General features: G+C 42.2%; 4 protein-coding genes and 1 non-coding gene across 8 annotated transcripts; 1 reads left to right on the top strand and 4 right to left on the bottom strand.

Moving 5' to 3' along the window:
- Window positions 1-7,917: 7,917 nt before the first annotated feature.
- Window positions 7,918-145,330, bottom strand: CNNM2 (cyclin and CBS domain divalent metal cation transport mediator 2). 2 transcript variants are annotated; one of them, XM_069461194.1, is made up of 8 exons: window positions 143,654-145,330; window positions 35,997-36,140; window positions 33,993-34,130; window positions 31,837-32,006; window positions 20,796-20,889; window positions 17,778-17,843; window positions 11,753-11,937; window positions 7,918-10,627 (listed from the first exon to the last, which is right to left on the bottom strand). In XM_069461194.1, the coding sequence occupies exons 1-8, from the start codon at window positions 145,272-145,274 to the stop codon at window positions 10,418-10,420; spliced, it is 2,628 nt and encodes an 875-aa protein (XP_069317295.1). In that variant the 5' UTR covers window positions 145,275-145,330; the 3' UTR covers window positions 7,918-10,417. The 2 variants fall into 2 exon arrangements, with proteins under 2 accessions (XP_069317295.1, XP_069317296.1); XM_069461195.1 differs by lacking the exon at window positions 17,778-17,843.
- Window positions 145,331-152,168: 6,838 nt separating this feature from the next.
- Window positions 152,169-171,406, bottom strand: AS3MT (arsenite methyltransferase). Of its 3 annotated transcripts, XM_069459828.1 has the most exons (12): window positions 171,335-171,406; window positions 171,112-171,152; window positions 170,735-170,862; window positions 170,013-170,163; window positions 169,369-169,505; window positions 168,574-168,643; window positions 166,329-166,410; window positions 164,464-164,595; window positions 163,990-164,132; window positions 161,145-161,279; window positions 157,451-157,530; window positions 155,720-155,781 (listed from the first exon to the last, which is right to left on the bottom strand). In XM_069459828.1, coding segments are annotated over exons 1-12 (1,107 nt in total). In that variant the 5' UTR covers window positions 171,336-171,406; the 3' UTR covers window positions 155,720-155,774. The 3 variants fall into 3 exon arrangements, with proteins under 3 accessions (XP_069315928.1, XP_069315931.1, XP_069315929.1); XM_069459827.1 differs by lacking the exon at window positions 157,451-157,530 and having other exon boundaries at window positions 152,169-155,781; XM_069459830.1 differs by lacking the exons at window positions 157,451-157,530; window positions 170,735-170,862; window positions 171,335-171,406 and having other exon boundaries at window positions 152,169-155,781; window positions 171,112-171,144.
- Window positions 171,407-176,349: 4,943 nt separating this feature from the next.
- Window positions 176,350-185,059, bottom strand: BORCS7 (BLOC-1 related complex subunit 7). Its single transcript, XM_069460708.1, has 5 exons — window positions 184,732-185,059; window positions 178,908-178,970; window positions 178,461-178,504; window positions 177,190-177,210; window positions 176,350-176,652 (listed from the first exon to the last, which is right to left on the bottom strand). The coding sequence occupies exons 1-5, from the start codon at window positions 184,867-184,869 to the stop codon at window positions 176,601-176,603; spliced, it is 318 nt and encodes a 105-aa protein (XP_069316809.1). The 5' UTR covers window positions 184,870-185,059; the 3' UTR covers window positions 176,350-176,600.
- On the bottom strand, window positions 181,124-181,227 carry LOC138376754 (small nucleolar RNA U13). Its single transcript, XR_011231728.1, has one exon. It is a non-coding gene; the product is annotated as a small nucleolar RNA U13 (small nucleolar RNA).
- A 6,079-nt stretch (window positions 185,060-191,138) lies between the features above and the next one.
- CYP17A1 (cytochrome P450 family 17 subfamily A member 1) lies at window positions 191,139-196,605 on the top strand. Its single transcript, XM_069460643.1, has 8 exons — window positions 191,139-191,435; window positions 192,721-192,859; window positions 193,095-193,324; window positions 193,985-194,071; window positions 194,453-194,668; window positions 194,990-195,159; window positions 195,731-195,834; window positions 196,322-196,605. Exons 1-8 carry the CDS (start codon window positions 191,139-191,141, stop codon window positions 196,603-196,605), a joined length of 1,527 nt encoding a protein of 508 aa, XP_069316744.1.
- The last annotated feature ends 8,906 nt before the right edge of the window (window positions 196,606-205,511 follow it).

Below are 205,511 nucleotides of genomic sequence, written 5' to 3'. Positions count from 1 at the left end.
AGTTTGACACATAAATTATTGGGGTTTGAGAAAACGTAAGACTATGTGCTTATTACAACTACAGAGCCACTTTATTATAACAGTACATTTATGCGTATTCCCTTTTAGAGCAAGGACCACATGTTCACTTTGCTTTAATTCACCACACTTTTTGTATTACGTCCATTTAAGAGTGTCTTCCTAGCCAGATGACTCTCTGGAGAAGGGAAAACCACACAGTTGGAATAAGAATTCCACTGCTAGTCACAGCTTTCTCTAGGACCACCAAAACATATCAAAGAGCTAGGATGCCACAAAAAGTCTAAGACCCAGAGCAAAGTGTTGCTTCTGTGTATGTCCTTCTTGTTAAGTCAGTGGTTCATGTGCAGGGACCTAGGACAGCTATGACTGGGCTTTTAAAAACATGAATTATGAGTTTCTCCCTGTTGCCAGTAGTTAAGCTGAACTTAAATGTGTACTGGTTTTTTTTTTTTTTTTTCCTGAGGAGTTTTATACCATGAGAAGACAGATGTGGCATCTCTTTTGAGAATTTTTTTCCTAGGTATTTTGAAAACTACTTATTTACAGGCTTTGTAGAACACACCTCCTTCTTGAGTGCTAGAGTGAACTCCCAACCTTAGAGCATGTACTAACAGGGACCCTGGCCTACCTGGCAGTTGGTCAAAGGTACAGCAGACCCGGGTCCTGCTGGGTTTCCTCTGCAAGAGGAATCGCCCAATACATTCACCTCTGCAAAGAAAGTCAGTTAAAGCTCTGATCGTGTACTTCAGAAAACTTGTTCACAGCCAAAGAAGTTCAGTGTTCTGTTTTAGACCTAAGATTTTTCTCTTACCACAGCTCTGCTGAGATCTGAAATAAGGCAAATCCTTCAAGCCACCTTTTCTAAGATGCTTTTAGAAGTGGTTTTTAATAGAACTATAAGTGAGTGCTACAAATCCTTAAGTCATGTTAGTATTGTTTTTAAGAAACCACTTATAAAAGCCACAAGCAGTTACATGTCAGATTTAAAAGTATTTTGCCCATGTTTAGATATTTCTAAATCAGATTTATTTACTTAAGAAATATTTTGTCAACAACTTTAAAGCCCAGCAATTTTTCCAAGGCTGCCTGGGCATTTTAAAATACTTTGCTTATTCACCACAAATAGCCTGAGACAAACAACTGCATATTTAAGTCTGTATTAGGGTAGGAACCTTGTCCACATTCCATGTTATGGAAACTATTTAATCTCTCTTATGATGGTGGGAAAAATGGTAACTATGATCCAACTATTGCCATACAGTTAATGCTCCCAATTCCTCCCTTGGTTTAGTAGTTTAGGGCTCAATACTTACATTTCTCATGACAATCTTTCTTGCTGACTAGGGCATCCAGCTGCTCTTAAAGTTTTTCTTCAATTAGAACAATTTCAGATGATATACAACTTTGGGAGGCCCTCAGAATGAAATCTCTAACGTGGGAGCTACCTGAGCAACCGTGCAGATAGAAGACAGACATGTGCTAAAGGAACAGGGATGATGTGCACGTGCACACGTACAACAGAAAGCAGAACCAGGTGACCTCCAGAGACCCCTACTGTCCCATTATACACCTCCACTAATAGGAAAGTAGCATGTCACATTGTTCTTTCACTGCTTAGTATCTAGAAATAGCAGAACGCAAGTCATCTAAAAAGAGAGCACACTTTTTTAGAAAATGAACAAAACAGTTTCTATTCTTTAACCTGGATTTCTCAACCATTTTTCCCTACCCCCTGACACATCTTCATCCCAAGGCTATAACGGTCTGACTTGTTCCAACAAAAGTTTGTAATTTCAAAACTAAAACATACACAGTAAAGTCCCTCTGTAGACCTTTAACACAAAAAGTACTCCAATTGAAGACAGAATATTCCATCTCACACTTGCTACCTCTGTTACTTTAATGATTCTATGTTTTCCAATTTAAAACAAAATGACCAGTTTTGAGTCTGGTCCCTTTATGTTTCTTCACACAAAATAAGGTGCCTTTGCTCCATTTTATTACTAGAGTAAGAGTGGGTTAGATTGCTTCATGAATTAAATTAGGTACAAGTCTGTTCCCAAATGCTCTGATCTCCCATTGAGCTATTCCCAAAGCCACGTCTGGCCAGGGATGTAGACAAGGCCTGAAGAGTCTGGGCTGAGATAAACCTTCCCACACAGAGTGGAGCCTGAGCAGCTGAGCACATTCTTCCCATGAAAGACAGCAACAGTCCCTCCAAGTCTCACAAGTTCCTGAGATACTTGGGAAGAGGATTTGCCAAGCAAACCTTCCCAACACTGAAAAATGTTTATTAAACGTCCGGTCTTTTTTGAGAGAGTGTTCTCACCAGAGGTAATCTTTGACTTATAAGTGCGGGTATTTTGTAGCAAATAACTGCATTTTTGGACCCACTGTCCTCAAGGATGTAGCAGAACTAGGGTAGGAAAGCTGGCTTGATCTAAAACTTCCTGTCCTGTTTTAACCTGTTTGAATATTTCACAATCACTAATATCTTAACAGGAAAGCACTTCAAAGATGTCTGGCAACTGAGTCCCCCTTAGAAACTTACATTCTCAGGCCTCACAATCATCCATCAGGGAGGTGGCATGGCACCAGAAAGTCACAGAGAAAAGGGCCCTATAACCATCCCTCTGGACTTCCTGAAAATAAGAGCACAGATGTAAGGTCTTTGGAGGGAAAATGATGAAACCACCATACAAAGAAAGCAAGAGAGTTTATTAGCCGTCTAATATAATTCAACTTTTTGGCTTTCATAAGGAATTATCTCTTTATAAAATTTAATTACCTTCAAAAAGTATAAAACAAGTTTCCAGAAATCAACTCCAGGCTGTAAAAAGGTCATTCAGTCACTTTCTCTACGAGACCCTCTGATGTACTTGTTTCCTCAGAAGTGCCGAGTTGAGGAGAGGCTCTGGGGAACACAGTTACGGGAAACCAACCCCAGAGCACGTCACAGAGCTGAGAAACGAACTGGCACACGTGGACTCAGGATGCAGAAGGAAAGCTTAGGCAAATCTCAACAGGACAAAAAAAATGCCTCCGTTTTCCTTGGGTCATTTCCTAATTTGAGCTCAGGGCTCATCTAGACAAAGTGAGTAAAGCAGCAGGTTGGGGGTGAATGTGCTGCAGTGATTTCCTTCCCGAGCTCTGCTGCTTCCTGCCCTGCTTAAGGGAAGCAAGCAGGCTCCCCAGACAGCTCCACTGGGATGTGACAGACGGCATTCTGCTTTCAGGAGATGGGGTAGTGATCGGGAGGTGGGGTGGTGGTCAGGGCAGGCAGTGTCTCAAAGCTAGTCTCGTCAGCATCTCTTCACTGAAATGTCTCCATCCACAGCACAAGTGTAAGTACAGTTGGCCGCAGATGCATGGTTAAATAAATCTGGTGGGGACTATAAGGGGCCAGTCAAGAGGCCCAATTCTCAGAGCATAATCCTCTTTGGAATGTAAAATAGAGATTAAGTCGGGGGGAGGGGGAGAAGGATTCTAAAAAGGTACAGACTAGCAATGTGTCACAGAGGGGCACTGACGCTGCCCCAGAAGATATTCAGGGTCTGGTCACATAAGCAAGAAGGTTAATAGGAATAGAAAACTTGAAGCAGTGATGGAAGAGGATGTGGACCGTACAACTGGATTACTGGGGAATGTGCACACTGAATCCTAAAGAGCATCTGAACACGCCTCTCACACTCAGGCCAAGTGTGTCCAACCTGAGGGTGACCCATCTATGCCTACTCCGGCCTTCCTCCCAGGCTTAACATAGCAGAGGACCTACAAAGCCATTCTCGTCTTCACAAGCCAATTGAGAGGCCTGAAGGAGGCCTTTGGTCTTGCCTAGGAAAAGCCAGCTCAGCTGAACTGGGTGTTATTAGTGACTGAGCAGCCAACATCTGGGGTAATTTAACTGGATGCTCTGATGAGTGTCTTTATCTACAGAGTAACTGATGGGGGACACCCCTCCTCCTAGAATTGGCTGTACCAGGTTGTAACTTGGAGGCACAGAACTAGCACCCACTTCTAACGCAAAACTTTGCAGCATCTATCCAAAGGAGATGCCCTGCTGAGATCCAGTCGCAGCTTTCCCGCCAGTAAAGCCAGGCAACTGGAACTGGACAGGGCAGTGGGTTCAGCCAGGCTGCACACGGTGGCGTGGTCAGTGTTGCATAGTTGTGAGGGGACAGAGGGAACACACATCTGCTGGAAGGGTGAACAGAAAATCATCATTTATCTAAATAGAATAATAGAAATAAACAAACTTTTTAAAACAATCACAAAATTTACAAATAAATTGGTACAAAATAAATAGGAGATTGTAAATCTACAACATTTGAATTATAAAATGCATTCATTATGACAATCAGCTCATGAAACCTATACATGTCATTTGTGCTTATTTAGGTTTATGTACACAGCTCTGAATACTGTGTTCAGAAAACTTCACTGCTTAAATGCATGAAATGTACACTATGATACAGTGAGCAAAGGCTAAGGAGGATGAAGTTCAGACACAAAGCAGGGTCTTATTTGAGGGCCAAGGCAATGTTGGCACTGGGCCTCAAAACCAAGAAAAGGCATATTGAGAGCCCAGATGGGCAGGCAGCTTCCATGGTCCAGAAAGATGGATTCCGCAATCCAAGGTAAGAAGTAGAGGCCATCATTGTTTTGGGGCCAGGCAACTGACCTGGCTTGGGAGGGTGGAGGTGAGGAAGGAGGCTCTGGTTCATAGCCATACTGTACTACTACAAAGGGGAAGAGAGCCAGTCACCAAGAAACCACCTCTGAATTATTTCACGGAGGTACTTGAGAGGCCTTGACACAAAGTAGGAGACCTGCCTCCATCCTCATCCCAAACACTGGTCATCAGGAGGGGAGGTGCGCCCAACTAAAGGGGCTGGGGGTGCTAGAGCCAACATGAGAGCCGTAACCTGCTTAGCAAAAAAAAGAAAAGCCAAAAACACCACTCCCCTCTCACCCAACTTAAAGGACAACAGAACCCTAAGATCCATGGAGGAAGGGCTTCAAAACATCTTATTTTAGTCACAGATGATGCACTAACAGTAGAGGCATATGTACATAATAAATATTATAAAATAAAGCATATACATTTGTGGATTTAAAGGACTCCAGAAACAAGAAAAGTCAATGGATTGATACACTCCAGCTTCATAGTAGACTTCAGACACGGGGAGTACTGAATCAGAAGCTAGGCTGGGGCTCTCAGGGGAATGAGACTCCCAAGACCTCATTCTTCCCCACTGCCCTCTGCTCTGGGAGCCCGAGACACCAGCTGTTTATACTCAAGGAGCCTGAGCCTCCAGCAAAAAGGGCAGGCACCCAAACCCCACCAGGCCCAATTGATAGTTCTCTGCGGGGTCAATCTGAAGAGGAATCTGGCTCCAAAAGAATCACTTCCTAAGTGAATTCTCGTAGATCAGATGTGGGCACATGCCAGAGGGGACCCTTCCAAGAGAGGCAAGACAATACTCCCAGTCATTTTTCTAATTTGTTCATGGTCCCAATGGGTATTAAAACTTGAAAACACTGTGTATTCACTCAAGTCTTTCTTACAGTACGTGTTGGATCTGTGTACATAAAAACCTTGGCATATAAACACCTAGAACTTTAGTATCTTGCTACTAGAACCTTTGTTTCCATGTTGCTTTAGTACAACCTGGTATTTCCCATCAAAAGATGTTGAAAACGACTGTAGTTAAGATGATGTCAGTGGCTCTAGCACACACAGAGAAGGCTTACTTGAGCTGAGTCAACCAGAGGTCTAAGAAGCGAAGGGCTCCAGCCCAAGATGGCGGGAGGAAAGCTGCTCCCTACTCTGCAGTTGCTGTGAACTGCCATCTCCTCTTCCTGTCCTTAGGGCTGGCCAGGGAATCTGGAATATGAATCTTCAGATGGGAAAGAAGGTGGCAGAAGGAAAACCAGCAAGTAAGCATTGACTGCAGGCAGAAAGCTTGCAAATGCTAGAGGAAGAAGGCCCACTTGTCACGGCCTTGAGGGACAGTATTGTCAGCAAGCTCTGCCTTGGTGCACCATCGACCCCTCAAATGGAGGCAAGTGAACCCAGACTTAGAAGTCTCTGAAATCTCCTCTCAGCCCTCTTGAACACAAATATGAAAAAGATTTGCAAATTGCCCTGAGGTGTAAAAATCCACTGAGTAGGTTGCTCATTGATAAGTTTATAATCAGAAAAGTTTCTGAATCCCCAAATCATTTTCATAGTCAACTCTCTAAATCCCTGCCAATTCTGGGCTAACCTACAACTCACCCAGATGCTTTGCTGGACAAAAGCACTCCTAGCCCGGAGCCCAGAATGAAACCAAACATGGCCCAGGACAAAAGCCTGTTTCCTCAGTAATAAAGTGAGCACTAGGCACCTTCGAAGCCTCCCAGACCCTAACCTGCCAGCTCAGCTTTGTGTTTCTCCTCAACCCTTGGCAAGAAAAGCCCATCTCTGGGATCAAAAGCTGAGAGGGGAGTTGTTCCCGCTACCCACACCGCTGGGGATCTTGGGTCATGCAATGCAACGTGCAAAGCCAGCCCTCCCTGGCCTGCTCTTGCTTGGGCCCCAGGGAACAAGATGAGCACCTTCCTATGCCAGCCCAGGTGAGTCACCCGCCTGGGGTCACCCCTGGAGAACACTAGGGTAACCTTGGTCACCCAGGAAGATCTAACCTTCCTGGGCCCAGGCAAGGCGAGGATGGCCACAGATCCCTGGCTGGCCTTCAGATGATGACAGAGGTGGTTGTGTTTTTACCACCCAGGACACAGGCTTAATCAGCCAGGGACTACTTACATCTGCTCCTCAACCTAAAGAGAGAATTTGAGGGCAGAAGTTCACGGTCCCAGCTCAGCTCAAATTCCTACTGTTTCATTTCCTAGGGAAAATGCATTTCTATTTGTGTCTACCACTATTTTCCTAGACTTGGAAAAGCTGGTCCTTTAGTTGTACAGTACTGAGGACAGCACAGGTAAATGTATTCACAGTTAATGTTCCATATTAGTGTGAAGGTCTGCATTCAAAGTCTGCACAAAGTCCCTTGAAATAATATAAGATGGTAAGATGCCCTACTCCCTTGCGCTTGGGGAAGCCAACCACGTTCCTTGGGCCCTGAACTCTGCAGGGCGTGAGGTGAGGAGAAAGGAAGAACAGAGTTAAACGTGGTGTCCTTTCAAATTCACAGTATTTGAGAACCAAAGTTTAAGCTAGTTGATTAGCACCCCAATATCTGTGTACAAAACTTAAGATTGAGTTTTCCCCAGAGTTTAAGCATGTGATTTTGGACTTGCCTGATGCATACGGAACAAGCAACGAAGGGAGGGAACCTCTAAGACGGTAGGAAAAAAGCCCCCTCATTTACAAAGACAATGTCCTGGGAACACCTGGATGCTAGAAACCCAGTTAAGTGTGGCCTGGGGGTACCAGTGGCTGCTCAGGAGCAGATGGGGCCCTGTCCCACCCACAGAGGCCCCTGCAGAGGACGAGGGCCTCAGGTGGGACGGGGCCCCACCAGGATCCAGAACTCAGGGGCCATGGAGAGGACAAGCCAGCTGCCGGTGCTAAGGAGCAGCCACTGACAGCGAGATCTCGACCATTCGATGGCCTTTCTCTGCCTGACCCACACTGGCTTTGCAGAGATGAACGGCACAGGCCTCCCAAGCCACGGTAACTGCCCTGCTGCCCCAGAGGGGCAAGGAGCCAGCATTGCTCCTTCAGCAGCCGAAGGTCAGTTTCCAGAGGGAATGTGGGGCCTGAAGAGGAATCTGGTCGCTCAGGCTTGAGTGTCATTTGAAGGGTCTTAAGCTCTCCCCAAAGCAGCATTAGCGTTCATCCCTTTGGGGGCCTGGCAGGAATTATTTTGGATTCCCTGTTGTTATAAAATCGTGTGAGTTATCAGAGATAAAGAGTAGTTAACAGAAAACGAATACCAACTTGGCAGGCTAAAATGTCATCCTCTGGGAGCCCCACCGAGGAGCCACCCCACCGAGGAGCCACCCCACCTCGCTCTGTTATGAGATACTTTGCAAGAAGCCTCCACAGTGAGTGGGTCAGACAGCGTAAGACGTCTGCTTCTCCCTGGAGGCAGGAAGGCGGCAGCTGGTGTCCACCCCCAGACTCACAGTTCCTTAGGATTTAGAAAGGGACAGCAAGGCCCTAAAAAAGAGCCCCAGCACTTCACTCCGACTCCAGAGGCTCCTTCCAGTAGCAACGCATCCCCGAGACAGACCGCGTGGAGAGCGGACCCGGGACAGGGTGACAGGGCGGAGCTCCTGAAGGCCAGGCACTGGGCTCGGCAGGCCCAAGGGCGGCAGTCTGGTTGGGGGAGAAACCCTCCGCCAGCAAGGCCCAGGTTTCGCTTTGTTACAGGAATTCTCATGTTTACACACTCCACACTGGCGCTGTGCTCAGCTAGATGCAACTTAGGAAATGGATTTTTTTAATTCAGGTGGCTCTGTTTGCAAAAGGAGATATTCAGTGTGGGGTCCCGCTACTGTCAAGCTACACAGTCCCCATCATCCCAAAGGGGCAGGTTGGGTGCCAACAGTAAGCCACTCGGCCCCCTTAGGGGGCACCGCCCATGACCTTCCACCAAGTGAGACCAGTGCTTCCTGCACTAAGGGACATGGCACCTTCTGAGGAAGACACTCCAGGACTGACATCCCAGAAGAAATACTGAGCCAAGGGTGCATGCGACACCGGAGCCGCCACGCTGCTCGCCAGGAGGCCGGCCCAGCATGTCGCCACCTATTCCCAACCAAGCTCCCTGCCCCACAGAGCCACCCTGGGGCAAAGGGACTTCCTACCTGGAGGAGGGAGAAGAGAACTGCTGCTTAGCCCTGGGGTCCCCTTCCCGCAGGGAGTCCAAGCGCAGCACAGGCTCCTTGCTGCTGGCTGGACGCAGCAGGTAGCGAGAATCCTACACGGACACGTGGTCAGTGAGAGTTCATCTCAGTGTATGAACACCGCCAACAAAATGCACACATCCCTTGGGCTAACAAAACACAGATACGCTAGTTAAGAATTCAGTCACTCAAATACCTCCTGACATTAATTTCACTACACATGATGAATTTGGTATTAAAATAAGACGAAGACACACACAAAATGGCCACAACACACATTTGGTTTCTGAATCCCTGTTTGGGGCCAAACTGACCCTGGCTGCCCAGGCAGCCTCTCTGGCACGGCCGCATCTGAGGCGGGAGGCACAGAGGCCCTCGGGCAGGGGACACAGCCGCCGCTGGGCCCCACGGGCCCAGGGACAGAGGGAAAGAGGGACAGCTGGCTCCCTGGAAGGAGCGGCAGGGGCTGCCAATCCCCAAAGTTCCCTCCTTTAAAAACACGGGTCTAGAAATGCCTTCTCAGCACAGAGGACAGAGGGCAGCCGGCAGCCCGACCCCTTCTCTGATAATTCCATCCGTCCAGTGGGAAGCAGGAGCCTGAACTCCACATCACATGTTTACTGAAAAGCCCTGTGGAAGATTCCATTTGGCATCTGTATAGCAGCATCTTGGGTCAACAAGAGCAAGGAGCGGAGGTGGGCGACACGCTCTGCGCGCCTGGGCGCTGGGTGGGGGGTGCCGGGATGAAGTCGACTTGCCTCTTGCCAATGATAAACCATGAGTTTAAAATTCATTAACATTCATTCTGGTGATAGAAATTCCTTAGGGTGGGGGCAAACTCACATTCCCAAGCAAATGTTAAACCTTCCTGAGGGCAAGGGGCACAGTTAAACATTAAATTCTCAAAACAACAGTGAGTGCTCAGAGAGGCGGACGCCCCGCAGGTCCCTCTGCAGGCCACACCCCACAGTGACGACAGACTTGGCAGGTTCTGCGGTAACATGGTTTTCTTCATTCATCCATCAGGTTCCACAGTGACACCACTGGGGCACAGAGGGAGGGCGCCCCTCCCTGGAGGGCCAAGGAAGGCCACCCAAGGAGCAAGTCCATCCTATAGGGTCACATCATGGGATCACAGCAGAGTTCAGACAGAACAACCTAAAACTCTGCAAAAGACACTTTTAAAAAACATGATCTCTTGAAAAAATAAATCGCAACAATTTTCAACTTCATGCAAATCAAGGGAGGAGGAGAGTGAATAGTGATAAAAGGTACGACTGAAAAAATAAACATGATTCTATTCGGGCGGAAGAAATTCGTCTCCAAAACCTTGGACGCCATGCCCCAGCTGTCAGCTTCACATCTCTGCTTTCCATTCCTCCCCTCACCGTCCTCCTCTGAGGTGCCCGGGAAGGGGACAAAGTCTTTGGTCTCAGGACGTTGCGGGGTGCAGCATGGCGTACAGGCTCACACCGATGGAAGTCATGGTCGGACGGGGCCCAGGGGCCTCGGGGCTGAAGGGGCGGGCGGCGCGGCGCCCCTAGATGGCGCCTTCGCTGTGCAGGCTGTGGTTGGCCTTACTGTGCGTCACACAGTTCTGTTCAGTGAGCAGGTTGGCCGTCTCGTCTGGCAACCCGTCATGCAGCTCCGTAAGAGTCAATTCGATTTTAGTGTTTTCACTGTCTGAAGACTGAGGGGTTTTGTCCATCCGGGATGCCATCAAGGCATTTTGGTATTGCTGTCTTGAGATCTGGGGCCAGAAGGTGGCACAGAAAACAAACCAAGATAACGCTTATTTTTAGGGTCTCTTGCCTCAACATCATATTACACATCAAATCCCCCGAAAGGCCCATAGCTGTTTCTCTAGGAGAAAATCATCCTTGAGTGCAAAGTGAGCCACTTTTTATCATTTATTTATATATGAATATGAATAATATATAGATTTAAGGAGGTGTCACACTTTTTAAAGTTCACGTTGACTCTGGTGAACAAGTCAGTTCTTACTGATGTAACTGGCTTCCAAATTCTGTCTGCCAGGCTGGAGTACAGTGTCATCATCATAGCTCACTGTAACCTCAAACTCCTGGGCTCAAGTGATCCTCCTGCCTCAGCCTCCTGAGTAGCTGGGACTACAGGCCACAACACCACGCCTGGCTAATGTTTTCTTTTTTCTTTTCTTTCTTTTTTTTTTTTTTTTTTTTTTTTTTTAGAGACAGGGTCTTGCTGTGTTGCCCTTGAACTCCTGGGCTCAAGCAATCCTCCCTCCTCGGCCTCCCAAAGTGCTGGGATTACAGGTGTGAGCCACCACACTGGCCTGACACACTTTTTAAAGTTCAGGTTGACTCTGGTGAACAAGTCAGTTCTCACTGATGTAACTCGCTTCCAAATTTTTTCCCCAAATTTCACAGAGACTAGGAAATAGAGATTGGCTTCCATCAGGGAAAGCTGGCTTGTTCTCCTGAAGTCATCTGTATTTCACACTAAGAGAGGAGCCCCAACTCCAGGACAGATGATAAGAGGAGGTGGAGCCATCCTCAGCGACTCTTCTGAGTGTACTGACCTCAGCCCTCCCAGGGCCGACCACGAGTCACTGGGGTCGTGAGCTCATGAAAGCTCTTGTGAAAACAGTCTGTTTCTCCCCATCTCCAGCTCCCATCCCTGGAAAGAACTCATTTGACACAACCTGGGAGATAAACGTTCTCCCCAGCCTGAGTCTCGGGTACTACAGATGGAGGTGGGACTTGTGGCTGGGAGTTGAAGCAGGGCACCCCGAGGTGACAGAGGGAGTGCTCATGGAGGGACCAGGGAGCCAAACAATCTGTGGCAGGTGACAGCAGGCTGCTGGGTCCGGACAAGCCACCCTCTCCTCTCTCACCTTGACAAACTGCAGATCCGAAAGGGCTCGCACCGAGTAGTCGGGGATGTAGACTTGAAGGAACGAAGAATTGAGCTGGTTGTTGCTGCTCCCCAGCGTCGGTGTCACTGCGTCAATCCGGTCACTTCGACTGAGAGAGTCTGAGTGATTCAAGCCACATGGGCGAGGCGGTGACTTATTTTCACCTGGAAAAGGAGAAAAAACCCAACTGTTTAAGTGAAGCAGATATAACCAATAAGGTCAGTTCTTTACTTTCCAGATAAAAGTCACAACCACCAACAAGCCCCATCAGCTCACACCAGCTGCCTCGGGATGGTCTCCCGCGCACGGCCCAGGCACGCGGGCGGCTCTGCGGGGCAGGCTGGCCCCGCTGGAGTGACAGGTACGATCCTCCCACTCGTCTCATAGCAAAGACCCTGTGGCTGTGGCCCTGTGAGGAAACCGAGTGCTGTGACATGCACACGAGGCTGGGCCAAGGCCCACGCACAGAAGCCACTGGACCCCAAACGCGGGCTACGAGGCGGCGGCACTCATCACTGTGCGGGAAGCTAGCACAAAGGACTCTCGGCCCCGTTCCTGCGCCAGACTGCGTTTGAAGGGGATCAGCGCGTTTCTGTCTGCTCGTACTGTACCCCCCAGCCAAGCGATCACATTTATATCTGGCCCCAACAAGACCCCGTCAGCCTGAGGGTATCTCAGGAAGTCAAGAACACTGGGAGACACCACACCCTTCAGAAGTCTGGCGAGGGTCTCTTCAGTGAGCTCTTGACAGCACTCTCTCATTAAAACAAAGAGAAAGGAAATTCAGGCGAGTCTAAGTGTAGTTGATGGCAGCTTCTAATGTACGTTTCATTAGAAATAAACCCACCTTCTTGCCAACGCCCCTTCCAGCTTTTGCTTTTATAACCAGCTCTGTCACACAGAGATTAGCTGGGCACTCACACTGGACAGGTTCTGAATTGCATAATGTCACAGAATGGGAGGGGACCATCTGTCATTGTGTCCCTGACAGAGGCTCCCATAGAGGAGCCAGCCCTCAGCTGGTCCTGACCGTCAGCTACGGGAACGTCTGTCACCAAGCCCAAAGTCTGCCTCCCCGACTTCAAATGAGTGTCTCGCTTCTGCTCTACTGAGTAACTTCCACGCCTCTGCTGTCTGAAATTTGAGAGAGTCCTTAAGAATCTGAAGAGAGTTATGTTCTAAGTCTCTTCTACTCCAGGCCAAATACCTCAGCTGCTGCTCACCTCAGGTTTGACTAACCCTCACTCCATCACTGTCTTACACTCCATTAGGTAAATGTTGTTTTAAAAAATAGGAACTTTATGTCTCAATATAAGCTCTATGAAGACACCTCTCTAAGTGAAGATACCAGCCATTTAGTCCAGCCCTAAACAACTGAGGGTCCTGGGAATTTAACCATGTCAGTGTAGTCTTTCCTAGGTTATTACATGAAGGAAAATGGGTGCCCTTCAAAGTTTTTTGTTTGTTTAAGAGACAGGGTCTTATTCTGTTGCCTGGACTGAAGTACAGTGGCCTGATCATAGCTCATACCTAGGTTGCCCAGGTTGGGCTCAAGTGGTTCCCCACTTCCTGCCTCAGCCTCCTGAAAAGCTAAGACTACACGTGTGCACCACCATACTCAGCTAATTTTTAATTTTTTTTTTTTTTTTTTTGAGACAGGGTCTTGCTATGTTGCCCAGGCTGGTCTAAAGATTTTTTTTTTTTTTTTTTTAAGATTAGGAAACAGAAAGAGGTCAAATGGAGCCAAATCAGGACTGTAAGGTGGACCTAATGATTTCCCATGGACATGCACAAAATTGCCCTTGTTTGATGAGAGGAATGAGCAGGACAATTGGTGGAAAAGCTCTTTGGTGACGCTCTCCTGGGTGTTTTTCTGCGAAAGCTTTAGCTCACATTCTCAAAATGCTCTCATAGTAAGCAGATGTTACCATTCTTTGGCCTTCCAGAAAGTCAACAGCAAACTTGAACATCCCAAAAAACTGCTGCCATGACCTTGGCTCTTGACTGGCCCACTTTTGCTGACTGGACCACTTCCACCTCTTGGTAGCCATTGCTTCGATTATGCTTTGTCTTCAGAATTGTACTGGCAAAGCCTCGTTTCATCTCTTGTTTTGGTTCTTTAAAGAAATGCTTCAGGATCTTGAGCCCAGGGGTGTAACATTCCCATTGAAAGCTCGCTCTTGTCTGCAGCCGATCTGCGTGCAGTGGTTTGCCACCCACTGAGTGGAAAGTATGCTCAACTTCAGTTTTTCAGTCCGAATTGTGTAAGCTGAACCAACTGAGATGTCTTTGATGTTGGCTATTGTTTGTGCTGTTTAATCGTTGGTCCTCTTCAATTAAGGCATGAACAAGATTAACTTTTTCCTTGAAAATTGATGTGGTTGATCTGCTGTGGCCTTCGTCTTCAACACTGCCTCAGCCCTTCTTAAAACGAGTCATCCATTTGTAAATGGTTTCTCTGGGGGCACTGTCCTCATAAACTTCAATGACTTCATCATTCTTCCACCCAAGCTTCACCATAAATTTGATGTTTCTTCTTACTTCCAATTTTAGCAGAATCTAGGGGCTCTTTTCAAACTGACGTTTTATCCTTCTTAGTGCCTCAAACTATTAATAGATCTGTCAGGGATCCTTTTCTCTAGAGCTGCTTTCTCCATGAGCCTTCATGCTTAGCCCCAGCTCATTCTAAACTGGATCCAGCCACAGAGGATTTCCTTAGTCTCATGGCTTCATTGTCATTTGATTCACCTGATCAGAACCAAGGTAGTTAGAACCATGAACAAAGGTAGCAGAGCCCATGGCTCCTGGAAACATATGTGGTGACACAGGTGCCCCCAGGCTCCGTGCGAGGTCCAGGTGCCAGGCTGGGGATTCCTTCCTGCCCCCCACTCTGGTCACAGCACCCAGGTCAGGGAGGGTAGCGGCTCTGCCCCCACGTCCAGGCCTCCTGCCATTGCCCGGTAACTGTCCTTCTTAGAGTAGGACACAGAACAAAACATAAGTACTCCAGGAACCTTAGATGATGAGTTTACTTTCTCCTAAAATTTTTGTGTCACAACCTTCCCTACAGTTGTCACATCATGAACTAATCTTCCATTGTTAGTCAAAATTAAATTCAGAGTGGTTCCTCTCACTGCCACCCATCTTCTAAGAGAATAAGGCAAGTTAATAATTTATCAGCTGTTTTACATTTAACAGAACGGAACTTTGAACACATGACCCAGCTGTGCTAAGCTTCAGAGTCCTCGTCTGTAAAATGTGGCTCACGGTACCCGCCTCGTGAGGTCGGAAGGGGGTGAGATATATCACGTATACAGTGCTCGGCACAGCCCCCGACACCCAGTACGTGCCACTGAGTGAGCCGGGGTGACACCTTGTTCTCCGTGTGAGCTTCCTCCCAGACCTGCCGCCACGCCACGTGCCTGCCCTCGCGCGCGAGCCTCTCCACGCTGCGGTAACTTCCCCCAGGACGACAGGTCGGTCAGTTCTCTCAAACAAGGGAGCCCACCGTATCCCTGGGCTTCAGCCACAATCTTGTCGCCATTTTCACAGGTATCTTTGAAACGGTGTTTATGCCCACGTGTTAAAGCTGGCAGGTGCACACCTGAGGCTCGTGCGGTACCTCTGAGGCTCCCGTTTGCCCGAGGACGACTTCGGGGCAATTTCTCTGGTCTTCCAAAGTATCCGGACTCACAGGCGGCTTCCTCTCGCCCACGGCCCTGGTTTTGTCATGAGCCCTCTTTCTCGCCAGCAGCCACAGCCTGTTTCCCAGGACCCTTTCGAATAGCTCAACAGGCACCCAGTGTGATCAGGGGACTACACAACCCGGAGCTCAGCTCACTACCAGAACCTCAAACTCCATCTTTTTTTTTTTTTTTTTTTTTGGAGATAGGGTCTTGCTCTGTTCCCAGGCTGCAATGCAGTGGTGTCAGCATAGCTCACTGCAGCCTTGAACTCCTGGGCTCAAGTAATCAATCCTCCTGCCTCAGCCTCCCGAAGTGGTAGGATTACAGGCGTGAGCCACCACACCCAGCCTCGAACTCAATCTTAATAATAATTAAGATAATAATAATAGAGGTTGACGTCCCTTATCTAAAGCCCTTGGGGGCCAGGGATGTTTCAGTTTTAGAAAGGTAGCAAGGTCCACATACCCCATATCACATACATGCCCAGCAATTCAGGGACAGCTCTTATAATCAGACACATCAACCTACAGTCGGAGGGATGAGGAGCCGTCCCAAGCGGAACAGATACTGTGACAGCCAAGACCCAGGCCAGGTCATATGCTTTATTGCCAAATTTATGCACCAAAGCTTGATGACAATGATTATGGGGAAAATTCCCATTTTAATCCTTCTTCTGCATCTCAGAGTTGTTCTTTCTGCCTTCTGTCCCAGCTTATTTTATCCATCCTAGCTAGGAAGTCTTTCCTTTTGGCAGGAGGCTAGAAGAGCCAATAAAGAAATAGTCCCAGCCTCCTCCCTGGGAGCCACCAGGCACCTTCTGGAAAAAGCTGGAAATCACTGGTGTAGTTCCAGCCCCGTTTATTCGCTATCATATTACTGCAATGCCAGCATCCCTGAAGGCCTGGACTTACGAAATGCAATTTTCTATTATTGGATCAGACAAAGCAGGCAGAGCTAGGAAATCTCTAAGTTTTATTGAAAAAGTAAAATGCAAATGACATTTCTATGGGCTTCATCCAAATCATTCTACTTTAGCATCTGTGACTTTTTTTTTTCTTTTTAAAATTTTGATCAAATTAGGAGGTACAAGTTGGATTACGTGACATGTATATATCACGTAGTGGCGAAATCTGGGTTTTTGTACCCAGTGTACATCATACCCCACAGGTAATTTTCCATCCCTGTGACACTTTTAATAGGTAGCAGATGCAGCAAATAAAATGGGATGAAAAAATACAACATATATACATATGCACATATGCATATATGTATGTATACATGTGTATATACACATACATATATACGTGTATGTGAATTCTGCTGCTAGGTTGATTGAAATAGGTCCATGGATCAAATCGTACCCCAAACATCCCAAGCTTTTTAAAAAAGAACAAAGATTTGTGGAAACATTAGCTTCTTTCTAAGTATTGCTTCCTTCACCAGATATCAGCATTTTAGAGTTCTGCTGAAACTGGATTATGAAATTCAAATTTCAGTTAGATTTAAAAATATAAGCTCTATGGAACAAAATAAATACAGAAAAGTTGTGTTACCAAATAGGAAAACCCAGCAACTTTAATTAAAGAAAGATTAAGGCTTTTCCTTTCCTTTTAATGGCTGGACATATTAGCCAGGCACGGCCAAACACCCTGCAGGGACGTGACCAGTGGCTGCTAGGAATGTGCACGGTGCTGACTTCAAAACAAAGACAGGGACACAGGGAGAGTAGGGGCCACCTGCCTGACAGACGGCAGAAATCCACACACCTATTCACGTGCGTGTGGAAAGAGGACCCCCAAACAGGAATGTTGTGGGCCTGCGTGGATGGGGTATTTTTCTTGCTTACCAAGAAAAGTGCATCGTCTTTCTGGCGTTGGGCCGAATGTGTTCCACAGAAGCATCCTCAGGTTTGAAGGCCTCGAGGGCCTCTGCAAACTCCACGCACCATGACTTACTGAGGTCAGAGCAAGAACTAAAAGCAGCCCCCTTTTGCTGACCTGAAAATTCAAGGTCAGTGGTGCATGCAGGAAAGGCAGGGAGCGCTAACGATCCATATCACAACCACCCTCCCTCGCCATGTTTCACCACTGCCGTGTGCCAGAACTCCCTGCCAGTCCCCACACTCTCTCTGCACCTGCTGTGGCTTATGCTTTCCTGGAGAGCTCGCTGTGAAGCCAGAGAACCTTAGGGCTTTAGCACTCAAAGGAAAACTGGACACAGCCATGTCCATATAAAAGGAGCAGACCCGGCCAGCCAGGCGGCTGTGGGTCCAGGGGAGGCAGCGAGGAGAATTATGAAAAGGAAACATGCAGAATTACCTGGAGAACCTGCTGCTAACAACTCTGTTCTGCTGACAACAAAGGTACGAGACAGGGACAAAGGAACTGAAAAATGGAGAAAAACAGGGTGAGACCACATCAAAAGGCAAGAAAGGAGATCTCTGCAATCAAGGGACAGGAGTAGATACTTGCTCTGATAATGGGCATTCGATTCCAGAAATGCAAAAGCCTATGTGATGTTATATAAACAGAACAGAACACACACTGCTTTTCAGGAAGAACACAGGGAGGCCGAGATTAGGAGAAATGCTACCCACGAGCTTTTTACTAACCTAGAAATCTCTTAAGCCATTAATAACCAATTGGGGTTTATAGCTCAAAACGTGCTATTCTTAAGGATTTAAGTCACAAATAGCCACACAAAAGGGGAGCTCGATTAATCAACTGCCCTAAGAGCATGACCCAAGCCACTAGTGCCTGTACCCCAATACTCTCACAGCCTACAGCGCCCCATCTGTGTCTCATTATAATTTTAACCTGACACTTTGAATTGCTTTGGAATGGGTTCAGATGTCAAAAGAGAGGGAAGTAAAGAATGCATACAGGGGTTTCCTGAGCATGGCAGACCAAAGTCATCTTCATGGCTGCGTACGCAGGCGGGGGCTGTGGCTCCAGCTGTCTGAAAAGGGCCACGAACACGCAACGTCGGGCAGGACTCATGCTTTCTGGGCAGGTCTTGAGAACCGATCATTGTAGGGTTTTTCCCCCCCAGACAACTAACATTAATAAATAGAAACTTTACTTTAAGATGCCTATACTAACTGTGCCTCTCAATGAAAATACAAAATCCCAAATCCCTGTGGTAAAGTTAAGTAAAATACACTAGGTTCTGGGATAAATAAGATGCCATTAACAAAATTCTCCTTTTTCAGCGGTTCCAAACCAGGTGAGCAAGCTGCGCCCAGGCTTCCTGTTAGAGGGCTGCCCTTCACTTCTCTTTCTTTTCTTTAATTTTTTATTTTTTATAGAGACAGGGTCTTGCTCTTGCTCAGGCTGGTCTCTAACTCTTGGCCTCCGGTGACTCTCCTGCCTCGGCCTCCCACAGTGCTGGGACTACAGGCGGGAGCCACGGCGCCCGGCCTTCCCTTTCTGAATTGGACTTGTCCTTACAGTTCAGTATGAACTGGGCTAATATTTAGGTTTCAAGAACCAGTTATCAATAAATATGTACAACTTACGCTCTTAGCCTTCTTTTCAAAGCCACCTTATAAATCCGGTTCTGCTAACCGGGGGCTAACTGGAGGTGGGTTACCAAAAACAGTCACGGTCATGCCACCTTTCTGTTAGACCAACATTTCCTCTTATGCTTTAAAAGTTACAAAGCGCTTGTGTGAGTGTCATTGCATTCTATTCTTCTAACAATCACATGAGGTGATATTACCATATCCTTTTCATAATGAGGAAACCAAAGGCCTCGCTCAACGTCACACAACCTGTATGTGACGGAACTGAGGCTGTCACTCGGGTCTTCTCATGCCCAGTTAAGAACTGCCCTGTGTCTCTCACGAAGCAGTGGAAACAGAAAATCACCTTCAAGTTTACAACAAAAACCTACTAATTAAGTCGGGTCACTCTGGCCTGTTGGTCAGCAGTTGACAATGGGGACACTGCGTCCACAGGACTCAAAAACCTGCACCAGGATAGCGAGAAGATACATTTGGGGCACAGGAGGTTTGGAAATAGAGAATTCTCCTCTCCCGGCTTTCTAAATGTAACATCCTTGGGTTCCTTAGGCTGCTGGGTGGCGCAGGAGGCATCACAGAAACAGACTGGTCTCCTCCCCGTAAGACTGGTTTTCAGAAGTGACAGCCTTCTTTTAGGATGGGCTATTTTTAGGTTTGAGGTTTCTAAAAGAGGTTTCCTAGCACAGCACATCATTTGGTGTTTTAGCCACAAGGTGGCGCTCCAGCACCTCAGACCCTCCTGACCTGCTCTGGCCGAGGTTAGAGGGACCGTTCGAGCCCCGTCCCCTCCCCGTCCCCAGGAGTGAGCAAACGCACCAGCATCTATGCATGCTCTTGTCCTTCTAGGACACGCCTGGCTTGCTGGCACCTTGGAATATCGTGCTCAGAGAACTCAGTCAACCCCCAGGGCATACGCACCCTTAGCCGACTGACTCAACTGGCCGGCTCTCTAAACAAGGAGAGCTGGCTGCAGGCAGTAAATACAGAGTGAGCACCTCGTTCGTCCTCGGGAAACCACAGATTAAAACCTTCCAAACAGCTAATATTTAAAAGAGTCAACACTACCAAGTGTTGGCTATAGAGCACCTGGCACCCACACAGTACAGGTGAGAGTACATACGGGGACATCCACTTTGGGAAACTGCTGGGCAGGACCTACTACAGCTGAAGGTGCATAAGCTGGGACCCAGTAATTCCACTCCTGGGTATTCTGCACCCAGTGGAAACACACACATGTTCACCAAGAGACAAGTGCGAGGACGTTCACAGCCACACAATTCATAGGAGCCCCAAACAGGAAACCGCCCCCATTTCCATCAGCAACAAAAAGATAAATGCACTACTGTGTATCACACAATGGAACACTACACGGCAACGAGAAGAAACAGTAGAATGGCACACAACACAGGTGAATGCGACAAGCATAACACTGAGTGAAAGAAGCCAGATTCCATATGCTCCACACTGTGTACTTTCATTTATAACAAGTTTAAAACTAGTCTATGCTGAGGAGTCCAGTGAGCGGTTACTTTGGGGGACAATGACTCAAAGGGAGTGTGACGGGGCTTCAGGGGTTCAGGATGCTCCGTCTCCACCTGGGTGCCGGTGCACACAGGGGTGCTCGGTTTGTGAACGTTCATGGAAGTACAGACGTGATGTGTGCAGTCTTTTTGTATATATGATACACGTCAGTGAAAAGTCCAAGAACTAGATAAGTAAGGTCAGCTGGCAGTACGGAGAGAAAGATGACAGGCGGAGGCGTCACTTTCTAAACCGTGGCCCTTCCCTAAGAGGCCGAGAACCAGCAACGCACCTGGAGAGGCCGTCAGGGCCATGACGCCGTAGTACGAGAAGGCACTCGCTTCGAACTTCATACCTTCCTTCCCAGCTTCTACTTCCACCTTCCCCTGTAGAAAGAAAAGGCGGGTATTTTCAGTCCAGCTGCGTGAATCTGCCTGCACACTCTGCACAAAATCTGGTCCCTCCTCTGATGCTGGTCTCGATTCCTTTCCCAGCAGGCCCAAGGAAGCAGAGCCTCAGGTGATCCTCGCACGCAGAGGGGTGGGCTACCTCATCTGAAACACGAAGACTGGATTTGCCTGGACAGGCAGAGGTGACAGCATAAATGGGATGTTTCATTTCTGAGTCCACTTAATGAGCTCCCAGCATCCTTAGTTCTAGGACTCTGAGGGGCCCTCCAGTAATAACAGGTGGCGCCCTTGCTCCATCTCACTAGCCCAACGCTAAGAACGCGTTCCGCGACGGGCGCCCGAGCTGTCCTGCAGGAGCCGGACGTGGGGCAGAACCCACTCCCGTCTCTCCAGCACGCGTCCGGACCCACCGAGCAGACACCTCGCAGGCCGATGCCTTGTTGTCCAGTCTCCCCAGAGGCGCCTTGGCACCCTGGGACTTTCTCCTCACAGCCTTGGGAAAGCACCTTGAGCAAGTCTCCTTCCATCAGAACAAAATTCTCCTCTCTCCCCGCTAAGGTTTTCCCTTTTCTTTCCTTTTTCTAACTTGTCCATAACTTCTTCACCTATATCCATTCTTACGGGACAGACTGTGCCTTATTCCTCCCTTTAACCCTGGGGTCCACTAGAATCCCTTCATGACAGGTGCTCAATATGCAATTTCCGGGCTATTAAATACTCTCATAAGTGAGTTTTGCTTCTAGATTTCCCAGCCAAGGGGCAGAAGGCTCTTGTTCATGCTCCCTGTAACTGTGCCCCCAGTGAGGGGCTGTCTCCGTGACGCAGCCTTTACAACGGGGAAGCGAAAACTAAGCTACCGTTTGTTGAAAAGGAGCTGTGCTAACACTTCAGTGTTTTATTAACTCGTTTAATACTTACAACTCTACCAAGTAGGCACAATTATCCTCCTCTTATAAATCCGGAGAGTGGGAACCTGAAAAACTTAGTAGTCAAAGAACAAGCTCTTAGCGTGCTACAGTAAGCCGCCTACGGATGCACTCTACTATTTTGATCATTCCTTATTAGGTTGTTCTATATTCTCAATTAGGGAAGCCCTGTCTCAAATCATTTCTGCAGAAGTCTGTCTGCTGCTTCTCTTTAAGGTTTCCTTTCGCTCAGTGGAAACATTGGTCTTCCCAGTCCCCAGCCCATTCTCTTGCTATCAGAATTGAAAACTCCACCCAGAAGGTAAAATCAACCTGCAAACAAGCAGGCGCTGGGACCCGTGCAGGTGCAGGTGCAGGCGGGGCCCTGCGGGACAGGCCGTGAGCCTGTGAGGGGACAGCCCCTGCCCTCCGGGACCCTGCAGTCCAGCGGGGAGCGGAGAGCACACGAAAACCAACGACACAGCGGTAAACAGGAGATCTGCACGAGGAAAGGGACATGAAGATGATAAGTTCAAAGAAAACAATTTACTTCCTATTCTTATATAAAGACAAATTTTATACAGGAAGGAAAAATCTAAGGATGAGCAGGATTTGGTTGATCCAAGAGAAGGGAACAGCATGAGGGAAGGTTGGAGGCGGGGACAGCGTTCAGCCAGGTGCACTGGTTTCCTTGGGGACAGGCAGAGACGAGGCAGGACAGGCAGCCCAGTGCGCAGATCAGACTGTGGAGCCCCTGAGTGGTGGCAGGCAGGGAGGGTCGCCGAGCTGCGGAAGAGCAGTCCAGACCCACGCGGGGTTGGGAGCCTCAGGACTGGAAAGAGGCTCCACGAGAGAACCTACAGACAAGGGATCAACATAATTTGGTGAAGCCATTAGGGAAAAAGAAATTTAAAAGAGCGACAGGAGTCTGTCACCACAACGGAGGTTTGCTCCGAAGGGTTTGGACTGGATACCAGGAGGAGATGAGGAGACGGAGAGGCGGGGAAGGGGCTGCAGCAGTGGCCGGGGCCTTTGAAGCAGCTCAAAAAGCCTGAGATGGAAGAAAGAGGGTTGGGAGAAAGGTCAGAGCTACAGACGGAGATCTGAGAGTGGAAGAGAGACAGCAAACAGAAAGAAAAAACGACCAACTGCAGTGGTGACTGAGAGCAGGAGGCCACACAGAAACCAGGACGGGACCAAAGGCAGAAACAGACGGCAGCATCACCACAGAAAGCCAGGACAGAGGGGAGTTCCACAACAAAGGACGGTCGGTGCAGAGAGTGACATTACTGATGAGGGAGGATTTTCCACCCCACAGGGAAGGTAGAGCAGGCACGATGTCCTCCTCCTGCCCAAGGAGGGGACACGGCTCCAGGGCAAGTGAAGGCCATTCCGGACCTGGAACTCAGCATGACAAAAGTCATCGTGAAGGGAGAAGAGGTGGCAACCAAGGGGCAAGAGCCAAAAGCTGGCAGGAGAGAAGGCGGCATGGGGCAAAGAGACTGGCTCAAAGAAGGCAGAGGAGGGGGAAAGGGACCGAGAGCAAGGCGACGTTCAGAGACACAGGGCAAGAAAAACGGAAGTGGCTGATGGTGTATATCTTCCTAGTTATGCATCTGTTTTCGTCCCAGGCTAATCCTTGATTTTGCTTCAGATGGTATGTATGCATATGCTACCTGAAATGCCTTTGTAGTTGGTAATATCAAGAGTGGCTGCAGGACCATCCCCGAACCTGACCTTGCGTGTGGAAAATCCGGAGGAAGGCGACACCGCAACAGAGCCTCATAATGGCTCCATCTCCATGCATCTCCAGTTGATCTGATCTGCATGGTTTCTTGTGTAAGTTACAGGGCTTTTTCTGTTCTATGTTCTTGCAAATGGGTGTCAATTCACAATTCTTTTCTGACAAACTCTCAGAACCTGCAGGGCAATAGTTACTACTAAAATAAGACTAGAAAATAACACCTTGTCTATCTCTCGGGAAGGAGCTGCTCAGGGGGCGGTACTGCTGACACTCAGAACCTCTGCCTAGCAAACTCGAGGGCAGAGATGCCCAAATATTGATGTCTTGCTGCTACTTTCAGGTATTCTGATTTAACTAGTTGGGGGGGGGGGCAACTTGCCGTTAGGATTGATTTATTTATTTTTGAGACAGGGTCTCACTCTGTTGCCTGGGCTAGAGTGCCATGGCTTCAGCCTAGCTCACAGCAACCTCAAACTCCTGGGCTCAAGCAATCCTCCTGCCTCAGCCTCCCAAGTAGCTGGGACTACAGGCATGTGCCACCATGCCCGGCTAATTTTTCTATATATATATTTTTTTTTTTTTTTTTAGCTGTCCATATAATTTCTTTCTATTTTTAGTAGAGACGGGGTCTTGCTCTTTTGCTCAGGCTGGTCTCGAACTCCTGAGCTCAAACAATCCACCCTCCTCGGCCTCCCAGAATGCTAGGATTACAGGCGTGAGCCACCGCGCCTGGCCTCGTTAGGATTTTCGAAAGCTCTCCAGATGATTCTAGCAAGGAGCAAAGTCTGGGAATCACTGCTTCAAGCCTGTCTGGAAACGTTGTGTGCTCTGGCCTCACAGGCACAGTGGCCATGAGTCTGCCAATTAGACAAGGACAGCTGCAAAGAAAGTCAAAGCTCTAGACCACAGCCACCTCAGCTAAGGTTTCCTCTGTCCTTCAGGACAGGACTCCAGGCAGGGGAGGGTCAGCTGTCTTCCCTCGGGATTCCACCCAGTCAACTTCTATTGGGCTACAGAATAGACACTAGGTCAGTTGGTTCCTAGACATTTGGAATCTAAGAGCCAGTGAAATGCACCTCTATGCCAAAACTGGGGACACAGTGTTGCCAAATGTTTACTTCATAAAATAAAGATATTTTTAAAAACACAGCTATCTACTATTACCATCATTTCATAAGAGACGAGACATTTTAATGCCCCAAATTTAGAAAATATATAATTTCAGAATAACAGGTCTTCAAAATGAATACATGTAGCTTTATGAAAAACTCATTGCAATTGCATTTTTCTCATTTTGCCTCAAACTGGTAAGGACTTTGCCAAAGTATCTCAGCACTTGGGAACCACTGCACCATATTAATTTTACTTCACTTATAAAATTGCAATAGATTAAAGGACCCCTGCAGTTCTTTCGGTTCTAACATTCCATGATTCTACAACTCCAAGAGCTTTTAAGAACAGCCCATCCCTACAGCCCTCTTTATAGGAGTTAAGCCCTTCTGGCAGGCAAGTTTTAGAAACATCTAGTAAACATTTCTCTTACTCATTTATGTGTGTTTGTGGTTCCAAAACGTTCATTTTCAAATAGCCCTACCGGGATACAAACTAGGGCCCTCCCCACGATGAAATGGCTCACCCGGCTCAAAAACCAACTAGGTGTCTTCCCAGTTAACAACTTTTTCCATATAAGGAAGCCGCATACTGATTTTACTTAAGAAATATTCATAAATTGATTCTAGCATATCACCAACAAACAAACAAACAAACCAGGACAGCATGTGATGGACTCCAAACATTCCCAAAGGGAACCAGGGCCTCGTGTTTGTAAACTGACAGATCAGGAAGAAGGCCTCCCTGCACCAAGCACAGCTGGCTTCCTGGGGAAGCTTCTACCACAGGATCCTACCTTTCTTTGGACAAAGGTATTAGATAACCTCTTCCCAAAGTTTCTGATTGTCCACAAAGTACTAAATGCCTCATGCCTTTCCTTGCCTTGGAGCGGAATCCCACTCAACCTGGTCAGCACAGCACGACACAGCGGTGCGAATACCACCGAATGGCCAGTGTGTGCCAGGGAGACGCTCTCTCATGCCTCGTGCTGAACAGTTACCAATACTTGCTCTCTTGCTCACTCTCAAGTGGAGTTTTACTTTGTTTTGTTTTTAAAAATCACCATTACAAAGTATTTAGGGGAGGCCTGTCACCTGAAAGAAGGTAATTGAGACGCCAGGGGCGCGAACATCAGTTCACCAGCAGTCCCTGCGCAAGGGGTGGCGGCACCCAAAGACCCCTGCTCAGAGGACGGCGTGACGCTGGCATCCAGCGCTCTCCAGCAACGCCTTCAACTGGAGTCTGCAACGGAGCCCTCAGACTCTGCAAGTTTGCTAAAGGTTTCATTTTTTTCAAAATTTTGATAGTCAAAAATTAACTTACACACATTTGGAATCGACTGGCTGACCATCTTCTAACCAAGTTCTGCCACCAGATGTCAGTGCCAGCACCTGCCTGAGCGTTTAGTCACCCTGGTGCCAACTTGTGCTACTTGGATCATCGCAGCCAAGCCCTGCTACTCAGTCAACCGGGAGCTTGTCAGAAACGCAGCATCTCAGACTCCGCCCCAGACAGAACAAAGCAGACGCGGCATCTCAACAAGACCCCAGGTGAGTCCTATGCACCTTACAGCAAGAGAAACACTGAGCTAGACAGTAGGCAACAGCGAGGGACTTAACGTGGAAATAACTGAGTCATACCCAGTGGAGGTCGAATGTAACAGCCCAGCACACTGCACCAACATCAAGGTAGCTCGCGCTCAGCAAGGGCCGGGGGCTCGGCCGTCCTGGGCACCCAGGCGCAGGCGTGCTGAATGCAGAGGAGCCCGCAACCCAGCACCCCCGAGACGAGTGCTGCTCTCGGATCAGCCAAACAGTATCGTCTGCACATTTAGAAATTGGTATTAATTTGAAAATTTGTTTTGGTTTATAGTTGTATATGAGAGTTCTAAGCAAAAGGAGCTTATACCTAGTCGTATATGGATACATTTTGAGTAGCATATTTTTTAAAATATAGGTTCAGTGCTGATTGTACAAATAGATTTTTTTCTTCAAAATGAGTGTATTGCCTATACTCAAGATTAAGGATCCATTATTACACTGGGACGAATAGACCATGCAACTCAAGAATCCGTGATAAGGTTTTGTATTGAAGGCTTAAATTCTCCTTCTAATAGCAGGTGAAACAATACTAAGAAGTATCGTCAAGAACTGTATGAATTCTAAGATGCGAGCGCCACCTCCACAGAGAACAATTCCTCTCTGAAGGGCAAAATCCCTTTGAATGCGTATCACAAGCTCTCAAAACAGTGTGGATGAGGAAGGGAAGGAAGGAGGGAATCTTGAGGCATGATATCAACAAGAAAAATTAGCTCCAGGAAAAAAAAAAAATGTATCCCTTTCTGTCGATTATATAATTGGCAAAGAAAATAGCTATTCCTTTTGTTTTCCTTTATAGTTTCATATGTTTTCTTATATACATCTTAATTATTCCTTATATTTACTAAATCATAATCTGCTTTGCTGTGGAACAACAATCACTACTTTTTATTTGCTTAGACATCTCACTCCCCAAAGGACCAACAAATCCTTCCCTGTAAAATACCAACTGTATCAATCACATATACAGTCCTCTATTACTCTATAGTTATTGGGAAAATGGCTTCTAATGGTTGGGATTACCATGCATATGCTGTTTTTTTACTTGACATTTTCTATATGCATTCCATTTCCTCCATTACTTCATAATGATCCCTCACATTATCATATCTTACTCTGATTAGCTAGACATATGAACTATTTCTACTATTTTACAATAAATTTGCTATAACATATTTGCATAGATAGCTTTGTAAACAAGGATTTCTTTAGATGTGAGGCTGACAGTTTAAGGATATGATTCGTTCACAGCACTCTTTCTTTTTTGTCCACTCTATAGCTTTTTATAAAGATGCTTATCTGGGCCAGGCAGGGTGGCTCACACGTGTAATCCTAGCTCTCTGGGAGGCTAGGCAGGATGATCGCTGGAGCTCAGGAGTTCAAGACCAGCCTGAGCAAGAGCGAGGCCTGTCTCTACTAAAAATAGAAAAATTAGCCAGGCATCGTGGTGTGCACCTGTAGTCCCAGCGCTACTCAGGAGGCTGAGGCAGGAGGATCACTTGAGCCCAGGAGTTTGAGGTTGCTGTGAACTATGATGACGCCACTATGCTCTACCCCGGGTGACAGAGAAAGACTCTGTCTCAAACAAACAAACAAAAAAAAAATGTTTATCTGTTTCAGTTATTTCTTTTTAGAGATGGAGTCTCACTATGTTGCCCAGGCTGGTCTCAAACTCCTGGCCTCAAGCAATCCTCCCACCTCAGCCTCCCAGGGTAGCCAGGACTACAGGCATATGCCACTGTGCCGGGCTGGTTTGTTTTCAAAAACCAAGAAGTTTAACTTTGTCAATTGCCTTTCTGACATCTCTTGATATGAGAGCATAACAGGTTTGTTTTTTTACGTGTCGGATTAATGGTTTTGTTGCTCCTGTATTAAACTAGCCCTGCATTCCTAAAATAAACCCAATTTAGTCACAAACACAATGAATAACTCTTCAGTATGTTGTTGCTTTTCTGCTACCTTTTTATTTAGAAATTCCACATCAATGTTGACAGGTGAGACTGGCCCATAATATTATCAGATTTTAAGATTAAGCCCGTATTAGCCTAAAAGAATGCAACTATCATACCAACTTGTTCTATTTGTATAATATAGAAATTATGATTTATTTAAAGTTTGAATTTTTTCCTAGCAAATCCTTTAATTCTGGCTGCTTTTCGGGGGGGGCAAGGAGAAAACTTTTTGTCTCTTCTCTTTTATTACATTAATTATGCCAATAGAACATTAATCTTGTTAATCTTTTAAAAGAATCAAATCTTGATTTTATTTATGGGTTGTGAGGCTTTTTTTTTTTTTTTTTCCATTTTATTTTTTAGAGAGGGTCTTGCTGTGTTGGGGGTAGGCTGGTCTTAAACTCCCGGGCTTGAGTGATCCTCCTGCCTCAGCCTCCTGGGTAGCTGGGACTATAAGCACATGCCACCACTCCTAACTAATTTTTTAATTTTTTTTTTTACAGAGATGGGGTCTTATTATGTTGCCAAAGCTGGTCTTGAAATCAGCTTCAAGCAATTCTCCTGCCTGGGCCTCCCCAAGTGCTGGTATTACAGGAGTGAGCCACTGCACAGGGCCTATACATGTGGTTTTATGAAATTTCCATCTTCTTATATTTACTAGAATGTACATTGTGACATAGTAAATGATCAATTTTTATGCAAGTGATGTAAACTTTATAAAAAGTGTATTTTCCTGGCTTTTGTTTAATTTTCTCTATCTGTTAATTTTATTAGTTATGCAATTTAAAACTAGCAATTTTTCTGGGTATGCTTACTATTTTATGATGGTGGAAAAACACTTCCATCAAAATTCCTCTCCATTTCTACTTTTATATATGTATTTTGTTAAGTTATTTAAGGTATATGGAGCCAATAAAGTGTTTCCCCGTGATTTTTGTGCTTTTTTCATTGCCCTTATTGATCCTGCAACGTATTTGAAACACCTACTTCTTCAGATGACACTTGAAGTTTCAGCTTTCTTATACATATGTAGTAGAAGGCACGTATATGGTAACGTACAAAATATTCTCTTAATTGTTTACTTAAATCATTTGCTTTGAATGGGCTTTATTTCATCTAGGGCTTAAGCTAAAAAATGATCTTTCTACTTATAATTATATTCCCAACATCACTTAGTTAGAGAGTTTCTTTCTAGAGCGTGTAGAAGGCATCTCACTGGCACTGCAGCCAGGAAGGGAAGGCACACGTTGCCACTTTCTTCTGATTTAATGCTCATGACATGCAGTGAAACGTGCTCAATAACCTGGAATGAATTTCTAGCGTTGGATTGGTGACATCTTAGGGTGGAATATGCTTCGTAAGGATAGTAGCTCTGCCAGACTGACTGACGGTGTGATGGTATTTTATTTTGTTATTCTCTGGATACCTCAGAAAAATCAGCTAGTCTGCAAGACCGTCATTTTCAGCAAACTCTACAGTTTAAACACTTCCCTAGGTCCTGTTCATCAAGCATACACACTAGTTATAAAACCCTCATGATATCATTGGTTCAACAATTCAAAAAACTTGTCACATTTATGTAAATATTTAACGTGAATATTCAAATATGGGCACATATAGAAAAATGCCTTATCAATAATATCCTTTTTTTTTTTTTTTTTTTTTTTTTTTTTTTGAGACAGGGTCTCACTTTGTTGCCTGGGCTAGAGTGCCGTGCCGTCAGCCTAGCTCACAGCAACCTCAAACTCCTGGGCTCAAGCAATCCTCCTGCTTCAGCCTCCCGAGTAGCTAGGACTACAGGCATGTGCCATCATGCCTGGCTAATTTTTCTATATATATTTTAGCTGTCCATATAATTTCTATTTTTAGTAGAGATGAGGTCTCGCTCTTTTGCTCGGGCTGGTCTCGAACTCCTGACCTCAAACAATCCACCTGCCTCGGCCACCCAGAGTGCTAGGATTACAGGCATGAGCCACCACGCCCAGCCTAATAATATCCTTATTTAAAAGAATGGACAGGGATTTTGCAGTCCCTTTTCCGTAAAATTTATTTTTAGATCCATGGTTTTCTTATACAGCAATAGAGTGTTACTGAATCACAACGTCATTAAAGCTAATTATGTAGAAACAGACGATTGAAAACCAAAGTTTCTAATATTAACGCTGAAATTCACAATGTCAATCCTCAAAATTCTCCTGTATCGGTCTTTAATGTAATTCAGTTTCTCTAGGCTTAAGGAATATTCACATCCAGTTTTTATCAGAAACATGAATGTTACATTCCCTCATTGCAGTAAATAAAATAAATTCCCAACAGTGTCCTCAGAATTTTGAGCTTAGGTATTTCCAGAGAAAAAGAAAAACAATCAAGTAAGACGACTAAGGTTAGCAGAAGAATCAAGGTACTAAATTAGCAAACCTGTGAACAGAAATTTCTAAGACAGACTGTAAGAAAATGGCAGGTAACCAGTTAATCCATGGCATCTTTCCACCCCTCGCTCTGGCTTTCAGACACCACAATACTGCCCAAACATGGGGCCACACACGGATCACACACTTTCCGGAGTATGACATCTACACATCTGATAGGAGTTATTTTCAAAAAAGAACCTTCTTAATTCATTTAGACAACTGGGGTGTTGCTAGACTCATGTAAATTTTAGGGCCTGCTAAGTACTAATTGTACTCTTCTAATAATAACTCCCATTCATATATAAGAAGTCACCAAGAAATGAGAAAACTTAAGGGTATTTTCAGACTTTCTCACACTTCCCCTGGCCAACAGAGCTCACCCTTAAAATTCTTATATTGAAATAAACTCAGATTTCCTATAAAAGCAATTCTTCAATAAAGAGGTATAAGAAGTTAATAAAACTAGCATTTTACTCATTGTAAAACCCACCTTGGCCCCCATGCCAAGGAGAACGCTCTACTAAGTGAAATAGTGATGTAACAAGGCCTCCTGTTGACTCCAGTACCAAAGCCCCTCAAAGAGGGTTCAGAATGAACTGACCTTCCCATTTTATGCAGCAGATTATGTTATAGTGAGAAGGAACTAGTTACCATTGCTCTGAGAGGCTGCAATTATTGTATCAGTTCCTCTGTAAAACAGAGTCTAGTTAGTAACCAGGAATAAAAATAAATGGATTATTTTGACAATGTTAATGGAAGAGTGACTAAGATATCTCTATGAAGGTGTATAAGACTAAATCCTAATGAGGGACGGAAAAAAACAAATGATAAAAAAGACACCCCAAGGAATCCACAACATTTAAATTTCAAACACCCACCATGACGTGGACACGTACAGGTACCTTCCCAAACTCTTCAGAAAATTCTAACCATTGAAGTCACCATTCTTCATTTGACTCAGCACCTCAGCAATCACTAAGTGCCTTTCAGTATTGCAAATTAAAGTAACTGATGACATTTATATCAGAATTACTTTTCAGATATGAAAACAGGGAGACAGAACTCTCCCATGCATAAGGCTACCCCTTATGCAAAAAGTTAAGTAAGTAAACCCTGACACCCATTCGCCTGTACCAAACCTCCTCAGAACCAAAAAGGTGAGTACTTGACGAAAGCAAACAAGGAATGAATAATTCTCCTGACCTGCAAAATGAGAACGAAGTAGTCTACAGGTTTGTTGCGCTGGTAGAGGTAGTACTCTGGTGCTTTCTTGTTCTTCTCATCATACTTCAGTTCTTGGATGACATTGGGGTGCTTTAGCAGCCTGAGAAGGATCTTCTCTGACATCTGGGATGGGCTAAATGCTTCTACTTCTATAGATATAAACACAACTTGATATTACACTTCAAATGGATAGACAAACGCACACTAGTAATTAAGGTGTTTAAATAAGAATGCTTGGAATCAAAGTGATACGACATGGATGAACGAGACTTCCGTTTGGTGATCCACTGAGGACACATTACCTGGGAGAAATTAGAAAATGCCAAATTCTCATGAATCGTTCCTTTTCAACCTGTCATTGACTTCAGTCCTCACAAAAATATCCTAATTTTCTGACTGATAGAAACGAAAATCAATGAGAAGCAGGCTCCTCGAGTGCCAAATGCCCCCTCAACAAGCCACAACAGTCTGACTGTCCAACAACAGCCAAAGGAAGAAGCCAAGGTCTGGAAGCGCCGGGTGTGTTAGTGGCAGGTGCAGACACAGGTGTGCTCTATCCCCCTCTCCCACACAACTGCCCTCGGAAATTCGGGGAACAGAGAAGGCTGAGACTCAGAATAAAAGCAAGGCATGTGCACACATCAACATGCACTCCAACTTGCTAATTTTTTAAAAAGTAATGCTGAGCGGTATTTACAAAGATAGCAATTTTATTTAAAATAACACACACCAAAATTACTGACTTAAGGTGCTATCCTGAAACTGGACCTTACGATACCTCAGAGGCAGAGTAGGATAACATTTAGTTTTAATTTGTGGTTCTTAAATGACGAGGAACAATAGTATCAGAATTAGAAAAAGAATAAGTTAAAATTGTATTTTTAATTATATGTTTTATACAAAAGATTTAAGTTCTGTATTAGATTGTGACTTTTGTGTAATAAGATAGTATACTGTAGAAATTTTGGAAAATACAGAAAAAGATAAAGAAGAAAATAAAAATTACCTATAAACCAACCACTCAGATAACCATTCTGAGCAACTAGTGAGCGTTTCTTTCCAGTGCTGTGCCCGGGCATGTGTACCTGTGTATACTGTGCGCGTGTGTACACACAAAAACACAACTTTAATCTTAATGTACACACAGTTTTAGATCCTGTTTTTTCCCACTTTACATTAAATTAGAAATATTTTCCTAAGTCATGAATATTATATTGTGGGTATTTCCGTATATCTGAAAACGTGATCTTAAAGAGTACGTAGTGTTCCGTCACGTGGCTGCGTCAGCCTTCTTTTCAAAGTATTTCGGGTACACTGCATGCAGCTGGAAGTACTGGCTGCCCATCTTGGACACAGATGTCTTCTACAAGCCACTGGGTACTTTCAGACTCCCCTCACTTCCCCTGGCCAACAGAGCTCACCCTTCACCTAGAGAGCCACTGGGGGATGTGAGAAGGGTTGGTCTGTCTCTTAAGTCCATTCAACCTTGACCTCTGTGGAGCAGTCAGTGCCGGCTGGGTTGGTGGTTTTAATAATGTGAACCTTTGCCTCCTGGAATGGGCCCAAGTTAACGACCTGATTTGAAGAGGCCACCAAGAAATCCACGTCAAAGTTCTTAGAATCTCTGATTTCATTAAAACCAGAAAAGATATTAATTTTGAAAACCTATTTTTCTTCTTTGCGAATCACAGCCCCTGCGTCACCACTGACGTCCGACTGTTCTTCCAAGGCAAGCTGGAGAGAGATCGGACACGGCTGTCCAGCCCTGCCGGCCAGCCTGCCCCGCGGGCGGGCTCTCCCGCACACCTAGCCGGGGGAGATGCTCCGCCTACGGTACACATGCAGTGTGGCACTAACATTCATCCTTACCTTTCAGACCAATTTTAAGTTACTGGTCCACCCCTGGTAAATGTCTCAGAGGGTTCATGCCGACACTGAACATAGGAGAGGAGAGAATTTAAAAAGAAAAAAACAAAACAAAACAAAAAAACAAAAAAACAAAAAACAAAACACAAAAGTGGCATTACTTATCACCCCATTTCCCGGTGTCCACCCCCAGCCCACCCCGTCAGTGGTGGGTGAGAAGCACGCTCCAGGGTTGGCAGAGATCTCCAACTGTGATAAGCGGCACTTGCCTGTTGCTAGGAAACGGTGCATGGCCAAGAGGAGCTGTGGTGATATTTTAACCTTCATCTCGCTGTCTGTCTGCTTAAAGGCAGAAAAATCCTGCTTTCTTTCACGGTGGGCCACTTTCTTTTTCGTTCTGTTATCAGCTGAGGGAGAAATGAAAAAAGAAAAAATAAGGAAATGTATACCATGAGACCAGGGCTCATTTCTGAATGAAAAAGACAAAATATATTGGAAAGGCTAGACTGTCCCTCCAGATGTGGGCGCTCTACATACAAACAGCACGTGGAAAGAAAGTGGAAGGGGGAGAGAGAATCCTCATCAAATCGGCACGTACTATAGTCGTGGCACGATCCAAAGAAAGTACCAGCAGGTAACCTGGTTAGTAAATGTACTTCATGAAGGTCTTCAGAGAGCCTCTCCGAGCACATGGTTAGGCAGATCTGGACAAAGCACTCACAGACCCGACAGAACGGCACAAACAGTTTGCAGCCTGGAGCTCACAGTCTCCTGCTACTCAACATCAGCACACCCTGGTGCGAAACCCACCACTGTGCTACACACCAGCGAAATGTGTCCCTGTCTGCAAGAGTCCCCTGGCCTCAGCTGCAAGAAAACACACAAACAAAACCCCTTAAGAAACAAACAAGAACGTTCTCGCAGAATAGCATTTCAGTAAGATCTGTTTGCTTCATTGCTACTCCAGACCATGAGATCCTCAAGGTCAAGGAAATACCAAGGTGATCCAGAATGGGGGTTGGCACACTTCCTCTATAAAGGGCCAGAGAGTAAATATTTTAGGCTCTGCAGGGCTATCGTGTCTCCATGCTGGTGGGCAGCGAAAGTGTAAATGAATGAGCGTGGCTGTGAGCCAACAGAACCTTATTTATGAAAAACCAAAAGAATATTACTTGTGATGTGCAGAAATTGTTCTACTCTTTATTACTCTCACTACCCCTCAAGTTGTCAGAAAGGTAAAACAGACCTGGGAAAGGGTGTTTTTTGAGAATGATACACCAATGTGAGGAAAAAACAGGATACATTTGCAGAAGACAGTCATTCGCTAAATATAAAATGTATTCTTTTAGGGGTGCGTGAAGACTTTCTCAGGTTTAAAATGAGGGATGCTCCCTTCAAGCAGGACTGAATAAAATCCTTCTGCTCTGAGCAAGGCAGGCTTTGTCCCAAGTGCCCCAGCCCACTGGAACCGTCATGTCCCCCTCCAAGCCATGTTTCAGAGCCAAGTAGGATAAACAGAGCCCAGATGCTTTCTCCATCCAACCTGAGAGCCCCAAACCTCGCCGGCCTTGGGCCAACGTTGGCATCATGAAACCCTCGCACAGTGCTGAGAGTGAGGCTATGGAAGAAGGTTTAAGCTCCACAGTCCAGGGATCCAGTTGTGCGCTTTAATCAGACAGCATTCAGGTTCACACTCAGCGCAGGATCAAGTCTACACCTGGGCAAATGAGGTATGAATGCTCACCTCCCCCTTTCCCTGATCCACTCCCCCCCCTCCTCCCCCCAGAAAAGGTGGCAGAGAAGCTGAGAAGAGGAAAACCACATTCTTACTATGTACAACAAATCCCATTCAGTTTTTAAGTACCTGTATTACAAATTTCAGTAGAAACAGAAATTTATCTGAAAATAATTTACCTAGCTGTAATAAATTAAAAATTTAGTAGAAAACAATTATGTTTATACATGTAAAATAAATTTCAAAACCAGGAGCGAGTTTTCTGTCCAGGACGAGCCATGCCCAGATCGACGGTCGGAAGCAGCTGGCTTTTCCTAAGCACACTGGTACTTGCCATTACGGGGTCTGCCCCTTCCCTTCCCTCTGCTAAAGGGCCTGGAACGCGCTGGCGGGTTGTGCGCAGCCCACACAGTGCGCAGTGATAAACAGGGGCAGACAACAGCTGGAGAAACGCCAGATGACTCACAAGCAACATGACAAAAAAAAAAAAAAAAAAAAGCAAAGGTTTTGGGAAATACACTCAGACAATGCTACTCACTGTATAAATCTGTTTCATCTAGAATCTCAGATTTGATGATTTCTTCAATCACATCTTCTAAGGTGACAATTCCCAGAACTTCATAAAACGGATCCCCTTCTCCCTCATTGTTTACCCGCTGCACAATAGCCAGGTGAGATTTACCTTTAAAGAAAAGAAAAAGTTTAAGAGGTGACTTTCTGAATTTCCTGAACGACATCCTATATACGATTATGGTAAAATAAATAAATAAATAAATAACAGCAAACACAGATATCAAATTATCAAAGTCTCCATTCCAGCATTTAAAGATGGTATGGAAATATCACAAACAAATGCAAAAGGCTTATGAGCCATTAGCAAAAAGAGTGTCACCCTCTACACATACTGCACTGCACCCTGGCTCTTTGCATGGATTGGATTTGGTCCTCAGTAATGTCAGCTGTTCCTATGTCCCCTTTTAGCAACTGCCACTTTAAGAAAGCAGTTCTCAAAGAGTGGTCCACAGTCCCACAGGGATTTCCAAGACCCTTTTAGGATGTCGGTGAGGTCAAACTATTAATATTATTATAATACAAAGATGCTATGGGCCATTTTCACCGTGTTGATATTTGAACTGACGGTGCAGAGGCACCTTAGCACAGAGCAAGTCCCGGGAGCCGACCGTGCTAGTGGTCACTATTCTCCACCATCACACGTGCACAGTCGAAAGGAAAAAGTCACTTACCAATGTCCTTGATCAATCAGTAAAAATTAGTGTCATTAAATCTTGACCCTGGCCGGGCGCGGTGGCTCATGCCTGTAATCCTAGCACTCTGGGAGGCCGAGGCGGGTGGATCGCTCGAGGTCAGGAGTTCGAGACCAACCTGAGCAAGAGCGAGACCCCGTCTCTACTAAAAATAGAAAGAAATTATCTGGCCAACTAAAATATATATAGAAAAAATTAGCCGGGCATGGTGGCACATGCCTGTAGTCCCAGCTACTCAGGAGGCTGAGGCAGGAGGATCGCTTAAGCCCAGGAGTTTGAGGTTGCTGTGAGCTAGGCTGACGCCACGGCACTCACTCTAGCCCGGGCAACAAAGCGAGACTCTGTCTCAAAAAAAAAAAAAAAAAATCTTGACCCTGAGTACATGTCTTTTAATACTCTACATGACAACATGGGAAGTACCATGAAACATTCTGTTGCACTCGGAACCACACCAGCTGTCTTGAGGAAAGGCACTCGTGTGATCAGCCACTTTCTTCACCAGACGACATCTTTACTTGGGAGAACGACTATTAGACAAACTATGGTTATTTAGACTCAGGTATTTGTCAGACATTTTCTCAAAAATGAACAAAATGAACCTGTCACATCAAGGAAAACAATGGGCAGGTTTGCTGCCAATGAAAATATTTGAGCTTTCAATGGAAAGTTAGAATTTTGGGAAACTTGTATCCATCGTGAGTGTGAAAGCTTCTCAATAGTTAGACTTATCTGATGAGAGAGGTGTTGATATTAATGAATGTGATTTTTTAAAATTATTGAATAATGCAATGTGTAAACATTTTTAAGATTTGTGTAACTCAGTGAACCAGTATTTTTCAAGGGACTGTGGCAACGATGATACAAAATCATACATGGGTAAACAGCCCATTCAGAGTACAAGAGACAACAGATTTCTTAAAAACAAAATTTTAGAATAATTTTGCATTTACAGAAAAGTTGCAAAGGTAGTACAGAGAGTTCCTATATACCCTTCACCCAGTTTTGCCCACTGTTAACATCTTATATTACAGATGTCAAAACTAAGAAATAGACATTGATATATTACTAGTAAATCAACTCCAGACTTTATTTGAATTTCAGTGGTTTGTCCACTAACGTCCTCTTTCTGCTTCATTATCCAATCTAAGGTACCACACTGCATTTATAGTTCCCGTGTCTCCTCTGGTCTGTGACAGTTTTTCAGTCTTTCCTTGTTTTTCATGATGTTAACAATTTTAAGGAGTACTGGTCAGGTCTCCTGTAGGATGTCCTCTGGTTTAGGTTTTTCTGGTGTTTTTCTCATGATTAGACTGGAGCTATGGGTTTTCTAGTTACATCACGTCAATGGTTACAGGTCATCACTGATGATGTCCACCTTCATCACTTGGTAAAGGTGTTCCCAGGTTTCTCCAGTGTAAACTTATTCATTTCTCCCTTTCCTTAATTCTGTTCTTTGGAAGCAAGTCACTAAGTTTGGCCTGTCCCCCTAAGGAGCAGTGGAAGGCAGGAATTAAGCTCTGCTTCCTGGAATAGAAGTTACCTACATTTACCAATTAAGGCCAGTGGTGGTGGTAGCTTGTATGTGTAATGCCAACATTTTGGGAGGCCAAAGTGAGAGGGTCTCTTGAGGCCAGGAGTTTGAGACAAGCCTGGCCAACATAGTAAGATCCTGTCTCTACAAAAAAATTTTAAGAATTAGGCAGGTGTAGTGGCACACACCTGTTAAGTCCCAGCTACTTGGGTCTGAGGCAGGAGAATCCCTTCAGCCCAGAAGTTCGAGGTTACAGTATTAGAGTGAGCTACGATTGTGCCACCACACTCCAGCCTGGGTGACAGAGCATGACCCTGTCTCTTAGGAAAAAGAAAAATTTAAAAAAATGGCATTGCTAAAATCAATAAATAAATGTTTTAAGTGTCTCGGTTTTAATTCAAATACAGTAAATATAAACAGATATAACCCATACAAATAAAAGTTCAAGGGTCCTCAATTTCTAAGAGTTTAAAGGGATCCTAAGATAAAAAAGAAATGTTTAAGAACTGCTGATTTAGAGGATGGGCAGATGATAAGAGAACATGAGCTCTTAAGTGGAACAGTCCTGGATTTGAACTCCAGCACGCCCACTCATTGGCCATTACTAGCTGTACAACCAAGAGCAAACCATGTAACTTTTCTGAGCTTCAGTCTCCTCATCTCTAAAACCAGGCTCAAAGTAACTGCTACTGCGGAGAGCTGTTGTGAAGATCAGAAATGATGTTGGCACCCAGCAAAGACAGTGACTGGGGTCCACTGGGCGATTGGTGAGTGGCAACTCTTACTAATATTTTTGCTCAATTCTAAGGCACCATCAACTTGTTACCAGCTTAGAGGGAAAAAACATGAAATTAAATGTACACAGTGATTAAAAGATGCATTTCAATTTCAGAAAGATCTTTTAAAATAGTAAACGCGTCTCTCAAACACCAGCATTGGTTTTCCCAATCAAGGCATGCAAAGCAAAACATATGCACAAGTTAAGCCAAAGTAGACATGATCTGGAAACTTCATAATCAGTTAACATTTATATAGAGAGATTTAAATGACAGGGTGTGGTTTTTTGGGTGGTGGGAGGTGGGAGTGTAGTGGCTTTAAATATGGTTTAGTTGACACTTTAAGTTGGGTGTTTTCACTCAGACACGACCAGACAGACAAATTAAAAATATGCTCTGAAGGCCAGGTCTGATCAAGTTCCCAGCACTCTTAGAAACCGGCTTTGGTCCTGTGGTTTCCCAACCCTTTCTTAACCCGGCTTCTGCTCTGCCTCAGACTCCTTCATGGGCAACAGCGTCTGTAAGCCCAGAAGTTTAGATTGTTAGACAATTAGGCATCCTAACAATTTTCATCCCTAGCACACTCATGCTCAAAGAATGAAAATATTTTGAGCAATGGCGACGAGGAGGAAACTTATCAGCAATAGAGAGAAACATGCATCAGGTCAAGTCAATTCTCCTCTCGCCCGTTCAGTTCGGTAGGTTTCTCACATCTGCTTTCCCAAGGACCCAACATAAGCAGTTAAAAATTCTTGGTGAATGCTGTCTGTCGAAAGTTAAATTCTTTTGCTATTCCCAGCTTGTGATCATTTAAAAGGAATTTTCCAAAGCAGGGTCTAATATTAGACTCAAAATGAAGTTTCCATTCCACTGAGGCGCTATTCTCACCAAAGTAACTACTGTATAATCAGATTGTCTTGGAGCAACTCGTTTAAATGCAGATGGACATACTTGAAATACCAGCTCAATAGCACCAACAGATCTGACTGGAAAGGGCCCTACTCTAGGAGAAATTATTCATGTGAATTAGCCTTCTTAGACAGAAAATTAAGTTTTCCTCAGAGTTCACTTGCAGCTACCACTCACACCTTCCACCTCAGTCACTGGAACTTCTGTATCTGCCCCAGAGCCACATGCTTTTAGTTTTGGAAGTCCTGGTGAGAAACTCCTGAATCTCCTTCTCTGTGTGCAGTACCAAAAGGAAAAAAAAAAAAAACACCTTCCCCCCGCCCTGCCTCACCTAGGCTTTCGGACGATAGCAAATTCAGTACACCTCCCCACTTGAGCATTCACTGCAGGGAATTTAGACTTTAGTTCTTATCAAGAGATCCATCAAAAGGAAAATGTAAACAACTTTTCAATACAGAGATTTTAAAAAACTGAACTTAAACAAGCCCTTTCTTAACCTGAGCACTGGAGGAATTAAGTCAGGATTGAAAGCAGAAAAGCAACCCTGAGAAAAATTAAAAACTAAAAGATTATAAACTAAAGGATTCTTAACTTCCAAAGAGAAGAATGAAAATATAACAATCAACAAATCATGTAATTGTAAATATTAAAGAACACTTAGAACTTTTTTTTTTTTTTTTTTTTTGAGACTCTAGCCCAGGCTAGAGTGCAGTGGCATCATCATAGCTCACTACAACCTCAAACTCCTGGGCTCAAGCGATCCACCTGCCTCAGCCTCCCAAGTAGCTGGGACTACAGGTGCATGTCACCACACCCGGCTAATTTCTCTATTTTTTCGTAGAGAAGGGGTCTCCTTGTTGCTCAGGCTAGTCTTGAACTCCTGACCTCAGCCTTCCTCCCACCTCAGCCTCCCAAAGTGCTAGGATTACAGGCATGGGCCACCACACCTGGCCAATTTCATGAACTGTATACAGATCAAAGCATAAATTGCCGTCACAATTAGGGCTTGGAGAGAGCCCTTTCTGGCTAGCTATGAGGGGTCTTGCAGTGTGCCAGTTACTTTGAACTCTCCTGATATTTAAACCCTTCACTCTTCTCCTCCTTTTCTGGTCCTAGAAATGTAGGAAAAAGGAATCACTAAGCCAGGCCTAAGAGAATCTTGGCAGGTCTGTTTTCAGAGTAGAGGGCTTTATGAATGTATCTCTACTCAAATTCAGAATGACAAACAAGTTATAATATGAAACAGCCTAGACTGTCCATCTTTCTATAACCGCCATGCGCTCAAGGCAGGGCCCTTGCACGGATGGAATTACAAGAACCATGTCTTCACTGGGAGACCAAGTAACTACAATCATCGACATCTGGGTATTACAGAATTGGGATCAAATTTCAACCTCTGCCTGCTTCTACTGTCCCACAATCAAAGTTTATCGCTTGCATATTCCCTCTGGATTGGTAACCCAGCCCAGAATGGTAGCAGGTTACCACACTTGCATCTTTAACTCTATCACATTTCTGGGCTCAAATTTTGAGTGACAGATAGGACCCATGTGCATGTTGATGGGCATAAGCAACAGCACAGTGGTTAGGCTGACAAGGGATTTGTGACTATCTCATGAAGATATGGACTCATTTGTTCTCAGACAACGCTGATGTCACTGAAGCAGAACAGGACAGCCCGCAGCCTAACCGAAACGGCTAAGGAAGAAAGTCAACAGGGCGGACGTGCAAAGGAATCAGGAACAACTTGATACAGCTGCGCTAATAAAAATGACAGACCATAGTCAAAAAGACCCAACAACACAAGCACAAGGCTAACGGAGTCTGTGAGGTCCTCAAATGCCACTCAAACAGCAGGAAAAAAACAAGCAGAAAATCCAGTAATGAGAAACTCAGGCCACACGTTTTCTATTCACCGTCGCTGCTGTGTTGCACAACTCCAGGGGGCAGCACCAGCACAGGATGCAAAGCTTCATAGTTCCCTAAGTTTGTGTGACGCTGTGGCGCCCTCACTAACCAAGGATAGGGCAAATGAAGCATTTGATATGCCTTTGCTTTTAAAGGATTTCCAGCTTACTAACATACAAATTACGATAATAATTCAATAAATAGGAATTAACAAAGTTCCCAAGAGGGAGTTCTATGGAACTAGTGATAAAAGAAATAAATGCTAAGTCAGAATTTAGGTCCCATGTAACTAACAAAATGAGGCTCATGATACATTTTAATGGCCATACTTAAGATCTCCCAAGCAAGCCAGGTTCATGTTAGCAGTCAGGGAAGTCAATACACTTTAAATACAATTAGAACTGGATTTAGTCTGAGTGACAAAAAGTCACAAACTTATCAAGTGAGATAAGGCCTATGAACATAATTTATAAGCCATACAATACTATGCTTTATGAAAGTTGTCGATGAACTGTAGTCACAGGAATTGATTTATTCCTTCAGTAAGCAGTTACTGACTGCCCACCAGGTGCCAGGCACATGCTGCAGGGAACAAAACGAGGGACTGGCTCAAGAGGAACATTCTAGCAGGGGAGACAGACACTAAGGGGAGGAGACAAAACACATATCACATTGTGTTAAATGTGCTGTGGAGAACAGAACAGTACGGGTGGGAGCACAGTTAATATGGGATGGCCAGGGAAAGGCTGCCTGACAAGGTGACGCGTGAGCAAAGCTGAAAGACTCGAAGGAGCCACAGGTCTGGGTGTCAGGCAGAGGGACAGGAGAGAGTGAAGCCGGAACACAGTGAGCAGGAGGGAAAGGGGTGAAGGCGGACCGTGTAACCATCGTAAGGACTTTAGCTTTTACTTCGAGATGGCAATCACTGGGAGATTCTGAGCAGGAAAGCGACACGATCCGCATTATGTTTCTAAAGGGTCCCTCTGGCTGCTGGTGGTAGGTGAATGGCAGCGGGGAAAGGGCTGAGGCTGGAAAACCCAAGTCTGGAAGTCACTCAGGAAAGCAAGGGACGGAGCACAGCGCTGGGGACCGGGGGGTGAGAAGTACCTGAATTCTGGACAGACTGAGTATTTTGGACAGGGCCAACAGGGTTTGTTGGCGGACTGGATGTGGGGCAGACGAGAAGGAAGAGTCGGGATTACTAAGGTCTTTTGGATGGCAAAGAGCACAGAGTTGCCGTTTACCGAGGAGGGCTGGGGAAGGTGTAAGTTTGGAAGGCAGAAATCAGTTCAGTTTCAGACAACAGGTTAAGTTTGACATCATAGTGGAAATGTCAAATAGGCAGTTAGATACATGAGTCCAGAATTCAGGAGAGGGAAGGAGAGAGACGTAGGCTACAGATGAAGACTGGGAGTCAGAGCACAGATGGGAGAAAAGCCAGAGCCCGACGGGACCACTTAGGGCGAGGATGGAAAGAAGAGCTGATAGCGAGCCTGTGACATGCCGGAGTGTCACAGCTCAGCAAACTGAGACGTAGCCAAAAAGGAGACTGAGAAGGAGTGGTCAGTGGGCTGAGAATACAGAGAATGGTGTTTTGGAAGCCACATTAAAAACAAAAACAAAAAACAAAACTGTTTCAAGGGGCAGAGAGCAGTTGAAAGAATCAAATTGACAAAAGATGCTTGAGATAAAGGTCAGAGATGAAGGATCTGAGGATTACAGTTTAAGCGACACGCCCAGGTCACGGGGTCTCTGTGCAGTGTGACTTCCCTACAGCCCTTCCAGCTTCTAACAGGGAGGCACAAACTGGCCTGCTTTTGCCAGGCAGCCTTAACCAGAGAGAAAAGGTCTGTGTCATCGGGACAGTTTGGCTTGTCCTTTCCAAAATAACACCTCCCACTTTGAGTTCCTGTATCTGGGCATGACACCATTGGATTTCCAATCACTCAGCCTTAAACCCTGAAATCTTTGTCCTCTCTCTCCCTTTTTCCCTTCCTTTTTAATGAAGAATGAATACACACCTATAGTAAAGTGCACAGCTCAATGAAACTCTACATATGTGCACACCTGTAAAACTACCATCCAGGAAGGGCTAGCAGGAGTCAGGGCACCCGCCAAGGCCATGGCCACAGGGGTGACTGAGGCAGGAGGTGGGGACGGGAGAGAGGAGCAGGGAACAGGTAACAGAGTGGTAAGAGGCACTCGGCAGCTTAAGCAGACTTCCGGCTGTGGAGAAACGCAGCCCTGCATGCCGCCCTACAGGACCGCCTTTCCCCAAGCCCTTCTCTTTGGTGGCAGCAGGTCCCTTAAGGATAGAGAGATCACAGGTGGTCCAGCCACATGTCATGATAACCGAGTGGCAACACAACTTCAGAAAAAGGGAAGCGATTCTCCCATGATACTTAGCTCTATTTGGAATCCTGTGTTTGAGTCTTGTATTTCACAAGAGGCAAACAGAGGAGAAATGCTGTGTGATACATGAACTACGCCACACGAGCAACAGTGAAAGAAGCCAGGGACATTCAGCTGGGAGAGCAACCTGCGCAAGGATGTGTCTTGACAGCAGCCTTCAAATACTGAATGAGAAGCAGCCATCTGGCTCTTGTGCCTCCTTCCCCGACAGTGTGTCCCCTGCACACTAGGAAGCTGTCTCCTCAATTCAACAGGTGACAAGAAGTGAGCACTTGTGAGTACTGGAGCGAATGCCACGATTACATCGTGGCTTAGTGAGTTTCCTTTGTGAACGCAGGGGGAGAGAAGTTTTTTTGTTTTGTTTTTTTGGTTTTTTTTTTGAGACAGAGTCTCACTCTGTTGCCCAGGCTAGAGTGAGTGCCGTGGCGTCAGCCTAGCTCACAGCAACCTCAAACTCCTGGGCTCAAGCAATCCTACCGCCTCAGCCTCCCGAGTAGTTGGGACTACAGGCATGCACCACCATGCCCGGCTAATTTTTTCTGTATATATTTTTAGCTGTCCATATAATTTCTTTCTATTTTTAGTAGAGATGGGGTCTCGCTCTTGCTCAGGCTGGTCTCGAACTCCTGAGCTCAAATGATCCGCCCACCTCGGCCTCCCAGAGTGCTAGGATTACAGGCGTGAGCCACCGCGCCCGGCCAGAGAGAAGTTGTTGGTAAGAGACTTGCACCGCATCTACCACGAGGTCGTCTCCCCAGTTAGCTCGTAAACTCTGGATCCCGCGTTGTATTAATGCTCAGCCCCACCCCCCAGGCCCCCGCCAAGCCAACCCCCAACGCTCGTCTCTACTGTTCCTACTCCACTACATCCACTACTGAATTAAGGAGAAAAATCCCTTAGAGGAGGGTTCAAAGGCGATTATAACCCAACTCTCCGCCCGCCAGCCCTTCCATGCTGCTTCCTCCACACTCTTCCTCTTACGCTGTCACTGTCCACCCAATCCGACAACGTACCTGACGTTTCCCAACCAGCACCTCCCTGGTTTCACTCACCCTTCCTCTGCTGGCAATGCCCTCCTCCCTATCCTGCGCCTTTTTCGTCCTTTATAATGTTGTCCTTAACGTGTAACTCTGCTCAAAACATCACCTACTCACCAGGAAGCCATTCCTGTTCCCCAAAGGTAGAAATTGTCTTTCACATTTCCGAACTTCCAGTGTTATCTAAATTTCTCTTGAGGCATTTGTCTCTCTCTGCCCGATACTAAGGTTTGTGATCTTTCCCAGCTAGACGGGAAGCTCCTGTTTCTTACACCCATCTTCCATAGCACCCGGCTCAACACCCACCCTCTGCACAGAGCAGGCAGAAAGGCGCCCACCCTGGCAGTCACCGGGCCACAGCCCCTCACCACCCTGCCACAGCCACGCCACACTCGGGGGCCGCCTGGGTCTCTGTACCCACATTACTCTTAACCACAGACAGGTCCTTTTCCTCTCCATGTCCCCTCACTTCCACAGCTGCAAAATCAAAAGAAAACTAAACCCTGAATTACAAGTCACATAACACAAAGCCATATTCCCGGATTTCTGTACTGAAGATGTGGACGACTGCGCATGCCTCGCGGGTCCCCTACCGGCTGTGGTGGTGGCCGAGCTACTGTTACACTATGAGCTCCGATGCTGAAACTTCAGGAGAAGCAATACAATTTCATTTGGGGAACTATCACTTAGCTATTTCTGTACAGTTTGAAGCTAAAATGAAAACAAAAACAAACTTCATGTGTTTTTTTAAGTACTTATTTTACCTTACCATCCCCGCCAGAGCTAAGTGCATTTTTTCCAATTGAATTTTCCCACCGTAAAATACGCCAGAAAAATGTGAGACAGATCTTAAAATAGTCCTATATAAACAATACATGAGTATATATATAGTAGCGCTTGCTGTATATAGAAGTCATGGTTTGAAATGATGATAACTGTTGCTATTCTGGGAGACAAAAGCCCCCTTTTTTTACCAAAAGCTTTACTACTTCCAAAAATTCCAAAGGCTGACCAGCAAGTGGTTGGCCCAGCTCTCCCCGCAGGACAGCGCCTCGGCTCCAGCCACCAGCCACCTCACTCCCACTCAGGCCTGAACTGACGTGTCTGCCAGTGAGCTCCACTGGGGTGGAACATGGAACTGTGGTTTCCTTTAAAAAACAAACAAAAAAAAACCCTCATCTTTTTTGGTGAGAGTTTTATTTGATATAGATAATATTTCCTAATAGGATCACTTCCTGGATGGAACCCTGAATGTATTTACTAATGCAGTAGATTATAATCGCTTTTAGGGAACAGGCTTGCTGCTGTTCTTTGACCATTTGTACAGCTTTGGAAGTAGAGAGGTAGATAGTCACAGAGGTTATCAGCCCCTAAGGGAGCTGATAAAAAGGAGAAGCAAAGAGACAAGCCCTGTCCACGGTGGTGGTGTGGCCTTGTGCCCTGTGCATAGAGCCAGGTCAGCCTCCACGTCCGCCCCGAGGCAACTTCCTGTTGTCATAGGCTTCCTTCTGTCTGCTGTAAATGTCTGTTTCTTAACATCTAAACTAAGTTTAGTCCCACCTTCCCATTCTTAACTCTAGTCTCTTATACTATATCCCTAAAAAGAGAAAATAATTCAGTCTGAAAATATCTAAGACAATTAATGTTTAAAAGAATTGTTTGTAGATTTTTTTTGTACGGTCTTCAGTGCAGGGATGTTGGTGTCCATTTTGTTTTCTTTGGATTTTGTTTACATCTATAAATTAGACAGTGTAATCATTAGAAATAAACTGCAGGTAGTAAATGCAACAGTAAAAAGTATATCGACATTAGGAAAGAAATACACCGGCAGCAGAAATTCTGAGATCCAAAGTGACAGTGTGTTTCTTGAAAAGAACTGTAGATATTGGTTATTTTTTTAGCTAAGAATGCCAAAAGAGGTAGGGCAAATATTTATTTATTCGTTCATTCTGTATTTCCCAAGCACCTATTATGCTCCCGGTACTCTTTTAGGCACTTGAAATTGTGGCAGTCAATAAGACAAACAAGGCCACATGCATTGAAACAGGGCTGAAGAGTAGAGAGGAGCCTTAAGGAAAAATATCAGAAAATTACATGGGCAGGGAGGCGGAGCTCAGGCAGTGATGCGAGTGATGGAGAGCAGCTATAAATACAGATGAAGCTTCATTCTCACCTCCCGCTGAGCAGCCTGGTTCCTAACAGGCCACTGACAGGTACTGGTCCACAGTCCTGGGGTTGGGGACCTCGGCCCTAAGACTTAGACCTTAGCACTCTTTTCTTTCTTCAGTCTTTTGTAAATTTCATCTCTTCTTACTGCTTATAGATATTTTTAAACGTTATTTTTATATTAACTGGTTGAATTTCACTTCTCATTTTATACATCCATGCAGTAAGATCAGAACTATTATACACCGAGAAAAACAAATCCATGTGGTTCTCAGATTTTACAGATGTAGCAATGGAGACTTGGGACAGGTATGGCTGCCTTCAAGGACATCAATGTTTACCTATTAGGACAGTACCTGAAATATATTGGAACTGCAGATACCTGCCTGACACTATAGGCATGCAAATATTTACTGAATGAGTGGATCTACAAATCACAAGTTTATTTACATCTTTTGAACTTATTTTTATTTTCAATCTATATAACTTTCTAGGATAAAATGATATTCCACTTGTCTTAAAACTACTTACTGCACATTTCTAGAGGTTTCCTTTGGACTTATACTTTAGGTATATTTCTGGAATTACTTTTGAGATTACTGCATCTTCTCTTAGTCATCATTACAGAGTAAAGACTCTATATCTCTTTACAGTATGCCAAATATTTCATCTAAGAATTGGACCCTGATTTTTACAAAAAAATTTTATATTAAACACCACATTCAACGGTCACCTAAAATTTTCCCATCAGGCATGCTTTCTTCTACCCATCAAATATATATCGAGTAGCCTGGCGCGGTGGTGCATGCCTGTTGTCCCAGCTATGTCAGGCTGAGGTGGAGGTTTGCTTGAGCCCAAGAGTTCAAGTCCAGCCTGAGCAACATAGTGAGGTTCATCTCTATATTTATATATACTGAACATATACTTTATTCCCAGCACAGGGCTAAGTATATACAGATACCTACTTCCTTAAGAAAACGTGATTAGTTTTAAAAGATGGATTAGAAAATGTTCATATTACAAAAGGATCCTCTGCTTCACAAAATGGAGCATTTTTAATTGATTTATTTTGAGATAACTATATTCACGTGCACTGTAAACAATAATAGAAAGATCCTGTGTATTTTTTACCCAGTTTCCCCCAGTGGTAACATCTTGCAAAACTAGAGCACAATATCACAATCAGGATTCTGGCATTGATACAGTCCCGGTACAGAACGTTTCCATCACCCCAAAGACCCTTCCTGCTGCCCCTTTATAGCCACATCCAATCCCTCTCCCTCCTCCACCCCTACCCCCAAACAGATCATTTAAATAGCTTCTCTGGTGAAATAAGAGCTTAGTTTTCTATTGGCAGTGGCTCTTATGCTTTAGCTTTTAAGTTTAAACAAACATTTAAAAAGCTCACAGAATGTCAATCAATGGGAAAACAATTTCAGTCAACAAAAGCTTGTTTTACAAGCAAAAACCCAAGAGTGTGGCCCAATCCTGACTAGATTAGCCAACCATGCTTCCCTGGTTGAAGCACGCAGCTGAAAGTTATATAACTGAATGCCCAGACAGAACTGTTTTTGGAGAGAGTAGCAAAGACCCTATTAAACCGAGCCTTGGTCTAATAAATGTCTGCACAGGCACCTCGGTGGCACTAGGATTTTCTAGGCAGTTCCTCTTTAGCTCCTCCCAATGTGATGGATGGAACAGTCCCCAGTAATTCCATTAAACACTGATCTAGGTGCTGCTGTTGTGAAGGGATTTTGCAGATGCAATTAAAGTCCCTAATGGATTGGCTTTAAGTAAGAGATTATTCTGGGTGGGCCTGACAATCAGTTGTTGGAAGGCCTCAAAGGCAGGGTGAAAGCTTTCTGAAGGAGAGAAGAAATTCCACCTGTGAAAACAGCTTCAGACTATGCCCGTAGGTTTCCAACCCACTTGTGAGCTTCTCTTCCTGCCGGCCTGCTCTACCAACTTTGGACCTTCTTAGCCTCCACAATGCATAAGCCAGTTCCTTAAGATAAATCCCTTGATAAATGTGTGTGTGTATGTACATGTCCTATTGGTTCTGTTTCTCTGGTTGGACCCTGACTGGGAGACTGAGCACCCATACCACAAAGAGATTTAGAAAGCAGATACCTAAAGAAAAACAGGATTAAACTAAGTTCTCATTTCTCAAAGCCAAAACAATGGAAGGTTGATGGTCCATGAAGGCAAACCAATGTGTGTGTGCTGTGTCAGACCTGCTCAATGAAATTCCTGAGGGAAATAGCAAGTGAAGTAACCTCTTGGAACAAAGAGTTAAGCTAGACTAAACTGTGTTTGTGTTTAAAAGACAAGCAGCCAAGTCATTTACTTCCATCCATCCGAGTGGACCACCCTATCGGAGACAGCCCTCTGGCCCTCTCACCTAAGTCAGGATTCCAGGCCACCAGTAATGACGCTCACATTCCCACACCACCACCAGCCTGTTCTCTCTTTTGCTTGTTCTTCAGTCTTGCTGCCAGATACTTTAGCCAGAAACCCAAAGTGAGGCAATTAATAGAAAATTCCAGTCATTATGTGACTTGCTTAATGGCCTATCCAAATGATTTGTGAGAAAATCTCACGAACCAATGGAACAGAGATGGAAGAGTTTTTTCCATTCTTCCTCTCTCCCAGAGTATTTAAAGACTTAGATTTTCCCATCTTTTGGAGAAATATTTTCTTATAAATAGTGAGGCATGCTGGGCATCTCCACTTCATCTTTTTTGGTGGTCTGTAACACCCACTGTACACTCATTGGAATGTTTTCCTAGCAAGTGATCAGCAATGGAAAACATGGCTAAGACAAAAAGATGGCTTTGAGGCTGAGATGATGGGAACCTTCTCATCTTTCCCAAGAGACAGGTGGTTCTCCTATAGAACTCCAGGGTTTATTTTAGAACCAATGAGACTATTTTTGTCCCTCCTTTAGGCTTGCAGCCTTTGTAAGGATGATGAATGAGGGTTGACTATACTAGTTAGGTAATAAATAGTCCAACAGATTCATAACAGTCCAACATAGCCAATAATAGGAGATTTTTAAAAGAAATACTTCTGCTAAAGCCAAATGTTAATACTTTAATTTTATGATTTGTCCTTCTGTTCCTTTCTTATGTTTTAATTTTTAGACCAGTAATCATTTAGAACTTTATTCTGTAATCCAAACTTGTTGATTTTAACTGAACTAACTTCTTGGATAATTTCTACACCACAAGGAGACAAGATCAATAATTATACAAAAAACCATACATAAAAATGTGAGCCTCCTGCGATACCCATAGTAGACAAAAAATTACCTAAGCCCACACAATGTGCTAAAAAACACTCTAGACCAAACCACACCACCCATTTGCTACGGTAACAGGCATTTTAAAGAGGAAGCGAGGCTATCAGTTCTTTTTAAACCTGCTTAAAGGGGAAACTAAGGGTTGGTTTTGTTACAAGAAGAAAAACCTTATCTCCCCTCTTCTCACTTAAGTCTCTTTTCAGAAAGTCCTTCCCGATAACTTTAATTTGGAATGAGGAGGTGGAGTTGTTATTATGTATTATTACATGGTTAATACAAGTATATTATATAGTCAATAATCATGTGCTATAAGGAAAAAAGCTATTAAAATTATCAAAAAGGGCACTGATGTTGGAGTTGGGAGGGAAATGAAATCTAGTTCAAATTCTTATCCAATGTATTAATCTCTTCTGCAAATTTTGTATAGATAATAAATTTGAAAAGAAATGAAAGGGCAAAAAATATTTCAAGGTTTTTCCTCATTGTCCTAAAATAAAAGAAGTCCTAGCACTTTACTCCTCTGTTTCCTGTCCTCAGAAACCTCAAGCTCTTCATCATCATTACAGGGGAGAAAAAAGATGCCATCAGATGACGTTTAAAACCAAACAGCGTCTATTATAAATTCCTTCCACAATTTCTACCCACTGTTCCCATTATCTACCCTTCCTCCAATTATCTCTTTAAAATGTGTAGAAGATAAAAGAAGTTCTTCTATTTGTATGAGAAAAAAGTCACCACCAAAACATCCATCAATAGAAGCCTGGTTGAGTAAATTCCGGTACGTCCATACGATGTAATCCTATGCAGCTATTACAAAGAATCAAAGTAGACAGAGCTATAGAAATTGCTCTGAAAAGTTACCCAAAGTAATTATTAAGAAACCATGTAGAACATTCTATATAGTATGATCCCATTTATATTAGTTGTATATATGTAGAAAAATTGTAGAAATAAATAGTTAACAGTGGCATTTTGACTGAAATTTGTAGTACTAAGTTTTTGTCCTACACAGTAATTCTGATAAAGTCTATTTTGCATGATTCCGATCAAAAAGGGAAAAATCGTAGACACATTAAGTATACACACTACATTGTATTGTATATAATCCTAAAGAGAAAATATTTCTCGACTGGGACTCAGTGAGGATAGATCCCTCTGTCAGTACTGGACACCTCTGAAGGGCCACTTCGAGATTCTCCAGGCCCTGTTGCTCACTCCCCCCTCCAGTGCCACAGGGACCAGCCCCACGCGGCCAGGACGGGCTGCACGCTCGCTCGCTCGCTCGTGCAAGCAGACCCCAGCTCACTGGCACTGCTCAATGTTCCTCTCGCTTCCTGCCTGGGGATTTCTTTTGAAACCTACTCTGCAGTTATGCATATGCAACCCAGAAATAGGGAGAGATTAACACCCATCGGATGAATACTTCCCTTTTTGTACTCAGGCAGCCGGTTCTGAGGCACCGTCAGATGCTTGAATTTTCTTTCCCTCCTTCTCATTTCACTTTCCTTATCCTGAACTGCTGCTCCCTGGCGTTGCAGCCATACAAACCTCCCTGCACGCCAGCCTTTCTATCAGGGTGATGCTCAGGCTAAGACGCCAGATGAGTGGAAAATTTTTCTGCCATCCAGTTTTGGCTTCACACATTTCATGCTCTTTTTCTGGCCCGATTCCAGTGCCAGATGTGTTAGGACACATTCATAACTTGACACACTGCTGGTCCTGTACTTTCGAACGACATGCATACATCTGGACGTCCTTCCTCTACTGGGATGGCCAGCAATAAACATCAAAGTGACTGCAAACCACACAGATAAATCCTACCAAACCCAAACTGAATGTATCCCAGCTTAACTTCTCCATAGCTGGATTCCAAAAATGCCTGGGACCACTCCAGCATTGTCACACACAAGAAGAGTGAGAGACAGTAAACTCGAAGTGAAAAGAAAGTAATTTTTGACCAACTGTAGTTAAAACATCTAATTTGTCAAATTTTACAAAAACAGATGACCATGTATGATACATTTGCCAGTGGGCCTTGGAAGCAGCAGCCCATGCATGTGAAAAGCACTTAAGCTTAAGCTTCGTTAAGCTTTATGGTAAATACGCTTTTTACTAAGTACTAATCAAATAACTGCAACAAAGGTGAGCATAACACATAGACTGAAAACTAAAATCTACATACTGCCACCACCCCCCGTCCAATCTTCTAGACTTTACATACCAAAATATTCTGCCTGCCCACTTGGTCCCCTCTTCACTTGTCCAATGATCATCTTAAGTTCACCACGGCCAAAAGGAGTCTATCCCATCTTCACCAAACCTCCACTTCTAATCCTCTTGGTAACGGCACCGGTATACACCAAATGTAAAATTGTGGGAGTCAACTTAGATTCCTCCTTTCCTTCTAGTTTCACCCTGCCATGACGTACTGATACCAACACTGTGTTAAGTTCTGAATTTAAGACTGTGTCCTAAATATCTATCATTTCATATTCTCCATCCTTAATTCCAGGTCCTCATTATTTCCCTTCTGAACTGCAGCCACTTTCTAACTTCTCCAACTTTAACATGATCTCAAAGCCACTTCACTGATGACAAAGTAACCTTTCTAAGAACCAAATCTGAACATGTTATTTCCTGCTTAAAATTCTTCAGTGGCTTTCCATTACACTTAGAATTGCCTAAGCACATCGGTATGGCTTACCAAGCCCGTCATGATGCGAGCCTCCTCTGGCTGCATCTCCTCCACCTTTGCTCGTTCCACACCAGGGCACACATTTTGCACTTTCCAGACTAGATGTGCTATTTTACTGTCCTCCCCTGGACTCCACTACCTTTCTCTTCAAAGATGCAGTTCAAGTATCATCTCATCTTAGAGGTCTCCCTAGCCTCACCTATGCCAGCTGGGTTTGGTGCCTGTCTCTGTGTTCCCATAAAGCCTGTACTAGCTCCATCAGGGCATTTATTATCCTGTATTATAATTTTCTCTCTTCTGTAAGATTTCGCTCAATCCTCTGTGAGATTCTCAAGGGCAAGCGTTCTCTTTCACATCTAAAAGCCTCAAAAACTAGCACAGTGCCTGGTATATAATACTCTCAATAAATGTTAACTAAATAGTTCAAATTAATCCTAAGAAAATGCAAGCGGGGGAAATGGTATCATCTTTGCAAGATCTTGTCGTAAGAGGAGGCTGTTTTTCTTCCTGGGACACAGCGCAGTAAATGAGGCCAGTCAGCACTGCCAGTGATTGTAATTTTAGCAACCATTTCCCAGAAGAGAGACCAATTGTTGTTACCTAATCTAAGGCCTTGTACATAAAAGACACTCATTTCCTATTTAATTTAATTGTACTGATTTTATTATTTTAACTCCTATTGGCACCAAATTCTAGAAAAGTTACAATAGAGTTTGTCCCCAGATGAAGCCAGATTGAAAAACAAGTAGAAATCAAACCCTTTGCTCCTTCCTGTTCAGCTTGAGAATATCTTCAAAGAATTTTCATTGTCTTCTTAAACACACAACATGAATTTAGCCTGGAAACCAAGACTCTGATATTCAAATATGATGGGTTGTCAAGTAAAAAAAAGATATGCATTTAGTTTACTGAATGAATAGATGAATACAATGAATGAGTGAACAAATGGCCAAAAAAACTCCCCACATTTATTTGCTCATGTAAAGATCCTTAGAAACAGACCATCCTTTTGAGGGATCTGCTGCTCGGGAAAAGTGACCACCTGTCTTAAGCTTTCCTGGAGCAGGCACTACCACTGCCTGGAAGAACATCACCTTGGTCCCTGACATATGTTCAGAAGATCTAGGCTGTCCTTGGCCACTGACCCCTCATCAAAAAGGGCAGTTTTTAGAGCTCAAATATGTGTGCAAGGACCCTAGTGAATACTGTCAGAGATTAAAGGCTTCAACTCTCATATCAGATAGATCTGGGCTTGGATCCTTCAGCTCTCTGCTACCTTCTACCTATGTGACCAGGAGCAAGTCATTTACCTTCTTGTGCCCTCTCATTTTACTCATCTGTAAAATAGAATTTAAATAATGTCTGGCATATAGTAAGTGCTTAATAAATTATAATTATTATATTATTGATGAACTTCCTCTTGGGGTCTGAAGCTAAAAATCACCTCAAATGTGCATGCAAAATACCTTTCAATATCTACAGAAACAGGATCTTGGCATCATTGGAATCATTCAGCTATAAGTAGCTTCGTTAAAAATATAGATTATAGGGCCGGGCGCGGTGGCTCATGCCTGTAATCCAAGCGCTCTGGGAGGCCGAGGCGGGCGGATCGTTTGAGCTCAGGAGTTCGAGACCAACCTGAGCAAGAGCGAGACCCCGTCTCTACTAAAAATAGAAAGAAATGATCTGGACAGCTAAAAATATATATAGAAAAAATTAGCCAGGCATGGTGGTACATGCCTCTAATCCCAGCTGCTCGGGAGGCTGAGGCAGGAGGATCGCTTGAGCCCAGGAGTCTGAGGTTGCTGTGAGCTAGGCTGACGCCACGGCACTCTAGCTCGGGCAACGGAGTGAGACGCTGCCTCAAAAAAAAAAAAAAAAAAAAAATTTTTATATATATATATATATAGAGAGAGAGAGAGAGAGAGAGAGAGATAGATATTATAGGTTTCTATCAAAGACCATGATTTATATCACCTAAGAATTCAATCCTACGTAGGCTTGTTTCATTGTAAAGTTCTTCAATATAGCAACTCCACAAATTGTTCACTGTTTCTCAAACACAGTTGTGCAGCTAGGGGGTCACACGGGTCATGGAGATTGTCCTCCCTCCCTTCTCACCTCCAGAAGTAGCTGCTCCCGCTTAGTGGATGAGGCAGTGGGGAGGGCGGCCCATGAAGGAAGCTTGTACAGCCACTGCCTTTGTCATATTTCCTCTGTGAAGAAACAGAAGACTTCAGTTCCCGGGACTGGTTAAGCTCTAGAATAGAGAACTAAGGAACTACTTTGTGTTTTCCTAGGAATCTCATCTCTTTGTGCAGAGCGCCATCGCAGCCAAACTGTTACATGTTTTTTTGCATCTCTGTCAGGAAACTGGAATGATAATAAACACAGGTAGCTTGCAATACACAATAAATTGAAGGAAGTTGGCATAGAGCAGAGAAAGACTCAGAGACTGAGGGCATGAGAAGAAAAACCAATGAAAGAATACATTATACGCAGTGACCATGCCAACCCTGACATTTGCAAAAGATATTACAAAGATTCTATGTTTAGGATTGGAATTCATTGAGGTCAATATGGCCTCCTCTGCTGCTGGTCATGGATTCATTCAACAAATATTTTTACCGAGCACTCACTATAATGCTAGGCACTGTACTAAGCACTAGGGATTAAAACACAGACACAGGAAAATAAGACTCATCCCTACTGTCAAGGAACTGGAAGGCGAGTGGGAAACACAAGCAGGGAAAACCTCAACATGGTAGACTCTATAATTGCCCTCCATGTAACAACTTGCCAGTTGACTGACACTCCATTCTCCCTGTAAGACCCTGACTGACGCCCACGGCACAATGATACTTTCATTTTGGCTAGTAGACTACTAGGTAGCACCCTGCATACTCTACTGCCCTAGATTAAGTAGAATGTTTACTAAGAATTGGTCATTTCTGTTCCCAAATCTATTTATGACATTTGTACCTAATGCTGCAATTATGTAATTTAGGTATTGTTGAAACTAATGAGAATAAAAAGAGTTGTTTCTACTGACACTTAGTCTATTTTGTGCTGCTGTAACAGAATACCTAAAACTGAGTCATTTATAAAGAACAGAGATTTATTTCTTACAGTTGTGGAGGCTGGGAAGTCCAAGAGAGAGGGACCCACGTCTATCCGTCAGGAGCCTTCACACTCAGATCCCATGGCAGAAGGCGGAAGGATAAAATAGCAAGAGGGAGCCAAACTCCCTTTAGAGCAAGCCCACTCCTGTGACAATGAACCTACTCCTGAGAGAGTGACATAAATCCATCTGTGAGGGCGGAGGCCTCACAACCTAATCACCTCCTATTAGGCCTACCCCCCAACACTGCTGCGTTGGGGATTAAGTGTCCAACACATCAACTTTTCAGAACACACTCAAACCATAGCAGACACTATGATGAATTCTGGAAAGAATCAACAGAAGCAAACTGCTAAAAAAACAACAGGGAAAAAAAAGCAAACCCAAACCTGGCTATTGAATTAGGAGTAAGAGAACTGTGCTAGGGAAGGAAAATATCTAAAAAAGATTCTATACTTATATTGCTTCAAACTGCTTATTCCACTTGATATGGAAACTTGGATTTAGAGAAGATTTAGAGATGATATATCATGGATGTGATTCAGACACAATTGCACAAACACTAAGCAGTGAGCCCACGGTCAAAGAAAATGACTTAGGCCTCCATCAGAAGAATGGCAATATCATTTTCCAATGCCTGTTGAAATAAATTGGTTCAGGCAAAGAGCATTAATAGCTGCTAAAACCACCAGCGGACAGATTGATGGAGAAAAGAATATTTATCTGGTGCCAAAGTATCACTCCACGGATTACAGCTAATGCCGAAGGAGAAAGCAAATCTTTACACTGGAAACAACTGGCAGTCGCCACCTTAATCAAGTGATCAAGTTTAACATCATTAACACTGGATAGTGAGACTTTTTTTGCTACCTGAAGTTTTACACTCCAAAGTACATTTCATCCTCTATAAAGTATTCTTGACAAAAGTGTTTAATCTAGTCAAGAACTTGTGTCTAATGTCCACTGTATAGGAAGCACAAGATCGAGAATCAGTTAAATGATACCATGACAAAACAATCATACGAACCCTAAATGTAGACCACTCTACAAATCAGCTAGCTTGGTTTCTTTAAAAAGGTAATGCCGTTATTAATTTTGTTTGGTGTTATCATAATACCAATTTGGTTACATAAGAAAATGTCTTCAATTTTTAGAGTCATCAGGCATGAAAGGACATGATGTCTTGAATTCGTTTTAAAATATTTTAGCAAAGAAAGATAAATGAGAACAATATAGCAAAATCTTGATAACTACTGAATTGGTGATGGGCGTACTGTAGTTCATTTTTTCTACTTTTGATATGCTTGAAACATTAAAATATAGAAAACAGTCAATGTCATGAAAAAACTGAGGGGGGATTACTCTAGTTTAAAAAGACAAAAGAGGCAGAAAAACAAAACGCAATGCACAAATCTTGACTGAATCCTTGTTAAAAGAAAACCAACTCTAAATGACATTTTGGGGACAACTGGGAAAATCTGAATGTTGACAGGGTAGTAAATGATTTTAGGGTACTATAATTTTCTTAAGAGTGATAATGGAATTAGGATTATATGGGAGAAGTATGTTAAAACATTTCAGGGTTAAGTATTATGATGTTTGCAACTTTCTTCAAAGTGGGTTAGAAAAAATATATTAACAATTATCGAATCTAGAAGATATGTATATACATATTTATCATACTAGTCTTTCAATTTTAGGCATTTTGAACATTTTCATCATCAAAAGTTTTAAGACGCTTATCAAATGATTGCAAATTTGCTTTGTTTCAAAATAATACTTAAAGAATATATGTATAATTTTTAATGATTCCATACTTTAGCTAGCTTTGCTATTTAATGAACCAACCAAGAGTAAGGAGGGAGAGGACCCAGACAGTGGTGTGCTGGTAAATGTTTAACAACCAGCTCTCTGTGAAAAGCCCTGATTTATAGCATTTGTTAATTTCCATAGTGTAAATATTCCTACCACAGCTGATCCCAAGTTAGTAACATAATGTCTGAACACAGACAGAGTTGGGAAGAGATAAGCACAGTTGGTCTTTTGAGCTAGTAGGAGCCAGTTCTAACACACCACTAAATCCAGATTATAAGAGAGGAACACTTCAGCTGCAACAGAAGAGGAGGAGAGCATGGTTTTCAGAAAAACGGGAAAAAGTCATTCGTTGTGAAGAGACACTGGCATTGGTTTTCAGAAAAAGAAACAAGGTCATCAGCTGACCACGGGGGATAAAGGATACTATCTTCCTCAAAGGGTTCTTATAAAGGTTAATTATAATACATAAAATATTCAGCACGGTGCTTGGTATACAAAATGACTAACTTATTACTAAGCACCTCCTACTAATATGTCCAAACCTGACCCAAAATCTAAAACGTCATCTCATCTTTTTAAGAAGTCATGTGGTGGTTGCCTCTGAGGAGGGGAACCAAATGACCAGGCAACTTAGGGTCAGAGGCGGAGGGAGAACTACACTTTGAGGCTCTCAAATTCTGAAAAATGAGAAAGTATTACTTTTTCAAAAAATAAATGAAATCTGTATAAATCTTAGGACAGGAGTCTCTTGAAAAAAACTGCTCTTCCCTTAAGCCACTAACCTGACACATATGCAGTAATGCATTCTGCCCTATCATTCCTAATATAGGAATTTAAAAATCAACAACTGCAAACCATAAGGTAAATTCCAAATCAGTAAGCCCAGCTGACGTGGTAGAAGTTGCAGTTTCACAGGTCAATGCACACATGGAGAAGGCAGTCTTGGCTGCCTCAGTCTCCGTGATGAAATTCCCTTAAAGTCTTCACTCACTCAGATCGCCGCCTATCACTTGAAAATACATTCATTTGACAAATCTTTACTAAACACCTTCTATGTGTTGGGCCTAGGGATACAGAGATGAATAGAACACCCGAGTCTCTGACCTTCAGGAGCTCTAATTTGGCCTTCAAAGTCTCCTTTACCAGGAATTTATCGAATTATGGGCAACTATCTTTAGGCTGAAATTACTACATATGTATTCACACATACATGGTAGAAGCAATTCTTACTTAAATGAACCAATATTTTCTCACAAAGTTGCTAGAAAACATATTTTGTTAAATGAATCCTAGTTTGAAACCATGAATTAGAGTTGTAGTCTTCTGGGGAAAAGAGTCCACAGAAAACGGCTAACACGGATAATGACGCTTAGGTGATCAGCAATGACCCCGTGCCGCCCACAGAGGAGTCAAGAGGGACTGCTGGAGCAGGACTGTGCCCCTCCGCAGGTCCCACCCAGCGTCACAGTCAAGCGGGAGCCGCAGAACGCTGTGCGTCTGGCAACATCACTCCTGCCCCCCTCAGTACCCACGCTCTCCACCACGCCTGCCTTAGAACCATCGGGACCGATTCATCTACTCCCCACAGGAAGCCTGGGACGCCAAGCCCACCCCTTACTGCGCACCAGCCTTGGGGGTTTCCTCACACAAATGCATCCGATAGTCCTCTGCTGCGACTCAGAACCCTCTGCAGGTCTCTGGAACACTCTTCCCTGTTATTCTGTGAATTCAACTCTTCTCAGCCTCTCTAAGTTCAACCCTGTCTCCTCCACCCAGGGGAGACGGTGCGGCTGTCTAGGTTGTCCCTCCATCAGCTGGGGCAATCACAGGGCTCGCTTTCTCCCAAGGATCACCTTCTCTCCTGCATCACCTGTGCTCCACTGTCTGAAAACCATACATATTTTATATGGTTTTTTAAGTCGTTTAAGGAAAGAGGGTAAAATCTAGGCCCTATTACTCCATCATGGGCAAAGGCAGAAGTGTTTTTCTTTTGGTGTTGTTTTTTTTTTTTTTGAAAGAGTCTTGCTCTGTTGCCCAGGCTAGAGTGCAGTGGCATCATCCCAGCTCACTGCAACCTCAAACTCCTGGGCTCAAGTGATCCTCCTCTCTCAGCCTCCTAAAGTACTGGAATTACACCCATGAGCTACTGCACCTGGTCAGTTCTATAATTTCCATCCTAACTTAGTCACTTTCTTCCATGGTCACTCCCTTGATCTTGCCATTCACAATTACTGCAACCTCTCCATTATCCCAATTCAAAACATCCACTCTCCAGCCTCCACCCCCTATCTTTTCAGATCATGTCTGCTATACCCAGTTCCAACAATCCTTTGCCTCACTTTCCACCCTTCGTTCCTACCACCCTCATGCCCTGTGCCCCTCCCAACCTAGCTTTAATTCATTCCACTGCCAATCATTCTAATCAGACCCTCAACTCCCCTGCCCCTCTCACCTCATCTCAGTCACTTGGTTAACCCCTAACCCAAGTTAAATCCAACTCACTACCTAAGAAAGAGTACAAATTTTATGTTATCTTGTTCACTGTTTTATATTCCACCAGAAAGAAATCTCCATCAGGGCAGGGATTCCCAGGGTTTTGTTTACTGTTATATTCCCAAAGCTTAAAACAGTCCCCAACACGTGGATTATACTCATTAAATATTTATTGAGATTAATTAATATAACCCAATGCTCAAAATAAGAATTCAAATGAAAATGCTAATAGTGAAAGGATATCATATCTAGAACAAACTGTTTCTTGCTGTAGAAGAGGTTATCATTAAAAAAGAGACAGTGAAAGTATATATATTTTCATTCTTGTCTATTTTTTTTTTTTTAATCTTTTTTAACCCTCTCTTTGGTAACTTAAAAGAAAGTTATGCATGGTTGTGACAGGATGGCAAACTAGAGTGGGCTTCCAACACAGTCTTGGAGATTTCAGAGACAGGTTAATGAAACTGCCAAACTAACATAAAAGCTGTGAGAAAAATCTTAGGCAACAAAAGGCAGCCAGGCTTCACCTGGTGAGGAGAGGCCTTGGAGATGACAGGGCCAGGGAGAGGCGTCCGTAGGTGTGCCTTTCTCTCTCCATGTTGCTCATCCTTTCTTTGTCCCCACTGCTCGCAGCACTCACTGGCCCTGTTGGCTGGAACAGCAGCATTAGGGTGGTATGCTGATGTTAAATACGGGCATGAGCAACTGCAAAGCCCTTAGGTGTACCTTCCTCTCCCTACACACCTTCACGGCCAAAGTGTAAGGTGATGAACAGTGGGCAAAGGAAGCTCTTGGAGGCACTAGTGAGGGCCTACACTTGAGCTCAGGAGTCCAGGGATACGTCCACAGAGGACACAGCTGATGCACCAGAGGAAAATGAACTCAGAGAAATATATGAAAACTTATCTTAGGGGCACAACTGCTACAGAGAAAAACAATCAATCAGACCATTTATATCAGCCAAAACCAATTTTATGAAAACTTATCTTAGGGGCACAACTGCTACAGAGAAAAACAATCAATCAGACCATTTATATCAGCCAAAACCAAGTTAATGGATCAGTATGAGAAAGAATAAAGCAAGTATAGTAAATATCTTTCAAGAAATAAGGGACCATAAATGGAAAAATGAAGCAGGAACGAGAAGTTTTAAATAAGAACCAACTACCAGCCTGGGCAACATAGTGAGACCCCAACTCTTACACACACAAAACTAGCCAGCCATGGTGCAGCACACCTGTAGTCCCAGCTAGTTGGGAGGCTGAGGCAGGAGGATCGCCTGAGCCTGAGCCTGAGAGTTCAGGGCTGCAGTGAGCTATGATTACACCACTGCACTTCAGCCTGGTCAGCACAGGGAGACCCTATCTCTAAACTAAATAAGAATCAACTAGAGTTAATGGTATGAGAATTCTAAAAATGGAAATAACCCAATAACTGGGCTAAAAAGCTAAAGATCAGATTGAGGAATTCTCCTAGAAGACATGAGGAAGGGATTTTAAAAAAAAAAAATGGAAATTATGAAGAAACATTAAAAGACAGAGGACTGTAGAAGTATCAATATATTTACATAATAAGAGGCTCAGAGAAAAAGAGGGAACAAAAACAGGAGAAAATATTTGAAGAAATAGTAACTGAAATTTCCCAAGTTTAAAGATTTAAGACCTCAGATTATAGGAAGTCATAGAAAGCAAACAAGGACAGAAAAGGGGGGATGCCCCTAGCCTACACAGGTGTCATCTCCATACCCTTTGTGGGTGTGCTTGCATAGGGGAATCTGGGCGTGCGCAGATATATCATAGCTGAAACGGCTGGGAAGGTCTTTTTCCTTGAGGACACAGAACAAACTGTTGAGGAGTGCCTGTGTTTTCACTGTGACCCATCACATGAGGTCAGGTGGGGAAGTTTCTACTTGCATGACCATATCAGTACTCAAAAAGTTTCAGATTTTGGAGCACTTCGGATTTCAGATTTTTGGATTAGGGGTGATCAACCTATACTATCTAAATAAGGTACATAACAAGACAAAAAAGTAAATCCATAGTAATTCCAGAACTAAAAATCTTTACAAATAAAAGTGCTCTGGGACCGGGGATGGGAGGAAGGGGAAATATCAGCATCTAAGATACTTGTCTTTTGTGTGGGGTGGGAGGAATATATACATTTAAAGGTTTAAAAAAATCAGTAAGAACAAAAACTTGTGGATATTATCAAATTAATGGTTAAAGACAACTGCCTGAAGAATAAAAATAGAAATGTATTATCTTCCAAACCAGGAGATTATCTGTACTATCCAATAGTAAGAGGAAAAGAGGGTGAGCAAAAATGAATGAAAAACTAGAAAGCCTGAAATAAGATGGCTAAATACTGAAAATATAGAACTATTCTATGATTGCTATAAATGGGTTGGGCTCACTGACATACTAAGAATGACTTTAAAAAAAAAAAGACCTATTATATGTTCATTGTAGAGAAAGCATGGGGGAATATTTGGAAAACAATTAGACTCTAATGAAGATACTAAAAATTATCCATGATCCCACCTCTCAGACATTTTTTTCTGTCAAAATTCACATACATTAACTATTTTTTCACACACACACAAAAAACCCTTTCTTTTTTACTTACATCTTGAAAATCTTTCCATATCAATATAGAACCTTGTAATGATTTTTAGTTCCATCTGCGTGTTCCTAACAATCGTGGCTGTACAACAATGTACTTAATTCCTCTGGTTAGACGTTTCAGTGTTCGCACAGTGACACCAAGGGGAGGAGCTGCAGGCAAGAGTGAGGCAATGTTAGGAACTGGTGTTCCTCGCCTGTCTTCCCTGTCAGACACGTGATCACAGAGGGATGTCAAGGAGGCACAGAATAATTACTAATGAAGCCTGGCTGTGAACCAGGACCTAATTCTGGTGCACATCCACTTACATCACAGAAAGTTTAGGCGCCACTATAATTTAATCATGGTTTGGCATGGCAGCATATACCAAAGTTGGTAAGTAAATGTTGCAAATGACAGAGGGAAAACAAGCTTGTGGCTCAAAAATAAGTGAGAGACACATGGAAAATCTTTTCAATTAGAATAATATTTTTAAATGACTTTAAATTAAACTGGAAACACCCATTAAAAAGAGAATTTAGAACTTTGTCACTAAAAAAGAGTGTATCAGGATTCCAACAATTTGATAGGTAATCAAATCTCTAATATGTCTAATAATCTAATACTATTCTGCCACAAAAGCAACTGGTTCCATGGAGAATAACTGATTCTAGTCTTGAGGGAAGCAGGGGGGGAAAAAATCAAGATAGGATTAGAATATCTTGTTTCTGCCAGAAAGTCTTCAAAGGAGCCCCTTTAAATTAGGTCAAATAGCAATTCAACTGTTAATTCAGTAAAAATTCAGGAGTCTTAATGGTACTTACAAGGAGACAAATCTTAAGAGCTACCTGGGCAATTGGTGAAGAGGGCAAGCAGAGGTTAAAATCCAGCCAGGCTGGGCTAGCTCGACTTTGAGCCTTGACCTGGGGCTTTTTCATAATTCATCTACCTAGAGGGGTACCTTTCTCTGAATTCACACAAGATACTGTTTGTGCTAGAGATGGTCCTGGGTATAGGAATATGGTACACATAAGTTTCCAACAATATTTGTAGAAACTATTATATATCAATCAACCCAAATTACTACATAGGAATCTTGGACAAAGTTCTACCAATGCAAATCAGACAGTAAAGATGCAGCCTGGCTAGGATCTACAGAATCCTGTTGCCTCCAAAGTGGCTAAGAGACTGTGGTCACAAGTTGGATAAGCACAAGATACAAAAAGAGGTGCAGGCTCGGACAATCCCATTACTATAAAGGGGCTTAACCCAACAAAACAAGCCCAGCACAGTGGCTCACACCTGTAATCCCAGCACTTTGGGAGGCCAAGGCAGGAGGATCACTTGAGGTCAGGAGTTTGAGACCAGCCTGGGCAATACAGTGAGACTCCATCTCTACAGAAAAAATAAAAAAATCTAGCCAAGGGTAGTGGCGTATGCTGCAGTCCCCACTACTCAGGAGGTTGAGGCAGGAAGATCTCTTGAGCCCAGGAGTTTGAGGTTACAGTGAGCTCTGATAGTGGCATTGCACTCCAGCCTGGGCTACAGTGCATACTGTAGGTGTTCCATCAATGTTAGCTGTCATTAGCACGGTCACTAGTATCACTGATTGACATCCCCTGTCAATATTACACACACCTTGAGGGCAAGGACAATGTCCTCTTTGTCTCTATATGCCTAATGTTTAGTGGACAGCCTGGTACTCAACAGATACTCAATAAATATTGCCTAAATTTAACTGAACTAGTCTAAAATTCTAGCTATTAAGTTATAGGTTTCAAGCTGTAATGCCTGAAGAAAATTAACATGACAAACACCAGGGACAAAGATAAAACAGGCTAATAAAAAAGACCCCGAGATTCTATACAGTCAAAAATACCGTTTCTTGGAATGGTCTTTCCTTACTCTGAGTTTCTTAAGGTCCAAATTGTATAAAGGGAATTTCTATTGGGATTAGATGGTAATAGTTGATCTAAATCTTGACCCTAGATCTAGAATTATGCAGATTGAACAAAGAATTTGAGATCCCCCCAATAAATGGAATCTAACAGTTTACTCTAGAATTAATTACTTCAACTTTTTCCAGTCACTGAAACTTGTTTCAGAATTAAAGTACAACAGAGCCTTAACTCGTTCAGTACAAGCGCCCTTTTTATTTTCCATTGCTCCTGCAAGTTTCCAGCAGTTTAGCCCCATTTGGGGTAATTACCAGTACTCCAGATGGAAACTTCTCCTGGCAGGTTGTTCCATTCACAGCCGTTTAGAAAGCACTGCTTGCGTCAGACTCTGTTTTCTGCTTGCACAAAGGGGGCTGTTACTTCAAACCCCAATTTTTCTTGGCATCCTGCAGTCACACCTCACCGAGTGCACCCAGTGCCTGCCTTCGACTAATGACCTTTCAAAGCGAAATGCTTTATCTGACCCACCAGGTTAGCAGATTTACCTTACCTTCGAGTACGGATAAAGTCTGTGCAGGTAATTCCTTCAAGAGACATCAAATGACTTCAGTAATAGCAACAATTCAGAATTATTGAGGGCGCTCTGTATACCAGACACTGTGTTTGTATATTTCATTTAGTTACTCCCAAGAACTCCATGAAGAAGAGACTATTATTAATGCCAGTTTACAAACCACAAAACTGAGACTTGAAAGGTAACTAACATTCGCCAGGTTCCTATTCTTCCTTTAAAGGACTGGTGTAGATTAGTCAAAACAGCTTCCTCTTATAGAACAGCACCCTATGAACAATTACCCTCATTTTTTTAAATCAAAAAATTAAAGACCAAAGATTATACAGCTAAGAGGTACATAGAACTAGAATTCAAGTCTGATAATCTATACTGTTGTTTATATTCTTATGCTATCTATACAACCCTTCTACTCTCAGCTAAGAAATGAAAATACTGCCTGAAAAGGCTCATTTATTTCATATTGTATGTTTTCTTATGTTTGGAAAAAAAAAGATAGGAAAAGAAAAGAGAAGGAAGGAAAGGCTATGGCAAACCTTCTCTACAAACATCTGAAATCACTGGAGAACATGCTAGAGAGGGTTCAGTATTTAATCATTTCACTGTGACTCTAGCCAGTTTGGCACAGTCTGTTGTGGTAGAGAAGAGTTTATCCAAACTATACCAGACCATTATTTTTATTAATAGATTATGGTTTACAATAAATCTTACTTCTTGCCCCTCTGACAAAAAGTATATATACTTTATCCTTATCCACAATGAATCTCATTTGTCAGGGGTTTGATCACTCACATAGGCATGTAATAAATTCTTAAACATTATCAATGATCCTTAGGAAATTATAACAAAATTGCTCATACATTGCTGGTGGGATGTTAACTACTACAACTTCACTGGAGGGCAATTTGGCCAAATCTACCAGAACTGCAAACCCAGTGTCCCTTGATTCAGCAATTATAGTTATAGGAATTTATCCTACCGGGAAACTTATACAAGTGTAAGATGATGCATAAACAAGGACATTCTTTGTTGTACTGTTAATATTGTATATTTCTGGAAGGAACCAGGAGTTTGAGGTTGCAGTGAGCTATGATAATGCCACTGCATTCTAGCCCAGGCAACCAACCGAGACTCTCGAGACTCTGTCTCCAAAAAAAAAAAAAAAAAAGTGGTTGCCTCCAGGGACCGAGTGCTGATAACATGGGGAAGAATTTTCATTATTTGCATTTTTGTACTTCAAAAATGTTATAGACTGTGGAAGTGTTACCTACGCAAAAGAAAACAACAACAACAAAACTTTTACCAGTTGCTTTTTCCATTTTCTTTTTTAAAACTTATTTGTACCTGACAATCACACTTCGTAAGCTTTTCATTTAATTCTTGCACTATTTTATAACATATCTTTTCTTAAATAGCTTGTTTTACTGTGCCAATGGCCATGGAATTCTTTTATTAAGCAAAGATGAGGTACTCATTGACATCCACCTTTCCTGCATACGTGCAAATATTTACTAGATATCTTCCATGCACCAAGCATTGTGGCGGATGTTCGAAATAAAAAGATATGCATTCTCTATTTAAAGCTATATCACAATTATTACTTTTTGCAAAATGCAAACAGACTTTCCCAATTATAAAAAATACAGGCTCATTGTTTTTTTTAAAAAAAAGGACAGAATATAAAACACAAGAAAATAAAAATCATGTTTAATGCCACTACCACGAGTGGTAACATTAAACATTTCAGTGTTTATCTTTACAAATTTTTTCATTTCACATATCTTTTAAAAAACAAAAATAGGGGTAATATTATGTGTGTATATGTATATTATATATATGATTTTGCAACACATTTTCCTCCTGAAGAATACATATGAACATTTTCCTATATTATAGTGTTGAAATGTTTTAAAGTATTATATATGATTAAATGTCCCCCTACTTATCTCCAACATGTTCCAACTTCTTGTAGTTTCTTTTGTAATTCTTTCCATTTCTCTAAATAATGTTTTCCCACTGTTATTTTTCTTTATATTTACAAGATTTTAACACAATAACCTTTATTAGTGAAGTTTAATGAGATCCTTGCATTTCTTGTTTCTGCTAATTGTAAAAAAACAAAACAAGAAAACCCCAAAAAAACCTTAAGTCTTAAATTTCCTCTATTTGCATGTGACAGCCATGAATGCAGACTGATATAGGTGCTATACTGATGCCATGAATACCTTAAGATGAATAGCTGTAAACAGTATGGACTTCCAAATGGTGGACAGCTCTTAACCTACCACTATTTCTTGATTTATACTATTTAGACACTGCCCATGGACTTCAACTCACTATGAAACATTTTCATCACCTCTCAACTCTTGTCCTCCATTGTCCCAATATACTTTTTAGCACTAGTTATACATTGGTTGGCTTTGTAACTTTAATAATTGTACTTTTATTTTCTTTTCCATCAATTATAGACAGCATCCTGCAACTTACCACTTTGTAAGATAACCATGTTAACACCTCCACTTTTCTACTTAGTTCTCTTCATCTTCTTTCTCCTCTCAGCTTCTATAATCTAAATCTACTCTTTTGTACAACAGAGTTAACAAGTCTATGGGTGCATCATTTTCCACTGTTTGGATACACCGTAACTTGTTGATTAAACCCCAAATGAATCAATATATTGTTCTCAATTTTTCACTCTTACAAAGCATTGCTGCAATGAACATTCTTATATAGACTTTGTAAAACTGTCAAGTTTTTTTTCTTTAAAATAAATTCTTAGAAGTGAAACTTTCTGGGCAAAAGGTACCTTGTTCAGACCAAACTACCGCAGAAAGATTTTAGCATTATAAGAATATGTAGATTACTTTTAAAGACGAGTTGTAAAATTGATTAGAAAAAAATTCATCCTAAACTTTCATGCCATCTTTCATAATTTTTCCAAAATTGAATTTTACTGAAAGGTTTAGTTCTCATTAAGGATAACACATTAATCACAATTATATTTCTGATCTAAGGTACAAAATAATAGGATTATGAATGCTAAAGTTGATCCCTCTAGAAAACCTCTAAATGTATGAAATACTTCTCTAAATTTCATAATTGATCAACCAGGTAATTAAAAAAAAAAAAAACCACACATTCAATGAGACAGTGTATTTCTTTTTTTGAGCTTAAAAAATATACATAAGTAGATTTTCCCCTAAGAATATTTTTCCTTTAAACATTGTCTCTAAAATCTAATTATTGAGCAATACTTCTCTGGTTCAATCCCAATCTTTTAGTCTACTCAAATGTCATAAAACAACATGAAATTTCTCTTACATAAGTTTGTCATATTTTTAAGAACTCCCAAAATGTTCCCATAGTTCAGTATATCAGGTTATCTAAACTAACAGGCATTTAGCTAATATTATAATTATAAACTATATATATAAACTATAATATAATTATAAATGGGAACTTGAAAATCTGTTTTTTCAAATGCTTGGGAATGTGCATTTCAGAGTCCATATTTATGAAAGTACAATATGAGCATTTAGAACTCTTAAGAATTTCTTATTTCTGTTTTAATTTCTAACAACATTTCTAACGTTAAGTTAGTCTATAACACAGTGATGACAGCTAGGCTGGCTTGAGTGTATGACATGTGCTGTGACATGGGCCCCATGCTCAGAAGGGCCCCAGACTTGGTGTAATACTCTGTTGCTATTTAGAAAGTCTCAAATTTGAGCAAGGTATTCCACATTTTCATTTTGCCCTGGGTCCTACAAGTTATATAGCCGATCCTGGGTGACAGTGAGGTGCCCTCCCAATAATATGAAGCTAAGATAAATGAGATTTCTCTCTAGACTTAAACATGTAAACTGGTTTAAAAAAAAAAAAAAAAACTAACTCCCCCCGAAGTTCTCTAGCATAAGAAATTGTAAATATGTGACTGAAAAGATCCAGAACACATAAAACTCTACTCAGTGGGATTTAGGAGCAATCTCAGAGACATAGAGCAATAATGTGATTATTTTAGTGATGAGAAATTTAATTACATTACATTCAGCTTTTTGAACATAATTGGAAGGTCAATCCCTTAAAAAGGAATGAGAAGGGAAAACCCAAAAGGGTAAATTGGGGCTCTCTCTCCATGAATTATTCATGATCAAGAATGCCCCAAGCCCTCTTATATACAGCTATCACTGAGAGGGATTTATTGGGTTATGAGAGTCTAAGATTTCAAGAATTAAAATCATATAATACCTATTTACATTTTTAAAAATCTACATAGGCCGTAAGACAAGTTTCAATAAATTTCAAAGGATTAAAATCTTAGAGTATTTTCTCTGACCACAGTGGACATTGTAGGCAGGGCGCGGTGGCTCACGCCTACAATCCTAGCACTCTGGGAGGCCGAGGTGGACAGATTGTTTGAGCTCAGGAGTTCGAGACCAGCCTGAGCAAGAGCGAGACCCCGTCTCTACTAAAAATAGAAAGAAATTATATGGACAGCTAAAATATATATAGAAAAATTAGCCGGGCATGGTGGCACATGCCTGTAGTCCCAGCTACTTGGGAGGCTGAGGCAGGAGGATCACTTGAGCCCAGGAGTTTGAGGTTGCTGTGAGCTAGGCCGATGCCATGGCACTCTAGCCCGGGCACCAGAGTGAGACTCTGTCTCAAAAAAAAAAAAAAAAAAAAAACAAACTTGTAGAATGCAGCTAAAGCTGTGCTTTAAAGGGGAATACATAGTCCTAAAAAAGGAGGCTGAAAATCAATAATTCAAGTATCCATCTCAAGAAATTAGAAAAAGAACAGCAAATTAAACCCAAAGAAACCAGAAAAAAAGGAAATAACAGATAAGAGCAAAAAATAATAAAACAGAAAACATGCAATAGAAAGAATCAATAAAATCAAAGTTGATTCTTTGAAAAGACGTAATTCATAAGCACCTGGCATGACAAATGAAGGAAAAAAAAAGAAAACAAATCACCAATGGCAAGAATGAAAAGGGGTCATCGTTGCAGGTCTTGCACACATTAAAAATATACTTAAGAGCATGTTTTGAATAATTTTTTCAATGTATTTCCAAAATACATTTGGAAACTTAGATGAAACAGGTAAACGGAATTACCTGTTTTGGTAAAACACCAAAACTGATTAAAAAATGAATAGTCCTATATCTATAAAATACATTAAATCTATAAATAAGAAAACTTCCCTGAAAGACAGCTCTAGGCCCAGATTACTTCATTAGTGAACCTTTCAAATATTTGGAGAAGAAACAGTAACTATCTTATATAAACTCTGCCACAGACAGAAAAAGTGGAAATACTTCCCAATTCCTTTTATGTGAGGCCAGCATAAAATCTGACAAAGATATAACAAGGAATATTATATACCAATATCCCTCATTAACACAGATAATAATTCTTTTTTTTTTTTTTTTTTTTTTGAGACAGAGTCTCGCTCTGTTGCCCGGGCTAGAGTGAGTGCCGTGGCGTCAGCCTAGCTCACAGCAACCTCAAACTCCTGGGCTTAAGCGATCCTACTACCTCAGCCTCCCGAGTAGCTGGGACTACAGGCATGCGCCACCATGCCCGGCTAATTTTTTCTATATATATATTTTAGTTGTCCATATAATTTCTTTCTATTTTTAGTAGAGACGGGGGTCTCGCTCTTGCTCAGGCTGGTCTCGAACTCCTGACCTCGAGCGATCCACCCGCCTCGGCCTCCCAGAGTGCTAGGATTACAGGCGTGAGCCACCGCGCCCAGCCAATAATAATTCTTAACAAAATATTAGCTAACCAATCCAGAGATATGCATTATTAATAATATAAAAGGAATAATACATCCCAACCAAATTGAATTTATTCCAGGAATTAAGGTTGGTTTAACATTTGAAAAGTCAATATAAGTCGTCATATTAACAGAATGAAGGTGAAAAGTCGCATATGATCACCTCAATAAAAGGAGAGCTATTATAGCAATTGACAGACTTCAATACCTGGCCATGATTTTTTATACTGGTTTATTAGTAAAGGGTATCACAAAGGTTAGATCTGAACAGCCAGATGAAGAGATGGGTAGGGCAAGGCATGTGGGAAGGGGCAGGGAGCTTCAGTGCCCTCTCCTGCACACCATCCCCCAGCCATCTTCACATGAACCCTGTCCTGGGGTCTTATGGAGGCTCCATTACATACACACGATTAATTAAATCATTGCTGGCCATGATTTAAAAAACAAAAAACAAGTGACTGATGCCTGTAATTCTAGCACTTTGGGAGGATTGCTTGAGGCCAGGAGTTTGATACCAGCCTGAGAAACATAGTGAGACCCCATCTCTACAAAAAGTAGAAAAAAATAGCCCCGTGCGGTGGTGCATGCCTGCAGTCCCAGCTACTTGGGAGGCTGAGGCAGGAGGACCACTTGAGCCCAGGAGCTCAAGGTTGCAGTGAGCTACAATTGTGCCACTACACCATTGCCTGGGCAAAAGGGCAAGACTCTGTCTCAAAACAGAACAAAAACACCATAAACACCACTTTGCATATTTAGGAAAAGGCCTCTCTTCCAATCCGATGAAGGGTATCTCTTCAAAATCTTAAACAAATATATTTAATGGTGAAATACTGAACCCCCTTCAACTGGGAAATAAGAGAAGGACAGTATCACTTTTAATCAGCACTACAGGGCAGGTCCTAAGCAGCACATTTAGGCAAGAAAAAAAAGCAGTATAAGATTTGGAAAGGAAAGAAATAAAACTGTCATTATTTGTATATTGATACGTCTGTGCTCACAAAACAATCCAAAATAATCTATACATAAACAATGAAAATTGCTAGGTGAATTTGCCAACATTGAGTGTTAATATACAAAAATCATCTGTACTTCTATATATCAGTCACCAACAACTATTATTAAATAGAAATTTTAGAATACAGTCATTGATAATAGTATTAACAAACCAAATACTTAAGAATGAATTAGCAAAATAAAACTTCTACATAGGAAACTAAAATTATTATTGAAAGAAATTAAAGACCACCTCAATAATGGAGGGCTATATGCCATGGTCAGAGATTTGGATTTTGTAAAAATATCAGTTCTTCCTCAAATTGATTTATAGATTCAATATAACACAAATCAAAATTCCAAGGCCGGGTGCGGTGGCTCACGCCTGTAATCCTAGCACTCTGGGAGGCCGACGTGGGCGGATCGTTTGAGCTCAGGAGTTCGAGACCAGCCTGAGCAAGAGCGAGGCCCCGTCTCTACTAAAAATAGAAAGAAATTATATGGACAGCTGAAAAAATTAGCCGGGCATGGTGGTGCATGCCTGTAGTCCCAGCTACTCGGGAGGCTGAGGCAGAAGGATCGCTTGAGCCCAGGAGTTTGAGGTTGCTGTGAGCTAGGCTGACGCCACGGCACTCACTCTCGCCTGGGCACCAGAGTGAGACTCTGTCTCAAAAAAAAAAAAAAAAATTCCAGCAGGATTTTGTGTGTGGAAACTGACACTAATTACGAAATTTAGATAAGAATGCAAAGATCCAAGAAAAGCTGAGACAGTCATGAAGAAATAAAGTTTGAGAGAAACAGATTCACATGTACATAAAGAAAATCTTACACACTGCTAGTAGAAATGTAAACTGACACAAGTACTTTGGAAAACTGGCATTGAGTACTAAAACTGAACACAAGCATATCCTATGGCCCTGCTACTCAAAGTGTGGTCCACGGCCAGCACAACCGGCATCCCTGCGAGCTCGTCACAAATGCAGATGCTCAGGCTCCAGCCCAGAACTACTGAAACAGAATCTGCATTTTAACAAGATCCCCAGGGACTGATGTGCACATTACAGTTTGAGAAGCACTGCCCTAGGTCCTGGCAGTGCCGCTTCCTGGTATGCACCCATCAGAAATGCACACAGATGTCCACCAAAAGACATGTCATACTAGAATATACACAGTTTCATAGTAACACTATATATAATAGCTAAAACCAGAAAACTACCCAAATGCTGAACAATAGAGTAAAATGTAGGAATAATCACACAATGGAGTACTACTCAGAAATGAGAATGGACACACTACAACGCACAAATGTAATGCTGTGAAAAGAAACCACACCAAAAGAATATGCCTTGTATGTTTTCATTTATATAGAGCACAAAAATAGGAAAAACTAATCAATCTTGTTAAAGTCAGGACAGTGTTGACCTAGGAGATACAGAACTAGGAGAGAACAGTGGTTCTATTTGTTGACATGCATAGTTTTACATGGATGGGAAAACCCGTCAAGCTGTATACTCATGTACTTTCTGTGTACTTTTCTGTATATGTTACACTTCAATTAAAAAGTTCATTAAAAAAGTACTGGTAGGCCAGGCATGGTGGTTCACACCTGTAATCCTAGCACTTTGGGAGGATCACTTGAGACCAGGAGTTTGAGACCAGCCTGAGCAATTTATAGAGACCCCAGTCTCAAAACAAAAGTATCAGAAGAATATATACCAAAATCCTAAAAATTATCTCCAGAAGATGAGGTTAATAATGACTTCTTTTTAGATGCCCTGGGATGATGACCTAAAAAAATTAAAATGACTTATTTTGTTTACTCTTCTGTCTCATTTTATACTTTCTACCACTATGAACACTAATTTAATAATTTTACATATTTTCATGGAAGAAGAATGGGAGATATCCCTAGTGGTAACCTCCCAAAGGTTTCAGAGAAACTTCTGAATAAAACTGGGGAACCATCCAAAAAATAAGTAAATTTTCTTTATAACTGAATAAAAACAGTTTAATTCTAAAAGCTGATTTATGGTACCCACATACAAGACAAACTAAAACAATTTATTCTGTGAATTACCATAATGTTTCTGAGTTCTTAAAAAGTTTCTAAAGGGAATACGACCTCTGCTAGCTTAGAGACAATGAGACAACATTTCAATGCCTGAAGTTGAGCTCTATAGAGTTTTTAAAATTTTTTAACGAGGAATATGTATTACTTTTATATTGTTCAACTATAGGTATCTTTTTATGTCAATAATTTTAGATCTACCCTATTCCTTTTTTCATCAGCTTTGAGATATAATTCACATTTCACTCATTTCAAGTATACAATTCAATGGTCTTTAGAATGTTCACAGAGTTGTAAAACTATCACCACTAATTCTAGAACTTTTTCATCATAAAAAGAAATCCAGTGCCAATTAGCAGTCATTCCCATTTCCCTAACCCCCCAACTCTTGGCCCTATGCAAGCACTAATCCACTTTCTGTCTCTATAGATTTGCCTATTCTGGACATTTCACAGAGATGGAATCATACAATCTACTGAGTCTTATAAATGGCTTCTCTCACTCAGCATAATGTTTGAGAGTCACACATGTTGTAGCATGGTTTGGTATTTCATTCCTTTTTATTGTTGAATAATAGTCCATTATATGGATATACTACATTTATTTATCCATTCATCAGTTGATGGAATGTGTGTTGTTTCCATTTTGGGCTGTTACAAACAATGCTCCTATGGTCATCAATATACAAGTTTTTATGTGGACATGTGTTTTCTTTTCTCTCGAGCACATACCCTGGAAGTATTAATGGAACTGCTGGGTCACATAGTAAATCTGTAAGTAACTGCCAAACTGTTTTTCAGAGCAGCCAGACCATTTTACAACATTACGCCCAGCAATGTGTAGGGATTCTAATCCTTCCACATCCTGCCAAGGCTCGTTATCTGTCTTTTTATTATAGCTGCCTTCCTGAATGTGAGTGGTATCTCACTACAGTTTTGACTTGTATTTCCCTAACGATGTTTAGCATCTTTTCATGTGCTTATTGGCCACTTGTATATGTTCTCTGGAAAAATGTCTATTAAGATCTTTTGCCCATTTTTAAATTCAGTGATTTGACTTTTTACTGTTGAGTTGTAAGAATTCTTTCTCTCTTCTGGATACAAGTCCCTTATCAGATAGGATTTACAAAAATATTCTTACATTCTGTGGGTTCTCTTTTTACTTTCTTGAAGGTATTGAGACATAAATTTATTTATTTAGATATCCTACTTATCTATTTTTTCTTTCGTTGCTTGTGCTTTTGGCGTCACATCTAGGAAGGTTTTACCTAACCCGAGGTCATGAAGATTTATTCCTGATCTCTTCTGAGTTTTATAGTTTTAGTTCTTACATTTAGGTCTTTGATACATTTTTAGTTAAATTTTTGTATATGATGTAAGAAGAGGTCTACTTCCATTCTTTTGCACGTGGATAGCCAATTGTCTCAGCACCATTTGTTGAAAAGACTTTTCCCCCTTGTCTTGGCATCCTTTTTGGAAAAAAAAAATAATAATCAATTGACCATAAATGTAAGAGTCTATTTCTAGTCTCTCAATTCTATTCTATTGATTTATGTCTATCCTCCTCCCACTACCACGTAGTCTTCATTATTGTAGATTTATGGTAAGTTTTTTCCCAATTTTTTATCATAGTAAAATACACATAAAACTTATCATTTTAAGCATTAAGTGGTATTAGTTCAATGCCATTAAGTATAATACGTTCATATTGTTGTACAACCATCACCACCATTCATCTCCATTATTCTTTTCATTTTGCAAAACTAAAACTCTATGTTCATTAAATAACTCCCCATTCTCCCCTCCCTACACCCCTTACAACCAGCCTTCTACTTTCTATCTCTATTACTTTGACTAAGTTCCTCATATAAGTGGAATCATACAGTATTTGTCTTTTTGTGACTGGCTTATTTCAGTTAATGTAACATCCTCAAGGTTCATACATATTGTAGCATATGTCAGAATTTCCTTCCTTTTCAAGGCTGAATTGTAGGTATATACCACATTTTATTTATCCATTCATCTGTCAATGAACACTTGGGTTGCTCCTACATTTTTAGCTATTGTGAATAATGCTACTACAAACATGGGTGCAAAATATCTCTAAGACTCTGCTCAATTCTTTTCGGTATACACTCAGAAGTGGAATTGCTAAATCATATAGTAAGTCTAATTTTTATTTTGTGAGGCGACGCCATAGTATTTTCTACAGCAGCTCTTCTATTTTACATTCCCACCAACAGTGCACAAGGATTCTAATTTTTCCACATCCTTGCCAACAACTTGTTATTTTCTGGGTTTTTGTTATTGTTTTTTTGGGGGGGGGTATTTTTTTTGCCATCAGAATGAGTCTGAGGTAATATCTCACTGTAGTTTTGATTTGCATTTCCCTAAGGATGAGTGATGTTGAGAATCTTTACATGTGCTTATTGGCCAATAGTAAATTTTGAACGTTTTTTTCAAGACCGTTTTGGCTATTCTGTGTTCCTTGTATTTCCACATGAATTTTAGGATCAGTTTGCCAAGTTCTGGCAGAGATTTTGATAGGGATTGTACTGAATATGTAAATCAACCTGCCATTTTAAAAATATTATCTTCTAATTCATAACTCTATGAACATAGAATAGACAGTTCTTCTTTGATTTCCTTTAGTACTTTTTACAGTTTGCAGAATACAAGTTCTTCAATTCTTTTGTTAAATTTATTCCTAAGTATTTCCTTTTAGTAAATGAATTTTTTTCTTTCTTTTTTTTTTTTTTTACTGCCAGGATTAACCAGGTAAGAAATCGTTTTCTTAATTTCACTGTCAGAGCGTTCATTACAAATGTATAGAAATATAAGTAACACAAGTGACTTTTGTATATTGCTCTTATCCCTGCAACCCTGCTGAACTTGTTTATTAATTCTAATAGTTTTATAGTGGATTCCTTAGCACTTTCTAGATATAAGATCATGTCATCTGCACATAGAGATAGTTTTACTTCTTCCTTTCCAATCTGGGTGCTTACCTTATCCCTTTTGAAGAGCTATACATTATTAATTCTATAATTACATTGATCATTTTAAAGACCATCCTGCCCAGAGGCAAGCCAGTGTTTTTCAAGTTCCTTAGATTTGTTTGAGTTAGATATACACAGGAGGGATCTATAACAAAATAGCGGTCAGGAAATAATATTATAGTATAACACATGGAGTTGCATTTCATAGTTAAAGAGTGGAAAGTACTTAGTTATCTTTAAAAGTATTGGGTAGCCTGTCAATTATGCATATTGATGTGGTTAGCCAGGCCATTCTAATTTCCTTTGTCACCTACTAAATACAGCCAAGAGGGGATTCCTTGCTCTAGCTGCGTGTAAAACTGCTGGGCAAATACAAGAAACATACAATCACTGAACACCCGCCCCACTGCTTGAGGTCTATTTGCATCATCAGTAAGAAAAACACAAATGTGGCTTCAGTCTAACCAAGGGACTAGTTCTGCTTTTACAAACCAGTAAACAAGTGCCCACAGAAGTTTTATAAGAGCTACCTCACTGGTAAAATTTAATGTGGCATGAGAAGATATTTTCTAAACTCTAATTTAATCAGAGCTATCTACAAACAGGAAAAAAAAAAAAACCACTTGAATGCTGACATAAAGCTACAAATACGGCATGTATCCAGTGTAGCGCAAGTCACCTTAAACGTATGACTTTTTATGCTCCAAGGAGATATTTGTTCTAAACCTTCATGAGGTTTCAAGATAATTTCTCTGTATGCTTCCACCCTTTCAATGTTTTATTCTTTTAGTTACTACACATTATAACACAAAGTCATTTTTTTTTTTTTTTTTTTTTTTTTGAGACAGAGTCTTGCTTTGTTGCCCTGGCTAGAGTGAGTGCCGTGGCGTCAGCCTAGCTCACAGCAACCTCAAACTCCTGGGCTCAAGCGATCCTACTGCCTCAGCCTCCCGAGTAGCTGGGACTACAGGCATGTGCCACCATGCCCGGCTAATTTTTTCTATATATATTTTAGTTGTCCATATAATTTCTTTTTATTTTTAGTAGAGACGGGGTCTCGCTCTTGCTCAGGCTGGTCTCGAACTCCTGACCTTGAGCGATCCACCCGCCTCGGCCTCCCAGAGTGCTAGGATTACAGGCGTGAGCCACCGCGCCCAGCCACAAAGTCATTTTTAAAGGGGGAGGAACTGAACTATAAAATCATGTTAGAAATCTAATGGGACTGCCAAGAAAATAAAAATAAATGTATCCTTCTTTATTTTGATGAAATACATTACTGTACATTCTTAACTGAAGAAAAACTTCATAGAGGACCACACAATGGTAACTTTATACTATTTGGGTCTTTTCTGAACTGCTTTTTCATACATTTTATAAATATTTTACAAACTCAATTTAAATATAATTGGTCTATAGCATGTGACCTTTACATTTTAAACAAATGCCACATACATAAATATTAAAACCAAGAAACTAGACTTCATATCTGTTTTTCCATTATATTTAAGTTATCTATGAGAATTTGAAACAAACTTTTATATATACTCAATATCTAGGTTATAAGTTTTAGTCCTAAAAACTGTTTTAAAATCAATCAGAAAAAGAATTCCCACAGCAATAAAGTTGTGATAGGATTTTCATAAAAAGTTATTAGAGCTGCTAAAATATGGTATTTTAAATACAGCATAAAGTAATACTATGGATTTAATAAACTTTTGTGGGGTATTCTACTAACCTAAGCATTAACTGTAATAACATAAAACTTTTAAAAATATTTACTATGGGAAACAGCAAAGGAAGTTGACACTTTTTGAATACAACTTTTCTTCTTTACCCCTTTAGCTATGGCTATCTATGACCATGCGGGTAAGAAATTGACAAAACTGAAGACTGTCCCTAAGCACACTGTGGTAATATTCATTACAACATATTCATGAGCCATGTGCTTTATAAATTTCATAGTGCCCATATTATGATTTTCAAATGGCATTTCAAATTCAAACATGAAAGAATCTTTAGCTTCTGTTTGGGGATACAGAAAACACCAATGGGCTGGGCGAGGTGGCTCGCACCTGTAATCCTAGCATTCTGTGAGGCCGAGGTAGGAAGATCGCTTGAGCTTAGAAGCTTGAGATTAGCTTGAGCAAGAGTGAGACCTGTCTTTACGAAAAATAGAAAAATTAGCCAGGCGTAGTGGCGCGTGCCTGTAGTCCCAGCTACTCAGGAGGCTGAGGCAGGAGGATCTCTTGAGCTCAGGAGTTGGAGGTTGCAGTGAGCTACGATGACACCACTGCACTCTATCTGGGGTGGCAGAGTGAGACTCTGTCTCTTAAAACACACACACACACACACACACACACACACAGAAAATACCAATGAATTAAATGTACATGGTCACAATAAGCTATATTCACTATTGTGAATACATTCATTCTCCTTAGTTTGAAGAAGACCATTATTTACCTAATAATCTACATTTCTAGATGCTTAGTGCTAGTGACCTGAGTGAGGTTTTTTTCACTCAAGTGACAAGACTTCTCATCTTTGTTCTTGAAGAAATATTAGGCTTCAGAGAATGACAAATATATTACCTTACATAACCTGAAATTTAGCCATTCCTTTCCCCCAATCTCCTTTGGCATTAAGGAACTTGGATTTGCCTTGGTAATACAGGCTTCTGAGGGAATATGGAGGAGTGAGTGTTCCTTAACACACTGCCACACTAGAAAAAAAAATTTAGGGGGGGGGCACGGTGTTTTATTATGAAAACAGAATAAAAAATTCGAAAACAAAACGATCCTTTCTAATTTAATGAAAAATGTTATTTTTTCTTGTTTTCTGTGAGTTATATGCAGCTTGAAAAATAGTTCTTGTGGCTCCCAAGGTGAAAAGACAGTGAGTTTCATATGCTTCATGAGGCCCAGGCTCAAAACTAGCATGAGTTAAATACAACCCACACGGTAGTTAAGGTGTTAAATGAAGAATCAGAGCCCCAGGCCATGAGCAGATGGTTCCCAATAGGGGTTGTTTAGCACACCTGTTAAACCTCCTAACCTGCTGCCGGCCACTGCAGTCCTCCTAGTCACTTCTCCCACAGCCCTTCTTAGTAAATACTCAACCTCACTTTTACTTTCTCTCTCTACCCTATACCTAGCCCTCAAATCTATTTACTGCTTGTCCTAAATAGATCACTTGATCATACTATGTTTGCTTATACTTTATCACCTGTTTTCACGAGCACACTTTAGACCCAGAAAAGACTCCTCAGGAACAAGAACTTATCTGGAGGTATCATCAAAATTTAAATGTCTCAATACTGAGACAAAAGTGTTATTTTTCACCTAAGTGGACTAGAAATCCAGTGCTGTGCTGTTTTCTCTCCTGCAGCAGAGTGATAAAGAGTTTAATTCCCTTCCTCTCGGGTCTGGGCTGGTCCTACGGCTCACTGGTAACCAACAGAATGGGGCAGAAATGATGCCATTCTGAGAACGGATCAGAAGAGTTCCAGCAGCTTCACCTGGCTCTCTTAAGATGCGTGGTCCCCAGGTACTCCATCTGCAGAGGCTCCCTATCCAAACTCTCCCCCCTCAGAATCCAGCCTCTATGCTGGAGTTACAGGGGAGGCCACGTGTAGGTGGCTCTGGTCAACAGTCTCAGCTGAGCCCGGCCTTCAACTCATCCCAGCCCAATCACCAGACACGTGAGTGAAGAAGTCTCCAGGTGATTCCAGCCCCCCAGCTGTTTGAGTCATCCCCAGCCTTTCAAGTCTTCTCAGCTGAGGCCCTGGTGGTGGGGTGGGGGGTACATACCGAGAAAGCCATCCCTGCTGTGCCTTGTTTAAAATCCACAGAATCTGTGAGCATGATAAAATGGATGTTTTTAAACCACTAACTTTTGGGGCAGTTTGTTACACAGCAACCAATAACCAAAACAAAGTTCCAATAGCTAATTATGGGTTCCAGAAAGAGAAAACAGAAAGGAGAAAACTGTCAAAGTAATATTTGGAAAGAACACGCATCTTCAAACTAAAATGGCCATACAACCAATTTTAAAAGATCTACTTCGAGACATATTTTGATTTTTCAAAGTATCAAGGGCAGGAAGAAGATTCTAAAAAGCTTCCAGAGAAAAGCAGTCAGTCACCTACAATGGAACAATAATTAGTATTAATATAAAACTGGCCTTCTCGTCATTAAGACTGGATACTAGCAGACAATGAAGCAATCCATTAAAATTCTCAGGGAAAAAATTCCATTCTCATCCCAAGTAGCTGTCAAATGTACAGGCTAAATGTACAGGCTGAATAAAAGTCCTTTTATTCAGGGACATTATTAAAAGGACTTTTATTCAGCCTGTACATTTGACAGGCTAAATAATAGGTGTGCTAAACAACCGCTATTAGGAACCATCTGCTCATGGCCTGGAGATCTGATTCTTCATTAAGGAACATCGCACCCACCATGTTACCTCAGAAGCCTGTTATTACCAAGGCAAATGTGAAAAAAGTATGTACTTTTTTCCACATCCTTCCTTAGGAGGGCCCTTAAGGATATGTTCTATCAAAGTTAGGGAGTATGTCTGGAAAGGAGAAGTTGTGGGGTCCAGGAGACCATCTGGGAAAGCAGGACAGCCATGAGAGCAGTCTGCAGAACAGGCAATCCAGCTTGGAGCAACAGCAAGCTCCAGGAGGACGTTTGGCGTGGGAGGGAACAGAATGCAATAGAGTATGTTATTTAACGGAGAGTCTGAAAATAATTGAGGATATAATAAAGGCAAATACCTCACAGAAGAAAGGCAATTAAAAAGGAAATGCTATACAAGAAATGTAATCAAGGCACACTATTAGGATATGAAGGAAATAGTATTTATATCATAATAAATACTTTTCAACTTTTAGATTCAACCTATATGCAAATCAAAGAAGGCTTAATTACAGTTACATTACAGCATGAAATTTCACCAGCTTTGATAATAAAAAAAGTCCTTGATGATAAAAAGAAGAAAGATGGCAGGACGTGGGAGTATAAGAGGGGAGGTGAAATAAAAAGGTAGAGGCTCTACTGTTCTAACTACTGAAAACAGAAAAACAATGAATCCAAACTTTGGTTCTTTGAAAAGGTCAATAAAATTGATAAACTTCTAGCAAGACTAACAAAGAAGGTATAACATAAATTATATGAGGAATAAAAAGAGGGGATATCATTATAGATGCCACAGGAAATAAAAGGATAATAAGAATATTACAAATAATTCTACGCACATAAATTGAACAACTTAGATAAAATGGACCAATTCCTTAAAAACTTCAAACTATCAAAACTCACCCGAGATGAAATAGATAACATGAGCACTCCTATAACTAATAATGAAATTTAATCGTAGTTAAAAGCCTTCTGGGGAAAAAATAGTAATCTCCAGATGGTTTCACTGGTGAATTCTACCAAATGCTTAAAAAAGAAATAACATCAATTATATACAATCTCTACAGAAAATAGACTAGGCAGGTACACTTCCCAACTCATTATGAAACCAGCATCAACCTGATGCCTGCGCCAGATAAAAACCCACTATTAAGAAAACTACACCTGTAATCCTAGCACTCTGGGAGGCCCAGGTGGGAGGATTGCTTGAGGTCAGGAGTTCAAGACCAGCCTGAGCAAGAGTGAGACCGCTTCTCTACAAAAATAGAAAAACTAGCCGGGTGTGGTGGCGTGTCCCAGCGACTTGGGAGGCTGATGCAGGAAGATCGCTTGAGCCCAGGATCTTGAGGCTGCAGTGAGCTATGATGATACCACTGCACTCCAGCCTAGAGCTAAACCCTGTCGAGGTGAGGGGTGGGGTGGACAGAGGAGGGGAGGGGAAAGAAATAAAACTACCAGACACCTTGACCAAGAGGGTTTATCCCAGGAATGTAAGGCTTGTTCAATATTTGAAAATGATCATGTATCAATAGATGCAGAAAAAGCATTTAGCAAAATCCAAAACATCTAACGTCAAACTTAATGGTGACAGACTTAATGCTTTCCCTCTAAGACTGAGAGTAAGGCAAGGACATTCACTCTTACCACTCCTACTCAACATCATACTATAAAGTCCTAGTCAGTTCATCAAGTCAAGAAAAAGAAACAAAAAGCATACAGGTTGGAAAGGAGAAAATAAAACCATTCCTGTTCATGACAACATGATTGCCTTAAGAAAATTCCTATTAACAAAACTACTAGAACAAATCATTGGTGGGGGTAGGTAGGGTGTGACTACAAAGGGATGGCATGAGGGAGCTTACCAAGGTGACAGACCATTCTATATCCTGATCATGGTGGTGGTTAACCAGATCTATACCTATTTAAAATTCATAGTATATCAAATAAAGTCAATTTTATTGTATGTTAATAAACCAATTACATTCCTTCTTCAATCATGCATCCTACAGAGATCAGTACAGTGAACTGTGGTCCAAAAAATTTTAATCAATGCAATGCCTACCATCTTTCCCCAACCTCCACCTGCACCAGATATAATACATTTTTAATAAACTAATAAAAATGTTATGGTAAATTAGTTGTAAGCTAAGGACATCTAATTCTGACAGTATCTACATAGCCTGAAAACTTTACCCAAAAAATTCTATGTAAAATAGAACAAACATTTTAAAGGCAAAGTGAGTTAGTACGAAGGAGAAAAACCCAGATGCCAGAAAAGCAGAGGGAACTAAAATCCAGATGCCTGTGAGCTGGGATGGCAGGGTAGAGATCCACACCCAGAATATTGGGAATAGAGTTTGAAAAACCAACTGTGAATGAGAAAGGAGAGCGTGGTGGATTGGCATTCAATAAACATCCTGCTTTCCTTGTGGGGTGTCTGCTCTGTACTGTAGAGGCTGGAGAGCCAAGAACTACATTTCCCAAACTCTCTGCCAACTAGGGTTCCCGGTGCGATTAGGTTCCACCAATCGTGCACTAACATGGACTTGGAAAAAGAAACTGAAGTAAAGACCTGATTCTGCTGCATCTGTGTCTTTGCTTTCCTGCAGCATCCTTAACTAGTTTCACGAGTATCAAGAGGCGGGGCCTGGATCTTAGTGTGGATCAAATGAGATGAGCATGACTCTGGAGGTGACAGCAATAGTGGGGCTTCCCGGCCATGGCAGTGGCCATGTGGTTCCGGGCTGGTCTTTAAAACCCCACTGGCAGCTCTTTTGTTGGCCCAATTTTGAGGTGTGGCTTTGAAAATTGTTCCTAAATTTGTCCCTACCTACCCCCCCACGCTGCTAGAATATAAGCTCCAAAAGGACAGGGACCTTTATGTGTTTTATTCACTATCATGTCCTCCAAGAATCCAAAACGGTGCCCAGCACATTGATGCTCAATAAACATTTGTTGAATGAGTAAACCTAGAATCTGTTTCTTCAACTCCAGAAATTCTGTAGGCATTTAATGCTTTATTATAACTTCTCCTGCTTAAACTAACTCGAGTAACTTATGTGTCTGCAACTTCACAACTCATATGAAGCAGGGAGTAGGAGCTAAGATTCCTACATAAAGCCAGAACCTTAGAAGGGATGCCCCTTCAGGAATAGGGTGGACTACAAAGAACCTGTCCACCAAGCAAGGTGAGATGCTAAGGACACTTATCTGCCTCTGCTGAGACTCAATGTAAAAGTCTACCCTGAAAATTTTTAACAATGGACTTATATGTGTATCTCACATACGATTTGAAACTTAAATTTTAGTGCTTGAGGGGTTCTGGAACCTCTAAGTCAAAAAATTAACAACAAAGGACACATCCTAAACCAAAGCTATACAGGATTCTCACAGATAAAGCTCTTCTTCTAAGGGAGAGAAAAACGACCAACTACTCACAAGCCAAAATCACAAACAATAGGAGGAAATAATCCACTATAAGCAAAAGGCAATAGACAAAAGCAAAAAACAAATAAAAATTAAGAATTCCAAAATTATCAGATAATAGAATTATTTTGGAAAAAGTTATACAAAAGCTGTAGCTGATTTCACCAATTGAAGGGTGAAATCAGATAAACTAGCTCCTGCTAGTACATAACTAGGAAAAACTTAACCTCTCCTAGGTAACAACAAAAGTCTTTACCTTCTTCCTAGAAAAATTCAGGGTCAGGAAGTCAAACAGCAATCCTGAGGAAGTCAGGGAACACATGTCCAGCCAAACCAGATCAGTAATCCACACTGGCCGCATACAACACCGTCCTCACTGCAAACCTTATAGAGCACACAGTGCACGTAAATAAACATCATAATTGGAGATCCACATACAATGGTAGGCTCAGAGAACAGTATGTATCATCTATTCATCTAATTAGTATTTCCCGAATAACACATTCTATAAGCCAGTTACAAGAATAAGACAAGGACCAAGAACCTGCAACCTAGTGAGAAAATACAGATACGTGCGATATACTCTTGGTCAAAAAGGCCTTTTTCAGAAAACCTGACAATGCCAGGTAGATGGCAAACTGATCTGTCCATTAGTAGGACAGGAATTCCCTGTTTGCCACTATCAGAAACCCCTCCTGGAGAGTGCACACCCTAGTGGGACTGTAATTATGACTTTTCACTTTCTTTTTTTTGAGACAGAGTCTCAGTCTGCTGCCTGGGCTGGAGTGCCGTGGCGTCAGCCTAGCTCACAGCAACCTCAAACTCTTGGGCTCAAGGAATCCTTCTGCCTCAGCCTCCCAAGTATCTGGGACTACAGGCATGTGCCACCATGCCCGGCTAATTTTTTCTATGTATTTTTAGTTGTTCAGATAATTTCTTTCTGTTTTTTGTTTTGTTTTGTTTGTTTGTTTGTTTGTTTGTTTTTTAGTAGAGACAGGGTCTCACTCTTGCTCAGGCTGGTCTCAAACTCGTGAGCTCAAACAATCCACCCGCCTCGGCCTCCCAGAGTGCTAGGATTACAGGCGTGAGCCACCGCGCCCGGCCGACTTTTCACTTTCTAGATGAGGAAACTGAAGCTTGAAGAGATTAACTTGATTTGTCCAAGATAGATACCACAGCTGGAAAATGATAGAGCTGGGGTCCAATTCCAGGGCTGATTCCAATGCCCTTGTGGCAGGCTTGAGAATCAGGGACAGGCACAGATCACATTCCCATTCACAAGTAAATAGACTGCAGGTAGCTCAACCTCCCAACCCTCCTTTACATGGACTCCTCCCCATCATTCATTAGTATTCCAAATAGAAAGGAACTGGAGCTTGCTTCCAGTAAGTAGAAAGCTGCCCCCACTAAGGGGGACCTGGGCAATGTCTTTGGCAAATATGTTTACTTTGGGGGCAAGTAGAAGAATGCCAAAGTAGGTGATTCCTGCACTCAGAAAACTTAGTCTAGTTTATACCCAAAGATTATTTATTCAAGTTGTCTATAAACATGAAGCTTGCTCAGGGATTATAATACATGTGCATGTACACATCAATGTGTGTATAGCAGATATAAGTCATGTAAATGCACATACATGGAGAAAAAAAGGCTACATTTCCTCTAAAAAATTAATAGTTCATATAGCTGAGTTAACTTTACCTTTATCCTATGTATGGAGAAAAAAATAAAACATTTACTAAATAAGAGTATAACCAAGACTTTAAGGGTTACTGGTTAAACTATTAATAACTCTTTCAAAGTAGCCTCAAGCACTTAGGAGCATCTATTTACATGCAACACAAAGGCTCAGGTAATTGCAAATTCCTTAAGGCCCAATACTAGGTAACAGATTGTGGTTCAAGTCTTTAATGTATATATGCAAATGGTAATATAACATTCCTTGAAAAATACTCTGTATTTAAGATCTTATGCTAGTTTAGACTGGCCTTCCCTCTACTCCCTCAGATATTCCAAATTAGTATAGATTTCAGATGATGAAATTTAAGAAATAAAAGAGTCAAAATTCTGAGTTAAGCAAGCCAAATATGAAAAAGCGGGAGAGCAATGTAATGGAAAAAATTATATGGTACAGGTCAAATCCTGAGATCATATGCTAAAATTTCAAAACGAGGCAAGGAAGTAATCCAAAAGAAATAATAAAAAATAAATATCCATTTAAATCAATGTCTTATTTTCTTTCATTAATTATTTCCAACTCTTTTACAGGTTGGAAGGATTTCATGAGGGGGACAAAGAGAAGGGGGCATACTCTTGCAAAATTAAGAGTTTCTAGCTGGGCACAAATGGTTCACGCCTGTAACCTTAGCACTTTGGGATGCTGAAGTGGGAGGATCGCTTGAGGCCAGGAGTTCAAGACCAGCCTGAGCAACGTTAGAGACACCCTATCTCTACATAAAATAGAAAAATTAGCTGGGCATGGTGGCATGTGCCTGTAGTCCCAGGTACTTGGGACACTGAGGCAGGAGGATCTCTCAAGCCCAGGAGTTTGAGTTTGCGGTGAGCTATGATGACACCACCACATCCTAGCCCAGGCGACAGAGTGAGACCCTGTCTCAAAAAAAGAAAAAAAAATTTCCTAGAACCACAATGGAAAATACAAAAATTGGGTCTCATTCTTAAAGAGAGATATCTCTATTCTTACTCTACAACTACAATGAAAGTTCTCCATTTAGATTTAGACTGGGAAATGGGGTAAAAGAAACTAGAAGATAATTTTACACAAAGATCTCTAAAGTTCCACACCCTAATCATTCAAAGCAGTGTAGATTAAGGAAGAGACAAACACTCTCCCCTCAATCCTTAAAAAGCAAAACAGGAAAGTGGATAGAGTATCAAAATTACAATAAGTATCTCTTCGCCCCACTACAAAAGTCAGTATCCACGATCAGCACAGACTGCTCTGGATAAACATCAGGCTGTTCCATGCCCACCCCTTTCACTGGCTTTGTGCCCTGCCTACTGGAAAGTTTAATGGACGTGAAATGTAAGGAGCTGTTATGAATGTTACTATTAAATGATACTGTTTGTACAATCACTATTCACCTTTTAAGAACCAGAAGCCCTGGCCAGGCACGGTGGCTCACGCCTGTAATCCTAGCACTCTGGGAGGCCGAGGCAGGAGGATCGCTCAAGGTCAGGAGTTCGAGACCAGCCTGAGCAAGAGCAAGACCCTGTCTCTATAAAAAATAGAAAGAAATTATATGGACAACTAAAAATATATACAGAAAAAATTAGCCGGGCATGGTGGTGCATGCCTATAGTCCCAGCTACTTGGGAGGCTGAGGCAGGATTGCTTGAGCCCAGGAGTTTCAGGTTGCCATGAGCTAGGCTGATGCCACGGCACTCTAGCCCAGGCAACAGAGTGAGACTCTGTCTCAAAAAAATAAATAACTAACTAAATAAAGTTTAATTAAAATTACAAAAAAAAAAAAAAAAACAGAAGTCCTAGAGTTGGACAAATGAGTGAAGAGGGCATTAAGAAACCTATCTTTAAGTGTACTCTTTTTTTTTTTTTAACACAGTTAGTCATGACTCACTTTAATTATGAACACACATAAAGCAAATGTCTTTTCTTCCCTAACATACAAGGCAAGGCTAAATAAAACTAAAACTTGATTTGCTGAAGTAGCCACCAAAAAAAGAAAAAGAATGAAAAAAAAATAAAAAAGACCACAGCTAAGTCTTTAGAAAAGTCAAAAGTTACTCACTGACTGATGAATAATTTAACCTTGACTAGTTAGGTCTGAAATAAAACATTGCCTGAACTCTTCAGGAACGGCCGAAAAGGTAACGGACCTTCCCGGCTCGTCCTGACATCTTGCCAGGGCTCTAGCCACGGCAGCCCACTTGTCTGGACAGACGGAAGCCACTCCGTGAAGATGAGCTGTTAAGCTTATTTCTGTTTGCACAGAACTCAATATTCAGAATTAAAACTCGATCTGTCTAGTGTATAAGGAAACCAAGAGAACAACAAAAAAAGTTGAACTACTCAAAATGAAGAGTACTGCATTATAAAAAGCCAACGTAATTGGACAGTCAGGGTTACTACTGGGTACTACTTATTCTGAATCTTATATCCAAGACTCCTAATCTGCTTAAGCTTTTAGAAGTCAAAATCATTCCCTTTGAAAAGACTCATTCACAGGTGACTCCTAGAGCAACTGAGGGGAAAGTGTAAATTGGTCACAAAAGTCAATTCATTAAGCCTCACTTCCTTAGAGAACAATCTCATTGATCAAAGCACCACCATGGTTTTGATACTGGACTCAAGAATTTTGTCTCTAATCATGGATGAAACGATTACTTTTTCTAATGCTATTTTTAGCTCTACTGAGCTGCCCCCCCCCCAAAAAAAAGGGGTGAGGGGGGCAGAATTTTACCAAGGAAGAGAATTTCGACTCATTCAATCAACCTTGGTGAAGTTAGCAAATAATGAGTTCACTGGATGCTCCAGGCAGGCTGCAGAACTAAACATTCCCTCAAATTGTATGCCAAAGTATGTGTGTGCATATTTCTGGGGGAAAGGTCCATACTTTGTATAAGATTCTTAGAAGGATATGTAAATAAAACTTCAAAAACCACAGATCTAGAGGATTCCTTTGTGCTCAAACAAAAGCACTTTCACAGTACGTGTCATCCACTTTCATTTATGCTTGTGAGCATTCATGGGTTTCAGCCCAAAAAGTATTACCACCACTGACTGTAGGGCTTGGAGCCCTGTCTTTGTCCAACATCTTTTCAATTTTCTAAATCAATTAAGTAACGTGGAACATACACAGTGGGCTCTCAACAGTAATTCTCCAGAACTATCTACTGCCATAGTCCGGGCCCTTACATTGAGGCTCCCAGACAGAGGACTCTGGCCTTTGGCTCCTTCTCATTCTCAGAGCCTCAGTTTCCTCTGTAATTTAAGGAAAATAATAATTCCTGCCCCACATTTCATACAATTGTTGGGTAAGACAGTGTTGAACCAAAGAAGCTAATGTTCAGGGTCCTGGGCCAGCCTGATGCCATGTTCAGCACAGTGACATATAACACTGTCAACACCCTGCCCCCGAAAAACAAAACAAAAACCCCAGCCACTTATATGAGGCCTCTTCTGGAAGTAGTAAAGGGGGAATTACATAACACAATGCAGGACTCTAGCACCTAAAATCCTCTTTACGTATCATCATCCCATGAAGTCCCACTTCTCAAGGATACAGGCACAAGTTTCTTCCCCTTATTCAACCCCACTAATCTGCCTCATCCTCATCCTCTCTCCTTTTTTCCCCTAGTGTAAAATGCTCAGTTTTCTACCTTATCCACCTTCCTCTTCTGGTTTGTTCACCACAAACTAGGACCAATACCACTTCCCTGGGTAGAGGGAGAGAGAAAAGGAAGATGTTACTATATACTAGTAATTTTATGTTTTTACTTTTCACCCTGTCACATATATATGGCGATGATCTTTGTAAACTTGTAAAGCAGTGTATAACCACAGAAAGGTAAATGATCACTATCAATGAACTCATGAATCCTAATAATGAATGGAGTCCAGAGACTCCTTATCACTGATATAAAATTATTATTTTGTACCCAGTAACCAGAAACTCTCTCAAACCCAGTTTTCATCACACTACTCACGTGTCTAAGCACTTACAAGAGGAGCTCCTTATCATTTATCAGGAAAAAATCCTGCAGCTATTTAAGACTCTCCAATTTTCTCATTTACACACACACCCAGACCCATCTTTTTCTAGTGGCTTCTTCTGCCCAGCCTTTCCCCAGTCACACTTGCCTTCCTCGGCCCCATCTGTACTGTGTGCTCATGCTGAAGCTTCCGCTATTATCCCAAGGAGAACCTCCCTTTTCTATATTCTAGCCCGTGTTATACCCCGAGATGTTCAGATCCCCTTACCCAAACGAAGGTCTCCTATCTTTGAACCTCCAACATCTGGCACAGGCTCAATTAATGTTTGATGAATAGTGAATAAATGTTGTCTACCCATCTCTAAGACATTCATGTTTATCACTCTTTTTCAAGCCTTGGGGTCCAGATTCACATTGTCTCTGAAGCCTTCTCTGATTAACCTATTCCGTACCAATCCCTCTGCTACTACCACCACCATCTCAGCATTCCTTCCTTCCTTCCTTCCACAGGTGTTTACTGAGCCTCTATCCAAGCAACGTACTGCTCTTGGCCCTGGGAATAACACAATGAACTTAACAGGTAATTTTTGCCCTCATGGAGCTTACGTTCTGATAAGGGGTAAGTGCACACTCAATCTGAACTTCATAATTCACTTGCTTTGATTCTATATTGACTTAAGTGACTGTGTCTAGACTCCTGTGGCAGATTATCTGCAAAGATAGCTACCAACAGTTCTTCCCTCCTCCTGTCAAGAAGCTGTTTCCTCCCCACCTGAACCAGAGCTAGCCCTGTGACTTGTTTTTCATCAAAAGAATTAGCAGGCGTGACTGCTGTGCCAGCTGTGGGTTAGAACTTAAGAGATCTGACAACTTCCACTCTTGAAACCAGACACTATTAAAAAAGATCAGGCTGTCTTGCTAGAGAGAAGGCCACGAGGAGAGAAAGGCCCTGAGAACGAGGGACTACGTGGCAAGAGAGGACACATGGAAGAGAGCCACGTCCCTCCCACTGACGGCCCGCACAAAGGCCCCCAAAACACGCAAGTGTAGCCACGTTGGACCTTCTAGCCCTGGCCTGCCACTAGCTGAATGCGGTCACATGAGTAAGCCCAGGAAACACCATTGGGGGTGGAGACAAGTCATCCCTGATAAGTTCCTGAACTACAGAATCACGACCAATAAAATGGCTATTGTTTTAAGCCCCTACATTTTGTGATAGTTTGTTAAGTAGCAATAGATAACTGAGACATCTCCTTAACTAGACCATGCTCTTAAACAAAGTCAGGGACAGTACATTCTACGATATTATATTCTTCATTATTCCTATTATGGATAGGCAGAAGTAAATATCCATCTAATCAATACCTGATGAATAAATATTTATAAAGCTGGGAAAGTATAAAGTATGGAAAATATCTAAGCATAGAAGACCTAGAGTGTTTTATTTTTTTTTTTTTTTAGAACAGAGGTCTCAAACCATTTTTGACTATGTATTCTATGAAAATTTTGAGCATACTTCCAATTTATTTGCATTTGCTTATAAATTAGATGTATTACTAAATATATATTATGAAATGCATGTAAAAATATATTTAAGAATATATATGCACATTCAGACATATATATGGGTAAGCGCTACTGCATCCCAGTGGTTGACTATGCACACCATTTACCTTGGGACTACTGCTTTAGAATATGTAATTTTCTGTCATTCTCTAATTCCTTCTTCCTCCTTCAAACTCTTCTCCTTCAGCCTTTGTACTCTAAGCTATTCTGGTTTTGTTCTTCTGAATGGTCTCTTTCAGCAGTTCTACTTCCTGCTTCCATCTTTTAAATATGGGCTTTCATATTTGGTTTTTTGCTTTTCTGGGTACACCCTCCATTGGCAATACCATCTTGCGCACTGACTACCACCAGAAATCTTCGGCGTTTGTTCTCTTTGTGTTCATCTACAACTACCGGACATTTACACTTGAATCAAAATATCTCACCATCAGTGCATCACCCTAGCCCACCCTACCACACTTTCATGCCCACACAAAATCCCTATAATTGCTTATCCAGCTTCTGCTGAATCACCACCTCTAACAATGTAATTCTACACATCTGAGACAATACAGGACATTTTCAAACAGATCTATTTATTGTAAATTCTACTTATATTAAGCTGAATTGACTGCCTTGTAACTTCCACACTGATTCTAGTTTTGGCTTCTGAGGTTTTACAAAATTGCCCCATCACCACCCACATTCAAGTCTAAACCAAACGGCACTATCTTTGTAATGCTGAGATTCAGTGGCAAGACGTGACGACTTTCTCCAAATAAAACAGGGCAGGTAAACAGTGGAGCGGGTTCATGCCCTATAGACCCAAACAGGCACTCAACACCACTGACGCATCAGAGCGAGCCTAGAACAACGTCCAGGGGTAAGGCACAGTGCAGGTAAATAGCTCCACAGATATAAAACTACAGGTCTCCAAGTTGACGGGTAATACTCCAAAGTCTAGACATGCCAAACATCATCATCTGGGAGGTCTCACCACAGCTGGCAAGGCCTGCTCACTCTCCATTTAGAAAGAAGGCCCTCCGCTCCCAATCCTGCTTTTACCACTGTCCTTTGATAAGCTGTTGTTAACTGATTACACTGTAGCTTAAAGACCGTTATTCCATCAACCTGATCTGGCAATTTAAACAAAAACACAGTCTGTAGAATAAGGCATGAGGTGCTTACCCAGCCACTGGGAACTTCTGGGCACTCATCAAGTTTTTGGTGATGAAGTTGGGGGACTTGGTGACTACACAGAGTATGACCAAGAGTAGCCAGTAAGAAATTAAGGGGGAATCGGAAGCAGTGCAGGGTGACGTGTCAGCCTGGAACATACTCAGAGAATAACAAAGAACACGACTGAGACTGGTCTTCCGGCCAGTTTAGGGTCATTCTCTTGGAAGGAAGGGACCACAGAGACTCCCTAAATCTAGCTCTGATGAGGACCAGCTTGGTAGGCAAGAAGCTTTGAGATTTCTCAGTGATGTTTGAAGAATTTTGGCTACATCAAACAAGATGAACATGCAAAAGAGGATTCCTAATTTAAGTTAAATGTGAGGGTGAGAAGAGGAAAAACATGTTTCAGATGGAAAGAAAAAACATTAGCTATTCAAATTGTTTAAAACACATACACACACACACACACACACACACACCAATCTAGAGCAATTTGGAATTCTCAAGGTCTGCCAGGGTTTCCTACACAAAGCAGAAATTTTACCCAACCGCTGCAGAAGGAAAAAAGACTTTCCCTTCCTTTTTTCCCTTTCATGTTAAAAAATATTAGCAAAATTCAGTCCTTTTCTCTCCTTAACAGAGACTACAATTCAAAAAAAGAATAATGACAAGATTGTTACACAATACATTTAAGTTTTAATCTGGGGTTTACACTGTCAAAGAAATATCTAGTTCTAAAGAGAGTACTTCCTAAGCCTTTTATACATATTTCTTTAAAATCACTGTAATATCACAAAATTTTCCTGCAGGAACTCTTTGTACACATAAAGACTTGAAAGCCAGTGCCATAGCTCAAAAAATTGAATTCCCCTACCTGATGGCTATTGGGAACTATAATAGAAATTATTTGTATTAGTATTTCTGATTCTATTAACATACACAACTTTTTAAAGCTACCTTACTCTTCAGTTTTCTTAAGTTGGCCAGTTTAGGCTTGGCTATTTTACACTTCAACACCCACACAAAATCTCTATAATTGTTTATCCACCTTCTGCTAAACCACCACCCTTAGTAATATAATTCTACACATCTAGAGACAATACAGCAAATAAACAGCTCTATATATTGTCTTGGCTGACCACAGAAGATTTTAACCTCTCTGGGCTTCAATCTTTATCTACATTGATCTCTATCTATAACTACATTCATTCATTCGCTCCTTCAACAAATATTTACTGAGCAACTACTACCAACCAATGGCAGCCTCATAAAAGTTATAATCTAGAGTGCTATGTAAAAGGAAAAGGCTAGGCTAAGTTGATATTGTCCCTTTAAGACTTCAAATTCCATAATCATATAACATAGCATGTATTTTACTACTTAACCGAAATATTAAAAAAAAAAAAAAACCCAAAAAAGAAAAACCCATAGTTGTCATTAAGAAATATAAATATTTAGACCACATCCCAGAAAGTTCTGTTCCAATCCCAGGAACAAATTTCTAGTTCCATCACAAGTTCCTGTCCTAATGATTAAAATCAGTATCTGAGTTGAGCAAACAATGGGCCACAAAAATAAGGATCTCTCTTCAAATTGTGAAAAGGCTGTAACACTTAAATAAAACTAAACAACAGGGATTCAATGAAGTTATTCAAACCTAATACTATTATAAAAGATATGATTCATGAAAAATAAATAAATACCTGAGGAAGACTTTTTAATATTTAGTTCTTCAGTTCATTTGTCAGCTTTCTATAATGCAACTGAGTTTAGTCTTAATTTTCCATAGATTCCAAGGTTTATACTACAATGTTTTCTGAATGCAATACCAATCACAAAACTGTACACAACTTAGCCACTGATAAGCTTAAAAACTTGTTCTCTAAACATTCTTCTGAAATAACGAAAGTGTTGTCATCTAATTCAAAACTCAAGGCCGGGCGTGGTGGCTCACGCCTGTAATCTTAGCACTCTGGGAGGCCGAGGCGGGAGGATTGCTCAAGGTCAGGAGTTCAAGACCAGCCTGAGCAAGAGCGAGACCCCGTCTCTACTAAAAAATAGAAAGAAATTAGCTGGACAACTAAAAATATACAGAAAAAAATTAGCCAGGCATGGTAGCACATGCCTGTAGTCTCAGCTACTAGGGAGGCTGACACAGGAGGATCGATTCAGCCCAGGAGTTTGAGGTTGCTGTGAACTAGGCTGATGCCACAGCACTCTAGCCTGGGCAACAGATCAAGACTCTGTCTCAAAAAAAAAAAAAGACCTCAACAACATTCACATATACAAGTAGGAGCACTCTTGTTTCCAGCTGCTTACAAGTTCCAGAGTCAAATTAATACACTGATGAAAGCAATTCTTGTATCTGAAAGCCCTAAAGCACACAGAACTAACTACTAATCAAAGGTTTACGGTCTTGATTACACAGGGGAATGCGGCTAGGCCCAGCAAATAGCCCAAAGGGGTGCCAGCTTCACTCTCCTGCAAATTGGTAATGGTCTATGTTTTTCCTCTCTCCTCTGCCAAATCCTTGAAGGAACACACTTCAAATACACAGAGCCAATAAAAAGAACCCTGAGGTGGGAGCATTGCGTGAGGCCAGGAGTACATGACCAGCCTGAGCAAGAGCGAGACCCCATCTCTACTAAAAATAGAAAGAAATTAGTGGACAACTAAAAAGAGAAAAAAAATTAGCCCCAGGAGTGGTGGCCCAAGACTGTAGTCCCAGCTACCCAGGAGGCTGAGGCAGGAGAATTGCTTGAGCCCAGGAGTTTGAGGTTGCTGTGAGCTAGGCAGACACCACGACACTCTAGCCCAGGTGAGACAGCAAGGCTCCATCTCAAAAAAATAAAAAAATTAAATTAAATATATAAGAAAAGCACTTATGCATTTCCATTTGCCCACTCCCAACACCGTGAGAAAAGCATAGCTTGGCTAGAGTGCTGGTCCTCTGAGAAGATGAGGCACATGAAGCAGACGTAGTCATCCTGGTGACCCCAGCCCAGGCCATCCTACATCAACCAAGAGCTGGCCAAACCCCAACCAAGATCAGCAGAGCTTCCCAGCCAACTACCCAAGACGTGTGGCCAATAAACACTTATTACAACGTGCAACTGACGTCTCTCAGTTACCTGTTATGCAGCATTATTATGGCAATAAAGAACTGACAAGATCTGAAGGAATTTACCATTCTTGAATCTTTTCTCTAAGAACTATTAAAGGATATGTTCTCCCAAGATAAGTGAAATAAACCAACAAAGACTCTGATATGGGGATCCAACAGTAAAGGACTCAACAGAGGGGAAAAAGATGGGAATTCTTCATTTGTGGAGTTAAGATTCAGGACAACAGTGCAAAGGCCACCACAGGTTGCCAGTTCTAGGAGAAATGTCTCCAAACCTGCAGAACTGATATATAACCTGATGTGTTTATTTTAGAATTCCAGCAAAGCATATAGGGATAAGCTAGTAATGTGAATAAAAGCAAACAAACAACAACAAAAAGACATATGGAAAATTCCAGGGGGAGAAAAAAACTGTTAAGAAATGACATGTGATCATGATACATTACTTGGCTCACAGTGAACAATTTCTACATAGTCTTAATAATGTAGACACTCGACACATTACTTTGACATGAGAAATTAGGGAACACGTCCCTGACCAAGTGACATCTAAAGTACATCTTTAAATCTGATAATTATTCTGGGAGGATGTGTGTGTGATGGGGGAGAGGGGAGTGTAAGAAAGAAGATTCTTGTCTTCCAGTTCAAGAAGCCAATAAATAAGATCTAAACCTGAAATAAAAGAAATAGCAATTGAACTACAAAGTTTAGAAATACTGAGTTTAATCACATAAGAAACAGCTGAAAGAGTTGAAAGTAGTTAACTTTGGGAAGGAGGAACTGGTATAAGACAGAGAGTTGCTATTTTTAATTATAAGCACTGTGTCTTGTTAAGCTATATACTAATTTAATGAAGTTTGGTTATTTTTATCCAGTTCTAACCTCATTTGCCTTATTCCCATTCTCCTTAAATTTCTATTTTCATCCCTTATGTCTAATTCAACTACTCATTTTACATATTCATTCAACTATTTATTGGGCAACTATTAATACTAACATTCACTGTTCTAGATGGTATGGCTATGGCAGTTAACAAAAAACAAAGTCCCCGGTAGGGTGGGGGAGACAAATATGTTATACATATGTAATATATACATAATAGTTTAGATATATTGAACATAAAGATACATGTGCCCGGTAGTAAGTACTAAGAGGAAATAATGCAATACAAAGGGTCAGAGATGGATAGGATGGGCTATTTTACACGTGTGGTGACATGTGAGCAGACATCTAAATTTAATAAGGGGGCAGGCAACACAGACATGTGGCAGAACAAACAAGGGGGGAGCAGCAAGAGCAAAGGCCTAAGGTGTAAGTGTGCTTGGCAGGTTCAAAGCAAAGTAGGGAGACTAGGTTACACGGGGCCTCACATGCCATTGTAAGAATTGCAGCTGTTATTCTAAGTTGGTAGACCACTGACAGGTTTTCAAATGAGGAGGAACAGGAGTTAACATATTTTTTTTAAAGATCACTTGCTGGGGTACAACCACTTTGGAAAACTGTTTGGTAACATATACTAGGGCTGAACCTATGCATAGCCCATAAACCAGAAATCCTACTCCTAGATACACACCCAACGTAAGTGCATACATATATTTGCCAAAAGACACGTACTAGAACGTTCATAGCAGCAGCATTCAAAATAGCCTAGAAGTGGGAACTATCTGAATGCCCACCAATAGCAGACTGGGTAAATGGAACAGTATACAGCAAGGAGAAGAAACCATTTCCAATTTCACAGGTCATGGATCAATCTCACACACACAAAGTTCCATAAGAGAAACCAGACTCAAAAAGTTACATACTGTATGATTCCATTTAGATCAAGTACAGAAACAGACAAAACTAGCCTATGTTCTGGAAGTCAAGACAGTGGCCATCCATGGGGGAGTGACTGGGAAGGAGCGTACCGAGTTGGGAGTCATGTTCTGTCTGTTGCTGTGGGCACTGGTTACACAGGTGTGATCAGTGTGTAAAAGTTCACTGCAAACTCATGATATGTGTACTTTTCTGTGTGTTTATAAACATCAGTAAAGTCTTTTTAAAAAAAAAAAAAAATCACTGACTGCTGTGTGGAAAATAATTATAAGGAGTCAAGGATGAAAGAGCAGGGAGACCAGCTAGGAGCTAATGTAACAATCCGATACAGTATAAAATGGTGGTGGTTCAGGTGGTGGAGGTGAAGAAGATATGGAGTGGCCACATTCTGGAAATATTCTGAAGCTACAATCAGTATGATTTCCTGAACAATTACACCTAAGGGTAAGAGAAACAAAGTCATAAAGGATAACATTAAGATTTTGCAAAGATAAATGTTGTCAACTAAGAAAACAAAACTGTCATTAATTGAAACACAGATGATTGTAGCAAGTATAGATTTGGAGAGGGTGGGGGAAAAACAGTAGTCCAGTTTTGAACATTGTACATTTGGGATGGCTCCAAGTGGAGCTGTTGAACATATAGGCTGGATATATGAATTTGGAGTTTAAAAAGTCTGGGCTTGGAAATAAATTTGGGAGTTGTTGGTAAAAGTACATATAAGTAGTTTTAAACCCAAGGAAGAGACTACCTCAGCCAGGTGACCAAGGTTAATGTCAAAAGTGATAAGTTATATTAATTGTATATTTTGCTCATACGAGGTGACGAGAATGACACTTTACTATTTTGTGGTCTTCTTCCCCAAACCCCTTAACTCCTGACAAATCATTAGACAAATGCTTTTATAAATTACTTGACCAGTACTCCTTAAAATTGTCAAGGTCATCAAAAACAAGGAAAGACTGAGAAACTGTCATAGCCAAGAAAAGCCCAATAAGACATGTCTGCTACATGTAAAGTATCATGAATGGGATCTTGGAACAGAAAAGCAAAAGGACATAAGGCAAAAATAACAAAACCTCAATAAAACATGGACTTTAGTTCATAGTAATGTATCAGTATTGGTTCAGTTGTGACAAGTGAACCATGCTAATGTAAAATGTTAATAAGAGGGGAAACTACATGTAGGAGGTGGTCGTGGTGGTATTATCTTTGCAGTTTTTTTATAAATTTAAAACTACTCTAAAATTAAAAGTTTATTATAAAACAAAATGACAAGCACTTGGATGAGATCACCTAGGGACTGAGAACAGACTAAAAAGAGGTGCAAGGAAGACCTCAAAGAAAACCAAGGAGGAGAGGACTGGAGATTCTGTTTATCAACATCACCTCTCCTGTTCACCTACTGTCCTCACCTGCCCTTGCTTCTTCAGATTTCAGATTTTTGAATTTGGGATGCTCAATCAGTAAGTATAATGCAAATATTCCAAAATTTTAAAAAAAATCAAAAATCCATGGCCGGGCGCGGTGGCTCACGCCTGTAATCCTAGCACTCTGGGAGGCCGAGGTGGGCGGATCGTTTGAGCTCAGGAGTTCGAGACCAGCCTGAGCAAGAGCGAGACCCCATCTCTACTAAAAATAGAAAGAAATTATATGGACAGCTAAAAATATATATATAGAAAAAATTAGCCGGGCATGGTGGTGCATGCCTGTAGTCCCAGCTACTCGGGAGGCTGAGACAGGAGGATCGCTTGAGCTCAGGAGTTTGAGGTTGCTGTGAGCTAGGCTAACGCCACGGCACTCACTCTAGCCTGGCCAACAGAGTGAGACTCTGTCTCAAAAAAAAAAAAAAAAAAAACAAAAATCCAAAACACTTCTGGTACCAAGCATTTTGGGAAGGGATTTTCTTTTTCCTTTTTTTTTTTTTTTTTTTTTTTGAGACAGAGTCTTGCTCTCCCAGGTAAAGTGCAGTGGCATCATCATAGCTAACTGTAACCTCAAACTCCTGGGCCCAAGCAATCCTCCTGCCTCAGCCTCCCAAGTAGCTGGGACTACAGATGCACACTCATAGCTAACTGTAACCTCAAACTCCTGGGCCCAAGCAATCCTCCTGCCTCAGCCTCCCAAGTAGCTGGGACTACAGATGCACACCACCACGCCCAGCTAACTTTTCTATTTTTTTTTTTTTTTTTTTTTTGTTGAGACAGAGTCTCACTTTGTTGCCCAGGCTAGAGTGAGTGCCGTGGCGTCAGCTTAGCTCACAGCAACCTCAGACTCCTCGGCTTAAGCGATCCTACTGCCTCAGCCTCCCGAGTAGCTGGGACTACAGGCATGCGCCACTATGCCCGGCTAATTTTTTCTATATAGATTTTTAGTTGTCCATATAATGTCTTTCTATTTTTAGTAGAGACGGGGTCTCGCTCAGGCTGGTCTCGAACTCCTGACCTTGAGCAATCCACCCGCCTCGGCCTCCCAGAGTGCTAGGATTACAGGCGTGAGCCACCGCGCCCGGCCTAACTTTTCTATTTTTATAGAGATAGGGTCTTGCTCTTGCTCAGGCTGGTCTCGAACTCCTGAGGCTCATGCAATCCTCTCACCTTGGCCTCCCAGAGTGTCAGGATTACAGGTGTGAGCCACCACACCTGGCCAGGATAAGGGATTTTCAACCTATACAAACATGCATAAGAGAGTAACTATTAAGAACTTGTCATAATCTAGCTATTAAATGCACTCTACTCTGTAGTCAGATGGGAACAGTTCTTCAGATTACTTTTACAGAGGTTAGTATCTTTTTAAAAAAATTATAGAAATAATAATAATGAGTCTCCCTGTACCCAATATCCAACTTGACCACTCATCAGCATGCACAGGTGAAGTTTTCATAGCCAAGACAAGTAGCATGATTAGGTTACCAGTAACATTTCATAAAGTACCCAAAAAAGTAGTGCAATGAAAGTGAGCTAAAGGGATTCCTGTTTATTCATTCAATAAACATTTAGAAAACCCTTAACATACATCTAACCCTGAGAGTCCAAAGGTACAAACTTGGTCCCTGTCTTCTTGAAGCTTACAGTAGAGAACAAGCAACCAATTAGAAAACAGTGGAATACACCTTGTAACAGGCTCGGCACCATATACTACCAAGGTGGGCACCTAACCCAGACTAGAAGGTTCAGGGAAGCCAGAAATACGACGGATGAGTAGCATCTGCCTAGGGCTTCAGTTCTGCATTACTCTACTAAATTCTTCTTTCACTAATCATAAGATTCTATTCACTTTCTCTTTTTCATTCTACTATCCCTCCAAAGATTTTTACAAATTTAAAAGAAAATTAGCACAAGCATGTGTGTTTTAGTCTATTTGGGGCTCAGATTGTTTCAAGATCTTTCTCTCAGCTTCTAAACCCTTCAGTCTGCTCAATGACTTTATATACTCCAATATTAATTTATTTATTTATTTATTTATTTTTTTTTTGAGACAGAGTCTCACTCTGTTGCCTGGGCTAGAGTGCCGTGGCGTCAGCCTAGCTCACAGCAACCTCAAACTCCTGGGCTCAAGCAATCCTCCTGCCTCAGCCTCCCGAGCAGCTGGGATTATAGGCATGCGCCACCATGCCCAGCTAATTTTTCTATATATTTGTAGTTGTTCAGCTAATTTCTTTCTATTTTTAGTAGAGACAGAGTCTCAACTCTTGCTCAGGCTGGTCTTGAACTCCTGACCTCAAGTGATCCTCCCACCTTGGCCTCCCAGGGTGCTAAGATTACAGGTGTGAGCCACCACACCTGGCCTCCAATACTATTTTCATTAATCACTCTCTTCCCAGTTTCTCTCAAGAGTGTCATGGTTTTTCAATCGAAAGGACTCAGTGAGGTTCTTTTAAGAGAAAGGAGCAGAATTTCACTTAAGACTGGAAGTGGCCCACAGTGCCACGAGAGGTTTACCACAAGGAGACTCTTCTCCCCCATGGTGAAAACATATTTCAAACTGCTGACTCGGTTCTAATTATGATCCTCAAAGCTGTGGCCAAATTCCAGAGGGGCCAATTATAATACACCTAAATTTTCTCATCGTTTTAATTGGCTACGCTTGTCTTACTCCACAGTCCTAAACCACTGCCTAGCATTTATTACAAGATCATTTACCGAAGAATTTTACAATTGGAAGGCGTCCTTAGAGATCAATCATTTAGTGCTGCAGTTTGCAAACCGTGTTCCAGAGAGGTGTTTCACAGGTCCTGCCAACACAGACACGCAAATTTTAACGTGCTAAGGGATTTGTTTATTCAGTTTTCTGAAAACCTTGGCATAAAGCTCCTCCTGCCTTCTCAGTGCACATATATTTGTAGGTTCTTATAATTGTGTCATTGATGGGAAAAGGCTGTAACTCTATGGAGTTTGTGTGTGTGCTTAATTCCAGCCCACAGTCCACTCCGGTAAACTTGCTCAAGCAGGGTCACTATCCAGTTCCTTGTCACCACTCTGCTCAACTCAACGCCAAGGAAGGCTGAAACACACCTGCTGGCTCATGCTCTCTAAAGTGATTACTGTCCGTTGCAAATAATCAACTTGGTAACATGTCATGTCATGATAGTATATTAAAATTTGAGTGCCAGTTTAGATTTTGAATGTTTCCTGCCTTTTCCATTTATGAGGAAAAGTGGGCAGCTGTCAGTGATTCAGCTTAAATCCCCTGAAACATGACGGCAAGATGCTTGTTCAACCAATGCCAGCACATCTCCAGCAACAGTAAGTTTAGCATCTTCCACTCCCTCGTTAGACAGCTTTCACTGTAAATTATTCTTTAAATTGCGCCATGTCTCTCTTCCTGTGGCTTCCACTGGCCTTAGTTCTGTCCCCTAGAACCAAAAGGTACAAATCCTCTTCCTTTACAAATACCTGGTGGCTAACTGTGGCCTCCTGCATTCCCCAAGCTCTCTTTTCTGCAAAGTAAATATTTGTTCAGTCGTTCTTCCATATATGGCTTCTGGGCCCTTCGCCATCCTGGCCACTGCCTTTGAACATATTTCAGAATCTGTGTCCCAGAACTGACCCATACTTTATAGTTGTGTTCACCCCAGCACAGAATAAAATGCGACTGTCGTTTCCCCCAATTCTAGACATTCTTCTTTAAAATAATGTATCTGAGATTTTACCCTTTTGTAGTCACATATCACCTACTGACTCACATTCAGCTATCCGCAGATGTCCCCAAGTGCTACTCTTAAGCCACATACCCCTCAGCATCATCCTGTGCTTAATTAGTTTTCTAGCCAAAATAGGACCTTACATCAATCCAGTCAAACTTCACCCGTCCATCCCCCCAATTTGACAAACACAACTGAATTATAATTTGGACATGCACATGTCCTCTATACCTTAGATCTGTTATGTTTTGTGTGTTTTTTCCCCCTCACTCTACATTCACAGGGGAAGCCTGACCAGGTGACCTACCTGCAGGGCCACACATGCTACCCCACATAGCCCCTCCAACTCCTTCATCTCAAGTCAAAAACAATCACTTTACTGGGCAATGTAGTAAGACCCCATCTCTACAAAAACTAAAAAAAATTAGCTGGGTGTGGTGGTATGAACCTGTAGTCCCAGCTACTCAAGACGCTGAGGCAGGAGCATCACCTAAGGTCAGGAGTTCAAGGTTACAAAGAGCTATGATCACACCACTGCACTCCAACCTGGGGGAGACGGAGCAAGACCCCGTCTCAAAAAAAAAAAAAAAAAAAAAATCATTTCAAATAGATCTGCACCCGGAATTCAGCTTTTCCCTTCCAAAGCCACAAACGGCACTAGGTAACTATTACATGGTTCCCAGGAGTTTGATGTCTCTCTTAAAATCCCAGAGTTCTGAAAAAAAACTTCTGTTCTTTTTCAAGAGTTGTCTTTCACTCCCTAATGTCAGCAGCAACTGCAAGAAGGACGTGGATGCCAGAGAAGGTGAGCAGAAAACACAGGTGGGATTCACACAGAGACGTGGGGACAAGGCAGGGAGCGGTTCCAAGCAAGGAGTCAATAAGCAAATACATAAGATGAAAAAATAGCATATATGAGAGATACGGTTAGCTTATTGACTAGAAACTGGAATATGTGAAGAAGAAAAGAAAGCAGAAGACGTAAACTAGTATTTCATTCAAAGGGTCTAAAAGCGAAATACTAAGAAGTTTGGACTTTCTGTTACAGTTGTTTGCTATTAAAAGTTATTGTATAAAGTAATGATTTAATCAGATTCATAGCTTGGGAAGATTAATCTGGCCAGCAGTGTATAAAACTAATTTAATTAGAACGGGAGAATCACTAGAGAGAAAGAGACCACTCAGGAACATGAAGGCCAACATAGAAAAAACTGTGCTGATGTGCTTTAGGTACAAAAGTGAAAACCGAAGACTGTGCACATTTCATTGAATCTAAGATGACTTTAGGATGAACCATTACTTTATATACTACTATGAAATTTAAAATGCTGCCAAACTATGATGTGCTATCATCCCACTTTCATAGATGTTAAAATGAAAAATGTGCATCTTTCAATCAATGAAATACAGCCAATAGTTTGTGCTTTGTTTTAACACAATGGCTCAAGATAAAGAAACTGGATTGTACAGTTGTTATACAAAAGGTACAGCGTGCAGCAGTCTCTCTCCCTACCAACTGCATCAATTCTCTCCTTACCAATTCTCCAGACCTGTCACAGGACTCAATGAATGTAGGTAAAAATAACCAACCAGCACCATTCCCTTTATTCCCTCAAGAGGGGGGAAAAAAAAAAAAAAAATCACAGTTAACATGATACCTTCATCTACAAAAATTCAATTTCCTTCCCTTTTGTTTTCTGGGAGCCATTTTTTCTTACAAAGTTCCAGAGACTACTCTTAACTCTTCTAACTAGAGCCACCAGCCAGGAAACAGCATATGAGCAAACTGGAAACTTTCAACATTTCAGTCTCTTCCCTTCTAGGGTGACAGTCTGCAGATGAACTTGGGTTTCTCAGTAACAACAAACTGGAGAACCAACATAAGGATGGAACCAAAAGGACAGGTCAGCAGTAAAATCTCTTCTGAGACTGGGCAAGCTTTCTGTAAAGGGCCAAATAATAAACGTTTTAGGCTTTGCAGGCCATGTGGTCTCTGTCGCAACTACTCAACTCTTGCCATTATTGCACAAAAGCAGACATAAATACATAATTGAGTAAGTACGGCTGTATTCTAATCAAGATTTATGACACCGAAATTAAAATTTCATATAATTTTCACAAGTCACAATTTTATTTAACCATTTAAAAATGAAAAATTATCCTTTATTCCCAGGACATACAAAAGCAGGTGGAGGGCCACAGGCAGTAGCTTGCATCACAGGGTAATTTTACAAATCTCAAAAAGAGAGTAAAAACAAGCAAAGAGTCTCTAATAAAATATTGTCTCTGGATTTTTTTTTTTTTTTAAGAGACAGGGTCTCACTCTGTCACCCAGGCTAGAGTACAGTGGCATGATCATAGCTTACTGCAGCTTCAAACTTCTGGGTGCAAGCAATCCTCATACCTCAGCCTCCCAAGTAGCTGGGACTACAGGCACATACCACCATACCCCACTAATTTTTAAAATTTTCTGTAGAGACAGGGTCTCACTATGTTACCCAGGCTGGTCTTGAATTCTTGGGCTCAAGCAATCCTTCTACCTCTGCCTCCCAAAGTGCTGGGATTACAGGCATGAGCCACTGCACCCAGCTAGATTCTTTATATGTTAATACAAAAATTCTTTCAAGATCTTTAAAAAATAGTTCATGAACCCCCCTACCAATTGTCACTATCATAAAGGAGCTTTCTCTGAAATAGCTGATAGAATTCATGATATTCAAAGGGATTCCTAGTCACTAGGGAAATACAAAGCAAAATCACAATTAAGATATCATTATACTCCTGCTGGAATAGTTATAATGCAAAAGACTAGCAATACCAGGCATTGACAAAGATGTGGAAAAATGAGAACCCTCAAACATTACTGGTTTATAAAATGGCACAGCCACTCTGGAGAACAGTTTGGCAGTTTCTTAAAAAGTTAAATACCTATATATTTACCACATGACCCAGCAATTTCACTCATATCTCCCCAAGAGAAATGAAAACATATGTCCGCACAGATGTTTATGCAAAGTCCATAGGAACATTAGTCATAATATCCCTGAACCTGGAAGCTATACAAATGTCCGTCAACTAGCAAAATGGATAACAGAATGTGGTTTATCCACACAATAGAACATAATTAATCAGTAGAAAGGAACAAGCTACTGATACGTGTTACAACATAGCTAAGCCTCAAAAACATTATGATAAGTGAAAGGAGCCAGAAATGGAAGACTATATATTGTATGATTCTTTTACACAAAATTCCTAGAAAAGGTAAATCTATAGAGACAGAAAGCAGATCAGTGGCTGCCTAGGCTGGAGATGAAAGCAGGGATTGACTATAAATCAGGAGGAAACTTCTCGGAACAAAGCAAGTGTTCCAGACCAGGCTGGGTGGTGGTTACACAACTCTATAAATTTACTTTAAAAACCATTGGATTGCATACTTACAATGGGTGGATTTTATGATATGTAAATCACATTTCAATAAAACTGCTTTATAGGAGGAGGAAGGGGACCCCAGATAGCCCCATGAACCTACCAGAGTGCTCACAGCTCTCTGCATCCTTTTGGACACTTCTGTGACTCTGTGCCTTCATGCTGGTTATTCCTAGAAGGCCTCCTTAACTGAGCACTTCCTTCTAGAAGCTTTGCTCCACCTACATCCTGCGTTATTTCTCATCCCACCTCACTCCCAAGGAGATTGTGTCTTTTCAACTTCTAGTGCTTTGTGCTCAGCACATTCGTCTTAGTCTCCTTTACTCCTACCTTCCTAATTCTGTGAAAAATTCCTCAGGGAAAGCACTGTGCATTATTCATCTATTCTTTTTATTTTTCTTAAGACAGAATCTCGCTCTGTTGCCTGGGCATGAGGGCAGTGGTATGATCACAGATCACTACAACCTCAAACTCGTGGGCTCAAGTGATCCTCCTGCCTTAGCCTCTCAAGTAGCTGGGACTATAGGTGTACGTCACCACGCCTGCTAAATTTTGTATTTTGTAAAGAAGGGGCCTCGCTATGGTGCACAGGCTGATCTCAAACTCTTGGCCTCAAACAATCCTCCCAGCATGCTAGGATTACAGGCGTGGAGCCACGGCGCCCAGCCAACCTATCTATTCTTTATTACACCCTACATACAGCAGTCACTCAATGAATACTTGTAATATTGAGTCACAAAATCTATAAGGAATATGCACCCTCTAAACAAGATCCTCTTCTACATTAGCATGAACAGTGGCAAAAATCTAAACCTCTAAAATTCATACCACCCTACCTCCTACACCTCCTCCAAACCATTATCTAAATCCTTTCCATTTTCCAGAAAACATTTCTAGTTTATTCATTTCAGATTTTTCCAATTTAATTGGACAAGCACAGAAATCACAAACCATATTTCAATGTTGAGCACAAGCAAACTCTGACAACTAAACATAAAATCTGCAAGTTGAAAAGACAGTGAAACTTAACCAGAGACAAGAAAATATACCTTAACCAAAGCCAAATTTCAACCAGCATAAAATTCCCAAACTAGAAAGAATATCATCTCTAAAACGCTTTCTGGTAAAATCCTGGCTAAGATGGAGACAAGACTCTCAGCTATGATAAACGCCACCTTTTATCTTAAGAAGTACTGGTCATAAAAAAATTTTTTTTTAATTTAAAAAAAAGAAAATATTTCCATAAAAAAAAAAAAAAGAAGTACTGGTCATTCTTGCCTGAAACAGAGTGCAAAGACAAGAGAGAACTTGAAGCTTAGAAACATTCTAAGAAAAGTCTACAACTTCTAAATGTTAGTTTTTCTGCTTCTAAAATAAGTGACTTCAGAAAATTATTTGCTCTTACTTTCAAAAAAGGTAGCACAATTTATTTTTGAAATCACAATTTGCATCAGATGGAACTTAATCCTCCCAAAACGATCCACAGAGACAGAGTGAACGTACCAATAAGGATAAAGACGCTGACCCAAGACTTTAGAAAAACGAGCTTTAAAACCACGAAGCAGACGCTAATAGGAAATTAAGAGCATCTGCTGGTAATCGTCAACGAAGAAATCACTGAGATTTTAATAAGTTCAGTTTTGAGTGAAACAGAAAATATGAATTATTGAAACCGTCTGAACCGATTACAGCCAGGGCAGGAGGCACGAAACTACAGGCAGGGAAAAACTGATTTCCCACCTGTGCTGTGACTCAGACTTGCAAATAGTTACACATCTCTATTAAACACTAGTGATTTTATTAAATAAATATAAACCATCCCAATGTGAGAGAGGGGATAAAACAAGCATATTGACAGCATTTGAAACTTTTCGTTGTTAACGGCTGATCCTTCAAACAAGCTCAGATAGAGAAGGGAGGAAACATCATTTATTGAGAGGAGTGAGTCAGGTGGTTTACGTATGTCTTAGTCCTCTCTGTGCAGCTATAACAAGACCGCAGAAGGGTAATTTATAAAGACCAGAAATTTATTTCTCACGGTTCCAGAGGCTAAGAAGGCCAAGATCAAGGCACCCGCAGGTTAGGTGTCCAGTGAGGAGCATGGTCTCCACCTCAAAGATGGTACCTGTCACCGCATCCTGGGGACAGGAGAGGGCGGGAGGAAGGCAGAAGGGCGTAGCTAAACCCAGGAAGCCTCTTTTAAAGGGGCCTCAATCACATTCATGTAGGAGGAGCCCTCGTGGCCTCATCACCTTTTAAAGGCCCCACCTGTTAATACCACCACATTGGCCATTAAGTTTCAACACCTGAATTTTGGAGAGGCTACATTCAAATCATAGCAACACATGCCATCTCATTTAATCCTAACAAGAACGCTATGAGGTGTTTTAAACATATAAAATCTCATTTAATCCTAACAAGACTCCTATGAGGTTCTGAGGGACAGAAAGGTGAAATGAAACTTACCAAGGCCCAAAGCGGCAAGTAGCAGCGGAGCCCAAGTTTATGTTTTTCCTACTGTATCGCAGCACCTCCTGGGCTGAGTCGCTCACCCAGTTAACTAGCTCTGCCAATTGATTAACTGCAGGACACCTGACACTAAGACTACTTTTGATAGCTACATTCAGAATATCTAAATGGCCCAATTAACTGCATATTTCTACAAGTAATTTTTAACATTATGCATAAAATTACATTTCATTAGTTGGTAGACTGCAAATGCCTTGAGAGTAGACTCAATAAATATCTGTAGAATACTTTTTAAAACCCATTGAGCCACTCTGACGTCCACCACTTGCCTAAAGGATTGGTCTACAACATTTGCCTCTTTCTTTCATTTCTCCTCAAGTAAAATAAAGCGTATAAACAAGGGTCCCATTTGTTAATTTCTAAAAAAGAACTCAAAAAATATGATTCCATGACCAGAAACAATTGCTCCTCTGAATTTCCACACCCTTTGTACCTGTCCCTTTGAGCAGAAGCTGAATAAATATTTAAATGAAGAAAATTATTTGTCTTTTTTCCCCTACACTTCTACCAGATAGATGCTTAGAATCAATGTGGTTAATAAAAAAAAAAAAAAAAGGAAAGAAAGAAAAGAAAGAAAAAAATTCCACAGTAATAATGAGATACTCCGGGAACAATCAGCCTTGAATCAAAGTTGATTTCTGTCATCAGGTTCTAATTAAGAACGGCAGATAGAGCAGATGGAGAACAGCTTTAATCTTCGTGCTAAGTTGATACTACTTTGGTGAAAACACAGAAAAATTGTTTGGACAAGCCAACTGAACAAACATGATATTGGGTGTCTAGAGGAAAGTCATTCTTAAAGAGTCTTCTTTCCACTAGATGGCTATCTGAACTTCCACTGAGAGTTAGTCAAAGGGAAGGGCACCACTTACTGTTCCCGTGCATTCCAGCCAGGCCAAGGAAGGAGGGTGGTGGTGACCAGGAAAAATTCAAGGACAGGGAGGTTTTCTTTTTTCCATTCTTAAAAGGCTTCCCCCTTTAGAACTACTCACTTAGTCCTCTTCCCATTTCACTTACTCATATCATTTATTAAGCACTGCAGAAGTATTTTCATAGAATGGATGAAATCGTGCCAAAGTTCTTATCAGAGAACTTCAGAGTTCACTTAAACTGGCCACAGGATTTCAGATGTGACTCTCAGGACTTCATGTTGCCCATCTAAATGTGAAAATTTGCCTACATAAAATATTTCAATTTTATGAATGGCCCCTAGATAAAAGTAAACATTATTAAATGCTACCAAATAACTTTTCCATTAAAGAGAGTGCGTTGTGATCCATACAGTAAAACTCTGGCCATCGGAAGTGAGCCACTTAAGACCATTTGTTTAAAGTCATTATTTTATATAAATGTTTATTCACTTCTTTCTGGTTATAGAAAAAAAATGCTCATTGAGGAAATGTTGGCAAAATATGAAAACACAATTTATTTTGCTTCTCTTTAGTCTTTTAAAAATGTTTCTATGCAAATACATTGATTATAAAAATTGGTGTGATCATACATACATATATACAATGTACATCATTTTGTGAGAACTTTCCCATTATTAATTATGCTTTGAAACCATCATTCTAATAGCTATATAATGTTATATCATTTGGATATATTAAAATTGATTTAACTCTTCTTTTTGTTGAATATTTGAATTGTTTCTAATATTTTTCTGGTATCAATAATACTTTGATAAATGTCTCTATGCCTGAGTTAGACCATGTCTTCAGGAAAGATGACTAGAAGTATAAATCACAAGCATCCCAAATAAAAATATTTCAGGCCAGCCAAGGTGGCTCTCATCTGTAATCCTAGCACTCTGGGAGGCCAAGGCGGGGGGGATCACTTGAGGTCAGGAATTCAAGACCAGCCTGAGCAAGAGTGAGACCCCATTTCTAGCAAAAATAGAAAAATTAGCCGAGCGAAGTGGTGTGCACCTATAGTCCCAGCTACTCGGGAGGCTGAGGCAGGAAGATCGCTTGAGCCCAGGAGTCTGAGATTGCAGTGAGCTGTGATGACGCTACCGCACTTTACTTGGGGCAACAGAGCAAGACTGTCTCAAAAAAATTAAAAAAACATACACTTTATCAGAAAGGGCGTGTTAATTCCCACCAGCATTGATAGCACCCATCTCCTCATACCCAAACCAATAGTGAATTTTACCATTAAGATTTTTTTGCTAATTAGTTAGGCAAAAGCTGGTATCTTGCTGTTTTCATTTGCATTTCTCTTATTACTAAGGTGGAATTTTTGTTCACTTTCAAAAATGTAAGCGCCTTATATCAAGTCAGAAGTCTGTTTTTCATTAGCATGATTAGACAACCTTTGTTAAAACTTTGTAAAATTTTCAACTGGTTATACGAGAAATTATCCTACACCATGACAGAGTCCATTTGGCTATTCTCAGACAGATTGCTGCAAAAAAAGAGTAATATCTTCAAAACAGGAGCTTCATATAACTTAACCTAATTTTTAAATTTTACAATTAAAATTTACAGTGAAAAGGCTAAGCTAGCCAAACTGTATTAAATCCAGTAGCCAAAAACTATGTAAAATTCCCCATTTTACAGGAAGAAAAACATTTAAGTTTTTCCTTTGTAAAAATGTAAATATTTCTTTTATAAGACACGTGCTTGAAGTGAGTTGCTACAGAAATAGTCTCAGCATTGCCAAAAATATAGTAAATACTTGAGCATAAGTAAATTCCCTTTGTTTTCATATTCCTAGCTTCTTATTATATAATTGAGAGCTATTTCTTGGCTCATCGTGAAGGTTTAGGTATCAGTTAAAACAACAGAGTCAAATTACTTAATGAAATATTTCCAGAGCATGGTGTTGTTTGTTTTAGGTTACATTATTTGACACAGAAAGGACAATGTGGAGGTAAGAATGGTCTGGTCCATCAGATGGGATGTTTCTATGTAGCCATTTAAAATTCTGTTGAGTTTAAGACATAACATTAGATGGGAGACAAACAAACAAAAAAATGCAACACTTTATAATCTCAATTACATTAAAATTAAATAAATATAAGATAAATAAATACAGCTGGGCATGGTGGCTCATGCCTGTAATACCAGCACTTTGGAAGCCTGAGGCAGGAAGATCACTTGAGGCCAGGGGTTTGAGACTAGCCTGGACAACATAGCCAGACCCCATCTCTAAAAAAAAAAAATTAAAAAATTATCTGGGTGTGATGGCGCACACCTGTAGTCCTAGCTACTCAGGAGGCTGAAGCAGGAGGATTGCTTAAGCCTTGAGCCCAGGAGTTTAGGTTACCATGAGCTATCATTGTGCCACTGCACACCAGTCTGGGTAATAGATGTGACCCTGTTTCTTTAAAAAAAATGGAGGAAAAAAGATCTCAAAATGTTAACAGTAGTACTTTTTGTTTGTTTTTTCTGAGACAAAGTCTCTCTGTCACCCAGGCTACAGTGCAGTGGCATGATCTTAGCTCACTGCAGCCTCCAGCTCCTGGGCTCAAGCGATCCTCCTACCTCAGCCTCCCAAGTAGCTGAGACTACAGACACATGCCACCAAGCCTGGCTAATTTTTCTTATTTTCTGTAGAGATGGGGTCTCACTCAAGCTGGTCTTGAACTTCTGGCCTCATTCGCTCAACGGCCTCAGTATCCCAAAGTGCTAGGAATACAGGCATGAGCCACTGCACCCGGCCAACAATAGTATTATCTCTTTGTGGTGAAAACACAGATGAGAAAAACAAATGGCATTGCTTTCATTAGTTAAATATTGGTTGATGGTTTTATTGCAATAACATTCAGGTAACAACAGCAAAAGATTTCACAATATCTGTTCTTCCCAACATCCTTCCGTAGTCATGATCTGCATAGTATATGTTTACCAGTGCACAATAGCATACACATTAAAACTGGAAAGCAGTAATGAAATTCTTAATATTCAAAGCATCCACCAAGTTTTAAGTGAATTGCAAAAAAAGATTAGTGTTTTTTAAAAACTACTTTTACTGGGCACTTACCATGTGGCAGGCTGAGCTCTTCATTTAACTCATTAGTTCATTTAACTCTCTCACAACCCTAAATATATTATAACTATTCTCATTTTAAAGACGTGGGAGCTAAGGAGCCAGGATTCAAAGCCAGATGCCTGACACCAAGGCTCATACTTTTCCTGAGAATGAGACATGTGCATTTGTCTTCATAAATAACCAGATTGAGAGTGTAAGGTGCATGAAATATTCCAGATATAGATTCCAGAAACAGATTGTAGCTTCCTGGGTTAAAAACACAACACCATTTACTTTTCTATAAAAAGCTTGAGAATCCCTCCTGAATAGAAGTAACATTTCGGGTTCACTTTTCACGTGTAGTTGTTATATGGGCAAATGTGGCGTATAACAAACAGAATGATCTTGGCTCAAAACTGCCAAAACCAGGATAGCCATCTCTGTCTCGCTATCTGAAAGCACACATTGAGTTCTGGCTAGCCTCTAAAAAGTGTTTTTTAAAGCACCGATCTGAAATAGCTGTCACAAACCAAAGCACAAAGTCCAAGTTGATAAAAACAAACACAAGTTGCTCGAGTTCAAAACAAGACAATTCAGATTCAACAGGCTATAAACGGAAAAGAGAACAGCTTTAAGATGAGGATAGGCCAAAAACCATCTGACTTCATATTATATTCACTTTAATTCATTTGCTTTCCATACAGAATTGCTTTTTGAAACTAAGTCTATAGAGGAATCCCAAATTATTCAACATAGTTAGAAAAAATAAAAAGCAGACCTAGGGAAATATCCCACAACTCAGTGCTTCAACGTTCCCAGAGCAATTGCTATTCAGTATTGTATTCTAGATTGTGGTACTTTTAGGGATTTAGTCCAGAGAAGCAAACAAGTAATGCCAAAGTGCGCAGTCTATCGGCTAATATAGCTCAAAATGCCAGATTGATTACTACATGGTACCTTAAATTGAATCAAAATTAAACTGAGAAATTAGTCAATGCCTTAAAAAGGTGGTTTGATTCTAAGGACAAAAGTCAAGACCTTAGACATGTAAGGAGTCCTGACCTAAATGAAGGTGATCAGAAGAACTATCTTTGGTGAGAGGAAAAGCCATACAACTCTAAAATCAATAGTTTGTTGGTTTCCTAATATTAAAAACAGTGTCTGAACAGAATAAATGCTTAAGAAATGTTAAGGAAAATATCATTACCTAGTGCATAAAGTTCAAGTCACTTACTGTAGCACTCAAAACCTTTCCCCAAGACCTTCCCAGCCCATCTCCCACTTCTCTCATTCTTGCCTTTGCTCTCTCAGCCCAAGGGAAAATGGCCTCTCCAACTCTACTACCAGAAATCTCACCCGTCTTTCAAGGTCCTCGTCAAAAACCACTTCTCCTTGAAATCCCCACCCCACCCCCCAAGTGGTTCTTAACAATGTTCTTTCACCCGTCTCAAAGCACCAACTTATCCAGTAACTACTGGTAAGTTTCTTTCTCTCTGCTAAGACATGGCTGTAAATTCCTGGACCAAACAAGAGGCGAAGACTTCCTCATCTCTACGTTGTCCACATAAGCCTGGCAGCCTGTGCACTGCACACAGTAGGCTCAACAAGTATTTTTTTTCTTCCTTTTTTCTTAGTGACTGGCTCTCGCTCTCTCTCCCAGACTGAAGTGTAGCGGTGTCCTCGTACCTCACTGCAACCTCGGACTCCTGGGCTCAAGCAATCCTCCCACCTCAGCCTCCCAAGTAGCTGGGGCTACAGGTATGTGCCACCATGCCCGGCTGATTTTAAAAAATATTTTGTAGAGTGGGGTTCTCCCTATGTTGTCCAGGCTGGTCTCGAATTCCTGGCCTCAAGCGATCCTCTCACCTTGGTCTCCCAAAGTGCTGGGATTACAGATTACATATGTGAGCCACCGTGCCTGGCCAACACATACTTTTTAATAGACGTAATAGGAAACATGAAAGGTTAACCTATACCAGGCCCCTCACTGTCTTATAAATATTTAATTGATTTATGCATTTATGAAAACCAAGTTTATGAAATATGACTGTTCAAAAATACAATTTTACATACAGAATAATACAGTGGTTAAGTGTCTTTGAGCAGTTTGAGGTTCAGTTCCCACTCTGCCACTCACTCACTGAGTAACCTTGAGAGAGTGACTTGGCCTTCTAAGCTTCCATTTCCTGGCTTGTAAATTAGGACTAATAATACCTACTTCATTGGGCTGTGGTCTGGTAAAATCAAACAGCACAGTACCTGGCATATAGTCAATAATAAATGGAGATACAGTTATTACCTCTACAGTTATTAATACTCTTTCCTTTTGCTGGATTACACGTTTTAAATAACAATCTAAATAAAACCTAAAACCAGCATCTTTTATTTTTTAGAATTTTATATCCCATAATTCTTCACTGAGAAATCTCAAGTCACTGTCCATAAAGTTCATAAAATGACTGGTAGGATACTGGCATTTTAAAGCTCAGTAAAATGACTCAAGAGAATAGTTAGGTAATTCAACACATATCAAAGCTGTACTTTCTCCTTTACATTCATCTGTAAGAAATAATTCCAAGGCTTCCTGTAATATACCAGCTGACTTCACAATGACATCACTAACATACATAGCTATTACCAACTCTACTAGCACACCCTATATGTTTCCAGCACAGAACCATCAAGGCCTTCTATTCAAGTATTGATGCAGAACTACCTTTTAGTTATAGTTGCATTGCTCTAAGAGACCCATACAACATGTCCCATGGTGCTTCTGCCAGAAGGCATGGAATGCTACGTTGCCCCCAACACTAAGCTTCTTCAGGAAAACAAGCACCAATGTTCCCTGGCACCATTCTGATGAATTCCAACAGGCTTATGTGAACTGGTACCATTTAACATTAAAAAAAGTATATTAAAATCAATTTCTAAAGAGTTCAGACAAATAATCACAGAACGTATAGCAAAATAAAGGTAGATTCAGTTTGGCACGTTCTGATTAAAAGCACGTAGATATGTTCAAAGCACACAGGATGAGTAGAGCTTAAAAGAAATAATTTCCCATTGTTCCCGGGAGAAACTAATATCATAGAAGGGGAGGAGAGGGAAGCATGAATACAACTTACCTAAAGAAAGAGATGTGTTCTATTATAGTTTCTGTAAAACAGTTTACTGAAAAGTGACTTTAATCTTGCAACTCTTAGTTTATAATCATCGTACTGGGGGAAAAAAGTATCCCCTTAAAATTATAGCCAGTTTTCCCAAATCACTTTCAAATGAAAATAATAACTTTCTGACAAATATTAATACCATACTAAATAACTACATGATGTTAGCTCAAAAGAAATGTGTAGGGCCGGGTGCAGTGGCTCATGCTTGTAATCCTAGCACTCTGGGAGGCCGAGGCGGGAGGATCGCTTGAGGTCAGGAGTTCGAGACCAGCCTGAGCAAGAGCGAGACCCCATCTCTACTAAATATAGAAAGAAATTATATGGACAACTAAAAATATATATAGAAAAAAATTAGCCAGGCATGGTGGTGCATGCCTGTAGTCCCAGCTACTTGGGAGGCTGAGGCAGGAGGACTGCTTGAGCCCAGGAGTTTGAGGTTGCTGTGAGCTAAGCTGACACCATGGCACTCTAGCCTGGGCAACAGAGTGAGACTCTGTCTCAAAAAAAAAAAAGTGTACAGTTGAAAAATATGGCAGGACTCTGTTTCTCATTTTATTTACACAAGTGAATGATTCAGGCAATTTAGCTAAGTTCTTTATCAACCTGAAACTTTAACCCTCATAACTTATAATCTTTTAATTTGTACCTTAGAAGTATTTTTCCCCTATCAAATTAATCAGCTGACTACTTTCTAGACATTTTTGCCTGCAACACCTATTCTCTCTTCTTGTTAAGGAAATATTACCACATAATGACAGCAATGACCTATATCTAGCTGTGACTAACTCTCAGCCCAAAGTCCTCTGGGCTCCCACAGCATCCTGCGTATGTCTCCACGACAGGAGCTGTCACACTGTAATCATACAGTTGAGTCTTTTCTCCCCTGCTAGACAGTGAGTTCTATAGTGGTCCCATTTTAGGCATCTTCTGTAACTAAAACAGTGCCAGGAACGTAGCATGGGCTCAATAAATCAATATTATTAAGCAGATTGGTAAACTGTGACTTTATTGATAGGCCTATTTTCAACCAAATAGCTGGGATGGAGTGTGCTGCCTCATCAGAAGGTCGCAGTGACTTAAATGGTAAGTAGCGAACATGACAGAGCAACGCTCATTGTCAGATATGTCAGTTGTCTCCATTGAGCTGGAACGCACCAGACCTGGACGCTGTAGCTGGTGTGTTGCCAGTCAGAGAATACCCAAGTTCTCCAACAGAAGGCTCTGCTTCCGAAACGGCAGAGTGCCATAAAAGAAACGGCAGTGGGAGTGAGGCCAGGCACCTAGCTTTAAGTCCCAGGTCCTTTCTGCCTCATAATTGCATGATCTTTGACTCCCTGGGCCTCAATTTCAGAGATAATTTCCATACTTTGCCTCTCTCAGTATCAGTGAAAGGGAGTCACATAAAGCCCTGTCCTTCTCAGCACTTTCCGAATCAATCCCCTCTCCCCATTCCAGCCACCGTGTCCTCCAGCCCAGCTGTCATCATCTCTCACCAAGCTTCTGCAAAGGCCTCCAAACGCTGGTTTCTCCGCATCTCTTCTCACTCCTCACTCAAAGATTTTCCACACAGAAAAGCAACCTTTTCAAAATGCAGCTCTAATCATGTCATGCTCACACCCCCCAGCACTTCAAAGGGACATTATTGCTCTTAGAAGAAACACTAGAACTCTTGGCATGGCCCATAACCACTTGCCCGCTAGAGTCCCTGCTTACTTCTCCAGTGGCATTTTGTACCACCCACGCCCTACCCCCCAGCACACACACACACATTCTCTGTGTTCCAGCCACAATAACTGTCTTTCAGTTCCCTGAATGTACAGTGTTACCTCCCACCTTATCACATCTCCCTGTAATAGTCTCTTTTCCACACCCAAATTTCCCCTAATTGACTTCTACTTATGTCAGATCTCAAGTCACCCGAAAGCCACTTCCTTCCCTCACCTCCCACCAGCCAGTATTCTCCGGACACGAAGTACTTTTCCTGCAGAGCACACCCCACGCGGGCGAGTGTATTTGTTTGGTTATTTGCTTCATGTCTATCTCTCCACCAAAATGGAGGCTCCATGAGGACAGCAACAGTCTTGTTCACCAATAAAATACATGTTTCAAAAAAGAACTGATCTTTTGAAACTTGATAACAGAAAATTATAAGAGGCTGGGCACAGTGGCTCACACTCATGATCCTAGCACTGTGGGAGGCTGAGGCAGGAGGATCTCTTGAGGTCAGGGAGTTTGTGACCAGCCTGAGGAAGAGCGAGACCCCATCTCTACCAAAAATAGAAAAAATTAGCCAGGCATGGTGGTGCATGCCTGTAGTCCCAGCTACTTGGGAGGCTGAGGCAGAAGAATCACTTGAGCCCAGGAGTTTGAGGTTGCTGTGAGCTATGATGATACCACTGCACTCTACCCAGTGTGACACAGTGAGACTCTGTCTCAAAAAAAAAAAAAAAAAAAAAAAAGAAGAAAAGAAAAGAAAATTACAAGAGATGAATGTTTTTACCTATGTATTTTCAGTGTTTTTTTCTTTATTTCTTCTTCACTTTTTAAGTATTTTCAAACAGTTTTAAAAATCTTAGCCAAATCATCACCATGAAAAACACTGGAAGACTAATACATTTTTCTAAAACATAGAAACAAAGGCATTCCAAACCAAAAGCTTTTGCCTGCCTGAACTTATTCACGGCTTTAGAACACTGTGAAACATGGCTATTAAACACAAAACTGAACCCTTTATAGGGCTATTTTAAAACCCAGGGAACTATAAAAGGATTATAACACCTATGAAGCAGTGAGAAAATGATTAAAATGTATGCCAGAGAAGGGATTACAAAACATATGACTGGAGGATTTATGGCAGTAAGGTTAGTAACTGTAAACTAGTTCAGAGTCAGCCAGGAATAGAAGGCGGAAAAAATCAGTTCTTGAATGGTTCACACTTCCTATCTCGCCAACATTTACTTTGAGCAAAAAGTCCTGGCATTTGATGAAGAGCTATTCAAAATATAGGAGGAACTGCATTTTAAAGGGAGAAAAAGGATACTAATATATTAAACATGGCATGTGTTTTGTTCTTTCTCAGAACACAATGTTGCCTTCTCCAAGTTTGTACCTTATATTCGCATGTTGCAGGGTTTTCTCCTCTGAAGGGTAAACAGCTGGAAACTAAGCACCATGTCAAAGTCCTCAGCCCTTGCTCAGTGGTGCTTACCGGCCTACCCTGGCTGTACATCAAGAGTTAAGTAACGGCCGGGCGCGGTGGCTCACGCCTGTAATCCTAGCACTCTGGGAGGCCGAGGCGGGTGGATTGTTTGAGCTCAGGAGTTCAAGACCAGCCTGAGCAACAGCGAGACCCTGTCTCTACTAAAAATAGAAAGAAATTATCTGGCCAACTAAAATATATATATAGAAAAAATTAGCCGGGCATGGTGGTGCATGCCTATAGTCCCAGCTACTCGGGAGGTTGAGGCAGTAGGATCGTTTAAGCCCAGGAGTTTGAGGTTGCTGTGAGCTAGGCTGACGCCATGGCACTCACTCTAGCCCAGGCAACAAAGCGAGACTCTGTCTCAAAAAAAAAAAAAAAAAAAGAGTTAAGTAACTCTTGCAGGATACAGAAAACACTGAAAGTTCAGAACTGAGGCAGTAACGCCCCATGGGTGTTCAATTATTAATGTGCTTCCCCTAAAGCTGACCCCATTTAACACAGGGGAGAAGAATTTGGTTTCAGAAGAGTTGCACAAGGTGGGGAGAATGGACCTTTAAAAAACGATACTTTAGTTAGAACAACAGCTACCACAGCGCTTTAAAAAGTCCTCTGTGGTAGAAATTGACCCTAGGAGAGACTTTTCTATCAATACAGATGCTCAATTAGTATCACTAAATGCTTTTAGGTAACCCTAAACGCAAAATGGAAAAGATGCAGGACAACAATCAATATGTACAAAGCATAATCAATATGTACATTCTAAGTAGGGCGAAGAATCCTAAGAGCCAGTCAAATCAACTGCTCGCAGCTCTCCCAAACACAGCTTTCCAGACTCCATGCCTTTCTCAGCACTGTTCCCCCCAACTGAAACGTTCTCACCCTTATCTCAGCCTTTGGCGCATTCAAGACTGCCCCAAGAATACCTGCATCCTCTCATTGCTAAAGCGCTTTGTAATATTCCCTACAGCACCAATTAACTGGTTCTGTCTGTTATATAGCTATGGTCAGGACTTTACCCCTATGTTCCTCCAGGACTTACACAACATGTAAAAGAGCTTTCCATTTCCTACACTGCCTTGCACATTATATCAAATATTTATGGACTTTGTCAGAACTGGACAGACTTGGAGGTCTCAGTCTCAACCCTGCCTTTATGGTAAGGCAGTCGATGACCACAGAGCTGAAATGGCTTCACTGATAAAGCAAACATCGATTGAGCGTCTCCAAGTGGCATACCCACAGTGAACTGAACAACATTCCTGACCTCAATGAGCTTGAGATCCATCCAGTAGAGGGTATAATTATAAATAACAATTACCCAAAGGGGTTAAAAAAAGATCCACACTATGATATATAAGGTACGAACAGGATCCTACCACATTAGTAACACAGAAGAGGGCGCCTAACTTAGCCTGAAGGTAGGTGAAGGCCTCCTCTGCAGAACTCAACTCAGCTCATGGAATGGTTAGGAAAAAAGAGAAGGGAAGGAAGAATGTAACGAGCCAAAGGAACACACATGAGAAGGCAGAGAGATGAGAGAGCCTGGAGCTCCACTTTGGTATGGGTGGAGCTTGAAGGGCATGGGGGGTGAGGAGGACAGGGGAAGAGGCTGATTTGTCTCTTTTGAATAAATGAATAAAGGAATGCACGCAAAAGAAAAAATAATACATGCTTTCTTTGTACTAGCAAGAAAGTTATACTCTATTTGAGGTCATACCATTATTGTTTTGTGTTATTGGTTAGGGGTCAATAAGAGGCAGCTGGAAATAGTACTGGATTAGCAATCAGGAAACCCAGGTTGTAGTCCCACACGCAAAAGAAAAAATAATACATGCTTTCTTTGTACTAGCAAGAAAGTTATACTCTATTTGAGGTAATACCATTATTGTTTTGTGTTATTGGTTAGGGGTCAATAAGAGGCAGCTGGAAATAGTACTGGATTAGCAATCAGGAAACCCAGGTTGTAGTCCCAACTTTGTCACTAACTATACAATTGCTCTTGGGCAAAACACGCTCACCTGGAAAGTAAGATGCTTGAACTAGATTTACTACTTTCTCTTCTTATTTGAACATCTATGTTGATGCTAAAATGGAAGAAGGAACAGATTACTATGGACAAGGATAGACAAGGCAGATTTTCAGAGTGATAACTTTTAAAAAGGAGGAGTGAGACCAGGTGCAGTGGCTCACATCTCTAGTCCTAGCACTCTAGGAAGCCAAGGAGGGAGAATCGCTTGAGACCAGGAGTTCAAGACCAGCCTAGGCAACATAGTGAAACCCAGTCTCTACAAAAAATAATTTTAAAAATTAGCTGGGCGTGGTGGTGCGTGCCTGTAGTCCCAGCTACTTGGGAGGCTGAGGTGGGAAGATCGCTTGAGCTCAGGAGTTTGAGGTTGCATTGAGCTATGATCACGCCACTGCACTCCAGCCTGGGCAACAGAGCGAGACCTCATCTCTAAAAACAAAGAAGAGTGAGATGCCAAAACCATTGGGTAAAATTTTGTGGGGGTTACAACACACAGGATATGTATATAATCTCAAGATATCACCCCAAAATTACTCAGTTATTAAAGGAGGAAGGTACTTTACAATGTAGTATTAATGCAAAAATATGTATTTTATATATGTGTGTGTGTGTGTGTGTGTGTGTGTATTTAACCCTGATTCTAATTGTGAGGAAACAAAACAAATACAGATTGTGGAACATTCTACAAATCATCTAGCCTGGACTCTTCAAAAATGTCAATATCATCAATATCATGAAAGAGAAGAAGGCAAGGCCGGGCGCGGTGGCTCACGCCTGTAATCCTAGCACTCTGGGAGGCCGAGGCGGGTGGATTGCTCAAGGTCAGGAGTTCGAGACCAGCCTGAGCGAGACCCCGTCTCTACTAAAAATAGAAAGACATTATATGGACAACTAAAAATCTATATAGAAAAAATTAGCCGGGCGTAGTGGTGCATGCCTGTAGTCCCAGCTACTCGGGAGGCTGAGGCAGTAGGATCGCTTAAGCCGAGGAGTCTGAGGTTGCTGTGAGCTAAGCTGACGCCACGGCACTCACTCTAGCCTGGGCAACAAAGTGAGACTCTGTCTCAACAAAAAAAAAAAAAAAAAAAAAAAAAGGACATCAAAGAGACATGAGAACTAATGAATATGGACTAAAAATTGTGATACTTTCCTGGGGAGTATGTTAAAATAAAATTTAATTTACTAATTTTAAAAATAAAAAGTAGATGATATGTTTGCATTGTTGTTAAATTCCTTGAGTGTGATAATGACACTACACTTATTTAGGAGAACATCTGGGTTTTTTTTTCCTTTTTCTTTTCTTTTTTTTTTTTTTTTGAGCCAGAGTCCCCCTCTGTCACCCTGGTTAGAGTGCCGTGGCATCAGCCTAGCTTACAGCAACCTCAAACTCTTGGGCTCAAGCAATCCTTCTGCCTCAGCCTCCCAAGTAGCTGGGACTACAGGCATGTGCCACCATGCCTGGCTAATTTTTTCTATGTTTTTAGTTGTCCATATAATTTCTTTCTATTTTTTTAGTAGAGACAGGGTCTCACTCTTGCTCAGGCTGGTCTTGAACTCCTGGCCTCAAGTGGAGTATCTCAGATACATGCTGAAATATTTAGGAGTGAAGTATCATTATGTCTGCAACCTACTTTCAAATGGCCAAATGGTCCAGGAAAAAAAAGATACATATATGTGTACACACACACACACACACACACACACCTGTACATATGAAAAAACAGACAAATGTGACAAAATATTAACAATGGTGAATCTAGGTGAAAGGTATACAGGAATTCACTGTACTATTTAAACTTTTCTGAGCTGGAATTTTTTTCAAAATGTACAAAGTTGCAGGGGAGAAGGATGAGTAAGAATTAAGCAGAGAAGAAAAGGCACAGGAATCTTCCAAACAGGTACCACGAGAGTTACAGAAATAGCAATTTAAAGACTGAAGAGAATTAAGAAATAAGAGGTTTTAATTGTAGGATATAACCATAAGGGGTACAAGAGTTTCAGAGATCAGCAGAGATTTCAGGAAAAAATGGAATTTTAACTAGGTATTAAAGGCTGAGCAGAGTTTTAGCCAGAACTAAGTACTCTTTAGGACAGGAATGTGAGAAGAGGTGTGTTAACTACAGACAATGTGTGCATACCTACATATATATAACATACATACATACATTCATATGCATATACAACATGTACATAAAGCCATATACATATACATATGTTTATATGCACATACATTTATAATATACAGTTATGAGATTAGCTATTTTAGACAGAAGATAAAAATAGGGGCTAGAGCCAGTGTATGAAGAGCTTTGCAAACTCTGGAAGGATCTGGATTCTATACAATAGTAGGTAATGAGAACTCTTAAAGGTTTTCTGTATTTTTCTCCTAAATAATAAAAGTAATGTCTGTTTAACTTAGGAAATACAGAAGAGTATCAGACAAATATAAAAATCATCCCATTTTTATTAACATTTCAATGTATTTCCTACCAGTTTTTTATGCAGTGTTTTTTTGTTTTGGGTGTTTTTGTTTTGTTTTGTTTTGTTTTTTTGAGACAGAGTCTTGCTCTGTTGCCCAGGCTAGAGTGCCATGGCGTCAGCCTATGTTTTGGGGTTTTTTAAGAGACAGGGTGTTGCTATGTTGCCCAGGCTAGAGTCCAGTGGCTATTCACAGGCGCAATCATAGTGTTCTACTACAGCCTCAAATTCCTAGACTCAAGTAATTCTCCCATCTCAGCCTACCAAGTAGCTGGGACTACAGGTGGGCGCCACCATGCTCAACAGCACAGTTTTTAAAACATAGTTGAGACCATGTTGCTCTTTTCACTTAAAATAATCACTTCTCCATGTTATTAAAAACTTTATAAATGTAACTCTAAATGGTTGCATCTTATGTATATACCAAGATTTGTTTAACCATTCCTCAATGGTGGACTTTTAGACTGCTTATAACGTTTTGCTATTTTAAGAAATATTTAGTTCCTCAAAAATTAAGAATAGAATTGTCCTACAATCCAGCAATTCCACTTCTAGGTATACCCAAAAGAATTGAAAGCAGAGAGTCAAACAGATATTTGTACACCCATGTTCCTAGTAGTAGCACTGCTCACAACAGCCAAAAGGTGGAAGCAACCCAAGTGTCCATCAACAGATGGATGGATAAACAAAATGTGGTACATACATACAATGAAATATTATTTAGCCTTAAAAAGGAAGGAAATTCTGGTATGTGTTACAACATGGATGAACCTTCAGGACATTTGACAAAATAAAATAAGTCACAAAAAGACAACTACTGTATGATTCCATTCATAAGAGGTACGTCGAGTAGGCAAAATCATAGAGAAGAAGGTAGAATGATGGTTGCCAGGGGCTGGGGAGAAGGGGGATGGGAGTTAGTGTTTAATGGGTATAGAGTTTCAGTTTTGCAAGAAGAAAAGAGTTCTGGAATGATGGCCCAACAATGTGAATGTATTTAACACTATTGAATTGTATACTTAAAATGGTTAAAATGGTACATTTTATGTTTTGTGCATTTTACCAAAATTTCTTAAAATAAATAAAAATTTAAATGAACATATCTGTATTTTAACCTTTACACCTCTTTCCGATTAGTTCCTGAGATCAGATTTCTAGAAGTGGAGTTACTAGGCAAAAAGATACACAGAAAGCGTCAGCTTGTCAAACACCGCCAAATTACTTTCTAGGAAGATTATAACAATTAACACTGCCATCAGTATTATAAAAGAGTACTTGTCTCACGCTACACCCTCAGTAATATTCAGTTCAATCACTCAACAATATCTACTGAGCAACTACGTGCTAAGCCCTGTTGTAGGCCCTGGGAACACAGCAGTAAATAAGACAGACCGAGTCCCTGCCCTCATGGAGATTACTACATTCTGGCGGGAGAGGCAGACCAAAAAATAAAAATAAAAATAAATAAGTAAAGAGTGGGCATGGTGGCTCAGGCCTGTAATCCCAGCACTTTGGGAGGTCTAGGTGGATCACTTGAGGCCAGGAGTTCAAGATCAGCCTCGGCAACATGGCAAGACCCTGTCTCTACACAAAAAATGTCTTATAAATTAGCCAGGCATGGTGGTGCACACCTGTAGTCCTACCTGTTCAGGAGGCTGAGGTGGAAGGATTGCTTGAGCCTGGGCATTGGAGGATACAGTAAGCTATGATTGCACGACTGCACTGCCACCCGGGTGACTGGGTGACAGAGCGAGACCCTGTCACAAAGAAGAAAGAAAGAAAAGAAAGAAAAGAAAAGAAAAAAAGAAAGAAGGAAGGAAGGGAGGAGAGAAGGAGAGAAAGAGAGGGAGAGAGGGAGGGAAAAGAAAATACAAAAGAGAAGAGAAAAGAAAAGAAGGAAGGAAGGAAGGAAGAAAACAAGATTAATACGTTATAATAGAGGGCTAAGAAGGAAAAAGACAAAGGAAGGGCAGATAAGTACTACAGGGGAGGGGATGGAATTTTAAGGACTGCCATGGACAGCCTCACTGAAGTGGTGATATCGGAGTAAAGATCTGAAGGAAGGAAGGGGCAAGCTGCAAAGCTCTCTAGAGGAAGGGCATGCCAGGGAGGGGGAACAGCAACTACAAAGGAGGCAGGAGCAAGCCCAAAGTACCTGCAGTGTTCGAGAAACAGCCAAAAGGCCAGTGCCTGAAGCAAAGCAAGTCAGGAGAAAGAAGCAGGAGATGCAGTCAGAAGGGGCCACATCTCATGGGACTTGACAGTTAGTTGTACATTGTCATTTTTTCTATCCTGGCTACTTTGACAGGTAAAAAGATAATATTTTATTCTTTCAATTATAGGAGGTTTTTGACAAACTGTTAAGAAGAAAGTTATATTTAAGGATGATCACCTGACAGAGTTATGCTTGATGAACCAGACAACATAAGGGAAGCCACCTTGGAAATTTTACAATAAGCAAGATAGATTGGTTGATTCATTCATTCACTCATTTAAGATGCATTTATGGAGCACCTAATACATAGTGGGCACAAATAAGAGGGGCTAAGGGCTGGGACAGTAGCAGTGAGAATGGAGAGAAACCAAAAAGTATAAAAGTATTTTCAAAAAAGATCAGTTAAACTTGGTAACAACATACAGGGGGGAAAGAGGATAAATTCCACAAGTTACCTGAGAGCAGAGTATGTATCTAATAAATCCTTGCATCCCCCACAGCACTTTATCATGATGCTCAATAAATGCTTATGGATTAAAGGATGAGTCAAAGAAAGTTTTCTCGAGATGGAAGAAGACCAGGGAAGGGAGAGAGAAGGACAAAATCTTGGGAAATGCTCAATTAGAAATGGAAGGAAAAATCAGGAATCTAAGAAGAGAAAGGGAAAGAGTCAGAGAAACAGGAGGCAAATCAAGACCGTGCTACAGCAAGCTGCAGGAGCCAAGTGGAGAGAAGAGTGGGCTGCATCTTCTGCTAAAAGCAGCAAAGGAACCAAGAAAGCTAGGAAGGTGGCAATGAAGGAAGACACTGGCTCTGACAGTCTGAAGCCAGATTGTACAGGATAAAAGACGTAGCCAAGGGCAAGGAAAAGGAAGTAACTAGCTATTCTTGAAGAATAGCTTCTTTTCTTCTTGCAGTAAAAAGAGAAAGGAAAAATAGAACAGTAAGTAAGGATCCCCTAAGACATAGACCTCTGCTAGAAATGCCTACTTAGCCCCTGATTGTGCGCCGTAAGGAAATATTTACAACATTCAACCTAGCTGGGAGCCTCAGACAACAAGGTGGGTTGAATGAACACAGGAAAGTTCCCCTCATACCATGCATGGAAAACGCAGCAAATCTTCACATTTGCTACTAACATCGGGTTTTTTAAGTGGGCCCGAGTGGCACAGAGAAAGTAATAACTGCTGATTTTTTGGGTATTTAGCTAATGTGAGATAAACCAGCTTAAATCAAGTAAGGTGCCTTTTCTGCTTGTTTTAGTCTCTGTGATTCCTATTAGAGGCTCTCCTCAAACATCCAGAGATGTGTCCATTCACGTTCAGAGTGAGGCACTAAATGCTGGCTGCAAGTTCTGTGTCACTTGATGAGCTCCACTGCAGAGTACTCAGGTCAAAACTGTGATGTATTTTTAATATCAAGGAACTGAATAAATTTGTCTAATACACATGTGACTACTTAAGAGCAATGCTGTTTGTGAGTAAAGCAAACATCAATTTCTCTTCAAAAATGCTTAGTTTCCTTGGGAAGTTAGCTAAGGAATAAAGGCAAAATCCTTCATCATTATTTTATGGCATTTTAACACAGACTTTAGTAAAGACAAGTAATTCACCCTAGAAATAGTTAAATACAAAGTTTCTGTACACATCCAGGAAAAGAAAGAAAAAATCACATCTTTTCATCTGTCCAGAAATATGTATGATTTTATAGGAGTATAATCAAACTAAATATCTGATCCTTATCAAAATTAAAAGGTCTTTTTATTTTAGCAAAATGTGTAAGATAAAAAACTACTAACTGAGCTTCAAGCACGAGGGTTCCAGAACAGGTATTTTATCCTTTTGTCTCCTTTTGATAATCATGACGAAGATTTATAGTGATGATTTCTTTAGATAAAAGGAAGCACTAGTTTCCAGAATCTCAGTGTCCCCGAAAAAGAGGTATCTTGGGATTATACCTTTATGCTGAAAGGACAAATCTAGTTGGAACTCAACCACTTCACCAACCTTTTGTTTAATCAGGACTGTCACAGAAGTATCAAAAAGCTGCATTATAGGCAGACTACATACAAATCTAAAAAAAACTAGACTTTGTCACCTAATAACATGTTCTGAAAACAAATGTAACCCCAAAACCTAAATTCCTTTGTTTCATACACAAAATTAATTTCACTAAACTGTTGTGCACACACACACATACAACCTTATGGGCTTTAAAATATTATTCATCTTTCATCCCAAACAGTAAGAATTCCAATGAGGAGGGGAAAATGGCACAAATGATAGTATGGCTGCACCGTAGATGAAATATCCCATATCTCCCAAGATAAAGATGGTGAATTTCACCAAAATACACTGAATTTCAATTAAATACTTAAATTAGTGATTCGAGTTACAAAGTTTACACTTTAATAACATTTCAATGGATTTATTTCTCCCAAACATTACAAAATACATGCTTAAAAAAAAACAAAACTTGGAGCAACACATAAAAACATACTTCCTGGCTGGGCGCGGTGGCTCACGCCTGTAATCCTAGCGCTCTGGGAGGCCAAGGCCGGTGGATCGTTTGAGCTCAGGAGTTCGAGACCACCCTGAGCAAGAACAAGACCCCATCTCTACTAAAAAAATAGAAAGAAATTAGCTGGACAACTAAAAACATATAGAAAAAATTAGCCAGGCATGGTGGCGCATGCCTGTAGTCCCAGCTACTCGGGAGGCTGAGGCAGTAGGATGCCCAGGAGTTTGAGGTTGCTGTGAGCTAGGCTGACACCATGGCACTCTAGCCTGGGCAACAGAGTGAGACTCTGTCTCAACAACAACAACAAAAAAAACATACCTCCTCCCCTCAAACCCACCATCAAGAGATAGTCATTGTTAGTTAACATTTTTTTTTTTTTTTTTTTTTTTTTTTTTTTTTTTTTTTTGAGACAGAGTCTCACTTTGTTGCCCAGGCTAGAGTGAGTGCCGTGGCGTCAGCTTAGCTCACAGCAACCTCAGACTCCTGGGCTTAAGCGATCCTACTGCCTCAGCCTCCCGAGTAGCTGGGACTACAGGCATGCGCCACTATGCCCGGCTAATTTTTCTATATATAGTTTTAGTTGTCCATATAATTTCTTTCTATTTTTAGTAGAGACGGGGTCTCGCTCTTTGCTCAGGCTGGTCTCGAACTCCTGACCTTGAGCGATCCACCCGCCTCGGCCTCCCAGAGTGCTAGGATTACAGGCGTGAGCCACCGCGCCCGGCCTGTTAGTTAACATTTTAGTAAATGTTCTTCTACTTGTTAGAGGTAAATGTATATATACACAAACAAGCAAATAAACATTTTAAAGAACAAACCTAAGAAAACATGGTCCATATAATGTGATTATAAGAGTATTAAACCTAATTGACTTGCTGCTAGCAGAATCTCACTCCCACACTCCAATCCCCCCACCTCAACTGCACCAAAAAAAAAAAAAAAGGAGCACCAAGAGCAAAGAGTTTCATTCTGTCTTTTCTGATTACCTGGAACCCAAACACTCAAGGATCACACCGATGATGACAATATGCAATGCAGACTGACTAAAAGTCAGGGTTTTTCCTCTGCTCAGTAATCAAATCTAGAGAGATGAAATTATTCCTGCCAAACTTCAAATCAAGGAGGTACACGAGTTACTAAAGGAAACAAGTCCTGAAAGAGATAAGAGAGCATGTTGTCTTGTTCTAGCTGTCTTTCGTTTTAATTTTACTTCTTAAAACCTGCTCAGATATTTCCATCTCTTGCATGATTCTCAAAAGCCCAAATGCCATTATGCAAAGGCTCCAAGTTGAGTCAGCACATTGTTTTTCTGATTGCAGATGGGCAAATGGAAAAACTGAGGCTTTGCACGCTCCCATAAAGATCATGTGATGCCCTCAGTCTGTCTTTGCTAGCAAGGGAAAACACTGTCCCTCTCAGATTACCAGCCCCCCACCCCCATGGGGCGTGCACACGTGTGTATGTGTGTGTGTGTGCGCGCACACACACACAAATCAAAATTTCATTCTGTCTCTTCTGGTTACCTGGAACCCCAAAACCTCAAGGGTCGTACTGATAATAGCAATATGAAATCCAGAATGATGGACAGTCAGGGTTTTTTCTAGTCTCTGCAAAGTAATCCAAAGAAAACCCTTGATAAAATGATCCAGAGAAGAAAGCTACAAAACCATTTAAATATTAGCCAGTCTTTTCTGTACTCATCTCCCAGCCCAAATCCTCAGACTGACACAAAGCCACTCTACATAGTAGATAGAAGTAGATTAAGTTTTAAACTCCCAAGCTCCAGCTAACCATATTTTTTTTCTTGATTGACATTTCCTATAGCCTATATATTCTTTCCCTATACCTAATTTGGAATAGAAAATCTACTCTTTCCTATCAAATTTCCTAAAGAATGACAGTGTCAGTAACCAATTGTGTGTACTTGACTCTCTATATATGAAAATGGCAAGTAAAAATGCCTAAATGTTTTAAAGAAAAGAAAATCCACTACAATCAAATGAAACAAATAAACATAAGATAACCCCCAAGAAACTCAGGATTTTAAAAAGTATTTTTCTATTTTAAGAACCACTTGTTACGTAACAAACAAGTTCAGCAAGGTTGCAGGATACAAGATCAATAAATCACTTATATTTCTATATACTAGCAATGAACAATCTGAAAGTGAAATAAAACAATTCCATTTACAATAGCATCAAAAAATAAATAAAACACTGGGCTGGGTGTGGTTGCTGACACCAGTAATCCTAACACTTTGGGAGGCCAAGGCAGGAGCATTCGAGACCAGACTGAGTAAGAGCGAGACCCCGACTCTACTAAAAACAGAAAGAAATTATCTGGACAACTAAAAATATATAGAAAAAATTAGCCGGGCATGATGGCACATGCCTGTAGTCCCAGCTACTTGGGAGGCTGAGGCAGGAGGATTGCTTGAGCCCAGGAGTCTGAGGTTGCTGTGAGCCAAGCTGACACCACAGCACTCTAGCCCAGGCAACAGAGTGAGACCCTGTCTCAAAAAAAAAAAAGAAAAGAAAAGAAATAAAAGGAAAAAAAATGGGCAAAGGAACTGCATAGACATTTCTCCAAAGATCTAGAAATGGCCAACAAGCACATGAAGAGATGCTCAACATCATTAGTCATTAAGGAAATGCACCTCAAAACCACAATGATACCACTTCATGCTCACTAGGATGGCTATAATTTTAGAAAAAGGAGGAGGGTGGCAATAACAAGTGTTGGCGAGGATGTAAAGAAACTGGAACCCTTATACATTGTTGGTAGGAATGTAAAATGGTACAGCCACTTTGGAAAACAGTTTGGCAGTTTTTCAAAAAGTTAAAATAGAGTTCCATACGACCCATCAATTCTACTCCTATGCATATACCCAAGGGAATTGAAAACATATGTCGCAGAAAAACTTGTGGATCAATGTCCACAGCACCATTATCATCATAGCCAAAAAGTAGAAACAGCCTAAATATCCATCAACTGATGAATGAATAAACAAAATGTGGTATGTCCACAGAATGGAATATTTGGCCATAAAAAGGAATGAAATCCTGATCCATGCTACAACGTGGATGAATCTGGAAAGTATATGCTATGTTTTCTTTTTTTTTTTTCTTTTTTAGAAATGGGGTCTCTCTCTGTCACCCAGGCAAGAGTGCAATGGCATGATGATAGCTCACTGGAGCCTCTGACTCCCGGGCTCAAGCAATCCTCCCACCTCAGCCTCCCAAGCAGCTAGGATTTCAGGTATGTACCAAGAAGCCAGTGACTAAAGGCCACATTTCATTTACCTGAAATATCCAGAATAGGCTAATCCACAGAGATAGAAAGTAAATTAGTGGTTGCCAGTCATTATGGGGAACCGGGAATGGGAACAGACTATCAATAGGTATGGAGCTTCTTTTAGGAGTGATGAAAATGTTCTAGGAGTAGACAGTAGTAATGGCTACACAACCGTGTGAATATACTAAAAACCACTAAATCATATCCTTTGAAACGGTGAATTTTATGATATGTGAATTATACTTCAATTTTTAAAATTTAAAAAAGAACCATTTGTTTCAGCAGTAAAATGCTCCTAAGGAGAAATGGAATATTATGAGTTCCTTAACATGAGCAAAGGTTAGTTTTCCTAAGAGCAGGACTCATAATGTTCTCGGCAGATTTGAATTTTTTCCAGGTGTATCATGTACAAAGTTAACAAAGTGTTTGCAAGAATGGCTATGATCACCTCTCCCTACTGCATCAACCATTTTCATTTTTTCCACATTCCCTTCCAGTTTGTACACGTGTATATTCTTATATGTGTATATTCCATGCAAACAATCAGTGTAAATTTTCCCATATTGCTACATGACCTTCAAAATTATCATTAAATGGTTGCAATTAGTTGACATTTATCATTTTCTTAACTCTTTCCTCTCCATGCCCTGCCTTAAGGTGTTAGATATTTATTTCCAATTTTTCACTGCTTATAGATAACAGTGCAATATCTTTGCAATATGAAAAGCTAATAACATAGCTCTTTTCTTCTCTTTAATCACTGAATTAAGATTTCCAGAAAAGGCCGGGCGAGGTGGCTCACGCCTATAATCCTAGCACTCTGGGAGGCCGAGGCGGGTGGATCGCTCGAGGTCAGGAGTTCGAGACCAGCCTGAGCAAGAGCGAGACCCCGTCTCTACTAAAAATAGAAAGAAATTATATAGACAACTAAAAATCTATATAGAAAAAATTAGCCGGGCATAGTGGCGCATGCCTGTAGTCCCAGCTACTCGGGAGGCTGAGGCAGTAGGATTGCTTAAGCCAAGGAGTCTGAGGTTGCTGTGAGCTAAGCTGATGCCACGGCACTCACTCTAGCCTGGGCAACAAAGTGAGACTCTGTCTGAACAAAAAAAAAAAAAAAAAAAGATTTCCAGAAAAAAAAAATTACTAAACCAAAAGGTAAGACATTTTTATGACTCCTGGTTGCTTTCCAGAAATATTACAAATTTATACTGCTATAAGCAACACAAACCTGCTATATTAGACATTATCATTTTTTATGCTTTTGACGTAATCAATGTTAAAAGATTTTATCAGAGTAATTTGAGATCTTCCTTTAGTCTTAAAACCTTGGCTACTTCAGGGTTTCCAAAATCCATGAGCACTTGCTCTGTTTCTTTTAAAAACTGTTGTCTTTTTCAGTCACCTATGGTTAAAAGGAATGAAGAATTATTTTAAATTCAGTATTCTTACTCTAAAGAAAGTAGAACATGTAATACATCCTTCTGTTTTCCTTAAAATATACATATGCATGTAGCCACCTTATCAAGTAACAGCAACTGCTAGAAAAACAACAGAGCCTACAATTCAAACACAATAAAAAGGAAAAGAAAAAAACCTGCAATAATTATCCACTTTTAAAATTTCAACATCTGTAACAACTATGAATATAAGCACACAGGCCCAAGGTGTCTCTCTTGACTATCAATCTCTCTAATCTAGACAAAGATCAAGAACAACTGCTATGGTGTGAATATGCCCCCTCCAAAATTCATGTTGAAACTTAATCCCCATTGTGGTGATATTAAGAGGCGGGGCCTTCAGGGAAGTGATTAAGTCATAAGGGTGGAGCCCTCACAATGGTATCAGTACCTTGATAAAAGCACTGGAGAGAACTAGCTCAGGCCCTTTTTTGCCCTTCTACTCTTCTGCCATGCAGAAGGCCCTCACCGGATACCAAATGCCACTGCCTAGATCTTGGACTTCCCAGCCTCCAGAACTGTGAGAAATAAATTTCTATTATTTATAGATTACCCAGTCTGTGGTATTTCATTATAGCAGCATGGATAAACTAAGACAACAACCATTAGAAAGAACTGTCACAATAAAAATAATGGTTAACTAAGCACTAAGAACTATTAGAAACACTTTTATATTGCATATCACATTAATTCTTATAATAATAACGACCATATGAGTTAGGAAATATCCCCATTTTGCTATGAAAAAAACTTAACCTGAAAGAGGATAAGTTACTTGCCCCAAGCAGATCCAGGAAGAGTACATTGTTCTTAACCTTTGCACATCCCCACAGCATGTGAAATTAAAAAGAAACATTCCCACCTGGGTCTGACAGCAAGGGGGTTAAGTATGATAATATGAAGATCCCACCATCATTACAGCAGTATTTATGATCAATTGCAGCACTAATGTAAAACAGGGAGAGGGCTTAACATCCCCACTATCCATCAACACCTAAGCCGCCTACAAACATGCAGATCATATGATGTACAGGATGACCTCACTATTCGCTTCCTAGGTCCCCCTTCCAAAGTCTGCTGCCCCATCATCCCTCTGTATAGACACTCCAGAGTTGCCAATGTATGTGACGTTAAAAAAAAGAATGCTTCTTATTGTCTCTCCTTTTCAGTGTTGGTATGATTTGGGGTTTCTTGTTGGAGTGTTCTAAGGAAAAAAAGACGAAATGACAATATTAAAATAAACTGTATTCAATCCTAGTGATCCACTTCTATGTATTTAAGTTTAATAAATATTCTTTATAGGTCAAGTAAATCTTAGTGAATTGTAAGTTTACTACCAATGATATACATAAATATGTTAACATATAAAAAATATATATTATATATGACATTTATAATATATATAACATATAATTAGAGGAAAGGGCCCCTTTGAAAAAAATATACCATGTTATATATAAGTAAACATCTAATTAGAATCCAGAGGTTTGTTCTCAAAAGTTTAAGTTGTTCAACAGCAAATAAAAAACATAAAATATGATGTTGGCTCAGTCTGTTCTGTAGGTTTTCCTAGTTAATGATATTTTAAATTGTGTGTAGTTTTGCTAATAATCAAAATTAACAAGCTCCCCACAACTGTTTGGAATGTCTCAGAATTTAAATAATCCTAAGGCCCTTTGAGAGGTACGGGGAGAGGCAGGTGGTGTGTAATCCCCGTAAAAACCAAGAGAAAAAGCAGAACAAGGTCCTTTCCTGTTTCATCCAGCTTATTCTAAGTCAGAGCCGGTATTCAGCTATGCATCCATGGTCTCTCCTGACCTAAAGGTCTATGCGCAGACTTCAGAGATCCTAGTACACAATAACTTCCCAAAGTCGGGCATGATTCTCTGTATGACTTTAGCTTACACTTTTTTAAAAAATTGGAGGGCGGGCAGGAGGGAAGGGCACATAGGTGCCTGAATGGGACACAGGCTTCAAATGCTTTGATGAACATTTCAGTGGAAACTTTACAGACTTACACTGTGAACAGAAATGAAGAGTCAAGGAACTTTCACCCTCACAGTCCCAAATCCAATCATTACTCTCATAAAAGAAACAACCAACAAGAAAAAATACCATTAAGGGATATCCAAAACATGCTAAATCAAAAGAAATACCTTATATTTAACTACCTGAGGCTTCTAGACATCAATATCCATGTCCTACAATACACTCCTACTCTGACCATAGCAGAGTAGAAAACTCAAACTAAGATAAAATAAAACGTAAAATAAAATAAAAAGAGCTGACACACTCAGACTTATTTTCTACTTAGCAAAAGGCTTGTCGAAGATTGCTTGAATCCAGGACATCAAAATCACAAGACAAATAAAACAAAAACCAGTGTTAATGCTGATTATTTGCTTTTCCAATAATACAGCTACCTGTAAGTCTGAATAACATGGGACCAGAAGACCAGCCTATTGGAGTGGAAAGAACTCCGATCTAGAAGTCAGGGCATGGGTTCCAGTCCAGCTGATGCTTCTAGCGAGGTCAGGGACCCTAAGTAAGCCACTTACTTCCTCTCTTCTCTTTCTCAGGGTTTACTTTCCTCAAGAGGTTGACTAGGCCAGTGTTTCCTAAACTCACCTAACCGTAAGAATTACCTCAGGGTAACCACAAACAACATGGATTCTTTCCAAGGCCCCTTCCCCAGAGATTCTGGTTCAGGAGGACTCTGGGTGAGGCCTAGGACCTTACTCTTATTAAGTGACCCAAGTAAATCTTATCATCTGGTAAATCTGGCAAACACTGGGCTAGATAATCCTCAAGCTCCCCGCCTTCCAGCTCTGAGTCTACACTATCTGGATATTTCATAAAGATGTTCTAAAAATATGCAAAATTATAATAATTCAATGTATTATTACTGCACAAAAATAAATGCACAGGATCATAAATACAAATATATCCACTTCCTGTGATACCATTCATACCTTTAATTATCAATAAAAACATCTTCTAAGATTCTAGGCAAGTAGAACACTTAATTTGGTGAGGGGGAAAAAAGTAATATTAAACTCTCAGCATATTAATATGCAGAGACTTGTTGAATTATATAGCTCATGTTTTAAGTGAAAACTGTACAGCACATTCTTCCCTTGGAGAACAACATTATCTGGTGATTCCACCTGTTCATAGCTCAGAAAAAACTAGAAAAGAGCCTGGCTAAGTCCCTAGCAGCTGTCAATAGCAAGCTCTGCAATACTGGAACGCCACTGTTACAAAGCTAAAACACAAACAATAAAACAGTAACTGGTTACTAAATCTTCAAATTTGCCTCAATGTAGAAAACTAGGTGCCCTGATGTTTTGTTAGGAAGGTTCCATCAGGCAAACGGGAGCCTCTAGCATGCTTTCTGCACTCAAAGGTAGGAGCCTTTAATCTCGCTTTTCCTTCCCCTGCACTATTTTGCTTTAGACAGTTTTTCTAAAATTCTCATAATCCTCTAGAGGGATGTCCTGGGTTTATTCTCTTATTTAGATTTACAGGTAACTACAAAACTAACAAAAAGAGAAAGATTGCATGGAGTATAGAGGGGCAGAGTTGTAATGGAAGTTCATTAGCAACCAGTTATGAGATAGTTACAAAAAATGTAAATAAAAACCAAGATTAAAACACAAAACTGGCCGGGCCGGTGGCTCACGCCTATAATCCCAGCACTCTGGGAGGCCGAGGCAGGAGGATTGCCAGAGGTCAGGAGTTCGAGACCAGCCTGAGCAAGAGCGAGACCCCATCTCTACTAAAAATAGAAAGAAATTATCTGGAGAGCTAAAAATATATATAGAAAAAAATTAGCCGGGCATGGTGGCGCACGCCTGTAGTCCCAGCCGCTCGGGAGGCTGAGGCAGAAGGATTGCTTAAGCCCAGGAGTTTGAGGTTGCTGTGAGCTTGACGCCACGGCACTCACTCTAGCCTGGGCAACAGAGAGACTCTGTCTCAGAAAAAAAAAAAACAAACACAAAACTGAGTTTGACAAACTACTGTGTGACCCTTGCAACAGAAAAAGATAAGGAACCAAGAGTGAAACGTAATTACATAATTGAGCCATTAGAAAAATAGTTGCAGAGTAGCCCATTAAAGCAGCACACTAGCACTGGACAATTTTAGTATAGAACATTTTCAAGATGAATCTTAATGCCTGACATGCAAATATTGCAAATAGAATTCTTTGGATTTAGGGTCACACAGGTCCAAAAATTGATTTAATGGCAAAAATGGGAACACCAACTGTTATGTACATCACGGAAGCATTGGGTTTAAAGCTGTCTATATGTTTAAAGACATTTCTGTGTCCCACTGCCCAATAGACTCTGAGACAATGTTTGGACGAAAGACCAAACCTTCCACTCAGTAAAACAGAAGTGGCAAATCAGGATCAAGAAAACTAGTATAAGACAGTGGTTAAGAGAGCAAGTTCTGGTATCACACAGACCTGAGTTAAAACCCCAAATAAACAAATTATTGCGTGACCTTGAATAAACCTCAATTTCCTCAATTGTAAAATAGAAATAATACTTCATTCAGCCATTGTGAGATTTAAACAAGGTGATTCATGTAAAGCACTAAGCCCTGTCCCTGGCACAGAGTAAATAGGTAAGTAATCATCATCATCATCATCACCACCATCACCACCATGATCAAGCCCAAACTGTAAAATTAGCACAATTACTATCTTCCAAGGTCAAGTAAAGCAAAGGGTTTCCTGGTAGCCAGACAAAAAAGTTCTAAGCATTAGAAAGAAGACATCCACATATACTAATATAAAAGTAGCTTTTCTTTCCACATTACAGAACCTTCTGTTTCCCCCTCCTTAGCAAAGAGTAACTCAGACGAATTCTGTACAGCTATATACAGAAAAGGTTTCAATACAGGCATTCTTAATTAGGAAGGATAATTTTCAATGAGATCTGGATTGATGATCTCACCAGTTTGGGGGAGTTACAGTTGGTATTGTTGGGGGTGTCTGTTTTGTTTTTGTTTCTTGGAAATGGAGAAGTTAGGAGAGGGAAAGGGAGGGGGGAAAAAGTCTTCAAACCATTCCATGCACCACTATTTTTTATTTTATTTATTTTTTTGAAACAGAGTCTCACTCTGTTGCCCGGGCTAGAGTGCCATGGCGTCTGCCTAGCTCACAGCAACCTCAAACTCCTGGGCTCAAGCGATCCTACTGCCTCAGCCTCCCGAGTAGCTGGGACTACAGGCATGAGCCACGATGTCTGGCTAATTTTTTCTATATAGATTTTTAGTTGGCCATATAATTTCTTTCTATTTTTAGTAGAGACAGGGTCTCGCTCTTGCTCAGGCTGGTCTCGAACTCCTGACCTCTAGCGATCCTCCTGCCTCGACCTCCCAGAGTGCTAGGATTGCAGGCGTGAGCCATCACGCCCAGCCCACCCTCGCACCAGTATTCAATTGAGAAAAACAACAGAAGGTCGACTATTAAGATTACATCATAATCGAATTAGAAAATGAAGAAGAAAAAAACCAGGTGAAATCCTGCATTAAAAAGAACTAATATACCTGGCCGGGCATGGTGGCTCATGCCTGTAATCCTAGCACTCTGGGAGGCTGAAGCAGGAAGATCACTTGAGGTTGGGAGTTGGAGACCAGCCTGAGCAAGAGCCAGACCCCATCTCTACTAAAGACAGAAAAATTAGCCTGGCGTGGTGATGTGCGCCTGTGATCCCAGCTACTCGGGAGGCTGAGGCAGGAGGATCACTTGAGCCCAGGAGTTTGAGGTTGCAGTGAGCTATGACACCACTCTAGCCTGGGCAACAGAGTGAGACTATGTCTCAAAAAAAAAAAAAAAAAAGGCCAGGCGCGGTGGCTCACATCTGTAATCCTAGCACTCTGGCAGACCGAGTCAGGTGGATCACTCGAGGTCAGGAGTTCGAGACCAGCCTAAGCAAGAGCGAGACCCCCCCCCTTACTAAAAATAGAAAGAAATTATATGGACAACTAAAAATATACAGAAAAAATTAGCCGGGCATGGTGGCACATGCCTGTAGTCCCAGCTACTTGGGAGGCTGAGGCAGGAGGATTGCTTGAGCCTAGAAGTTTGAGGTTGCTGTGAGCTAGGCTGACACCACGGCACTCTAGCCTGGGCAACAAAGTGAGACTCTGTCTCAAAAAAAAAAAAAAAAAGAACTCTAATATAACTGATAATACACTGACCAAACATCAAAAAAACCCAAGAAAGGGAAAGTGAAAAACCAATTATTCCAATAGTTTAAGTAATGAACAAATACCCACCCATTCCATCATTTTAAGATCATGGCTTAAATTTCCAACGTGCAGTCTTTGCCTGCTTTTCTGAATATGCCACCAGCTTGAATGTATACTTTTAACTTGTACTGCCTTCTTAACCCAATACATCATTCTGGTTAAGGACAAAAATAAAATCTTGTGCATTATCATTTTTCCAGAATTCATGAGAAAATATTAGTAACTCATTTAAAGATTACATTTCAAAAAAATACTGTGAGGTGATTTTAGAAGAAAACTGTTTCTCATGAAAATAAATCAGTCATAGGAAAATTATTCAAGGACAACCAAAAACAAATTTCAAAATAATGCACATTTTGAAATTTTTGAGTAGGGGCAGGATTAGTGAGCTATGAAGTGAATAACTAAATCCTCAAAGAAAAAAGATAAAGCAGTGAAGGAAGGACTTCAGCAAGAAATACAAACTAGTGTCATCAATCCATCAGTAAATGTGCAAGACTTCTGAATAATTTAAAAAATACAGGCCGGGCGCGGTGGCTCACGCCTGTAATCCTAGCACTCTGGGAGGCCGAGGCGGGTGGATTGCTCAAGGTCAGGAGTTTGAGACCAGCCTGAGCGAGACCCCGTCTCTACTAAAAATAGAAAGACATTATATGGACAACTAAAAATCTATATAGAAAAAATTAGCCGGGCATAGTGGCGCATGCCTGTAGTCCCAGCTACTCGGGAGGCTGAGGCAGTAGGATCGCTTGAGCCCAGGAGTTTGAGGTTGCTGTGAGCTAAGCTGACGCCACGGCACTCACTCTAGCCTGGGCAACAAAGTGAGACTCTGTCTCAACAAAAAAAAAAAAAAAAAAAAAAAAAAAATACAATAAATTATCTGTATCAATACTGGGAAAGTTAGCAATAGGACTTTCAGAGGTATTTTCATGCATTTCAAGATATCTTTCTATATTACAGATATTACTGCAAAATTACTGAAGAGACTGTTTAGATGCTCTAATTAATGACTTAGCAGTGAAAGAATCATGACACCCCCCCAAAGAAGCTATGTCACCTAGATATACTGGATATTTTCTTTTTACTATTTAAGAATCCAGAAGAATCTCCTTCTGCTTTTAAATGCAAATTATCAATCTCCAAAGCACATTCTGCCCTATTCTTTTACATGAAAATTAACTGCAATGTGATCCCGTTCTAAAGAGGACACCATTCAGCTAGAAAAATGGAATTAGGACAACCACATACTCCCTGAGTATGTTCAGATCATCACACCCAGTGAGCTGTCACCAGGTACACATGGCCTTTTTCATGGCAAGACCACTATCAGTGATCAAAATTCTATTTGAAGAAGGAAAACTTATAGTTTTGAACACTATCAGGTCATGAAAGGTTATATACACATTTCAATACATGCAAATGTACTGGCATCATAGCAATTAAAAAACTCAGTATCCTTCGGTTTTCAAACAACACTAGCTATTTACTGGAAACTTTCGGAATTTCAGTATAATAATATGAGTTGCTATTCACCTGTTCATTATACAGTGAAACAAACAAACAAAATCCCACAATGCAAGAAATGATGTGCTGTGTAAGCACATCAGACTCGGCACTTCTTTCTCTTCCCTGTTGCAGTGAGAGTTGTTTCATTTCAATTTAATGTCCCAGGGGATCAATGTTAAAAAAGAACACTTTTAAACACAAAGAGTCAATAAATAAATAAACCATAATAAATAAGGGATTGGCCAGACGAGGTGGCTCACGCCTGTAATCCTAGCACTCTGGGAAGCTGAGGCGGGTGGATTGTTTGAGCTCAGGAGTTCGAGACCAGCCTGAGCAAGAGCGAGACCCCGTCTCTACTAAAAATAGAAAGAAATTAGCTGGACAACTAAAAATATATATATAGAAAAAATGAGCCAGGCATGGTGGCGCATGCCTGTAGTCCCAGCTACTTGGGAGGCTGAGGCAGGAGGATTGCTTGAGCCCTGGAGTTTGAGGTTGCTGTGAGCTAGGCTGATGCCACGGCACTCTAGCCTGGGCAACAAAGTGAGACTCTGTCTCAATAAATAAATAAATAAATAGAGGGGTTCATCCTACTGTTAAAAGTTCAAGCTTTCTGCAGAAACCATACTTCATGTGGGAAATTTTATGTTGTCAAGTAAACGTAAACAAATAGCAAAGAAAGCTATATATATAGATATTGCCTCATAAAACATTAACTTAGCTCTTATCTTTCCAAGTTATATATTAATAACTAACTCTAGTTTTGTTTTGTTTTTTAAAGACAACTCTTTTCTAGCTAAGGCAAGTCACATCCAAAATGAGTGATTTTTTTGGTGGCACTTGGCTTACTCTATCCCCTACCCTCAAAGGCAGACCTCAATCTTCCCCACAGGTCGCCAGACAACCAGGAACAGAACCTATGGAAAATGTATTTCCAATCTTTGAAACATCAGTGTGGATACTTAAGGAGAAGGAAAAAAGGATTGCACTGGGTTTAGAAAAGCCATTTAAATGTTTCTCAAATGCCTGTGATTAGTACATGTCAACCAAATGGCAGAGCATTAGCCAGCCCCTAGTTTCACCTACCCACTCACCCACTCAGAACCCAGACAATGAATGCAGCAGCAGCAGCAGCAGCAGCAGCGGGGGGGGGGGGGGGGGGGTTCGGGTATCGTGCACAGAAATTAGGAAGTTTGCTTTTCAATCACGGAACAAAGTAAGTGATGGCAGTATTTTGCTTTTCAAGAACCTAGAAGTGCTTACTAGTTCAATCCGTCCCCAAATCCACACCACCCTTTCAACTTTACAATTAAGAGAGAGAAGGAGAAATTCCGGTCAACTCGCCTTGGGGGGTTGGTCTGAGGGTAGAAAACTCAAGTAGGGAGGAGGATGGAAAGAGAAAAAAGCAAGCCAATGAAAGAAAGATACCAAAATTTCCCACCTTTCTTAAATTCTTCCAGCATAGCGTCCAACTTGGTGTCATTGAAAACAAAGTGCAAGGGGTGGTTATAAAATTTGGTGATGGTTTTCAGGGGAGTACAGTCATCTGGATCCACGAAGGCCAAGTCTTTGACAAAGAGCAGGTCCACGATGTTGGAGCGCTCCCCCTCAAATACTGGAATGCGAGTGTAGCCGCTCTCCATGATCTCCGACATGGTGTTGAAATCCAGGATGGCTTCGCCTGTGATCATGAAGCAGTCCCGGAGGGGGGTCATCACGTCCTCCACCGTCTTGGTGCGGAGTTCCAGCGCCCCTTGGATGATGTTCAGCTCCTCCTTAACGAGGTCGTTGTAGGGGTCGGTGACCCGGAGCATCTCCAGCAGCTTTTCCCGGTTGTAGACCGTGCCTATCTCCTGGCCCAGGACGCAGTCCAGCAGCTTGCTGACCGGGTAAGAAGCGGGGAAGGTCATCATCATGAAAAACTTGGTGAGGAAGATGGTGTTGGCCCCCACAGCCAGGCCGTGCCGGGAGCAGATGGCCTGGGGCACGATCTCGCCGAAGATGACGATGCCTATGGTGGAGACCACAACCGCCACGAGGCCCGAGCCGGCGATGTCGTCCAGCAGGATGGTGAGCGTGGTGTTGACCAGCACGTTGCCCAGCAGCAGCGAGCACAGCAGGTAGTTGCCCTGCCTGCGCACCGGCTCGATGCGCTTGGCGTAATTCTTCTCCTTCTCGGTGCCGCAGTTCTGCACGATGCGCAGCTCCATCGGGTCCAGGGCCATGAGCCCCAGGTTGAGGCCGCTGAACATGCCCGACAGGCACAGCAGTAGCGAAATGAAGATCACCTGCAGCCAGAAGGGCAGCAGGAATTTCTTCTCCTCTCCTACGATCATCTTGGTGTCCTCGCCGTCGTGGTAAATCCAGGTGGTCTCGGCCCACGGGGGCGGCGGGAGCCCGGCCACCCCCGAGCCGCCCTTGCCCCCGACGGCACCACCCGCAGACCCCGGGCCGCCGGCGCCCAGGGCAGGCGTGGAGAGCGACGTGCACAGGTAATAGGACTTGCTCTTCTCCATCTTGCGCAGCGGCTTGATCTCGATCTCGATGATGCCCGATGTGCGGCGGTTGAGAATGATGTGGGGCAAGATGATGATGTCTGAGGTGCGGATGCCGCAGCGCTGGGGGCCGCTGTCCGGCTCCGGCGGCGCGGGGCCCCCCAGCCCGCGCTCGCCGGGGCTGTGGCGCCGCCGCTCGTGCTCGGTGAAGGCGATGCGGGACCACGTCTCGTTGTTGATGTTCTGCCCGTACACCCGCAGCTTGACCCGGGTCCTCTCGCTCACCCGCAGCGCCCCCCCTTCCATGAACGACACGTCGTTCGTGTCCTCCAGCCGAAGCCCGATGATCACCGTCTCCTCGTTCTCGCCCACCGCCGCGCAGCCGCCCGCGCTGCAGCAGCAGCTCAGCAGTAGCAGCGGCAGCAGCCGCCCGGCAGCCGCCTGCAGGACCCCCCGGCCGCGGGCGCTGAGGCTGCGGCGTGCCGCCATCTTCCAAGTGGGCAGTGCGGCGGCTGCCTGCCCGCCCGCCATCTTTACTTCGGGTTCACAAGCGCCACAGCCAATCATAGGGTGGTTGCTCCAGCTGTGGCTTCATCCTTCCCACCCGGCGGCGAGAGCGCAGGCACAGGCCCCTGGGCTAGACTGCAATGGAGCGTCCGCGCCCAGTGCTCAGCAGTCCGCCTCCCTGACTGACACTGATTCGACCTCGGCCAGCTGAGGAACCCCGAGGCTCGCGGGAGGGGGGAGGGGGAGGGAGGAGAGCGCCAGCTGCTCCGGCGAGAGGCAGGCCGACCAGCCAATCACGAGCGGGTGCCCGCCCTCCCAGCCAGGGGGCTGGAATGGGGGCGTGGCCGTGCGCGGCGCCGCGGACCAATGGCACGGTAAGTGGGTGGGGCGATGAGGGACACCGTCCCCCTCAGCACGCCAAGTTTCCAGCTGAAAGGCGCGTGACTCTTGTGTATGTGCGAGGGGAGGAGGCGTGGCCAGCCGGAACCCGAGAGCCAGTCAAAGATCAGAGCTGTAGGAAAGGGGGCGTGGCCCTCTGCCCGGCCGCCAATAGAATGGAGCCGCCGTCGGTCCGGCCTTCCCAGGGGGGGCACCGTAGTAGGTCCGGGCGCTTGGGTCGGCCGGGTCTGACTGATTCCCTGCGGCAAGAGGCGGCGGGTTCTCGCTATGCCGCCTCGTTGGCTCCCCAGTGCTCAGTGCTCGGGGAGAAAACGCTGCCCCTTCTGCCCCAGGAGCCCGAGAAACCTACTAGGGGCGGCTTAGGATGCACACAAGCCCCAAAAGCCGGGGCACTGGCCAAGCTCCCCCACTGCTCGTGCGTGCAGCTCCGCCGAGGCAAGCGGCCGCCGGGTGGCTCCTGCACCGCGGCTGACCGGCTCTCCTCGCGCCTCTCGCTTCTCCCCAGAGGACGTGCGCCCTCTGCGACTCGCGGTCAGGTAGCGCCACCTGCGGGCTTCACGGGCGCCCTGCAGCGCTTTCTAGGTCCGCTGCAAACCCCAAAAAGTGTGCGGGAGTTAAGGGTAGGGAGGTTAGGACAATTTCCCAGACTTCCTAGTCGTAAGAACCCCCACGTATTCCCGCTAGAAGTATGTATTCCCTGGACCCCCTTCCATACTTATAGAATGGGAAGCGCCCAGAATCTATATTTCCAATGGACACCCAGGCAAGTTTAGGAAAAATGGGAGGGGACAGACATCCTAAGCAGACCCAAAAAGGCTCATTCTTTTTTTTTTTTTTTTTTTTTTGAGACAGAGTCTCACTTTGTTGCCCAGGCTAGAGTGAGTGCCGTGGCGTCAGCCTAGCTCACAGCAACCTCAAACTCCTGGGCTCAAGGGATCCTCCTGTCTCAGCCTCCCAAGTAGTTGGGACTACAGGCATGCACCACCATGCCCGGCTAATTTTTTCTATATATATATATATATTTTTTTAGTTGTCCATATAATTTCTTTCTATTTTTAGTAGAGATGGGGTCTCGCTCTTGCTCAGGCTGGTCTCGAACTCCTGAGCTCCAACGATCCGCCCACCTCGGCCTCCCAGAGTGCTAGGATTACAGGCGTGAGCCACCGCGCCCGGCCTAAGGCTCATTCATTCTTAATCACACTGACCAAACCCTGCTAGTGTCATAGATCGCTCAGGAGCAAAAAATTAACCTAGCTTCTGGACTCCAAATATCATTGCGTCTAGAGGAGACGCAGTAGCAGAGTAGCTGCCAAACTGGTCTTTTTCTCAAAATTTAAAACATTAGAAAAATTATTGTTTCCCTACTTTTTTTTTTTTTTTTTGTATCTACAAGCACATTTTCTTCCCCTTTTGTAAACACTTCTTATTCATTTCTGGGATGATCGCAGTGGTCTAACAGATCTATCTAACTGATCTCTCTTTTCTACACCTGCCCCTTTCCCTTCTAAGCCCAACAACCAATGATCTTGTCAGATCCTTTCACTCTCTTGTTTGAAACCCTCCGCTGGCTTCCCATCTCATCACAGTAAAAGCCAAAGTGCCTACAATATCCTAGAAGGCTCTAAAGGATCTGCTGCCTCCCATTACTTCTCTGACCTCATCACCTGCTGCTCTAGCCAAGGTCTCCTAGCTATTGTTCAGTCACTCCAGGGAATCCCTGGGACCCTTTACACTTGCTGTTTGTTTCCTGTGTCTGGGACTCTTGCCCCTAATGTCAGCATAGCCTGGTTTTTCACCTCCTTCAAGGCTTTGCTGGAAAGCCACCTTATTTTAAACTTACAAAAAACACACCCTGGCTTAGAGTGTAATCCTAGCACTTTGGGAGGTCGAGGTAGGAGGACGGCTTGAAGCCGGGAGTTCAAGACCAGCCTGAGCAACATGCTGGGGACCCATCTCTACCAAAAATAGAAAAATTAGCCAGGCGTGGTGACACCTGTAGTCCCAGCTACTTGGGAGGCTGAGGCAGGAGGATCACTTGAGCCCAGGAGTTTGAGGTTGCAGTGAGCTTTGATGATGCCACTGCATTGTAGCCAGGGCAACAGAGTGAGACGCTGTCTAAAAAAAAAAAAAAAAAAGTAAAACACTCCCTCTACCCCACCTCTACTTTGTTTTTCTTCAAAGCGAAGATCACTTTCTAATATACCATGAAAATTATTAATTGGGTTTATTATCTGTCTCCTTCCACTAGAACTTAAGCTCCCTGAGGACAAAATTTTATTTGTTTTGTTCACTGCTGTATTACCAGGGCCTAAAACACTGGTAGATAGGTATTCAAAACAATATTTTTTGAGTGGTCACGCCTGTAATCCTAGCACTCTGGGAGGCCGAGGTGGGAGGATCGCTTGAGCTCAGGAGTTCAAGACCAGCCTGAGCAAGAGCGAGACCCCATCTCTACCAAAAATAGAAAGAAATTAGCCGGGCATGGTGATATGTGCCTGTAGTCCCAGCTCCTCAGGAGGCTGAGGCAGGAGGATCTCTTGAGCCCAGGAGTTTGAGGTTGCTGTGAGCTAGGCTGACGCCATGGCACTCTAGCTGGGGCAACAGAGCAAGACTCTATCTCAAAAAAAAAATTTTTTTTTGAGTGTTAAAGAAATGTAAGAATTTTTATTCTGATTATTTCAAATAATGACTCCATTCTAGTTTCCAGCCCTTCAGTTTCTGGTGCTGTTTCCCCTACCCCCAATTCTCATACTGCTATATTTGAAAAATAAATTCAGATGAAGAAAACTTGACTCACAGACCTGGCAGGCATTTGTAAGAATGGCATTATGGAAGTTTAGAAGAAAAATAGTTGGGATTTTTAGGGATATCTGACAAAGGTTAAAGATAGACATGGTCCTTCTAAGTCAGCTGATTGAAAATGAAACCATTTTAACTTCATAAAAAGTGTGAATAAGGGAAGACAACTTAAAGGCTCTGAATTGCTGAATGTACACTTTTGGAATAGGAGCGTGGAGAAGGGAGTGAGGAAGAGCTTGCCAAACCTAAAGACATTTCCTGTGCATTTTGGAGAAAGCTACAACAGTGAGGAAAGTGTGACATTCAGCAATTTAGAAGTTAGAAATTCAGGACTTAATAACAAAAATATCAGAAAAGACCTGCCCAGATAATTTACAGTATTTAAAAAACCCAAGCTCAAGTTCACACAGGGAAACACTGAGTGATCCTGGGTGGGGAGGGGTGGGGGTTATATGCTTCCTGTATACCCAAGACACAGGCAATCTAGATACCTTTTCTTAGTAAAAGGGATGTTCCTTCAAGTTTGGAGGCTTTTTAGCTCAAGGAGTTATACTCTCTTTAGGGAGGAGCTGCTAGTGAAGGTTTATGGTGGCTTCTGGGGGCTTCCCAACCTGCTCATCTGTTTGAATGGAGGGCAAGGTCAACACCCATTTCTAGCGAATCTCTTCTGAAATCTAAAAGAAAAAAAAATACAACATAACCCTGAATTATGATATTTTACCTCCATAAAGGTATACAAAAAGCCTGAGATTACTATATGGTTCCCACAGATGTCTAACCCTAGTTCAGTTCTGGCCCGTCGGACTTTGAGCAAGTCATTTAGCTAAAGCCAGAACCTCCTAGCAAATACTTTCCCTAACCAACCCTCTTTTGCCAGGATCCTTCACTAGATACTAAGAGAGAAGGGTGACTTCAACTTTCTCATCTGCAAAAGCTAAGCTCCCACCTGCGCAGGTTCGGGGATTTGGGAAGGCGCTGCATCCAGACCTAAGTCTTTTAGAGTTTGATGAGTCTGATTTTCTTAAAGGTTGCAAGTAAAACACCAAATGGCTCTCGACACATTTTATTTCTCAACATAAATCTATGATTTTATAGAAAAGCTTTTCTTTTTTCTTTTTTTGGAAATTGTCTAGCTATAAAAAAGTATTCAAAATTACTGCTTGAACAATGATATTTTAATCACACCAAAACACTAGGTCTTCTGAGGAAAAACAGGAACTGGGAAAATGCAGGAGTTACCCAAACTTTCCATAGAATCAAATGTTAGCCCTTTGAAGGGTTTCTCAGAAGCAACATTACCCACTTGCTTAAATATACAGAACTTCTGTAGCTAAAATGAGAATTTTTCACAACAGTTGGCAAAAAAAAAAAGGTAAGATAAAACCTACAATGCCATGTACCATCTCAAGAGGACTTTTCAGACCTCTTATTTATATTTAGAGCTTTCCCATTTCCCTCCTTTTTCTAGATATTTTCTGGACATTGTTACTGGGCTGAAAAAGAAAGAAAAATGTGGCTCTTTGGCGGAGTTGTGAGAAAATCTTCCCCCTTTGAGAAGGGTCTGGGCTCCTTGGGTGCCACCCTTTGCCCTTCCCGGGAACCAGGATCTCTGGTGCCCGCACAGGAGTGGGGAGTGAGGGGACCACTCCCACCAATGTCACGTTGCCCCTTCCCACTCTGCCCCCTCCACCCACTCCTCCCATGCTGCTGGTCCCTCCACGGTGCTGTGTGGCCTCAGGAGCTGAAGAACACTTCACACCCATTGCCCTTCTCACGGAAAGAACCCCCGACAGGGCAGTCTTCTGCCCTCTGTGCTGCCACCCACTCCCTTCCTCTACAACCCCCTTGACCCTCCTGGGCTACTCAGAGAACAGTTCTGCTGCTAAAAGTCCACTGTTTGCCCTACTCCAGTACCCCTGCCCTCCTGACTGCCAGGCCCTGCAACTGTGGCATTTTCTAGACTTTTCTAGAATGTTCTTTATGCCTGGCTGTTCTATGCTAGTTACAACCTCTAGCTCAGCCTTAGACAAAGGTGTAAGAGAGGTTTTGAGCCCAGTTATCCTTATCATTGTGACGAAAACACTCAACCCAGGTCATGATTTGAGGGAAACATTTCACTTCCATAGTTTTTAAATATTGAACCATGTGAATATTGCCTATTCAAAAATCTAGATTTAAAACTACATTTGGAGAGTAAGGAAGAGGTGGATTATAAATAGGAAGGCTCTGACAGGAGGATGGTAACTGGGAACAGGACCGCAGGATAAAGAATAGGTCCTGAATGTCCAATTCTGGGCCCTCCCATAAGATTCAGACCTGCGTGCCTCTGACGCCAGAGCTTCAATTTGTGATTATAACTCTAGTCATAAAATACCAGTTTTCCCATACTGGCTGAGTTCATTCCCATGGTCTTTTCTCTACATCCTCTGAAGCTGGAAATAAAATTCTACTCCAATAAGTCAAATTCTACTTCAATAAGTCAAATTCCCCACCCCCACCCTCCCCAATGCACAGACAAAACATGTCAGATCCCAGTGGAAAAAAAATTCACCTGAGTTTCTCTGAGATACCTGTTTATTTTAAATATCACTAAACTGAAGATTTAACTTATTTCTCTCCATTTATTAATACGGCTTCTTAATTCTCTGCTTCTTCTTTAAATTTTAAAGTTTGTATTTTATTTCTCACCCCATTTCTTTTTCTCCTCTGTGATTTATACATCTATCAACTAATATATATTGTGTATCTAATAAGTTTCAAACACCGTGCTAGGCATCGCAGAGCTACAATACTAAACCAGAGGTTACCCCAGAAACTTACTACTAAGGAAGTTACTACCCAATGTGTACATAAATAACTATATGATACAAGATCAAACATCAAATGTCTTCAAAACAAGTACAAATACGCCGGGCGCGGTGGCTCATGCCTGCAATCCTAGCACTCTGGGAGGCCAAGGTGGGAGGATCGCTCGAGGTCAGGAGTTCAAGACCAGCCTGAGCAAGAGCGAGACCTCTGTCTCTACTAAAAATAAAAAGAAATTAGCTGGACAACTAAAAATATATAGAAAATATTAGGGCATGGTGGTGCATGCCTGTAGTCCCAGCTACTCGGTAGGCTGAGGCAGAAGGATCGCTTGAGCCCAGGAGTTTGAGGTTGCTGTGAGCTGGGCTGACGCCACGGCACTCACTCTAGCCTGGGCAACAAAGCAAGACTCTGTCTCAAAAAAAACAAAAACAAAAACACAAGTACAGGCCGGGCGCGGTGGCTCACGCCTGTAATCCTAGCACTCTGGGAGGCCGAGGCGGGTGGATTGCTCAAGGTCAGGAGTTCGAGACCAGCCTGAGCGAGACCCCGTCTCTACTAAAAATGGAAAGACATTATATGGACAACTAAAAATCTATATAGAAAAAATTAGCCGGGCATAGTGGCGCATGCCTGTAGTCCCAGCTACTCGGGAGGCTGAGGCAGTAGGATCGCTTAAGCCGAGGAGTCTGAGGTTGCTGTGAGCTAAGCTGACGCCACGGCACTCACTCTAGCCTGGGCAACAAAGTGAGACTCTGTCTCAACAAAAAAAAAAAAAAAAAAAAAAAAACACAAGTACAAATAAAGTGGAGGAATTGAGGAAAGCTTCATGGCCTTTGAGTTGGTCCTCGTAGAATAGAGGTTTTAAATGTACAATGTCAGAGCTATTCCTAGAAAAGTGTCTTAGTCTGCTTGGGCTGCCATAAAAAAAATACTATAGACTGGTTGGCTTAAACAACAGAAATTTATTTTCTCACTGTCTTAGAGGCTAGACATTCTAGATCAAGGTTGGGCAAGGGGGGTTCTGGTGAGGGCTCTCTTCCTGGCTTGCAGACAGGCCTCTAAAGGACACTAATCCAGCTGGATCAGGACCCTACCCTTATGACCTCATTTAACCTTAATTACTTCCTTAGAGGTTTTATCTTCAAATATAGTCACACTGTGGGCTTCACCATAGGAATGGGGACAGGGCACAAACATTTGGTCCATAACAACAGGATTGAGAGAGAAGAAAGAAGAAAAAGGCATTCTATTAGATGGCAAAGTATGAAGCAAGGCTGGAAAGGGAGCAACATTTTTGGAACACTGCATGGCTGAATTTGGTTCAGTAGCCAATGAAGAGGAACAGCAGGAATAATGTTGGAAAGTTGGTTGGGGTCGGTTTGTGGCACGCTAAACGCCAAGTTTAGGAGTTTAGATTTCATTCTGCAGGCACTCAGGAGTTATAAAAAGTTTGAAGTAGAAGAGCTGTATTTATAGGAACATTAATCTGACAGGAACCACCGCAGTGATGCTGAGGCCTTGGCAATTTAGGAATTTAGGGAGCTCCTGCCACTCAAAGTAGAAAAAACCTTCACAGTTTACAACGCATTTTCTCGTATATTATCTTGGACTAACCTTCACAATTAGGACTAAGTGGCATATGCCACTTCTCCAGCCACATATAGGACAAAGAAAGAAAGATAAGTTATCTCATGCCAGGGGAGCCCCCAGAAAACCAAGATGGGATACTGCAGCCCCTGCTCAGGAAGCCCTACCTGGCTCACAGCTACTGTCACTGTGGTCACTGGAGTACTCCTGAGTCTAAGAGCAAACGTACAGTCCCCCAGCTTGGCCAGAACTCCTAATCATAGGTCAGACTTCCTGATTACTTTTTAAAATAAAAAAAATTTGATCTATAATAAATACATAAAAGTGCATAAAACATAAATGTACAGTATAATGCCATGTATTAATAATTTATCATCTAAAACAGAACCCTTTTGAAAATGAAAAAAATGGTACTATTAATAATTAACCCAGTTTAAGGCTTAAACTGGGACAGTCCCAGGCAAAGAGTATGTTCATTTTATAATAATTTTATAATGGTAAAGGTAACCACCCCCTAGTCAAAAAAACCCATATATATCTCTTTTCGATCACACTCCTCTCCCTCCACCCTAGATATAACCACTACCTTTACTTTTACAGTAATCATTTCCCTTTTTAATTGCTGTATCTTTAAATTTAGGAATTCCCTAAAGAAGAGCAAGGACAAACCATATAACACAACAGTACAGGAGTCAGAAGACCTAGTTCTGGTCTTTGTTCTTACACTAGACTGTGATCCCATCACGCAAATCATTTAAATATACTCAGCCTCAGTTTTCTCTTCTGTAAAATTAGAAAAATCAGCACTGTGAGGGAGGTATAAGGGAGTTATTTTTAGTAAAGAAACAACTTTGGATTTTTTGGCATGGTTTGTATCCACACAAAGCAATGAACTTTTCCCCAAAACCATGAGAAATCACCATTTTTAAAGAGTTACATTGGCTTCATGTGTTCCTGCTACATTACTTAAAAGCAAAAATAAAAAATACCTCCCTCACAGCGTTTCACTAGTTAGATCCAATTGAAAGGAATAATAAGGCTAATCAAAAAAAGAAAATAAGGACAATTAAAAAAAGATTAACTATGAAGCATAGAAGCCACACAAATCATTCTGCACTTGCTGTGTGAACCTCTCCTCCCCTGGCAACTTGACATTTGCTTTCTAGAGGACGCTCATTTAATATTCTCAAAGAAAGTTACGTGATGGGAGCTTGTTAACTCTGGAAACAGAGAATAAACTGTCCAGGCCACTTCACCTGACACAATTAGGCTCTGAGTTATATGTCAAATTACCATAAGCAGCTCCAACACTCTTCAGTTCCCTTCTGTGAGTGTCCCTGCAAAGCTCCATGTGCCCTTCTTGCCTACTGTTTGTAATGAATTAAATATATGTTAGAGTCATAGATTAGGCCACGGACCTGCCATCATTTGAACACAATGGAAAAAAACCTCACTGTAACTTTGATGAAATTGTGCTAATTTTAATTTTTAAAAAGGGTTACAAATTCAAAAGCCTACAGGAGTCAGTGAAGTTGACTGGGTGGGGAGAGTGGCAGTGTGTCCAAAGGGACACATCCTGTCTACAGAGGAAGCCATAACTCAGCTCTGGCCATCACCACTGTGCAGAAATGCAGGGCTGGTGTTGCCAGTACTTCCAATTTTTCAAGAGAACCCAGAAGTTTATATGTTATATATAATCTTCTGATTTGTAAATGTGGGTAACTAATGCACAAAATTTTAGAAACACTGTAACCTCTACAGAATCTGGACCCGTAAATCTGTTTCTAAACCTGGAAGGGGCCGGGCGCGGTGGCTCACGCCTGTAATCCTAGCACTCTGGGAGGCCGAGGCAGGTGGATTGTTTGAGCTCAGGAGGTTGAGACCAGCCTGAGCAAGAGCGAGACCCCGTCTCTACTAAAAATAGAAAGAAATTATCTGGCCAACTAAAATATATATATAGAAAAAATTAGCCGGGCATGGTGGCGCATGCCTGTTGTCCCAGCCACTCAGAGGCTGAGGCAGAAGGATTGCTTAAGCTCACGAGTTTGAGGTTGCTGTGAGCTAGGCTGATGCCACGGCACTCTAGCCGGGGCAACAGAGCAAGACTGTCTCAAAAAAAAAAAAAAAGAACCTTTGTTTGGATCCAAATTGTGGTGTGTGGTTGGAGAAACTTGGCAAATTGCAGAAGTTAGGACAAGTGCCAACAAAGTTAAGCAAATACACTCAACTGTTTCTGTCCCGCTGGTCCATGGGATGCATAATATTCCTACCAAATTTGATTTGGCAATCTTTGGTATGATTAGCATGACTTCAGTAGGAGCTTTGTTTAAGGAGCAAACATAGTGAAAAGTCGAAAAGGTGCCACGCAGAAGGTCAGAAAGTTTTTCCCGAGCCCCTCTGCCAACCATTATTTCTGAAGCCTTTCTTGCCCCTTGGCCAAGCCTTAAGATAGCTTCTCAGTTCCATTTCTAACCACTAAATGGCACCAGAACCATGAATTAGTTAAGAAATAGAAAATAATCTGCTTAATTCGTCTTTTTTTTTTTTTAGAGAGACAGGGTCTCGCTCTTGCTCAGGCTGGTCTGGAACTCCTGAGCTCAAGCGATCCTCCCACCTCGGCCTCCCAGAGTGCTAGGATTATAGGTGTGAGCCACCGCGCCCGGCCTGCTTAACTAGTCTTTAAGTGATTTGCTGTGAACTTTTAATTAATACTTCCTAAAATTAATTCATTTATTTTTATCAGTGATCTAGAATACGGCAGCTTTTTGCCATTTATTATTTCTTATGGGGAGAAGCAGGTTAAAAAACATGCAAATCATGCCTTAGCCTCTTGCCCATTACTGTGGTCCCTTAGTTGGCTGTAGCTTTAGCAGCATTTCTTTGTGCCACAGTAGCCTCCAGCGACATCAGGGGCACATCTGGACTTCATATTGTCAGAATCTTCTGCAAGCTTAAACGGATCTATGATTATATCCTGTCAAAAGGCAAACCAAAATGAAATGTTTGATGTGCCCAAACACTTAATATTTCTGTTTGATTTAGGTTGATTTACATAGAAAGGAGATAAAATTTTACAATCCCATGGAGTCCTGGTCATTCTGAAATGCTGAAACTTCTTCCCTTCCCTTACTCTAATCCCCAGAAACATGTATACAAGACAAGAAAGTAAGTCCCAGATACAGGGCCATCATTAGCAATTGCTGGGGTTCCAATGAGATTGCCAAGATTAAGTGGAGTTTTCTTTTTTTTTTTTTTTTTTTTTTTGAGACAGAGTCTCACCCTGTTGCCCAGGCTAGAGTGAGTGCCGTGGCGTCAGCCTAGCTCACAGCAACCTCAAACTCCTGAGCTCAAGCGATCCTCCTGTCTCAGCCTCCCGAGTAGCTGGGACTACAGGCATGCGCCACCATGCCCGGCTAATTTTTTCTATATATATTTTTAGCTGTCCATATAATTTCTTTCTATTTTTAGTAGAGGTGGGGTCTCGCTCTTGCTCAGGCTGGTCTCGAACTCCTGAGCTCAAACGATCCGCCCACCTCGGCCTCCCAGAGTGCTAGGATTACAGGCGTGAGCCACCGCGCCCGGCCTAAGTGGAGTTTTCAAAAGACACAACTACAGTCTTTATTTTCACCTCCATTTGAGATACCTCTAACAGTAGCACCGGTGGAGCCAGAGAAAAAACAGGCACAAAGATAGGAAACCACAAGCATGAACTCACCATCTTAAATAATAAATTCCTTAAACATAAATTTACAGGTGGCTCACACCTGTAATGCTAGCACTCTGGGAGTCTGAGGTGGGAGGATCACTTGAGCTCAGGGGTTCGAGACCAGCCTGAGCAAGAGTGAGACCCTGTCTCTGCTAAAAATAGAAAAATTAGCCAGGTGTGGTGGCAGATGGCAGTAGTTCCAGATACTTGAGAGGCTGAGGCGGGAAGATCACTTGAGCCTAGGAGTTTGAGGTGGCAGTGAGCTATGATGACACCACTGCACTCCAGCCTGGGCAAGACCCTGATTCAAAAAAAATAAATAAAAATAAAAAAATAAAAAGGAGAAGAAAAGAAAAAGTTCTCTCAAAAATAGTCTTTATGGCCAGGCGAGGTGGCTCACGCCTGTAATCCTAGCACTCTGGGAGACCAAGGCGGGAGGATCGCTCGAGGTCAGGAGTTCGAGACCAGCCTGAGCAAGAGCAAGACCCCGTTGCTACTAAAAAAAATAGAAAGAAATTATTTGGACAGCTAAAAATACACATAGAAAAAATTAGCTGGGCATGGTGGCACATGCCTGTAGTCCCAGCTACTCAGGAGGCTGAGGCAGGATTGCTTGAGCCCAGGAGTTTGAGGTTGCTGTGAGCTAGGCTGATGCCACGGCACTCTACCCCGGGCAACAGGGCGAGATTCTGTCTCAAAAATAAAAAATAAATAAAAAAAATAGTCTTCATGAGTTGATCTTCAGTATGAAGCAGCACCTTTGTCTCCTCTGTTGCAGCCACTGACAGAGGGCCTGCGTACGTACACGATCCTGCATGCCACCTGCACGTGCTGTCTGTACTCTGGGGTTTATCAGAAAGGTCTTTAGTAAAAAAGATAAAAATGTCCTCCCCCCAAGGGCACAAGGTTATATTCCTAGGTCACACAGCTGTTTCACCTTTTAAATCTTCCTTCAGTGACAATTATTCCCATTTCAAAAACTTGGAACTGATCTGAAAACACTGGCACACCTGCAGGCTCAAAGAAATCAGGCAGAAAAAACAGGAGACCTTAGGTTGGAATAAACCAGTTCAGATATGTAGAATGTTACAATTCATGTTCTAAGGTCAAGAACCCTCCTGTACATATTATGTACACATTAGGAGGGAGAACAAGGAGAGCTACACTAGAAGAAAATAGTCTTCTCCAAAAGCAAACTCATTTAACTACTTTTATTACAGCCAGATACCCTGAAAATGTTGTGGCTGGAAGAAAGACTCCCCTTACTTTAACTGTATTCTCTGACAGCTTTTAGTTTATGACTCGTATTCAGGAAATCAGGTTACAGGAGAATTAGAATGATGAAAACATTTCAAAATAAACATTGATTCTGACCAGCAAGGTTTTGTTATCAATCAACTCCCAAGAGTTTCAAAATACCAATTAATGAACTGAATAGTCCAAAGTCAAATATCTCTACTTTTCAGAAAATCACCTTCTTCTGTTCTAGAAAAACAGAAGAGTAACTAACAATAGAGTGCTCAAGAATTTAATAAAGCAAACGAAGTAAATCACTCTTCAGCTCTGTAAGTGGTGGCTTCTATACTTAGCTTGGGCTAGATTCAGGCTGCTAATATCAGTTCCAGGTTTTCTGGCTCCAGGATTCTTGTCTTTTAGGTTCAGTTAATCTTCCCTAACTACAAATTTATCATTTTTTGAGTGATCTCTAAATAAGCTTTACTCTTAAAGACTGTTTACAAGGTAACAAAAGAAGGAGAAAAAGGCACAAGAGTTACTTGTGTATTGATGTACACTCAGTGAATCCAAAATTACTACAAAATGCATGCTTCAAAAAGCAAAAACTCACGAGAAGAATTACAGAATTTCTGAGACCAGGGAAAGGTACATGGGAGAAATGATAAAAGAATCCTGGTCAGAACTCAAACATTTAGAACACAGCCCCAAGAGACTTGGCATCTTAATAAGAAAAATCCATAATTAGAACTGCTTCTATTTTGTTGGTGTGTGTTATATGCCAGGCACTGGGCTAAGCATTTCACATATATCCGTTCAATTGATCCTCACAACCTGAGGGAAAAAAAGTGATCATTACTTCCCCATTACACATGGGGAAACTGAGATCTAGGGAGGTTAGATAACTTACCTAAGATCACACATAAGTGGCAAAGCCTGGATCTGAACTTAGTCTTTCTGACTCTAAGGCCTGTGCACGTAAACCCCACTCTGTGCTACCATCCTGCTACAGCAATATCAGTATCTTATTTCCTGGGGCTTCCAACATTCAGTGCCCTGGGCTACACCACTCATGATTTTGGTGAATGTTGGGAGTAGTTCTATTAGCCCATCACTAAACCTGTTCTAAACAATACAATGTTATAATATTAGGAATGGCTTAATAAAATAATGGTGATAGCATGAATAGAGGAAAAGTAAAAATATACGAGGCAGAAAGGAAGAGAGGGATGCTAATACCTGTCATAACTATCCATCTGTCTTCTTCATAAGGTGCTCGTGAGAGGTTATAAGGGATAAATTGTGATGAAATACTTTAGAAAGTGCTACACCAATACATAGTTACTAGAATAATTCTCAATATGAGTCTAAAATATTTCAGAAAATAATCTTAAAAGACAGTAGAATACTGGCCCAAATATATATTTTAGAAATTAGGATATTGTGCCCACTCCGGCTGCACATATGCTACTGGAATTGGAACGTTCCTAGCACAAAGAAATGATCAATGCTTGACGTGGTGGATACCCCAATTACTCTCATTTAATTATTATACATTATATACCTGTACCAAAACATCACACATACCTCATAAATATATACAACTATTATATATCCATAATAATTAAATATTAAAAAACAAGAATTTAGGATATGATAAAAATTAGCATTTCAATACAGTGGAGAAAGGATGATTACTTAATAAATGAAAGAGGGAACTGGAACTAGTTAACGTTTGGAAAAAATAGTCACACTCCTACCTACCTCAATATTTATGCACACATAAATTCCAGATGGATTAAAAATGTTAATGTAAAAAACAAAGCCCTAAAAGTACTAGAAGAGGAATACTATGCAGCCTTAAAAAGGAAGGCAATTCTGATATATGCTACAACATGGATGAAACCTTGAGGGCACTAAGCTAAGTAAATTAAGTCAGTCACAAAAAGATAAGTACTGTCTATGGCCAGACCACCCTGACTGTGCCTGATCTCATCTGATCTCAGAAGCTAAGCAGGGTTGGGCCTGGACAGTACCTGGATGGGAGACAAAAAGACAAATACTGTATGATTCCACCTATATGAGGTACTTAGTATAGTCAAAATTACACAGGAAAAAAGCAGAATGGTGGTTTCCAGGAATAGGGAGAGGAGGACTAGGGAATGACCTGTTTAATAGGTATAAGGTTTCTTTTCAGGGTGATAAAAGTGTTCTGGAACTAGATAGTGGTGATAGTTGCACAACCTTGTGAATGTACTAAAAGCCACTGAATCATACACTTTAAAATAGTTTAAATGATTATCTGAATTTTATCTCAATTTTTTAAAAGTCCTAAAAGAAAATATAGGTCAATTAATTATGTTCACGTGGGGTAGGTCTTTCTAATCATGAAATCAAAGGCAGAAACCATAAAGAATTGGTTTCTTTATGGTTTCATAAATAACTACATAAAAATTGAAAAGATCGATTTAGGGGAAAAATCAAATTCAAAACATAAAATGACATGCTGAGAAAAAATATTTGTAACGTGATACATAATCTCTCCAATCTCTCTTTCTCTCTCTTTTTTTTTTTTTTTTTTTTTTTTTTGAGGGATGGTGGCTTTGCTATATGGCCCTTGCTAGACTCGAAGTCCTAGCCTCAGGCAACCCTCCCACCTCAGCCTCCAGAGTAGCTGGGATTACAGCCACAAGCCACCATGCCCAGATAGACAATCTCTTATAAAACAATTTTTTAAAAGGCTAATACACACTGTAATATAAAATATTTAAAGGAATTACATAAAAAGTTCACCATGGATGAAATATAAATGGTCAATAAATTTACTGAAAAGTTCAATCTATGCAAAATAAAACAAATTATTTTCTGCCCATCAGACAAAAAAAGTTTTTTAAAAAATAATGCCCAATATTAGTAAGAATGCCGGGAAAGGGTGTTATATATTGCAGGTAGGCATGTAGTCTTTCTGAAGGGCAATTTGAATATCTGTATTAAAAAACTTAAAAATATGTGTATATAATTTGCATAATATTTTATAGGTAGCTCTTAATCTTTTTTATAACTGGACCCCTTTGAGACTCTAATAAAAGCAGCAGGTCTCCTCCCAAGAAAATACATACCTGCATGTAATTTTAAGGGGTTCATGAATGCCCTGAAGTCCACTCATGAATACATCAAGTTAGGAATCTCTGACCTACTGTCAAGATTGAAAAAGTGAAGTTATGAAATTTGTTCAAATCATTTTATAGATGCCCATTTTAAAGATACAAATATGCTAGAAATAAATTATAGTAGCCAATTGTAAAAAATAGTGATTTGTTTCCTGCTTTAGTAGTAGGCTGTGGCAAGCATGATGATTTTTTAAAATGGTTCTCTGAGGTAGGGAGAGCAAAACGAACCTTTGATTCTAAAGCAGAACAGCCTCCAGATGTTGGCACCTTCTCCCCAATTGGTCTGATCAGAAAATCTTGAGCAAATCGTGAATTCTTCAAGATAGCTGCTGTCTCTTCATCCACTTCAACAATTTCACCTTCCTAAAGGGTAGCACGCAAAACACATACTAAGAGATGCCACTTTAGTCTCAACAGAAGAAAAATGCCCATAAGTTTACTATTGAGTGTCATTTCAGGATAAAAGACCATATCTTCTGATACAGTATTCTCTCCTGTTCAGACTCTGTTAGTTTCATGTTTATTTCCAGATGGAAGTGACCAGTGTCATAATCAGTCTTTCTTTGTTGATGATGCTAAAAATGGACACTCATTGCTCCAGTGTCAAGTCTGTCCTCAGGGACAGATACAGAAACCACTGCATTCTGAGCTCCACCTTACTCATCACTATGTGAGGGCTTCAGACCAAAGATAAGTGCTGGTAAGGATGTGGAGAAAAGGGGACCCTTGTATACTATTGGTGGGAATGTAAATTAGTACACCATTATGGAAAACAGTAGGGAGATTCCTCAAAAACTAAAAAATAGAACTACCATATGACCCAGCAATCCTATGGAAAATGAAATCATTATGTCAAAGGGACATCTGCAACCCCATATTTTTTTTTTTTTTTTTTTTGTTGAGACAGAGTCTCACTTTGTTGCCCAGGCTAGAGTGAGTGCCGTGGCGTCAGCTTAGCTCACAGCAACCTCAGACTCCTCGGCTTAAGCGATCCTACTGCCTCAGCCTCCCGAGTAGCTGGGACTACAGGCATGCGCCACTATGCCCGGCTAATTTTTTCTATATAGATTTTTAGTTGTCCATATAATGTCTTTCTATTTTTAGTAGAGACGGGGTCTCGCTCAGGCTGGTCTCGAACTCCTGACCTCGAGCGATCCACCCGCCTCGGCCTCCCAGAGTGCTAGGATTACAGGCGTGAGCCACCTCGCCCGGCCTGCAACCCCATATTTACCGCAGCTCTAGTCACAATAGCCAAGATATAGAGTCAACCTAAGTGTCCATCAAAAGATGAAGGATAAAGAAAATGTAGTGTATAAACACAATGGAATACCATTCAGCCTTAAAAAAGAACATCCTTTCATTTACAGCAACATGGATGCGGTCATTGTGTTAAGAGAAATAAGCTAAGCACAGAAAGACAGCTCTCACTCATATGTGGGGGCTTAAAAAGTGAATCTCATGAAGATAGAGAGTACATTTGTGGTTATCAGAGGCCAGAAGGTAGGGGGCAGGAGGATGAAGAGAAGTTCATTAATGGGTACAAACACACAGTTTGATAGAAGAAATAAAACCTAATGTTCAATAGATCACTAAGGCAACTATAGTTTCTGATAATCTATTGAATGTTTCACAAAAGTTAGAACAGAGGCCAAGTGTGCTGGCTCACGCCTATAATCCTGGCACTCTGGGTGGCCGAGGTGAGAGGATCTCTTAAGCTCAGCAGTTCAAGACCAGCCTGAGCAAGAGCGAGACCCCGTCTCTAATTTAAAAAGAAAAAAACCCAGAACTGTGGTGATTTATTCAAGTTTACACAAGTAATAAATAACTGAGCCAGAATTTGAACCCAGGTATCTAATTCCAAAGCCTGTATTTTTCCTTTTTTTTTTTTTAAGAGACAGGATCTCACTCTGTCACTTAGGCTGGAGTACAGTAGCCCAATCATAGCTCACTGCAACCTCAAATTCCTGGGCTCAAGTGATCTTCCTCCCTCAGCCTACTGAGTACCAGGGACTACAAGTATGTGCCACCATTCTTGACTAATCTTTCTCTTTTGTAAAGATGGGGTCTTGCCCAGGCTGGCCTCAAACTCCTGGCCTCAGGGGATCTACCCAACTCAGCCGCCCAAAGTGCTGGGTGTGGGACACTGTGCTTGGCCTTACTTTTCCATTTTGACAAAACAGATTTTTTTTTTTTTAGAGACAGGGTCTCATTCTGTAGCCCAGGTTTGAGTGCAGTGATGCAACACAGAGTTTACCACAACCTCAAACTCCTGGGCTCAAGTGATCCTCCTGCCTCAGCCTCCTGAGTAGCTGGGAATAAAGGTGCACACCACCATACCTGGGTAATTTTTCTATCCTTTGTAGACACGGGGTTTCGCTATTTTGCCCCGGTTGGTCTCGAACTCCTGGCATCAAGCAATCCTCCTGCCTTGGCCTCCCAGGTGCTAGGATTACAGGCATAAGCTACCACACCCAGCTGACAAAACAAACCTTACTATGCATAGAGTAGTAAAAATACCGATTAGTGTCATCATCAAACACTAAAATTTCTTAATCTCTTGATACAATTAAACAACTGAAATACTGTTATGCAGTACTCTTATTCTTTCCCATCCCACTTCTCTATAATCCAATGTTTGAATGAGGCTTCTCATAAAAAGATTCCTTAGGTGTCACAATGGTCTTGTGGTTGTATAGAATATTTCATTCATAGGAGATACATGCTAAAATATTTAAAGTTAAATGTCATAATATCTGCAAGTTATTTTCAATGGTTCAGCAAATACACAGACCACACACAGATAAAAGGAAATATGGAAAAAATATTCTCAACTGCTGAAATAGGTAATGGGTATGTGGGTATTCACTGTAATATTATTAACTTTTCTATGTTCAAAAATAGTTTTATAATAAATAATTGGTGGAAAAATGCCTTTTTCCACCTCTTAAAACACACACACAACCAAAGTAACAGCAGCAGAGTGAGAAGCAATGCAAGGCCAAGAGAAGGCACCTGGAGCAAGAGCAAGAGCAAGAGTAGAAAGATGCCAGATGTCATGGAAATTTTTATTTACCTTAAATGTAAAACTTGCATCAAATATTAGCACCTTTTCATGTCCTATGATTCCTCCATTGTAAATAACTTGGCATCTTTTGGATGGTCCTGTCTTAGGGCATTTGAAGAGGCGAAATGTTGCAGAAACAAAACGACAATCACCTAAAAACGGAATTTCCTCATGGTTCATCTCCAGCACTGCAACAGCTATTGGTTTGCTCAGCAGCTGAGGAGCAAATATATTATAAAGATGATTTTCTGTTTTGTATGTTGTCAATTATTTTTCTGGGCACTCCCTCTATTTACTGAATGACTTCAAAATGCTTTATTAAATACCAAACTTCTGAGGGGTCACCATGATACAGGAGACAAGACAGATATCTCCAGGTGACACAAAGTCTCCCTAAATGAGACTCACTCAAAAGACACTTACTGATCACCAAATCTGAACCATTCAGTTGCAGTTATAATAGTCCCTGCTGCTGTTTCTTACCAACAACTCGTTCTAGTTCCTTGTTTTGAATTGTAATGAGATTGGCGGTGACCAAACGTGGAGGGCAGAACCCAATTTTTTGGGCAAGGATGGCAAGATCCTTCCAGTACAAAGCACCACCCAGGCACTCACCTAAGAAAAAAACAAAAACAAAAAAAAACACAGGCCATTCAATACTTAATATGGCATTAAGAGAATTATTCTATATCATTGATTAGGACATGGTATTTGTTAAAACACAGATCCTACAAATAGAAGCTAACCTGAGGTCTAGCAAGTCATGGCTAAGACTGGGTATGCTAACTGGTGTCTGGGTACCATTCACAGGACAGTCACTAACGGACTGGTTCTACCCAGCTGTGATCATAATATTCATGTATACATTAGGTTACTTTCTGAAAAGTGCTCTGTTATTTGAATAAAATAGTATAAAAGTGAAATTATAACATTGCCCCTTAGTTCCAGGTTAATCTCCTAATGATTTGCTACCAGAACAATAACTACTACTAATGTTCATAAGGCATTTTACAGTTTTTTTCAAGTACAAAAATGGTAATAGAAGTTTTATTTATTACATCAGTAAATGGGAAACACCCTAAATGATCACCAATAGAGACATGGTTTCAGTATGGTACTTCTGTACAACACAATTGTATAATATAAACATTTTTTAAATGTTTTTTAAAATTTTAGGCTGAATACAATCAGAATACTAAGTTCTAGATATGGCATGCTCCTAATTTTATTATACACATACCGAGAAAAAAAAACAAACTGGAAGAATACTAAAATATTAAAGAGGTTATCACTGGATTTTAGATGATTTTAAGTATAATTTTTTTAAGAGATGAGGTCTTGCTATGTTGCCCAGGCTGGACTCAAACTCCTGGGCTCAAGAGATCCTCCCACCTCAGCTTCCAAAGTATCTGGGACTACAGGTGTGTGCCACTGCACCCAGATCAGTAATTTTTTCTTTTTTGTGTGTTTGCTAACTTTTCACAACATCCATTTATTATTGTATAGTAAGAAAAAGTTGGCCGGGCGCGGTGGCTCACGCCTGTAATCCTAGCACTCTGGGAGGCCGAGGCGGGTGGATCGCTCAAGGTCAGGAGTTCGAGACCAGCCTGAGCAAGAGCGAGACCCCGTCTCTACTAAAAATAGAAAGAAATTATCTGGCCAACTAAGAAAAAATATAAAAAATTAGCCGGGCATGGTGGCGCATGCCTGTAGTCCCAGCTACTCGGGAGGCTGAGGCAGTAGGATCGCTTAAGCCCAGGAGTTTGAGGTTGCTGTGAGCGAGGCTGATGCCACGGCACTCACTCTAGCCAGGGCAACAAAGTGACACTCTGTCTCAAAAAAAAAAAAAAAAAGAAAAGAAAAAGTTAACACAATTTATTTTAAAAGAACTTTTGATTTCATAGCCAGACTAACCAAAAGCATGCATTTATCTCCTTAACTTTCTGAGACTCCATGTAAATGAGAATAAACGAATAAACAACACAATAATGATGAGAACATAAGGGAAATAAGGGGACGCCAGCTCTGGAACAGTTGCCCTCATTTCCACACTACAGTTTTCAAAGTATTTCTCACATTCATTATTACATTTAATCTTCATAACAGCCCTTTACAAACTGTATTATTATTTACATTTTACAGTTTGGAAAACAATAACTCAAAGAGATTCACTAAACTGTCCAAGGTCATGTCACTTCTGAGTGGCGGGGAAAGAATGGAACCTCGGCTTTCTGGCCTAATCCCATGTGATGTCATGTCACATAGCCGCATCGGAACTAGCAGAGTGGAGCTCTGCACCTGAACAAGCATCTGCCTTAAAACAAACCAGAACAACAAAAAATACCTACCCCACAAAACGTTGTGTGTCCTGATTTCTTCTGGCAATTCAAGGCTAGCATAGACGTCACTGAAATATAGCTCCCCACCACACTGAAATGCAGCCATGTTAGCCCAAACAAGGTTAAAGATTACATTGGCCCAGATTACAAAGAAAAGGATAAAGGAACGAAATCAATTTTAAAAACCAACAGAAATGTTTGAGCTGACCCTTTGGGAACAAATACCGATCAATAGCCAAGTGCCAAGGTTTCTTTTTCCCAATGGCCTATCCGACAGGTAATAAAATCACTTTCTAAGAGTGTCTCTCTCCTAAATAAAGTTACTCAGGCTACCTAAATTTTTAGCCAACCTGAACCAAAAGCAGCTCCAGGTTGTTGTATAACTAACAGAAGATATAAACAGTATTCATAAACTCTTGCCTCTTAAAAGTAATATAAGTTTTTGTGATGTTGTTATTTACTTTCATAACACATTATATTTTAAAAATATTGTCCTTAAAATGTAAAGCAAATGAGCGATCAGAAACTTAAAATTTTATTTAGCTAATTTCAAAAGCCTAGAGATCTAGTTTCTGCAATAATGTTTCTATCCTTTATAAGTATATCTTGGTAAAGACAGCGGACTGGCCTATAAATTGGCATACTAAAAAGGACATTATTAAATCATTTCTACATAGTTATTTTTATTTGAACTTTACTACAACCAAAATGTCAGAATTGTTTGTTTGTTTGTTTTGAGGCAAGGTCTCACTATGTTGCCCAGGCTGGAGGCAAACTCCTGGGCTCAAGTGATCCTCCTGCCTCAGCCTCCTGAGTAGCTGGGACTACAGGCACACATGCCACCTGCCCTGCTCAAATCTCCTATCTTCTATCATAAAACACACATCTCATGATAACACACAAAGGCTATAGAATTCCTGCAAGTTTTCCTTTCAGAAAGTAATTAATGTAAAGCCAGGCATAGTGGCTCACACCTGAAATCCCAGTATTTTGGGAACCTGAAGCAAAAGGATTGCTTGAGGTCAGGAGATTGAGACCAGCTTGAGCAACATAGCGAGACCCTGTCGCTACAAAAAGAAAAAAAAATTAGCCAGGTGGGGTGGTACACACCTGTAGTCTCAGCTACTCTGGAGGCTGAGGCAAGAGGATCGCTTGAGCCCAGGGGTTTAAGGTTGCAGTGAGATATAATAACACCACCACACTCCAGCCTGGGCAACAGAGTGAGACCCTGTCTAAAAAAATAAAAAAGTAATTAATGTAAAAGTTCCATCTACTGTAGCACTCAGAGAAACTAGAAGTGCTGGAAAAGAACATATTCTTTTTTCTTTTTTTCTTTTTTTCCTGAAACAGAGTCTCGCTCTGTTGCCTGGACTAGGGTGCAGTGGTGTCAGCCTAGCTCACAGCAACTCAAACTCCTGGGCTCAAGTGATCCTCCTGCCTAAGCTTCCCAAGTAGCTGGGACTACAGTGTACACCATGCCCAGCTAATTTTTTCTATTTTTAGTACAGACGGGGTCTCACTCTCACTCAGGCTGGACTTGTACTCCTGAGCTCAAGCTATCCTCCCACCTAGGCCTCCCAGAGTGCTAGGATTACAGGCCTGAGCCACCGCTCCCGGCCATAGAAGAGAGTAGATTTATAGCAGCCTTTAGTAGTCAGTCCAAAGGTTCCTGCAGCTCTGCAGTAGCTATTCTAGGATAACGTACAGAGGCAAAGAGGAGAAAACCCAATAAAGCAAGTATCTTTACATATTCAATGACAATTGTTACCCTCATATTTACTACTTTTTACAAGCTGAGAAAAGAATTCATACCTAGGGTATCCCTGCCTCTCCCCTTTTTTGCCATCTCTTTTTAATTTCTGGATAAACTAAAAGAGTTTGAGCTCTCAGTTCCAGGGGGAAAGAACAGGACCAGCCAAGCATGGTGGCTCATGCCTGTAATCCTAACACTTTGGGAGGCCAAGGTAGGAGGATCTCTGAAGGCTGCGATTTCGAGAGCTGCCTGAGCAAGAGCGAGACCCCATGTCTATCAAAAATAGAAAAAATTAGCTGGGTGTGGTGGCAAGCACCTATAGTCCCAGCTACTTGGGCGGCTGAGGCAGGAAGATCCCTAGAGCTCAGGAGTTTGAGGTTGCAGTGAGCTATGATGTTGCCGGGCAATAGAGGGAGATCATGTCTCAAAAAAACAAACCAGGACTGATCCCAGCAGTTCTCACTGATGTTGAAAGATACGTTATCTAGCTCTTCCCCTCACCTTCAGCACTTGATACACCTCCTGCAGCACCTGTTGTTTATCAGGCAAAAGGTTAATAACACAATTTGATCTAAAAAAGAACAGATGAAATGTCAAGCAAATCTACACACTATGTCAGAGATCTTCAAGTCTTTTTAGTCCCTAAAGGTGGCTTCTACCATTTTGTCAAAGCTATACCATTCTTCCTGCCTCCCTCCTCTCTTACCAATACTCAACTCTTCCCCAACATAAGGGAGATAGGCAGAGTGTTTAGAATCTCTATAAAGTGTTAGCAAATTTGAATGTGTAGGAAAAAATATCAGACTTGATTCTTATTTGTTTCTGACCTGATGTTCACCATTCAACAAGATAAAACCTGCGACCAGATTCCTACTGCATAAGGCATTTCTTATGCCCCACGTAAATAGGCCAATTTCCTCGAAGGCAGCTTTCTTAAGGTTGTCACTTGGGCATGATTTCACAACAACTCATAGGGAAAAAAGAAACATAGAATCCTATAATTTTCCATGAAAATATTACTGAAGATAACAGGTCAGTGTGTATTGTAGGAGCAGACTTAGTGGTCTTGATAGTGTTTTGGGATCATTGGTTTATGGTTAAGTTGCAAGTAAGTTCTCTATTGGCCTAGTGTGTTCTGCTGCCAGTGGGCTACAAGCAGCTCAGACCAGGTCCCTCCCTCTATTAAGACATGCTAAGTTTAATTTAACACCCTAAATGAGAGTCAGTTCAGCAAACAGTGGTGACATTTGTGTGTTCAAATGGAAATGGACTACACTTGTGGTAATAAAGACCTACATAACAACATCATAACTCTCATTCTTGATTCCAGCCTCTCCCAACTTCTCAATGTAGCCATGAATAAAAGTCACATTGGGTGCCTGGAAGCCAAATTTTTCCATGTGATAGTCAAGATATTTTTGAGCCACTTCCACCTAAAGGAAGAAAAATACAGATGTGATAATCAAATTTTTTTAAAATATTCTACTTTTTTTTCCTAAAAATTTCCTATTATTTAATATTAAGAGAATTTACTTCCCCCAGATTATTTTGAGTAAGTAGACAAGGTTCCTATGGACATGTAGGAGATACTACAGCCTGGGACATAAACTCCCTGCTACATGCATTTTGCTTAAACAAACTTTTCATTCAATAAGAAAATCGTTCAGCACAGATGGCAGAAGGAAGGAAAAGATCAAACTCAATTGGGCTGTCATGATATTTATATGTCAGATCACGCCTCTGACTTTGTGTTCTCCCATAAGAGCCCCTAATTGTCAAAGTTCTCAGCATCCAGGACAGGATGTGCTAGTGGCACAAGTGAGCATTGCTAAATAGCAGTCTTGTAAATTATCTTTGAAGGGTCACAAAGAAAACAACTTTATCTCTAAAAGAGTGCTTTTGAGTTTTTTTCCTCCTTGTCCTCCAAATCATTGCCTCACCTGCTCTTTGGTCATGTCTATTCCAGTGATGTGTCCCTTCTCGCCAACCAGCTGACTAAGCACATAGCAATCTCTGCCACTTCCACTGCCCAGATCCAAAATCCAGCAGTTTTCTAGATGCTCAGGGATGACCAGACCACAGCCATAATACCTGGGAAATGGAAAACACATATTGTTTCCCCAGAGACTATAAGACATGGAACCACTAAATCTTATCCATCTTTCCTTCCTTCCTTCCATCATTCACTCATATTTCTCTTTAGGTGTTTAGTCTCCACCACTAAACTGGACACCCTGAGACGGCTGGGATTGTATCTGCTTTAACACAGTAGTATTGAGCACTGTGCTAGACACTAAGACTTAAATAAGCCATCTAAAATATTTGTTCAATGAATACATTTAGGCTTTAGCCAAGCATCTAATTCAGGCCCAGGACTGTGCTAGCTATCAAGGAAGAAATGTAAGATTCCGTCCTCTGGGTGTATTTAACTAGGGAGGTAAAAAGTGGGCACAGAAAACAGGCACTGGCCACCACGCGTGGCCTCATTGGAGCCTCTTAACAGAGCAGTAGGATGATCAGTGCTGACCTTCAGATGTTTACAATTGACAAGGCAAGCCGGGTGGATTGGTGGCGATGGGTTAATTCCCTAGAGACTGGCATCACCAGCTTTCCAGAAAGCTGCAGTCTGGGGTCTTCCTGGGGGCAGCACAGGGCACTCTACCTCAAGGCTACTTCTTCATGTACATTTTGCAAGGCTTCCCGGATGTGCTTGGGGACGGGTCTAGCTGCGGCGACACAGGCATTGGTCTGGAGGTCTGCCGACTTCTTCAGCACCTGCCCGTAGTAGGTCTGACCCCGCGGCCCAGAGTGGAGAGAGGTGAAAAGGGGAAAGAAGAGCTGCAGCTGGTGTCTGCAGCGCGAGGGCTCCCTCACCACCCCTATCCCCACTGGGCCACCTCCGCTCCTGCCAAAGTTCTAAGGCCACACCCTGCCTTGTCTCCACTCCAGGGGACCCGGGGCCGGGCAGAGACGCGGGCCAGGCCGGGCTTCTGTAGGCCTGGGCTGCACCTGGGCCATTCCAGGCCTTACAGCTCTCACCTGCACATACTCCCGGATCTCGGCGTCGCGCGGGGCGGCCACTGTCGGAGGGGAAAGGTAGCTGAAAGCCCGGGGGTGGGGGTGGGGGGCAGCACGAGATGGAGGGGTGGTTAAGGGGCTGGCAGCGGCCCGAGGGCCGCCGGGAGGACTAAGGTCTCGCAGCGCAGGTCTGGGGACGGCAGACGCGGGCCGGGCCGGGGCTGGGGGCGAGGTGCGCACTTACTGTCTCCTCCGCCCGGGGGCTCCGCGACGGAAGCCTCCAGCTGCCAGCTCCCCAGGCCCCGCCCCGGGCTGACAGGCCGACCAGATCCCCGCCAGCCCCACCGCTTCCGGACACTCTGACCTCCCGGCCTCGCGTCGCCGCCGCCGCGTGGGCCCATTGTCATCTTGGTAGCCCTAGAGTCTTCCCAGCCGGGAGGACGATATTACTACTAAGTAGCATCTTCCTTTATTGCTCCACTGTGATTTTCATTGAGAATCTCATATTCTGCCTTCAATGAACACCCACATATATGATGATTTTTTCCCCTCTTTGGGAATGAAATCACCTTTTTTCAATCCAGTTTTTAAAGTCAGGTTTATTGAGGTATAATATACATTCCGTAAAACTTATCTTTCTTTAGTGTACAGTCCTGTGAGTTCTGACAAACGTATATATCACCACAATTGAGACTAGAACAGTTCTCTGGGCCAAAAGTGTCTTCGTGTCCTTTTGTCCTTCCTCCTCCCACGCACAGCTCTTAGGCAACCACAGATCTGTCCTCCCTCCCTAGACTGCCTTTCCCAGACTGTCACGTGGATGGAACCGTTACAGCACGGAGCTGTTCTCTGCCTATTTTCAGTTGTATTTAGGAAGGCAACTTCGATGAATTCATTTTTACCGCTAGTAATTTTTGGTCAATTCATACGTGTGTTCTAGGTATTGTCACTTCATTTTGCACAAAGCATTTTTTAATTATCTTTACTTTCACCATTATATTTGTGTATCTTGTTTTGTGGTTGTAACAAGCATTTCTATTCATTAGGACGGTAAGGAGTTAGGGAAAATCCAAGTGAAAGGATATCTAAATGGAAGAGATGGACTCCTTCACTAAATTATACTCATTTTTCAGTCTCATCTGCCAGTAACACAAAAATTTTGTTGAAATCCAGCTACTAAATTTTCATCTTCCCTGATGTCAATTAGTTGTTTAATAGGAAGGTGTTGTCTTTTTTTATATTTTCCACAAATTAAACCCATGGAAACAATCTTTGTTGGAATATTTTCATAGGTTAGAATATTTCTAACTATTAAGTACATAAAACTTAGTGTTTTTATGGATATCACTTAGTTTTTTTGGCAATCATATAATGGTGAAAACGCTCCTACATATTAATTTTCAAAATAGTCTTTCCATAAAAGGAGTTCCTTTAGGAAAGCAGTGACTTTCTCATTGTTAAAACAGTATCTCTCTCTTTAGGGGCAGATGAGTGACAAGTTAAGGAAAGGTCTCTATCATTTTCACTTGTGCTTGTTTTGTTATATTATCTTCAATTCATGGTTTAGTTACAAGATTCATTTGATAACCCTTCAATCTACTTAACCACACACAGACAAGCTGCAATAAAGCAAACCACTATCAACTTAAATTGAGTTATTCTCACTTTTCCCTCATGGTACCTGGTGTGCTGGCCTGTTTCGCTGTGACCATCATGCATTCTAATTGCCAGGTTTTTGGTTTTTTGTCTTACTCTCACCCCTTCTAAATGACAGGTATACCATATATCTGTATACTGGGTAGACCAATTAGGGTTCTCATCTCAAGCCATATTTTAAATGTTAGCAAAAACTAATTTTTTAAGATAAAAATAAACATACACAGAAATTTACATATTGTCTTCCCTTACCTCCAAGGAAAGCCTTGTGCATATGGCCACACATGCCACTTTGTAAGCTACTGGTGTGACACTTCCAGGATGGCCCAGAAAGGCAGATTTTGGTTCATGATCCAGAACCATCTTTTCCAGAAGGGCCAGTATCCCTAAGTGAAGGACTCCCCAAACGTTGCACGCATTCCCGCAGAAGCTAGACGAGCAGCTGGATGATTGCTCACTAGAGAGGCAGCAGCAGGGGTAAATGGAGGGATTCCATTACTTCCAAGAGCCTTTCCTTTTCTAAGAGTTGATTAGTATTATGTTAAAGACTAGAAATGACAGGTGGCACGCTTGCTTCTATTTATAAGGGAAATAACAGGTAACAGAGAGTTAGACTAATAGTCAAAAGACCTCCCACCCGGCTCAGTGACCTTGGGAAAGTCATTTCATCCCCTGGCTGTGTCTTTTCATCTGTAAAACATGGGGCCAGAATTTAGTAACTTGTAAGGCCCCAACAACTCTAATATTCTGGGGTTCTATGACTCTCTCTTCTTCTCCAAATATTACGTTGGTTCTTGGTTTTAAAATATACTCTTTAGAAAGAAATAAATTCTTTTTGTTTGTACTTTTATTTATTTGAAATTTAGAAGTTGAATTTTAAATGCCTTTTTGGTATATAGTAGAGTGATATAAGATTTTTTTATTTCTTATTGATGTAATGTCTTTTGTAGCTATTTTTTCAATTTTGCAATTCTGAAATTACTTGAGTTATTATTCAAAATATTTCTCTATTCAATTTTTCTAAGGTTTTCCAGTATTTTTACATCCATGTTTATAAAAAAGAATCACCTAATGTTCTTACATCATCTTGCTTTTTGTTTTTTAAAATAAAAATCACATTTATTTCATCAAAGGAATCAGTGTCTTACTATCATTTTCTATGTCCTGGGAGTATATGAAAATGATTTGTTCTGTGACAGTCTGGAAAAGTCTATGGAAAGCTATCACAAGCAGACACTATTTTAATTGCTTATTCTTTGACAATTTATGAATGATTTCTCATAACCAATCTGGACATATTTTCTTTTAAATGCCAGTTTTATAATATTACATCTTTATAAGGAGCCAGACATTTTGATATTATTCAAATTTTTAGCAGCAAGCTGAGAAAGAATGCTTTTCAAATCTAATTGATTTATTTTATATATCTCCTACTCAATTAATTTAGTGATTTGTACTTTTATGGTTGAGCTGACACTTTAGCAATTTTATCTATAAGAACTATTTAATGGTTTTTATATTTTTTCTAATTTTTGTTATTCGTGCTTAGTTTTATTATTTCCATTTTTATTTCTTTTATTTTCATTTTAAATTCTAACCATAAAGCCCTTTAAAAAAACAAAATCGAAAAACATTTGTTTTTACTCTTATCCCTAATACAGAGATTAAAAGCATGATGCTTTTCTTTCTTTTTTTTTTTTTGGAGACACAGTCTCGCTCTTTTGCCCTGGCTAGAGTGCTGTGGTGTCAGCCTAGCTCACAGCAACCTCAAACTCCTGGGCTCAAGCAATCCTTCTGCCTCAGCCTCCCGAGTAGCTGGGACTACAGGCATGCAACACCATGCCCGGCTAATTTTTTCTATATATTTTTAGTTGTCCAGATAATTTCTTTCTATTTTTTATTAGAGATGGGGGTCTCACTCTTGCTCAGGCTGGTCTCGAACTCCTGACCTCGAGCGATCCTCCTGCCTTGGCCTCCCAGAGTGCTAGGATTACAAGCCACCACACCCGGCCGATTATTTTCTTATAGTACTGCTTTGGTATCATCACATACATGGACTTTGCATGGAATTTGAATTTTCATTATTTTAAAAATATTATCCTCTAGCATATCCTCTACAATCTAGATGTTACTTAATATTTTTGATCACCATTTAATTCTATGTATGTTGTTTATTTCTATAAAAAACAAACCATGGAATTATGTTTATGTATACATTTCCACCTGTTTTCACATTTCTTGCTACTTTTCCTTCATGTATTTTGGAGTTATATTCTCTAAAGTGTCTAAATTCAGTGACTAAATTGTATCTTTATTTACTATTAAAATTTTGATTGTGAAATTTATTTGAACAGATACAACATAAGCAATCATTGCTTCTTTAATATTTGTTCCAGCATAAGGAAAACTTAGACCAGACCTTCATTTTAATTTTTTATCTTAAGTATTTATTTGTTTCCTGTAATGGTTAGACTAAGTTTTATCTCCTAAATTGGTGGCCTTTCTTTTTAAAGGTAAATTGAGCCCATTTACATTACTATTATAATTACTGATAAATGTTTATAGAATTAATGCATAAGTGAATGCCTTTTCAGACCTTTCACATCTAGTTTTTTTAACCTTAAGTTAATGTCCATATGAATGAGAGAGAAATGTAATCAGATATGCTTAGTTGATGATTTGACAACAATATGAATTAAATTGAACTGACTCTTATTTGCTCTTTTTTCTTTTTCTTTTTAATTATTATGAGTACATAATAGGTGTATATCTTTCTAGGGTTGCTCTTTTTTCTTTCAGTGAAAACACTATTTTCTTATGTTAGCTTTCTCTCAATCCCCTTACTAAGTGAAGACCTGAACTAGAACGAGAGAGAGTTCCATTTGAAATTCAAACAAAGATATTCAGCTTTGACAACAGACTCATGGTAATATCATTTAACAAGATGAATTCAACGAGCATAAACAAATCCAAATGTTAAGGATTTCACCATTGCACAATCCCATGCCACAATCACTCATAACTTATAATCAATCAATTGCCTTCACATTTGGCAGTAACATCGTACAAATGAATTTGCTGATGATTAGCAAAAGTACAAAATGGACCCAAGGTCACTTAATCAAGAATAACAACAATAAAGAAACCCTAGGAATGCAGGTCAAGGCAAGAGGCTGCAGCTGGGCAGATATGATACCACTTGCCTAATTTTCATTTAGGAATTTGCTACAACAAATAAAATAAGTATCTCCTCTGAGTTACTAGAAAAGAAAACAACCAGGTATTACCTATCACCATTTGGTGACCATCAAATTAAAATATTTCCTAAATGAATGATTAAAATTTTAAAAGTCTTTAAAAAGAATATTAATCATTCTCATGTGTTCACAATAGCTCCATTTTTTATACTCACTATTTGCTTAAGTATTGCAATTTAGAAAACATGGCTTTTGACACATTAAAAGTTCTAAAACTGGGCACAGTGGCTGGCACCTATAATCCCAGCTACTAGGGAGGTTGAGGCCAGGAGTTCCAGATCAGCCTAGACATCACAGCAAGATCCTGTCTAAAAACAATTCTATAGGAAAAACTAAGATGTCTTTTAGTTTAAACAATTAGACAGAGCAACTTAATAAATTCAGTAAGAAGATGGGTTAGTCCAATTCAAGAAGTGTTTCCAAAATTCAGCCCCCACCTAGCTTCTTTTCAGGAGAAACTATACATCAACACAAATCTTTGATAACTTAACTTTTGGAGAAGAAAATAGAAAACTAAACCCACAGCATTATGGTTGTGTAAGATATTTCTTCCTCAGCATTAGGCAAAGAAGTGCTATTGTGCTCTTATATGCCATTTTATTTCAACAGATGATTCAACTGGTCTTGTAGATCTGATGACTGTTCAACACTACAAATTAGAATAGAGAAAGAGTTTATCTGAAATGAACAATGAAGACATCTCTTTGTACAAACTATTTATATTTTAATGTATAAATACTGTTGCAGTTAAATAAAAATTTATATTGGTCCACTTGGGTCCCAGAAGTGTTCAAACTATGAAGAATGGTTTGCAATGCCAATTAGCAGTATAACAATATGGCAAGGGAAAAATTTAATCCACTTTAGAAAACAAGGCTATTTAACGGTTTTAGCACATTTACTCTACTTCATGAATACTACTAATGTAAAAGGTTTTCTTTCTATTCCTTAAGGTTGGCCTTTATACCCTGTAACTTTTAGAAGGCCTATACTAGCAGTGAACTGAGTCACTGCATGCCTTTGGAATATATTGTATCTTTAAATCCTGAAAGAGCTATTCCAGGGCATATGTCAATTTAAGGACATGTGTTAACCAGAGTTTTATATTGGTCCTGGGCCCAGCAGTATAATTCCCCCCAGCCTGCTTCAGTTGGTTTCCTACTCCCCTGTCTTTGGGTTTACTTACTTCTTCTGAATAGCTTCTTGCCTAAATCAGAAAAGGAAAGAGGAAAATAAACATAAGAAAACCCAGTGAACTAGTTGGCCAGACGTATACAGTACAGGCAGAACAAATTTCCAGCTTATGTCACATTCTTTATTTCTGTCAATCCTATCCTAAGACTGTGCTATTGAACAGGGTTTCCTATCTGAGTGCAGAGCTGCTGAAAAGAGGGATTCTAAACCTAACGAGGTAATAATATGTTTTCAGAGTGAGGGATGTGGCCCATCAACCTACAGCATGGCTCAAATTACATCTGAGTATAAGAAGTCAAATGGTCACATACCTAATATGTAGATCCCCAAAGAATGAATATGACAAACAGCTATTTAAATATCAAGAGTTGGGCAGGGCGCGGTGGCTCACGCCTGTAATCCTAGCACTCTGGGAGGCCGAGGTGGGCAGATCCTTTGAGCTCAGGAGTTCGAGACCAGCCTGAGCAAGAGCAAGACCCCGTCTCTACTAAAAATGGAAAGAAATTATATGGACAGCTAAAAATATATATAGAAAAATTAGCCAGGCATGGTGGCACATGCCTATAGTCCCAGCTACTCGGGAGGCTGAGGCAGGAAGATCGCTTGAGATCACAAGCTTGAGGTTGCTGTGAGCTAGGGTGATGCCATGGCACTCTAGCCTGGCCAACAGAGTGAGACTCTGTCTCAAAAAAAAAAAAAAATAAATAAATATCAAGCATTAAATTCCCAACCATATATTTCCAATAGATATATAATATCAGCTACATAAAATATAAGTCATGAAATAAGATGAAAAGCAAATTATAATTTTATGCAAAGTTACAATGGAGAAGGGCTCCCTAGATTTTGAAATCTCCTAAATGATTTATATGTAGCTGGTGCTATGTCACGTGTGGAAATGTAGGATACAGGTTACAGTTACACTTGATTCCCTCGAAGAAGAGCAGACTCCCCAGGAGAGAATCGAATACTGATGAATTCCCCCATAGGTGATAAACACATGGTCCTGGCAGGGGCCCTGCCCTTATGGGGAGTCTCTGCCTCTGGGGAGCGCCTCAAATTATTAAATAACATGGGGAGTTCATACAAGGTGGCCCTGCTCCTGATCTCACCACCTGCCCCAACTGCTTCTGAGTCTCAGCCATCTTTTCCATCTTTTCCACTCCTGCCTCCACAGGAAAACGTGCTGAAGCACAAAGGCCATGAAAGCAGGCCGAGGGTAATGATTTTGCAGCAAGCAGTTGTTGCAAAGGGCATACTTACTGGTACTGAAGATGTGTTGTTATTATTGCCATTTTCCTTAAACTCTGCATTAAAAAAAGAGAGAGAAACAACATTCCACTTCCCTATAGCCACACAAACTATGTATATAAAACCCAAATCATAAAAGAAATTTTTTCTATTCTACTAAGTGAAGTATCACAAGAATGGAAAAACAAGCACCACATGTACTCACCATCAAATTAGTATTAACTGATCAACACTTAAGTGCACATATAGTAGTAACATTCATCAGGTGTTGGGCAGATGGGAGGGGGAAGGAGGGGATGGGCATATATACACCTAATGGGTGTGGCGCACACTGTCTGGGGGATGGACATGCTTGAAGCTCTGACTCGGATGGGGCAAAGGCAATATACGTAACCTGAACATCTGTACCCCCATAATATGCTGAAATAAAAAATAAAAATAAAAATAATTGTTTCTTACATCTTCCGAGTGCAAGATGGCATCTTCCTGTAGTACCATGTTTCGAGCTGCCTGACCTAGCAGCTGGAAGACAAAAATAAAATGGTAATAATCAAAATTCCCAAACTTCCTATAATCTTCTCTCTGCAGCTGTTACACCATTACCCTCTCTGCTCCCCCCACCCACTGTTCCACCCTACATAACCACAAACACTCAAAATGTAATGGAGGATAATTTTCTATTTGTTCATGTTGAAAATTAATTTCATTGACACTATGGTGGTTCTGGCATGGGCTTGACATCTGTTCCAAAAGCTACTACCTGAGAAATCAAGCGCTTCCTAACTGCTGAGCTCTCTGCACAGTGTATTCATCAGGTGCGGAAAGAAGTCTATAAAAACCTTTGATGGCCGGGCGCGGTGGCTCACGCCTGTAATCCTAGCACTCTGGGAGGCCGAGGTGGGCGGATCGTTTGAGCTCAGGAGTTCGAGACCAGCCTGAGCAAGAGCGAGACCCCACCTCTACTAAAAATAGAAAGAAATTATATGGACAGCTAAAAATATATATAGAAAAAATTAGCCGGGCATGGTGGCGCATGCCTGTAGTCCCAGCTACTCGGGAGGCTGAGACAGGAGGATCGCTTGAGCTCAGGAGTTTGAGGTTGCTGTGAGCTAGGCTGAAGCCACGGCACTCACTCTAGCCTGGGCAACAGAGTGAGACTCTGTCTCAAAAAAAAAAAAATAAATAAAAAAAAAAAAATAAAAACCTTTGGCTTCACAAGTGCAGTGAGAGAACCTACCTTCTGATTCTTTAAAGGCAGATTTGAGATTTGTGGTGCTTTGAGAGGGGTGAGGGAGCAGGAGTTAGGACTGGGCTGAAAAGGTCAGAAGAAATGCAGCTGTTTAGAAATGGAATGGAGGGGGAGAGGCATGGGAAGAAGCTTGGGGCTTAAAGTGGGGCCCCCCCCCCAATGAAAGACAGCCAGATGGGGCCAGGGAAAAGAAAAGAAAGGAGAAATGTGCAAAGAAGATTTTAATAAGGTCACTGAGTTCAATGGGCCCTGAGACCAAGAGAGAAACACTAAACTCTGGATTCAGCTGGGTGGCCCGTGGGTCCACGCAGAGCTGACAGAAGCAGAGAACTGCAGAGATTTCTGGCCTAAGGCAGCACTCTGCTCCTGGCATACCTAAATCCAGCCACATAAGCATAATAAAAGGAGCTATTGTTACGTGTGTCCTACCAACCCTTCTCAGTTCCCTTGGGCCACAGAGATTCTAATGAAAAGAGGGCTGGCACTTCAAATTAACTGGGAACTTCAGCATTGCGGGTGGTTCTGAGAGTCCTGCTCCTGGGCAGCAACTTTTATTTATTTATTTTTCTTTTTAATTTAAATTTTAAAATTAGTAAACCCTTCTGTGCTTCTAAAGTCAAAACAATATAGTAGGATTTTCCATCTCTGTTCCTTCCATTCCCTGTTCACTCCCCCATCCCATACATAACTATTTTTATTTTATCTCAAAAAAAAAAAAAAAGGCCAGGCGCAGTGACTCATGCCTGTAATCCTAGCACTCTGGGAGGCCAAGGCAGGAGGATCGCTCGCTCGAGGTCAGGAGTTCGAGACCAGCCTGAGCAAGAACGAGACCCCCCCCCCATCTCTATTAAAAAAAAATAGAAAGAAATTATCTGGACAACCAAAAATATATATAAAAAATTAGCCGGGCATGGTGGCGCATGCCTGTAATCCGAGCTACTCAGGAGGCTGAGGCAGGAGGATTGCTTGAGCCCAGGAGTTTGAGGTTGCTGTGAGCTCGGCTGATGCCAGGGCACTCTAGTCCAGGCAACAGAGTGAGACTCTGTCTCAAAAAAAATAAAAAAAGAAGTGACTTCTAAGCTGAGACCTGAACATTAGGGTTTCGAATTCATCTTATGTGTAATTTTACAGAAAAGTGGCATGATCAGATTTATTGTTTTAGAAGTATAGTAAGCAGATGCACTAGAGTGGGGAACAAGGGCAGAGACTGGTTAGGAGGACATTGCAGAGCTCCAGGCAAACAATGAGGGTGGCTGGAAACACAGAAGTGGCAACTGGGGGGAAAAAAGGGATGTCATAGAAAATAGACGTGATGAGACTTGTGATTGCCTGTAATGTAGGGGCTGTTATAAGGCCAAGGTCTTTTCCTTGATGATATATTCATTGGCATTCTGCATCATTTTCCTTTTTTTTTTTTCCCCTTCCATGTCAGACGGGCAATGTGCCGACGTCATAACAAAGTTTGAGGGAGGTACATCTCTCACATGTGCGTGAACACTCAACCATCAAGCACATGAACTACAAAAGGATCTCTGCATCACTTTCTTTCCTTTTTTTTTTTGAGACAGAGTCTTGCTTTGTTGCCCAGGCTGGAGTGAGTGCCGTGGCATCAGCCTAGCTCACAGCAACCTCAAACTCCTGGGCTTAAGCGATCCTTCTGCCTCAGCCTCCCTGTAGCTGGGACTACAGGCATGCGCCACCATCCCCGGCTAATTTTTTTTCTATATATATTTTAGTTGGCCTGATAATTTCTTTCTATTTTTAGTAGAGACAGGGTCTCGCTTTTGCTCAGGCTGGTCTCGAACTCCTGACCTCGAGCGATCCACCCGCCTCGGCCTCCCGGAGTGCTAGGATTACAGGCGTGAGCCACCTCGCCCGGCCTCTGCATCACTTTCTTACATAAACCACCAGACATATTACATATCATTTAAGATTTCCAGGCTTGCTTTAAAATGGAAGAACATCCTCAATATACCTATAAACGTTTTTTTGAACACTGAGATTTCATCATTTTCCATATTGTTTTATCAAATTATGTAGCTGCAATTGCAAGTATAAGCGTCATACACACATTGTGTTTAGGAAAAAACCCATTGGACCCTAAGTACACAACTCAGATAGAGGGGCAGAAGTGCAGGCATGCAAGAGAGTCGCCTATTAGTCATAAACACTCAGTGTGCTGTGGGCGTAAGTCAGTGTGTTTTTCCTTACTTTGTGCTCCAGACATACCGGCCTCCTTGCATTCCTGGAACACATTCCCATCTCAAGGCCTTCGCCTTTGTCATTTCCACCACTTTGAACTCTCTGCCTCTAGATATCAACAGAGCTAGCTGGCTCACTTCATCCAACTGTCTGATCAAATGTCACCTCCCCAGAAAGCCCTTCCCTGACCACCCTGTTTAAGGTAAAACATTTCATCACTCACTTCATCACTCTCATTCCCAGGTTTATTTTTCTTCACAGCATTTACCATCACCTGATTGTTTTTATGTTTCATTTGTTTACTGTCTGTCTCTTCACTAAAATGTAAGGTTCCTTAGTATAGAGATTTAGTTTTGTTTAACCCTGGTACCTAGAACAGTTTCTGGAACTTGGCAGACACTCATAAATATCTGTTAAATGAATGCTGTGGAATGAGTGTCTTACACATGCAAATTGTCAGTTAATCAAACAAAATACCCAAGCGGAGACTGTTCAAGAGGCAATGCTCTATGGGCTAAGAGGGATTGAAAATTAATAAGACACTCTAATAACCTCATAGTCTAGTAAAGGAAATAGCAAAAGTACGTAAGTAACTGTAGAACAAAGCAATACTATATGTTAAGTGCCATATAAGAGATCCAGTAAAAAGATGAAGTCCAGAGAATTGAGAGATGATGTGTCAACCCTGTCCCAGAAAGCTGGATTGATTTCAGTTTAACTCAATCCACACTGTTTACTGAGCACCCAATCTAAATCTACTCAGAAGCACCGTATGTGAAAAGTTCATGAGGAGGAGGAACGGGAAGGAGCAAGCTACATTAGGGCAATCAATGGTGGCATAGGGGCTTTTTGGCCATTTAATCCAATTAGTACCACACAGGAGATAGTATTCAAGAGTGTGAGCCTAGAACCAGTATACCTAGGTTTGAATCCTAGCTCTATTCCTTCCTAGCTAGGTGTGATCTTGAACAAGTTAAATTCCTCTCTATATCCTCTCTGTAAGGAAAGTACCTTCTTTATTAGCAAATCTGAAGACTTAATTAAACTACATAAAAGACAGTGGTGTCCAGCACATATTAAATAGTCAATAAATGTAAGTTTTGGCCAGGCATGGTGGCCTATGCCTGTAATCCTAGCACTATGGGAGGCTGAGGCAGGAGGATTGCTTGAGCCCAGGAGTTCAAGAGCAGCCTGAGCAACATAGCAAGAATCTGTCTCTACAAAAAATAGAAAAATTAGCCAAGCACGGTGGCACACACTTGTACTTCCAGCTACTCGGGAGGCTGAAGCAGGAGGATCACGTGAGCGCAGGAGTTTGAGGTTGCAGTGAGCTATCATGACACCACTGCACTCTAGCCTAGGCAACAGAGTAAGACCCTGTCTCAATCAATCAATCAATAGAATAAGACCCTGTCTCAAATAATCAACCAATAGAATAAGACCCTGTCTCAAATAATCAATCAATAAATGTAAGTTTGTCATGACAAATATGTTCAATATTTACAGGTAGTTATCCATGAACACTATTGATATTTTAAATTTGTATATTTTCCCCCAAAAAGATTCAAGACAATTTATAACAAACTATGTGTGTATTTACACACATATACAGATTTTTTTTAAAAAACAGAAATAGAATCTAGAAGTCATGAAAGGAGAAGGAAGTAAATATATTTACCACTAAAACTGACATAGGAACTTGTATGCAACCAAGGCAAAAAGTGAAACAGAATAAGTTGCATAATTCTTACTACTTGGTAACAGGCATGATAAGTTCTTCAGAACAGATGAACCTTCCTCTGATACTGAATCCTAAAAAACAGCGTATCAAATGAGACTTCACACAGATCATATTTGGGATCACCAGGTCACTAACTTTAACAATAGTGTTATGGTAAATGCAAACACCTTCTTCATACAGTGGTTTCTTATAGCTACTATCAATAAAAGCTAAGGAAGGACACAACACTAAAGCCAATTCTGTAAAGACAAGTCTACCGGGCTCCAAACTAATATGAGTAAATAGGAAACACTTATTGAAGTAGATAAGACAAACTGCTATTGAGTTAATGATGAGCAAGACAGTGAAAAAGCCTGTGGGGAAGGGGGGTAATCAATAGAAATCTAAAAAGATTCTGTGCTCAGATTGTTTTACAGATGGATTCAAGATATTCCGAAACTGGAAATCTTAGATGGTCTGTGCTGGGTTGCTTTATCGAACACAATGATGGACAAATGTTTTCATTTCTCTTGAGTGAATAACTAAGAGTTCAACGGATAGGTCTGTTTTTAGAGAGAGACAGGATATACATATATAAAACTTTCTGGTGAGGAAGCCATAAAATAATTCCATCCATGGAACCAGCTAGAGTATGGAGAAGGAGAAAACAGAGGAAAGGAGAGAGGAGAAAGCTAATCTAAGAAACAGAAAACCAAGAATGTGCCCAGAAAGATAAATAAGAAAAGAATAAGCCCATAAACAGGTGATGCACAAAAGTGTGGAAAGAATGTTAGAATTTGGGGGCTGAAAGGAACCACTCTGCACTAGACATAAGCCGAAAAACAAATGAGGAATTGGTTACGAACGCTAGCTAATCTGCCGTCACGCAGCTATCTTTGTTGTAAAACAGATTCCCACGACGTCGTTTCTCTCCCCTCGCCCTCAAGCCGCTAACCCTAACCAAAGAGACTACACACCCCAGAATGCACCACGCGCCCTCGGCGAACGAGCCCTACTCTAGTCCCAGGATGCAAAGCGACACTCTTTCCCACAGCTATGAAAGACTGCGAGTTCCCGGGGCATTAGGCCGGGCGAGTTCATTCTCAGCTCACCTCGGAGCTCCGGGAGCCCTTCAGCACCTGCTTGGTGAGCGCGATCACGTCAGTACCACAGGTGTTCACCTTCTCCGTGAGAAGCCCCTTCACGGACTGACCAAACCGTGCTTGAGAATCTGGCGTTCCAGTCGCCATCACTTCAACTAGCGAACGCCTCCGCACGGACGATGGCGAGTCGCGGGGGCCAAAAGGATGCAAAGCGGAAGAAAAAGGATGTGTCTCTGTTCCTACTGTGGGAAAAGGAAGGGACGCATGCGCCTAGCGGAGGTTGCGCTTTGCTCACTTCTATCGTGAGGAAGACAGGGCCAAGACAAACATCTCTGGAAAGGATGGGGGACAATTTCAGTAAATCTGTGGTTTAGAATCAGAAGTCCTGGGTGACACTCCCAGTGCTACCATTTAGCAGCGTGTGACTGCAAATTACTCCATCTCTGTGTCTTACGTTCTTCATCTGTAAAACAGAAGTAATAATGTTAAAGTTTCCAAGTGTTTATGAGAATGAATTAAGATCATTCAGTTCAATTTAGATAAACATTTCCTGAAATAAATACCAGACAGTGTACTAGGCCGAGGATAGAGAAAGAAATGAGATATAGGTGTTGTCTCCACGGAGTTCCCAGACTGAGGAGGCAGACAGGCGTGTAAATAAATGAGCTACAAAAAACAACCTAATAGAAAAATTAGGACACAAACAAGCAATTGAAAGAAAAAGAAATTCAAGTGGCCAAAAAATGTTAAAAATGCTCAACATCACTAGTGATTTTTAATAAGTAACGTCTTCATTCTATTAGAACCAAACTGATAGCTACCTTGGAAATGAATTAATATGTAAAATATTTCAAGTAGTTCCATTTCTTTTTTAGCTAATGCACAAGAGAGATGAGAATGTTATTTTATTGAAAATTTTGTTCAAAATTACCTGTGCTCAGCATCAACATTACTTCCTCTTCCAAGTGTGTAGAACCGTATGTCTCTGTTGAATCTCATTTAATTTTTGTTCTTAATAAAATTGTTTGAGTTATAATTTAGGTACAATAACTACATTCTTTTAAGTTGTACAGTTTGAGTATGACAGATGTATACACTTGGAACCACCACCACTATTAAGATACAGAACATTTCCATCACTCCCAGAAGTTTCCAGATGCCCCTTTGCAGTCCATCTCTCCCTCTACCTCTCACTCTCGGCAACAACTGCTTTGCTTTCGGGAACTACAGATTAATTTGCATTTCTAGAATGTTATATAAGTGGAATCATACAGGAAATACTCCTTTTTTGCCTGGCTTCTTTCAGCATGATGGTTTTGAGAAACTAGTCTGTTTCTTTTTATTGCTGAGAATATTCCACTGTATGGATATAACTCACTTTGTTTATCCACTAACCTGTTGATGGACATTTAGATTGTTTCTACTTTGTGGATATTATGAATAAAGCTGCTATGAACACTTATATACAAGTCTTTATGTGGGTTGTTTTCATTTCTCTTGGGTAACTATCTAGGAGTGGAATGTCTGGATCATATGGTAAGTGTTCAACTTTTCAAGAAACTGCCAAGTTTCTTGGTAACATTTTCCAAAGTGTTACCATTTTAAATTCCCAACAGCAGTGTATGCCACCACGGTTGCTCTACATCTACAAAGTCAGGAAAAGAGTGATTGTTCTGTAGCCACGGTAACAAGTAACTGCCTGTGGTAGGCAGACTGGCCACTGGTAGGTGGCCTCCATGATCCCCCACCTCCTGTTGTTCACGCCCTTGTGTGAGCCCTCCTCTCCTCTCATGTGTGGGCAAGGTCTGTGCCTTGCTTCTTTTTCTCTTTTCTTTTTTTTTAGACAGACTCTCACTCTGCTCGCTCAGGCTAGAGTGCCCTGGCATCAGCCTAGCTCAAGCGATCCTCCTGCCTCAGCCTCCTGAGTAGCTGGGACTACAGGCACACGCCAGCTGGCCCAGCTATATTTTTTTTTCTTTTTTTTTTTTTTTTTTTTTGGTAGAGACAGCCTCTCACTTTGTTGTACAGGCTGGTCTTGAACTTCTGGCCTCAAGCAACCCTCTCACCTTGGCTTCCCAGAGTGCTGGGATTATAGGCGTTAGCCACTATGCCTGTCCTGGTGTTACTATTTTTTTCAATTTTTAATTTTTAATTATTATGGATACATAATAGTTGTATATCTTTATAGGGTACAAGTGATGTTTTGATACAGGCATACAATGCAAATTAAGCAAATCAGAGTAATTGGGGTTTCCATCACCTCAGGCATTTAACATTTCTCTGTGTTAGGAACATTCTAATTCCACTCTTTGTTTTAAAGTATACCCTAACACTTTGTTCTGCTATCAAATGCTGTTCATTCTGTCTAACTATATTTTTACACCCATTAACTATCCCCTCTTCATCCCCCCACCCCAGCTACCCTTCCCAGCCTCTGGTAACCATCACTCTACTCTCTGTCTCCATGAGATCAATTGCTTTTAATATCTAGCTCCCACATATGAATGCAAACATGCAAGATTTGTCTTTTTGTACTTGGCTTATTTCACTTAACATAATGTTCTCTAGTTCCATCCATGTTGTTTCAAATAGCAGGATTTTATTTTTTGTGGCTATATAATATTCCATTGAGGTTGGTCCGAGTGCAGTGGTGTTTACAACTAATTGATCACAACCAGTTACAGATTCCTTTGTTCCTTCTCCACTCCCACTGCTCCACTTGACCAGCCAAAAAAAAAAAAAAAAAAAAATATTCCATTGTGTATATGCACCACAATTTCCTTATCCATTCCTCAGTCAATGGACACTTAGGTTGATTCCTTATCTTGGCTGTTGTGAATAGTGTTGCAATAAACATGGGGGTGTAAATATCTTTTTGATATACTGAATTCCCATCCTTTGGATATATACCCAACAATGGGATTGCTGGGTCATATAATAGTTTTATTTTTAGTTTTTTGAGGAACCTCCATACTGTTTTCCATAGTGGTTACACTAATTTACATTCCCATCAACCATGTATGAAAGTTCCCCTTTCTCCAAATCCTCACCAGCATTCATTATTGCCTGTCTTTTTGATAAAAGCCATTTTAACTGGGGTCTGGAGTTACTTTCTTAATCCAAAAACTCTATTACATTTACCCAATGAAGGAGAATCTCTTGATTGTTTCTGTAATTCAAGAAGTGTCCATGACCAGAACAGAACTTTTGGCTACACCAGTACTAAATCTTGATGCAAGATTATTTGTTGATTGGCCTCATAGTAAATATAAAAAGTGTCAATACCAGGCCTGATATAAGTAGTCCAGTCACTCTTGTAAAATCCAATTCCTTACCAGAAGTCAAATTGTTCAAATGACTGAACTGTGGCCCTCTCTAGGGCATATCAAATTATTCATCCTGTAGTCCCAGCTACTCGGGAGGCTGAGGCAGGAGGATCCCATGAGCCCAGGAGTTGGAGGCTGCAGTAAGTTATGATCATGCCACTGCACTCCAGCTTGGATGACAGAGTGAGACCCTTTCTCCAAAAAAATAAAATAAAATAAAAAGAATGGTCACCTGGTAGCACCAAATAAAACTTCAAATGGACACGAGATGAAAGTCTTAATGAAATACCTCATTCCAGGAGGTACAAATTGGCTACAATATAAAACAATGGTAGAGAATTTTTTTCTGGGATAACAAAGGGGATGTGGCTAGTTCATGCCTCCTCTATAACTAAATTAATCTGCAAAAATACATACAGGAATTGCAAAGGACCGAAAAATTGTAAGAGCTGCAACCATGCCTCAAGGTCATTTGAACATATCCAAATAGATTTTATAAATCACCTTTCTCTATGGATTACAAATATGTACTAGTAAGAGTACATTTATTTTCTAGATGAGTTATAAATTTTCCTTGTTGAACATATGCACACATTCTGTTGGTTACATACCTAAGAATGGAGTTGCTGGGTCATAGGTTATATATGTGTTCAATTCTAGTAAATAATAGAGCTTATGTTTTCAACAAGGAAATCAGGGATGCAAAGGAAGTAGAATTAATACAAGCTTTCAGTATAAACTAAAGTTATACAGGTTGTTTTGCACTGATCATTGATCAACATTAAGAACAAAACCAAACCACAACAAAGACTTGATGAAGAAATCCAAATGGTGATTCTTTGAAAAGATTAATAAAACAAACTCCTGATGAGTCAGGAAAAATATAAAATTTGAAGAAATATATAACTGCCAAAATTGACTCAAGAAGATTCAGAAGAGTTGAGAAGACCAATAACTATTGAGGAAACTGGAAAGTTTTGTTAGAGAATTATCTTCCCAAAAAAGGCATTAGGCCCTGACAGTTCTCAGGGTCACTTTTCCTTACAGCTTTAAAGAACAGATCATTTTCATGATATTTGATCTGCTTATAGGACATACAAAAAGACTGAGAGTTTCTCAGATAACTTTAAAAAACTAACAAAATCATAATACCCAAACCTGGCCATGTACAAATAAGCAAACTGTAACCCAACTTTTCATATGACTAGAAGTATAAAAGAAATAAAATCCTTAAAAAAAAAAAAAAAGAAAGAAAATCTTAAGTAAATAACAAAGAGAATTCAATTCTATACTACATGAAGACACTCTGGACAAGGTATTAATAATATTATTCTAGGAATGGGTGGACACCAAGATATCTATTAATATAATGAATCTCTTAAATAAGTCAAATCTCTTAAATTTGTCACAAATCTTTTATTTTATTTATTTATTTTTGAGACAAGGTCTCACCCTGTCATCCAGGCTAGAGTGCAATGGCATAATCATAGCTCACTGCAACCTCAAACTCCTAAGCTTGAGCAATCCTCCTGCCTCAGCCTCCCAAGTAGCTGGAAATACAGGTGCATGCCACCATGCCTGGCTAATTTTTCCTATTTTTTGTAGAGATGGGGGCCTCACTCTTGCTCAGGCTGGTCTCGAACTCCTGATCTCAAGCAATCCTCCTGCCTCAGGCTCCCAGAGTGCTAGGATTACAGGCGTGAGCCATAGCCCCCAGCCCCTGTTTTCAATTCTTTTAGGTATATACCTAGGAGTGGAATTGTTGTGTGATATAGTAACCGTATGTTTCTTTAACCTTTTTAGGTTTTGGTTTCCTCCCCTATACAATGGGAATAACAGTGGGATCTACTTCTCAGAGTTGTTGTGATTTTCATGATATTTAATCTGTTCAATGAGATAATGCATGTGAAAGTGCCGCCAGGCACAAAGTAAGTGCTCATTAGATATTGTACTATATTCTTATTATTATAACAAAATGGGCTCCCTAGTTTTTCTGAGCTCTTATTAGTAGAACTTCCTGACAGATTCTATCCTCATCTTCTGCTGGAGTCCTTCAGTGGCTCATTCAGTATTTATCAATGATTTGATATTACCAGATGAAGTCACAGCCCCAAAGGAGTGCACATTCTTGGTGTCAATCTTTATAGAAAAGATGGATCATCAGACAGGCAACCAGAACTCATTAATGGAGACTCACAAAAGTGAGAGATGGAATTTCTGCTCCTTGCTAGGATTTGTCTGGGCAATAACAAGACCCTGACTCTACAAAAAATTCAAAAACTAGCCAGGTGTGGTGGTGTGCACCTGCAGATCCAGCTACTTGGGAGGCTGAGCCAGGAGGTTCGCTGGAGCCCAGGAGTTTGAGGTTGCAGTTGAGCTAGGAAGAGGTCACTGCACACTAGCCCTGCTGACAGAGTAAGACCTTGTCTCAAAACAAAAACAAAAAAAGTTAAAAGTTACACAACTCACCCGAGGTCATATAGCTAGAAAGTGGCCAAGCTAGATTTTGAACCCAAGCCTATCTGACTCTTGGGCCCGTGCTCTTAACCCCTACACTTCCTTGCCTCTAGAAAGAGCAGCAAAATAGGAGTTAGGACATCTGTGTTCTTGCCATCACTATCTTGTGTGACCTTACTCTTGAAGTTCTCACTTTCCTTAGCTGTTAAATAAGACTAGATAAAATATCTTCGGCATTTGTAATCCTCCTGACTCTGTCATCTGTACATGTAAAATCCATGTTGATTTTACAACATGGAAAGTCCCAAGCCTTGCTTTCTAACCCAGATACCATTTGCTTCTGGTGCACTCTGGGGTCATCCATGGATGGGGAGCTTCGGGGAGGGGGCTCGGCAGTCCCCCCTTACCTACCTCCTCCTCCTGGGGTTTGCCCTGGAGTTGAGCCAGCCCTTGAGGAGGACTCCACTCTCCTTCTCTCTGTTGTGAGAGGGCTCAGGCCTGGCTCTGCTCCAGGATAAACTTTCACAAGGCAAGAGATAACACCAAGTCAAGGTGAAGCAGCCCTTAAAACAGCCTCCTCATCCCCTAGAGTCGCTGCGGCTCTTCCATCCTGCCTGCCAGCACCCAGCCACCATGTGGGAGCTCGTGGCCCTCTTGCTGCTCACCCTAGCCTATTGCTTTTGGCCCAAGGTAAGGTGCCCTGGTGCCAAGTATCCCAAGAGCCTCCCGTCTCTGCCCCTGGTGGGCAGCCTGCCGTTCCTCCCCAGACATGGCCATCAGCATGTCAACTTCTTCAAGCTGCAGAAAAAATACGGCCCCATCTATTCTGTTCGTATGGGTCTCAAGACTCTAGTGGTTGTCGGCCACTACCAGCTGGCCAAGGAGGTGCTTGTTAAGAAGGGCAAGGATTTCTCTGGGCGGCCCCAAGTGGTAAGCAGTGCCAATCTTCCCCTCCCTCACCAGCCCCTGGGGGTGTTCAGGTCTTCAGCCAGGACTGTGGCTGGAATGAGCCTTCCAGTTCCAACAACCTGTAATTCTTCCAAAGCCAGACCAGTGGGGCGATGGGAGGGGAGAAATCCTCAGCCTCTACTGGGGCCTCTACTCTAGGCTGGAAGAATTAAAGGAAGGCCTCCTCTACTGGGCTTCCCAGGGTGTGGGGTGGGGTGACAGCAGTGGCCTGAGGGGTCCATCCTGCCCCTGAATGGGATGATAGTCTCTCTGGGCCTAGACCTCTCCAAAGAACTGAGAAGGTGCATATAAAGCACTTAGCTCAGTGCCCAGCACAGTAAGTGCTCCAAAAATAGCCAGTATTAATGTTACTCTTCCTGGAAAATGGGGGTAGTGATTACATCTTCCATGGGAGAAGTGGCCTGGCTCCTGAAGGCTGGGATTGCTATTTCCCTGGAGCTGTCCCCAGTTGCTCTAGCCCATGGGGTGGCGGGGTGGCGATGGGGGCTGACCTACAGTGGCATTTCAGGGATGCTAATGATCCTACAGAGCTTGCCGTTGCAATCCTGGAGGGCGGGGGTGTTACTAACCATCCAGAAACCCACCTGGATCCCCCATCCCGGCACCCACCTATGTTCCTGTCCAGGGCAGAGAGGATGGAGGAGTCTAGTCAGGTGGAGCTTAGGGGTCAGGGGATGGAAAAGGGAGGCTTTAGACCCTTATGCTTTGGGGGTACCTCTAGGAGGAGGCAGCTTAACCCAAGACCTGACTGGGTGGAAAAAACTGTTGCACTCTCCAGACGTGGGCTTGTGGTAGGGTGTACGGGCTTGCAACGGAAGGGTAAACAAAAATGAGATGAGCTGTGCCTTTAGCACTTCCCAGAGGACCCAGGGAAAGACAGTGGTCTGGGCAGTCTCTACAAGCTGGCCTGCTCCCTACCCCCAGGATAGGCACAATTCGGAGAGCTGATGTCCTGGTCAGAAGCTGATGAGAAAAGAGAGGCCCAGAGGTCGCCCTATCAGAGGACTGAATCCCAGGACTCCCGCATTCTAATTCAGGGTTCTTTCTTCCTCCTCACTGTGTGTCCCTCTGATGGAACTGGGAGGAGGGGGCCTTAGGGCCTGTGCTGCCAAGACCTCACAGCCATGGTGGAGTCAGCATGGCAGGTACCTGCCTTCTCCCCCAGGAAGGGGAACAGGTACAGGAGGCCCAGGGCAAGGGTTGGGGGGATGGTGTGGGATTCCTACAGCCTGCCTGCTCTCCAAAGGCCTCTCTAGACATCCTGTCGGACAACCGAAAGGGCATCGCCTTCGCTGACTACGGCACCCACTGGCAGCTGCATCGGAAGCTGGTGCTGGCCACTTTTGCCCTGTTCAAAGACGGCCACCAGAAACTAGAGAAGATCAGTGAGTGCCAGTCTGGGCCCTGGGGCTGGGAGGGACTCCCCTGCAGGTGCTGCGGGAGAAGAGGGCTGGGGAGAGGAGAGGGTTGGGAACGGCCCAGTCCGGCCTTTTCTTGGCTACTTCTGCCATCTAGTGGCCATCTGCTACCTGTCCCTGCTCTGGCTGGAAGGGAACTGGGGTTGAGGGGCAAGGGTGCTGATGGATTCACTTCCCACCCTCCTGCCCTCTCTCCCCTCAGTATGTCAGGAAATCAGTGTATTGTGTGATGTGCTGGTCACCTACGACGGACAGTCCATGGATATTTCCTTGCCTATCTTCCTGGCGATAACCAACATCATCTGCTTTATCTGCTTCAACAACTCCTACAAGTACGGGGATCCCGAGTTGACAGTGATACAGGAATATAACGAAGGCATCCTGGAGAATCTGGGCAACGGCAGTCTGGTAGACATATTCCCCTGGCTGCAGGTGAGGACGCGGCCAGGCCCCCTTCAGATCCCAGCAGACCCTGACGGTGTCCCCAGTTCTCTCTTCCTTTTCCTGCCCAGCTCCGAACTCCTCTTTTCCCTGACCCCCCAGCCACAGTGACCTCTATCTCCTCTGCCTCTCAAAACCTCTGCCACTCTCTACTGAAGTAGCTTTAGCCTTTTAATCACGCATCTTAATACTGCTGATGATGGCTCTCGTTTATTTTCTGACTACCACATGCCAGTCTCAAGCTTTCTGTATGTATTAATTGCAGAATTCCCTTTGGAAGGAGGTTTTATTATCCCCATTGTGCAGGTGAGAAAACAGCCTTAGTGAGGTTAAGGAGCTTGCTCAAGGCTTCAGACTCAAGTCTGTCTTGTCCCCAAGGGCTGGGCACACAGCAGAGTCAGTGCGTGATGTTTGACTGAATGGAGATGGGGAAGTGGGCGCCACTCCCTCCCCCCTTGTTTGGAATTGTTCTAGTTGTCATAATGATCCCATTCTGTGTCCTCATCTTGCCTTCCCTTTTGGCAAAAGGTCAGGGTTGGAGTGGGAACTCTTCAGAGACAGAAAGCTAGGATCTGCCTCCAGGAGGGATTCTGGCAGCTGAAAAAGCAAAATAGAGGAGGGATGGATTTGACATTTCTTTTTACTCTCCAGATTTTCCCCAACAAAAGCTTGGAAATGTTGAGGAAGTGTGTTAGGATGCGAAATGATATGCTGAATGGAATAATGGAAAAATACAAGGTAGGTAATGGAGCAGAAGAGAATATGAGCTAGGTTAAAGGAGTCATGAGAGCAGAGTTGGGGTCCATTTTGGACACTGTAGGATCTCCAACACCTAGCAGCGAGCCTGGCACTTGGCAGGTGCACAACAAAAGCTGACCTCATGAATGGGGGTGGGAAAGTAAGGAATTGAAAAGGATCCCAGAAGGGACCCACCCTGTCCCCCAGACTTAAAGAGGGCCCACTGCTGCCTCCACCTCCACAAGCTCATAGTCCCACCCAGCCCCGCTCCACTTGCAAGCAGGAGGAGGCTTGTTGTCTCTAGTCTGGGACAGGAGTATGGCAGGAGTGTTGCAAATGGGGCTCCTTCCTTATCACTGTCTCCCAATCTCACCCAACCAGGAGAAATTCAGGAGCAACTCTACCACCAACATGCTGGATGTTATGATCCAAGCCAAGATGAACTCAGATAATAACAACAGTGACCCGGATGCGGATTCAAAGAAGCTTTCAGATAAATACATTCTCGCCACTGTAGGGGACATCTTTGGGGCCGGTGTGGAGACCACTGCCTCTGTGATAAAGTGGATTGTGGCCTTCCTGCTGCACAATCCTCAGGTGGGCTTTTCCCTACTCCTGCCTTCCTGTCTACATTAGACCCCGGCCAGCCCAACCTCTAGGCCCCAGGGAGAGGGAGTTAATACCCTCAGGGCTCCTGTGCAGGAAGACTAGGCCTGCCCTGCCCCTTCCCCAAGTAGTGGCTCGCTCTGGCCCCAGAGAGGAGCTGCCCCATCTTCTGCAAGCAGAGCCTGGGCTGCAGAGCCATCGCTGGGAAGCGTCTAGACAGGCTCTTCTGGAGATGACAGTTGGATTCATCTAAGCCCATGCTTCTCCTGGGCTTAAGCACACTGGTCACATCTACCCTCCTCTGGCCCTCAGTTGAAGAAGAAGATCTATGACGAGATTGACCAGAATATAGGTTTCAGCCGTACACCAACTATCAGCGACCGGAGCCATCTCATCCTGCTGGAGGCCACCATCCGAGAGGTGCTTCGCATCAGGCCCGTGGCCCCTCTGCTCATCCCCCACAAGGCTAACACTGACTCCAGGTGTGCCTTCCCTCCCCATGACACCCAGCCCCACCAAGCATCCAACACTGCTGACCAGCCCACCTGGTTCCCCCTCCACACCGCCCCCAGCCTGCTAGTCAACCTAGAGTCAGCCAACCACTGACTCCTATCTAGCATCCCGCCCTGGCCCTGCCGCTCAACGTCCCCACCACGCACTGACACCTATTGACTAACCCACAGATCTGCTAACTTCCCTCAGAAGCTGCCTGCTGCCCTTGGAGACACATGGTCTGGGATGAAAGACTGGGCACTCCATGCTTCTACCCAGTACAGCAGCCGCAGCACACACATGCATGCACCAGCTCCAAATGCACACCCACATACCCTGACGCGAATGTCCATGTACACAAGTGTCCACACATAAGCACTTGTCGAGAGGAATGGGCTGGGTTCAGATTTGATCTGGCAGAAGCTCAGCAGAAGATGAGCGAGTGGGCATGAGGGAGTACAGGGCGCTTCCCCCCAGGGTGGAGGAATGTGGGGGCTTGGGGCTGAGCAGGAAGGGAGGACAATGTTTCAGACCTCCTTTCCCTCTCCCTCTCTGGAGCAGCATTGGCGAGTTTGCCATTGACAAGGGCACAGAGGTTGTCGTCAATCTGTGGGCACTGCATCACAATGAGAAGGAGTGGCACCAGCCAGACCAGTTCATGCCTGGTGAGTCCCTGTCCTGTCCTGCTCCCTGGGCCACACAGCCAGCCTGGGCTCTGCGCTCCACCACCCCAGCACCCCTTCTCTCTGCCAAACTTGCTGCTAGAAAACTCTTGGCTCCAACCTCAGGGACCTGTTGACACCCCATCCTGCCGTAGACTTACCCAAACTCTTCACAGCTGCGTTTCCCATGCTCTCCGTGGAACCAACTGCGAATTGACTCCGCTAAGAAGTCCTCTAGGCATCTGTCTCTCATTAAGTCTGCCCCCTCTCCCCTTGGAGGGTAGCATTTTCATCTGTTAATACTGCCTCTTTTCCATCCTTACCAAATATTTCATTTCGTTTGTCATTAGGGGGTACCTGAGAGCAGGACTGTATCTCTCCTCAGGCCAGGGTTCCCCGGGCAAGGTCGTGTCTCCCCTTCAGCCTGGGCAGAGGCATGCCTCTGCTTACTCCTGCCCTGGCCCTGGCTGGGGCCTCCCCTTGCCTACAGAGCGCTTCTTGGATTCAACCGGGAGCCAGCTCATCTCACCATCGTTGAGCTACTTGCCCTTCGGAGCGGGCCCTCGCTCCTGCGTAGGTGAAGTCCTGGCCCGCCAGGAGCTCTTCCTCTTCACGTCCTGGTTGCTGCAGAGGTTTGACCTGGAGGTGCCAGATGACGGGCAGCTGCCCTCCCTGGAAGGCAACCCCAAGTTGGTCTTTCTGATCGACCCTTTCAAAGTGAAGATCAAGGTGCGCCAGGCCTGGAGGGAAGCCCAGGCGGAGGCTAGCACCTGAAGGCCTTACCTAACACCCCCTGACTCCACCCTGTCTGGCCCCATGGTGCAGAATTAGAGGTGCTTCCCCCACCTTTCCCTCCACCCCTTCCTCCCAGCCCACTCTGCCCTCTTTTCCAGCCCGCAGCAGTGATGTGCATAAACTAAACCATTTTCTTCAGAAGGTCCCTGAGCAGCTCATGCATTTATTCGTTTGCTCCCTCATCCTTTCAACAGATATCTTGTTGAGCACCTATTATGTGCCATTCACTGTCCCGGGACACTCGAGATCCCCGGTCTCACGAAGAGTACTTTCTAGTGAGGGCTAACAAGTGAGTGGGAATTTTAGAGACTCATAAGTGCTATGAAGTCAATTACACTGTGTGATGTGATGAGAATGGCAGAGGTCCGGGGTGGCCGCTCTAAACAAGGAGGTGGGAAGGCGTGGCCATTGTGGGGAGAGTGTTCCCTGCTGAGGAAGCAGCAGGTGAGAAGGTCTCCAGGTGGGAGAGGCCAGTGAAGGGAAGAGTGGTCCCCTGTGAGGTCGGGGGGCGGAGGGCTGGGGGGAGCGGGGGGGGGGGGGGCAGGTCCCGTGAGGTCTTTGTGAGTAGGAAGTGGTAGCAGGAAGGGGGATGGGTTTTTATTTCAAATATGATAGAAAGTCCTTAGGGGGTTTTAAACATGTAAGTGGAGCGATCCAGTTTGTATGTCTGAAGGATCACCCTGGCTGCTACTTGGAGAGTGGTCTGCAGAGGGAGCAGGGTGGGAGCTGGCAGAGCAGTTACAAAGGGGGAGCCTTAGACAGCAGCAGGGGAAACGGGAGAAGGGGTGAGGCTGAGTTTACATGTTGAAAGTAGAGCAACGAGTATTGTTTGTTTTGATTCAAACAGGCTTTGCTGCGTGTGCCTCACAGGTTTGGCTTTGGGGGTGTGTATGTAACCCCCAGACTGGATTTGCCACTACCGTCCTGTCTTGGTCCCCTTTCCCTCATCCTTCCCTGGGGTAAACACTGCCAGGAAAGCGCTACTACAGCTGTCTTCTGCTGCAGCGCCCGGGTTCCGCCCCTTCTCCCTACTCAAAAACCCCAGGAAGTCTACGAAAGGCTTCTCACTTGAAAATGGAGCCCAGACTCCTTCAAACCTTGAAATCAGCATCTTTAAACCTTGGCCATTGGCCAGTCTGCAAATGAAAAATGTCCTGAGACGCCCCAGAAGAAACTGACCCTTGTCCTTTAGCCTGGAGAGAGGCCCCATCCCCAGCTCCCTGGCGCCAGCCAGACCAGGGTCAGATCATCAACCCAACCCTTCCCCTCTGACTAGACAGAAGGCTCTGGAAAGACCAGCAGGGCAAGGCTGAGACCCTGCCTGGCTAAGTTTTCAGAGAGAAAAGACCAAGGCAGGCCCTACAAGGAGAGAAGGACAAGGTTTCCAATTACAGCAGCCCTCCTTCCTTCAAAGAGCTTTGTTATCCAGGGGTGGTGGACCATTCCCTACTGTCCCCCCAGCTCAGTCTTGGCCATCATCAGCCAGTTGCCCAGGGACCTTGCTGAAGAGCCCACAGCACACGCAGCCTGGGAGAGATGCTGGCACCACATGAGCTGAAGAGAAAGGCTAAACTGAAAACTGCCCCCTTCCCTCTCCCCGCCTCCCCTTCCCCCATCAGCTGGCTGCTGGGCTAGAGCCAAGCTATCCTCAGCTCAAAGCAGAGGGGGCAGGATTGGCTGGGGGAGAGCTAAGTATTTCAAATTTGTTCAGAATTTGAAAGGCATTTTGCAGACCAGTGATGAACAGATAAACAATTAGCAGAAGGCCTGTGTCCTCTGTAGAAGCAGTGGTGGGTTGAACTGGGATAGAAAACATCCAGTCTCCAAATATTGAACCAGAACATTGAATGGCAGGGAAATGAGAGACTAACTCTTCATTTTGAAGATGAGGAAACTGAGAGCCATCGGGGGAGGTGTGTGACTTGCCCCAAGTTGCATAGCTACTTAGCAGCAGGGCTGGGACCAGAACCCATGGTTTCCGTGATGGATGAGAAGGCAGCCACGCTTTCCTACCCGTCCCGGGGGTCACATAGAAGGGCCTTCAGGAAGTGTGGCCGGGGACAGTACCTTTCAGAAAAGCTGAGTGAACTCTGACTCCTGCCCAAACTGTGCTCTGCCCCTGTCTGGAAGGCCTACATCTGCTCAGACCCATTTCTCCCACCCACCGTGACTGTCCCCCTTTAGCACTCAGCTCCAGTTCCTTGGTACCGAGCCTTGGCATCTGCCTGGGCTTGATGTGGGTGTGGCGTCCCCCAGGGACACTGTCCACCTCTGTATCTCTGTTCAAGAGGCAGCCTTCTCATGTTCTTTATCTGCATATCCGCACCTGACAGGTAGAGACGGTTAGACACACAAGAGGTCTCAATCAAATGCTCTAAATCACTTGGCTAATTGGCCCAGTAATAAGCAAATAAACTCTATCTCCTTATGCGGAAGGAAGCCCAGATCTTTGGCAAAGCTGGAAGGTTTTTGCCAAGACCCCACTGTCACCCTTTGAGCCTCATACTGTCCTTAACCAGTGGTGTGACGATAAAGAAATGTTTAACCAGCTCTGTGAGTGGGGGGGAGGGATTAGCCCTGATTTGTGGTGTTGCTGATCCCACCACCATGGCCAATTGCAAGCTGTCAATGTGATGTCACTGAACAGAGTTGGGAAGAGATGCACAGTGGCAATGTATATTCTTTGCCACTATATAGAAAATGTCATTCTATAATAGTTCCACCATACTGATATATAGATTTAAGTAACCTCAAGGGCATAGATAGTAGTAACATGTAGCAAAGGAATTACCAAATGATCCATTTTGAGTGTTTATTACCTTTGTTTTTAACATAATTTATTCAATTGTAGGTTTATATAGTTTAATCTTTTAAACTGGCCATTTAATAAGCAGCTCATAAAATTCCTGAAAATGTAATAATCAGCTCTGGGGAGCTGTGAGCTAACCCTCCCAGGAGAAAGGCGGTTCCCCACAGCCTCCCCTGCGAGGGGCAGGGAAGTCCTTCCCTCATGGCCTTGGCAGGGGTGAGAGTGCGTGAACGTTCTGGTCGGCCCCTGGTGGCCACAAAACCTGAAGCAACCGAGGAGCCCTCTCTGCAGTCTCCCTCACAGATGTTAATGCCCCTCTCTGGAGGACAGGGGTCCGGTCCCAGAGGCCAGGGTGGGGTGGCAAGAGCACTGCATCAGGAGGAACCGGAGTGCCTAGGTGCTAGTCATCCAGCTCCCCGCCCCCCGTTTCCTGGCCCTGAAGCTCAGTTTCCTCATTTGGAAGGTGGGGTAACTCACCAACTGTGCTGCCCGTTATCTGAGGCTCTGGGGAGGAGAGAAGGCAGAGAAAGGGCTGTGAGCAGAAGAGTCCCACACAGACAGGACCCACCGATCCACAGGTCCGGCTGTGGAGACAGGTTCCCCCGGTGCTGTCACTGACAGACTGAGTGGCCATGGGCAAGTTCCGTGGCCTTCTTTTTTTTTTTTTGAGACAGAGTCTCGCTTTGTTGCCCAGGCTAGAGTGAGTGCCGTGGTATCAGCCTAGCTCACAGCAACCTCAAACTCCTGGACTTAAGCGATCCTCCTGCCTCAGCCTCCCAAGTAGCTGGGACTACAGGCATGTGCCATGCCCGGCTAATTTTTTGCTATATATATTTTAGTTGGCCAGATAATTTCTATTTTTTAGTAGAGACGGGGTCTCGCTCTTGCTCAGGCTGGTCTCAAACTCCTGACCTTGAGCGATCCACCCGCCTCGGCCTCCCAGAGTGCTAGGATTACAGGCGTGAGCCACCGCGCCCGGCCCCGTGGCCTTCTTAAACCTGTTTTCTCATCTGTAGTACGGAGGGGTGAGGTGTATGTAGAAATAGCACTGACCTTTCGGTGAGGATCAAATACAAACCTATGCAATGCGTTTGGTGCCTCGATAAATATTGCCTTTTTCATCACTGTCTGTATCTAAATCCACAAAATCAGTCTTTCTCTGAGGGCGTATACAAACCTCCCCAAAGCCACCAGCTTGGTCAGGACCTCGGGGAGAGGGTGTGTGCAGACAGGTCCATCCACAGCATGGGACCTCCAGGAACCCACCCTGGAAGCTCCAGAGACCCCGCAGGGCCCCCGCAGCCCCTGGCTGGCCGCCCACCCAGCCAGGCCCTTCCGAGACAGGGCGGCTGACAGCTGGAAGTGGGTGGGGAGCCCGAAGACAAACTCCTTTCATGGCTCCAACAGAGGGTGTTTTGTAACATTTTCCAGTGCGATTGGGTTTCTTGAGATTCTTGGTGAGAAAACATGAAATGGAAGGAATATTCAACTACGGTAAGGAACAGGCTTCCACAGAATGAGGAGGAGAAATTTCAGATCAAACAAAAATCCTCTTCTTCCCCTCACAAACACTGAAAGCTCTATTTTGATCTCCTCTGAGGAAGAGCAGAACACTCTTTGAAGGAAAAGAGACAAAGAAGAGCCAAACAGCTTTAACTCTTGAGAGTTTTACAGTGTTTCAAGGGGTTACACCCGCCCCCTGCCAGTTAACAATGATCTGAAGAAATGCAGCAGGGCCGCCTGTCCCAGGTGTGAGGCCATTTCAGCACCCAGAGGCTCTCGGAGGAGCAGCGCTGGCTCTAGGGGAGGAGGCAGGGGGACAAAGGTGTAAAGTGGCTCTGGAGGAAATGGTGTCGACTTCACCTTTCAGTTACTTCCTGCTCTGTGCACCTTTCTCTGGTTTCCTCTCGCCTTTGAAAATAAGTCACAAGGTCTTCAAAGGGCCTGTGCACCAATGTAGCTCTTCACTCTCTGGCCTGCTTGAGCTTTGGAGTTAACAGATCTGGCTTCGAATCCTGGCTCTGCCTGTTACGTTATTAGCTGTGTGATCTTGGACAGGTTAACTCCTCTGAATGCCTCAATCCCATTAATAAGGCAGAAATAACTGCCTGGAGAACTGTTTTGAGGCTAAAATAAGAAAATGTGGCTAAGATGCTTGGACAAGACCTGGCACTGCAGAAACAATCAATAGAACAATAAAGGCAAATGAAAATCTTTTTATGACCTGCTTCTCTCTCCAGCTTTCTCTCTCGACACGTCCCAGAATGCAATCACCTAGAAAGGCTAAAGTGCTCACAGCTTTTGACATGACATATATAGTCTCCCGTTTTAGGTCTCCCACGCTTTTATGTGCTTTTCAGCACCAGGCACGCAGTTGTCCTCAATGTGCAGGACAAACATTTGCCTAGAATTCCTGTTGCACCCTTCTTCAACTGGCAAGTTCAGTTTAAGGTTACCTCCTCCAGGAAGTCTGCCCTGAACTCCCAGTTGGGCTAAAGTCCCTTCCATAGCATCCCGTGCACACAGGATTCGTGGTGCTGACCATGCAGGACTAAGGCTGTGCCTTCCTTCCTCTCTAGACCATTATTGGCTCTTCTGAAGAGGAGCCAGGTGGAAGGCATCGTTGTGTTCCTATTCCTGGAACATGCTACGTGCTGGTTAAGGCTCAGCTCCTAAGGCCACACTTGCCCCTTGGCTGGAATCCGAATCCCAAATACCTCCCCTGACCCACAACCCTTCAGCTAAACCCAGTTTTCCCTCCTCCTCCTGAGTCAAACCCTGGCTTTTGCCCCCAGCTGAAAACAGAAGAAACTGGAGAATGGGCAGCTTCTTGAAAGTCTTGTTCAGCAAAACTACTGTTTTGTGCTTCAGGGCATTGGTACTATCTCCACCTGAACTTGGTCACTTGGGGCAACAGAGACAACCAATGCCAAACCTCATTAGAGAAATGAGAAACTCAGTGACCCAGGAACCTAGGGTACAATGGGGGGGACCCTGTACACCTGGCATCAAGGATACATGCACAGCCCCTGCAATCAGCCTATAAAGAGCTGTACCATTTTTCTTTTGTGCCATGCAGACATTAAAGGCAGGAAGGATGTCCTCCCCAGTTCTTTCCTGTGGTTTTAGAATGGAACTGTCCCTACCTGCTAATATGGCTCCACAAGGGTTGCCTGAAGGAGTCCAAGAGTCTAGAAGGAACTAAGCAGCCATCACTCCACAAGCATCACTGAGGGGCCTGGACAGTGACAGGGGTTAATCTAGCTAACACTGGCCTCTCAGAAACAATAGGGCTGACTGCTGGGCAAGCCCAGGGCCAGGGCCAGGGGAGGACAACACTGACCGCCAGCGCACCTGGAGCCCCGGCCCACTAGTGAGCACTCCACTCGGGGAGGCAGGAACCCCCTTTGGGAGGGCAACTAGCACGTGCATCTGCGGGCAGCCCAAAGAGAAGTGTTGCTGGGTAGGGGTGTCCTCCTCCCTGGGCAGAGGCAGCAAGCCACTCCTTCCCCTGGCCTTCAAGCAAGGACATATATCTGACTCAAAGTCCCAAGAGGACAATCTTAAGCAGAGGGTAAAACAAAGCAACTCTCCTTGTCTTAGGAAAGATCACTGGCCTACAATGACAGATGCTGGCACACTTGCTAACTAAAAATCAGTCCCGAGACTTCCTGCCTGGCATTCAGGATCTCAAATTACCTCCCACTATTCCTTGAGAGTCTGAATCTATACCACTCACTTCATCTCAGCCTACCTTATTATGTTAATCAGCTATTTTACGCAGGGAGGTTTTGTCTTCCTAATTATAAAGTTTTAGAGAGCCGGGCCCTTGTCTTATGTATTTCTTTTGCATTATCCTTAGCATCTAGTGCAGTGCTGAGCACAAAGTGGGCAGCTCAATGTGTATTTTTGTATATTAAATTCCAGCACCAAGCATCTACCCCCATGTCTAGTGTATCAACAAAAGTGATCTCTTAGACTGCTTGCTTCCTTTTAAATGTCATGTTTTAGCATGGGGTGTCTGACAAAACTTGTTTCTGTTTTTGGGGGTCTGATTTTAACCTGTTTGTGGGACTTCGCAAGGTATTTTGACCATCAGAGACACCCCCGTGAGATAGTGGGTTGGGGGGAAACTCCTCAGGGCAAAGCGTGGACTCAGCGGCCCGCCCTTGGCCCTGTTTGCCCAGGACCCCGTCCCAACTGCTACATGACGCCTCTCAGTCTCTGTGTGGAGAAGGGAAAAGTGCTTGCGGTTTAGGATACTGAGGCGCGATTCCCTGAAGTCCGAGAAAGAGGAAAAAGGAACAAAGTACCACAAGAAAAAAGAGCATTAGAATTTTGGGGATCGATTTTTATTTGGGCTTCTCACAGTGGTTAGAGCCACTCTGTCTTCAGAACAATCACAGCACAGGAAATGCGTCACCGAAACTGCCCAGAAAAGTCTGACCAGCTGAATCTTATTGCTTAAAATACACATATTCACAACAACTGACAAATGGTGATGCGCCTCACACAGGAATGTGTTAGCATTTGCAAATCTTCCGACTGTAGCACCAAACCCTCCACCAACCCCTTCCTTCTCAATTCACCTGGAAAACCAGAATCAATCAAATCTCCCTGGCCCCCCCAACTATTCCTTCAATCCCCTATTTCCGTCTTTCTGAGCAGGGTAGCCTCTCGTAGCAGGGGCCAGACTGTGCCTCGGGAATCAAGCCCAGCCCTGCAGGTTGTATTTTGTCTTCTCTTGCCTTTAGGGTAGGAGGCCGCAGTGAATCCAACAGCTGATACTCAGACCACATCCCCAGTTCTAACTGGGGAAAGAAACTTGAGAGGGTCAGAGTGCATCCATTTGATCAGTTAACTGAAGGAGGATTCATTTTGGTAAAACTTGTTCTCCTCTGAGACACTTCAGTGAGTTACTTGGATTTTCTTTTTTTAAAAAGGTGGAAGGGAAGGCATCTGAGGGTTGCTGACGCACTCTGGCCGACTCGGGCCACACACCAGCTTACTTGCTTGCATCCGCTGGACTCAGCAGAGGGAGGTAAGCCCAGCCGTGTCCCCCAAAGCCTCCCCCTGGCAATTCTGGGCAGGGCCGATGTCTGGGCCACAGGTAGTGCAAGCTTATCACTGAAGATCCAATCAAGCCTCCGTCTGAAATTCCACCTTCACCTTCTGTTCCAAGTGGTTGTGGACACCCCCGGAGGCTGATACCGAGGGCCAGGAGCAGCCAAGGGAGGCAGACAGGTTCAGAGCACGTTTCCATTGACAGGGAACAGAACACAGGCCTCCGAGTGTCCGTGGAGCAATGTGCAAATTGCAGTGATGAGTAGAGTAAAACCTCTACTTCAAGCACAGTATCTGGCAAACAAAGGGGACTGCCGTTGACAATGCTACTGAATACACCCGAGTACAGAGTCAGACATTTGTTCAGTAAACAGTAAATGTGTAAAATAAATTACCTTGAGAGGGCCATCTGTGCTCCAGACGTGTGGTTCACGTGAACAGAATGGCTGCCACTCAAAGTATCTTCACAGGAAAACAGGGCTCGGGGCTCACACACAACAGACACACACACACACATACACAAACGCACACATGTCACCTAAAAAGTCACTGTGTATGGACTTCACTTTGTTCAACATGGATTTTGGTTTTGTGGAATCCAAACGCAGACACTGTTCACCTCACAGCCTTGGATTTGTCTGTTTTTGGAGATATATATATATATGTATATATTTTTTCTTCCTTTCTTACCATAACATCAATGCCTTGTCTGAATGTCATCATTCGAGAGTGGGGAAAGAACCAAACTCTTCACGTGAATAGGGCTGGATGGGGAATGTTAGTTTCAGCTGTTTGCTTTCTCCATTCGGATTATTCCTAACCGAGCTCAACTGGTCACCTGAAGCCAAACATAGTCCCCAGGATCCTGTGGCCTTCTGGACGGCTGCTCTCACCTCCCACCTGGGCCACTCAGACTCTTCACATAGACTACGGAAAAATGAGTCCCCCAATCCAAAGTGGTGAGGGCGGGACAGGGCAGGAAAACCACAGATAACTAAGGTATTTCTTCCAA

The sequence above is a fragment of the Eulemur rufifrons genome, chromosome 28 (assembly GCF_041146395.1).
Source record: "Eulemur rufifrons isolate Redbay chromosome 28, OSU_ERuf_1, whole genome shotgun sequence".
Taxonomy (NCBI): domain Eukaryota; kingdom Metazoa; phylum Chordata; class Mammalia; order Primates; family Lemuridae; genus Eulemur; species Eulemur rufifrons.
Note: the sequence above shows the minus strand (reverse complement) of the source record. Positions and strands in the feature narration are given on the sequence as shown.

Coding starts and splice junctions, on each gene's coding strand:
- CNNM2 (XM_069461194.1), bottom strand. CDS start 145,274: ATGATTGGCTGTGGCGCTTGTGAACCCGAAGTAAAGATGGCGGGCGGG. Junction 17,844..20,795: donor GGCCCTGACGGCCTCTCCAG/GTGCGTTGCTGG, acceptor TCCATTTTTCAG/TTCCTTTGTCCCTGTCTCGT. Junction 11,938..17,777: donor GTTAGCAGCAGGTTCTCCAG/GTAATTCTGCAT, acceptor CTCCTTTTCCAG/GTGAAAATAAGTCACCGCCT.
- AS3MT (XM_069459827.1), bottom strand. Junction 166,411..168,573: donor AGGTGTATCAAGTGCTGAAG/GTGAGGGGAAGA, acceptor GCTGCATTTCAG/TGTGGTGGGGAGCTATATTT. Junction 164,133..164,463: donor GGAACTAGAACGAGTTGTTG/GTAAGAAACAGC, acceptor TTCCGTTTTTAG/GTGATTGTCGTTTTGTTTCT.
- BORCS7 (XM_069460708.1), bottom strand. CDS start 184,869: ATGGCGACTGGAACGCCAGATTCTCAAGCACGGTTTGGTCAGTCCGTG. Junction 178,971..184,731: donor AGGGCTCCCGGAGCTCCGAG/GTGAGCTGAGAA, acceptor TTTGTCTTCCAG/CTGCTAGGTCAGGCAGCTCG. Junction 176,653..177,189: donor CAAGAAGCTATTCAGAAGAA/GTAAGTAAACCC, acceptor TCTAATTTGTAG/TGTTGAACAGTCATCAGATC.
- CYP17A1 (XM_069460643.1), top strand. CDS start 191,139: ATGTGGGAGCTCGTGGCCCTCTTGCTGCTCACCCTAGCCTATTGCTTT. Junction 191,436..192,720: donor TCTCTGGGCGGCCCCAAGTG/GTAAGCAGTGCC, acceptor TGCTCTCCAAAG/GCCTCTCTAGACATCCTGTC. Junction 195,835..196,321: donor GCCAGACCAGTTCATGCCTG/GTGAGTCCCTGT, acceptor CCTTGCCTACAG/AGCGCTTCTTGGATTCAACC.